Consider the following 243793-nt stretch of genomic DNA (forward strand, 5'->3'; position numbering starts at 1 on the left):
TGCACGTAACCCCAATATATTCTTTGAATTCCCAGTCAGAAACTGGCACTATATGGCAGTAGCAAGAAATGAGGGTATTTGTATTCCCAATATACTCTTTGAATTCCCAGTCAGACAATGGCACTGTATACCAGTAGTAAAAATTGTGGGTGCACGTAACCCCAATATATTCTTTGAATTCCCAGTCAGACACTGGCACTATATGGCAGTAGCAAGAAATGAGGGTATTTGTATTCCCAATATACTCTTTGAATTCCCAGTCAGACAATGGCACTGTATACCAGTAGTAAAAATTGTGGGTGCACGTAACCCCAATATATTCTTTGAATTACCAGTCAGAAACTGGCACTATATGGCAGTAGCAAGAAATGAGGGTATTTATAACCCCAATATATTCTTTGAATTCCCAGTCAGACAATGGCACTGTATACCAGTAGTAAAAATTGTGGGTGCACGTAACCCCAATATATTCTTTGAATTCCCAGTCAGAAACTGGCACTATATGGCAGTAGCAAGAAATGAGGGTATTTGTATTCCCAATATACTCTTTGAATTCCCAGTCAGACAATGGCACTGTATACCAGTAGTAAAAATTGTGGGTGCACGTAACCCCAATATATTCTTTGAATTCCCAGTCAGACACTGGCACTATATGGCAGTAGCAAGAAATGAGGGTATTTGTATTCCCAATATACTCTTTGAATTCCCAGTCAGACAATGGCACTGTATACCAGTAGTAAAAATTGTGGGTGCACGTAACCCCAATATATTCTTTGAATTACCAGTCAGAAACTGGCACTATATGGCAGTAGCAAGAAATGAGGGTATTTATAACCCCAATATATTCTTTGAATTCCCAGTCAGACAATGGCACTGTATACCAGTAGTAAAAATTGTGGGTGCACGTAACCCCAATATATTCTTTGAATTCCCAGTCAGAAACTGGCACTATATGGCAGTAGCAAGAAATGAGGGTATTTGTATTCCCAATATACTCTTTGAATTCCCAGTCAGACAATGGCACTGTATACCAGTAGTAAAAATTGTGGGTGCACGTAACCCCAATATATTCTTTGAATTCCCAGTCAGACACTGGCACTATATGGCAGTAGCAAGAAATGAGGGTATTTGTATTCCCAATATATTCTTTGAATTCCCAGTCAGACAATGGCACTGTATACCAGTAGTAAAAATTGTGGGTGCACGTAACCCCAATATATTCTTTGAATTACCAGTCAGAAACTGGCACTATATGGCAGTAGCAAGAAATGAGGGTATTTGTATTCCCAATATATTCTTTGAATTCCCAGTCAGACAATGGCACTGTATACCAGTAGTAAAAATTGTGGGTGTATATAGCCCCAATTCTATTGCTAGGGGACTTGCAGGGTATTTCTGGGGTGAAGGTGGGGGGGCACACCGTTGGAACGGGTATCGGGGTATATATCGGGTATACGGGAATACACTGACAGTGTATTCCATTCAGGATCCTGGGAAAGCTGGGTTGCGGCGATTGAGCCCGTCAGTGCCACGTTACACTGACAAGCTTCTCCCTGGAATTTAGCTCTTACAAGAGCTGTTGGTTGTCTTCTCCTTCCTATCCTAGCCTGTCCCTGCCTACCCAGAATCTAAGCCCTAGCTAGCTGGACGGAAACCTCCGTCCTCGGTGAATTGCAAGCTCAGAATGACGCGAAGCTGGGCGTCGCTGTTCTTTTAAATTAGAGGTCACATGTTTTCGGCAGCCAATGGGTTTTGCCTACTTTTTTCAACGTCACCGGTGTCGTAGTTCCTGTCCCACCTACCCAGCGCTGTTATTGGAGCAAAAAAGGCGCCAGGGAAGGTGGGAGGGGAATCGAGTAATGGCGCACTTTACCACGCGGTGTTCGATTCGATTCGAACATGCCGAACAGCCTAATATCCGATCGAACATGAGTTCGATAGAACACTGTTCGCTCATCTCTAATAATTAATAATTCATGGCACTATTCACTATATAGCAATTTATAAACCAATATATAAAACTTGTCATGTGTGTATTGTTTGAAAAAGGTTGACATTTGAACCAAAATATTGCTGATGAATTAAAGGTTCACTTTTTGATTTTTTTGCATACTGGACTTCTGCTTTTTCCTTTATTTATATTTGGCAGATCATTGCCTACACATTGGATCTGCACCCAACACTATTTGCATTTTGTGCTGCTTTGGACGTCCTTTGGATATATGTGGTATGTACTATACTTTGGCTCCAATTTGCAAAGCATCATTGAACAGATTGAAATGAGTCTGACTTCCTTGTTGTAAAAGTGACAGCCAGGAGTATACCTTGAAACTTCTTGGGCCCAATGTAAAATTTTTAATTGGGCTCCTACTTACATATTTTGTGCCATTTATAATAGTGGTATATTTTATATGTCAGAGGAACCTTTGGGGCACCCTTACCCTTAATTCACATCTGCGTTTGGTAATCTGTTCAGGGGAGTCCGCATGGGGACCCCATGAACGGACTATCAAACACACTTGCAAGCGGTGTGCAGTGAAATCACACAGACCCCATAGACTACAAAGGGGTCAGTACGCTTTCGACACGCTGCCCGCACAAATCATGTGGACATAAAAGTAGATTACAATCTACTTTTCTGTCCGCATGTTCCATGTGGCTACCGCACGAAGAGCACATGGACCCCATTATGGGATCCGTGTACTTTCACTACAAACACCACTTGCCAATGCGCTCAGTATTCTATTCAGGGGGTCTACATGCGGACTCCCCCGAACCGATTACCAACGCAGATGTGAATGAGGCCTTAGTGTCAGAGTCCAGGAATTGGTAGAGACTGCTTCATCTGAACACGCGTCAGCTGGTGGCAAATCTTGTTGCTGTGATTTGGGAAAGCCCTGATTAAGATTCAACCACTACAGAGTTCCTATGAAAGCAACTTGGTAGTTTCATTTAGTAACAGGTAAAAAATAAAAGGAAATTATTAATTTATGATTTATGTTGTTTATATACTGGTATGTAAGCTAAAAAGTATTACATTACATGTAACCAGCAGGCAGCAGGGCTTAATCACAAGACAATCCAGTAGACCTTTTTTTTTTTTTTTTTTTTTTTTTATAGAAAAAGTTACTTTAAGTAATAAAAACATTTTTGCCACATATTTAAAGTTCCTGTTCCTCCTCTGCACGATAACCCCCAAGATAATATATTAGGTTTAACAATGACAAAATGAGCTCTGCTTTATGTATATACTTTTTTTTTGTTCAAGGTCTTGTGTTCTGTCCATGGCCGCTTTCTATTCTCATGAATGTTAGGAGTGGAGCCACCACCGTCTTCACATTTTTGAAATGTTTGATACCATTTATCAACAATGTAAAGAATTTCTGGACACTCAGCGGGACGCACCAGTAACAGCTGGGACTCGTAGAATATGTGAGCCATTAGGAAACTTCATGATTTTAGGAATGACACCAGCTTATTTAACTGCCAATGAATACTATGCACCATTCTACTTAAGTTCACTTAATACAGTACAAGTCCAAAAGACAAACCCTTTGAAATTTCCACTCCCTTATCAAGACTCGATTCCTAGTAGCAAATTTGCACTTCCACCATATATTATGCATATTAGTCATCTGTTTTGAGAAGACCACCCCCCAGGAGACCACTTTTAAATGAAATTTAGAGTTTTTGTCTCAAAGAGGTTTCACTATATGTGTCATGTTGAGTGATTGCAGATCAGTGAAAATACATACATTTAACTTGACTTTCCTCCTGACAACCACTGTAATAGTATGGCGCTTCCGGGAGGGACAGAAACTGTATGCACCGGGTTATATATGAACAACAACAAAAGCAAACAAAGGCTTAGATAAGGTGAAAACCCAATTGCTGATAAGGAAAAATTGTCAAAAGACAGGATCACCATAACAATATTGTATTTATTAGTAATCAAATATAAAAAATACCCAAATTATAGTTCATATAAATATCAAAGATACTGGCTAGATGTAGGAGGACCAACACACCACAAAATCCGGTGAGAGGCAGGCAACAATAAACAGTAAAATATAAACATGCAAAAGTGTAACAAAGTGTATAAAACAATGATATTATAGTAATGTGTCAGCTAGCTGAAAAGTATATGCACAAAATATATAGTAGCAATACCCGTTAATAGAGATAGAACTCAGTGTAGGTGCATAAGAGAATACACACATGTAGCCCTATACACAAGTGGAAGCATGGTAGCTAAATAATGAAGTGAGTGCAAGGCTGAAAAGACATTACAAGTGAGGCATGACACAAAGATGAACAAATGAAAGACTTTGAACACAATATATAGCAGAAATAATAATGAATATGCCTACCAAAGACCGGAATGCCCCCAAGTATAATAGTGCCTGTGGGGCCCTTGGCGTCACTTACCGATCCCAGCCCTTGCCAGGAGCGGTAAGTAAGTAGAGGTCGTTACCGGCTGGAGTTACTTAAAAAAAACTACTTTAAAAAAATTAAAAAATGCAGTGGTAGCGGCTTTCAGCAGGCCCCTAATGTCCAGGGCCCTATTGCAGCCACTACCGCTGCTATCCGGTAGTTACGCCCCTGCCCTATGGTTAGGTTACCTAGTCCCCACTTTTTGCTTCTGGCGATAGTCCATCTTGCTGATTATCTTCATATGATTTGAGACTCATTCATTGAAGAACCTTCATTACATATCAATTGATAATAAGTAGCGATATTGCTGCTATATCTAGTGCATGACAATAGTGTTGTAGTGAGGGGCTTTTGATCATTTTAATTACATGTATTATTTCTGAGCTCTTATCCGTTATCCATGTAGACCTAGACTGAGATCTATGGTCTACTTTAGATAGTTATGTACATTTGATTGCTTATATATTATTTAGATATTTTCATTATCACAGCTTGTGAAAGGGTATACATTGTCTGAAATGTAGTTATTCAGGACTGTGGAATTATTAATAATAGTCACATTTGATTGGGTTATTTGGAATTTGTTTGCCACCCTACGCTTTCTATTTTTTACGCCTAGTGAATAATTAATTGCTGTTAGGCACATGTCTTCAGTCCTCAGCAGTAAGATTCATCACAGTTTACTATCACCTGTCAAAAGGTCATTGAAATCTGTCTTCAAGCCCCTCACAAGCCCTTCTCTGAGACCACTATTCATGTGCAGTCTTATCCTATTTAGTAATAATCTGGATATCCAGATACTACCCATAGCGTTTGTTATAATGAATGAATTAAAACAACTGTTTATATGAAACTGAATAGGCAGCACAATGTATAGAAGGACAGTTGCAAAACTCAAGAGCAGCTAGTGAGAACAGCAGCACAAGCTACGTAAATCCTCAGATCAAAGGCTGAAATTATAGCCTCATCCCAGATGATCTCAATAAACAGATTCTCAAACACCAGATTTCTGCTGCCTTTGAAATGCACAAGAAGTCTTGGTCAGAGAGACCATGTGCTACATTTTTATTGCTGTCCATCTGTTCTCAGCGCTTCCTGCTATTTGGTGAAGTATGGCAATGCATGGAATCTTCCTTGGAATGTCTCTATGACTGACCCTGCTGTGGATGTTTTGTGACCAGTGTATGTCTCTGTGACACATGCCTGGATATTGTTGGAGCAGCTGCTGGGCTACACCCACATGTCTTAGTTCTACAGAACTTTCAAGAAGAGTGACAATACAAGTCTGAAATAAAGAGCTCTGTTACTTTAAAACTGGCTATACTTTCCTTATAAATAGTCATTAAGGTATTTTAGATTATTTTGCCAACTATGTTTTTCTATTACGTAACGGTGCACTTTGTAATATAGCTTCAGTATCATATTCATTTTAAACAGGCCGTCTTGGAATTGTAGCAACGCTTGTGGAGGCCAAGGGAGGTGTAAAATAAAAAATAAAGCATACTATCCTGTCCCCAATGCTCTATCACTATATTCTTATTGTCATGGGGACCAGACCCGCATCACCTAGCTGGCAGACAACATGAAACAGTGTTTGGATCACAGGAAAAAGGTACATATAGATGGCAACACCACTATCACATGGCAGCAATATTGCCGCATTTGTCTACCAATAAATACTTATTCCAGCACTAGGACTATGGCCACTAAGGACATAAATAAGACTAGAAACATATTTATATATGCTATATGCTTAAAACATATAGTTCTGCCCTTTACCTTGCCAAACAAGCCTATTTCACCACCTTCATCTCTTCTCTCTCCAGTAACTCTAAAAGGCTTTTTGAAACTTTTCACTCCTTACTCACACCCCAAGGTGCAGACGCCATTCACAGATCTTAGTGCTGATGACCTGGCCACTTATTTCCATGATAAAATTGATAAGCTCCATAAGGAAATAACTGCTCAATCCCCAGGTGGCATTGATTCCCACACCTAACATAGTACTGATCTCCTTACCAACCGCACTTCAGACTGTCCATTCTCATCTTTTGAACCTGTTACAGAAGAGGAAGTCTCCCAGCTACTTTCTTCATCTTGTCCTACAACCTGCAGTAGTGACCCCTTCCCCTCGCACCTTCTCCAATCTCTGTCGCCTGCTGTCACGACTTACCTTACTAAAATATTTAAGCTCTCTCTCTTCTGGAATTTTCCCATCCTCTTTAAAGCATGCTGTCATAACCCCACTATTGAAAAAACCCTCCCTGGACCCGTCCTGTGCTGCTAACTATTGATCTGTCTCTAAACTCCCCTTCATCTCTAAAATCTTGGAACACCTGGTCTATTCTCGTTTAATCCGCTATCTCTCTGCTAACTCTTTGCTTGACCCCTTACAATCTGGTTTCCACACTCTGTACTGTACTGAAACGGCCCTCACAAAAGTCTCCAATGATCGCCTGATGGCTAAATCCAATGGTGACTTCTCTCTTCTTATTCTTTTGGACCTCTCTGCAGCATTTGACACTGTGACCATCGACTCCTCCTCACTATTCTCCGCTCAGTCAGCATCAAGGGTACTGCGCTCTCCTGGTTCCCCTCTTATCTCTCAGACCATACTTTCAGTGTATCATTTGTGAGCTCTGTTTCTTGCCCTCTTTCCCTTGCTTTTGGGGTTCCTCAGGGCTCAGTCCTAGGCCCCTTGCTCTTTTCTCTCTACATAACCCCATTAGACAAACCATCACCAGATTTGGCTTCCAGTACCATCTTTATGCTGATGACACCCAATTATACACATCTTCCTGTGACGTCACCCCTGCACTAGTATAGAGGGATGCAGTTGGAGACTTTTGTGTGAACGTAGGGTCCCAACCCACAATATCTTATAAGAAGTGAACGTCACACTTGAGTTGTGCTGTGTCACCCCTGCACTAATACAGAACATCAGTGACTGTCTTTCTGCTTTCTCAAATATCATGTCTTCACTCTATCTGAAACTAAATCTCTCTAAGACTGAATTACTACTGTTTCCACCATCTAATAGATCTGTGCCTGATATATCCATTGCAGTCTCAGGCCTTAGTATAACTCCTAGGCAGCATGCCCGCTGCCTTGGCATCATGCTTGATTCTGACCTTTCCTTCACTCCCCATGTTGAATCACTCGCACACTCATGTCACCTCCATCTCAAAAACATCTCCAGAATACTCCCTTTCCTTACCAGACACTTATTGTCTCTCTGATTCATTCTCGCCTTGACTACTGTAACTCCTTAATAATCAGTCTTCCCCTTACTAAACTCTCCCCTCTACAATCTATTCTGAATGCAGCGGCCAGGCTCATCTATCAGGCTAGACGCTACAGTGATGCCTCTGGTCTGTGCCAGTCGTTACATTGGCTGCCTATTCATTATAGAATAAAATATAAACTATTCACCCTCATCCACAAGGATCTCCACAACGCTGCACTTCCCTACATTTCCTCCTTCATCTCTGTCTACTGCCCAACCCGTGCTCTCCGTTCACTCAATGACCTAACACTTACATCCTCTATCATCAGAAATTCCCACGCTCACATACAAGACTTCTCCCGAGCTGCACCACTTCTCTGGAATGCTCTACTCCAGACAATCAGATTAACTCCCAATTTCTACAGCTTCAAGCGCAAACTAAAGATACATCTTTTCTGACAGGCCTATCACAATTCCTAATGTAAACCCTTCTATACCGTCATTAGAATCCCCAAAATATAACCCTCCTCTGTTCCAGCTCGAACATTACCCCCCATGATATGATGCCATTTCAGGCTAAGTTTATATGTCCAAGCACCATCCACATGTTAACGGATACGACTGGTAATGGATCATACAGTTTTATGTTTGTGTAATAACAGTAACCTCTAATACAAAATTGCCTGACCACTGTATAAGCAATGCCGCCCCTGCTACCTCTTGTGTCACCCCCTCTACCTCATAGATTGTAAGCTCTTGCGAGCAGGACCCTCAGTCCCATTGTGTGAAATGACTTTCTTTGTAATGTATCTTTCTGTCTGTATTTGAACCCTGTCTGTATTATTATTATTATTATTATTATTATTATTATTATTATTTAAGAGTAGAAAGATAACATGTCTCTTATCAGCCAATAGAAGCTCACAGGTGCTTAGTCTTCACATGCACACAGCTTTACTCCAGGTTTCCATAACAACCCAGCCATTTTTCTTCACTGCTGTAGGTTAGCTTTAGGCTGTGTTCACATAGAGGAATTTGCCACGGATTTGGGGGCGGATTTCGATTGGAAAAAATGGGAGACAGAAATAGCAGCAGGACATGGAAAAAAAGAAGTGTCCTGCTTGATCTTGCTGCGGATTCTCGAGACTCCCTCCTGATTAGACCCATTCATCTGGGCCTAATCAGGAGCGGGATGCTGCGATGGAATGCTGATGCACTACATAGGCGTCCCATCACGGCAAAAATGCCGGCGGCAGAAAATGAAGATGAATTCCTCTTCATTTTCTTACGTATATTTATTACCCATAGCTTGTAATATTCTGCATTGCAAAAAGTTGTGTAAACTTTCTTTTACAGTTAAACATCAGAAAATCTTAAAGAGGACCTTTCACCATATCCGGGCACAGGCAGTGTTATATACTGCCAGAAAGCTGACAGTGCGCTGAATTCAGCGCACTATTGGCTTTCCCGATCCGTGCCCGGTGTAAAGCGCTATCGGTCCCGGTACCGTAGCGCTTTACAGTCAGAAGGGCGTTTCTGACCATTAGCCAGAGACGTCCTTCTGCCTCGCGGCGCCAATCGCGCTGTGCTGTGGAGCGGGGAGGAACGCCCCCTCCCTCTCCTGATAATGCTCGTCTACGGACAAGCTGTGTGAGCAGAGGGAGGGGGGAGTTCCTCCCCGCTCCACAGCACAGCGCGATTGGCGCCGCGAGGCAGAAGGACGTCTCTGGCTAATGGTCAGAAACGCCCTTCTGACCATAGAAGAGCTACGGTACCGGGCCGTAAGCTCTTCAGACCGGGCACAGATCGGGAAAGCCGACAGTGTGCTGAATTCAGCGCACTGTCAGCTTTCTGGCAGTATATAGAACTGCCTGTGCCCGGATATGGTGAAAGGTCCTCTTTAAATAGTGATACAGTCTTATTGCTCTATTTAGCAATATTGTCAATAAATGTATGGTGGATGTGTTCATGAACAACATAGCCCAGGTTCGGAAGCAGAGCCCAATCCATCTATAGCAAATGCTGGCTATGATTTGCAGCTGACAGCCTCCTGCAACTGTCAAGATCAGATATAAATCTTATTGTGGTCTTTAACACTTCAGACACTACGATTAACAGCAATGGAGCCACTAAATAGATTTATACCTACAAATATTACAGTGTATTGTACAAAAGATCAAGCAACATGTTCAATTCACCTTAAAAAGGTTCAATTTCCCCTATAAAAAAAAAGCAAAAACGTTTCAGAAACATTTTTGAAAATACAAACAATTAAAACTGGAAGAAATCTCTATTTGCCATGTAAAGTTATAGACAATAAAAAATAGACGTTAGTATATGCCACATCTGTGAGAGTCTGAATGATTAAAAAAAAAAACATTTTTTAAAAATTCATAATGCTAAACTTGCTATTTTTTTTTACTTTGGAAAAGTGACCAAAAATCTGTATGTACCCCCAAAACTGCAGGTCAACCCTTGAACAAAACTCTCCTTGGCAGCCCAGAATTTCAAGATGGTCATCTACAAGCTATTTTCAGAACTTGAGGACAAACAAGGCATTAGGTCTATTTTCCACCTGGGTGAAAGACACCCCAAAACAATATACCCTCAGATTTTAAAGGCCAACTACCACTTTCCAATAGAGATGAGCGAACACTAAAATGTTCGAGGTTCGAAATTCGATTCAAACAGCCGCTCAATGTTCGTGTGTTCGAATGGGTTTCGAACCCCATTATAGTCTATGGGGAACAGATACTCGTTAAGGGGGAAACCCAAATCCGTGTCTGGAGGGTCACCAAGTCCACTATGACACCCCAGGAAATGATGCCAACACCTCTGGAATGACACTGGGACAGCAGGGGAAGCATGTCTGGGGGCATCTAACACACCAAAGACCCTCTATTACCCCAACATCACAGCCTAACAACTACACACTTTACACACTCAATACCACCTCTCTGACAGTAGGAAAACACCTTGAAACATGTGTATTTGGCACTTGCAGTGAGGAGAGCTTGTCACCAGCAGTGAATTTGGCCCTTGTAGTAAGTTGAGGTTGGCACCAACATTTGTTTTGAAAATCAGGGTGGATTGAGCCTCTAACCAGCAGAGTTTGGGCAAATTCATGGTGGAGGGAGCCTCTAAACACCCCAGTTTGGGCAAATTCATGGTGGAGGGAGCCTCTAAAAACCCCAGTTTGGACCAATTCATGGTGGAGGGAGCCTCTAACCAGCCCAGTGTGGGCAAATTCATGGTGGAGGGAGCCTCTAAAAAACCCAGTTTGGACCAATTCATGGTGGAGGGAGCCTCTAACCAGCCCAGTTTGGGCAAATTCATGGTGGAGGGAGCCTCTAAAAAACCCAGTTTGGACCAATTCATGGTGGAGGGAGCCTCTAACCAGCCCAGTTTGGGCAAATTCATGGTGGAGGGAGCCTCTAAAAAACCCAGTTTGGACCAATTCATGGTGGAGGGAGCCTCTAACCAGCCCAGTTTGGGCAAATTCATGGTGGAGGGAGCCTCTAAACAGCCCAGTTTGGGCAAATTCATGGTGGAGGGAGCCTCTAAACAGCCCAGTTTGGGCAAATTCATGGTGGAGGGAGCCTCTAACCAGCCCAGTTTGGACCAATTAATGGTGGAGGGAGCCGCTAAACAGCCCAGTTTGGACCAATTCATGGTGGAGGGAGCCTCTAAAAACCCCAGTTTGGACCAATTCATGGTGGAGGGAGCCTCTAAAAAACCCAGTTTGGACCAATTCATGGTGGAGGGAGCCTCTAACCAGCCCAGTTTGGACCAATTAATGGTGGAGGGAGCCTCTAAACAGCCAAGTTTGGACCAATTCATGGTGGAGGGAGCCTCTAAAAACCCCAGTTTGGACCAATTCATGGTGGAGGGAGCCTCTAACCAGCCCAGTTTGGGCAAATTCATGGTGGAGGGAGCCTCTAAACAGCCCAGTTTGGGCAAATTCATGGTGGAGGGAGCCTCAACCAGCCCAGTTTGGACCAATTAATGGTGGAGGGAGCCGCTAAACAGCCCAGTTTGGACCAATTCATGGTGGAGGGAGCCTCTAAAAACCCCAGTTTGGACCAATTCATGGTGGAGGGAGCCTCTAACCAGCCCAGTTTGGACCAATTCATGGTGGAGGGAGCCTCTAACCAGCCCAGTTTGGACCAATTAATGGTGGAGGGAGCCTCTAAACAGCCAAGTTTGGACCAATTCATGGTGGAGGGAGCCTCTAAAAACCCCAGTTTGGACCAATTCATGGTGGAGGGAGCCTCTAACCAGCCCAGTTTGGGCAAATTCATGGTGGAGGGAGCCTCTAAACAGCCCAGTTTGGGCAAATTCATGGTGGAGGGAGCCTCTAACCAGCCCAGTTTGGACCAATTAATGGTGGAGGGAGCCGCTAAACAGCCCAGTTTGGACCAATTCATGGTGGAGGGAGCCTCTAAAAACCCCAGTTTGGACCAATTCATGGTGGAGGGAGCCTCTAAAAAACCCAGTTTGGACCAATTCATGGTGGAGGGAGCCTCTAACCAGCCCAGTTTGGACCAATTAATGGTGGAGGGAGCCTCTAAACAGCCAAGTTTGGACCAATTCATGGTGGAGGGAGCCTCTAAAAACCCCAGTTTGGACCAATTCATGGTGGAGGGAGCCTCTAACCAGCCCAGTTTGGGCAAATTCATGGTGGAGGGAGCCTCTAAACAGCCCAGTTTGGGCAAATTCATGGTGGAGGGAGCCTCTAACCAGCCCAGTTTGGACCAATTAATGGTGGAGGGAGCTGCTAAACAGCCCAGTTTGGACCAATTCATGGTGGAGGGAGCCTCTAAAAACCCCAGTTTGGACCAATTCATGGTGGAGGGAGCCTCTAAAAAACCCAGTTTGGACCAATTCATGGTGGAGGGAGCCTCTAACCAGCCCAGTTTGGACCAATTAATGGTGGAGGGAGCCTCTAAACAGCCAAGTTTGGACCAATTCATGGTGGAGGGAGCCTCTAAAAACCCCAGTTTGGACCAATTCATGGTGGAGGGAGCCTCTAACCAGCCCAGTTTGGGCAAATTCATGGTGTAGGGAGCCTCTAAAAACCCCAGTTTGGGCAAATTCATGGTGGAGGGAGCCTCTAAACAGCCCAGTTTGGGCAAATTCATGGTGGAGGGAGCCTCTAACCAGCCCAGTTTGGACCAATTAATGGTGGAGGGAGCCGCTAAACAGCCCAGTTTGGACCAATTCATGGTGGAGGGAGCCTCTAAAAACCCCAGTTTGGACCAATTCATGGTGGAGGGAGCCTCTAAAAAACCCAGTTTGGACCAATTCATGGTGGAGGGAGCCTCTAACCAGCCCAGTTTGGACCAATTAATGGTGGAGGGAGCCTCTAAACAGCCAAGTTTGGACCAATTCATGGTGGAGGGAGCCTCTATAAACCCCAGTTTGGACCAATTCATGGTGGAGGGAGCCTCTAACCAGCCCAGTTTGGGCAAATTCATGGTAGAGGGAGCCTCTAAACAGCCCAGTTTGGGCAAATTCATGGTGGAGGGAGCCTCTAACCAGCCCAGTTTGGACCAATTAATGGTGGAGGGAGCCGCTAAACAGCCCAGTTTGGACCAATTCATGGTGGAGGGAGCCTCTAAAAACCCCAGTTTGGACCAATTCATGGTGGAGGGAGCCTCTAAACAGCCCAGTTTGGGCAAATTCATGGTGGAGGGAGCCTCTAACCAGCAGAGTTGGTGGAAATCAGGGTGGAGGGAGCCTCTAACCAGCAGAGTTGGGGGAAATCAGGGTGGAGGGAGCCTAGTATTAGCAGAATTGTGCAACGCTTATGGTGGATGAGTATGAGGATGCGGAGGAATTGGAGAGGTTGAGTACAGACATGGAGTTTCATGTTGGGGTGCTTTACACAGGTGGGCACAAAAATGACGGCTCTACCCAGTGGTGGTTCATTTTTATCAAAGTGAGCCGGTCGGCACTCTCAGCTGACAGACGGGTGCGCTTGTCAGTGATGATGCCACCGGCTGCACTGAACACCCTCTCAGATAGGACGCTGGCGGCAGGACAGGACAGCACCTCCAAGGCATATAGGGCAAGTTCAAGCCACAGGTCCAACTTCGACACCCAATACGTGTAGGGCGCAGAGGGGTCGGAGAGGACAGGGCTGTGGTCGGAAAGGTATTCCCGCAACATGCGCCTATACTTCTCACGCCTGGTGACACTAGGACCCTCCGTGGCGGCACTTTGGCGAGGGGGTGCCATCAAGGTGTCCCAGACCTTAGACAGTGTGCCCCTCGTTTGTGTGGACCGGTGAGAACTTGGTTGCCTACTGGAGGAACTGCCCTCCCTGCCGCCAACGTCACATGCTGGAAACATCTCCATCATATTCTGCACCAATTGCCTGTGGCAAGCATTGATGCGATTGGCCCTCCCCTCTACCGGAATAAAAGACGAGATGTTGTTTTTATACCGGGGGTCAAGGATAGCAAAGATCCAGTACTGGTTGTCCTCCATGATTTTGACAATACGCTTGTCGGTTGTAAAGCACCCCAACATGAACTCAGCCATGTCTGCCACAGTGTTAGTTGGCATGACTCCTCTGGCCCCACCGGAAAGTTCAATCTCCATTTCCTCCTCATCCTCCATGTCTACCCATCCGCGCTGCAACAATGGGACGATTCGAAGTTGCCCGGAAGCCTCCTGTATCACCATCACATCATCGGACAACTCTTCTTCCTCCTCCTCCTCCTCCATTAAACGCAGTGAAGCGGACAGATGTGTGGACCTACTCTCCAGCTGTGACGGATCGGATGCTATCCCTAACTCCTCTGTGTGATCTGAGTTATCCCTGATGTCAATCAGGGATTCTCTCAGAACACACAAGAGCGGGATTGTAAGGCTCACCATCGCATCCTCAGAGCTCACCCTCCTTGTGGACTCCTCAAAGACCCGTAGGATGTCACAAAGGTCTCTCATCCATGGCCACTCATGGATGTGAAACTGAGGCAGCTGACTTTGTGGCACCCTAGGGTTTTGTAGCTGGTATTCCATCAAAGGTCTCTGCTGCTCAACCACTCTATTCAACATCTGAAACGTTGAGTTCCAGCGTGTGGGGACGTCGCACAAAAGCCGGTGTTGTGGCACATGCAGGCGTTGCTGGAGAGATTTTAAGCTAGCAGCGGCTACTGTCGACTTGCGAAAGTGGGCGCACATGCGCCGCACTTTCACCAGTAGCTCTGGAACATTGGGGTAGCTCTTTAGGAAACGTTGCACCACTAGGTTGAAGACGTGGGCCAGGCATGGAACATGTTGGAGTCCGGCAAGCTCCAGAGCTGCTACCAGGTTCCGGCCGTTATCACAAACGACCATGCCTGGGCCCAGGTGCAGCGGCTCAAACCATATTGCCGTCTCATCGAGGAGGGCATCCCTCACCTCGGAGGCAGTGTGCTGTCTGTCCCCCAAGCTGATCAGCTTCAGCACAGCCTGCTGACGTCTACCAACGCCAGTGCTGCAACGTTTCCAACTCGTAGCTGGGGTCAATCTAACAGCGGAGGAGGAGGCGGTGGCGGAGGAGGAGGCGGTAGAGGAGGAGGAGGAGGGGGGTGTTCTTCTCGTGTCCCTGCCAGGAATGTTAGGCGGGGAGACGAGGTACACCGGGCCAGTTTGGGAAGCAGTCCCAGCCTCAACTACATTCACCCAGTGTGCCGTCAGTGAAATGTAGCGTCCCTGTCCGCATGCACTTGTCCACGCGTCGGTGGTCAAGTGGACCTTTGTGCAAAGCGCGGAACTAAGGGCCCACCTGATGTTGAGTGACACGTGCTGGTGCAAGGCGGGGACGGCACACCGGGAGAAGTAGTGACGGCTAGGGACGGCATAGCGAGGTGCCGCAGTTGCCATCAGGTCCAGGAAGGCGGGAGTTTCAACAAGCCGGAACGCCAACATCTCCTGGGCCAGCAGTTTAGCGATGTTGGCGTTCAAGGCTTGCGCGTGTGGGTGGTTAGCAGTGTATTTCTGCCGCCGCTCCAATGTCTGAGAGATGGTGGGTTGTTGTAAAGAAACGCCTGATGGTGCCTTTGATGGTGCAGGAGAAGGAGATAAGACAGGACCAGGGGAGGATGAGGTAGAAGTCAACAAAGTGGCGGAGGCAGATGAAGTGGTGTCCTGGCTCGTCCTCTGGAGTGCATCGCCAGCACAGTCAGCAGTGGCAGTGGCAGAGGCAGAGGCAGTGGCAGAGGCAGTGGCAGTGGCGTGAACGGCAGGCGGCCTTTGTCCTGCCGTTGCTGCCTGCCACTGATTCCAGTGCTTGGATTCCAAATGACGGCGCATTGAAGTGGTGGACAGGTTGCTCTTCTCAGAGCCCCTAATCAATTTCGAGAGGCAAATTGTGCAGACAACACTATATCTGTCCTCGGCGCATTCCTTGAAAAAACTCCACACCTTCGAGAAACGTGCCCTCGAGGTGGGAGTTTTTCGGGGCTGGGTATGAACTGGAACATCTTGGGAGATTCCGGGTGTGGCCTGGCTTCGCCTAAGCTGCTGACCTCTGCCTCTGCCTCTAGCTACCCTTTTTGGTGCTGCACCTGCCTCAACATCCACACTACTTTCCCCGCTTGACATCCCCCCTGTCCAGGTCGGGTCAGTGTCCTCATCATCCACCACTTCCTCTTCCAACTCCTGTCTCATCTCCTCCTCCCGCACAATGCGCCGGTCAACTGGATGCCCTGACGGCAACTGCGTCACATCATCGTCGATGAGGGTGGGTTGCTGGTCATCCACCACCAAATCGAACGGAGATGGAGGAGACTCTAGTGTTTGAGCATCTGGACACAGATGCTCCTCTGTTAGGTTCGTGGAATCGTGACGTGGAGAGGCAGGTTGAGGGACAATGAAAGGAGCGGAGAACAGCTCTGGGGAGCAGGGACAGTTTGGGTTATTGTTCTGTAAAGCTTCGGAATTTTGGGAGGAAGGAAGACAAGACTGTTGGGTAATAGGAGGAGAGGAGGCAGAGTCTGACTGGCTGCTGGACAATGTGCTGTAAGCGTTCTCTGACAGCCATTGCAAGACCTGTTCCTGGTTCTCGGGCCTACTAAGGTTTGTACCCTGCAGTTTAGTTAATGTGGCAAGCAACCCTGGCACTGTGGAGTGGCGCAATGCTTGCTGCCCCACAGGAGTAGGCACGGGACGCCCTGTGGCTTCACTGCTACCTTGCTCCCCAGAACCATTCCCCCGACCTCGCCCACGGCCTCGTCCACGTCCCTTTCCGGGAGCCTTGCGCATTTTGAATTCCTAGTTAGAAATTGGCACTGTATACCAGTAGTAAAAATTGTGGGTGCACGTAACCCCAATATATTCTTTGAATTACCAGTCAGAAACTGGCACTATATGGCAGTAGCAAGAAATGAGGGTATTTGTATTCCCAATATATTCTTTGAATTCCCAGTCAGACAATGACACTGTATACCAGTAGTAAAAATTGTGGGTGCACGTAACCCCAATATATTCTTTGAATTACCAGTCAGAAACTGGCACTATATGGCAGTAGCAAGAAATGAGGGTATTTGTATTCCCAATATATTCTTTGAATTCCCAGTCAGACAATGGCACTGTATACCAGTAGTAAAAATTGTGGGTGCACGTAACCCCAATATATTCTTTGAATTCCCAGTCAGACACTGGCACTATATGGCAGTAGCAAGAAATGAGGGTATTTGTATTCCCAATATATTCTTTGAATTCCCAGTCAGACAATGGCACTGTATACCAGTAGTAAAAATTGTGGGTGCACGTAACCCCAATATATTCTTTGAATTACCAGTCAGAAACTGGCACTATATGGCAGTAGCAAGAAATGAGGGTATTTATAACCCCAATATATTCTTTGAATTCCCAGTCAGACAATGGCACTGTATACCAGTAGTAAAAATTGTGGGTGCACGTAACCCCAATATATTCTTTGAATTCCCAGTCAGACACTGGCACTATATGGCAGTAGCAAGAAATGAGGGTATTTGTATTCCCAATATATTCTTTGAATTCCCAGTCAGACAATGGCACTGTATACCAGTAGTAAAAATTGTGGGTGCACGTAACCCCAATATATTCTTTGAATTCCCAGTCAGACACTGGCACTATATGGCAGTAGCAAGAAATGAGGGTATTTGTATTCCCAATATATTCTTTGAATTCCCAGTCAGACAATGGCACTGTATACCAGTAGTAAAAATTGTGGGTGCACGTAACCCCAATATATTCTTTGAATTACCAGTCAGAAACTGGCACTATATGGCAGTAGCAAGAAATGAGGGTATTTGTATTTCCAATATATTCTTTGAATTCCCAGTCAGACAATGGCACTGTATACCAGTAGTAAAAATTGTGGGTGCACGTAACCCCAATATATTCTTTGAATTCCCAATCAGACACTGGCACTATATGGCAGTAGCAAGAAATGAGGGTATTTGTATTCCCAATATATTCTTTGAATTCCCAGTCAGACAATGGCACTGTATACCAGTAGTAAAAATTGTGGGTGCACGTAACCCCAATATATTCTTTGAATTCCCAGTCAGACACTGGCACTATATGGCAGTAGCAAGAAATGAGGGTATTTGTATTCCCAATATATTCTTTGAATTCCCAGTCAGACAATGGCACTGTATACCAGTAGTAAAAATTGTGGGTGCACGTAACCCCAATATATTCTTTGAATTACCAGTCAGAAACTGGCACTATATGGCAGTAGCAAGAAATGAGGGTATTTGTATTCCCAATATATTCTTTGAATTCCCAGTCAGACAATGGCACTGTATACCAGTAGTAAAAATTGTGGGTGCACGTAACCACAATATATTCTTTGAATTACCAGTCAGAAACTGGCACTATATGGCAGTAGCAAGAAATGAGGGTATTTATAACCCCAATATATTCTTTGAATTCCCAGTCAGACAATGGCACTGTATACCAGTAGTAAAAATTGTGGGTGCACGTAACCCCAATATATTCTTTGAATTCCCAGTCAGACACTGGCACTATATGGCAGTAGCAAGAAATGAGGGTATTTGTATTCCCAATATATTCTTTGAATTCCCAGTCAGACAATGGCACTGTATACCAGTAGTAAAAATTGTGGGTGCACGTAACCCCAATATATTCTTTGAATTCCCAGTCAGACACTGGCACTATATGGCAGTAGCAAGAAATGAGGGTATTTGTATTCCCAATATATTCTTTGAATTCCCAGTCAGACAATGGCACTGTATACCAGTAGTAAAAATTGTGGGTGCACGTAACCCCAATATATTCTTTGAATTCCCAGTCAGACACTGGCACTATATGGCAGTAGCAAGAAATGAGGGTATTTGTATTCCCAATATATTCTTTGAATTCCCAGTCAGACAATTGCACTGTATACCAGTAGTAAAAATTGTGGGTGCATGTAACCCCAATATATTCTTTGAATTACCAGTCAGAAACTGGCACTATATGGCAGTAGCAAGAAATGAGGGTATTTGTATTCCCAATATATTCTTTGAATTCCCAGTCAGACAATGGCACTGTATACCAGTAGTAAAAATTGTGGGTGCACGTAACCCCAATATATTCTTTGAATTCCCAGTCAGACACTGGCACTATATGGCAGTAGCAAGAAATGAGGGTATTTGTATTCCCAATATATTCTTTGAATTCCCAGTCAGACAATGGCACTGTATACCAGTAGTAAAAATTGTGGGTGCACGTAACCACAATATATTCTTTGAATTACCAGTCAGACACTGGCACTATATGGCAGTAGCAAGAAATGAGGGTATTTATAACCCCAATATATTCTTTGAATTCCCAGTCAGACAATGGCACTGTATACCAGTAGTAAAAATTGTGGGTGCACGTAACCCCAATATATTCTTTGAATTCCCAGTCAGACACTGGCACTATATGGCAGTAGCAAGAAATGAGGGTATTTGTATTCCCAATATATTCTTTGAATTCCCAGTCAGACAATGGCACTGTATACCAGTAGTAAAAATTGTGGGTGCACGTAACCCCAATATATTCTTTGAATTCCCAGTCAGACACTGGCACTATATGGCAGTAGCAAGAAATGAGGGTATTTGTATTCCCAATATATTCTTTGAATTCCCAGTCAGACAATGGCACTGTATACCAGTAGTAAAAATTGTGGGTGCACGTAACCCCAATATATTCTTTGAATTCCCAGTCAGAAACTGGCACTATATGGCAGTAGCAAGAAATGAGGGTATTTGTATTCCCAATATATTCTTTGAATTCCCAGTCAGACAATGGCACTGTATACCAGTAGTAAAAATTGTGGGTGCACGTAACCACAATATATTCTTTGAATTACCAGTCAGAAACTGGCACTATATGGCAGTAGCAAGAAATGAGGGTATTTATAACCCCAATATATTCTTTGAATTCCCAGTCAGACAATGGCACTGTATACCAGTAGTAAAAATTGTGGGTGCACGTAACCCCAATATATTCTTTGAATTCCCAGTCAGACACTGGCACTATATGGCAGTAGCAAGAAATGAGGGTATTTGTATTCCCAATATATTCTTTGAATTCCCAGTCAGACAATGGCACTGTATACCAGTAGTAAAAATTGTGGGTGCACGTAACCCCAATATATTCTTTGAATTCCCAGTCAGACACTGGCACTATATGGCAGTAGCAAGAAATGAGGGTATTTGTATTCCCAATATATTCTTTGAATTCCCAGTCAGACAATGGCACTGTATACCAGTAGTAAAAATTGTGGGTGCACGTAACCCCAATATATTCTTTGAATTCCCAGTCAGACACTGGCACTATATGGCAGTAGCAAGAAATGAGGGTATTTGTATTCCCAATATATTCTTTGAATTCCCAGTCAGACAATTGCACTGTATACCAGTAGTAAAAATTGTGGGTGCACGTAACCACAATATATTCTTTGAATTACCAGTCAGACACTGGCACTATATGGCAGTAGCAAGAAATGAGGGTATTTATAACCCCAATATATTCTTTGAATTCCCAGTCAGACAATGGCACTGTATACCAGTAGTAAAAATTGTGGGTGCACGTAACCCCAATATATTCTTTGAATTCCCAGTCAGACACTGGCATTATATGGCAGTAGCAAGAAATGAGGGTATTTGTATTCCCAATATATTCTTTGAATTCCCAGTCAGACAATGGCACTGTATACCAGTAGTAAAAATTGTGGGTGCACGTAACCCCAATATATTCTTTGAATTACCAGTCAGAAACTGGCACTATATGGCAGTAGCAAGAAATGAGGGTATTTGTATTCCCAATATATTCTTTGAATTCCCAGTCAGACAATGGCACTGTATACCAGTAGTAAAAATTGTGGGTGCACGTAACCCCAATATATTCTTTGAATTCCCAGTCAGACACTGGCACTATATGGCAGTAGCAAGAAATGAGGGTATTTATATTCCCAATATATTCTTTGAATTCCCAGTCAGACAATGGCACTGTATACCAGTAGTAAAAATTGTGGGTGCACGTAACCCCAATATATTCTTTGAATTCCCAGTCAGACACTGGCACTATATGGCAGTAGCAAGAAATGAGGGTATTTGTATTCCCAATATATTCTTTGAATTCCCAGTCAGACAATGGCACTGTATACCAGTAGTAAAAATTGTGGGTGCACGTAACCCCAATATATTCTTTGAATTACCAGTCAGAAACTGGCACTATATGGCAGTAGCAAGAAATGAGGGTATTTGTATTCCCAATATATTCTTTGAATTCCCAGTCAGACAATGGCACTGTATACCAGTAGTAAAAATTGTGGGTGCACGTAACCCCAATATATTCTTTGAATTCCCAGTCAGACACTGGCACTATATGGCAGTAGCAAGAAATGAGGGTATTTGTATTCCCAATATATTCTTTGAATTCCCAGTCAGACAATGGCACTGTATACCAGTAGTAAAAATTGTGGGTGCACGTAACCCCAATATATTCTTTGAATTCCCAGTCAGACACTGGCACTATATGGCAGTAGCAAGAAATGAGGGTATTTGTATTCCCAATATACTCTTTGAATTCCCAGTCAGACAATGGCACTGTATACCAGTAGTAAAAATTGTGGGTGCACGTAACCCCAATATATTCTTTGAATTCCCAGTCAGAAACTGGCACTATATGGCAGTAGCAAGAAATGAGGGTATTTGTATTCCCAATATACTCTTTGAATTCCCAGTCAGACAATGGCACTGTATACCAGTAGTAAAAATTGTGGGTGCACGTAACCCCAATATATTCTTTGAATTCCCAGTCAGAAACTGGCACTATATGGCAGTAGCAAGAAATGAGGGTATTTGTATTTCCAATATACTCTTTGAATTCCCAGTCAGACAATGGCACTGTATACCAGTAGTAAAAATTGTGGGTGCACGTAACCCCAATATATTCTTTGAATTCCCAGTCAGAAACTGGCACTATATGGCAGTAGCAAGAAATGAGGGTATTTGTATTCCCAATATACTCTTTGAATTCCCAGTCAGACAATGGCACTGTATACCAGTAGTAAAAATTGTGGGTGCACGTAACCCCAATATATTCTTTGAATTCCCAGTCAGACAATGGCACTGTATACCAGTAGTAAAAATTGTGGGTGCACGTAACCACAATATATTCTTTGAATTACCAGTCAGAAACTGGCACTATATGGCAGTAGCAAGAAATGAGGGTATTTATAACCCCAATATATTCTTTGAATTCCCAGTCAGACAATGGCACTGTATACCAGTAGTAAAAATTGTGGGTGCACGTAACCCCAATATATTCTTTGAATTCCCAGTCAGACACTGGCACTATATGGCAGTAGCAAGAAATGAGGGTATTTGTATTCCCAATATATTCTTTGAATTCCCAGTCAGACAATGGCACTGTATACCAGTAGTAAAAATTGTGGGTGCACGTAACCCCAATATATTCTTTGAATTACCAGTCAGAAACTGGCACTATATGGCAGTAGCAAGAAATGAGGGTATTTGTATTCCCAATATATTCTTTGAATTCCCAGTCAGACAATGGCACTGTATACCAGTAGTAAAAATTGTGGGTGCACGTAACCCCAATATATTCTTTGAATTACCAGTCAGAAACTGGCACTATATGGCAGTAGCAAGAAATGAGGGTATTTGTATTCCCAATATATTCTTTGAATTCCCAGTCAGACAATGGCACTGTATACCAGTAGTAAAAATTGTGGGTGCACGTAACCCCAATATATTCTTTGAATTCCCAGTCAGACACTGGCACTATATGGCAGTAGCAAGAAATGAGGGTATTTGTATTCCCAATATATTCTTTGAATTCCCAGTCAGACAATGGCACTGTATACCAGTAGTAAAAATTGTGGGTGCACGTAACCCCAATATATTCTTTGAATTACCAGTCAGAAACTGGCACTATATGGCAGTAGCAAGAAATGAGGGTATTTATAACCCCAATATATTCTTTGAATTCCCAGTCAGACAATGGCACTGTATACCAGTAGTAAAAATTGTGGGTGCACGTAACCCCAATATATTCTTTGAATTACCAGTCAGAAACTGGCACTATATGGCAGTAGCAAGAAATGAGGGTATTTGTATTCCCAATATATTCTTTGAATTCCCAGTCAGACAATGGCACTGTATACCAGTAGTAAAAATTGTGGGTGCACGTAACCCCAATATATTCTTTGAATTACCAGTCAGACACTGGCACTATATGGCAGTAGCAAGAAATGAGGGTATTTATAACCCCAATATATTCTTTGAATTCCCAGTCAGACAATGGCACTGTATACCAGTAGTAAAAATAGTGGGTGTATATAGCCCCAATTCTATTGCTAGGGGACTTGCAGGGTATTTCTGGGGTGAAGGTGGGGGGGGCACACCGTTGGAACGGGTATCGGGGTATATATCGGGTATACGGGAATACACTGACAGTGTATTCCATTCAGGATCCTGGGAAAGCTGGGTTGCGGCGATTGAGCCCGTCAGTGCCACGTTACACTGACAAGCTTCTCCCTGGAATTTAGCTCTTACAAGAGCTGTTGGTTGTCTTCTCCTTCCTATCCTAGCCTGTCCCTGCCTACCCAGAATCTAAGCCCTAGCTAGCTGGACGGAAACTTCCGTCCTCGGTGAATTGCAAGCTCAGAATGACGCGAACCTGGGCGGCGCTGTTCTTTTAAATTAGAGGTCACATGTTTTCGGCAGCCAATGGGTTTTGCCTACTTTTCTCAACGTCACCGGTGTCGTAGTTCCTGTCCCACCTACCCTGCGCTGTTATTGGAGCAAAAAAGGCGCCAGGGAAGGTGGGAGGGGAATCGAGTAATGGCGCACTTTACCACGCGGTGTTCGATTCGATTCAAACATGCCGAACAGCCTAATATCCGATCGAACATGAGTTCGATAGAACACTGTTCGCTCATCTCTACTTTCCAACCATGGTCTATTTACAGATTACCTGTGATGATTGCATATTAGTATGCACCTTCTCATGCTCGAATGGGACTGAATATTCCATAACTGAAAGACATTGAGACCTCTTCCCACTATAGATTCTTCCTAACCTCGCTTGACTGTAATGCATATGAGTCTGGTTTACCTGATTATAGGTCTGTTCTTCCAAATATTGATGCATCTTATTTATTTATTGAGGTCATATTTTTGGAGCTGTGTCCTGAATGATTCTACTGGTTTTGATTTCTGTGATTCCAGGTGAGGTAACCTATTCTATGTTTAGTTAGAGCCTAGCCGGGCAGGTATTTATTTTTGTAATGTTTCCTTTTGTTGCTGCACTATATTTTTGAGTGAAAATAAATAGAGATGAGCGAACAGTGTTCTATCGAACACATGTTCGATCGGATATCAGGGTGTTCGCCATGTTCGAATCGAATCGAACACCGCGTGGTAAAGTGCGCCAAAATTCGATTCCCCTCCCACCTTCCCTGGCGCCTTTTTTGCACCAATAACAGCGCAGGGGAGGTGGGACAGGAACTACGACACCGGGGGCATTGAAAAAAATTGGAAAAAGTCATTGGCTGCCGAAATCAGGTGACCTCCATTTTAGACGAATAGTGGATTTCAAATCCGGGTCATATGAGAATGTGAACTTTGTGACTATGAGACAGGGATAGCTGTACAGGCAGGGATAGCTAGGGATAACCTTTATTTAGGGGGGAATGTTATTAAAAATAACTTTTTGGGGCTCTATCGGGTGTGTAATTGTGATTTTTGTGAGATAAACTTTTTCCCATAGGGATGCATTGGCCAGCGCTGATTGGCCGAATTCCGTACTCTGGCCAATCAGCGCTGGCCAATGCATTCTATTAGCTTGATGAAGCAGAGTGTGCACAAGGGTTCAAGCGCACCCTTGGCTCTGATGTAGCAGAGCCGAGGCTGCACAAGGTTTCAAGCGCACCCTCGGCTCTGATGTAGGAGAGCCGAGGGTGCACTTGAACCCTTGTGCACACACTGCTTCATCAAGCTAATAGAATGCATTGGCCAGCGCTGATTGGCCAATGCATTCTATTAGCCCGATGAAGTAGAGCTGAATGTGTGTGCTAAGCACACACATTCAGCTCTACTTCATCGGGCTAATAGAATGCATTGGCCAGCGCTGATTGGCCAGAGTACAGAATTCGGCCAATCAGCGCTGGCTCTGCTGGAGGAGGCGGAGTCTAAGATCGCTCCACACCAGTCTCCATTCAGGTCCGACCTTAGACTCCGCCTCCTCCAGCAGAGCCAGCGCTGATTGGCTGAATTCCGTACTCTGGCCAATCAGCACTGGCTAATGCATTGTATTGGCGTGATGAAGCAGTGCTGAATGTGTGTGCTTAGCACACACATTCAGCTCTACTTCATCGGGCTAATAGAATGCATTGGCCAGCGCTGATTGGCCAGAGTACGGAATTCGGCCAATCAGCGCTGGCTCTGCTGGAGGAGGCGGAGTCTAAGATCGCTCCACACCAGTCTCCATTCAGGTCCGACCTTAGACTCCGCCTTCTCCAGCAGAGCCAGCGCTGATTGGCCGAATTCCGTACTCTGGCCAATCAGCACTGGCTAATGCATTGTATTGGCGTGATGAAGCAGTGCTGAATGTGTGTGCTTAGCACACACATTCAGCTCTACTTCATCGGGCTAATAGAATGCATTGGCCAATCAGCGCTGGCCAATGCATTCTATTAGCGTGAACTGAGTTTGCACAGGGGTTCTAGTGCACCCTCGGCTCTGCTACATCAGATTGCTACATCTGATGTAGCAGTGCCGAGTGTGCATCAGATGTGTAGTTGAGCAAAACTGACTCAGCACTGCTAAGTCTCTGCATTCGCATAGGAATGCATTGGCCAGCCTTCGGCCAATCAGCGCTGGCTCTGCCGGAGGAGGCGGAGTCTAAGGTCGGACCTGAATGGAGACTGGTGTGGAGCGATCTTAGACTCCGCCTCCTCCAGCAGAGCCAGCGCTGATTGGTCGAGTTCCGTACTCTGGCCAATCAGCACTGGCCAATGCATTTCTATGGGGAAAAGTTAGCTTGCGAAAATTGCAAACTGACAGGGATTTCCATGAAATAAAGTGACTTTTATGCCCCCAGACATGCTTCCCCTGCTGTCCCAGTGTCATTCCAGGGTGTTGGTATCATTTCCTGGGGTGTCATAGTGGACTTGGTGACCCTCCAGACACGAATTTGGGTTTCCCCCTTAACGAGTTTATGTTCCCCATAGACTATAATGGGGTTCGAAACCCATTCGAACACTCGAACAGTGAGCGGCTGTTCGAATCGAATTTCGAACCTCGAACATTTTAGTGTTCGCTCATCTCTAAAAATAAACTCTACCTTTGTTTTGGACTAAAAGAAACTGGAGTTGTGTGTCTATGCCACCCCACCTAGCAAACCCAGACCCTGACAATAGCAAGAGAGAAACACATAAAAGCTCATGGCAGATAGAGAGATACTAGCAGTCATAGCAACTAAAAAAAAGACACAAAGACATTTAGTTCTCTGTGCAAAGTGATGTTGCTAATACTGCCCGACTGCGGTTGGAGGACATGAGGAGGGCAGTCACAGCATGTAGACATAACAGGCAGAAACAGTTTTTGCAGAGGTAGGGGGACAAATGTCCCAAAAATTACCCCATTCTTCATTAAAATCCCTCCACCTTTCTTCTTACCACTGTCATGTGTTCTACATGAAGAAGTCTGAAGCCATCCAGGTAGACAGGGTGCTGCTCTCTCGCCATGCTTCCTTAAACTTGTGGGGGGAAGGGGGTGATGGTAGGTTCCCAGGCTGTAACAGAGTTCCATGTGTCCACAGTAAAAGAAAGAAATACCAGTCAGTCGTTGGCATCTTCCACGCATCAGCAATAGATACCAAAAAAAATTTCCTTGAAAGAAGAAGTCCACATTTCCATGAAGGTTTCTCTTCCATGCTTTGTCTGCCTCATGTTGACCACGCTTTCTTAGCGCGTAGGGAGATGGTAACAAGGCACATGTACACACAGGAAATTCCAGCCGAGCAGGTATCTTCCAAGCTTAAACAATAGACACAAAGAAAATGGTCTGCAGGTTCTTCCATTTGATTATAGTTAGCTAATTCATAGTGCTAGTTTGCTTGAGTAGAGGATTCTTGAAAATACAGACAAAAAGAGTGAAAAAGGAAAGATAAAGGTCGCTCTCAGCTTCAAGCTCTGTATCAAGGCTGCCACTCAGATGACGCCATCTAGGTTAAGCTAGACTGTCTGCCTTGCTTTTATTGATTCAAAATTAAAGATGTTTAAAGGGAATCTACCACCACCAATATAGTTTTTAAACCACTTATATGCTGGTGTGGGGCACTTAGTGTCATAGTCAACATACTTCAAATCTCTTCCTGTCAAGAAAATCAATTTTTAATCTGTATACAAATAATCTATTATGTAGATTCAGGGCAAGGTTTCTCCTTTTAGTTTGCATGAATTGAGAGGAGTATTTTCACAGTGCGGACAGATGTCCTTTGGGTTTTTTTTTATATCTATTAAACTACTTTCTCACCAGGTCTCAAACATATGGTTGGAACGTTGTTTTGAATCGCATAGTATCTCTGGAACCCTGGGTCCATCATCAGAGATCTCTGGTTCCAGGTAGGCACACTATTGCCGCTTGGACAACCCTTTTACGTCCTGCTAAATAGGATTAAATAGATCTAAAGGAAATAGAGAATCAAAACTTTAACAGTCAAATATAGAATGCAAGCGAGGGGCCACACAGTGGCTCAGTGGTTAGCACTGCAGCCTTGCAGCGCTGGGGTCCTGGTGGTCAAATCCCACCAAGGGCAAAAAAACATCTGCAAGGAGTTTGTATGTTCTCCCCGTGTTTGCATGGATTTCCATCCCATATTCCAAAGACATACTGATAGGGAAAAAAAATGTATATTGTGATCTCTATGTGGGGCTCACAATCTACATTTAAAAAAAAAAAAAAAAAATATATATATATATATATATATATATATATATATATATATAATGCAAATGCTCTTTACAATGGCCATCAACATGGCCCTGACCTACCAAGTAAGGACCTTCCAACTAACCTGTAGTGTCACAGGAACCACTTCTGCACCCACCCTAACAAGACATCCCTTTTTAGGTAACTCAACTTTTCCTAACTGTTTGTTAGCTAATCTTTGCATCTTTTGGCAGTTAGCATGTAAATCTGTAAAAAAAACAAAAAAAACAAAAAAAAAAAGCATCTTGAAATCTTGAAGTGACCTTTCACACTGGTACAATGAGGGAGCACTTGCTTATACAACACTGGAATGCTAATGCACTCAGACTTTTAGAATGTTTCTTTCATTCTGGATGCTTTGTGCATGTAAATCATAGACAAGTCTTTAAGTCTTGCCAACTGATTTCAATTTCCCACAATAAGTTACATTTAATAACAGCACTGTTCTAAGCACTACTATCTGTGCATTATGCAATTTTTCTTTTCATACTTGTCAGGAATGACGTGTTTCAGGATATTAACCAAAGTTTTAAGTTTTGCTTAGTGCATACCCACACACAGGGATTTCCTTTTAACTGCATGTTCTAGTAACATGTCACATGGAATAAACTTTAAATGTCTTCAGAAGGCTTCCTGGGTGGTCTTCCAGAGAAGCACCATTGGTTCCAAACACTGAAATACAAAATCTAATGTTTTGGATTCAATAGACACATATAAACGTTACCAAGTAACTTGTGCAATAATTATTTCTACAGTGTTTACTACATTGTCTTGCAATTTGTGGATGTACAGAACTCTTCATTATTTGTATGATTTATGTGACATTATTTATAAAGTCACAAGTTGCATTTTGCTTGTTATACCTCATGATATAAAATAGGTGTTGGTATTTTAACACATGATGATAATAAATGTTTGCAAATAACCTTTTATACTGCAAGTAAAGTGAGGGCTGTCAGGGGCTCTCCTGAGAGTTAGGGTCCCAACACAGTAATGGATAAATTAAGAACCTTGCACACCTTAGGTCACACCTTGAAGTCAATTGAATCAGTTTATTGAAAAACTGTCATTCAAATATGACATTTTGGTCTCATGATCTTCGGCCGATACTGTAAAATACACACAATGAAATACATTTAATATAATAACATACATATTGGAACTATTCTGTTTCTAAGATAGTGTCGCGTGAGTGGCTGTCTGTTCCAGAAGCTCCAAGCTGAGAGCAATCTTTCTTTCCTTTTTCACTTTTTTTTGTCTACATTTACAAAAATTATTTACTCAAGTATCATTGCACTATGAATATCTAATTATTTGGACTGAAAAAAACTCTTTCACAGGTGGCTCAGTGGTTAGCACTGCAAGCTTGCAGCGTTGGGTCCTGGTGTTCAAATCCCACCAAGGGCAAAAAAACATCTGCAAAGAGTTTGTATGTTCTCCCTGTGTTTGCATGGATTTCAATCCCATATTCTAAAAAGACATACTGATGGGGGGGAAAATGTACATTGTGAGCCCTATGTGGGGCTCACAATCTACATAAAAAAAAAAGGTATCCTTTGTGTCTATTGTTTATGCTTGGAAGATGCCTCCAGCTGGTAAACAGGAATTTCCTGTGTACATGTGGAAGGCTTTGTTACAGCCTAGGAACCAACCATCCTCCAATGAGTTAAGGGAAGAATAGACAAGAGAGGCAGATAAAGTATGGAGAAATAATCAGCATCCTTGTCTCCCTGGTGGCTTCAGACTTCTTTGGGCGGATAGAACACATGACAGCAGTAAGAAGAAAGGAGGAGGGCATGCAATGAAAGATGAGGCATGTTTTGGTTAACCGGTTAAGGACCAGGCCCAAAAGTATGTTAAAGACCAGGCCTCTTTTTTCAAAACTGACATGTGTCACTTTAAATGGCAATAACTTTGAGACGCTTTAACTTACACAAATGAATTTGAGACTGTTTTCTTGTAACACATTATACTTCATGTTAGTGGTAAACACTAATCAATATTTTTGCATTTATTTATAAAAAAACTAGGAAATTTGATGGAAATTTGAAAAAAATTGCAATTTTCAAAATGTGAAATTATCTGCTTTTCAGGCAGATAGTCATACCATCCAAATACATGAATAAATATTATCTCCCATATCTCTGCTTTATATTGGCATCATATTTTGATTGTCTTTTAATTTATTTTGGACGTCACAAGGCTTACAAGTGTAACAGCAATTTTCCAGATTTACAAGAAAATTCTCCAAACCAATTTTTTAGGGACCACTTCAGTTCTGAAAGTAATTATAAAGGCCTGTATAATAGAAACCCCCATAAATTACCCCATTTTCAAAACTGCACCCCTCAAATTATTCAAAACAGCATTTGGGATGTTTGTTAACCCTTTAAGCATTTCATAAGAATAAAAATAATATGGCAGTGAAATTTAGACATTTCATTTTTTTTCACTAATACATTAATTTAGACCCAAAATTAACACATTCACAAAGGGTTGAAGGAGAAAATGCATCTGACAGTTTATTGTGCAATTTCTCCCGTGCACAGAAATACCCCACATGTGGGTGTAAACTGATTTTTGGGCACACGGCAGTGCATGGAAGGGAAGGAGCGACACTGGGTGTTTGAACAGCAGATTTTGCTGGAATAATTTTCAGCGCCATGCCTTATTTGCAGAGACCCTAGAGTACCAAAACAATGGAAACCCCCCAAAAGTGACCCCATTTTAGAATCCACACCCCTCACAGAATTCATCAAGAGGTATAGTCAGCATTTAGACCCTACAGTTGTTTCACAGATTTTACTAACATTGGGATGTGTAAATGAAAAATTACTAAAATGTCACTTTATCTCCAAAGTTTTCATTTTCACAAGGGGATAAAGGAGTAAAAGCCCCCCACAGTTTGTTAAACAATTTCTCCTGAACACGGCAATACCCCATATGTGGCTATAATCTGCTGTATGGGAACATGGCGGGGCTCAGAATGGAAGGAGCGCTATTTGGCTTTTGGATGGCAGATTTTGCTGGAATAATTTTAGGTGCCATGTCGCATTAGCAGAGCCCCTAGAGTACCAATACAGTGGAAACCCCCTAAAAGTGACCCCATTTGGGAAACTATACCCCCCACAGAACATATTAAAGGGTAGAGTGAGCATTTTGACCCTACAGCTGTTTCACAGATTTTATTAACATTGGGCCATGAAAATGAAAAATTACTTTTTTTCCAACAAACTGTCAATTTAGCCCCAAATTTTTAATTTTCACAAGAGGATAAAGGAGAAAAAGCTCCCTAAAGTTCGTTACACAAATTCTGCTGAACACAGAAATGCCCCATATGTGGTCATAATCTGCTGTATGGGAACATGGCGGGGCTCAGAATGGAAAGAGGGCTATTTGGCTTTTGGAGGGCAGATTTTGCTGGAATATTTTTCAGGTCCCATGTCGCATTTGCAGAGCCCCTAAAGTACCAATACAGTGGAAACCCCCTATAAGTGACCCCATTTTGGAAACTACACCCCTCATAGAATTTGTCTAGGGGTAGAGTGAGTATTTTGGCCTCACAGGTGTTTCACAGATTTTATTAACATTGGGACGTGAAAATGAAAAATTACTTTTTTTCCCAATAAATCGTCCATTTAGCGCCATAGTTTTAATTTTGCAAATAGTTTAAGAATTAAAAGCCCCCCACAGTTTGTTACACAATTTCTTCTGAACACGGCAATACCCCATATGTGGCCAAAATCTGCTGTATGGGTACATGCTGGGGCTCAGAATGGAAAGAGCGCTATTTGGATTTTGGAGGGCATATATTGCTGGAATAGTTTTGAGGTGCCATGTCGCATTTGCAGAGCCCCTAAAGTATCAATACAATGGAAACCCCTCAAAAGTGACCCCATTTTAGAAACTACACCTGTCAAGGAATGTATCAAGGGGTATTATCATTTTGAGCCTAAAATGCTTCCCAAAAATTAATGTACAAAATGAAAATTGAAATTTTTAAAAATATGCCATTTCGGTGCCCAATACGTTGCACCCACTTTGTGTTGTCAGAGACCTGCACTCCTAAAACTATTAAGTGGGCCATCCCGGGGGTCAAAAAATTATATATGTGGGTGTAAACTGCTGCTTGGGCACACAGCAGGGCTCAGAAGGGAAGGACCACTGTGCGTTTTAGCTTTTGGGGTACAGATTTAGAGGGACCCTCTGGGCGCCATGATGTTTTTGCAGAGCCCTGGAGGTTCCAGTAAACTGGAATTCACCAAGAAGTGACCCCATTTTGTAGGGGCAATTTTAGGGTCTCTGCAAATGTGACGTGGTGTCCAAAAACGAAGAATCTAAATCTTCACTCCAAAAGCACATATTGCTCCTTCACATCTGCACCCTGCTGGGTACCCAAATAGCAGTGTATGCCCACATGTATGACACTGGTGTACCCCGGATAACGTACTTAATGCCATATGTGGGTAGAAATGGCTGTTTGGGCACAGCCGGGGACAGAAGGAAAGGAGCGCTATATTGGTTTTTGGAGCACACCATGCCACTTTTGCAAAGCCCCTGAATTGCCAATAAAGTGGAATCCGCAGACATGTCACCCTATTTTGGACACTACCCCACTGATGGGATTTATCAAGTGGTGTAGCGAGAATTTTTAACCCTTGAGTGTTGCATTTATTTAGTTTCCAGAAATGAAATCGCAACTGATAGAGAAGTTAAAAATGAAAATTTTACAGATTTGCCATTTCAGTGTGCAACATGTTGTGCCCGACTTATGTCAGCAGAGACACTCCAAAAACTGTTAAACGGGTATCCCAGGCACAACAGCTTTTAGAGCGTTCATCTCTGATACAAGGTGGGCACAATATATTAGGCACTGAAAGGACGTATTCCTGGAAAAATGGTCATTTTCACCTCTCACAATCCACTACAGTTATAGTTATATATATAAAGTTATAGCAACACTTGGGGGTTAAAAATGCTGTCTGTACCCCTGGATAAATCCTTCAGGGGTGTAGTTTCCAAAATAAGGTAATTTATCAGGGGATTCCAAATTACTGGCGTTTCAGCTCTACAAAAGTGTCATGGCATCCAAAAACCAAACCGTCTGTGCTCCAAAAACCAAATGACCCTTCTTCCCTTCTGTGTCCGGCTGTGCCCTAGTATCAGTTTATACCCACATATGACATTATGTCCGTTATCCGGGGGTACACCAGTGTCATACATGTGTCATACATGTGTCATAAACTGCAGTTTGGACGTACAGCAGGGTGCAGAAGGGAAGGAGCGCTATGCGGCTTTTGGAGCACAGATTCAGATGTTTGGTATCTGGACGCCATGTCATGTTTGTAGAGCCTGTAAGGTACCAGAAAAGTGGATTCCATGGGGTACCAGGAGTGACCCCATTTTGAAAACTGCACCCCTCAAAGAATTTATCAGGGGGTGTAGTGAGTATTAGTATCCGGACGTGACTGCACAGCGGATGGCGAAGAGGGAATATATAAGCTGTGCGGAGGACATTGCAAACACCAAATTCCCTACTATGTCCCCGTAGCTCCTATGATTGGGGGAGTCACTCTGGGGGTCACTTTAGGGGTCACTTCTGGTGTCTGTTCCCTCATAAGCTGTAAATCTGGGGTGTCCCCTGATATCCGCTCACACAGCTTATATATTCCCTACATGACGCACCCAGTTGTGTTCTAATAATTTGGCGATTTTTGAGGGTTTTTGTCTTCACATTGTGAGATGCTATATTTTCTTTATGTTTCTGGTGACGTGGCCATATAAGGGCTTATTCTTTGCGGGATGAGATGCATTTCGTAATGACACCATTTTTGGGTGTCTACATCTTATTGAATACATTTTATTAACCCTTTTTTGCTGGATTTAAAAAAAAAAAATCAATCCTGGCATTGAGTTTTACTTTTTTAATTTTGCGCCATGCAGCGTACAGTATAAGTAACATGTTCCCTTTATTCTGCGGGTCGGTACGGTTACGGCGATACCTCATTTATAGTATTTTTTTATGTGTTACTAGTTCTGCAGAGGAAAAACACATTTGGGGACATAAATCAATGTTTTTTGCATCGCATCTTCTAAGAGGCGTAACATTTTTATTTTTCGGTTGACAGAGTTGGTTGAGGGCTTATTTTTTGCGGGACAACCTGCGCTTTTTATTGGTACTGTTGTCGGATGCATATGACTTTTTGATCACTTTTTATAGCATATTTTGTATGGTGAGATGGCGAAAAATCATTACTTCCGGCGAGTTTTTTCCGTTTTTTTTTTCCGGCGTTCGCCGTGTACATTAAATATTATTTCAGTTTTATTGTACAGATTGTTACGGACGCGACAATACCAAATATGCATTGTGTTTATTACTTTTGAGTTCTTTTTTTATATAATTCATTTTCTATTGAGAAAAAGGGATTTTTGGGCTTTATAACTTTATTAATTTTTTTCATACACTTCATTTTATTTTTTTTACATTTTTTTTTACTTTTTCATGTGTCCATTTAGGACACTTCAATCAGCAATACTTTGCTGATATAGAATGCCATGTGAGACACAGCCTGCAGGTGTCCCACATGGCATTCCGTAGCAGGATGTCAGGCTGTGTAGACGCACAGCCTGACATCAGAAGGTCCTGGCAGGATCACCAGGTATGTGGGGGCTTCGGGCAGTCTGGGGTCACTGGCCAGACCCCAGACTACCTTTTACTGCTATCGGCACCCTCCGATCTCGCCGCGGGGGGTGCCGATCTGATTTAATTGTCGGCGGATGCCTTTCGATCGCGCCGTGATGTTTCACGGCGCGATCGAAAGGGTTAAAACTTCCAGTCGGACTCAGTTCCGACTGGACGTTATGGAGGAAGGGGTTAGGTGTTAGTAACACCTAACCCCTGTCCCCCCCGCACCCCTCCCCCCGCCAGAAAGGTACCTAAAGGCCGGACGTATTTCGGCAATAGTCCGGTCTTTAGGTACCAGCACATGAGGCCGTAAATTTACGTACGGCGGTCCTCATGTGGTTAAGGAACAATAGTGCTGCAAGCACACCATTGTTTTTCTTATGAAATTCTCAAAACGTTTGATGTGTCACATGACCCTCTTCCCATTGAAAAAAACTAAAGTTGGATCCAAAATGGCTAACTTCAAAATGGCCTCCATGGTCACCACCCATCTTGAAAAGTTTCCCCCTCCCATATGCTAATGTGCCACAAACAGGAAGTTGATATCACCAACCATTCCCATTTTATTTATTTAGTATCATAGCTGACCGGCTGCAGAGCACTTCACGCTCTATAATCCAAGCTTCAGGCCATCACTGTAGTGTGGTTCTGGTCCCTTTGTTGCCTCTGATGAACTGGCTTGTCCAGTTGAAACGCGTCGGGCCTTTAGACCGTGGGGTCACTAATATTGTGACTAGTTACATGTGTGTGTGTGTTTTGGCCAGTATATATATAAAATAGTAGTATAAAATATACCCGCTAGTTTAGTGGCTAGTTAGGGGCTCGTCCAGTCTTGTACTGGTCCTAGCTAGCTTTGTGTGTGAGTGTAATTGCCCTGCCACCATCAGGCACGGTAATGGTGTGTATGCACGGATTCCTAAATAGAGCCTGTGGGCTAAGTTAAACAACAGGAATTCTTGTGCAAAGTATCACTCACGTTAACAATACATCACACAGTGGTTTCTGGCCAACTACTCTTTTGCCCTATTATACTGGCTCTTTACATTTTTTAGTCAAGTTTTGACTTTTAGAGATATTTATTAAAAGTTATATTTTAGTGTACTTCCACATACTTTTTTCTGATAGTATCCATGTAAATGGCCCACCCTGTAGTGTGTGCACCACTGTAATGCTAACAATAGAAATTATGTCACTGGTCCAAAGTACAGTGCAAGTGGCAATAATTCATAGCTGAAGTATCAAGGAGAAATATTGCATCTTTATAAGGCTGCAAGACATCTGATACTAGTATAGGACATAGCCAACAACTCACCTAATAACAAGAAAATACCATCCTTGTGTCTGAGAAGGAGTTGGATATGAGCACTAGAGAACAAAATAATGAAAACAGAGATAATCTCAATGGAATACAGTAGTGTTGTGATAGAAGAGCACGCCATCAACAGAAGCCCAGCAAAGAACTACATGAGTTAAGAACAGGTTGCACTTGTATGACTTCATCCAACTTATTGTTTGGATAAAGCTGAATATCAGATCTAAGGATCGCCTCACACCACTTCAATGGCATTATCCCTTTATGTAGAAAGAGAAACATTTTGTTTTAGCATCTGATAAAGCTGTTGATAAGTATACATTGGTGCAACACTGTAGGTGATATTCACTATGCCTATGTATCTTTACTGGGTTAAGATGAAGAACACCAACATTGCACCAAAAATTACAATTGGGCCTGATAATTCAGGGGTACTACAGGGACCCCTGCCATATGCAGCATCCTGGAGTAGCTGCTAATTTCTGTGTTTGTCTATTGTGCCTTCAGGTTATGTTGGTATGTCCCATTTTATATGTTTTATGTTAAAGGGATTATATCATTGGTTATAGTGATGTTTAACTAAACATATACAGTATTTGCATAGCATAGTAATCCGTCTATGGCAGTGTACTCGTCTGGAGGCCCCATGTTCAGGGAAATGAGACATTCATATTTTGCCATGGGGCCTTTGTATGTTTGTATAGGGCGCATTTTATACTATTGTACCTCAGTTAGAAGCTGTTAATATAATGAATTATATTTCCACAAAAGAGAACCACATTATGTATTTCTCAGTTTAAAATTGGAGACACACAAAGGCGCTGTATTAAAGCTCTTTACAATGTGCATACATAATACAGCTAAGTGCATGACCCTTTGCTGTAACTTCTCATTCATACATAAATAATATGTATTTATAACATTAATATATATATATATATATATATATATATATATATATATATATATATTGAATGGATAAAGATTTGTATATTTGTACATATCTATGGCCTGTGTTTCTTTGAATGGATAAAGATTTGTATATTTGTACATATCTATGGCCTGTGTTTCTGACTTGAGAGTAAAGATTTTTGTTGGGATTTTGTGTTCTTTTATTAGTGTTGTTGATGCTTTTTGTTGCTTTGTAGTTTTTTTATTCTTCTAATATCCAGAGTGACTAAATTCGCACAACCTAAGATAATTTTCAATAGGTTTAATTTAACAATTGCTTCATTTACAAGGTTATATCAGGTAATGGTGTCTTAATGGCTATATTAGTACATGGAGCTCCTGGTAAATACTGCTTATCTCTTCTACAATCATTTCAGTGAACAATTACATGAATAGAGTAAGGCTATAAAAAATATTACAGTTATAATAGTATCTGTTGGGGGCATAGTCGCAGAACACATTTATGATAATTGACTTTGGCACTTTACATCCCTTTATTTCTACAGTGTTCCTTAGGGACAGTTTTATTCACTGTTGTTAAATACCAACATTTGTTGCAATATAAAATAGCCATTATGGACTTTTGTAGAATTAACTTTTACTATGTTATATATTGATACATGGATATAGTACTGTGTAGGGGGGCAACTTGGGTTCAAATCTGTATTTATCATTATAAATGAATTAATTATTCATTTATTTATTGATATAGCACAATCATATTCAGCGGATATTGTCAACACTGTCCCATGTAGGGTTCACAATCTAAATAAATCTAAATAGGTATTTCATATAAAGATAATATCACCTCAATATAACCTTAAACATAATATTAAACTCAATGCATAATTGTCATTCCTAACATGAAAACAAATTGGTAAATTGCACTAAATTGTATTATCTCTATAAGGGCTCGTTCACATCTGCGTTTTTTTCACCCATTCATTTGAATGGGTGAGAAAGCTGTCCGGCCGTGAGCGGCAGTGAGCGTTTTGCGCTCTCCGCCGCGAAACCGGGTTTTATAATCCGGACACAGAGTCGGACATGCAGTACTCTGTGTCCGGATAAAAAAATCCGGTTTCGCGGCGGAGAGCCTAAAACGCTCACCGCCGCGCACGGCCGGACCCGGTCTATGGTTTCCGTCTTCTGCCATGCAGAAGACGGAAACCATAGAACGGAGACATGAACGCAGGTGTGAACCTAGCGTAACTTTCAGATAGATACAGTTGTCAAAGTCAACAGTTTTCTAGATCTCTGCTTGTTGTCATTCATCCTGTTACTTCTAAGAGATAAAATTCTGACCATGGTCATGTGATATACGGTCCATGGTCATGTGATGTACACACAGGTGAACAGATATTTACCAGGCAGATGTCTGATTATTGTGCTGTGACTATTACGAACAGCACCAGTGTACTCATCACATGACCATGGACTGTAAATCATATGACCATGGTCAGAGTTTTATCCTCTAGAAGTAACAGAATGAATGACAGCAAGCAGAGATCTAGAAAACCATGAGGAATTGATACAGGAAATATATTGGAAAATTGTGTATATTTTTATTATACAAATCATAACATTTGTCTCTCAATATTGGTCTGAAAGTGGCCAACCCCTTTAAACAAGCTGGACATAGTTCTGTTTATGAGCTGGCCAGCAAAAACTCCAACTGCTAAATAGGGTTGCTTAAAATAGTGAGTGTCATAATACTGTTGACTTGGTGCATGTCATTAGCCAGCCATGGCCACAGGTGAGAGGTTCTTAAAAGGGGGCTGTGGTAAGGCTCCTAAAAAAAAGTTGATCATAGACAGGATGTTACTGTCAAATACCTGGAGATACAGCCAAGCTTGTAACCTGTCCAACTCATCTTATGATGTCTATTTCTCTACTTCTCTTTCCTTTTAGTTTGTATACTGTGTTTCTTGTGTATATGTTTTTATGATATCTTCTTCTTTTGTAACTCTAAGCTCTCTGTTGTTGTGTATATGATTTTTTTTTCACATTTAATGAGGTTGTCCTTGTCTTTAATATTTAGTAAAAAGCAAAAGTATCTGTTATCTTTGTTCTTTGTTACCCTTTGCATTCCAGTGTGTGGTGCCAAAGGGCACATATGTAAGTGGTTTTGGTGTCTTGTCTACCATAAGTGGCAGATGGAGGCAGCTATTTGTGTGGATGTTGGGGGCACTTCACTGTTTTGTAGCCTAGCATGATAAGTGAGTGTGAAATTATTGTGGATGGAAAGCCCCCTTTTTATGTCACCTCTGGGGTTAAATGTGTACAAGGTTGGGTGGCAGGGGGTTGTTAGGATCCATGACAGTTCCTATAATGAAATTTCTGTTACCTATATCTGAATACACAATCTGCTATAGTGCTGCACAGAGATCTGATGTACTAAGCTACTCTATACTTAGCACACTACCATATAATTTTCTAAATACCATATAAGTAAAGTTACCTTAATTAAAAAATCAAAGTGAGACCACCTAAGATAGTGGTTACTAAATAGAATATGGCATTTGTTATATTATATGTTATATATATATTACTATATGCAAATAGTAATTCTGAGTTCTCCAGTCACTTAACCCACACAATACTATGCAACAAATAAGACACTCTATATATGTCAAAGCTATAAAGTTCAACCCTAATAATGCTTATAGATTTAAAGAAGTGCAGTTCAGGAATAAAGATTTACCTATGTAACAAAGTATTATTAGCATAGACTATTATTAGAGATGAGCGAACACTATTCGGATCAACCGATCCGAACAGCACACTCCCATAGAAATGAATGGAAGCACCTGGCACGCAGACTTTGCCGGTGGCCGGCCGCTTAACCCCCCGCGTGCCGGCCGCTTCCATTCATTTTTATGGGAGTGTGCTGTGAGCGTGCTGTTCGGAACGGCTATTCCGAACAGTGTTCGCCCATCTCTAGCTATTATATTTAAGTGTACCTCCAACTATAAAACTATGTTCATAAATGAATAGTGCAAGTGAACATAAAAAACTTTGCAATATATCTTATTAAAGAACAATGTTTCATTCTTACCACTTTGCTTTCCCCACCTTGATAATTGATATATTATGAAATATATAGGATTCTGAGACGGCTGAGTCAAAATCCGGCCCAAAAAACCCCATGTGAACCCAGCCTAAGGATAGAACTTTGGTTCTGCACATATCCTATGTAACACAGCTTTTGTCTGTTTCCCCTTCCATTGCTTGTGAATTCCTTGTTAACTCCTTCAAACAGGGTGAGCAGTGTGAAACTACATTTCATAGGCTACTGTACACCAAGACTTCACACGGCAGATAGTAGAGGCCAGCACAGTGAGTTAGTTTCTTGATATTGTGTATATATATTGTGACTGGGTGGAACTGGGTAGAGATGGGAAGTGTTTGGTAGCTGCCAGCAAGGCTTAACTCAGTGACAGTTTTCAATGCATCCTGTTTGGGGTTTCAGCAAAGTGCATAACAGTTTCCCCCTAGCAGAAGACGTTCTGTTAAAACTGAAGCAGTCACTTTTAAATAGCTGTAAATCTGGAACCACGGGGGATGGATCTGCCTAGCTTGACTTTATAATAAGACCAAGATCATTCCTGTAGCCCATCTAGATTTTGAGTGATATCACTGGCTGAAGTGGAGCTGCATATACTCACAGCATCCAAGTGTGCAGGAGAACACATGCAGCTGACAGTGTGCAGCAAAAGAAGAGGTTTTTTTTATTCTCCTGTCTAGGTGCCATAGGCTTTTGTTCATGATATCACCCTTCCAATATCAATCAAAAAGAATACTTGCCATTTAACACTGTTTATGCTAGGTACAATGCAGCATTCCCTTGTTAATAAAAAAAAACCACACACACAATTGGTATACATAACCCCTAAAAGAAAATTAGTATCTTATTTATTCTACTTGATAAGCGGCATAAACTTTGCTGATTTCTTTTGATCTCGCCTCTAAAAAACAAAATGTAAGGGTCCCTTCACACAGAGTATACGCTCGCTGATTCTGAACTTGTAACACGTTCCAAATCAGCGGCGTTAAAACAGATCCCATTGCTTTCTATGGGAGCTGGCACACGTGCGGTCCCCATAGAAATGAATAGGCTGCTTTTTTCTCTATTGCTTTCAATGTGATACGCGCGTATTAGACCCATAGTGGTCTTTATCCCCAGGAGGTCTAATCGCTAATCCAATGTATTACAAAGCTAATGCATTTAAAAAGCTTTCACAAAGCAGCCTGTCATACAAATGAATGCTAGACAAGCAACCCTACAATGGCAACAAAATGCCAGTCTCGGATCTCGATCCTACCAAAAATGGCAGTGGACATGCTCTAATGGGAAAATCATGTCTTGGTCACTGTTTAGGGGAATTATTGCCCGCGATCACAGTAATCCTGGGCATTAGAGACGGGTCTTTGCCGTATAATACAGAGACCCATCGGCTATGGTGACCACTCAGTTCCTGAGTGGCCCAATATTTAAATACCCAACATTTGCAATACTAATGCAGTGTATGTTGGGAAGGGATTAAACATGTTTGAACATGCTTTTTGTTCAGTAATGGAATCTTGCGTAGTGAATGTACATACCAGCCATGAAGATTGAGCACATTACTTATTGTTTTCTTTGAAACAATTGTACCTGTTGATTCCATGTCTTTCTGTAGCTCTCCACAGGTGGTCCTTGGCTCTTAGACAATTCTTCTGATAATAATTTTCACTCTTCTATTGGAAATCCTGCAGGGAGCACATGGTCTTACCACTATGGTGAATTGATGTTCTTGCTATTTCCAGGTTATGGTGCCAACAGGTATTACTGGAGCCTTCAGTATTTTGGAAATTCTTCTGTACCCAATGCAATCAGTATGTCTTGCAACACTAAGGTTGCCAAGGTCTTGAGACAGATCACTGGTTTTATCCATCATGAGTAAAACCATGTTGTCTTAGGTGGCACCTTAGTAATGAGACACCTTTTTATAGGACACCAGTTGAACCCGCTGATATTATTTTTCATTAAGATGCAGGATTGCTTTTTTAATTCCTGAAAGATTTCAGCTGATGTCAGGACTTTCCATGGCTTTTTGTACCTCTTTCTTCATGTGTTCAATACTTTTTTCTCTGTGTGATTTCTCATTATTACACATAACTTGATTTATGGATAGCTATGTTTTGATTTCTTTGCCTGTAGGATTGGATGGGTTGTTACCAACATCTGGTTGACCATGTTATGTCTATAGCACCTTTAGAAATATATTTACTTACAGCCGTTCCGAACAGCATGCTCACAGCACGCTCCCATAGAAATGAATGGAAGCGGCCGGCACGTGGGGGGTTAAGCGGTTGGCCGCCGGCAAAGTCTGCGTGCCAGGTGCTTCCATTCATTTCTATGGGAGCGTGCTGTTCGGATCGGCTGATCCGAACAGTGTTCGCTCATCTCTAGTCACCAACTGTATGGACCAGGAATATTTATGAGCCATAAATTCAAAATGTGCAATATAAATGTGACAATTTCAGGAGGGTTTTTGCAATTTTGACTGTGAAAGGGTTATTAATAATAATAATAATAATAATAATAATAATAATAAGTATATCACAGGTTGGTACAACAGTAACTGTTTTTTGGCATAAATGTTTGTTAAATCACAACACCACGTACTGTAACGCCATTCCCCTCTGTGAAACTTCCAAAGAAAAGCTGAGTACAGCGCTCATCTCTCTCTGGCAGGGTCTTACGACTGAATAGAGTGGCAGCACGCATGTGGTCTCAATTTTTCTGTTCTGTCGAAAGAATGGAAAAACAATATAAAATGTACATACAAAATTTATGATTTAGCTAAAACTAAAATTGACAAAGAATGTACAACATTGTACCATGCTGTATTAGGCAATAACAAATATAATATTTCAGTCACTTATATTGTCTTGAATGCATTTTATGTTTGTAAAATCAGATAAAGCAGACATAAAAAAGAATTGCATGGTTTGCTGTAAACATTAAGGGAGTATCTATTAATGTAAGACGTCGATCAATTAGCTCAAGATTTGGCCTTGTCATGCAGACAGCATTCCATGACGTATCTCCAGCTAAGGTGTAATGGGGGTCAAATGCAATAAAACTATGATTTGTATATTTATTGAGTGAGAAAGCTGGGAATTGCTTGAGCTACATCCTGTGAATTTGTGACTGGAGGCTGGAAAATTGCTTTTAAATACACAGATTTTTTTCTGTTAACCTTCCATCGGCTCAATTAACGGCCAACAAGCCATATAACTATGTGCTATAATGTGCAATGTGAGCCTTCTGGAACACTTCATATATCACATCTCATTAGCTGGGGAGCAAATCTATAAGATGTGTGTGTACTCCTGTAGCTACTCCCATCATAGAGAAGACACTGTAGGTATTGAGATACTTCTCAAATAAGCTAGTGGCGCGGAGCACAGTATTAAATATTAACATGATCTGGTACATGTACCATTTTAATAAAGACTGGCTCTCTGTTGTGTCCTGCTGTACTGGTAAAGTCTAACTCACACAGTCTTACAATATGTAATGACATATAACAGTCTGTCAGTATGAAACTATAGGGTTAGGTTGGTTTCTGTTAAAGCCATATAAGTTATATCCTGTTTAAAGGTTGTATATGTCCTAGTAAATAAGGGACAAATAGGAGAACAATAGTTCTGCAGCTATTTTGAGTCTTAGGGTCCATTCACATGGAGGAAAATGGTGAGGAATTTGGTGTGGAATTTCAGTGCTGAAAAAAAGCCTCCCATTGAAGTCAACGGGAGGCTTTTTTCAGCACTGAAATTCCACACCAAATTCCTCACCATTTTCCTCTGTGTGAATGGACCCTTAGGCTGAGGCCCCACGTTGCGGAAATGCAGCTTTTTTGTTGTTGAAGATTTGAGCCAAAGCCTGGGGTGGATTGAGCAGAAAAGAGAAGTATAAGAACTTCCTAAATATTTCCCATTCCTTTTGTAGCTATTCTTGTCTTTGGCTCAAAAAACTGCAACAAAATCCACGACAAAAAAGCTGCATTTCTGTAATGTGGGGCCTTAGCTTTAAAGATATATTAGAATAAACAAAACAGCAATTTTGGCAATGGTAATTGTTTTTTCAAGTTGTGTAGTGTTAACCATTCAGATTTAATTTAATAATGATTTAATAGTCTGGGTCATTGTGAGCCTACATACTCAGCAGAACTTTACAAATCAGGGGTTACATGTTCAAAGAAAATCAGAAATGACATAGTAACAGACTAATAAGTATTTGCTCACAAGAGCTTACTATCTGTGAGGAAATGGGGATGACACAAAAGGTATAAGTGCTTGTTACATACAGTGGTCCAGTCATCTTTTATTAACCCCTTATTAACACAGCCTAAAATTACCTTAAGGACCAGAACTAATTTTTCAAAACTAATGTGCACATTATATGGAAAAAACTTTGAGATGCGTTAACTTACAGAAGTGGTTTTGAGACTGTTTTTTTTTTGTTACACATTGTACTCCATGTTAGTGGGAAACATTGATCAATATTTTTGAATTATTTATTAAAAAAAAAAAATCAAAATGTGAAATGCTCTGCTTTTCAGACAGATAGTCATACCACCCAAATACATTAATAAATATTATCTGGGAAAGAACATTTCCCAAACTAATTTCTTAGGGACCACTTCAGTTCTCAAGGGGGTTGGCCAATATATTAGGGTAAGTTCACATAGAGTTTTTTTGGATTTTTTCTGAAGGGAAATGTAGACATTTTATTCTGTTTCAATAATGCATTCATTTAGCCACAAAATTAACACATTCACAAAGGGTTAAAGAAGAAAATAAATCTCACAGGTTGTTACACAATTTCCCCTCAGTACAGAAATTCATAACATGTGGGTGTAAACTGATGTCTGGGCACAAGGCACACAGAAGGGAAAGAGCGACACTGGGGGTTTAAAAACTAGATTTTGCTGGAATAGTTCTGTGGTGCCGTGTCTCATTTGCAGAGCCCCTATAGTAGTATAGTTAGACTGTTGCAGCAGAGTTGCAATACACAGCATTGTCTTTATATGTGATTTATTTATTACTACATGTTATTTGCACAATATCAGCCTTTGTAGAATCTCCCATAGGTATAGGGAGTATGGTTCTAGTAGTATTGGTTGCACTGCTGTGACCCTTTCACTGTATGTTTACCCTATAGTACCATATATCCCAATAAGATTGTTTGATATTTTGTAAGAATAAAGTTTAATATTTTTATACTACTTTTGGTTACCACGTTTTTTGGGGGTAGTCAGTATATATATCTATGTGGTTTCTTGGCTCTAGCTTTCTTAGGGGGAACCTTTTTGGTTATTCTTAAAGAGACAGGCACCTAGGCACCTATTTTTTTTCCATTTTTCCAAGAAAAATAGTACTGTATACTATCTATATGTACAGAATAAGAACTGAGAACTACAGCCAGTATACAGGACAAGGAAAATAGAACTGTGCACTGTCCATATATATATATATATATATATATATATATATATATATATATATATATATATGGTAAATCCTAGATAAAATTCCTTAAATATCATCTCAGCAGGTAAATGTATTATAAAACCCCTTGCCATCATACACACCATGTGACATTGCAAGGTGCATGACATCATAGACACCCTGTGACATCACAATGGGTGTAGAATGTGTCAAGTTCTCAACGTCAGCCATCTTGTGTCACTAGAGCTTGGCAGCTTGAAGTGGACGGACGTGCAGATAGGTAGCTCTTCACTTAGTGCTGACTCCTTCACACATTGTGTTGTGTGTGTGTGTGTGTGTGTGTGTGTGGGGGGGGGGGGGTGAGGGGTCTAGAGTTCGGGATTGTTCCATCAACACTGCCACTGCTAGACCTCTGTACAATGTGATTCTTGCTGAGATTGTCAGGACAATTCTTTACAGGACAGACAATTCTTAGAAATGTTCTTCAGCCTCATTCTATGAACATGTGCACACTGGGGGAATGGGTTTTTACCCCTCCAAAATGCACAAAGACATCCATATGGTGTAACAGGGCACTTGGACAGGGAGGGGAACGATTAGGTTAATGCCTTTATATTTGGTTCTTTTTGTGGTAGTTTTTAGAGATGAGCGAACAGTGTTCTATCGAACACATGTTCGATCGGATATCAGGGTGTTCGCCATGTTCGAATCGAATCGAACACCGCGTGGTAAAGTGCGCCAAAATTCGATTCCCCTCCCACCTTCCCTGGCGCCTTTTTTGCACCAATAACAGCGCAGGGGAGGTGGGACAGGAACTACGACACCGGGGGCATTGAAAAAAATTGGAAAAAGTCATTGGCTGCCGAAATCAGGTGACCTCCATTTTAGACGAATAGTGGATTTCAAATCCGGGTCATATGAGAATGTGAACTTTGTGACTATGAGACAGGGATAGCTGTACAGGCAGGGATAGCTAGGGATAACCTTTATTTAGGGGGGAATGTTATTAAAAATAACTTTTTGGGGCTCTATCGGGTGTGTAATTGTGATTTTTGTGAGATAAACTTTTTCCCATAGGGATGCATTGGCCAGCGCTGATTGGCCGAATTCCGTACTCTGGCCAATCAGTGCTGGCCAATGCATTCTATTAGCTTGATGAAGCAGAGTGTGCACAAGGGTTCAAGCGCACCCTCGGCTCTGATGTAGCAGAGCCGAGGCTGCACAAGGGTTCAAGCGCACCCTCGGCTCTGATGTAGGAGAGCCGAGGGTGCACTTGAACCCTTGTGCACCCTCAGCTCTGCTACATCAGAGCCGAGGGTGCGCTTGAACCCTTGTGCACACTCTGCTTCATCAAGCTAATAGAATGCATTGGCCAGCGCTGATTGGCCAATGTATTCTATTAGCCTGATGAAGTAGAGCTGAATGTGTGTGCTAAGCACACACATTCAGCACTGCTTCATCACGCCAATACAATGCATTAGCCAGTGCTGATTGGCCAGAGTACGGAATTCGGCCAATCAGCGCTGGCTCTGCTGGAGGAGGCGGAGTCTAAGGTCGGACCTGAATGGAGACTGGTGTGGAGCGATCTTAGACTCCGCCTCCTCCAGGAGAGCCAGCGCTGATTGGCCGAATTCCGTACTCTGGCCAATCAGCACTGGCTAATGCATTGTATTGGCGTGATGAAGCAGTGCTGAATGTGTGTGCTTAGCACACACATTCAGCTCTACTTCATCGGGCTAATAGAATGCATTGGCCAGCGCTGATTGGCCGAATTCCGTACTCTGGCCAATCAGCACTGGCTAATGCATTGTATTGGCGTGATGAAGCAGTGCTGAATGTGTGTGCTTAGCACACACATTCAGCTCTACTTCATCGGGCTAATAGAATGCATTGGCCAGCGCTGATTGGCCGAATTCCGTACTCTGGCCAATCAGCACTGGCTAATGCATTGTATTGGCGTGATGAAGCAGTGCTGAATGTGTGTGCTTAGCACACACATTCAGCTCTACTTCATCGGGCTAATAGAATGCATTGGCCAGCGCTGATTGGCCAGAGTACGGAATTCGGCCAATCAGCACTGGCTAATGCATTGTATTGGCGTGATGAAGCAGTGCTGAATGAGTGTGCTTAGCACACACATTCAGCTCTACTTCATCGGGCTAATAGAATGCATTGGCCAATCAGCGCTGGCCAATGCATTCTATTAGCGTGAACTGAGTTTGCACAGGGGTTCTAGTGCACCCTCGGCTCTGCTACATCAGATTGCTACATCTGATGTAGCAGTGCCGAGTGTGCATCAGATGTGTAGTTGAGCAAAACTGACTCAGCACTGCTAAGTCTCTGCATTCGCATAGGAATGCATTGGCCAGCCTTCGGCCAATCAGCGCTGGCTCTGCCGGAGGAGGCGGAGTCTAAGGTCGGACCTGAATGGAGACTGGTGTGGAGCGATCTTAGACTCCGCCTCCTCCAGCAGAGCCAGCGCTGATTGGTCGAGTTCCGTACTCTGGCCAATCAGCACTGGCCAATGCATTTCTATGGGGAAAAGTTAGCTTGCGAAAATCGCAAACTGACAGGGATTTCCATGAAATAAAGTGACTTTTATGCCCCCAGACATGCTTCCCCTGCTGTCCCAGTGTCATTCCAGGGTGTTGGTATCATTTCCTGGGGTGTCATAGTGGACTTGGTGACCCTCCAGACACGAATTTGGGTTTCCCCCTTAACGAGTTTATGTTCCCCATAGACTATAATGGGGTTCGAAACCCATTCGAACACTCGAACAGTGAGCGGCTGTTCGAATCGAATTTTGAACCTCGAACATTTTAGTGTTCGCTCATCTCTAGTAGTTTTCCATAGAATTTGTAGAACAAGCATTGTGTAACATAAACCTGTTAGGACAATGCTCTAGTTCTCTGTTATCAGCTCCTGTGGGTCCTGTAGGATCAGGGGGTGACCAGTCTGGGGTCCTGTCTTTTCCTTTAGTAAATAGAGCAGTAGGTGATATGTACTAAAGGAGAAGGGTCCCTTTATATGTGTGTCATGACTCAGACAAGTGTCACGATATATCACGGCTCTTCCATGTTGTGCTGTGATGTAGCTTTATATGGGTGCGGTCACTGTTACATATCTGTGATGTGATCATATACATGAAGGATTCATGGTGCAGATCTCTGCTGCTTTATAGATGCCACATGACATCACAGACATCTCATGATGTCACAATGGCTGTAGAATGTGTACAGATCTTTACCTGAGCCATCTTGTGTCATTTGAGCTTGACAGCTTTAAAACCTTTTTTTTGTGGATAAGACGTCAGAATAGCCTTTAGAAAGGCTATTCGTCTCTTACCTTTAGACATGGTCTCAGCTGCGCCGTTCCTTAGAAATACCGGTTTTTACCGGTATGCAAATGAGTTCTCTCGCAGCAATGGGGGCGGGTCCCAGTGTTCAAACAGTGATAGAGGCGTCCCCACTGCTGCCAGAGAAGTGTCTCCAGCGACGCCTCTTTATTCGTCCGCAGCGTCATCTTCAACGTCTTCTTACGGCGCAGGCTCGTAACTTCTAGGCCTCGGGCCTTAGGCAGAGCAGACTGCGCAGGCATAAAGGCCACGGGAAAATGGCCGCTTGCACAGTATTGTTAGAGGCCGAGGCCTTGTTCACACACTGGGGCAGATAAACTAATAAATATGCACCTGAATTCTAACATAATTTAAGCCCAAAAACTGGAGTATGTCCTTACACCTCATTTTCTATGTGTATTTGAACTTTCTAACACTTTTTTTTCAATTTAGATTATGAGCCCCATATAGGGATCACAATGTACTTTTTTTTTTGGCCTATCAGTATGCATTTTGTAGAATGGGAGGAAATCCATACAAAGAAGGGAAGAACATACAAACTCCTTATGGATCTTGGCAGGATTTGATCCCAGGGCTCCAGCGCTGAAAGACTGCAGTGCTAACCACTGAGCCACCATACTGCCCCCACTTTATAACATTTTGTGTACCTTGTGTTGCTTGGAGGGAGGGAGGGGAACTCCATCTGTTTTCAGGTTTATTTTTACCATGGTGGGAATTCTGCAGTGTTCTGTGTGTTTGGCCCCAGCCTAAATGTCTCCATATACATAACACAACCCCACTGACTCTGGCCAAACAGTTCTTGTAGTGCAATGGACATTAGTTTCCAGGTTGCTACATCTATAAATTGCTGCCAGTCACTGTTATACACATGTATGATGGATAAGTGTTCATGTACATGAGAAATGTGAGAGGAATAGCTGTAGAATGGCCGCTCAGCCACAGCTACTAATGTATATAGTGCAGAGAATGGTTGGTTGGTTGGGGGGGGGGTTACTTACTTGTAGTTATTCACCTACCGTAGCAGGTGTGTTGGAAAATTGGATGACACAGCTATTGTTCAGACGTCAGCTATCTCATATGTATGGCCTGCTTTAGTTTTTTTAGTTTTTTTTACAGGTTTATTTCACTGGATTATGTCAGATGACCAGCACTTTCACATTTTTTTTCTTTTCTTACAGGTTTAGCTCTCATGAGTTTATTAGACAGACACGGATGAATGAACAGCGAGACGGATGTGTAAGGGCTTGTTCACATCTGCGCCCGGTCTCCGTTCAGGAGACAAAACACAAAACACAAAACAGAGACAGGAGACGGAAACCTGCAGGACTCTTTCAAACCCATTCATTTGAATGGGTTTGAAAGATGTCCGACTGTGAGCGTTTTATGCTCTCCGCCACGAAACTGTTTTTTTTAAATCGGACACAGTCGGACATGCAGTACTCTGTGTCCGATTTTAAAAAAATGGTTTCGCGGCGGAGAGCATAAAATGCATGCAGAAGATGGAAAGCTGAGAACGGACTCCGGGCGCTAGTGTGAACCTAGCGTTAAGGGTGTGATTTAGTAAATAGAGATGAGCGAGTAGTACTCGATCGAGTAGGTGTTCGATCGAATACTACGGTATTCAAAATACTCGTACTCGATCGAACACTACTAGCTGTTCGAAGTTTAAGGTTCGATGCAGAACCAGCGTTGATTGGCAGAATGCTATACATTCTGCCAATCAACGCTGGTTCTTCTCTTACCTTTCCGAAGTCTTCTCCGCGCTGTGTCCCCGCGTCTTTTTCCGGGTGGAATTCACTCTGCCTAGGCATCCGGCCTAGGCAGAGCCGACTGCAGTCGGCTCTGCTCAGGCCTTGATGCCTAGGCAGAGTGAATTCCAGCCGGAAGAAGACGCGGGGACGCTGCGCAGGGAGAAGAATCCAGCCCGACCGTCACTCGTGGACTTGGTAAGTATAATTTTATCTAATTTTGCGTACCCCTGAAACGAGCATTTCCACCCATAGACTATAATGGGGTTCGAAATCCGTTTGAACAGTCGAACAGTGTGCGGCTGTTCGAATCGGATTTCGAACCCCGGACATTTTAGTGTTCGCTCATATCTATTAGTAAACAGTCAGTAACTAACTTTGGTCAGTAGGTGGCAGCCAATTGTTAAATGCCCATAGTGAATTAATGCAATTAATTATTGTGAATGTAAATATTGTACTTGGATGCAAAGTCTGATTAGAGTTAATTACTGGGACATTTTGGAATCCTACAAGCCTGGCAGTGTTCTGGGATTGCAGTTTTGATGCCTTGCACTGGAGATAGTCATCTGCAACATCCCTTACCAGGAAACAGGAATTGAGGGCTGTTTGAAGAAGGGTCCTGTGCTTCAGCGGGAGGTGATGTGCGGAGGGGAGTGGAGACCTGAGATGCTGGATGGCAGCCTGTGCTGTGCTGGATGGAAGAACTGCCATGCTGGCTGTGGACTGAGTCTGGAGACACAGAGTTTGTGGTGCTACTTTTGGGACTGAGTCTGGAAAGGTCTGAAGCTCAGAAGGTAAAGGAGACTATATGAGAGAAAGGCCTCATGGACTTGTAAGTACGGCTTGGCCGCGTCCACGTGTTCCACGTGGTGATATATAAGGGACTCTTAAGCTGACACCTTATCATCTGAGAAATTGGCCTGTCTGTTAAGTTGAGAGCTGAAGCATAGGATATGACTGTACTTTTAAGTGAAGACACCATTTCCCTGTGGATTACAAATAGTATTGTGCAATACTTAGGGTGCACCCCAACGAGAGACCGGTCCAGGAGAACCATGTTCTTAAAGGACTTGTATCTGTTACCTGTTAAGTAACTGTGGGCTCAGCCCTTGGTCCTCTTTCAGATGCATGGAGATGGATGCACGAAGACGGATGCATGGAGATGGATGGACATACAGCCATATACATACAGACATACACAGACACACAGACGGAGACATAGACAGACAGACACCAGTGGGAAGCAGGCGAGATATGATCCAGGGATATATAGCCTATCACCATATCTGGGGTAAGGAAGGAATTTTTTGCCCCTCTCTGGGGGGTTGTTTCACCTTCCTTTGGATCATTAGGTCTGTGGCTTTCATCTCAGGACAAGGGGGGATTGTAGCAAGTTCTGTGCTCTCTACCTGGCCTGACCTCTCAGTCACTGCGATCTTTATTTTATTTAAAGGGCCAGTAATATTTCACTACAATGTTGCCATTCAATAAAATACATAATACATTTAAACATACAGTCCTATGAAAAAGTTTGGGCACCCCTATTAATGTTAATAATTTTTAGTTCTAAATATTTTGGTGTTTGCAACAGCCATTTCAGTTTGATATATCTAATAACTGATGGACACAGTAATATTTCAGGATTGAAATGAGGTTTATTGTACTAACAGAAAAAGTGCAATATGCATTAAACCAAAATTTGACCGGTGCAAAAGTATGGGCACCTCAACAGAAAAGTGACATTAATATTTAGTAGATCCTCCTTTTGCCTCTAGTCGCTTCCTGTAGCTTTTAATCAGTTCCTGGATGAAGGTATTTTGGACCATTCCTCTTTACAAAACAATTCAAGTTCAGTTAAGTTTGATGGTTGCCGAGCATGGACAGCCCGCTCTCAAATGATCTGAAAACAAAGATTGTTCAACATAGTTGTTCAGGGGAAGGATACAAAAAGTTGTCTCAGAGATTTAACCTGTCAGTTTCCACTGTGGGGAACATAGTAAGGAAATGGAAGACCACAGGGTCAGTTCTTGTTAAGCCCAGAAGTGGCAGGCCAAGAAAAATATCAGAAAGGCAGAGAAGAAGAATGGTGTGAAAAGTTAAGGACAATCCACAGACCACCTCCAAAGAGCTGCAGCATCATCTTGCTGCAGATGGTGTCACTGGGCATCGGTCAACAATACAGCGCACTTTGCACAAGGAGAAGCTGTATGGGGGAGTGATGAGAAAGAAGCCGTTTCTGCAAGCACACCACAAACAGAGTCGCCTGAGGTATGCAAAAGCACATTTGGACAAGCCAGCTTCATTTTGGAAGAAGGTCCCGTGGACTGATGAAACAAAGATTGAGTTGTTTGGTCATACAAAAAGGTGTTATGCATGGCGTCCAAAAAAAACAGCATTCCAAGAAAAACACTTGCTAGTCACTGTAAAACTTGGTGGAGGTTCCATCATGCTTTGGGGCTGTGTGGCCAATGCCCGCACCGGGAATGTTGTTAAAGTTGAGGGTCGCATGGATTCCACTCAGTATCAGCAGATTCTAGAGAATAATGTTCAAGAATCAGTGACGTAGTTGAAGTTACACCGGGAATGGATATTTCAGCAAGACACCGCTCCAAATCAACTCAGGCATTCATGCAGAGGAACAATTACAATGTTCTGGAATGGCCATGCCAGTCCCCAGACCTGAATATTATTGAACATCTGTGGGATGATTTGGAGCGGGCTGTCCATGCTCGGTGACCATCGAACTTAACTGAACTTGAATTGTTTTGTAAAGAGGAATGGTCCAAAATCCCTTCATCCAGGATCCAGGAACTGATTAAAAGCTACAGGAAGCGACTAGAGGCTGTTATCTTTGCAAAAGGAGGATGTACTAAATATTAATGTCACTTTTCTGTTGAGGTGCCCATACTTTCGCATCGGTCAAATTTTGGTTTACTGCATATTGCACACTTTCTGTTAGTACAATAAACCTCATTTTAATCCAGAAATGTGGCCATCAGTTATTAGACAGCGGGGATCAGTGAGTAAAATATCAGCCGCTACCTGTGGGAATAATCCAATAGGTAGCGGCTGAACTTGTGCAGAACCAGGGGAGGTGAGTAGAAATAAAAAACAGTTATACTCACAAGAAATTAATTGAAAGGGACTAGAGGAATTTTTGAACAAGGCGATTGCAGGAATTCAGAAGGCCCCATACACAATAGATTATATGCTAGCAATTACCTAATGTGTATGGCTAACTTGATTTAGTTATGCATCGTATAGTAATGTGCAAGACAGGGAACCTCATGTCATTTTTTCCAGAGGTTTCTACCAGCATTGACAGTCTTGCCCAATATATTCAGCTATATTCATTTAACCAAACATCTGACAATTTAGAAAGTCAGAAAACCTTCTCAAGATGAGCTTTATTTTTATTTCTCTGGCTAAAAATCTAGAATATTTGATTGTCTGGCAACTATTAATTCTGGAGATGATCAGATGCTAAAATTTGAAAGCCAATGAATTTCCTATTAGACAGTTTTATTTTTCCACTAATAAGGAAACAAAAGTTGAAATCCAAATTCCAGTCTTTGCTTTATACAGATGTATTGTTATTTTAGATGCCCAAGTGCTATTCTATTAGCAGATTTCATTTGTAGTATAATATATACTTATACTTATATATATACTTATCTAGGTCATACAGTAGCTTCATAAATATTACTGGCATTCACAATAAACTGGGGCCCTGTGGGAAAGGACAGCTCTTCTGGGCCAGGGTTGGATTATAGTGCACTTCATTCATCATATGGGGTTGTTTTGGTGGCAAGCATATAGATTTCTGGAAACTCCATTATCATGAATAGGACAGATTATGGGGATATTGTCTCTCCTTAGGGAGAGACCACTATGTAGGTGTGTGGAGTCTTACAAAGCCCTTTTCGCTCCACTGTGGGGGATTATGGGAAGAATATGCAAATATGTTTCCCAGGATGTAAATAGGGAAACATTGCCTTTGTATGTTCTAGTGAGCTTCCCATAGAGGGCAGCATACAAAGGCAGTGTTTCCCTATTTACATCCTGGGAAACAAATTTGCATATTCTTCCTATGAATAGGGCAGTCATAGAAATTTCTGTAGCAAATCTGCAGTATGTGAATTTAGTCTTACAAACATGGTGCCACTAAACACAAGTCAGCAATAATGAAATATATAAAAAGCTCTTGAAATGTGTAATATAGTAAAATGATCTACAAGTCCAGCTTGGTAATTTTGAATAGACATTTGATAATACATGTCTATTTTTAACAGATAAGGACAGGTCAGTAGTTTACGTCCTAGCTGATACAAGTAATGACTGTATTAAACAAGTAGAAGAGTGAAACTCACAGTCAAGGTCAAAAGGTGATGTCCAAGGGTAGGAAAATACAGTCCAAATAAATATTACTCTGAGAAAACACAGAGCATAAATTCTTTCAGGAATTCCATCTACACTAAAATGCAAAACATAATCTGGCAGGCTGTTTGCATTGCTGGAAGATCTATGAATACAAAATAATGAAAATATATTTTGCTCATTGGACATACAAAAACGCCAGAATAAAGTAATCTTCAGGTAAAATCATGCATTATTCAAAAGGATTTTAAGCCACCCACGATCTGGAGCTGGGGAGACAATATCAAAACCAGATGGCTTGCCGGCGTAGAATCAATGTAATTCAACCCAGTGACCTAGTCCAAAGGAACCTAAAGCAGTAAGATGGACCCTACATCCTGATGGCAGTATGACTAGTAGCAATTGGTTTACACCGCATAGTTATAGAGCACTGAATAAAAAGAACTTGTAAGAAGAGAACCATGAAAATCAACTGATCACAAATGATTCCCTGCTCAGACACATGCACACATATTAGGCCATGTTCACACTACTATTATTATAGTCTGTGGCTGTCATCATTTTTAGAATGACAGCAATGGAAGTTTACGGTACTAGAGTAATGGACACAAATGGAGTCCTCTCCATCAGTGTCTGATCCTATTAACCAAAATGTAAACAATATGATGGACTTTTTCTTCCTTCATGTTTATTTAATTTTGTAACATAAGGAAAAAGTCCTGCATGCGGAACTTTATCTTCCATTAGAAAGGTAAAAAAAAGAATAAAGCTTCCATTATGTTTAAAACATGGCGGTGAATTCGACATCTGTCAAAGGGGACGTCTGCCTCTGTCTTTTAATGTCCATTGTTCTCATCCTGTGAGGGTTGAGAGCAACGGACATTAAATTATGGTAGTGTGAATCCAACCTTACACATACATATATTCATTACACACACAGACACATTATAACACACATATATAGGGGCAAATTGGGAACTGAAAATGGCCTTGGGAAAAAAAATTAAAAATGGCCCCACTTTATAGGTGGGCCTAATGCAAGTAGTGCCTCCATGTAAAGGCCCTCTGTGTAAAATAATTTTGCACAGAATTGCTTCACATGGAGAGAGAGTCAGTAGTCATATAATGTAATTTACAGTTTCATTCATTGGATGGTCTGATTAACATGGAGGTAGATACATAGGAATGATGAATCTCCCTTTATGTAAAGCAGTTCTGTATAAAGTTATTTTGATTCCACAATGGTAAGATAGTTGCTATAACCCTCTACATATGAACTCTATACTATCTATTCTATACTATCAAAACTATACATAGTAGAGTACTGGTCTCTACTCAAATCAGGACAGAACTAACATTATCCTGTAAATGCTGTAAAAAAAATTGCAATAAAAGTGATCAAAAAACTTTACATATTAGAAAATGGTACCACCCAATGTTAAAACTTAACAGAACCTTCATACAGTTGTGCCAACCAAACAGTAAAATTTTTTCCAGACGTCAGAGAAATCATTTATTTTTGGAATATGGACATCTACTTAGTAAAAGCAGTGAAGAATAATATAACATACATAAATATGGTATTGCCATAATATGAATGACACCTTGGATAAAGTTGCCATGTCATTTTTAATGCATCTCATTGACCCCACATAAAAGTTAATAAAAGCTAATCATATGTACTCCATATGGTGCCAATTGTCAACAATGAAAAAATTCCCTGACTTTGTTCCTTGGACATTGCCATCAAGTATAAGTAGACATAGCGTTTGTCATACTGTAGAAGGCTTAACACAATTGCACGGACACAAAGTCAGACATGCAGGACTTTGTGTCTGTCCAAAAAAAAAACGGTTTCCCCATGGAGAGGCTGCATACGGACACTTTTGCATGGACACAAAGTCAGACATGCAGGACTTTGTACAGGTGGCCCTCAAGGTCCAAGTCCAATCGGGTAGCGGAGGAGTGGGGTAAGGCGCGCACAAACCAGACGATTTAAACAGACCTATATGCACTTGAGAAAGGGCTAGTGCCCGAAACGCGTAGTGCCTTGTCAATAAAGATTCTGGAAGAATTTATGTCCAGCTGGTTTGTGCGCGCCTTACCCCATTCCTCCGCTACCCGATTGGTCTTGGACTTTGAGGGCCACCTGTACATTTAATATTTTGTGAGCCTTGGCTGTCGCAAGGGGACTAGCTGCTGCCACCACGCTTTAATTTTGTGTGCTAATGGTGTTGTGATTTGTCACATCACAACACAACAAGGTAAGGGGCTTTAATTTATGCCTATTGCCTCATCTTATCGGGAATACTACACTATTGGCGCTTGGTGCCTCTCTCTTTTCTTTTTTCTTTTTTTTTTTTTATGTAGATTGTGAGCCCCACATAGAGCTCACAATGTACATTTTTTCCCTATCAGTATGTCTTTGGAATATGGGATGGAAATCCATGCAAACACGGGGAGAACATACAAACTCCTTGCAGATGATTTTCTGCCCTTGGCGGGATTTGAACACCAGGACTCCAGCACTGCAAGGCTGCAGTGCTAACCACTGAACCACCGTGTGGCCCCTCTCTTTTCTTTTTTCATGCAGGACTTTGTGTCTGTCCAAAAAAACGGTATTTTTTTTTTAAAAAGCGCAGCATGTCAATTATAACTGTGGAAACACTGGCAGTTTCCATTTAGGTATAATAGGGGCAGAAAGACCGCAGAGGAAAACTGTTAAAATACATTTGTTTTTGCAGTCTTTTTTGGCCAAAATCAAAAATGGCTCAATAAGAAAGGAAAACATATTAGGAAGCATGTTTCCCTTCAGTTCAAACCACTGCAGATTTTGGCTCAAAAAAAAAAAATTGCTACAATCCTATCCACATTGCTGGGACTATAAAGTGCCACATTTTTTTCCGCTGCAGGCAAACCTCAGTGGAAGCGACACTTGGGTCCCTGACCTTACACTCACTTTTGTAGATTTGTGAAAATATTTATAATGCAAATGAGGCATTGGGTGCACTGGGAGTATTACTTTGGCTTTTCAAGTAGGATGGATGATGTCATAGCAGCAGGAAGATGAACTCTTACTGCATGGAGTGGCACAGGCAGGAGCTGGTAGGCCTGTTTCCTGTGTACCAATTGCCTCATTTGCATAAAAAATTTAAGATGTTTTTCCTCCAATTCTACAAAGATAACAAGATATGCCATTTAAGGCTAAGGCCCCACGGGATGTCCTGCAGCAATAAAGCACTGTGGGAAAAACCATTGTGGCAACACATCACGGTTCTTCCCGCAGCACTTTAAAAAGAAAGTTTGTGAAGTTTTCCTCTGCGGACATTCTTTTACAATTATACCTATGGGAAAACCACCAGAGTTTCCATAGGTATAATTGACATGCCGCAATTTCCAAAATCGTGCTAGTTTTGGAAACCATGGCGTATCTGCACATTGGCTTTTACTGCAAAATGGGCACGGAATTTGCCAGAATACCATACGCATTGTCTGTACTGTAAAATGACGCGATTTTTCCCACAGAGTTTCCGCCGCGGGCAAATCGTGTTGTTTCCGTCCATTGGGGCTCCAGCCTAAAGGGGTTTTCCCACCTCTTGTTTCAGCAGCTTTGCCTACTGTCTCTTCTCACTTCTCCTTATCTCACAGTCAAAGCCACCTCCCCCCAGCTTGCTGAACATGACAGTATGAAGTATCACAATACTTATGATTACTAGAAATCTAAAATAAATGCAGATGTTCTAGAGAACAGACTCAGTGTTATCTGTGTGTTTACATAGAGAGATAACAGCCAGTGCTTTATCAGCAAACTGCAATTAGGTAAAGGCAGAGCTATAGATTACAGTGAGAGTAGTGAGTGACATCATTTGTCCTGTCTTATCACACAGGTCTGGCACTATGGAAATTATGTGTAAACATTAGGAGATATAATTTCACATAACAGGAAAACAAAGCAGCATTGCTAAAGCAATATATTTAGGGAAACTCTTCAATTTACATAAGCTAACAGTATAGATAGGATCCTTAAGATGGGAATATGCCTTTAAAGCTGGGTTCAGATGGGGACTTTTTGACTGGATTTTGATGTGGAGGCCGCCTCAATCCGGTTCAAAAAACGACTAGCCATGACTGGATGCCGGTGCAGTGCATACAGTGCACCGGCATCCAGTCGCGGCATTCTGCTCCGGATTAGGCCCAAATGAATGGGCTTAGTCGGGAGGAAGTGTTCGCACCACGGAATCCACCTCAAGAAAGGGCATGTTGCTTCTTTTTTCTGTGAGCCGGAACAAACCACTCATGGATAAAGGAACCCATTGAATTCAATGGGAGGTGGTTTTTTGAGCTGGATTTTGAAGCGCATTCCGCGTCAAAATCCTGACCAAAGAACCCCGTGTGAATCTGACAAGATGCATACTAATGTGATTTTGGCTTAGATGGGTGGTGTACAGTGGAAAAACTAGTTCCAAAAAGATTGTCATCCAATATCTTACAAATTATGACAGACAGTGGAGACTGAATGTGCTAAACTGAGAAGGAAAGTCAATTCCTGTCAAAGTCCTGTCAAAGTCATGGGAAACAATTCCCATGTACACATTATACTGTATGTAGGATATAGAAATGGATGGAATAGAAATAATTAAAAGTTAGGGAATGAATAATTTAGTTCTTTTAATAAAGATAAATATCATCATAAAACACAGTCAAAATTAAAATATAATAATCTTGAAAGAATACAAATAAAGTAATAGCAAGCATTTAATCTAGCTTTGGAGGCAGGGAACTAAAGCAAAAAGACCATTACACTTAATGTTTTCCTAAAAGCCCCATCAATACTGCTAAACCCATAAACTCATAATGCCAGGTGTTAGGCATCCAATAAAAAAAGCCTAGAGAGCACTTATGGCTGTGTATGTGTGGAGGTTAGGATCACCGCTCCTTACTCACATCACTTATATTGGCCATACATACATAATTAATAAGAATATCAAAAGCCTGGTCAGCACAACGGCAAGCTCTGTTCTTTTCCAATAATAAAACGTTCTCTAGAGCAAGTATTGCAAAATTTCCCATCTCTTGATGAAGTGTGACTAAGTAAAAACATGTCTTGGTATTTTCCTGCGGAAGGAGAAAGGTTTCTCCTTGAATTTTAATGAGAAAATTGGGCAGTGAGTATACAGCCTAGCCCAATCGTCTTAAACATTACTTCACCACCTTAAAATCTGCATTAATGAGAATGAAATCCACCCGGTCGCTAAAATCATTACGGTAGGTACTTCATGCGTATGCCTCAAAGCAAAGAATAAGATTCCCTTTGATCATCTGAGGGGAATAGAAACCTCTTTTATTTCAGTGGACACGTAATATAAAGAATATGTTTGCCAGGCTTGGCACAAAGTTCTGTAGAGTTCTATTTTTTATTTCCTCTGCTGAAGTGATCCAGATGCTGATGCAAACACATCTGGAGGAGAGAGGGAGTTTGTGAGAACCAGAGGAGCTTCTCGGACTGCCAGAGCTTTGTTTCCCAGTGTAAGCCCTAAAATGACAATGACATAGGTTACTTTGATTAAGCACTTCAGAAAATCCTATCTACTTATAGGTAGATGAAGCCTGGGGGTAAAATGTCTTCCTTTGCTGCTTTATTAAAACAACCTGGCATGACTGCCTAGAGATTTCAATGAATATAGAGGTAGTGTGGTTGTGAGCTACAGGAGAAAGTCTAATAAGAACAAGATTCTCGAATAAATAGACTTTCATAACTGAAAACCAAACTCTTGAAAACTAAAAATGCAGAATTAGGAATTAATTCTATGGGATGGGTGTAATGATTTCACACTGAAAATTCAGACATGTGCAACATGTGAACAAAAGGTTAAAGTAAATTTGATTGGCTAAGAGGCATCATGTGGTTCTGGTTTCAATATTTGTGTGTGCAGCATCCTGGAGTAGCTGCTCTTTTTGTGCTTGTTTCTTGTGCCTCCAGGTTATGTTGGTATGTCCCGTCTTATATGTTCTGTGTTTAATGCCCTTGTTATGTAGCTGTCCCTGTTATTTTTCTCCCTTTTGCAGTGCAAAATCAAGGTCTAGGTTCAGCTCTGGCCAATCACAGGCTACCGGGCGGGGTTGTAGGAAGACTATAATTTTCCCAGTGACCATTACAGAACAGTATAGAGTTAGCAGCCACCCTGAACAGTTCATGTTGAGCTGTGCAGAGGGAGGACCCAGAATGGACTCTAACGGCCACCAGTACAGCTTCTAGGAGGATTACTTCATATCCCAGGCTCATCCAGAGACAGCCCTGAGTCAGGGAATTCATTTCTGTGTCTCTACTGAACATTTGCCAGCTATGCCAGGAGGAGCAACGGAGGAACCTCATAGGAGAAACTCTTCAATTGATGCAAGGCTTAGTCTCTAGGTAACTAGGTCCCTGTCAGGACTCCTTGCCCTGCTACAATCCCAATCACCTTATATTGGGAGTGGCACAAGAGGAGGAGCAGTGGTGGACTATTATCATAGAGCCTGTAACATCCCTGGGCAGCCTCCTATGACCAAGGCAGAGGATTGAACTGTGACTACTACCCTCATCTGCAGGCTGCTGGTTTTGCTGTTTATTTTGATTAATAAATTGTTACATATTTTCACTGCAACCTGGACTCCTGAGTTGTGCCTGCTTCACCATCAGGGCCCTTCTGAACACCACTACACCGGCTCAGAGAGAAAAGGTCTCCTCTCCAAACTAAAAGTGCCCCGGGGGATTACTACTACCACCACCATCCAGTAGTGCTGCAGGATCCCCCTCGTTTGTGTCTGGCCCTGGAGTGGGATTGGGGTGTATGAGGAGTGTACTCAGCCCAGCAGGTGGCACAGCCAAAGCCACTACTACTCCCATCCTCCGGTCTACTCCACCTGTTTGCAGCATGTGCCTAAAATATTCACAACTTTAAGGGCATGATGTTTCTTGTTCAGAATAGTAGGGAGGTGTTGTAAGTTGCATAAACTTGCACAATAGATTCTTCCATAAACTTAAGTTGTCACATATTACACATCTTTTGGATGTTCATTAAAGGTATTGTTACTGATTCCTTAAATTCTGGAATCCCATGTGCATTTTGTTTTATCCAAAAACATTAGTGGATTCAAAACAAAGATGAAAAAAAAAACTTAATCAAAAACTGGCATATACCTTACTACAGAAACAGCATTTGTGATTTTAGCCTTAGGTTTCATTTACATGGACGCATATATGCATGCCCATGCTATTCACAAACAGTACCCCACCATGCTCATTTGCGGGTGGTTTGCTGTCTGTGTTTGGCCCACTTCTCACATCTGTTTCATATTCTGTACACATTTTCTATACTTTGTATGCACCTCTGTTGTCTATTTATAGACCGTACAGACATCTGAATAAACACATTGAAATAAATGGGTATGTGTGACATGATATGCGGATGTGTGAATAAGGCCTTACACTATGTTCACACATGTTGAATTTGCACATTGCCAACACAATATGTATTTTAATGGCATATTTTTATGATAGACCATCAATTCTGAAAGGCTGGATACCCCTTTAAGATGCTGCAGATCTGCAACAATAGATAAATCTGAAAAAGGAATAGCCTCATACTGTTATCATCAATCACACTCGTTGGGCTAATCTGCCAGAATTTCCATGCAGATCTATAGGAGTAAGTAAAATTTCCTGTGGCATGTGAATGGAATTAGAAATTCTCTATCCTATTCTCATGCTTAGGATATGGACTGGCGCAGAATTTGTCACAGAAAACCAAGTGAAATTCGACATAAAAGAGCACAGACTAAGATCCCATGTAGTGACCCGCAGCGCAACGCGACGGCAATACATAGAGGTTTTTCTCAAAGTGCTTTTCTGCTTCAATTATACCAATAGGGATACCAACAATGTCTCTGTAGGTATAATTGACATTCTGCGATTTCCAAAACTGGAATAGTTTTGGAAATTGCAGCGTGTCCGCAGCGTGCATTTTCCCGCACTGTGGGGATAGAACTCGCTACAATTCCATCCACTATACAGTGACTGTAAAATGCTGAGTTTCTTTCTACGCCATTTACGCTGAGGGTAAACCACAGTGTTTACGCCATGTGGGGACCTGGCCTAAAAGTTTTTCCTGATGCTTCTTGCTGGTGACTTCATGTGGCTTCTTGTAATGTCTCGAAGTTTTCTAACTAGTGTACAGATGCAACAGAGCTTACCACATCATCGGGATATACATAATATTGTATTGGAGAGTGGTATGTGGATACATCACATTTTGTAAGTATAATTTTTCTTTATTTACGTGGGCAAGCCATTGTTATATGGAAGTTCTTTTTGACTTTTTGGAAGGTAGGGCTTAGTAACTCATGGTTCGGTGGGAATTCAGAGAGTCAAAGATGGCCAAAAGAAATCATACAGTGGAAACAATTGAGAGACATTAATGCTGTCCATTTGTGAAAAAAAAAAGTTTGGATGGACCATAAGACTGTCAGAACTAGATTGTCAGGGAAAAAAAGAGTTGGATACACTCTTTAATGTTGGATAAGAGAGTCTGAAAGAGAAGAGCAGATACAAATTGGGACATCAGGCATTATACACATGACCATTTTTGTAAAAACCATAACACAGCAGTTTTGAGAACACAATGATTTTAATTTATCTATTCACATGTCAGTATTTTTAATGGACCATGTATAACGACCATCAAAACAATTAACATAAGGATACTTTTGTGACCAATTCATGTATGAATAAATCCTAATAATACTGGAGGGGATTATAACAATACTTTCCTTCAGATTTAGCAACTCTGTGTTCTAATAATGATATATGAATTTGGAGATATATGTAACAAACATCGATAGACTGTGAACTTAGGTTTATAGATTTTGACAACGATACTTACCTTGTTAGGGTATAGAAATACACACGTAAAAATTGTAGATTTAACATAGTTATGGTGCACTGCGAACCAATCTAGCCGTATGTTACCCCTGTAAAAATAAAAATGATTACCATGCCTATTAAGCCCAATGCCATTTTCTAACGGCGGTGACACAGCTCAGTGAGTGAAGTTTACACAGTGATATTGGCAACTTTGATGGTCTCTGGTCCCTTATGCTGACTGCTGAGTATAGAGCAGGGAAGCAGAAGAGGGATTCACATTTGAATAGGTGACCATCTAAAGAGATGATATGTCCCCCGCAGAAGAGAAGCGGTGTAAAGTAATAACGCTGGAGAAATGAAAAGCGATTTATTCGCTCCGGGCGCATGCGCGAGGACGGCAGAGAACTTCTCTAAGTTCTCGCGCATGCGCGAAACCACGTGGGGACATGAGGATGTAAGCCAATGACAAAGGATGGGAGGCACCCGTGAGATGGGCTGGTGCCGATGTAAACGCTGGATTGGGTGCCGCCGACCAATGAGGCTGATTGGTTGATATGACGATGGAGGGGCGTGGCATGGTGTTTAAATATCGGAAGGTGAGCAGGGCAATTCACCGCTGATCATTTGGCGGCGGTCCTGCTGGCGGTCAGACTATTTACCGCTCACTGTTTTCTATATTTGTTATGACGGTCCAAAAGTGAGGGCTTAATGTGTAGACCCCTGATGAATCTCGTGTGGCAGAGAAGAAACGCGTAGGGTCAATAAATAGTTAATGGTGTGACACCCACACACGGGCAGTCTGAATTGAGACGTAGCCAGTGGTACCTCCCTTCTCCATTGGTGTGACATTAGGTCAGTAGCCTCGGAGGGGTGGGGGAGTATTCCACTGAGCTTACAATATTGCGTCTCATTCTGGCTTGAAACCTGTGAGTCTAAGTGCACACCGAATGTTGGTAAAGGGAGATAGAAAGTTTAACTGCAGGGTCAAACAGAAGCAGTACCATATCTCCCTTCCTCACAGTAGTGCTTGTCTTTTTTAATAGTGAGTTTGGGTGTGGAACACATTTTTTGTTTTGCTTTTTGTGTGTCAAATTTTATTAAGATATAAATAAAAGTGAAGTTTTATCTTAGAAAATTCCTTTGGTGGATTAGTCAATCCCCCCTCAGTGAAACATATGTAGAAATAAAGCTGGTCCACAGCCTTTCCAGGCTCAGTAAAATGTAACTTTTAATGGCTCATTTAAAATAACAGATTCCAAAAAAAAAATACAAAAAAAAAAAAAAAATGCAAAAAGAGAATAGTTAGAAAAAACAATAAACGCACATAGTGATTAACCAAACGCCGATGTGTTTCGAGGTCATACTACCTCTTAGTCATGGCTAATTCTGAAATTCCAATCCACTTCCTTATATATACACCTAATCTTTAGGACACCTGTTATCCCACATTTGTAATAAATTAACCAACTCCTTACATCCATCTATTATATAATTTCTTAGTGATCACATTAACAAACAACTCTGATGCACGTCCAATAAAGAAAGTTCAATAGTGTTAACCATTATATATAGCTTATTCATGCCTCACCTGATTGTTTCTTACGAGGCCCCCGCTTCGCTACAACATTCATACTATGGAACCCCATTCAAAACGAAAGCTGGGTCACATGATCTAATCCCACCAATCAAGGTATAGCAGAAAAATCCATCCCCTTACATGAGTTTGCTTCATACTATTCCATTCATACAGATCTTAGATGTTATACTGTATACTGTTCATCGTGTGGTGTTCTATTTTCTCTGGTGTTCATAGGGAGTCTACAACTTCTGTTATAACATTCTATGCTGTGAATACGGAATCACACTCCACATATGATAATGTATCCCGGGATACAGTAAATGAATTCAAGCGCTCATAACATTTTTGAATATACAATGCTGCGCTGAGTCTGACTTTACAATATTAATATCAAATAGGAGAGGAGAAACACCCTCTATTAACCCCTCAATCTCAATTCCTCTAGACTCATGAATGAATCTACATGGACATTACAAGAAGCTTTTAGTAGATGTAACTCAGGTCCGTTCTAATGTTATGACCCTGTGGCATTCTGCAATTAATTTTTAAAATATAGAAGGCTTCCCTCTTTAATAATTTTTGTCTTTGATCTCCTCCCCGAATTGATTTATCCACCTTTTCGATCCCGAAGAAACGTATAGTGTGAATACTCCCTCCATGAACACCAGAGAAGTGCCTTGAAGCTCCGGACATATGATCAGACTCAGTTTTTCCACTATCCCTCATATATTCCAAAATTCTCAGAGGCTGAGCTGCAGTCCATATAATCTCTGCCCTCAAGGCCCTAGTATGCAGCGACTACTTGCTACTTTTAACCCCTGTTGTGCACTTATCATATGGCTCAAGCACCACTAAAATCGGGCAAACTATCGCTTGTCTAACCCAGGAAGGTTTTATAATATTCCACCTAGTTTTATTGATGGGGCGGTAAATGACACTCAGGCCCAGTGCTTAGAAAATAGTAGGTGTCTGATTAGTCTCGACAAGTGGACTACTTACCTGGGTATGATATACTAGACATCTGAATAGTACCTTACAACCAACAGAGAAGGGACTAAAAAGAATTATCTTTTTATTGGGGGGAAGACGTTTGACATTTTAGCAGTTATAGATTAAAAGTTAAGTTTTACTATTGTTTTGCTTAGTGGGAACCCCTTTTTGTATATGAATTTCAGAATTAGCCATGACTAAGAGGTAGTATGACCTCGAAATGCGTCGGCGTTTGGTTTTAATCACTATGTGCGTTTTATTGTTTTTTCTAACTATTCACTTTTTGTTTTGTTTTGTTTTGGTTTTTTTTGGAATCTGTAATTTTAAATGAGCCATTAAAAGTTAAGTTTTAATGAGCCTGGAAGGACTGCGGACCAGCTTTATTTCTACATACACTTCAGCCTGAAAAGATGCCTCTATAAGTCCGGAAGAGATGAGGTCGTGCACCCTTTCGGGACTCAATTGTCAATGGTGAGCTTCAGTTTTATTCATTTGGATTGATTGATGAATATAATATATTATTATTATATTATATATGATTACATTAGTAATAATTAGAGATGAGTGAGTACTGTTCGGATCATCCGATCCGAACAGCACGCACGCATTGAAATGAATGGAAGCACCTGGTACTTCCGCCGGCCGCTTAACCCCCCGCGTGTCGGCTACGTCCATTCATTTCAATGCGTGCGTGCTGTTCGGATCGGCTGATCCGAACAGTACTCGCTCATCTCTAGTAATAATGACTAATATAATAATAAATATATTAATTATTAATATATTCCTATTCATATGCTAAGAATCATTAAAGAATTATCTATTTAAATAAATAAAAAATAAGAAAAAATTGCTGTCCTAACAATAAGATGATTTGTGGGATTCTGACTGTCAGGAGCCAAGACCCTTACAGATCAGCTGTTTCCCCTGTGAGCATACAAACTGCAGTGCTCATTCCCTATACTTTTAATAGCCAACTGTTGTTGTGAGCACTGCAGTTTACACTATCATGAGAGAAACAGCTGATCTGTCAGGGTCCCAGCAGTTGGTCCCCAGCCATTTCTAAAGTCGATGTCCTATCTTATGGATAGAACATCAGTAAATCCCTTTAATTCTGTCTACTGCAATAAACAGTAAATAAATAGTTTCAGAGCTTGCGTAAAACTCTGTAGATTTAGATCAAATTTATACAAAAAATATTGAAAATTTTGAAGGGTTCACAAACTTTCAGGCACCACTATATATGTATATGTACTGTCTATACAGTATACATATATGTCTGTAATTATGTTGACAGTGTAGACAGTAGATCACTTCCTTCTATAATATATTGTTGGGGCACTTAATATACCGCCATTAATGCAGTTCCTCAACAGGAAGTGTTGTGAGATTTTTAATGACATTTTTTGGTGCTTTGTGCAGACAGACTGTCTCCATTGCACCCATTAGTTTCTACAGCCTCTTGTGTATTATTGTTTTTATCAAACATGTTTATGCTGTTTTATGCTTTTAGCTTCTGCGAGCGCAGCTGGTGACATACTGTACGGTAACAGAGTACCGCAAGTCAGCCTATCCTATTCCCACACAAACTGAAATAATAGCTTAGAAATCATTAAGTAACGCATGCACTTTCATCCTTTATGATAATGTTAAATCCATCTGCCAACTAATCTTAATAGCACTTTCAGTCTTTGCCACAAGATCTTTTCTTTTTAATTTGTAAACTGAGTGACCTGTTAGAAGAAAACCTACTTCATCACTACATGTGTTGCAGCAATTGATCTGGCTTTTATGGCTATACAAGGCTCTTTAAGACAAAGTGAACTAAGTTCTCGAGTATGTTTTTCTCGTTGCACAGAGAAATCCTTACAATTACTGACCCCGCACAGTTTATGAAACAGAGCTGTGTGTTCTCAGTCAGTGCACAGTATATTCCTGTCCTTCACTTATAGTTAGAGAAGGGAAGGATGCAACCACTTTTACGGTAAGGCCCCATGTAGCGGCTGCAGCAAAAAAGGGCTGTGGGAAAAACCTCAGCGGCAATGCAGCGTAGTATTTCCCGCAGCGCTTTTCACAGGAAACCTCTGCGGACTTTGTGTTTACATTATACCTATAGGCAAACTGCCAGCATTTTCGTAGGTATAATTGACATGCTGCGATTTCCAAAACCGCAACAGATTTGGAAATTGCAACATATCCGCTGTGCTTATTTTTTCAAAGTGTATGAATGGGATTCACTATCCACTATGCAGGGACTGTAAAACATGGTGGGTTTTTTCCCCGGCGTTTCTGCCGTGGCCAAACCGTAGTGTTTACACAATGTGGAGACTCGTGAAGTAAAGTAAAGATCGACAGAAGTGGAGTTATGGTCTGGGGGTGTTTCTGTAAGTCTTCACAAGGTTGGCACACACTGTTGTTGGTATGTTGGCCCATTCCTCCATGCATATCTCCTCAAGAGCAGTTATGTTTTAGGGCTGTCGCTGGGCAACACAGACTTTCAACTCCCTCCAAAGGTTTTCTATAGGGTTGAGATCTGGAGACTGGCTAGGCCACTCCAGGACCTTGAAATGCTTCTTAAGAAGCCACTCCTTCGTTGCCCTGGCGGTGTGCTTGGGATCATTGTCATGCTGAAAGACCCAGCTATGTTTCATCTTCAATGCCCTTGCGGATGGAAGGAGGTTTGCACTCAAAATCTCACGATACATGGCTCCATTCATTCTTTCATGTACCCGGATCAGTTGTCCTGGCCCCTTTGCAGAGAAACAGCCCCAAAGCATGATGCTCCATGCTTCACAGTAGGTATGGTGTTCTTTGGATGCAACTCAGCATTCTTTCTCCTCCAAACATGACACGTTGTGTTTCTACCAAACAGTTCTACTTTGGCTTCATCTGACCATAGGACATTCTCCCAATACTCTCCTGGATCATCCAAACTTCAGACGGGCCCGGACATGTACTGGCTTAAACAGGGGGACACGTCTGGCACTGCAGGATCTGAGTCCCTGGCGGTGTAATGTGTTACTGATGGTAGGCTTTGTTATGTTGGTCCCAGCTCTCTGCAGGTCATTCACTAGGTCCCCCCGCGTGATTCTGTGATTTTTGCTCACTGTTCTTGTGGTCATTTTGACCCCACAGGGTGAGATCTTGCATGGTGCCCCAGTTCGAGGGAGATTATCAGTGGTCTTGTATTTCTTCCATTTTCTTATCATTGCTCCCACAGCTGATTTCTTCATACCAAACTGCTTGCCTATTGCAGATTCAGTCTTCCCAGCCTGGTGCAAGGCTACAATTTTTGTTTCTGGTGTCCTTCGACAGCTCTTTGGTCTTCAACATAGTGGAGTTTGGAGTCTGACTGTGTGAGGTTGTGGACAGGTGTCTTTTATACTGATAACAAACACAGGAGCCATTACTACAGGTACAGCCTCTTAAAGAAGTTACAGGTCTGCGAGAGCCAGAAATATTGCTTGTTTGTAGGTGACCAAGTACTTATTTTCCACCATAATTTGCAAATAAATTCTTACAAAATCAGACAATGTGATTTTCTGGATTTGTTTTCTCATTTTGTCTCTCATAGTTGAAGTCTACCTATGATATCAATTACAGACCGACCTCATCTTCTTAAGTGGGAGAACGTGCACAATTGGTGGCTGACTAAATACTTTTTTCCCCAGTGGGGAAAAAAGTATTTACTATATTATACTATATTATACTACATTTAGCCAGCATCTGCCATGCATGGAGAGGACTTAGCTCCTGAGCCCTCTCTGTACGGCACCTTGCAAACAATGATGTACACATTGAGAGATTAAGGAACAAATATTTTTCAGATTAGCACACTGTCACTCTGTGTATTGGGTGACTGTAGTAGAAAAAAACTGCAACAGTTTGTATGTATTTAATGAAAAAAAATGTATACACTTGCCCCCAAAAAAACTACACAAAATTTTTTTCACTAAACTGTCAGTAAAAATTATGTTTAAACAAATCTATTGCACAGACTTGGACAGAATTAGATTATTGCCAATGAAAAGGTTAATTGTCCTTTGTGCTCACATAGCACAGATATGTACCCTCATTCTGTCTATGATTTCTATTACTTATCTGCCTATAATTAATTAAAGGGATTCTATTATTGGGAAAATTCATTTTTAACTAAGCGTATATTTGCATAGCCTTTACAAAGGCTATTCCAGGCATACCTTTAATTTGTTAAACCTCTCAGCCGTTTTTTAATTAGCCCATTTTTATTGATGTGCTAATTATCAAGCAAGGTGCACTCCGGAAGTTCAGTGAGTACTGTCTGCTGTGTGTACACAGGGGGAGGTGAGAGCAGGGAGGTTGCTGCTGATGAAGATGATGCTGATGATGATCATGACTCATGACTCAGATGAATCACCATTACGGCAATGTCTCGTGTTCAGCTACCACTCCATATTGTCTGAGAGGCTGTCAGCTGGTGTCAGGTAGTGCTTGGATGTCACAGTGACTCAAAGGAGATGTGTCTTCTTGTATTTTTACTGCGCAATATATGTGGCAGCAGCCATTTTAGTTCATCCAAGATGAATTATCATTTGTTTGGTTTTGTTAAAACTGATCAATTTGGAATGTTCAGGTCAATCCCAGCTTGTATTGAATCAGTTTGCTCATCTCTTGTTAAGACTGGAACACAAAGTTTGGAGTGGCGTAACCACCCAGTGGTGTAACTAGGAATGACGGGGCCCCAAGGCAAACATTTGACATGGGGCCCCCAGCCCTGACACCCCCACACAACGAGTGATTATGAAGATAATCTTGTTTCCCTTAGTCCTAACAGCGGCACAATGTGGGGTATTTCTGCCCCTGTGTGCTGGTAGGACAGGCGGATATTTAATTAGCCAATCAAATGCGTGGCAGGCCCTATAAGAGGGCACAAGAACCTCCCCTCTGCGTGTAAATACAAAAGTACCTCCATTACATTTATATACAGTTTTATACATAAGATATGATTCCCAGGGTGGGAAATCTTGTGCCGCTGTTAGGACTAAGGGAAACAAGATTATCTTCATAATCACTCGTTCCCTGTCGTCCTCAACAGCGGCACAATGTGGGGATATAGCAAGCAGGTCCCCAAGATGGGTGGGACAAACCCATGACCGAACTTAAACTGGTCTGGGCAAAGGCAGTGGAATCTGCCACTTGGTCCTTCAGGCGGTAATGCCAAATGAAGGTGGATTCAGATGCCCAAGAGGCAGCTGCATATATTTGGTCCACAGACAAAGCACTTCTTTCTGCCCGTGAAGTGGACACTGCCCTGGTTGAATGGGCATGAAGGAAAGATGGAGCCGACAGCCCTTGGGCGGTATAGGCGACTCTAATAGTCTCGGTAACCCACCAGGATATTGTAGCTTTGGCGGCTTTGGCGCCCTTGTTTTTCCCCGTGTAGCTGACCAACAGGTTTTCAGTCCACCTAAAGGGGCGAGTGCGCTGCAAGTAGATCTGCAGGCATCTAACCACATCCAGCTTGTGCCATCTTTCTTCTTCAGCAGAAGAAGGGAACGGAAAAAATACTGGAAGGGAAATCAGTTGGTTCCTGTTTACAGCAGATGGCACCTTGGGACGAAACCCAGGGAGGAACCTAAGCTGTACATGGTCAGAGAAAAAGGTGGTATATGGCTCCTCAGCGGACAAAGCTTGTAGTTCACTAACGCGTTTGGCAGGTGTGACTGCCAATAGCAGCGCCATTTTGCCGGTTAGCGACTTGAGGGAGACCTCTTCCAGAGGTTCAAATGGCTGGCCACATAGGGCGTTCAGGACCGGAATAAGGTCCCATTGGTGGACAGGGGTGTTTACCACCGGTCTCAGCCTAGTTGCCCCTTTAATAAAGGTGCTCACTAAAGGATCCTGAGACAAACGCCTCCCCAGATAGGCGGACAGGGCCGCTACGTGTACCTTGAGTGTGGCCGCAGCAAGACCTCTGTCTAGTCCGTCTTGAAGGAAGTCCAGGATCGCCTCTGTAGGGGGATCGGTGGAGTCCACTTGATGCTGCAGACACCAGGCATTAAAGATGTTACCTATTCGACGGTAGTTCCTGTTAGTCGAATCTGCTCTGGCACTGGATAGGGTCTTCAAGACGGCTTGTGACAGTCCTCTATTTCTCAATAGGGACTGGTCAACCTCCAGGCTGTCAGGTTGAGTCTCCTCAGATCCTGGCATCTCAGCTCTCCTTGGGTTACCAGGTCTGGGAGTGGGGGAAGCCTCCAATATATGCCGTGACTCATTTGTATGAGCTGAGCAAACCAAGCCCTTTTTGGCCAGAACGGGATTATGGCTATTCCCGAGGCTTGGTCCTGTCTTATTTTTATCAATACCTTCGGTATGATTGGAATTGGAGGGAATATGTAAAACAGCCTGAACCTCCATGGGATGGACAGGGCATCCACCGCCAAGGGATTGTCCTCCTGGTACAGAGAGCAGAAGGTCCCCACCTTGGCGTTGAGTCGGGTAGCCATAAGATCGACCTCCGGGAGACCCCATCTCTGGACGATCTGTTGAAATACGTCTGGATTGAGAGACCATTCTCCTGATACGGTAATACCCTGACTCAGCTGATCCGCTACTATGTTCAGGGAGCCCTTTATGTGAACAGCGGATAACTGGACCAGATTCTTCTCCGCCTAGGCAAATATGAGATTCGTCTCTCTCAGCAAGGTTGGTGACCTGGTGCCCCCTTGTTTGTTTATATAGACTACCACCGTCATATTGTCTGACCGGTTTTTGACAGACTTGCCTTTCAATTCTGGGGCAAAGTGTACTAGGGCCAGGTACACTGCTCTGAGTTCCTTGAGATTGGATGACCCCAGCTCCGGACATCTCCATCGTCCTTGTACAGTTTTGTCTTGACAATGGGCTCCCCATCCCCACTGGGATGCATCTGTTGTCAACAGGGTCCACACTGTCGGGACCGTGGACCTTCCGTCTTTCAGGTGTATCCACCATCTGAGGGAAAGACGGGTAGCGGGAGAAAGGCAGATCTTCTTGTGCAATCCCCGTGGAGACCTGTTCCAGGTTCTCAACACTTCCATCTGCAGGGGACGCAAATGCCATAAAGTCCAAGGCACCGCCCTGGCCGAGGATGACATCAGGCCCAGGACTCTCATGGCGGTCCGGATGGTTACCTGCCAAGTGCGCAATAGGAATCGTGCACTGGCTTGGATTCTTTCCTTCCTTGGACTGGAGAGGAAGATCTGCATCGCTTCTGAATCCACTATAAATCCGAGGAATTTTCTTCAGGTGGATGGAACGATTTCGGACTTCTCCCAATTGATAATCCTAACTCCTGTAGGAAGTTGATGGCAAGGTTGAGCTGCTGGAGGAGGGCAGCAGGAGACTGAGCTTTCAGTAGCCAGTCGTCTAGATAAGGGACGATGAAAAGACCCTGAAGTCTGAGGGCCGCGGCGACCGGAGAAATCACCTTGGTGAATACCAGTGGGGCGGATGTGATGCCGAATGGCAGAGCTGTGAATTGATAGTGCTCCCTGTGGCCGGCCATAGCGACGGCAATCCTGAGGAACTTCCTGTGGAAATGAGCAATGGGGACATGTAGATAGGCGTCCCTCAAATCGAGGGTAACCATCACCTCTCCTGGCTGAAGAAACACAGCCACGGAATCCACGGTTTCCATTCGAAATGACCTCTTCCTGATAAACCGATTGAGGTACCTCAGATCTATTATCATCCTCCAGCCCCCGGTGAACTTGGGGACCAGAAAGACGGGGGAGTAGACTCCCAGACCGAGGTCTGAGGCTGGTACCTTCTCCAGGGCGCCCTTGGTAACATATTCGGCAACCAAGGCTTCTAGACTGGCCTGCTGAGAAGGTGGAAGAGTTTGGGTGGAAACGAACCGATCTGGAGGTGGAAGATGAAAGTCGATGTGATACCCGTGTTGTATGATCTTCAACACCCATGGGTCTTGGATATGGGTGAACCATGCTCTGGAAAAGGAGGAAAGACGTCCTCCCAGGAAGGGGGGCCACAGGGAGCTGCCCCACGTCAAAACTCAGGCTTCCTCTTGGTGTCCTCCTTGGAAGCGCCACGACCAGCTCCCCTAGGGCGATATCTAAAACGCCGTTGTTGGGAAGGGCGTCTATAATTAGAGGAAGAACCTCTGCCTCTAGAGGGAGCACGTCTGCCCCTGGATGCTTGAGGTAGGGACCTTCCCCTACCTTCAGCTAATCCCTCCATAATGGCGTCTAAGCTTTGGCCAGACACCCTTCCCGGCTCAAAGGGGAGAGCACAGAGTGCTGCTTTAGACGCAAAATCTGCCCGCCAAGGCTTTAGCCAAAGGGGTCTACGGGCCGCAGTAGACAACGCCATAGATTTGGCGGAGATTTTTAATTGATGGCAGGAGGATTCCGCCAAATAATCTGCAGCCCTATGAACTCTTTTCATAGAGGCCAGAATCTCATCTCTGTCTACGCCCAAGTCTATATCCCGCTCCAAGGCGGCTAAGCGGTTGCGCAAAAAGTCACCAACCATAGAGGAGGCTATGGCCACAGAGGCTTGCGCGGAGGAAGCTGAGTAGACCTTCTTCAGAACGGAGTCCGCCCTACGATCCAGAGGGTCCTGAAGATTTGAACCATCTTCCAAGGGCACCAGGGTTCTGCGGGACAGCTTTGCTACGGCCAAATCCACCTTCGGGGGAGGCCCCCAGGAATCCCACTGGGTAGTGTTAATAGGAAACAAACTCTTGAAGATCCTGGAAAGCGAATGTCCTTTCTCTGGCTGTTTCCACTGCTGCGCCATAAGGTCGGTCAGCGTGGCGTCCGCATGGAAGGCAATATGTCCCCCAGAGGCAGACGTGGAGGCTTCCCCGTCAACATCTCGGCCCACTGTAGACCGGATGGACTTCAGCAGCCTGCCCGTTTGTTCATAATGGAACGCAGTTCTGCTGGAATAACTGAGTCGTCCTCGGAGGAATCATCCTCTGCCACCCGCAGGTGTTACAAGGGGGGGGGGGGAGACGAGGAACGGAGCTCAGAGCATGGTCTCCTGGTGAGCTGAGACAAGGTGCAATGGATCCCTTTGAGGGAATCATCCTGCAAAACAAAAAGGAGAGTACAAGCAAGGGAAAAACTATTTACCCAAGCGATGCCCAAACTCACCATCTCCTTGACCCAGGCCATCATATCTCTGGGAGAGGGCTCCACAGGTGGAGGACCTCTGCACCCGCGACAACGGGCCCACTCATAGCCTGAAAATAGGCAAGTTATAGGACCAGTAGTACCCCGCAGGGCACAACCTTTCAAGCCGCTACCTACCATCAGGGAGCGGTGTGTCGCAATCGAAGCAGGAAAGATGTTTCCTCTTGGAAGAGGTTTTCCTCCTACCATCCCCAGGAGGGGTAGTAGAGGATGACATATCCTACAGAGAGAGATAATAGACCATGCAACACTGTCACCATGACATCATACCAGCTTTTAAAAAAAGGGTAAATCTTACCAGGTCCAGTAGACCGGACAGCGAGGTGACTTGGCGCCCAACGTGCGACTCGAACCCACGACCTTGAGATTAAGAGTCTCATGCTCTACCGACTGAGCTAGCCGGGCTGGCGCTGTGAACAGGATCTGAACCTGTGCGGGGAGACCCCATTGGATTTCGAGTCCAAAACCTTAACCACTCGGCCATCACAGCCGGTTCCCAATAAAGTTTGCAAACTGGAAAAGAGTTCAAGATCAATGAACACCACAATCGCACACCTTCAGCAGATACTGCAGGAAGGTCTCTGACACCAGGCCAGCCAGCCTCTTAATTCTGGCCGGCTGGAAGTGGGCGGAGCCACAATCAAAGCAGGTGAGGCAACCTGCCCAGACAACTAACCCTGTAATCAGGGGTCTGCAAAGATATACATTCCCCCCCACCAAGAGGCCCTTAACACGGGCACTTACCCCCACATCTCCCCGTCTTTTCCGGCCTTTAATAAGGCCTGAATCTTCCCTGAGTGAGTGGCCGCCAGCGCCAGGCCGTTGCCATGGCGCTATGATACTTCCGGCGAAACCGGAAGTGCGCGCTTACAGCGGCAGTCCGTGCGGCCACCAGAGGTGGCATGCGGAGTCCCCGGACTCTCACCAAAATGTCAGGTAAGTCACAAGGAGCAGGGGAAGCGGAGGAGAGGGGGGGCAGGGGGGATAGAGGGGGGTAGCCACACATGGCTAACAAGCACCTTCTCCCCGCAGGGCACAGAAGGTGACAAGAAGAAAACAACCGCTCAGGAGGTGAGTGATCCTGCTGAGTTTCTCAAAGAGGACACAAGTCCTCCCACCTGTCCTCTGTCCACACAGGACAGAAAAAAACACGCAGAGGGGAGGTTCTTGTGCCCTCTTATAGGGCCTGCCACGCATTTGATTGGCTAATTAAATATCCGCCTGTCCTACCAGCACACAGGGGCAGAAATACCCCACATTGTGCCGCTGTTGAGGACGACAGGGAAACCGTATTCCTGCACTTACACACTATTATGCCCCATAGTGGCCCCTGTATACTACTATTACAAAATCAGTTCAAAATATCAAAACATTATAAAACATTATGGTTCAATAAAACAGTTTAGTGCTTAGCAGTGGTCCTTTTGGAGGATGCAGTATAATTATACAAGAAAAACTGTAGAATTGCTACTATAATGTTGACAACCAATAATTCAATTCATTAGCCATTTGGATTTATGATTTTCCCTGTCCTAAAATGTAATGTGTAGTATTCATGGAGTGATGGTCTGCTGCAACAAGACTTCAGTTAGCACATGACACTGTAAATGGTGAGAATGATCAAAACCAGACAGTCTAACCCAAAATGATTAGGTGCAGTGTAGAGTATTTGCCTGAATCATGGGACATATGGCACGGCATCAAAGCTGAATCTTACGATCACATTTGCAGATGGAGAGGAGCTAAATGTATGTAATTTAATTACTTATTTTAACTACAGTAATTACTGAGCTACAGCAACTCCATGACACCAAGACAATACACCATTATAGCACAAGCATTGTTGTATTAAAGGAGTTATCCAACTGCTTTCTTCAGCATACCTGAGCACATATCCCTGTGCCTAGGCCTAATGGAACTACTATCTCCCATCACTAATAAAAATAAAATGTATATGTAACATCTCTGCCTGTTCGGGTCACTGCACCACCCTCTGCTCGCATGCTGCGGCGCAGGAGGCGTTTGCAATTTGAGAATCTGCTTAAAGTTTTTAGTTGCACTGTGTGAACACGGCTCTAGTCCTTAATTGGATTTGCACCACACCCATCTTCTGCCAAGGTTGCCTCTGTCCATTAAGTGGTTAATCTGGCCTTGCCCTGTGATTGACAGCTGCCTTTCTGTGAACTCCATGGGCGGGTTCTTCCTCCCTATTTAGCCTTGGTTCCCATTCACACCAGTGCTTGTTATTGCCGTGCGCATACCTGCTCTTACTGTCCCTGTTTGCTTATACTATTATACCTGACCTTTGGCTTTTCTCATTGACTATTCTCTTGACTCCGATTTGGCACTGCATCACTCTCCTGTTACCGAACCCTGGCTAGCTGACCTCCCTTTGTTGTTGTTCGTCTTGTCTGCGTTTTGTGTTTCACATATTCAGGGAGGGTTTGTCCTCGTGGTTGTCGCCTATTACCTAGGATAGGGCCTGGCAATAGGAAGGGAAAGCGGGGGGCTTCAGCTTAGGGCTCACTGTCTCTTGTGCCCCTCCCAGGGTTTAACAGTTCTGGGAATTGCTGTCTTAGCAATTCCCTTACAGTATATATTCAGAATTAATATTTGGTTATGTATATGTAAGGGAGTGACACTGTCTGTTTAAACAATGCAGTAGTTCACCAGCAAGACGCTTGATATCTGTGTTAAAGCACTGGTTAAGTACTAAAAAATCATATTGCTGCAGATATATATTGTGGGGAAGGTAGCTGGGTAGGAAGCAGTGGTGCAGACTCAATCAGTCAGAGACAGGGACACAAATCTTGCAGCAAAACGGTTTATTACAAAAAACCTGCAAAAATAAATAAACCTTTACATCATGCACAAAATTGAGCAAAATAAAATACAGCTTTAACATCAGGCAAAAAATTCCAACAAAATCCTGCTCGTCTGAGTGCTAACTAAACAGAAAATACTAACTGTACATGTGGCTTACTACCAGCCACACGAGTCAACAAAAACAACAGTGTACTGTAAAACCAGGCTCTCATTGTCAGGACAGACCCATCCATTTCCTCTCCTTCTAGGATCAGCCCTTAAGTGCAAGCTCTGCAGGCTTTTATGGCCCAATAACGAGCCTCGGGACCCTCACATTACGTTATACATTACATTACAGATTAGTATAAAATGCCCTATCACAAATTATAGTTTTGTTGCAATCTTGCTATATATTTTATATTAATTACGATGACCTCCACACAAAATAAAAAGTGTTCCATTAAAGGAACAGACCCATAAAGGCTAAAAAAAATTAAAAAAAGGAATTTTGCTCAACACAGAGCTTATGTGGTTAGCACAGACTTGTGATGTTGTCTAAAGGACATGACTAGTAATTTGATCTAAGAAAATGTATTAATAAATCTTAATATCCTCTTGGTGACATTATGGTATACAATATTAAACTGTAGTGACTAAAAAAGTTTTGGTTTTGAATGATTTACAAATGGTGATAGTAAAGGCAGATAGTGACCTCCTCTGCTCTTCCTATAATTTGGTCCTGCAGCAAGACATCATAAATAGAGATGAGCGAACAGTAAAATATTCAATATTCGTTATTTGTTTTGAAAAGCCGCTCAATATTCGACTATTTGAACAAATATCGAACCCCATTATAGTCTATGGGGAAAAATGCTTAGTTTCAGGGGAACCCACCATTCGACTCAGGAGGGTCACCAAGTCCACTATGACACCCCAGGAAATGATGCCAACACCTCTGCAATGCAACTGGGACAGCAGGGGAAGCATGTCTGGCGGCATCTAACACACCAAAGTCACTGTTTTACCTCAACATCACAGCCTAACAACTACACACTTTCCACACTCAAAAAAACCTCTATCAAAGTGGCAAAATACCTGGAAACCTTCTTTCTTCCCCAATTGGATGGACAGAAACCCAAATTTAAGCTAATGAAACATTAACAAGCACCCTTTTAAATCACGATGCCCATGACAACCACAGATGGAATAGGCAATGGGAAATCCAACAGTACCCACCCTTAACTGTCATTGTGGATGTGTGTGTGTGTGATGTGGTAAGACCTTCCAAAATTCACTTTTCTGGCCCTTAAAGTGACCCCTTACAAATTAAGTTAGAGGCCCATAAGCTGAGATTGAGGCCTTTGATGTGACTTCAGCCTTTTATCAGCAGAGTTTTAGGCCCTTTAAGTTAGTTCAGCCTTGCACCAGAAGAGTTTTTTTCCCTTTGGGTGAGTTGAGCCTTGCACCAGCAAGTGTCCCGTAACATCAGGTGGCCCACCTGATGTTACGGGACACGTGCTTTGTACAAAGTTCCATTTGACCACCGACGCGTGGACAAGTGCATGCGGCTAGGGACGCTGCATCTCAATCACAGCACACTGGCTGAATGTAGTTGAGGCTGGGACCGGGTCGCAAACTGTGGTGGCCTGCCTTGTCTCCCCACCCAATATTCCTGGCAGGAGTGCTGAAACACCACCCTCCTCCTTCTCCTCTGCCGTAACATCGACCCCAGCTACAAGCTGGAAACGCTGCAACACTGGTGTGGGGAGACTTCAGCAGGCCGTGCTGAAGCTCATCAGCTTGAGAGACAGACCGCACACTACCTCCGAGGTCAGGGATGCCATCCTGGATGATATGGCAATGTTTTTTTCCCCGCTGCACCTGGGGCCAGGCATTTTTGTCGTGTGTGATAATGGACGGAACCTGGTAGCGGCTCTGGAGCTTGCCAGCCTCCAACATGGTCCATGCCTGGCCCAAGTTTTCAACTTATTGGTGCAACGGTTTCTAACAACATACCCCAATTTACACAAGCTACTGGTTAAAGTGTGGCCCTTGTGCGCCCACTTTGGCAAGTCTACAGTAGCTGCTGCTAGCCTCAATACACTCCAGCAAGGCCTACATCTGCCTGAAGCACCGGCTGTTGCGAGGTCATCACACGCTGAAACCCTAGATACCATATGTTGAGCAGGGTGTGTGAGCAGCAGAGACCTTTGATGGAGTTCCACCTCCAAAACCCACACACTATATCAAAATTTTTTGATATAGTGTGTGAACTGTGTATATAGTGAAGTAAAATTATGAGATAGAGGAGAGTCTACAGTCCCTTTTGTGATTTAGGATGTAATAGTCAAAGACAGATTTCGGTATTCAGCGATACAAACAAGAGGGGATTGTGTCTATTATTGTCAGATATTTTGTATAGGTGTGCTATAATAATTGTTAATTATATTTGCGATGATTTGTTATATAGATGTCAAATGATGTAGTATTTATAACTAAATTATGTTTTTATATAGTATTTATTACACTTGGGTGTTTAGAGTTATATAATTTGATATGTGAATTTATTTGTTGATACTTATATGTAAAAAGAAATAGTGTTTGGTGGATATACTGATAACCATCCAAGTGTAATTTAAAGGTTAATGGTATCAGGTGTAGTAGATGGGTGGAGTTTTTTTTATCCAGAGTTGTTTTAAAAAGGATTCAGTGTAGTGTGATATTCAAGCCGAGAGGAAGGGACATTCTGTTCCCGAAACGCGTCGCTATGTTTGGATATTTATCTGCTCTATCGGTGACCATGTAAACCATTTTTATGGATTCCTAAATAAAAGTTAAATTTTATATATTCATCGCAATTTTTGGATTTCATCACCGGGTTGAAGCTGGAGTGTGTTTTATATTCGTCTGCTGCATTGATCCAGGAATAGTCCACCTGATATCCGGGCTTCCTATGGTGACTGTATTATGCTACGGTGAGCTGAAAAAGTTTTTTTGTATCTGCTTTTTGAGCGTATATCACCGGACTGAATTGCTCTGTCTCCCTGTTAGGTGTTTGGGGGGACACGGCTTGGAAAGCTGGGTTGAACGTATATAGCTGCAATTAATTGTTCCGTCTCCCTGTTTTGAGGGGACAGCGGCTGCAAAGCTGTGTTGAACGTACGTAGCTGCACTGAATTGCTCGGTATCCCCGTTAGGTGTTTAGGGGGAAAGCCTATGGAAATCTGGACTCCTCTCTCTGCAGTATATAGCTCTGAAAAGAGCTGTTGTTTTTCTTCAGTTTTTCCCTGCCTACTAGAAGCTAATCCCTATCTAGCCCTCAGCAGATATGTTTCTCTCCCTATCTCTCACCACAAATCTGACGACTATGGCGGCCGCTGTTCTTATGAATGGGAGGTCACATGTTTTCGGCAGCCAATGGGTTTTTTAAATTTTTTTCCAATTCCTACATTGTCATAGTTCCTGTCCCACCTCACCTGCACAGTTATTGGTGCAAAAAACGCGCCAGGGAAGGTGGCAGGGGATACGAATTTTTACTGCGTGTGGTATTCGATTGGAAACGAATACCTTGAACGGCCTGATATTCGATCAAATAACTATTCGATTGAACGGTGTTCGCTCATCTCTAATCATAAACAGTCTCCTACTATCATATGAGGGATTTGCCTTTCCGAGATGACATTTATTATGATTTCTACAGATAGCACCAAAAGAACACAATGGGTGTCCTATACATTGTTTACCAATAAGTATTTGGACACCCATACAACTGAAGATATCTGCGGTCATGATGTATGTCACACCTTCCGCCATTAAATAGGAAGCAGAATTGGCATTAGTCGCATGCAAAATTCCACGAAGTGTAGAGTTGTCCGATTTCGAGAAAGGGGTAATTGTCAGGTACCACAGAAATAGTTGATCCTTAAGGGACATAGCAAGTGAACTAAGTTACTCAAAATCGACAGTGGCCTATGTGATTACCAAGTGGAAGGTGAACGGTGATTGTTGGAATGTGCCCCGAGTCAGCAGACCCCCGAAACTGGGAGATAGAGGCCGACGAGTGCTGGCCAGAGAAACCGCACCCAACCGATGGCTCACATACACCAGGAGTTTCACCAGGCATCCGGGAATATTGTGTTGATCAATACCATCCGTAAGGAAGCATCTGCTGGGTTCTATCAACTATTGTATATGCATAAATGTTGTTTTTCTATTCTACCACAGGTGTCCAAATACTTATTGGTAGACAATGTATAATTTGGAGAACGGGAAAGTTCTAATCAGAACAACCAAACACATAAAATCTGATCTTGCATAACACAACCTTATGCCATATCACTTATATACTTATATAGCACCCCCATTTTCCACAGCACTTTATAGACATTGTTGGTGACAGACCCATATACGGCTCACAATCTATATTTCCTATCAGTATGTCTTTGAAGTGTGGGAGGAAACTGGAATACCCAATGGAAACCCACGCAAACACAAGGAGAAGATACAAACTTCTTGCAGATGTTGTTCTTTGCTGGATTCAAATCTAGGACTCCAGCACTGCAGGAAAGTGTTGAGGCAATTATTATTTATGGCGGGCAACCGCTTTAGGTCTTTACCCAAGATTGTCCTGTGTAACTGTTGTGTATATTTACTTGTGCTCTGTGCTTATTATTTGCATTTCTGCATATGATGTATATTGTACTGAATATGTGGATGACTGTAACACTGACATTTAATTGTTGATGTTGAGTCATCACTTCTTCCTCAGTCTGGTACTTTCTAAGAAAGAGAGCACTGTAACGATCCTGCATACAGGCAAAACCTAATTGTCCCCATTGGCTTTGCAGATGGTGGTGTTTCTTTGAAGCCTCTCAAGGTTATGGTCTGATGCCTTGTAATCATGTTGGGGTAGAAGTGTCTCATATAAAAAGTCGACTTTCTCATGCCTTTGGGTCTTCTGTCTGGACTTCCATTGCTACTGGTTTGGCATTCCGTCTGTGCAGTGCAATTCCAGAGTGGTGATGGGTCAGTGATTAAGGTATTTATTCTAATTCCCATATTTGGAGTATGGAAGGATGTTTTCCCAGGAATATGGGGCTTCTAATTAATTGGGGTTTTGCCTTCCTTCTGGATAAACACTATGAGCTATTAGGTTCAACATAATGGAGTTTTATGTTCTCTATTTTATTTTTTACACTGCTGTGTATATAAACATAATTTATTTCTCATTACATGTTTCTTATATTCAGTTATTATGGCTGACATGTTATAGTATAAATGATTTAGGGAGTCACGTAAATGATTGGAATTATAAATTATGATAGTACTTACCCACTAAATGAGCTTTGTAAGTCAGCATTTCTGAAGACATATTAAAAAGCACATTAATCGTACCGTATAAAGTATAGCTAGCCTTATGTCAGTGACTGATTCTGAAGGTTGGCCTATTCTAAACTTAAAACATATCTTGGTAGCAAAACATTATATCACAAATAGTACAGCACAGGAAAATGGAGGCTCAAAGCAAACCCAAAAAATAAAGCACTGGCATATCATATTAATGGTATTTTCCTTTATGTCAAATCATTATTAGCTACGGTTCCCTGGCTAATGATGAATGGTAGACTTTAAGTCACCTATATATATTGTATGTTGCAGCTCCAGATAATTCTGACATAAAAGTTTAGTTGCATTACGTTACATTAAAATACTGGTCATGTTTGCAAACCTTAGGAATTTGTTTTTCCCCCCTCAAAAATGTAACCAAACTGCGAGTCTTTTGGTTAACCACTTGTCAAAACTGTGGCAGACTGATGTAGCATTGTGGTAGGCGAATTGTATTTTTGGAAATACTAGTGTGGTCAGTGATAAGTTTAACTGACTTTATATAAGCTCAGATCAGGGGCAGACACCTGATGGCCCCCTTATGCATAAACTTTTCTGGGCCCCTAGTTTTCCTATATCTCAGCATAAAGAACCCCTTTGTATACAATTGATCAGGCAGGGTGGGTTTAGGTTTTCAGAAGCAGTTTCTGGAGCCAAAATCATAAAAGAAGAAAAAGTATAAGGGATTTGTGCTACTTCTCTGTTTCCAATCCACTTCTGGTTTTGGCCTCAAGAACTGCATTCGAAAACCTGAAAGTGTGAATTCACCCTAAAAGTCACCCATGAAGACATTAATGTGTCATCTAATAGATAGTAGAAATATGCTGTTACGGTGATAGGGAATTATTGGGCATCTGTGCAGCTGCACAGGTTGTAACAATGGTATGTCCCTGGACCCTGTGGGGGTCCCAAATATCTCTCTACCGCATAAAGTATAACACTTTTGCAAAATGACTCTTTGCAGATTTTACATTAGGACCCATTAGCTTCAAGTTACAGATCTAATTAAAGGGATCCTAACATTGGATAACTTTTTTTCTAACTAACACGTAGGAATAGCCTTAAGAAAGGCTATTCATCTCCTACCTTTACATGTCTTCTCTGCACCGCTATTCAGTAGAAATCTGGGTTTTCTTCAGTATACAGATTAGTTCTCTTGCAACACTGGGGGCGGTCCCTAGTGCTCAAACTGCAATGGGGGCGTCCACAATGCTGCGAGAGAACTCTTTAGCAACACCTTCATCTTCTTCTGGAACACCCTCTCCATGTGTCTTCTTCCGTCCTGGCTTTCAATCTTCTAGGCCTCGAGCCTTGGGCAGAGCTGACTGAGCATGCCCGGGCCACAAGAAAATGGCCACTTACACCAGCTTACTGTGTAAGCGGCCACAAGAAAAAGGCCACTTACACCAGCTCACTGTGAAAGCGGCCATTTTCTTGTGTCCCGGGCATGCGCAATCGGCTCTGCCCAAGGCCTAGAAAATTGAAAGCCAAGACGGAAGAAGATGCGGGGAAAGGCCGCTGCGAGAGAACTCATTTGCATTCCGAAGAAAACCCATATTTCTACCGAATGGCGGCGCGGAGAAGACATCTAAAGGTAGGAGATGAATAGCCTTTCTTAAGGCTATCCTACGTGTTAGTTAGAGAAAAGGGGTATCCAATGATAGGATCCCTTTAAGTCTAACCTTGGCAATAGTACTGCAGATAAGTTAACCATAAGTTAACACTGGCTGCTTCTACAAAATTTTGTTGAGTAATATCAGTAAAGGTTTTTAACAAAAGCATTAGGGGAAGTTTATACTACTATTTTTATAGCCCGTTGCTCTCATCCATCATAGTAGAGGAAGAAATGCACACAGATCCCCCTCAGTATACCTCCTTTTCAATTGACTATAATGTAAAAAAAAAAACATGACAGGCGCTTTCTTCTGTCATGTTTGTTTACTTACTAACAGTAGTAGAGGAAGAGATGTGGATGGATGAGTGAAGTGAGTGCAGGAAAGATGGGCCATGTCCACCAGGACACATGCACCATCACACCTAGAAGATTTTGGATGCTGCTAACTATTCTTGTCTGTTAACACATCATAGTGATTAGGACTCAAAAGCATTGATCAGTGGGGTCTGTTACCCATATTTATTGGTAAAGTGGATTACCAAAAGTCCTCTACCCAAAGAGGATCATTGAGTGCTTTAGCCCCTTTGTTATGAAATGAAAGTTACATTTTAAACAGTCTTCCAGATACAGAAACTTTTGACTATATCCTTTACTTATATTACTTAACCCAACACAGTCTTCAGTCCATTAGCTAAAAAGATTTGTTTTATCCTCTGAAAATGTTGCCATAATTCATAATCTATTTCCTTATACCAGACGTAAATTTTATTAAAAAGCTACTAAAATAGCCATTCCTCAGATGTTAAAAGGTGTTGGTGGATACCTGTAAACTAAAAAAAATGAGAAAGGAAAATGAAACCCTTGCTTTGAGGATTTAACAAACGAAAACCATATGCACTTGTGGATGTTTTAACAGTACCCTGCCCCCACTAGCATGACATTGGAAGGTATAGTAGGGGAAGTATAAGTTACATAGCAAAATACTGGAGCACAGAATTGATAAAAATGGCAATTATAAAGGTACCTTTCTAATATCCTCACATGATATCAAAGGCTCAGCTGCTGTGCTTTTAGTGGGATGAAACTGTTGAGATTATAGAACTAGACGCATAACCATAAACAATTAAAAACCAAGTTGTTTTTATGTGTCTTCAAGGCCATATAGGAGGTGCTGCTGGTGCCCAATTGGCATAAGGCCATGTTCACATCTGTGTTCGGTATTCCGTTCGGGAAGTCCTCCCCAAACAGAATACAGAACGTATTGACAAGTGGTGAGTTTATGAAAGCACATTTAGCTCATAGACTATAATAGGGTCCTTGTATTTTTTTCGCGCGGTGTCCACACGAGTCATGCGGAAAGAAAAGTACTTCATGAACTACTTTCCTCTCCGCATGACTCGTGCGGACATCGCACGGAAAACACACGGACCCCATTATAGTCTATGATGTCCGTGTGCTTTCATTGCTCACCGCTTGTCAATGCGTTTGGTATTCCTTTCGGGGGTCCCCAAGCGGACTCCCTGAATGGAATACCGAACGCAGATGTGAATCAGGCCTAAGCCCTTTGATCATGTCATGTGTAAAGAAGTAGCACTTGCAGAAAATATCTTCAATTTAATGGCAAGAGGAAATGCTAAAAACTTAAAAAATTGGTTTATGAAATAGGAACAAGTGAACTTGTGAAACTAAAGCTAATGTGGCATTATCTACGGTTTACCCTTTTTAACAAGGGGAAATCACAGTACAAACTGTTTCCTCTTGCCCTCTATAACCTTAAAGGGGTTGTCCCATCACAAGGATCCTATCTATACTGCTTGTTAATGTGGATGTAAGACTTTTCCTAAATACACTGCTTCAGCAAAACTGCTTTGTTTGTCCACTATCTTACTTTATTCAATTCATTGTCCTTGACACAGCCCTTGACTTATCTGCTCAAAAGTCAAGTGATGTATCTGCTGCTCTCAGGGGGGAGGGAGGAGGGGCTAAGTGCATGGGAGCGAGCCTGTGTACACCATGTGACCTAGCTTCCTGCTCTCAGATAGAGGAGGGGAGCTGCTTTCATTTCTGAACTTGTCTTCTGTTCTCCCAGTTATCAGGCTAGCTAATTCAATTGTGTTCATTATGGCAGAGACAAGCAGTCTCTGTATGTAACACAGAATGGAGTTGCTCCTGCCTGTACTTCATAGTCCAATATTGTGCATATAGTGTTGTTTGAGGACCTTTGATGACATCACAGGGCCTTCAGCCTCCCCATAGGATCACGCTATGCGGTGGGCGGAGCTACACACTAATCTGGGAGCAGAGCTAAACGGCAGGTTGCATGTGAAACCCCGCCCACCAAATGATGCAAGAAACCAGGAAGAAAGAAGATTTTACAGCAGTGAAGATTGGTGAGTATGCGACGTGGGAATACCCCTTTAATGTAAAGGGATAGCTTTTGCTGTTGCTATGGTCTCAGAAACCTCAGCTACAAAAATGATGTACACACTGAGTGTTATAGGACTGGATACGAAACATGCATTTGATATATGGAAACCAGGTAAGAGGCCTAAATTTAAGCAATTCAAGTGTAAGGTCAAAATTCCCTGATAGCAATATTGCTACAGACATTTGACTACTTTTTTAACTGATCATTTGCAAATTCTGAAATAAATTAATATCTTGGCAACGAAGGCACTCATTTTCAAGGAAAAATGTGTTACATTCAGGTACACCTGACCTATCTGTGTTGCTGGTTTAATACACTTCACCCTGGTGATAGGCTCCCTTGAAGTTCCTGATAAAACCATCCTCATCTTTATGCCCTATTCAGAGTTCAGAATAATTAAATTTTTTCATAATAAGGTATACAGTTACAAAATGCAATTGGAATGACTACAAGCTTGGCAGTCAGCTTAGTGAAGTATATCACTCCAATTGAGCTTGAATGTAGCAGCAGGGTGGAAGCTATAGTAAAATTACCCCTCTTAAGTTATTGTTATAACGTTTGGAACAACTGGGGTTCACCATTCTAGCAGCATCAGAAGTTCCTACGAGCATACCAGATGTCTACAGATGCAATATTTATCACCATATATATATTTATACCCTATATCCACAGCCAGGGCTGGCATTGGGGGGGCAAACTGGGCATTTGCCCAGGGGCCCCCTGCCAGTGACATACTTTCCCTCTTGTGGAGAATAAATATCAGGAGGACACATCGTCATTTGCATATGCTACTGGCTGCTCGTAAACTTTCCCAAGACGCAGCAGCAGCTCTCCCTGCTATCTTATAAACACCTGTCTGTGCTGCCGAAACTTTCCCCCTCCTCCTCCTCCTCACAGTGAGTCATCCTTCAGATCGTACTGTGTGGGGACAGGGAGCGTTCTTCTACAATGTAACAGGTCCATTTCTGATAAATGAGAGTGTATTTTCTGATAAAATATGAATATTTGATATGTAAATATGTGTACATTTGTTTACAGTATGTGCCTTGTATACTGTATAAGTACTGTATGTTTGTATACAGGTATATATGCTATAACAGTGTATATGTGTGAGTATATTTATACAAATGTATATAAGACAGTATATAAGATAAGATAATCCTTTAATAGTGCCACAGTGGGGAAATTTCAGTATGTTACAGCAGCATAGTAATACAGATACAGGATAATACACAGTAATATATTATGGAAGTAGTCACACATATGCTGAGAAGAGAATATATACTATGGCAGTGAGGTTTGGGGCTCAGCCACCTACCCAGACCAGTCAAAGTGGGATTCTAGCCTAACAGAGACCTTCCACCTGGAGTTCTGCAAGTACCTGCTCCATGTCCACCACAGCACCTCCAACATGGCCTGCAGGGCAGAGCTAGGCAGACTCCCCCTATGGCTCACCATACAGAAGAGGGCGCTATCATTCTGGACACACATACAGGGCAGCATTCCTGGCTCTTACCACCACCAAGCCTGGCTGAGCCACAGAGCCCTGAGAAAAACTGATACCCCCCAACCAAGCATCAGCCATCTGCCAAGCCAAAACCCCCAACATGCCCTGAACAAGGCTCAAATAAAAGGAGTCATTGAGAGAGACAAAGAGCGGTACATTGAGGAATGGAGAAGCGCAATAAATAACTCCAAGAAACTCACCGTGTACCAGTCACTTCAAAGGGACTACACCATGGCCACCTACCTGGAGAGAATACGCCACCCCAAACACAGACAGACCCTGAGCCAGTACAGACTGAGCGCCCACAACCTGGAGATGGAGACAGATGGCAACACAGGCAGACGTACAAGCCACGGGAGAACAGACGGTGCCAGCACTGTGACCAGGGGGCCCTAGATGATGAGGCCCATTTCCTGCTACACTGCACCAAATACTCAGCTGTGAGGGCCATCTACTACCAAAGACTCTCTGCCCACATCCCAGACTTCATATCTGCAGACGAGAAGAGGAAACTCTACATCCTACTGGGAGAAGAAGAGGCCACTGTGGAGATCGCTGCCCAATACGGGCCGTTATACACATGTGTGCAATTCTCCACTGTCCCTACTGAAGCATTCACTCCATTCTTCAGGGAGGCTGCTAGTAATGTGGGAAAGCTGAGGTCCCTCCTCTGTCCATTCTCAGAAGGTGTTAAAAGATGGGAACATAAGATTGTAAATCTACACGTGACGGGGATCACTTCTCCATATTGGGCAGGTGAATACATTGCTACACCTGAGAAAGGACCCGTGGTGGTCCGAAACGCGTCGTGCCTTTAATTGTTTTTACAATAAAAAGAACCTACTTCCTACTACTACATTTGATTTTCCTGCCATTATTCAAGACCTACCAGTGAGCGCGGACCTTAGCTTTCCAGTTCTCTACCTAATCTATTAACATAGACTCAATGTCTTTTGTGGGTGGAGCTACCCAGATTGGACAGGTCAGTGTACAATAGGGGGAATGGGTTATAGGCTGTGAAGAAGAGGGGTACATGGGTTTGCAGGCTGTGTGTGAGAAAGTCTGCATCCCCATTTCTTCCTTTCTCACATACAGCCTGCACACCTATGTGCCCCTTCTACTCACATTATGCACCCCCATTATGCCCTATGTGAGCAAGAGGAGGGAATGGGTGGTGTAGGTTGTGTGTGAGCAAGAGGGGTACATGGGCATGCAGGCTGTGTGTGAGAAAGAAGGGGGAATGGGGGTGCAGGCTGTGGGTGAGCAAGAGTGTAGTGGAATGGGAAGTTCCCCCCTCCAGATCACCCTCTTGCTCGCACACAGCTTGCACCCCCATTTCCCCTCTTGCTTATACACACCCTGCACCCTTCATCACCCACTTATTCACAAACCTGCCTGCACGCCCATGTACCCCTCTTGGAGGGGGCCCCCCTACTATATGGTATGGTATATAGTATCCATACATTAAAATAAGTATATAAATGTTTATATTTGACTATATAGTATGTGAATATATATATAACTATACATGTGTGAATATATATGGTCAGTGGAATAACTAGGAATTCCCCCTTCCCCGACCGACACTGAAGACCTCGACCAACTGATCCCGTAGCACCAGCCGATAACGGCCTATAAAAAAAAACAAAAAAACACAGCAGTACCGGCTGTCACCAGGCGCCTAATGTCCCGGGCCCTGTGGCAGCTGCTACAACTACTACCACGGTAGTTACGCCACTGTATATGGTATACCAATATATAGGTATGACTACATACAGTATATAAATGAGTCTCTGAGTATATATAATATATGAATGTATATCTGTGAGTATATATGGTATATGTATGAATGTGTAGGTATGTATGGTATATAGTGTGTGGTATATGAGTATATACAGTATACTAGAATCCCATCCATGCATTGCGGAAAAATAGACGCATTGACATGCTGCGATTTCTAAACCTGTTGTGGTTTTGGAAATCACAGCATGTCAATTATACCTACGGAAACGGCAGTGGTTTTTCTATAGTTATAAATGAAGCAGGAAGTCTGCAGAGGTTTCATTTGCGGACTTTCTGCGAAAAGCGCTGTAGGAAAAACTGTGATGCTTTGCTGCTAAGGTTTTTCCCGCTGTGCTTTTTAGCAGAGGCCCGCTACGTGGAGCCTTATCTTTATAGTGTGATGCACAGAATATTGAGATGATAAGGATTAGGCCCAACAGCAAGACGCAGCTAAAATATACACTGTGGGTACAAAAACGGGGGATCATGTTTCAGAGTTTTTGGAAAAATTAATGCTGCCACATGACTTCCTTTAAAAAAACGGATGCCACATGACCATTATTCATAGTCATGTGAATGTAGCTTAAGTCTGAACGGGACGTACATGCAGCAGATTAGTCAGTGCAGACTTGTCAGTGACTTATTTTCTGCATTAGACTGTAGCAGCAAAGTGGATGAGATTTAAACAAATCCCATCCAGGATCTGCTTAAGAATCCAGCAGCATATTCAGAACTGAGGTGCAGACTGTCTCGCAGCAGCCTCATGTCCGAATATGCTGCAGGTCATTTTGAGCATTTTTTTTTTAACTACTCCTGTAGTTCTATGGAGTACAGAGCGTACTGCACCTGCTCGCGTAAGCGGCCACAAAAAAATGGCCGCCCACATGTGATGTCGGCTCTGGCAGAGCCGACTTGCACATGCGTTGAATTTTCACCCCCTGCATGCCAGAAGAAGACGAAAGAAGAAGCCATTGCTGAAGAAGATGGAGGCGGCGCTGGAGAGAGTTCTCTCGCAGCAATGGGGATGCCCCAGTGCTGTTTGAGCACTGGGGCCTGCCCCCAGTGCTGCTTGAGAGCTGGGGCCCGCTCCCAGTGCTGCGAGAGAGAACTCATTTGCATACCGACAAAAACTGGGATTTCAAGCGAACGGAGGCACGGAGAGGACATCCAAAGGTAGGAGAAGAATAGCCTTTCTTAAGGCTATTCCGACGTGTTAGTGAGAAAAAAATTAGTTTGAATGATAGGATCCCTTTAAACATCCCTGATTTGTTTTGTTATATATGTGGCAGTTTTACCATTCCCAGTCAAAGGACAAACATCAGTACATTTGTCAGGCAAGCCTATTTTGCCTATTTTAAAGTGAAAATTGGTGAGTAAGAAAGTGTTTAAGCAGTGTGTTGAGAGTTTACGGATGTGGACCAAGGGAACACGTGATAAACTTCCATTTGGTGCACCTATGAATAAGGCGAGAGCCCAGCGATCACTCAAGTGAAACAGTGAAAACGTCTGAGTACAACAAGAAAAAAAAATGTAAAAGAGTATCCTAGTTTGCCATCAGCTATACGCCGAGTTCCTCATTCAGCCAAAATCCCAGTGCCAGTTTTCAATGAATTACCCTCTTTGGAAATATAGGAATATGAGTCTGGTGAAGACCAAAGTGACTCGTAACTCGTGAAAATCGTAACTATTATTGTATAGTATTATAGTAGCCTTTGTATGAATAAAATTATTCTTCGTAAACAGTATGTTTGGTAAGTTTTTACTTTATTTTCCTTTATATGCACAATTTGTATGACTTTTGAGGGCATCCTATAGCTTAAAAAGTTTACATGATAGATAAAAAATGCGGTTATTTTTGGATCGAGAGGCCAAAAGTTAGTTGAAAACAAGTCACAGATTTAAGACCACCCCCAGTGTAATTCAATTGGAAGCAGCATATAAAAAAATGCCACTCCTCAGTTTATGCCAGGAGATCATAAGGTCAACTCATGGCAGGTCCTGGTTACTATGTAAGTTGCCAAACAGTGACCCTTAATAAATGGAAAATGTCCCATAGATATTGCCTAATAGTGATCCTGATACCTTCCCACACTTCGTATATCCACTAGTAGGGAGTTCTGCTTGGGACAATGAGCGATGACAATATCTGTAAAGTGCTGATGAATATGTTAGTGCGGTATAAACAAAACTAATAAGTGAATGCGGTTGTGATGTTATCATGTAACCTGCGCCCACATGCTGAGTCCTCTACTCTTTGCTGAGTGAGGCTGTCTTACAAGTTTTGTTACAGGGCCCTGCGGATATGAAGGCTCTTTAGTCTATTCCCTATTATTATACAAGGCCCCCGGTCTCTCCTGTGCTCAGTAGCTCTTGTGGACTCTTCAGTCCTCTTTCGGGTAGGATGTTGTGAATAGATGTGAGGACACTTCTAATGTTATTGTTCCCCATCAGGGAGACTGAACCCCATAATACAAGTAATGTAAACTGGGACAGGAGATGACATTATGGTATCACAATGACTAGAGTTATAAGTAATCTGCTCACTGTATATGGCGCCCCCTATAGTCCCCTGTCCTGCAGGAGCTGCTGCCATATATACAGATGATTCACTTTATTGAATATAAAGCAACAGTTATTACTATCATCATAGTCACTAGTAATTGAGATAGTCAGGACCTATAAGTACCTGGGCGTGCTCCTCAATAATAAACTAGACTGGGCTGATCACCTGGAGGCGCTGCACAGAAAGGGCCATGGCAGACTCTACCTGCTCAGGAGGCTGAGGGCCTTCGGAGTCCAGGGGACACTTCTTAGGGCCTTCTTCAACTCTGTGGTTGCTTCAGCCATCTTTTTCGGGGTGGCCTGCTGGGGGAGCAGTATATCAACTAGGGACAGAAATAGACTTGAAAGGCTGATCAGAAGGGCCAGCTCTGTCCTGGGGAGCCCCTTGGACCCAGTACAGGTGGTGGGTGACAGAAAGACACTGTCTGTGGTGAGCTCCATGCAGGAGAACAAATCCCACCCCATGTATGAGACCTTGATGGCACTTGGCAGTACTGTAAGTGACCGTCTGCTTCACCCCAAGTGTGAGAAGGAGCGTTATCGCAGGTCCTTCCTTCCAACCACGACCAGGCTGTATAATCTACATCAGACCAAGCGAAGATCACTCCAAACAGAAAACTAAATGATTATGACTATGAAGTCTTCCTTCTTTCTTCTTCTGTTCCTAAGCTGCTATGGACTCCTAGTATATCTTCTCTTCACAGCATATGTGTGTCTACTTCTGTAATATATTACTGAGTATTATCCTGTATCTGTATTACTATGCTGCTGTAACATGCTGAAATTTCCCCACTGTGGGACTATTAAAGGATTATCTTATCTCTTAATGTAACCTGGGACAAGAGATGACATTATGGTATCACAATGTATCTCACTGTATATGGCACCCCCTATAGTCCCCTGTCCTGTAGGAGCTGCTGCCATATATACAGATGATTCACTTTATTGCTGTATATACGGATATTGGAATATACTGGAATATAAAGCAACAGTCATTACTATAATCATGGTCACTATCTAATGACTAATTCAGACATAAGACAAAAACCACAAACACAATATAGATATGTTTAAATGTATTTTATTAAATGGCAACACTGTAGTGAAATATTACTGGCCGTTTAAATAAAATAAAGATCGCAGTGACTGAGAGGTCAGGCCTGGTGGAGAGCACAGAACTCGCTGCAATCCCACCTTGTCCTGAGATGAAAACCAGCGGCCCAATGATCTAGAGGAAGGCGAAACAACCCCCCAGAGGGGGGCAAAAAATTCCTTCCTTACCCCAGATATGGCGATTGGATATACACTATGTGATCAAAAGTATCCTGACACCCCCAAAAATATACGTTTTTCATATTAGGTGCATTGTGCTGCCACCTACTGCCAGGTACTCCATATCAGCGACCTCAGTAAACAATAGACATCGTGAGAGAGCAGAATAGGGCGCTCCGCAGAACTCACGGATTTCGAACGTGGTCAGGTGATTGGGTGCCACACATCACACAGGTCAATGCCAAACGATGCCTCTTTTGGTGTAAGGAGCGTGAACATTGGACAATTGAACAGTGGAAAAACGTGTGGAGTGACGAATCACGGAACACAATGTGGCGATCCGATGGAAGGGTGTGGGTATTGCGAATGCCCGGTGAACGTCATCTGCTAGCATGTGTAGTGCCAACAGTGAAATTCGAAGGCAGTGGTGTTATGGTGTAGTCATGTTTTTCTTGGAGGGGGCTTGCACCCCTTGTTGTTTTGTGTGGCACTATCACAGCACAGGCCTACATTGATGTTTTAAACACCTTCTTGCTTCCCACTGTTGAAGAGCAATTCGGGGATGGCGATTGCATCTCTCAACACAATCTGAGCACCTGTTCATACTGCACGGCCTGTGGCGGAGTGGTTACACGACAATAACATCTCTGTATTGGACTGGCCTGCACAGAGTCCTGACTTGAATCCTATAGAACGCCGACTTCGTGCCAGGCCTCACCGACCTACATCGATACCTCTCCTCAGTGCAGCACTCCGTGAAGAATGGGCTGCCATTCCCCACGAAACCTTCCAGCACCTGATTGAATGTATGCCTGCAAGAGTGGAAGCTGTTATCAAGGCTAGGGGTGGGCCAACACCATATTGAATTCCAGCATTACCGATGGAGGGCGCCACAAACTTGTAAGTCATTTTCAGCCAGGTGTCCGGATACTTTTGATCACATAGTGTATATCCCTGGATCATATCTCGCATACTGCCTACTGGTGTCTGTCTGTCTATGTCTGTCCGTCCATCTATGTGTCTGTCTATGACTGTACGTCTATGGCTGTACATCCATTCGTCTCCATGCATCCCTCTCAGTGCAACCATCTCCGTGCATCTGTCTCTCTCTGTACACGTACATCAACGTACATCAATCTCTGTACATCCGTCTGTGTCTGTCTAATAAACACACGAGAGCTAAACCTGTAAAAAAAGAAAAACATAAACAAAACATGAAGTAAAGATTCCCCTACACATCCCTTACTGATCATTTTCTAAAAGAAAAAAAATAAATGTGAAGGTGCTGGTCAATAACTACAAGTAAGTAACCTATCCCCCCAAACATTCTATGCACTATATACACTAGTAGCTGTGGCTGAGCAGCCATTCTACAGCTATTCCTCTCACATTTCTCATGTACATGAACACTTAACAATCATACATGTGTATAACAGTGACTGGCAGCAATTTATAGATGTAGCAACCTGTTAACTAATGGAGGATTATATAGATAATCTGTTTCCGTAACACATGGGGTATTCCTGCCCCTGTGTGCTGTCAGGACAGGTGGAACTTTTAATTAATCGACCTTCCACTTTAAGAGGTCAGGGAAACCTACCCCTGCCTGTGTTAGTTATAAAGTAAAGTAAGACATTCCGGAAAAAATATTCTGAACATATAGCAATAGAACTTAATGGGAGGGTAGCTTGTGCTGCTGTTTGGACTAAGGGAAAACAGATTATCTACATAATCCTATATTCCCTTTACGTCCAACAGCAGCACAACACATGGGGATGTAGCAAGTAGCCCCCTTAAGGAGGGAACTCCTGGAATGCTGTTGACAAGACCAAACAGTTGCCTCCGAACTACGCCAATCCAATCTATCATGCCTAAAAAGTGAAATGAGATTTCCAGATAGCAACAGCGCAAATCTGCTAGAAACTGAACATCCTTCTGCCCAAGAGGCAGAAACTGTTCTGGTGCAGTGGGCTCGTCCACATTCTGGGACAGAGAGCCCCTGAGAATGGAAGGAGACAGGTAATGCCTCCTTTATCCATCGGGACAAAGAGGGAGATAATCGAGAAGGAATCTCAGCTGCACCCCGTCTGGAAAAAAAAGAAAAAGAGAGATAAGGTTAGGGTAGCCAGAATTTGAAGCTCACCAACTCTCTTGGCAGAAGTGACCGTCAGAAGGAAGGTCATCTTGTAGGACAAGAATTTAAAGTCTACCTACTCCAGAGGCTCAACGGAGGTCCGCAGAGACCCTGAAGGAACTCAGACAGATCCCACTAAAGTACAGGGGCCTGCACACAAGGCCGTAGCTTAGCTGTCCCCTTGAGAAAACAAGAGTCAAAAGGCTCCTGAGATAGGCGTTTGCCTAGGTAAGCTGATAAAGCAGACACATGAGCCTTCAGAGTGGCAAGAGTAAGCCCTTCGACCTAGGCCACTCTGGAGAAATTCTAAGATAGATTCTGTGGTGGAGAGAGAGACTTGTTTCTCAGAACACCAAATCTTGAAAAATCTACCATTCTTTTGGTAGCTCATAGTAGTAGAAGCTGCTCTGGAGCAGACTAAGGTCTTCTGGACGGACTCTTATAGTCCTCTATGTTCGCATAAGAACTGGTCAATATCCAGGCCGTCAAGTTGAATCTCTTCAGGTCCTGGTAGAGCCGGATTCCCTGGGTTACCAGGTTCTGGATTAGTGCAATACATTCTCATTAAGGGACCACTCACCCGACACCGTGAGACCCCGACATAGCTGATCCATCAGAATGTTTAAGGATCCCCTGATGTGACCCTCGATAGTCATCAACATGGTCAGGCATTAGCTGGACTATGGACACTCTCCAACAGAGAGGGATGCATAAGTAGTCAACAGGGTCCGGCGTTAGCTGGACCATGGACACTCTCCACCAGAGAGGGATGCATCAGTAGTCAATAGGGTCCAGGTGAACTGGACCGTGCAATCTACATCCAATTCCATGTTCCACCTATGGAACTCTTCTCTGGATGTGCTCTCCACTGAAGAGGGAGGCATAGGTAGTCAACAGGGTCTGGCCTTAGCTGGACTGTGGACATTCTCCACCAGAGAGGGATGCATCAGTGGTCAACAGGGTCCAGGTGAACTGGACCGTGGACTGTTCATCCAATTCCTTGTTCCTCCTATGAAACTCTTCTCTAGATGTGCTCTCCACTGGAGAGGGAGGCATCGATAGTCGTCAACAGGGTCCGGCATTAGCTGGACCATGGACACTCTCCACCAGAGAGGGATGCATCAGCAGTCAACAGGGTCCAGGCGAACTGGACCATGGACTCTTCATCCATTTCCATGTTCCTCCTATGGAACTCTTCTCTAGATGTGCTCTCCACCAGAGAGGGATGCATCAATAGTCAACAGTGTCCAGCTGGATGGACCGTGTACATCCCTTCCTTAAGATGGAACACCACCTAAATGAAAGACGGATCTTGAGGACTAAATAAATTGGCTTGACCCGGACTGCTCTAAGTTCTTGTCAGCTGGATGACACAGCTTCCTCCATCCAATTCCTCGTTGCCCTTATGGGAATCTCCTGTAGATGTGCTCTCTACCAGAGAGGGCTGTATCGTTGGTCAACGGGATCCAGACTAGCTGGACCATGGACATCCAGCCCTTAGATGGAGCCACCATCTGAGGGAAAGATTGGTCTTGTAAGATAGTTGAACAGACCCCTCCAGGCCCAGTGGGTTGTGATTCCAGACCTCAGACTTGCCTTCTGCAGGCCAAATATGCTATATGGCCCAAGGGACTGCAACTGCAGACTCTGACATAAGACCCAGTAAAAAAAGGTACAAAAAGGTTCAGCTCACCCACAGGTTGATATCAGACATCGGCTTTTCAATGGTTAAATTCTTCGGGGTGCACGGCAACACACTCTATTCCTTGAGTGTAATATCTCCACAGCAAAAACAAATTTCTCCAGCAACTCTCCGATGATAAAAAAAACTTAATATCACGTGACCCGGGCGCCCAAGCTACAAGGGCCCTGATAACTTTATGAATGGCCGCACACATTTCATAGTAGGTTTTCCTTTGATATACAGGTGGGAGCTAGTGGAATGTTGTTCCATCTACATTTGTCTTAATATTTTTATAGACCACTCTGATTCCATCGTATATTGTAAGATCCATGTGTGACTCGATCAGAGTTGAAAGTCATATGCACTAATTCATGGAGTCTGGGGTTGGTCTATTACTACCAGCATCTAGATCAGGCTCCGGGAAGCTGCATCTATAATGTGAACTTTACCTTATTAACCGGGGGCAATGTGAATTGATCCATGCTTACCTATTTCTATACATATATAGGATATACATTCCTGACTGGTTGAAGTAATTTTTCGTAAGAGATGTAGTCTTTAAGATTACAATTATGCCTTTATCTTTATAATGGAGGTGAGATATTTTGTTATATTTTGATCTATACTCACCTATGTACTATCCTGATGTAAATCAGCGGACCGGTGCTCTAACCACATGTGCTTTGGAAATTTATAGATCACTTCAATTCCAACATGTAGTGCAGGGTTTTATTGGCAACCCGTCCGGAGCTTAAAGGTATAGATACATACTTATGGAGCCTTTAGGTCAGTTGGTTACTATCGTTATGCATATCAGGCCTCAGGTAGTTGCAATTAAAATGTGGAAATTCACCTTAGAAATGTAGGTAATGTGAATTGTTCCATACCTACCTTTCTGCCATATATCACATATGGTCTTTTCTGGTTGAAGTGACTCTTTGGATGATATGCAGACACTATTAAATATGTTTCAGGATTATAATCAGGTTTTTTTTTTTTTTTTTTTTTTTCATAAACGCAGGCAGTGTGAACTCATTCAAACTTACCCATTTATCTGGTTGAAGTGATTCTTTGGATGATATGCATACACCATTAAATATGTCCTAGGATTAGAATCAGTTTTTTTTTTTTTTTTTTTTTCTTTAAACGCAGGCAGTGTGAATTCATACTTATTCATTTACAATCTTGATGGGTTTAAAAAATTCTTTTGGATGACATGTAGAGAAGGTTGAATGTTCTTCTTTTGTATCCTTATAATAAACTAGGGTTCAGGAGTAAAATAGATATATTTAGGTATATATGCATATGTTATAACTAGTGGAGCTTCAGGTCCAGGTGACGAATAATTTGCAAAGATGACTAGGGTGGTTCCCTAACACCGGAAATTGAGATGGGTGAGAAACCTATATTAACCCAGGTCATTCTATTCAGAGCATGCACTGAGGAAGGAACGATGGTTCCGCAACGCGTCTGCGTTTTTTAGGGGGTTTACTTTTTTTTTCTTTATTTTGTGATCGACATCAATTTTTTATCATTTTATGATGTTTTCTGATTAAAAGTTATATTTTTTATCATCGGAGAGTTGCCGGAGAAATTTGTTTTTGCTGATAAGACCCAGTACCCTATGGCAGTTAGGATGGAAACCCGCTGTGTCACCTTTAGATAATGGGCTGCTGATATGATCTTTTCCCACCTTAGAGGAGGAAGATTTTCAAGCAGATGGAGTCCAGGATGAAGTTTAGAAACTCATTCCATGTGGATGGACCATGAGAACCACAGGTACTGCCAGATGGACCTTATTAACCTCCTTTAAAAAAAAAAAAAAAAAAAAATTATTTGATCATATCACAAATGGTAAAGTTCAACTGGGATCAAACCCAGGCTACCATAGATTCAAGTATACAAGTCCGTAACCCTATGGACTGAGCCACCAGGGATCTTGTTTCTAAAGAAGACTTCTATGAAAACTGGGAGAGGGTATCTTACCAGAATTCTGCATGCACTCCTTTACCCAGGAGATGACACCATGAATGGAGGGCTCCTAGCTGGAGAACCCCATACTGATGGAAGTGCAGATATACATAACCTTACAACAAGATGCCTTACATCATACCCCATCATGTGAGCAATAAGCAAATATGCACCCATTAAGTAATAATAGTACATAGGCATATGAACCCTTATTTTAGGTCCACAGCATATTGTCTCCACTTAGGAAATAAATGCACATTGAAAAACCACAAGACATATAAAAAAATTTGGTTGGATCTTACCACAATGGCAGTGAATTGACTTTCACGATTGTGAAGTTGGCAGAGTGCCCATAGCAATAGAAATTAGTGTTTTTAGTCTAAAAAGGGAAAGCTGAAAGAGGACACGGCTTACCTTACTGCAGGGCAGTAAACGAACTGCAACTGAAAAAAAGGCAGTAACAACCTGCACAAAGCAGGTAAGGGTTGGTTCACACTAGTATTTTTATTCCGTCTGGAAAGATGTCCGCATGGACACACCCCGGACAGAATACTATAGCAATTGGAAGCAATGTGCTGTCAAAGCACACGGACCCCAAAGACTATAATGGGCTCCGTGTGCTTGCCGCGTACTGCCTGCATGAATCATTCCAGCTATTCCGACGTGTTACTCAGAAAAAAAAGCGTTTGTATGATAGGATCCCTTTAATTAAAAGTTCCACCTGTCCTGACAGCACACATGGGGCAGGAATACCCCATGTGTTGTGCTGCTGTTGGACATAAGCGAATGTCCATTGCTGTCACATCACCCAGTGACCGCTATACCAGGACCAAATACTGTTACGTCACCCACTGACTATTATACCAGGACTAAATCCTGTCACGTCACCCACTGACCGCTATACCAGGACCAAATACTGTCACATTAGCCACTTACTACCAGATTCTCCTCTGCCCCCATACTGCAATCCACAAATAGCTGTTTTTACTGTATAATGTTCCCCTTCCCAACTTCTAAAGGTAGGGAACGAATAGCCTTTCTTAAGGCTATTCCAACATATGAACTAGAAAAAAAAAATATTTTTAATGGTAGAATCACTTTACAGAAAACCATGTCCTCAGAGATGTGCGGTATTATATACTGCTAGAAAGCCGACTGAATTCAGTGCTGTGCCAACTTTGCCGGTATTTGCCATGATGGAGATATTGGAGTTTTATCTAGGATTTACCATATTTAGATATATGGACAGTGCACAGTACTATTTTCCTTGTCCTGTATACTGGCTGTAATTCTCAGTCCTTATTCTGTACATATAGACAGTATACAGGACTATTTTTCTTGTGCTGTACACTAGCTATAATTTTCAATATCTTCTCTTATTCTGTATACAGGGTCTATTCCAGGTGAAAGCTCAAATGATACCCCCACATGCAGTTCCCTCAACTGACCCCCTCCCCAATATATGTAACAAATCTCCCATAGGTATTTAGGGGATGTGGTTCTATTAGTATTGGTTGCGTTGCTGTGATCCTTTCACTGCATGTTTGTTTGTTTTTTTAATTCAACAAGTTTTATTGATTTTTAAAAGAAATTTTAAGGGTATACAGAAACAAGAAAAGGGTAGGGATTTTTTTTTTTTCAATTCAACAAGTTTTATTGATTTTTCAAAGAAATTTTATGGGGATACAGCTTTCTCTGCATGTTTACCCTATAGTACCATATATCCCGATAAGATTATTTGATATTTTATAACAATAAGTTGTAATATTTTTTTACTACTTTTGGTTACCACCTGGTTTTTTTGGGTAGCCTGTCTCTTTAAGACCTGTTTCAAACTGGGTTTGCCCACATCCGAAGCACCAAATGTGGGAGGATTGGCTCAGTGGTAGCGACCCAGACAATCAGAGACAGACACAAAAATGCAAGTATAAACAGGGTTTTACCTTGTACATTTATTTTGGGAAAACTAGCAGAAAATAAACAAGCTTTAACTTCAGGCAAAACAGTAACAAAAACACCTGCTTGTCTGAGCTAGTGGCTTGCTTCAGCCACAGGCCCTATGCCAGGGCGGCATTTTTGCTGATCTAAGCCAGCCCAGGACAAGCTGTCCTAGACTGACTTAGCTTCACCGTGTCTGCAGCCCGACACGGGAAGCGAGTGGTGTATTGGGGCGGCCCTGCTGGACACAGCGCTGCTCCAGCGGCCGCCCCTCACACTCAGTCCGCTTCAGGCAGCAGAAAGCCCAGGTTCACCCCTGCACACGGTCAACACTCAGGCAAAGCACTGACAGCAGTTCATACTGGAGTCTCACCAATCTTCACAAAGAAGGATAAAACCGGGCTCCTTCTCTCTCCCCAGGAACTGCTCAGGAGTGAGAATTTGCCAACCTTGTATAGGCCTTTAATGGGGCCCGGCTCCCTTCTGTAGTGTTGTAGTGAGGATGCAGGTCTTCTGGAATAAGTCCACTATGAGATGGTTACTTTTATAGATCAGAACACTTTATGAACATACAGAACATACTTATAACAACATCACACCTTCTATGCAAGAAGGCTCCTCCCTAGTAGGACAAGAAGAGGTTAACAGAAGAAGCCATCTCACAGCTAAGGCTTTACCTGAATTGTAACCTTGCTTACCACACATAAGTGAGGAATCTGGGGGAGATATAGCGACTTTCCAGGACCTGCCACCTTCTCACATAGGATAGAAGTATTGTGTAGTGCACAACTATTGTCTTTGCATCACTGTGTAATATAATGAGGTAGTCACTGTATGGAGGTTGTGTACTGTCTAAGCGTTGTATAGAGGTGGTGTTGGTTTATACATGATGTGTAATTGTCTGTATAGCGGTAATAATTCTCCCCATTATAGCGGTACATACATAGCAGTTTCACAACTATATACACTCACCGGCCACTTTATTAGGTACACCATGCTAGTAACGGGTTGGACCCCCTTTTGCCTTCAGAACTGCCTCAATTCTTCGTGGCATAGATTCAACAAGGTGCTGGAAGCATTCCTCAGAGATTTTGGTCCATATTGACATGATGGCATCACACAGTTGCCGCAGATTTGTCGGCTGCACAGCCATGATGCGAATCTCCCGTTCCACCACATCCCAAAGATGCTCTATTGGATTGAGATCTGGTGACTGTGGAGGCCATTGGAGTACAGTGAACTCATTGTCATGTTCAAGAAACCAGTCTGAGATGATTCCAGCTTTATGACATGGCGCATTATCCTGCTGAAAGTAGCCATCAGATGTTGGGTACATTGTGGTCATAAAGGGATGGACATGGTCAGCAACAATACTCAGGTAGGCTTTGGTGTTGCAACGATGCTCAATTGGTACCAAGGGGCCCAAAGAATGCCAAGAAAATATTCCCCACACCATGACACCACCACCACCAGCCTGAACCGTTGATACAAGGCAGGATGGATCCATGCTTTCATGTTGTTGACGCCAAATTCTGTCCCTACCATCCGAATGTCGCAGCAGAAATCGAGACTCATCAGACCAGGCAACGTTTTTCCAATCTTCAATTGTCCAATTTCGATGAGCTTGTGCAAATTGTAGCCTCAGTTTCCTGTTCTCAGCTGAAAGGAGTGGCACCCGGTGCGGTCTTCTGCTGCTGTAGCCCATCTGCCTCAAAGTTCGACGTACTGTGCGTTCAGAGATGCTCTTCTGGCTACCTTGGTTGTAACGGGTGGCTATTTGAGTCACTGTTGCCTTTCTATCAGCTCGAACCAGTCTGGCCATTCTCCTCTGACCTCTGGCATCAACAACGCATTTCCGCCCACAGAACTGCCGCTCACTGGATGTTTTTTCTTTTTCGGACCATTCTCTGTAAACCCTAGAGATGGTTGTGCGTGAAAATCCCAGTAGATCAGCAGTTTCTGAAATACTCAGACCAGCCCTTCTGGCACCAACAACCATGCCACGTTCAAAGGCACTCAAATCACCTTTCTTCCCCATACTGATGCTTGGTTTGAACTGCAGGAGATTGTCTTGACCATGTCTACATGCCTAAATGCACTGAGTTGCCGCCATGTGATTGTCTGATTAGAAATTAAGTGTTAACGAGCAGTTGTACAGGTGTACCTAATAAAGTGGCCGGTGAGTGTATATCTTTACAATGTTTTTGTATTCCTGATCTTTTGAGAGTATATCAATGCCGCTGGAAGTGCAGCACTGACTTCTGAAATGACTGATTATGATGGTGTTGTTGATATATCAGGATATGGGAGCCCCAGTTTTAATTTTGCCAAGGGCCACACTTTGTCTAAAACCATCCCTGTCCACAGCCTTGCCTCTGGCCAGTGAATTGCTACAGAGATGACATGCCTTAGAAGGAACCAGCACCACCTGTAAGGGAGCAGCAATAAAGTAACATTAAATATATATATATATATATATATATATATATATATATATATATATATATAATTTTTTTTTTTTTTTTTTTTTTTTTTTTTTTTTTCCAGAAAGCACATAAAGGCTGGTCAGGGACTATTTCTGGTATTGCAGGTCATTCTCTTTTACATAAATAAGTCTTAGTCAAGTCAAGTCTAAATAAAAAGTGGCAGTGTTTTTTTTAATGATAAACGCTTTATTCCAACAGTCTTCTAACATTGGCCTTGTTATATACCACTGGAAAGCCAAGCTATCTAAAGTGTATGGACTGTCAGAGGAAGTCAGAGAAATGAGCATGGGAACACATAAAAGAGGGTACCTCAAGGGCAAATGCAAAACAGCAGGGGCAAGATATTTTATACTTCTAACAGCACAAATTAGTCTATAGCCCTAGGCAAGACATGGATGCTGGAGTTAAATTAGACATAGCTATGTTCCTATGGCATATACAGCATTTTACATTTCCCTGTAGCTTGTAAACGTACCAATACCACATACTGAGGTGAATCAAAGTAGTATACCTTTACTGTTCTACTGTGAAACACAGCAATGAATGTGCTTATTCATCGCTCTGTGCCACTGACACTTTTCCCTCCCCCTCTCATGATATTTGATCTTTGCAACTAGTTTAATACTGAATTGACGCTTCCTGCCAGTTCAAGGCGAGCTTTCCAAGGGGACTGAATGGTTGCTAGATGAAAAGATGAATCCATTCTAACACATCTAATGTAGAAATGTCTGCAAGGAAACAGGAGATAAAATAAACAGCATATGAGCATGTTTGGTATTGTTTCCTGGATTTATTGCAATCCTTCTGCTTTTACATTTAAATAATGTTATATAATACCTATACTATTACTGAATCATATATATCTTACATTCTCTATACCCCTTGTAAAAATACCAGTATCAGTAAATACCAATCTAATACAGTTTACTGTATATTAGAATACATAGTTTCATAGTTAATATAGTTGAAAAAAGGCATATGTCAATCAAGTTAAACCAGGGGATGGGAAACGTCACAACAGTCTATACAATTCCATTAGCATCATTTTCAAAAACGCAGCTAATCCTTTTTTTTTTTAAGCTGGAAACTAAATAGATCAAGCCGCTACCCCTCAAATAGTTGATGGTGACAAAAATATAAGGCACTGTACTCACACCGAATTTTTCAAAACACACTATCACACATGACGCTGAGAAGCGTGTTGGGGTATCACACACCTTTTTCAAGTGAGACAAGGTTTTAGAGAAGGATCTGTCCCGAGATCTTTGAGTACTGTTGCAGTACAGTTCTAGTGTGTCCGTTTTGTTACCGCAGCGTCCTATCAGTGACAGTTCTGGGTGCTCTCCACTCAGCCTTGGAGATTTTTTTAAGCGGTCAGCTGTGACTGCTGTCACCATTTCTTGTGGGTAAATTATTCCAGATTCTCAGTCCTTACACTAAAGAAGCCTTGTCGGCTCTTGAGATTAAGTCTTTTTTTCTCCAGACGGAGAGAGTGCCCCTTGTCTTTTGAGGGGATTTTACATGGAACAGCTTTTCCCCATATTAATTGTATGGGCCATTTATATATTTATACAGCTTCATCATATCACCCTTAAAGAGGACCTTTCACCATATCCGGGCACAGGCAGTGTTATATACTGCCGGAAAGCTGACAGTGCGCTGAGTTCAGCACACTGTCAGCTTTCCCGATCTGTGCCCGGTGTCACACAGCTCGTCCATAGACGAGTATTATCAGGGAGGGAGGGGGGCGTTCCTCCCCGCTCCACAGCACAGCGCGATAGGCGCCGCGAGGCAGAAGGACGTCTCTGGCTAATGGTCAGAAACGCCCTTCTGACCATAGAAGAGCTACGGTACCGGGCCGTAAGCTCTTCACACCGGGCACAGATCGGGAAAGCCGACAGTGTGCTGAACTCAGCGCACTGTCAGCTTTCCGGCAGTATATAACACTGCCTGTCCCCGGATATGGTGAAAGGTCCTCTTTAAATGTGTTTTCTCCAGCCTAAACAGATTTAACTCCTTTAGTCTCTCCTCATAACTGAGGTCCTCCATGCCCCTTATCAGTTTTGTGGCCCTCTGTTGAATCTTTTCCAACTCTGGGACGTCCTTTCTATGAAATTGTGCCCAGAACTGAACTGCGTAATCCAGATGGGGATGCACCAATGACTTATAAAGTGGTAATATTACATCCCTGTCCTGTGAGTCCATACTCCTTCTAATACAAGACAGTATCCTGTTGGTCTTAGAAGCAGCTGATTGACATTGCATGCTTTAATCTATGATCTACACCAGATCCTTCTCCACCAGTGACTCCCCCATGTGGATGCCCAAACACTCAATCTACCCAAGTCTGCTTGTAACCTATATACATCCTCTATAGACTGTACTGCATAGCTTAGTGTCATCTGCAAAAATAGACAGTCCTATTACCATTGATACCCTATACCATTGATAAATTAGTTAAATAACATAGTCTATGGTGGACACCCCAGGAGCTTACTAGATATAACCTAGGAAACATGGGAAACTGAGGCTTCCCCATACTGAAGTGTCATAGAGCATGTAGCTCAAATGCAAGACCATATTGCAACAGTTATGCCAATCATAAAAAAACATCTGCAAAAAGCATAAGAGGCCCAAAGCAGAATTTACAATTGTTCTGCCAGAGTCCAAGAATTTAACCCAGGGGACAAGTCCTTATATTGGTGCTGTACAGTAAGTCGATGGCTGGTCAGGTAATGGAGGGGGTGTACATCTCACCCAGACTACTAAGGTGGGAGACATGAGAAAACTGCAGAAAGAACGTTTCTCAGCAGCTGGCTATTATCTGTTGAGGGTTATTTCAGAGTTCAGGTTACTGGGCTGGATTTTTAGGAATGGCAGGTAGGTTGGTAGTGGGACCTGTCCCCACTTTGGGGATGTTCCGGCAGCGACTCAGCTGCAGAGAGTCTGTTCATCAAGGGAGCTTAAGAAGCCAGCTCCAGCAGCAGACTTCGGGGCAGAGTTTGGCTGGAGAGCCAACAGAGAGGTCCTATATTTGGAGCTGTGTCCTGAATGATTCTACTGGCTTTTGGATTTCTGTTATTCTAGGTGAGGTAACCTATTCTATGTTTAGTTAGAGCCTAGCCGGGCAGGTATTTATTTTTGTATTGTTTCCTTTTGTTGCTGCACTACCTTTTTGAGTGAAAATAAACTCTACCTTTGTTTTGGACTAAAGAAACTGAACTTTTGTGTCTATGCCACCCCACCTAGCAACCCCAGACCCTGACAGTGTCTACTGTGGAAAGTAAGTTCTTAGCGAAGTGGCAAGGCCCATATGAAATTGTAGAAAAATTAGGGCCAATCAAGTATGAAGTGCACCAACCAGGGAAAAGGAAGCCTTTTCAAATTTACCATGTGAATTTGATCAAACCCTGGAACCAGAGGGAAACATTGGTGGCCTCAAATGCAGAAGTGGGTGATTCGTTGACACCAATCTCTCCAGTCCGTATAAATGAGACCCTGTCAGCGCCCCAACAACAAGAGGCAAAAGAGTTCCTGCAAAGAAATAGAGACAAGTTATCTGACCTACCAGAGTGTACACGCCTAATAGAGCACGGTGTAGAAACAAAACCTTGGCAGAAAGTAAACCTCAAACCCTATAGAATACCAGAGATACGTAGGGAGGTAGTGTCAGCTGAGGTTAAACGCTTGAGTTAGATGTGATTGAGGAGTGTAAAAGTGAGTGGTGTAACCCAATTGTCTTGATACCAAAGCCCAATGGTACCTGGAGGTTCTGTAGTGATTTTAGAAAATTGAATGAGATTTCAAAGTTTGACCAGTTTGCCCAGGTTTGATGAGCTCATTGGAAAGTTGGGTAATGCCAGGTACATAACCACACTGGATCTCACAAACCCAATACACTCCAACACCACCCAGAGGAAGGAGAGATTCACCCTATAAAATGCTTCACCAGCATCTAGTGACAGATTGGAGCTGTCCTCACCCCCTTACTAAATATTAGCAATTAGCAATCTCTAATATTATGCCTTGCATATAGCCCTCCTTTTTTTTTTTTTGACCACAGGAGTGTTGACCCCTGTATTTGGCCCCTGTATATGCCCCCCCTTTTTTTGCCCCTGCACAGTATTTGACCCCCTTTTTTCCCCAATACAGTATGCAGCCCCTTTAATTTGAACCCCACACAGCAAATGACCTCCTTTTTTTGCTTCCACACAGTATATGACCCCCTTTTTTTGCACACACATAGAATATAATCCCCAAACAGTATATGACCCCCTTTTTGGCCCCCACACAATATATGACTACTCCGCTATCTACACTCCTGTCCAGGCTGGCCTCCGCTGCTACCACCAGGGTACGCTGTTCCAGATGATGCCAGGATGTAAAGTAATGCCTTCGCATTCTTCAGTGCTGTGATGCAACGTGCAGCGCCTTCTAGAGGGGGCAATGGAGGTCGACCTGGATAAGGGCATGGATAGGCCTTTTCTATTATTGCAATAGGTAGCACTGATTAACCCTTTCCGCTAGCAGAAAAAAGAACCCATTGAAGTCAATGGGAGGCTTTTTTTTCAGCGCTGAATCTGAGGCGGATCCCACACCAAATTCAGCATCATTTTCTTCCGTGTGAATACCCTTTTAGGCTGCGTTCACACTGAGTTTTTTGGTAAGGAATTCGGTCAGGAAACTGACTCAAATTCCTCCTCCAAAAAACGCCTCACCATACAGTTCTATGGTGAGGCATTTTTAGGAGGAAGAATTTGAGTCAGTTTCCTGCCCAAATTTCTGACCAAAAAACTCTGTGTGAACGCAGCCTAAAAGGGTATTCACACGGAGGAATTTGACACTGAATTTCAGGTGGATTTCACCTCAAAATCAGTTCCATATTCCACCTGAAACTAGTCTCCATTCACTTCAGTGGGAGCCAGATGATGTTTTAACTTACACAAGTGGCATTTTTTTCCTTGGCATTTAGATTTTTAATGGAATGGAGTTTTTGTTTCTTTGGCTTTTTTTTTTTTTTTTTCCAAATGCAACATGCTCTAGGGCTTGCATTCTTTTATGCATATTCCTATTGATTTCCTTATAGGGGGGAAAAAAGCTCAAATAAAGTGATAGAAAAATACTGTGAACAAAAAAACCTCCAAAAATAAACACCATAAAAACACAATACTGATGTTTTTGCAGCCATAAAAAAACACACAAAGGAAAAATATTTTAGTGTGGGAAGAACATTGTACTTCAGTGACTGAATGTGCAGATTAGGATTCACAATGTAGTCTCTAAGGATCCAGTCTAAATTCTCCATTGAATTGAAGAGTCTCCAGACGCCACACACATGGTTATCTGAACAGCCTTGGGATTCACATCTGGAGGAGACAGAAAGGGAAAAAAAAACGTTTTGTTAACTTCTGGGAATACGACAATTTGTAGGAAAGTCCCATTTGCTTAAAGCGATGTTGAGAAGGGTCTGCTGCTTAGGAAGCCAGTCAATACAAAGAGAGAGAGAATGAAAAAAGATATATGTTCACCAGAGTGAATACATAATAGCTGCTTAATGAGACCCATGTGGAGAAAAAAACGGAAAGAACGGCACTGTGCAAAAAACTTAATAAGAACAAGATTTCCCTTCTATACACTTCATTCTGGATTCCTTTTCATCTAGCAAGTTCATTAAAACAAGATTTAAGCTTTCTCAGTAAGTGAATTGCAAGCGTAACCATTTTACCCATTAAACAATGCACATATATTTTGTTTGTGCGTCTATTCTTTATATCAAAGCTTAAGTTCTTATCCCGTTATTATCAGGCAAACAGTATGACTTGTTAATGCACACCGACTTAATGGTTAGAATATTTTTATATAACGTTGGCATCTTGTTCCTGACAGCCATGGTTTTATATTGTACAGGTTCATTTCTTTTTCATCTACTAGCGCCAAAATTTGCGAAACTCTCATAAAAGTTAGGAGTTTTTTTAATATTTACAATGGGGTTTTTTGCATCATTTTATACGCGCATTTTTCCTGGTACATTTTAAGTCCTATACAGAAGATAAAATAAAAGAAAAAAAGATAAAAGAAAAAAAAGAAAAAAAAAAAAAAGAAAAAAGAAAAAAGATAAAAGAAAAAAAGATAAAAGAAGGAAAAATAATTTAGAAAAACGCAACAAACCAAAGAGTATTATATATAGTATGCAAAAAAAAAACCACACACATTATGATAAATGGGGTGTTTTCCAGAAAAATGTTCTATATGAATCTAGTCTTTTACTTTAATTTTATAAAGTATGGTATAATGTTTCTTTAAAAAGTCGTGAAATGGGCAGCCCTTTCTGGCACTTTAAAATATCACAAAATTAGTTTATTTGATTTGGCTTACTTAGGTTTTTTTTAATTTTTTTTATTCAGTCCCGTTGTATTCTACATGAATACCCCATAATGTAAAAAAAAAATATTTGCATCCTATATGTATTTATATTTGTATGTATTTACATCATACTCTGTACATGACCAAGAGGTGTCAACAAAAGTATAATACCGGTATCTCCAGAAACATTCAGCCTGAAAAACTTGTATTTAATTCTTGGGTCCCAGCAAATGTGTTTTGACCCAGGAGTTTTTTAAAGTGCAAGTTTCCCGCAGCAGATCTTTTTTCTGCAGTGTGTGGATGGGATTTGCCAGAATCCCATCCACTTTACAGGTAATGTATAACACAGTGCTTTTTACCTCCGCGTTCTGCTGTGGCAAAAACACTATTTTCGCAGTGTGGGACTTCAGCCTTACAAGGTAATACATCCAGGGGAAAAGGGGGGGAAAAAACAGCCCACTCACAGAGCCTCTTGCATGGATGGAAGTCCCAGTTCACACGGCTGTATTGGAATATTGGCTGCACAGACCACAGGCACCTTCGACTTGGAGCAAGTTAAACATGTAGAAAAAGAGGATGTCCAACAATCTTGAGAACCAATAAAACTTAGCTTTTCATTATAAAAAAAATAAGGAGACACACTATCTCCGAAACTCGTCAGCCAATATCCTTACGCAGATCTAGGGGGTGCTTTTTTTTGCACACGTTATCCCCTTTTTATTGTGTTATGTGTTTAGAATTAAAAGCTAAGTTTTATTGGATCTGAAGATTGCTGGGAATCCTATTTTTTTACAAGGTAATATGCTGTAGAATTTCCCTGAGTACATTTATCAGAATTTTGGATATTTGGAAATTTGGTGTCACCAGTGGCATAACTACCGCCATGCAGCAGAGGCAGCTGCCACAGGGCCCGGGACATTAGGGGCCCGATGACAGCCGCTACCGCTGCTATCATTATACTCGGGGGTCTTTTTGGACCGGGAGAGATAAGAAACATAAAAAACACTGTTACTTACCTCTCCACGATCCTGGCCAGGCCTTCTTCCTAGTTGTTTGACGTCTCTGACGTCCCATGACCCCGGCCTGCGTCCTGGGTCATGTAACGTCCGACGTCATTGAAGAAGGACGACAGCGGAGGCCGACAGTGTAGGAGCTGGGGGACAGGTAAGAAACAGTAGTTTTTTAATGTTTTTTATTCCCCGGGTCTCAGATTATTATACTCTGGGGTCTGAAAAGAGTATGGGACATAATACTGTGTGCAGGGGCGACTATGGGAGATAATACTGTGTAAAGGGGCCACTATGGGGCATAATAGAACGCGCAGGAATGTGTAGGAAGAGGTCGGTCGAGGTCTTCAGTGTCAGTCGGGGGGGCCATGTCAAAAGTTCGCCACGGGGCCCCACCATTCCTAGTTACGCCACTGGGTGTCACGGTGTCCATTATGTGTCCTGCCACTGAAAACTATGGTTGCTTCTATTGGCGGTGGTGTTGTGAAAATGAAACCTGGACTTCTACAGACTGGAACCGTATTGCCTTTAGGAATTAAGGCTTGGTTCACATCTGCGTCGGTAATCTGTTCAAGGGAATCCACATGGGGACCCCCGAAACGGACTACTGAACGCATTGGCAAGTGGTGTGCAGTGTAAGCACACAGACCCCATAAACTATAATGGGGTCCATGTGCTTTCATTGCACACCGCTTGTCAATGCGTTTGGTAAATCATTCGGGGGGTCCCCAAGCGGACTCCCCCGAACGTATTACTGACACAGATGTGAACCAGGCCTAATCCAGGTTCTGTTTGGGATTTAATGATAGTAGACTTGTAGCAAGGAGGCCTCGTTGTGAGTGCTGATGTGATGGACTTTCATTACATATAGTCGATCAGCCTTAGTTGCGATATGAGGGACAGTTACAGCTCATCGATATGTATAGGACATCTTGCAACCACATGTGTTGCCTCTCATGACATGTAGAATAATGTTCACCTACATAAAGCAAGGGTTTCCCATGAATGTACGTGCCAGAGTGCTACACTTTCTTGGCCTGCCTGGTTGTCGCCAATCTAACATTTATGGGACCAATTGGTACGGCAACTTCAATAACCTACATGTTTTCAGAATCTACAGGCTGTCACAGGATACCATATGGAACTTGTATGTCTCTATGCACAGTTGTGTCTCATTTTGTATCTAGACTTGAGCTGGCCCAATCAGGTACTACAGCCTCCTTTCAATTGTATTTTTCCCCAATAAACGTATCCGTTTGCTCTAATATTGTAATCACTTACATATGTCATCATTATATTCACACAGAAAGTTTCATTTAAACAGCTCCATCTTGAGTGTATTTTCTTGTGCTTTGTGTCGTATTGTGTAGAGTATATTATAAATGTCTATTTGCAATGAGTACAGTTAATTGTTCTCTGCTACTGAGTCATTGCATCTACTGGGTTGGGTCTAGCCTGGCTTGTTTTTATTTAAAGAGGGTGGTACAATGTTTCTCAAAAGAAAAGGGAAACCAGGTTCAACCCATTGGCTGTGCTGCAGACAGTATTCCTTTGGTACTGTATAATCTTTGCATGCTACGGTCAGATGCCTTGTAGTCCTGCTAGGTCTTCCATCCGAACCTCCTACCAGTCTGATGTTCCATCTGTGCTGTGATTCAATAGCCAAGCCTGTTATTTCTGTTAAGTTTATTGATCTGTCTTATGATATAACTTTGAGTAAGGTGGGGAAGGGGAAGGTATGATTGGTCCAGTGTAACACTAAAGGTGAGTTCACATGGAGTTAAGTGCCGCGTGATGTGGCACGTATACGCCGCGTGAGATTTTGCGGGCTGTATACGCTACCATTGATTTCGATGGGAGCCGGGATCGTATACATGAGTCCCCCTGCGAACTTCCGGTTGGCACATGCGCAATGGAAGGGCGGCAAGAAGACTTCCTGTTCCTTAGTGAATTAACCAGGGCTGGGTATGTACTTCAGGGTATGGTCCTCGGGTTACGACGAGCCTGCTGCAGAACCTCATTTTCTGAATGCTATACAGTGTATAGCATTCGGCAAATGAAGGCTGATTGTGTAGCAGGCTCGTCCTTGCTACAAGCAGGTAAGTATGCTGTTACCAGTTGACTTTTTCTCATTGAAATGAATAGACCAGCGTTGATTGGCCAGTGGCCAGTGATTTGGCCAATCAACGCTGGTTCTGCCAGAGGCTCATCTGAGGAGGCGGAGTCTAACATCGGACTATTCATTCCAATGAGAAAAACTCTTGCCTGCCTGTAGCAAGGACGTGCCTGCTGCAGAATCAGTGTTCATTTGCCGAATGCTATACATATATATAGCATTCGGCAAATGAATATATATACTGTATAGCATTTAGCAAATGAGGTTCTGCAGCAGGCTCGTCGTAACCACGAAACAGTATGCCTATACCCCTGCTAGACATGGCAAACTCTCAAAACCGGAAAGAGATCTTCGACCGGAAATAGGAAGGGCGGGACTTAATCCTTTGTTATTGTTGTCAAAGGGGGACTCATGTATACGTGGCGTTATTTTGCGCCCGTAAAATCACGGCCACAAAATAGCGCCACGTATACGATCCCAGCTCCCATTGAAATCAATGGGAGCGTATACGGCCCGCAAAATCTCACGCGGCGTATACGTGCCACATCACGCGACACTTTACTCCGTGTGAACTCACACTTAGTTGCCATAGTCAGAGTTGAGCTGCCGACCCTTGCCCCCTTCAAGGTTAGCATTGCTCCTTTTGTTCCTTTACACCGTTGTAAGATGGCCAGCAGTTGCCATAAATACCAAGTTATATGTACCCTAAAATGGTACATGGTATTATTAAATACTAAAATGTTTATGTTAATAAGTATAAGTAAATTGTTGGAGAATTTTAAAAGTTGAAAAAAATCCAGAATTGGCTTTGATAATGGGATAACATGCTAAAACGTAAACTTTAGAACAAAATAGACCAGGAAAAACACGTTTTCATTCCAAAATGTCATAAGGTTTTTGTCATTCTTTATAGTACTGTATTACACAATCTGCATCATATTTCCAGTGAATATTATTTCCTGCATCAACAAAATCATTTTTGCTGATGAATTTTTTATAATTTATGTGATGATGTATATATTCAGGATTTCAGTTATAAAAACTGGTTACGGGTGGTTTTAACAAAACTATGTAATGCTGACACATGTTTATGATGATATATCAAGAGAATGATAAAATGTGAGATTCTGGTAGCTTAGCTGAAATTTAACAAACAAAATGCCAATTTTTCTGCAGTGTGTGGATAAGATTTTGGTCACTTTGTTCCAACTGTACTCTGTTGCAAATATGGATGGAAAATTATCACTCTAATACACATACAAATCCACACTTGGTATGGCAGAGCTGTACATGTGTGCCAAGCAGAAAAATGGAAAAAGTTTCAGCCTGACACCAGCTGTCATATCTTTATCTCCTCTGACATCTTTACCATTGGGGAAGAGTCAGGAAGCTACTGCTATTAAAATTGGCACGTTCCACCAATACACAGCTACAGTCCTATGAAAAAGTTTGGGCACCCCTATTAATCTTAATCATTTTTAGTTCTAAATATTTTGGTGTTTGCAGCAGCCATTTCAGTTTGATATATCTAATAACTAGAGATGAGCGAACAGTGTTCTATCGAACACATGTTCGATCGGATATCAGGGTGTTCGCCATGTTCGAATCGAATCGAACACCACGTGGTAAAGTGCGCCAAAATTCGATTCCCCTCCCACCTTCCCTGGCGCCTTTTTTGCACCAATAACAGCGCAGGGGAGGTGGGACAGGAACTACGACACCGGGGGCATTGAAAAAAATTGGAAAAAGTCATTGGCTGCCGAAATCAGGTGACCTCCATTTTAGACGAATAGTGGATTTCAAATCCGGGTCATATGAGAATGTGAACTTTGTGACTATGAGACAGGGATAGCTGTACAGGCAGGGATAGCTAGGGATAACCTTTATTTAGGGGGGAATGTTATTAAAAATAACTTTTTGGGGCTCTATCGGGTGTGTAATTGTGATTTTTGTGAGATAAACTTTTTCCCATAGGGATGCATTGGCCAGCGCTGATTGGCCGAATTCCGTACTCTGGCCAATCAGTGCTGGCCAATGCATTCTATTAGCTTGATGAAGCAGAGTGTGCACAAGGGTTCAAGCGCACCCTCGGCTCTGATGTAGCAGAGCCGAGGCTGCACAAGGGTTCAAGCGCACCCTCGGCTCTGATGTAGGAGAGCCGAGGGTGCACTTGAACCCTTGTGCACCCTCAGCTCTGCTACATCAGAGCCGAGGGTGCGCTTGAACCCTTGTGCACACTCTGCTTCATCAAGCTAATAGAATGCATTGGCCAGCGCTGATTGGCCAATGTATTCTATTAGCCTGATGAAGTAGAGCTGAATGTGTGTGCTAAGCACACACATTCAGCTCTACTTCATCGGGCTAATAGAATGCATTGGCCAGCGCTGATTGGCCAGAGTACGGAACTCGACCAATCAGCGCTGGCTCTGCTGGAGGAGGCGGAGTCTAAGATCGCTCCACACCAGTCTCCATTCAGGTCCGACCTTAAACTCCGCCTCCTCCGGCAGAGCCAGCGCTGATTGGCCGAAGGCTGGCCAATGCATTCCTATGCGAATGCAGACTTAGCAGTGCTGAGTCAGTTTTGCTCAACTACACATCTGATGCACACTCGGCACTGCTACATCAGATGTAGCAATCTGATGTAGCAGAGCCGAGGGTGCACTAGAACCCCTGTGCAAACTCAGTTCACGCTAATAGAATGCATTGGCCAGCGCTGATTGGCCAATGCATTCTATTAGCCCGATGAAGTAGAGCTGAATGTGTGTGCTAAGCACACACATTCAGCACTGCTTCATCACGCCAATACAATACATTAGCCAGTGCTGATTGGCCAGAGTACGGAATTCGGCCAATCAGCGCTGGCTCTGCTGGAGGAGGCGGAGTCTAAGGTCGGACCTGAATGGAGACTGGTGTGGAGCGATCTTAGACTCCGCCTCCTCCAGCAGAGCCAGCGCTGATTGGTCGAGTTCCGTACTCTGGCCAATCAGCGCTGGCCAATGCATTCTATTAGCTTGATGAAGCAGAGTGTGCACAAGGGTTCAAGCGCACCCTCGGCTCTGATGTAGCAGAGCTGAGGGTGCACAAGGGTTCAAGTGCACCCTCGGCTCTCCTACATCAGAGCCGAGGGTGCACTTGAACCCTTGTGCAGCCTCAGCTCTGCTACATCAGAGCCGAGGGTGCGCTTGAACCCTTGTGCACACTCTGCTTCATCAAGCTAATAGAATGCATTGGCCAGCGCTGATTGGCCAGAGTACGGAATTCGGCCAATCAGCGCTGGCTCTGCTGGAGGAGGCGGAGTCTAAGATCGCTCCACACCAGTCTCCATTCAGGTCCGACCTTAGACTCCGCCTCCTCCAGCAGAGCCAGCGCTGATTGGCCGAATTCCGTACTCTGGCCAATCAGCACTGGCTAATGCATTATATTGGCGTGATGAAGCAGTGCTGAATGTGTGTGCTTAGCACACACATTCAGCTCTACTTCATCGGGCTAATAGAATGCATTGGCCAATCAGCGCTGGCCAATGCATTCTATTAGCGTGAACTGAGTTTGCACAGGGGTTCTAGTGCACCCTCGGCTCTGCTACATCAGATTGCTACATCTGATGTAGCAGTGCCGAGTGTGCATCAGATGTGTAGTTGAGCAAAACTGACTCAGCACTGCTAAGTCTGCATTCGCATAGGAATGCATTGGCCAGCCTTCGGCCAATCAGCGCTGGCTCTGCCGGAGGAGGCGGAGTCTAAGGTCGGACCTGAATGGAGACTGGTGTGGAGCTATCTTAGACTCCGCCTCCTCCAGCAGAGCCAGCGCTGATTGGTCGAGTTCCGTACTCTGGCCAATCAGCACTGGCCAATGCATTTCTATGGGGAAAAGTTAGCTTGCGAAAATCGCAAACTGACAGGGATTTCCATGAAATAAAGTGACTTTTATGCCCCCAGACATGCTTCCCCTGCTGTCCCAGTGTCATTCCAGGGTGTTGGTATCATTTCCTGGGGTGTCATAGTGGACTTGGTGACCCTCCAGACACGAATTTGGGTTTCCCCCTTAACGAGTTTATGTTCCCCATAGACTATAATGGGGTTCGAAACCCATTCGAACACTCGAACAGTGAGCGGCTGTTCGAATCGAATTTCGAACCTCGAACATTTTAGTGTTCGCTCATCTCTACTAATAACTGATGGACACAGTAATATTTCAGGATTGAAATGAGATTTTTTGTACTAACAGAAAATGTGCAATATGCATTAAACCAAAATTTGACCAGTGCAAAAGTATGGGCACCTCAACAGAGAAGTGACATTAATATTTAGTAGATCCTCCTTTTGCAAAGATAACAGCCTCTAGTCGCTTCCTGTAGCTTTTAATCAGTTCCTGAATCCTGGATGAATGGATTTTGGACCATTCCTCTTTACAAAACAATTCAGGTTCAGTTAAGTTTGATGGTCGCCGATAATGGACAGCCCGCTCTCAAATGATCTGAAAACAAAGATTGTTCAACATAGTTGTTCAGGGGAAGGATACAAAACGTTGTCTCAGAGATTTAACCTGTCAGTTTCCACTGTGAGGAACATAGTAAGGAAATGGAAGACCACAGGGACAGTTCTTGTTAAACCCAGAAGTGGCAGGCCAAGAAAATATCAGAAAGGCAGAGAAGAACAATGGTGAGAACAGTCAAGGACAATCCACAGACCACCTCCAAAGAGCTGCAGCATCATCTTGCTGCAGATGGTGTCACTGTGCATCGGTCAACAATACAGCGCACTTTGCACAAGGAGAAGCTGTATGGGAGAGTGATGAGAAGGAAGCCGTTTCTGCAAGCATGCCACAAACAGAGTCGCCTGAGGTATGCAAAAGCACATTTGGACAAGCCAGCTTCATTTTGGAAGAAGGTCTTGTGGACTGATGAAGCAAAGATTGAGTTGTTTGGTCGTACAAAAAGGCGTTATGCATAGCGTCCAAAAAAAAACAGCATTCCAAGAAAAACACTTGCTACCCACTGTAAAATTTGGTGGGGGTTCCATCATGCTTTGGGGCTGAGTGGCCAATGCCGGCACCGGGAATCTTGTTAAAGTTGAGGGCCGCATGGATTCCACTCAGTATCAGCAGATTCTTGAGAATAATGTTCAAGAATCAGTGACGAAGTTGAAGTTAAGCCGGGGATGGGTATTTCAGCAAGACAATGATCCAAAACACCGCTCTAAATCGACTCAGGCATTCATGCAGAGGAACAATTACAATGTTCTGGAATGGCCATCCCAGTCCCCAGACCTGAATATCATTGAACATCTGTGGGATGGTGTGAAGTGGGCTGTCCATGCTCGGCAACCATCAAACTTAACTGAACTTGAATTGTTTTGTATAGAGGAATGGTCCAAAATCCCTTCATCCAGGATCCAGGAACTGATTAAAAGCTACAGGAAGCGACTAGAGGCTGTTATCTTTGCAAAAGGAGGATCTACTAAATATTAATGTCACTTTTCTGTTGAGGTGCCCATACTTTTGCACCGGTCAAATTTTGGTTTAATGCATATTGCACATTTTCTGTTAGTACAATAAACCTCATTTCAATCCTGAAATATTACAGTGTCCATCAGTTATTAGATATATCAAATTGAAATGGCTGCTGCAAACACCAAAATATTTAGAACTAAAAATGATTAAGATTAATAGGGGTGCCCAAACTTTTTCATAGGACTGTATAATGCGTATGGCCAGCTTAAAGGGGTTCCATTTTCTAATATTGATTGCCTATTCTTAGTATAGACCACCAATATTAGATCTGTGAGAGTCTGACAGCCAAGGCCCCCGGGGATCAGCAGCTCCAGGACAGCTTGGCTCCGCTAAAGTTTAAAGAGGTCCAGAGGACCTATCATGCCCTCATGCATTCCTCACAGTCAAGGGGCATTGCTGGGCTTTGAGGAATGCCCCTCCTGACAGTACTTGTCCATAGACTTGTACTGGGGGAGGGGTATTCCTCAGAGCTCAGAGTCATCGCTGGGTGGTAAAGAATGCCCCTCTGACAGTACTTGTCCATAGACTTGTACTGGGGGGGGGGTGTTTCTCAGAGCTCAGAGTCATCGCTGATGGTAAAGAATGCCCCTCTGACAATACAGGACTATGGACAAGTACTGCCAGAGGGAGGGAGGGGGGGGGGGGGAACGCGCCTCACAGCTCAGCAATGACTCTAGGATGTGAGAAACTCTCTTCTGACAGTGGGGTCAAATACCAGGAAAGCCGACAGCTTTCTAGTGGTATATAAAACTGCATATTGCATAAGGACATGAAAGATCCTCCTTAAATGCAATGCTGTCGCATTGAATCCTATGGAATAGGCCATCAATATTAGAAAAGTGGATTACCCATTTAAGGCTAAGGACCTATCTTTCAGAAATGTAATGTTTTTGGCTGCTGCCGACATGCAGTGGGGAAAAAACAATGTGTTTTACAGTTCTATCAAAGTGAATGAGATTTACACTGTGCAGTATAAAAAGGTAAAAAATGTGTGGGTTTAATTGCAGAAGAAAAAAATGAGAAAAATGGAGCAAAAACTCAATGAAAAACACTGAAAAAAAAACGCAAAAAGTTTTCACTGCAGATTTTTCTGCAGTACTTTTTAACTACATGACACTACATGGGGCCTTCGCCTTACTGTGCATCCTGCTTTGGCCTATTTTAAGCTGTTACAAAGTTACTGCTCAACAACTCTGCACCTTGTCTGACATTATGCGTCTGCATACTGATTTATTCTCTAGTTTTACAGCTCTGTTTATACAGGGAATATTGCTACATATCTTTAAAGGTACTTATACATGTTATGTAAGAGGAGCACTGTAGGCAAGTGACTACCAAAGATAGTCTACCAGATCACATTCGTTGTGCTTAAATAACAATACATTAAAGTCTGGTTTACATTTGCATTTGGTACTCTTCCGCTTAGGGACCCCCCGAACGGAATACCAAACACATTAAAAAGTGGTTTGCTAAGAAACCACACGGACCCCATAGACTATAATGGGGTCCATGTGTTTTCCGTGCGTTGTCCACATGAATCATGCAGAGAAAAAAGTATTTTTGCAGCACTTTCCTCTCCACATGATTCATGTAGACATCGCCCAGAAAACACACGGACCCCATTATAGTCTATGGGGTCCGTATGGCGTCTTAGCTAAACACTTTTTAACGCGTTCAGTATTGCATTCTGAGGGTCCCCAAGCGGACTCCCCGAAAAGAATGCTGCTGTGGACGCGGCCTATGTATTTATATGAGATCATGTGCCTAATTTTTTTTTCAGAATTTGAAATTGTATTTCTCCACACATTACTATGAAATGAAAACCTTATTTAATAATTTAGTGCAAAACACTCAGGCATTAACATTCATGAATAAATCAGAAGGTATACTTTGGCAATATGACTCTCCGCAGCTTGTTTAGACATTGACAAATTACATGACCATCAGTGACTGGATATCTTGATTCAAGAGAAGATTCAGGCTCCCAGAAATACACACTCAGATGTTTCTGCATTGACTTGATTGATATTGCCACCATAAAAATATCCGTGGCCACAAAGGTAAATGTAAATGCCCCTCATGATATTAGCATTTATAAAAGACATTGCTGCCAAGAGCACAGATCTCATAAGGAGATGATGAGCTACAATGAGACTCCTATGGTGGCATTCATTGTATATGGCTCAATTATACAGTATATGTGTACAGTTATGGGAAACAAATTAAGCCCTCTTTCATGGATTAGTTTGCTGGACATAAACTAGGTGTCCCTTACGTCTTAATATTAGGTAAACATAATCTCAGATGAGCAACAGCATCACACAACAGATTCCAAGATTTCTTTATTTAAGAAAGATGAAGCCAAAATGGAAATACCATGTGTGAAACACGAAATACACACCATAAATCAGCAGCAGTTCGTAGAACCACCTTTAGCAGCGGTAACGTTTTCAATATGACTTCAAAGATATACCGATGGGGAATATAAATCGTGAGCCCTATATCGGACAGAGACTGACAATGTCTGAAAAGCGCTGCGGAATATGATGGCGCTATACAAGTAACCAACATAAAATAATAATATACATCAGTCTCACATTATTCTGGAGGGATTTTGCCTACTCTTCTTTACGATATTGCTTCAGTTCATTGAGGTGTGTAATTATTTATTTATGCACAGCTCTCTTAAAGCCTCTCCACACCATTTCAGTTGGGTTGAGGTCTTCACTTGACTGAGCCATTGCTTTTTCTATTTCAGTCCTTCTGTTGTAGATTTCCGATATGCTTGTCCCATTGCATGACCATTTTTTGGCCAAGCTTTATTTGTTGGATAGATGAATTCATAGTTCACTATACAATACATTAGTGTACCAAGGAGTTTATAGTCAACTCAATGGCTCCAGAGTGTCAAAGTCATTTGGCTGCAAAACAAGACCAAATCATCACCCCTCTACCACCATACTTGACAGTTGGTATGAGTTGTTTCTGCTTATATGCTGTGTTTGTTTTTTGCCAATCGTGGTGCTGTACGTCATGGCCAAACATATCCACTTTGACTCTCCAAATAGAATTGTTTCATACATCTTGGGATTTGTTCAGATGCAACTATACAAACTTAAACCATGCTTTTATGTTCTTTTTAGAATGGAAGTATGTTGCTCTTGGCAACCTTATCAAACATGCCACAGTTTTTCAGTCTTTTTACAATTTTACTGTTATGAACATTTAACATGCTAAATAGGCCTGTATAATCTTAGATGTAACTCTTAGAGGTTTTTTTATAGCAGTCTGAACTTTTCTACTTGTAAATAATCCTTCCCACTATAGAATGATGAGCTTCAGATTGTTTTAGAATAGTCTTGTAACCCTTCTCAGATTCATGGCCAGCAACAAATGTAAAGCGCCATGGAATTAATGGTGCTATATAAATAAACAATAATAATAATAATTGTTTCTCAAGAGATCATTGCTCTTGACATTTCTCCTTGCCAATGTGTTAACATACACCTAAATGATCAAGGCCAGCAAACTACTAAAACTTCTACTTTTATAGAGGTGGTCACACTTGCTGATAAACAGTTTATGGCAAGAATAGTTTTCTGGGGCTGACATGTATTGATGTCCTGTCTTTACTACAGTTCAACAATACACAACACACAGCACCCCCACTAATCATTTGTTTGGAGAGATTGCAGTGTTCAGATGGGCACTGTGGCCTCTTCATTATTTATCAAGCACAGTATCAGCGGCATTCACTTGAATGGGACTGAGCTGCAAACAGGGTATGTGTCTGATGAATGTGTAGTCACATGGTTTGTGAAGCTGAAGTGGCACTGCCTTGGGCTCCGTTGTTGCTTCATTCAGCTGACCTGTAGGATTCCGAGCTATCAGCCATCCACTGATCTAATATTGATTATCATAAATATTTCAGTTCTGGAAAGCCCCTATAATAGTATTGGCCAGTTTCATCATAATGCTCTTTGTGACCCGGGAAAACATGTTCAAAATGTGTATTAGGAACATGACAAACAGCTCAAGGGACTTGCTGTTCAATCTGATTGAGCATGTGGTAGGGAACAATAAGTCCAATCCATGGAGACCCCACCTTGTAGTTTACAGGGTTTTAAGTATATGCTTCTAACATCTTGGTGCCAGATCCTACAGGACACCTGCAGAGTGCTTCTCATATATATGTCTTCCTGTTTTTGTGGTATGCGGGAGGCCTACACATTATAGGCTTTAATGTTATGACTGACATGTTTCCATACACTTTATCAATGCCCATTATGTAAGACTACTCATTCTGTAGGTCTTTTAATAAACAACCTACAAATAAGGACTTTTATGCAGCAAAATAAATGGCACATGCACATTTGTATAAGAAATGTTTTCCCTCTTTAACTTCTGACCAACAGTGTCACACCAAAAGTGACACAGACACGAACCTCTTACATAAAGAACATACAATACCTGTAAAATACTACTGATCATTGTAGGAGGCTTTTGTTTTGCAATACTGCATTTATGCTACGTGAGATAGGCATTTCAGGTATTTGTCACAGCTGATTGTATATTATACGTACACACATATGTAGTATGCATGTCTGCATAAAAAACACACACACAAAAAAAATTTGGCTCTTTCTATATCAGTTAAGCCTTAAGCATACATCCATGTTTGATACTTATGGACGTAACACTTTATTTTGGTTAACCATTATAGTATCTCCAAAGCCATATCTTCTGTAGAATTTTTGCCGACCTAGCCATATGAGTGCCTGCATTTTGCATTATGTGTATTATACAATGGTACCATATTGATTCAATTTCAGTAACTCTTTCTGTGTGGAATGGAAAAAAAACTTTGTAATTGTTTTATTATGTTACAAATGTATATAATGTTTTTTATGATGTACTACTTTTGCACATTAAAATACAATTTACAAAAAAAACTTTAATTCTGCATTGTTTCTTATTCACTTTTTGTGCTCATGGTGCAGTATAAATAATGTGTAATTGTTAGAAAATATGCTTACTTTTTATCATTTGAGAAAAAGATGTTTTTATGTGCCCTTTAAAAACATTTTATTTATTCCATCTATGGAACTTGAACATAAATAGGCCTATTCAATACTTCAGTGTTTCAGAGTTTTGTACTAATCATCCAAAGCCTTAGAGTCTGCAGAATGTGGGAAACACTAATAGCCCCTAACGTAACAGTACGCCACGGGGTAGGGGTAGTAATGTTTGCCTGTTATGCCGGGAAAGTCTTCCAGTGTTCACAGCAAATATAAACCCCTAAATATGCATATTTTATCCAGTTAAAACTTAACTGAAAGAGGATCTTTCACGTCCTCATGCATATGCGATTTTATATGTCACTAGAAAGTCGACAGCAACAGTATGTGTCTCAAGGCTGGAGATATCGGCGCCATTCATTTCAGTACCAATATCTCTCCACTGTGAGGAAGGGTTCCCTCTAGCAGTACTCGTCCATAGCCTCTGACAAGAAGGGGCATTCCTTACCTGCCTGCGATGATACTAGGCTGTGAGGAACGCCTTTCTGACAGTGGGGAGATATTGGTGTCGAAATTAACGGCACCGATATCTCCAGCCCTGGGGCACATAACGGGAAAGCCAAGGGTGCACTGATTTCAGCACACTGTCGGCTTTCTAGCAGTATATAAAACCACATATGCACAAAGACATAAAGGTCCTCTTTAATAGAGGTGGGAGCAGGGTTTTTTGTTGTTTTTTTTTTTTTTTCAATTTTTGCAGGGGACAACTGTAATGGACAACTCTAGGTTTAGCATTTTAACTGTATTGAAGTATATTTTTTCAACAAATCTTATTTACTTTTATGAGACTCAAAATGATGCTTTGGTCTTCCTCAGTTCTATTATGATTTTTTCTACAGTATCCATCATGATCAGATTTCCTTCATCATTGATATCAATGGGTGGGAAAAATGAATGGAAACTGAAGGTATTACAAGTAATAAAAGCCATGATACATTGTTTAGCAGCTCAGTAGTGACAGATTGAAGGATAACTAGTTATCTACACAACAGATCTGGCAGTCCAGTGATTAGAAGACTTGCTGTGTTGTGTCTGAAATGTGCCACCACTATTTAAATAGCCCCTGGGTCAGTGATAACAAATGTAAAGAGCTTGTTCATTCATAAGAGTTTGAAGAGGTGGAGGCAATGTCTGGGAGTACACACAGGAAAACTAGCCGAGAGTGGGAGTGACATAGGTGGGACTGGCATTCAGAGTGAGCAGCATTCAGCACTCTCTTTTCCACACACCAGACATTACAGCACAGGCAGTCTCTGTGCTATCATCCCACAATCCTATATCCAGCCCCGGGGATGGCAGCACAGTCTCTACTGAACTTGGAGTGTAAGTGATTTTGTGTTCTTAAATTATAGAAGAAAACGCAAAGAAGAAAGAAGTTGGGTCTCGTCTTGTTCTGTGCCCTCCTGTCCAGACACTCAGTCACACTTGGCAGTGCTATTTCTTTTTAGTAGTGACCTAGAATTTGGAGAATCTACATTCCTATTAACTATTCTCTCCTCGTTCATCGCTGCTGCATGCCCTACAATGATGTTCCAAGTAGTATGTGGATCTGTTTCACAGTGACGGAGTTGGGAGACAGTTTGTCTGGAGGGACTTGGAGAAGGGAAAAAAGATCTACTGAGGTTTTACTTTCTGGCTTGAGTCCTGGGTTGAAATATTGCAACGTGGATCACTAAGCAGAGAACTAGCACAGGTAAAGTCATTAATTTTTTTTATTAGTCCGCAAGTCAATGCTACATGTGTCACATTAGTCATTAGAAAATATTACGGGTTCCCTAACACTTTCCAGATGTTGGATTGTGAGTATTTTGATGTTGACAGGCCCTTAATGATCTTATGATCTATTACGTCTGCATCTCATTAACACAGAGAATCAGGAAAAATGATGGATTTAATCTGTTACTACAATGTGACTAATAAAATTGCTTTTACTATATAGTATTCTATAGTAATGTGTACATTTACAAAAATGGTTCTGCACATTTCATTTCTTGGACATCAGTAGTATTATCAACCAGTGAATACTCTTGATTGGAAATAAAAATTGCTACCAAATATGTAAGAATCATAATTAGAAATGATTGTGTCATATAGAGGATTGCTCAGTGTATGGCCAAATCAATGCACACAGCTATGATGTCTTATATGAATGCTGACAAGTAGTCCAACTGCTCCAATAAAAACATCATGGAGCTGCTGAAGTTTCAGAGCTGGATCCTCCTCACTCATTCCACAAGTGTGTCCAACTTTTTAATCTAGTTGTAATTTGCATGACTGTTTTGTTGCTTTAGGATTTGCGTGTTTATTATAGTATGTAACCTAAGGGGATTGTCACCCAGCTATGAATGGTCTTCTAATGGGTCATCAATTTTTAATGGAAGATAGCTGAAACTCCTCTATGGAACCTGTGTTGTGCGGATATTTATTCTGAAAACTATAAGACACCATTCATCATCAATACAAATCAGTAAATATTAAAGAATATTATTTAATTATTGATATGATTAAACGGGATCAATCACCAACTCACTTTGTGAAGAACCTCAATCCTAGCAAATTCATTCTTCCACCTTCAGTAGTTGGCCACATATTTCAGAATACTTTTCTCTGTCCTGTGACAAAAATGAGTCAAATGCTGGAGAATCTGGCGATTGTCTTCTCAAGTCTTATAGCGTTGATGATATATTTCTCACAATTAATAACCTTTTGAGAACTGATCTAACTTTCAGGTTGCTGGTTGAGTTTACCCTTACAAAATTCATGGAAAAAATTGGAGGGTATTTAAGGAGAGAGTTGAAAAAGTCTGCTCTGCTAAGGCAACTTTTAGGTTCCTCATCCTTGGCTGTGATTAAGTAGTAATGTGTTCAGTGTGTTGACTTTGATGTAGTGAGGTCTTTGATGTGTGACTGTTGCATCTTGAACAATTTTATTTGCGTCTCTCCGCAGTTTGAATAGAGGCGGCCTCACGCTTCACCACACGTTCATTGCCTGAGCTTTGTAGTGGTTGTCTGTTTCCCACTACTGCCTAACCATTACCCGCCAGATGTGTGTAGAGAGACTACAGCATGTTACTACTGGTGCCACCTACTTGTCGTATGAAACATCTACAGCTAGTCATGCAACCTATCTGAATAATTGCTTTCATTGGTACATCTATAGGGAATGCATTAGGCTGTACCAGAGTATGCAGGGTTTAATGGAGGAATACATGCAACTGATCTGACTCATCATAAGTGATGTATGTTAGAAGTCATTTAAATTCATAGCAAACACCTTAATATCTCTTGTAATATCTCTTGTAATATTTATGGTACTATTATTTTCACAAAAGTTATGAATGTAAAGAAAGTCTTTATATAAATATCTGTATAAAAAAAAGCACCAGAGCTGCGAACTGGCCAAAGGCCAACTGGAAGAAGGCCACAAAGACTTCAGACCAGTTCCAACATGAGCAATAACTTTCCTAAAGTAGGTGGTAGGTGTGTTTAAAGCAAGTTTTCCAATTTTATTCCATATTATGAAAGGTCACATAATTTTCACATTGTATTGTATTTCTAATTCTCATAGTTTACAATAGGATTGCTGCCATTAACGGGATCCCTGTTTTACCTTGTCCTAGGTGAAGTAAAGTCTAGCTTTAACTCTGCCGACACCAGTTTGGGCATCACATGTTCAGCACAAGTTTTTGACCACAAAATGTGAAAAATAACCATTTAGAATTAACTGACACCGAAAATTGTGTAAAATGTTAAGAGTTGCACAACCTTTCATTATTCAGTGAACACTCTTGACTTACAAAAACTATGATAGGATCATGCAGGCAAGGATTTCAGTAGGTTAGTCACCACAAACTTACCAGCAGCTAACCTGCTGAGACCTACAGTAGCAGTGTAGTGATAGGATTTATATATCATTCACATGCTGCAACTAAAAACAAAGTGACTAGCACTGCCGATATTAAAGACACAGCATGTCAATTACTGTATTGAGTTTTAAGGATTTCAAGAGTTGAAAGGCAAGGGCGGCCCACAGAGAAAATTGAAACATGTAGAGAAACAGGCTACAGAATTTGCCTGCAGGAGATGAGTGTGTGGCCCCAGCTTTAAGGTCATTTATTTAACTTGACATAACCAGTTTTTTTTTTCTTTTAATCAATAACACTTTATTAGTAGAGATGAGCGAACAGTGTTCTATCGAACACATGTTCGATCGGATATCAGGGTGTTCGCCATGTTCGAATCGAATCGAACACCACGTGGTAAAGTGCGCCAAAATTCGATTCCCCTCCCACCTTCCCTGGCGCCTTTTTTGCACCAATAACAGCGCAGGGGAGGTGGGACAGGAACTACGACACCGGGGGCATTGAAAAAAATTGGAAAAAGTCATTGGCTGCCGAAATCAGGTGACCTCCATTTTAGACGAATAGTGGATTTCAAATCCGGGTCATATGAGAATGTGAACTTTGTGACTATGAGACAGGGATAGCTGTACAGGCAGGGATAGCTAGGGATAACCTTTATTTAGGGGGGAATGTTATTAAAAATAACTTTTTGGGGCTCTATCGGGTGTGTAATTGTGATTTTTGTGAGATAAACTTTTTCCCATAGGGATGCATTGGCCAGCGCTGATTGGCCGAATTCCGTACTCTGGCCAATCAGTGCTGGCCAATGCATTCTATTAGCTTGATGAAGCAGAGTGTGCACAAGGGTTCAAGCGCACCCTCGGCTCTGATGTAGCAGAGCCGAGGCTGCACAAGGGTTCAAGCGCACCCTCGGCTCTGATGTAGGAGAGCCGAGGGTGCACTTGAACCCTTGTGCACCCTCAGCTCTGCTACATCAGAGCCGAGGGTGCGCTTGAACCCTTGTGCACACTCTGCTTCATCAAGCTAATAGAATGCATTGGCCAGCGCTGATTGGCCAATGTATTCTATTAGCCTGATGAAGTAGAGCTGAATGTGTGTGCTAAGCACACACATTCAGCTCTACTTCATCGGGCTAATAGAATGCATTGGCCAGCGCTGATTGGCCAGAGTACGGAACTCGACCAATCAGCGCTGGCTCTGCTGGAGGAGGCGGAGTCTAAGATCGCTCCACACCAGTCTCCATTCAGGTCCGACCTTAGACTCCGCCTCCTCCGGCAGAGCCAGCGCTGATTGGCCGAAGGCTGGCCAATGCATTCCTATGCGAATGCAGAGACTTAGCAGTGCTGAGTCAGTTTTGCTCAACTACACATCTGATGCACACTCGGCACTGCTACATCAGATGTAGCAATCTGATGTAGCAGAGCCGAGGGTGCACTAGAACCCCTGTGCAAACTCAGTTCACGCTAATAGAATGCATTGGCCAGCGCTGATTGGCCAATGCATTCTATTAGCCCGATGAAGTAGAGCTGAATGTGTGTGCTAAGCACACACATTCAGCACTGCTTCATCACGCCAATACAATGCATTAGCCAGTGCTGATTGGCCAGAGTACGGAATTCGGCCAATCAGCGCTGGCTCTGCTGGAGGAGGCGGAGTCTAAGGTCGGACCTGAATGGAGACTGGTGTGGAGCGATCTTAGACTCCGCCTCCTCCAGCAGAGCCAGCGCTGATTGGTCGAGTTCCGTACTCTGGCCAATCAGCGCTGGCCAATGCATTCTATTAGCCCGATGAAGTAGAGCTGAATGTGTGTGCTTAGCACACACATTCAGCTCTACTTCATCAGGCTAATAGAATACATTGGCCAATCAGCGCTGGCCAATGCATTCTATTAGCTTGATGAAGCAGAGTGTGCACAAGGGTTCAAGCGCACCCTCGGCTCTGATGTAGCAGAGCCGAGGCTGCACAAGGGTTCAAGTGCACCCTCGGCTCTCCTACATCAGAGCCGAGGGTGCGCTTGAACCCTTGTGCAGCCTCGGCTCTGCTACATCAGAGCCGAGGGTGCGCTTGAACCCTTGTGCACACTCTGCTTCATCAAGCTAATAGAATGCATTGGCCAGCACTGATTGGCCAGAGTACGGAATTCGGCCAATCAGCGCTGGCCAATGCATTCTATTAGCCCGATGAAGTAGAGCTGAATGTGTGTGCTAAGCACACACATTCAGCACTGCTTCATCACGCCAATACAATGCATTAGCCAGTGCTGATTGGCCAGAGTACGGAATTCGGCCAATCAGCGCTGGCTCTGCTGGAGGAGGCGGAGTCTAAGATCGCTCCACACCAGTCTCCATTCAGGTCCGACCTTAGACTCCGCCTCCTCCAGCAGAGCCAGCGCTGATTGGCCGAATTCCGTACTCTGGCCAATCAGCACTGGCTAATGCATTGTATTGGCTTGATGAAGCAGTGCTGAATGTGTGTGCTTAGCACACACATTCAGCTCTACTTCATCGGGCTAATAGAATGCATTGGCCAGCGCTGATTGGCCGAATTCCGTACTCTGGCCAATCAGCACTGGCTAATGCATTGTATTGGCTTGATGAAGCAGTGCTGAATGTGTGTGCTTAGCACACACATTCAGCTCTACTTCATCGGGCTAATAGAATGCATTGGCCAATCAGCGCTGGCCAATGCATTCTATTAGCGTGAACTGAGTTTGCACAGGGGTTCTAGTGCACCCTCGGCTCTGCTACATCAGATTGCTACATCTGATGTAGCAGTGCCGAGTGTGCATCAGATGTGTAGTTGAGCAAAACTGACTCAGCACTGCTAAGTCTGCATTCGCATAGGAATGCATTGGCCAGCCTTCGGCCAATCAGCGCTGGCTCTGCCGGAGGAGGCGGAGTCTAAGGTCGGACCTGAATGGAGACTGGTGTGGAGCTATCTTAGACTCCGCCTCCTCCAGCAGAGCCAGCGCTGATTGGTCGAGTTCCGTACTCTGGCCAATCAGCACTGGCCAATGCATTTCTATGGGGAAAAGTTAGCTTGCGAAAATCGCAAACTGACAGGGATTTCCATGAAATAAAGTGACTTTTATGCCCCCAGACATGCTTCCCCTGCTGTCCCAGTGTCATTCCAGGGTGTTGGTATCATTTCCTGGGGTGTCATAGTGGACTTGGTGACCCTCCAGACACGAATTTGGGTTTCCCCCTTAACGAGTTTATGTTCCCCATAGACTATAATGGGGTTCGAAACCCATTCGAACACTCGAACAGTGAGCGGCTGTTCGAATCGAATTTCGAACCTCGAACATTTTAGTGTTCGCTCATCTCTATTTATTAGTTTATTTTAGTTTTAGAATTAGCAAAGAATTAGTTACTACATAAGATAAGGCAATCCCTTTAAAGGGGCTCTATCATTGAGAAAAGTCATTTTTAGATAAGCACATCCTTGCATAGCCTTTAGAAAGGCTATTTCACACCTACCTTTTGTATGTAAATTGTCTCAGTGGTTTTTGAATGAGCCCGATGAGTGTTTTTTAATTCATATGCTAATTAGCCTCTTGGTGCACCTCGAAAGTCTCTTCATGCACTCCTCTTTGCTATTCTTTCCTATGTATGTGTACAGTACAGGCTGCTGATGACTTCCTGCTTCCTGTTTGCACATACAGATAGGAGAGAATAGCAGAGAGGAGTGCTGCTGGGAACTTCCTGTGCTGGCAGGAAGCTAATTGGCATATGAATAAAACCGGGCTCATTCAAAAACCACTGAGACAATTTACATACAAAAGGTAGGTGTGTAATAGCCTTGCTAAAGCTATGCAAGGATGTGATTAGTTAAAAATGATTTTTGCCAATGATAGAGCGCCTTTAATAGTCCCACCATGGGAAAATTTAATGTGTTACAACAGCATTGATAATACACTAATATATTACAAGAAAGAATACATGCAAGCTCATAGCAGATAGAAAAAGATACAAGGAGGCATAGTAACCAAAAAGAAACGAAAGACTTCAGGATCATTTTAGTTCTTTGTGCGGAGTGATCTTCGCTTAGCTTGTTAATGATTATACAGCCTGACAGCAGTTGGGAGGATGGATCTTCAATAGCGCTCCTTCTCACACTACTCAGTGCTGTCACGGTCTCCTAAATGGGATGGGAGATATTCTCCAGCATGGAGCTCATCACGGACAGTATCCTTTTGTCACCCACCACCTGTACTACCCTTCTAACCAGCCTGAAAAGTCTATTTCTGTCCTTGGCTGGTATGCTACTCCTCCAGCAGGCCACTCCAAAGAAGATGGCTGATGCTACCACATAATTGAAAAAGGCCCTAAGAAGTGTCCCCTGGACACCAAAGGCCCTAAGCCTCTTGAGCAGGTAGTGCTTGTTGTGCCCTTTCTGTGCAGTGCATCCATGTGGTCAGCCCAGTCCAGCTTATTATTGAGGCGCACATCCAGGTACTTATAGGTCTTGACTATCTCAATGCCTGTCCCCTGGATATCCACTGGATTCGGGGCACTTCTCCGCTTACTAAAGTCCACCACCATCTCCTTGGTCTTCCCAGCATTAATCCTGAGGTGGTTCCACTGAAACCATTCCACAAAGTCTCGGTTTGTCTATTTACTCCCTAATGTCTCTGTCAGTGATGAGGCCTACTATTGCAGAGTCATCGGAGTACTTTTGTAAGTAGCAGCTGGATGAGTTGCACCTATTGTCTTTTTATTTTTGCATTGGTTGTCTCATCAAAGACATTCCCTTTAATAAAAGAGCTCAGCTGATGTCTGCATATCTGAATCCTAAAACCCTGGAAATCAGCTGATTTTGCACGGGGAAGGTGCCTTAAGCCATACTGTATACACTAAATGAACATCTACTGAGAATGGAGGCCTTCCTACTCTACCTTAATGAATGATGTTTAGGGAAAGAAGGGATAGACTTTATCCTTTTGCTCTCTTCCCATGGAAAACACATATATGAGTCAAGCATGAGCATTTAGTCAACAGTTAACTGAAATGTATGCCCATCTTACTGTGATCATTCTGTCTGTAGTGTAGTGGTATAACATACCATAGGTGCCACTAAGATAAATGGCCTTTTTATTAGGGTGTATGAAATGGGAGGTCCCAGAATAGCACTTCAATAAAGGAAAAAATCATGTTAAGATGTTTCATCTCTATTACTAAGCTATGTACAATAGATATGATAATGATTCTTCTTGTATCCTGTTGACACTACATTGCTTTGTTGTTATCAACTTTAGGTGTAAACCTACAATTCTGCAATTGGTATAATCTTACCAAGTGCAAGACATCTAGAATTACCTATATATGTTTATCCCTGTTATTCTTTTACTGTTATTAATATAATATTAGCTGTTGTTTCTCATTTTGTTACTAACTGTAGTGTTGCATTTTATGTTTTATGTCTAGCATCAAAGCATGACCTGTTGCTCTTGTACTTTCCCTCCTCTTGCTATATACAATGTCACTTTCTCAGACACTGATATCCTGTTGCCTGCATGAAAAGTTTAAGGTCAAGTAGTCACAAGCCTCTTCTAGCCTGAAGCATCTACAATCAGTTCTCCCACTGCCATTAAAGTGTATTTCCTGGTTTCCCCCTTTCAGTGTAACATTAATGCCTTTACATCAGTCCAGATGTACGTTGACTGTCATGAACATACTGCAGCAACAGTATTCCCCACAGAATTAATTTATTTATCCTACAAATCCGTGATATAAGATATTAAGGACGCAGGGTAGTTTGGACGTTAATGCCTAGCGATTTATTTATTTTTTCATTTTCTCCTCCCCTGCCTTCCGAAATTCATAACTTTTTAAAATGTTATGTCGACATAGCTATTTGAAGGCTTATTCATTGCGTGATGAGTTGTACTTTCACTTGTCCTACCGCATTCATTCTGTATTAAAAATGACATGGCAAGTTTGTCTGGGGAATCATTACAATTATGGCAATACCATATTTATATTTTATGTTTTATCAGGTTTACTAATAAAATGTAATTTTTCAAAAATGAACACTTTTCCCAAGGTCACCATATTCTGATACCTATAAATGTTTGTACTGTTTAGTTGACAAAGATATGGAAGGGCTCTTTATTTGCAGGGCAAGTTGTCATTTTTATTGTTGGCCAAAATACATTAATTTACGCATTGTGGTATAGTTTTTTTTTCACATTTTTCACAGTACAGGATAAATAATACTACTTCTGGATAGTGCAGACTTATACGCACATGAGGACACCTAACTTGTATTTATTTATTTTTTTATAATATGAGGTTTTTGAAACCGTATAGGTGCAATAGAGATAGCCAGTCAATAGGTCGTTGATCAATCTCCTGGCTTTCATGGCATCTCCTCAGCCCCTGTAACTTCATCACAGGGGATCTAAAGAGCGGGGGAAGGGGGGGAGGGGGGGGGATTATCTTGTTCCCAAACCACCCAGATATCGTGATCGCTATTGATCATGGTATCTGCTGAGCTAAGTTTGCGGAGTCTGAGTATTTTCCGACTCTGGCAATTAGTCTTGTGTCCCAGTTGCGTAATACAGCAAAGGCCTGGAAGTCATGGCACAGGAAAAGCTCATGTCTTGACTTTCTTAACATTTACCCATAACTTAAAAGACATTAGTGAACTTCAGCTGACCTGAGCACTACATACTTAACTGCCCAAAAAAGTAGAGTTTTGTTATGAGGGCATTAAGAAGTTAGAAAAACAAAGTCTATTGTTACAAGTCAATAGGATATTTTAACACTTTACTCAGAACCACTGAATAGTGCAGGACCCCCCTGAACTTAAATTAATGACCTATCCTATGAATTTTTAGTTCTTGATAACATCAAGTCCCCAAAAATGCACCAAAACTTTGCCATATTTCCAGACCAGAAACTAAGCCAACTCATGGGTGGTGTAAACTTAGACTAAAACAGTGTACAGATATGCCAGATTTATCATCCACTATAAGCCATGATGATGAATCTGATGCATTTTAGGACATTATTGGTAAAATTGTCCTTTTATGCTTTATTGGATACTATATCAGACTATATTCAGAAATGTAGGGCAAATACAGTACAAGCCTTCATTTTGCATACATTCCTGGCTTTGGCTGCAGCAAATTCTGCATGCATGAGTTGAACCTCAAACTGTGTGAATGTGCACTTCACTTTGCCATTGCCATGAGCCCTAAATTCTAGGGCCAGCCATAAATTTTAGATCTGTGCTTTTCAAACAATGAGACATGACTAGAGATGTGTAAACCTCTCAAGGTTTGTTTTGGGATCGGGTAGTTTGGTGCCAAGATTCAATTCAAGTCAAACAAGTTTGTTGCAAACCACAACTTAAACTGTCTTAAAACAGAGTGTATGACACTGTCAGGGATGCTGGAAACCTATATATCCAGTTTCTAACTCTGTAAGGCTTCACACATGAGCGGAATAGCGTATTTTGGTCCTGATTTTGACGCGGGAAGCCGCGTCAAAGTCAGTACCAAATACGCTTGCCAAGACCATCAGTCGCGGCTTCCCGCTCCAGAGTAGGCCCAGAATGAATGGGCCTAGTTCGAAGGGTGCTGCCGCGGAATCCGCCTGAAGAAAGGGTCTCTATAGATCACCATTGTGAGGGGGCGGATTATGACGTGCATTCCACGCCATAATTCACCCCCTCTGTGCCCATGTGAACGGGCCCTAAGGGAAAAACAGCTGCTGTTGTATCAAAGTAAGGTATTGTCTATGGAAAAAAAACAATGGTAGGCATCAGATACAAACTATTACGAGTTAGTACTAACCATACACTGTGCTGCCACTAGCTCATTCTGATGAGTTGTAAATGCTAAGAAAATACATACAAAATTAGTATAAAACTAATAAATTTTATTAATGCCACGATTAAAAAAATGTGATACAAATAACATAAGACACATAAATAGGGGGACATAATAGCCAAATACCAAAAATTACCTAACCAAAGGTGGCTAAGACTATAACTTGACAAAGTCCATCTCGGTGGACAAAACGCGCGTCGGGCGGTTCTACTTATAGGCGGTATGTTATATCACTGAGGGGGGATTTTTTCCTACTACTTATATCTGGTATTATTTGTGTCTGGTTGTATGGCATTCTGTTATGGACCATGCTATTACTTGCCATTGGCATTATGACTCGAGATACCCTTGGCCGTGCAGCTATATATATTACATCCAGGCACCTATGACTATAGTGTGTTGTATTATAATGCATTATATTTAGCCCTCAGTGTTATAGTCTTAGCCACCTATGGTTAGGTAATTTTTGGCATTTGGCTATTATGTCCCCCCTATTTATGTGTCTTATGTTATTTGTATCACATTTTTTAAATCTTGGCATTATTAAAATGTATTAGTTTTATACTAATTTTGTGTGTATTTTTCTTAGTATTTTGGTTGGTTTATTGCACACAGTAGCATGCTATTTTGATTTTTGGTTTGTTGATTTGTAAATGCGACAGACTTGTTACCGTATTTGAGAGACAAATTTGTAGCTGTGTGCATAGTTGAAGAAGTGATTTTCCAACATAAAAAGCCATCAGAAATTATCCCTTTATGGGAGCAGATGTGAAATCAAAATAGCACTGTCACTGAAATTTTTTTTTATTTTTTTTAAGGTAGATTGTGAGCCCCACATAGAGCTCACAATGTACATTTTTCCCTATCAGTATGTCTTTTTTGGAATATGGGATGGAAATCCATGCAAACACGGGGAGAACATACAAACTCCTTGCAGATGGTTTTTTGTCCTTGGTGGGATTTGAACACCAGGACTCCAGCGCTGCAAGGCTGCAGTGCTAACCACTGAGCCACCGTGTGGCCCCATCATTGAAAAATTTAATGGCACAGGGGGACCTTTTTCAATCTAACTTTGTTTTTTTTTTTGGATGCCAACACCATGACACTAACAGTGTGGTATAGTGGACATGTCTGGCTAAATGGTGGCAGCGGTGATACTTTCAACATACACGAACACAAGCATAGTGGTAAATAACATTCTTGCTGTCTGCAGTGTCCACTAGGGTGAGCTCACTGCATATGGGTTTATAAAATTTTCATTCAACATCTCAAAGGCTGGGGAAAATAATGGTAATAAATATGATTTATTAATTAATATAAAAACATTGAGTAGAAACTGGCGACTATAAGGGGTATTATGAAGATTTTCAATTAACCACAGTTATTGCTGTGCAACAGCCAGAGAAACTCTTTGCAGGCCCATGTTTTGTTACTATTCAGTCTGAAAAAATCTTACACAAACACAAACCATTTGAGTAGGGCTACATCCACATGAATGCCTATGCCACCCCAGACCCATTCATTTCTTTCAGTGAGCTCAGACCACAAAACAGACAGGTATAATGCAACACTCAGGAAGGGCCAGGGCTGGTATCACTGGTGATTATATCTGATGTGGCCGGCTTGCAGGGAGTCCCTGGGTCCCGAATGTGCACAAAATCTCCCTTTTTGATGTCCCCGATTACCCGCCCCCACGTGATATCTGACAATAACAACAGACAACCAGGCTTCAGGGGTAATCGTTGCTCTTTTTACTAGCAGGACGATTTGATACAAATATACAGATGACGGAGTGATTCTTCACATACAATACAGCGATCTTTATAGACAGTGTCCACTTAATCAGGTGATGGAGCTTTGAGCAAGAATACCTTGGGCTTGGTTAACTCGTAGTAGCTTGGGAAGTTAAACTTGTATAAACTTGTAGGGATGGCCTGTATCCAGGGGGTTAGACCTCAACAAAGCTGGGTACACGTATATAGAAGAGGAGATACAAGTTATCGACGGCGGGCGACCCTCAATTTCCGTCGAACTAGCTATGGGCTCCTTTAAATATAGATTTGTCCCAAAGACTTACTTTCATAGTGAAATACGTGTGGAGTTCTCAGATGTATGGATACAGGACGGCCTACTCGTAGAGATGTGGAGCTTCAGAGGAAAACACTCCCTGAGGAACATCTTGGAGGCAGAGGAAAAGGCATCTCTGCTTGGAGATTCAGAAGAAAGTATTCTCTGAGAAGAAGCTTCGGTACAGAGGAAAAGACGTCTCTGTTACAATTTCCTGGAGACTTAGCTGCCATTTTTACAGCTTCCCATGTGCTCAGCTCAACACCGAAGACAAAAGACCAAAAAGTTCCCAACTCCCTCTCTAGAGTGGGCGGTCACTCAGCTCCGCCTCCAGGCCAGCCAAGCTCCTTTGAGTGGTCCTGGAGGGCACCTAATTATAATGGACACTCCCTTTACAGTGCCAGCTCAAATTACAATGACAAAGTATAGGCAGGTGTAGTTCACAAAAACATCCACAAGATGGCGCATGCTCTGGTGAAATATAGAAGGAATGACGGGGGAGGAATCTTTTTACCTTATGTGCAAATGTCCATATCATCTCGGTCTGCAAGGACAATTAGAGGGAATTGGACTAGCAGTACCGGGACATTACATACACCCCCACTAAGAAAAGAGCCGTCCTCGGCGACTAACTAGCATGGAGTAACCTAGAGAGATGGGATGCGCACAGGTGGTAGGGTTGGATACCTGATAAACAATAAACAGAATAATGGCAACCAACAATGTGACATGACTTATGTAAAAGAACGATACCCCGTGATTATATGCAAAACCAAAACATAGTAAACAGTAGAAACATAATGCCAATAGGTGGGTAGAGTCTCTTTCAGCAATAGGGCATTGTCCATGGAAAGGCTCAGGGTAGGCACTATGTGGCAAAATACAGCCCTCAGTAGTCCATAGGCTGTAGAGAAATATGTAATGCAAAGCAAGAACATAACAAAATGCTTGGGATTACCTAGGTACGGAGGCTTAAACGGTTGCAAACTAACTAATTAATAAGAACATAGGTAGATGAAAGAGGCAAAGTATATATACATGAAAGGATATGGTTGCTCAGTCTCTATAGCGAGCTGGTAGAGTTCACCTGGGGGTTTGCTCTGATCGCCTCAGCACTTGGTCTTCTACTTGCGCAGGAACACTGGAAACTGGAACTCCATCTTGTGCCGGTTCAGGAGCAGCAATTGGAGTAGCAACACTGGAGTCCGGAATTCCATCTTGTGTTGGTTCAGGAGCAGCAATTGGAGCAGGAACACTGGAGTCCGGAATTCCATCTTGTGCTGGGTCAGGAGCAGCAATTGGAGCAGCAACACTGGAGTCCGGAATTCCATCTTGTGTTGGTTCAGGAGCAGCAACTGGAACAGGAACATGAGTCGGGATAGAAACCGGAACAGGGACAAACTGGTAACAGCCTGGGATAAGAAATTGAGATCTGAAAATCGATTCATCTACAGACGGCTGTCTTGGAGGAGCTGTCATCACAGGAACTGGTTGGTAGACAGTTGTAGCTTGTGGTGGTGCTGATATTTTTGCAAAAATTAGGATACTGTCTCTTTAAGTAACATAATAAGACTTCTGTCTCTTTGAATTAATGCAAACTTCAGCAAATACAAAGTCACTTTATAAAATGCACTTATCTGTATCCCAGGAATGGCAGATAACAGCAGACAATGGCAGTTGAAGTTCTGGTAGAAGTGATGAAGCAGGAGCTGCCAGCAGGATGAAGATCACTTTGATCCTTGAAGAGATAAGGAGTCTCTGCAAAAAGAATTGGGGGCAGGGAAGCTGGAGTCCTGTTACAGTTTAGATGGATTTGGATTCAGTGCTTTAGTAAAGATGGCAACACCCAGTTTTGGCACTTGGGGGAAGTTTGGTGGGTGGAGTTTACTCCTGCTGAATTGCCCAAGTAGCTAGTCAATCCAAAATGGTGGAATATACAGTCACACAGCATGAAATACAATAACACAGTCTCGATAAGGCTTTCACCCCCACTTTGTAGAGAGCACTGGTGATTTAGGTTATGCTGGGAGCAGTAGTTCTACAGAGATAACATACAGTCTTTGAGGCAGGCACAGAGATACAATGCTTTCACCCCCACTTTGTAGAGAGTACTGGTGATTTCGGTTAGTCTTGGAGCAGTAGTTCTCCAGAAGCAACATACAGTCTTTAGGTAGGCACAGAGGCACAATCCTGTTCGTGACGCCACAAAAAGGAAAGGGGTTGCAACACTCAGGAAGGGCCAGGGCTGGTATCACTGGTGATTATATCCAATGTGGCCGGCTTGCAGGGAGTCCCTGGGTCCCGAATGTGCACAAAATCTCCCTTTTTGATGTCCCCGATTACCCGCCCCCATGTGATATCTGACAATAACAACAGACAACCAGGCTTCGGGGGTAATCGTTGCTCTTTTTACTAGCAGGACGAGTTGATACAAATATACAGATGACGGAGTGATTCTTCACATACAATACAGCGATCTTTATAGACAGTGTCCACTTAATCAGGTGATGGAGCTTTGAGCAAGAATACCTTGGGCTTGGTTAACTCGTAGTAGCTTGGGAAGTTAAACTTGTATATACTTGTAGGGATGGCCTGTATCCAGGGGGTTAGACTTCAACAAAGCTGGGTACACGTATATAGAAGAGGAGATACAAGTTATCGACGGCGGGCGACCCTCAATTTCCGTCGAACTAGCTATGGGCTCCTTTAAATATAGATTTGTCCCAAAGACTTACTTGCATAGCGAAATACGTGTGGAGTTCCCAGATGTATGGATACAGGAGAGACGTAGAGACGTGGAGCTTCAGAGGAAAACACTCCCTGAGGAACATCTTGGAGGCAGAGGAAAAGGCATCTCTGCTTGGAGATTCAGAAGAAAGTATTCTCTGAGAAGAAGCTTGGGTACAGAGGAAAAGATGTCTCTGTTACAATTTCCCGGAGATTTAGCTGCCATTTTTACAGCTTCCCATGTGCTCAGCTCAACACCGAAGACAAAAGACCAAAAAGTTCCCAACCCCCTCTCTAGAGTGGGCGGTCACTCAGCTCCGCCTCCAGGCCAGCCAAGCTCCCTTGAGTGGTCCTGGAGGGCACCTAATTATAATGGACACTCCCTTTACAGTGCCAGCTCAAATTACAATGACAAAGTATAGGCAGGTGTAGTTCACAAAAACATCCACAAGATGGCGCATGCTCTGGTGAAATATAGAAGGAATGACGGGGGAGGAATCTTTTTACCTTATGTGCAAATGTCCATATCATCTCGGTCTGCAAGGACGATTAGAGGGAATTGGACTAGCAGACATTACAATAAGATCTGCCCTGAATTTTTTCCTAGACTCAAGGCCCCATACACAGACCCATGATAATATATGGGGGTTGTGTGTGAGGCTTTAAAATTAAATTGTTCAGTGTGCGTAATTTTCATTGTTACATTTAAATCTAAGAAATTGTTATGGGGTAACAAAGTAAAACAGACATTACATATGGGGGCTTACAAATAAAGGCAAAACATACAATATGTAATTAACTTTTATTGTTTTTTTGTCTGAAAGACTGAAAAAAAACTTTTTTTTTTTTTGTTAAGGCATGTCTGAACCATTAACCTTGTAAATTTATTACAGATCTTTGCCAATATACTATAGGTGCAAAGTGTACTGTAAGCCTCTGCCTGAAAGATTCTATTGTTTAGTTGTATTATTAGGCTTTGTCTTGATATTGTTGATGTTAGGAATGCTGTAATTTGGCATAGAGTATAATAGAAAACATTTCAGAAGGTTTGGTAATACGGCAATAAACTTTTTTATATTTTATTGTGGCAAGCTTTTGCCTTCTTAGCGCTATAATTTCAAGAAATTGAAACCAATTAGAAAACATGTAAAGGAGCTCTTTACATTATAGAGTTCATAGAACAGACCTCTGGATTTGGTAAGGGACTGACGTTGGAGAAAGATGGCACTGTATGCATTTATCCACAAAGCAGTATGTTTGAGTCATGGTCATATCCACAGAGATGTGAACTCCTGGGTAGCATTTATATGGCATTATACCAAACGGGAGGTACTATCATGACATTATACTGTGGGGAGGAACTAACTTGGCATTTTACTGTGCAGAGAGCATTAACATGGCATTATACTGTGGGTGGGCACTAATGTGGAATTGTACTGGGTAAGGACAACTAATGCAACATTATACTTTGCAGGGCACTAACGTGGAATTATACTGTGAGGGGCACTAAGAAACATTATACTGTGAGTAAGAAACATTATACTGTGAGTGAGGGCATTAAGAAGAATTATACAGGAAGTGAGGTTACTAAGGAGCATTATACTGTGGTGGGCACTAATGAGATATTGTCCCCACTATTGTGCTCCAAGCAGTATGCTCCATAGTACCCCCCCCCACCCCCACCCCACCCACATGATTCCCCATAAGAGCCCCCTATACAAAATTTAGATTAAAAGTGGCCGAGAGGAACATTAACCTCCTGCTCATTGTCCCCAAGCCCTGATCCCTTTCATTAAAGCATCAGGGATCAACAATCGCCCGTGCTGCATGCACAAGAGCCCACATCAGTGAAGGCAGCAGAGATGGTTATTGATCCCTGCTGCTATTAGTGCAGGGGATCATAGCTTGGGGATGGACTGTGGGCAGGAGACAAAGGTTTCTCCTGGCCACAGTCATAATGAAAGTGACAGGAGGAATGGGTCCAGAAAGCAGGCGCAGACCCTGTTCCTACAATAGTGAAACATCACGTGGTTCAGCCTGGCATCACCATGCATAATGACGTTGTCATAACCCACACCTGTGATGTCATTGAACCGCAGTCTAGGAGAGGTGAAGAAGAGTGATTTCTAGTGTTTTAGTCTGAAGATACCCCAGAGTATAATAATAGTTTGTGGATGGTGAACCCAGAAAATTTTGGAATTTCCCAAACCAGAATTTTTGCAGTATTTGAACTGAACAATATGGGGCCACTGTGGTACACTTCATTGTATGAAGGGGCCACTATGGGACATTATATTAAGTGAAGGGGCTATTGTGGGACATTACACTGTGTGAAGGGACCGCTGTGGGACATTATTCTGTGTAAAGGGGCCGCTGTGGGACATTATAGTGTGTGTAAATAGGGTGTCATACTGTGTGGGGGTCAGTGAAAAGGGCGCTATCTTGCGTGGGCATGGGAGGAGACCAAGTTAAGAGTTTGCTATGAGACCCAGTCTTTGCTAGTTACGCCTTGAATGTATGAATAAATATTGGGTCACCACACGCATGTGCCAGCTGTCAGTAGGGAGACTTTAGCCTTATTAGCAGTACATAAATGTTGCTTTACAGTGGATTTGGAGAGAATCAATGAACCATGAAAATTGGAAGAGGGTGAAAATCCCCTGAGGAATTCTAAACACAGTCACGGTTAATTACATCAATTTAGATCTGGTAAGTACAGTACAATGCTTCTAATATCATTGTCCTGATCGCCACAAGCTTGTACATTCAGTAATAGCTGCAGGGCACATCCGTCCAACTGAACAAGAAAGAAAAGAGCAACATGTAATTGTTGGAAGTGATATTGATCAGCTTACAATCTGATGATCTGCAGTTAACTATACATGATGGTTACATAACATTCATTTACGCTATCTTTATCTGCACATTAAAACACTTTTCATAATAATTTAAATGGGAGACACGAACTATAATCCATAGCTGCCTTCAATTGCTTAGAATTATGCTGAAAATAATATCAATAAATCTAATTGTTGGAGAATACAGCATAACCATAGTTTTTTTTCTCAGTTCTAATTTTTATTGAAGTTTTTGATACATGTACAACAGTAAAATAAAGATAAGGCAAAATTAAATAGGCACATAGCATGAGTCTTATAATCAGGAAAGGCAAAAAGGAGAGTGTGATTGCGCCTTAAGAATAATAAAAAAAATATAGAGATCCAATGCATATAATAAAAATAAAGGGGGGGGGGGGGGACACAGGACAAGGAACAGAAGGAAAGAAAAGGAAAGGAATAGATAGGATAATAGATAAGCTACGCTGTAGGCAATAGGTTCAGGGGAAGTCATGTCATCAGCAGTTAAAAGTACCAAAGTCCCAAAAAGGTGTCCCAGGATTCCCACACAGCCTGGCTTCGATCCTCCTCATTGTTCAGAAGGGTAGTAATATTCTCCTAAATCCTAATCTCTCTTAGGGCTCGTACACATCTGCGCCCAGCACTCCGTTATGCAGGTTTCTGTTTCCTGCATAAAACAGGGCAGGATACGGAAACCTGCAGGAGGCTTTCTCACCCATTCATTTGAATGGGTGAGAAAGCTGTCCGGCCGTGAGCGTTTTACGCTCTCCGCCGTGAAACCGGATTTTTAATCCGGACACAGAGTCGGACATGCAGCATAAAACGCTCACCGCCGCTAACGGCCGGACCTGGTCTGTGGTTTCTGTCTTCTTTCATGTAGAAGACAGAAAGCACAGAACGGAGTGCTGAACGCAAGTGTGAACCTCGCGTTATTCTGGTATACAACTCCTCCAGGGCCTGGGGAGGGGTCTGCCCCCAATGCTTAGCTATGAGGCACTGTGCAGAAGACAGGATATATAACCATAGTTGGAGAGTATTTTCCTAAGTATTACTGTGAGAAAATTAAGATATGTGCAGGAGAGAAGAAGGAAGGGAAGGGCCAATACCCAATATTAGAATATGGACCTTGTGCCGAAACGGTTAGATTACAGGGCACGACCAGAAAAGTTTAAATATGTTTGCCCACAAACACTGCACCTCCAGCCAGCATCTGGTATAGACGCATTGAAGGAATGAAGTAAAACTGGAGTGTGAGTGTGGTACCAATGGAACAACATATTGTCAAGCAATACATCAGGAGGTCTTGGCCACTTGTCTCCAAATGATGGTCCAAAACGGATGGGACAGAGTCTCACTCAGATAATCTCACACTTTCACATATAAATGGTGCTTGGAGAGACTCCAAGGTGGGATCTGACAGAATATGGTAAATCTGAAATAAGGCCTGCTGTGGTGGATTCAGATTTAGACAGCTTCTCAAAGAGAGTGGGTATAGTGACCTGGGGAGCCCGAAAAATAGAATGTGTAAGGTGGCTAATCCGTATATACTAGAATTCACTGTAGTGGGGGAGATTTAATTTAGCCTGCTGGTCAGCGAAAAGAAAGAGGGAGTATATCCTACAATCAATGATATATAGGAAGTGGAAAAGGCCTGCCTTAAAGCATGGTCCTGAAATCACAGAAGTAAGGCCAGGTAGCACATAACACTGTGTGGGGGCCACTGTGAGCATATAATACTTTGTGGGGGCCACTGCATAGCATATAATACCTTGTGGGGGCCACTGTGTAGCATATAATGCTGTACGGGGCCACTCTAGAGCATATAATGCCATGTGAAGGCCACTGCGCAATATATAATACTGTCCCAGTATTGTTTACATGCCGGGCGCTCCACTGCTCACTCATCATATTCATGATAACTGCAGTTGTGGGTACTAAAGCTGTATCTCTATCAAGTATCTGGGAAATTGCTGCAGCACCAGTAACCGCCACTATCAAGAATTTGCTCTAGGAAAGGAGTAGGGGGCCCAGGACAAAGAAACAATGAAAAGTTTTCACCAGGACCAACAAGACTTTAGTTATGCCACTGCTTACAGACTATGTATCCAGGTGGAGAATGAATGGCCACATACTGTATGTGTGTAGATTCATTCAATGGGAATCACGTGCCTGTGGATACGACATAAAGGTCTAAGAATAAAATGTCCCTTAAACAATAGATCACATTATATCACTGTGTGTTAAAGGCACACTTGTGTGAAGCATATCTTATTTAAATTTCTTACGCTTTAGTATAGAATGAATTGTTCACTGTTAATAGCAATATAAGATTGAAGAGAGGTTTAAGAGATTTTACACAGGTCGATAATCGCAATGTGAACATGTCCATGGTCATTTGCTTGTTTGTTGCCTGCTCACACCCTCTATGTGCACATTAAAAGGGCTTGTCCAGCTTTTTAATATTGATGTTGTGTCTATAGATAGGGTATACATTTTAGACTGGCGAGAATTGCCAGGATCCTTGTTCAACTCTTTCAGATCCTTTTTAGTGTCAAACATGTATCTCAAGCCCTGCTCTACACCTTGCGTGCCACAAATTTTTCTGTGAGTTACAATGGAAATCTATACCCCTTCCTAACATAACATAGATTTTCATTCTGGTGTAGGAACTGAGACATTTATGAAGATGCTGCGGCCTCACAGATTTGCGAATGCCATTAGCAATAACATTACTTGGCTGTGGTCATCCAGCAAATAAGGTGTTCTATTCGATTAGTTTAGAGAAGCTCTTGCCCAATGTGTAATGCCATGCGTGACACAAAGTAGGAAATACCTCGGTGTACATGTATCCAGCAGATGAAGCTGCACAATGTAACCCCAGCAGCAGGCAGTCGCTTTACAGAATGAATCATCGCCAGGGTTGAAGAACCAATATTTGAGCAGCTAATTTAAACACTTTCTTGTCTTTGGTGTATTATTTGCCTAAAAGATTTCTTCTAATGATTTACTCAAATTATACGACAAGTGTAGTCAGTGATGATTTTGAGGCAAAAGATGGCATAAGTTAAATGGAAACCAAGATACTATAGTCTGGAAATGGCTAGAAATAACTGACCGCCATTATACCTTTAAAAATACACACAGCATCATCTCATTTACCAATAGACAGAGGGAGGTAAAGACACCTAGATGTTTTTCAGTGTGTGAATTTTGCAAAGGTTCTAGCGTATTGTAGACCAGGCAACAGCAAACTTTTTTTCTTTTTTTTTTTTTAAATGTAGATAGTGAGCCCCATATAGGGATCACAATGCACATTTTTGTCCCCTATCAGTATGTCTTTGTAGAAATGGAGGAAATCCACGCAAACACGGGGAGAACATACAAACGCCTTGCAGATGTTGTTCCTGGTGGGATTCAAGCCCAGGACTCCAGTGCTGCAAGGCTGCAGTGCTAACCACTGAGCCACCGTGCTGCCCTGGCAACAGCAAACATTTAGTGTTCAAACAAGTGATTTAAAGGGAGCCTCTGCCAAGCATATTCAACTGCCACAGCTGCATTACAGAGTAAATATAACTTTGCTATGTACAGTCCTATGAAAAAGTTTGGGCACCCCTATTAATCTTAATCATTTTTAGTTCTAAATATTTTGGTGTTTATAACAGCCATTTCAGTTTGATATATCTAATAACTGATGGACACAGTAATATTTCAGGATTGAAATGAGGTTTATTGTACTAACAGAAAATGTGCAATATGCATTAAACCAAAATTTGACCGGTGCAAAAGTATGGGCACCTCAACAGAAAAGTGACATTAATATTTAGTAGATCCTCCTTTTGCAAAGATAACAGCCTCTAGTCGCTTCCTGTAGCTTTTAATCAGTTCCTGGATCCTGGATAAAGGTATTTTGGACAAACAATTCAAGTTCAGTTAAGTTAGATGGTCGCCGAGCATGGACAGCCCGCTTCAAATCATCCCACAGATGTTCAATGATATTCAGGTCTGGGGACTGGGATGGCCATTCCAGAACATTGTAATTGTTCCTCTGCATGAATGCCTGAGGATTTGGAGCGGTGTTTTGGATCATTGTCTTGCTGAAATATCCATCCCCGGCGTAACTTCAACTTCGTCACTGATTCTTGAACATTATTCTCAAGAATCTGCTGATACTGAGTGGAATCCATGCGACTCTCAACTTTAACAAGATTCCCGATGCCGGCATTGGCCACACAGCCCCAAAGCATGATGGAACCTCCACCAAATTTTACAGTGGGTAGCATGTGTTTTTCTTGGAATGCTGTTTCTTTTTGGACGCCATGCATAACGCCTTTTTTTATAACCAAACAACTCAATCTTTGTTTCCAAAATGAAGCTGCCTTGTCCAAATGTGCTTTTTCATACCTCAGGCAACTCTATTTGTGGCGTACGTGCAGAAACGGCTTCTTTCTCATCACTCTCCCATACAGCTTCTCCTTGTGCAAAGTGCGCTGTATAGTTGACCGATGCACAGTGACACCATCTGCAGCAAGATGATGCTGCAGCTCTTTGGAGGTGGTCTGTGGATTGTCCTTGACTGTTCTCACCATTCTTCTTCTCTGCCTTTCTGATATTTTTCTTGGCCTGCCACTTCTGGGCTTAACAAGAACTGTCCCTGTGGTCTTCCATTTCCTTACTATGTTCCTCACAGTGGAAACTGACAGGTTAAATCTCTGAGACAACTTTTTGTATCCTTCCCCTGAACAACTATGTTGAACAATCTTTGTTTTCAGATCATTTGAGAGTTGTTTTGAGTAGCCCATGATGCCACTCTTCAGAGGAGATTCAAATAGGAGATCAACTTGCAATTGGCCACCTTAAATACCTTTTCTTATGATTGGATACATCTGGCTATGAAGTTCAAAGCTCACTGAGGTTACAAAACCAATTTTGTGCTTCAGTAAGTCAGTAAAAAGTAGTTAGGGGAATTCAAATCAATAAAATGATAAGGGTGCCCATACTTTTGCACTGGTCAAATTTTGGTTTAATGCATATTGCACATTTTCTGTTAGTACAATAAACCTCATTTCAATCCTGAAATATTACTGTGTCCATCAGTTATTAGATATATCAAACTGAAATGGCTGTTGCAAACACCAAAATATTTAGAACAAAAAATGATTAAGATTAATAGGGGTGCCCAAACTTTTTCATAGGACTGTATGTTAGTTTTGTAAATTAGAAGAAAAGCAACTTTCAAATCTAGTGCTAATGAAGCAATTGGTGCATTGGGGGCGGACCTTCAGCTCTGGATGCACTGATCTTGCTGCTTAGGCAGCATGGGTGATGTCATAGCAGTGGGAACATCTACTCCCACTGCAAGGGGCGGCATAGGCAGCAGATGGTAAGAATAAAATTTACCATAGCAGTGCTCTTGGGAGCTGAAGGCCAATGTACTGCCTCAGACATCTTATTGCCCGGTGAAGGTAGGTAAGTAACATACCTTTTTTTTTAAATAGCCCGCTACCTGCTGGAATATCCCCAGCAGGTAGCAGCCTATTTACCTACCTCCGTGGGCCTGCTCAAGGCCGCCCCCTGCTTCCCCTTCTACTATAGGACACGGAGGGCAGCCATGAGCAGGCCCGGGCCCAGGGCATGAACCCACTACCACTTTTATTATATTCGGGATCTTTTTAGACCTTCAATTATAATAATCGGAGCCTCAGGGGAGGTGAAGGAACATAATAAACAGTGTTGCTCTCCTCACCTGCATCCGATGTTAATCCTAGCAGGCTTCGGGAAGTCTGGGACATTACCATAGAGGCCCGAAGCCTGTGCTAGGAGTAACATCGGATCCCAGAGAGAGAACAGTGTTTATTATGTTCCCTCACCTCCCCTGGTTCTCTGATTGTTATACTCCAGTGTCTGATACTCTGGCTCAATTGAGTGTGTATGTGTTTTCAACTGGAAAAATAGAGTTTGACCCCTCTCTAAGATTAACTCAAAGGTTGAGTGTTGAAACTCAACCTGCTTGATATTACTTATGCTGTTGGGGGAGATACACCTAAGTAGTTGTCCGGTCCCACAAAGGTTGACAACTTTTCTGTGTGAGGGCATTTAAGTAGTGTTAGGTGGGTCATGCACATGTTTGCACTCATTCAGGTATTTCCGGAACTCCATCATAAACATGCAAGCTCAGCTTGGTAAAATGCATATGTTTATATCAGTGGGCATTAGCTTCTGCCAGAGACTCTTAGTAGCATTTTTTTTTTTACATCGTGAAGGGAAAGGATATCGCAACTTAAGGATCTTTCCATACAGAGAACTGAAAGATTATTAAGTTGTGATATGCTTTCTACAATTTTTTACCTTTATCTTTTTATCTGTACCTTCTGCCACTATAATGCCTCTACTGCGGAGCTTCTGTATTTGTATTTTGTATTATTATTGTATTTTCTAGGCTGCTGCAATGCACTGAATTTCCCCATGGTTAAAGGATTATCTTACCTTATTTTATGAAAGATTAAGCATGTTTTGCCACCAGGACTCATGTTTCTGTCCCTATAATGTAGGTCCATTTCAGGGCCGGCGTTAGGGGGGCCAAACTGGGTAATTGCCCAGGGCCCCTGCCAGTGGCATGCTTTCCCTCTTGTGGGGAATAAATATCGGAAGGATACCATCGGCAGCTGCATATGCTAATGGTTGCTTGTAAACTTTTCTGGGACTCAGCAGTAGCTATCTCTGCTATCTTATAAAGACCTGTCTGTGCTGCCGGAACTCCCCCCTCCCCCTGCTCATCACAGTGAGTAATCCTTCAGATCGTACTGTCTGGGGACAGGGAGAAGTCTGCTGCGATGTAACAGCTCCACTTCTGGTAAATGTGAGTGGATTTTGTGGTAAAATATGTATATTTAATATGTATATATGTGTACATTTGTTTACAATATGTGTCTTGTATACTGTGTAAGTACTGTATGTTTGTATACAGATATGTGTGAATATATATGCTATAAGAATGAATATGTGTGAATATATCTATACAAATGTATATATGTCAGTATACATAGCATAGTATATAGTATCCATAAATTCATATAAGTATATAAATGTCTATATGTGACTATATGGTATGTGAATATACACTGCTCAAATAAATAAAGGGAACACTCAAATAACACATCCTAGATCTGAATGAATGAAATATTCTCATTGAATACTTTGTTCTGTACAAAGTTGAATGTGATGACAATAAAATCACACCAAAATCATCAATGGAAATCAAATGTATTAACCAATGGAGGCCTGGATTTGGAGTCACCCCCCAAATTAAAGTGGAAAAACACACTACAGGCTGATCCAACTTTGATGTAATGTCCTTAAAACATGTCAAACCGAGGCTCAGTAGTGTGTGTGGCCTCCACATGCCTGTATGACCTCCGTACAATGCCTGGGCATGCTCCTGATGAGGTTGCGGATGGTCCCCTGTAATGTGACATTGGTGGATGGAGAGAGACATGATGTCCCAGATGTGCTCAATCGGATTTAGGTCTGGGGAACAGGCGGGCCAGCCCATAGCTTTAATGCCTTCATCTTGCAGGAACTGATGAGACACTCCAGCCACGTGAGGTCTGGCATTGCCCTGCATTAGGAGCAACCCAGGGCCAACTGCACCAGCATATGGTCTCATAAGAGGTCTGAGGATCTCATCTTGGTACCTAATGGCAGTCAAGCTACCTCTGGCGAGCACATGAAAGGCCTCCACACACCATTACTGACCCACTACCAAACCGGTCATTCTGAAGGATGTTGCAGGCAGCAGATCGCTCTCCACGGCGTCTACAGACTCTGTCATGTCTGTCACATGTGCTCAGTATGAACCTGCTTTCATCTGTGAAGAGCACAGGGCACCAGTGGTGAAGTTGCCAATCCTTGTGTTCTGTGGCAAATGCCAAGCGTCCTGTACGGTGTTGGGCTGTGAGCACAACCCCTATCTGTGGACGTCGGGCCATCATACCATCCTCATGGAGTCACTTTCTAACCGTTTGTGCAGACACGTACATTTGTGGCCTGCTGGAGGTCATTTTGCAGGACTCTGGCAGTGCTCCTCCTGTTCCTCCTTGCGCAAAGGCAGAAGTAGCAGTCCTGCTGCTCGGTTGTTGCCCTCCTACGGCCCCCTCCACGTGTCCTGGTAGTGCCTCCAGCCTCTGGACTCTACGCTGACAGAGTTTGTTAATACAAGTATCTGGTCTACAATATATGGACCTTCACTATAACACTGCTAGAAGATAGATTTAGGGTTAGTAGGACATTAAAATGAACAGCAGTCCTGGAGTGGAAGGAAGTGGTAATATAAAGGATGTTTTTAATATTATCATTTCCTGGAAATCCAAAGAAAACTCTCTTTGTGTTAATAGACATGAAAGGAATGATCAACAGAGGAATATCTCAGTTTCTAAATAAGACCTTCAGCCATGTACATTCTGTCATGATTCTCTTCAGTGTATCTTTTTCATTAAAACACCTGGTAAGGCATAGAATACAGTAGGGGCATGGAATCTACTCACATACCTCAATGTTTGGATATGCTCATGGTCAAGTGAAGTTTACATTTCAATTAAGACTGAGGAGATGTAGTCTTACTTAGACAAGCTTATGTGGCCATAGACTTTAGGTCTATTGTAAAACAGTATCAGCGCCTGTGAATGTGGATGTCTGAAAGTGAAGTAAAAACTGAAAAGGTGAAGTAATACATTTCTATCCGCATAAAGTTGTCTGGATGACTCATTATAATAATATTACTCAAGTCTTATTTTTATTGCCATAATTAGCAGCCTCCTTCCAAATATGTGTTGGCCAAAACTCGCAGTTATGTCTCCAAGATATGATTTATTGTGGCCTTCTTGAGTATCCGGACTCACATTCAATTAATTCACTTCCCCAGGGATATGTACTTTAGATGTTATCTTGAAGATACCTACATCCTTCTGATTTCCAATAGGAAGCATCAAACTTTAGAAACATTTCCTGTTGCTTTTAGTCTCCAAGTCATGAATTAGTATGAAGCAAAGTGTCCAGGAGTAGAAAAAAGGATTTAGAGTTTTTCCTGAAACAGTGCCATGTCTGTTCATGGTGAAATGTCTGGTACTGCAAGTTTTCTAGTCTTGGCAATCCATTTACAGAACTGTAATATTGACTTGGAGTGATTTTTTTATTGCTATCATATTACAATTGTAAACCACTCATAGTACAAGTAAAACAATTATATTATTATTATTATTATTATTATTATTATTATTATTATTGTTGTTATTATTATTATAACGATAGCACACTAACATATGAGAGTTACTAGTAGTCCAGTATTCAGATGATGGCTACCTAACTAAATAATGGAGAATATTAATCGCCCTCAGTTTCTTAAACCATTGGTCTCATGAAGTCAGCCTCATCCTTAAGCCCAATGAGAAGTTGATCCCCACTTAGGATTCTTATAACACCCGAACACAAGAAAAAAAAGCCAAAACTACAGACTACATAGTCATTTTGGCTGTGATATGTTGGTGGGTTGCCGTTTTCACAGCTAAAGAAGATGAACGTGTTCATGTTTTGACTTGTGAGTTGCAATGCAACTGGATTCAACTTCATTAGCTTTGTTGAAGGTAAGGCTTCACTTTGTTCTTTGGTTGTGTGATGTATATCGCAGCCAAATTCAACATGTATACCTAGCCTAAGGGTTAAAGAACTATTATGCTTGTATTATCAAAGTCGCTTTACATGCAGCAACAAAGGAACCAACAGGGGGAATAAAGAAAGATACTGTAACAAATTACTCTTTAAGCAGTTCAATAATATACAAGTTTAAGTTTGCTGAAAGATTTCTATAACAATTTCTATGTACCTATTAACCCCTTCCCGCCGATGGCATTTTTTGATTTTCGTTTTTCGTTTTTGACTCCCCTCCTTCTAAACCCCATAACTTTTTTATTTCTCCGCTCCCAGAGTCATATGAGGTCTTAATTTTTGCGGGACAATTTTTTCTTCATGATGCCACCATTAATTATTCTATATAATGTACTGGGAAGCAGGAAAAAAATTCAGAATGGGGTGGATTTGAAGAAAAAATGCATTTCTGCGACTTTCTTACGGGCTTTGGTTTTACGGCGTTCACTGTGCAGCCGAAATGACATGTCCCCTGTATTCTGTGTTTCGGTACGGTTCCAGGGATACCAAATTTATATGGTTTTATTTACATTTTGACCCCTAAAAAAAATTCCAAAACGGTGTTAAAATTTTTTTTTTCTAAAAGTCGCCATATTCCAACGGCCGTAACTTTTTTTATACATAGGTGTACGGGGATGCATAGGGCGTCTTTTTTTGCGGGGCCGGGTGTACTTTTTAGTTCTACCATTTTCGGGAAATGTTATTGCTTTGATCACTTTTTATTCAAATTTTTATCAGAATTAAAACAGTGAAAAAACGGCGGTTTGGCACTTTTGACTATTTTTCCTGCTACGGCGTTTACCGAACAGGAAAAATATTTTTATAGATTTGTAGAGCGGGCGATTTCGGACGCGGGGATACCTAACATGTATATGTTTCACAGTTTTTAACTACTTTTATATGTGTTCTAGGGAAAGGGGGGTGATTTGAACTTTTAATACTTTTTATATTTTTTTATATTTTTTTTTACTTTTTTTTTATTTTTTTTTTTTGCATTTATTAGACCCCCTAGGGGTGTTGAACCCCAGGGGGTCTGATCACTAATGCAATGCATTACAATGCTAATGCATTGCAATGCATTGCAAAAAATCATCATCTCTTTTGCAGGCTGTATACACCAGCCTGCAAAAGAGAGAATTTGCAGACTGGCTGGGAGCCCTTAACAAGGCTCCCGGCTGTCATGGCAATGGGGGGTCGGCCCTGGAGCATGCTCCAGGAGCCGGCGATCCTTGCCAAAATGGCGGCGCCCATGCGCCGCCGGGAAGATGGCGCCTCCGGCGCCTTTGACAGCAGCGCCGGAGGGGTTAATGCCTCCGATCGGTCCGGGGACCGATCGGAGGCATCAGAGCCGGTTGTCTACTGCTTAAAGCAGTAGACACCCGGCGGCTATGACGGCCGCCCGGCTCCCGGGCGGTCGCCATAGTTACAGACCCGACACGCGCCGTACTATTACGGCGCATGTCGGGAAGGGGTTAAAACATAGATTATACAAATACAGAAACTGGATTTAGCCGTTGACTAATATATAAATTTAAATGTGTATCAGCTTCCACATTCCACAGTAAAATAGTAAACTAATGCGGTAGCATATAACCACAAACATTTCCCATTTATGTACTGTGTGCAATGTATTACTAAATACTGTACATAGTTCATAATATCATTTCCTTCAATGATTAAAGATTTAAAGGTTTATATTGCAGCTTAAACAAAGCTTAGATAATACATAAAGGTTGTAATGGTTTATGAGATCTGTGTTTGCAGTTATACAGTGAGAATCTTCGTTAAGTGTTAATATGCATCCTCCATCCAGACAGATAGTAGTTCAATCCCAGGTGGAACATCAGTACATATGGTAGAAAAGGTATCCAAGTGAGTGAAATACTGTTGTGCTAATCCATAGTCCAGGAGAAAAAAAAACAATCCATAGAAATACCTCCAGAAAATAAATGATGATCCTTTCCAGCTGATAATGGATTCTTCCGTTGATAGCCACTTATAGGGGTTATCTGAGATTTTTAGGCCACTGTGACATTTTTTTAGTGCTACTGATTGAGTATGCAATCTCGTATACGGATATATAAAAAAGTTAAAGGGAATCTATCATTGCCAAACGTCATTTTTACCTGAACACATGTTGGAATAGACTTTTAAAAGGCTATTCTACGCCTACCTTTCCTTCTTCCCACTATTTCTTCTAAAAACGCTTTCTTTTCTTATGTAAATGAGCACCACAGAGCACTTGCGTTTCCCCAGTGATCCGAGCACTACACATATCATACCTTGTAAACCATTCCTTTGATGCTTGTGTGTCTCTCCTCCTTCTTCCCGGAAATTGGGCCGGGCACTGGCCTCTGATGCCGTGCTGTTCAAGCTAAAATCTAGTTGGTCACACCAAAATGGCCACTCAGACATGCGCAGTCCACTCTGCCTGGAGCGGTATTGTGCATGCCCAAGATTTTAGCTTGAATAGCATGGCGTCAGAGGTCAGTGCCCAATGCTCCATGGTGCTTATTTGCATAAGAAAGTAAAGGGGTTTTAGACAAAACAATAGGGAGAAAAAAGGAAGGAAAGGTAGGAGTAGAATAGCCTTTTTAAAATGCTGGAGTCCAGATATATTAGCCACAGATTTCTGACATATGTATGGTCCAGGGCGGATCTGGAGTAGGCCTCAGCCTAGGTGTAGATCCTTGGCTCATTACTGGGCCAGAAAAGGCTGGAGCTCCTGCATTGCAGTGCAGTTCCATGAGGTGAAAGGAGGTGTACCAGTCTGTCCTGTAACCCTGAGCCCGGTGAGACTATATTGCGCTTGTTTTGTTTGTGTGGCTGGGAGGTAATCAGTTCTGTTTAGTAAGTTGCTCAGACAAGCAGGTTTTTAATTTGTTTTTGCCAAAGATAAGGCTGTATTTTGTCATGTTTATTTTATGCTTGAAGTGAAGGTTTATTTATTTTCCTGTTTTTTGTAAGTAAACCAATTTGTTGCACATTTTGTGTCCCTTTCCTGACTGTTTGGGTCTGCACCACTGCTTCTACCAAGCTAACTTTCCCACTACATGTACAAAACCAAACACTGCAATATTTCAGAATGTTATTTATCTGCGGTTGCTTGACTAATGTCAACATATTCTGCAGTGCTGTACATAGGTTGCCAGAGGGCTCACAATCTAATTTCCTTATCCCAGGCACACAGATCACTAAGGTTATTTTCATAGGAACATTTACCTATCTGTAAGTTTATGGAGTTTAGGAAGCAACTTTCCTCTAGGTATAGAGGATGTCCACTTGTCACTGACCTAGGAGTAAAAAGATCATGAGAAAGGTCTTTGTACTGTCCCTTCATGTATTTGTACACTGTGATCTCCCCATGGCTATCTTTTCATTAAACTGAATAACTCCAAATCTATTCATATGTCATTGTACTCCAGTTCATATGTGTCTGAACATTATAGCGCAGGAATTGACCTTAGGAAATGTTTCCATAGGTTGTTGGTCATGAACAGTATAATCTCCCTTTAAGCTTTGTCATATTTCCAGCTTTCCAGGCGTCAGTGCGTCCTCCTGCTTCTAAAACAGTGTTTTCACTTTACTACATCTTCCTGTTAATTGTCTGTAAATGCTATTTTTCTGCAGACTAATAAATAGAGCCTGCTGTGTTCATGCCAGCAAATCCTTCATCTATCTGCCCGTAAATAATGGCCATCATCCTCTCCTAAGCATGTCATGCTAACAACTCTTTCAGCTAATCATATCCTTGGGACATTGCGTACTTAGGGTCATAAAAGAACATATTTCTTCTAATTCTTACAGTGCATAACTATTTTACACTTCAGCGACTTCATGCTAGGAAAGTCACAGAAAATAGATGTGAAATTCATTACAATGCTGGCATATGTGTTTTTCAGTTGTAGGTTTATAAGTTGAGTGTGCCATCAACCCTGTCCTATATTATACATTCTGTATGGAAATGTCATTTATACTTCTCAATAAAACTACCACAGATATAAGAAAACAGCAAGTCCAGAAATGATCTGAAAGACAACTATCCTCAAATACACAACTAATGGACATATGAGCATCTGGATAGCATAAGGATATCAATTGTGTCAATTCCCCTTGTACCTTAGATAGCTGTATCAAAGACATAATAGTAGTTGGATCACCAAGATATACAGTAGGCAGGGTCTGCTGACAAAAATCTAATTTCTGTGGTTAATCAAAGTATATACTGAAACCTGAGTAGGGTACCATACTCCTTCAAGTATTCGCATTCTTGGAAGTGATTCTTCATCAAACAGCCTACAATCTACTTCACTCAATGATGAAAATGTACATTTCAGACAGCTGTCAAGAAATCCTGAAAGATAATCAGACAATTCCATAAAAAATGCTGGTCCTGGGACCCTAAACAAACAGCTGATTTTGCCATAATATGGGGAAAAGTAGTACATTATACTGGATATAGAGGTACCGTAGGGCTTGTAATGCATAAACAGCTGAAGTCCATCATTGTGACCAGGAGGATACTAAATGAAGGACCACCTCCCCTCCTCCTTTGTCATCCATAGCTGTCTTCATAGAACTACCCCTTGGCCTAAAATCTTAAAGAGGACCTTTCACCATTTTGCCCATGCCGGAAAGCTGACAGTGCGATGAGTTTAGTGCACTGTCGGCTTTCCCGATCTGGGCCCGGTGTGAAGAGCTTATGGTCCGGTACCGTAGCTCTTCTATGGTCAGAAGGGGGTTTCTGACAGTCTGTCAGAGACGTCCTTCTTCACAGCACAGCCAATCGCGCTGTGCTGTGAGAGCCGGGAGGAACGCCCCCTCCCTCTGCTCGCAGTACTCGTCCATAGACGAGCATTATCAGGGAGGGAGGGGGCGTTCCTCCCGGCTCTCACAGCACAGCGCGATTGGCTGTGCTGTGAAGAAGGACGTCTCTGACTGAGTGTCAGAAACGCCCTTCTGACCATAGAAGAGCTACGGTACCAGACCGTAAGCTCTTCACACTGGGCCCAGATCGGGAAAGCCGACAGTGCACTGAACTCATCGCACTGTCAGCTTTCCGGCATGGGCAAAATGGTGAAAGGTCCTCTTTAAGGGCTGGCTATTTTTTAGGCTTAATGGGCTATAGAAGATTGTGTACTGTTTGCTATAGTAAAGAGCAGAATTACTAATACAGCTGCAGACTGTTATATAGAAAGTTACTCCTCAAGATCAGTTCAAGAAATCTAATGCAATTACTTTTATGTTGAAGAGAATATTTGTCACTACCACTCTTCACATGGCTGTCCAAGTGGCCATGATCCAGACATTGGGACTGTTGCAGTTTTAATTGTGTTGATAAAGATGCTGAACTCAGTGAATATTCCTGCCAATGAACTTACCAAATGAAATATTACTTACTGTTGTTTCACTTTATTCCAGTAATCAGCGGTCTATTCTTTCCTTGTAATATAACTAGAATTGTATCAGATATGAAAAAGGATGATATTGATATACAGCAGCTACTAATGATTAACCGCTTCACGACGGCTGACTGTATATAAACGTCGGCGCGGCTTGGGCTCTGTGCCGCGCCGACGTTTATAAACTGACCCTTTTAAAATGGGGATCGGGTCTCCCCGAGGGTCCGGAGCTCCGTGGACCTAGCGCTAATAGCTGCTGGGGTCCACGGAGACATGATCAGGACCTAATAGATTCAGGTCCCGATCATGTAGCAGCCATGTCAGGGAAAGTTTGTTGCAGTAACAAACTTTCCCTGACATGAGATGCCGCCCGCAGGTAAATGGTCCTGCGGGCGGCATCGTGAGCAGGTGTTAGCTATATGTTATAGCTAACACTGTGCCCGATGTACTCCGATTGGAGCTGGTGTCCGATCGGAGTTTAACCCCTTCAGTTCCGTGATCAAACATGATCACGGCACTGAAGTGGTTCTGCGATGTTATCGGCACCCCCTGCGGGGAGATCGGGGGGTGCCGATATGTAAAACATGCACCCTGGGGTCTAACCAGTGACCCCAGAGTGCATGAGCCCCTCGTTACCTGGTTGACCCTGCCAGGTACTAAGAAAGCCAAGCGATGCGTCTACATCGCTTGGCTTCCTGTTAGACTGGAGACACGTGCAGCCTGTGTCTCCAGCCTGATTGATTCAGCAATGAATTCATTGCAGAATCAAGTGTCCTAAAAGAGACACATAAAAAAAAGTGAAAAAAAAGTGAAAAATAACTAATAAAGTGTTTGAAAAAAATTAATAAAGTTATAAAGCCCCAAAAATTCATTTTTATTCAATAGAAAATGAATTATATAAAAAAACCTAAAAATTAATAAAAACAATGCATATCTGGTACCGCCGCGTCTGTAACAATCTGTATAATAAAACTGAAATAATATTTAATGTACATGGTGAACGTCGGGAAAAAAAAATGGAAAAAACCCGTCGGAAGTAGTGATTTTTCGCCATCTCACCTAAAAAAAAAAAATGCTATAAAAAGTGATCAAAAAGTCATAATCACCCCACAACAGTGCCAATAAAAAGCACAGGTTGTCCCGCAAAAACTAAGCCCTCAAACAACACTGTCAACCGAAAAATAAAAATGTTACGCCTCTCAGAAGATGGCGATGCAAAAATCACTGATTTTGTCCCCAAATGTGTTTTTGTTCTGCAGAATTAGTATCGCATAAAAAAATATAAATGAGGTATCGCCGTAACCGTACCGACCCGCAGAATAAAGGCTACATGTTACTTATACTGTACACTGCATGCTGTAACCGTACTGACCAGCAGAATAAAGGTCACATATTACTTATACTGTACGCTGCATGGCGAAAAATTAAAAAGGTAAAACGCAATGCCAGAATTGATTTTATTTTTTTTAAAATCCAGCAAAGAGTTAATAAAATGTATTCAATAAATTGTAGGCACCCAAAAATGGTGTAATTACAAAATGCATCTCATCCCACAAACAAGCCCTTATATGGCCGCGTCACCAGGAAAATATAGAAATTATAGCATCTAGTAATGTGAAGACAAAAAAAAACCAAATCACCAAATCATTAGAACACAACTGACTGCGTCAGGAAGGGAATATATAAGCTGTGCGAGCGTAAATCAGGGGACACTCCAGATTTACAGCTTATGAGCGAAAAGACACCAGAGGTGACCCCCAAAGTGACCCGCAGAGTGACTCCCCCAATTATAGGAGCTCCTGGGACATAGTAGGGAATTTGGTGTCTGCAATGTTCTCCGCACAGCTTATATATTCCCTCTTCGCCATCCGCTGTGCAGTCACGTCTGGGATACTAATACTCACTACACCCCCTGATAAATTCTTTGAGGGGTGCAGTTTTCAAAATGGGGTCACTCCTTTGGGGAATCCACTTTTCTGGTACCTTACAGGCTCTACAAACATGACATGACGTCCAGATACCAAACATCTGAATCTGTACTCCAAAAGCCGCATTGCGCTCCTTCCCTTCTGAGCCCTGCTGTGTGCCCAAACTGCAGTTTATGACACATGTATGACACTGGTGTACCCGGGATACCGTACGCAATGCCATATGTGGGTATAAACTGATATAGGGGCACAGCCGGACACAGAAGGGTTGTTTGGTTTTTGGAGCACGGGCGGTTTTGGATTCCACGACACTTTTGCAGAGCTGAAATGCCCGTAAAGTGGAATCCCCTGATACCTTATTTTGGAAACTACACCCCTGAAGGATTTATCCAGGGGTACAGAGAGCATTTTTAACCCCCAAGTGTTGCTATAACTTATTATCCATAAATGAATACGAAGCTGATTGTGAAAGGTAAAAATAATTTTTTCCAGGAATACGTCATTTCAGTGCCTAATATTTTGTGCCCGACTTGTATCAGAGATGAACGCTCTAAAAGCTGTTGTGCCCGGGATAAATTCCATCAGTGGGCTAGTGTCCAAAATGCGGTGACATGTCTGCGGATTCCACTTTATTGGCAATTCAGGGGCTTTGCAAAAGTGGCATGGTGTCCTAAAACCAAACTGTGCTCCAAAAACCAAAATAGCGCTCCTTCCCTTCTGTGCCCGGCTGTGCCCAAACAGCCGATTCTACCCACATATGGCATTACGTACGTTATCCGGGGTACACCAGTGTCATACATGTGGGCATAAACCGCCATTTGGGTACACAGCAGGGCACAGATGTGAAGGAGCGATATGTACATTTGGAGTGCAGATTTAGATTGTTGGTGTTTGGACACCATATCATATTTGCAGAGACCCAAAAAATGCCCTTACAAAATGGGGTCACTTCTTGGGGAATTCCAGTTTACTGTTGCCTCCAGGGCTCTACAAAAACAACATGGCGCCCAGAGGGTTCCTCTAAATCTGCACCCCAAAAGCTAAAAAGCGCAGTGCTCCTTCCCTTCTGAGCTCCCTTCTGCTCTGTGCCCAAGTAGCAGTTTACACCCACATATATAATTTTTTGCCCCTCAGGATGGCTCCTTAATAGTTTTAGGAGTGCAGGTCTCTGACAACACAAAGTGGGTGCAAAGTATTGGGCGCCGAAATGGCTGATTTCTTTAAAAATTTCAATTTTCATTTTGTACGTTAATTTTTGGGAAGAATTTTTAGGCTCAAAATGATAATACGCCTTGATACATTCTTTGATGGGTGTAGTTTTTAAAATGGGGTCACTTTTGAGGGGTTTCTATTGTATTGATACATTAGGGGCTCAACAAATGCGACATGGCACCTGAAAACTATTCCAGCAAACCCTGCTCTCCAAAACCCAAATAGCGCTCTTTCCATTCTGAGCCCCACCAAGTACCCATACTGCAGATTATGGCCACATATGGGGTATTGCCGTGTTCAGGAGAAATTGTGTAACAAACTGCGGGGGGCTTTTTCTCTTTTAACCCCTTGTGAAAATAAAAACTTTGGAGATAAAGGGACATTTTAGTAATTTTTAACCTACACATCCCAAGGTTAGTAAAATCTGTGAAACGGCTATAGGGTCAAAATGCTCATTGTACCCCTCAATGAATACCTTAAGGGGTCTACTTTATAAAATGGGGTCATTTATGGGGGTTTTCAATTGTTTTGGTAACTCAAATCTTGTTTGAATGCGCAATGGGCCTGAAACATTTAGAAGCAAAAATTGTCTTTGAAATCCAGTTGGTGCTCCCTTCTTTTTGGGCCCTAACGTGTGTCCGTACATAGGATTAAGGCCACAAAGTGTACGTTTTTGAACACAGGAGAAATGGGGTAATCTATTTTGGGGTGTTTCTCTTCATTTTCATGCATTATGGGGAAAAAAACTGCCTTTAAAATGACACTTTTGTGTAAAAAATATGAATTTTTTTTGTTTGACGCAAATTTTTTCAAAACCTATGGAGTCAAAATATTCATTATACCCCTCAATGAATAACTCACGGGGTCTAGTTTCTAAAATGGGGTCACAATTTGGAGGTTTCTACTATTTGGGCACCTTGAGGGCACTGCAAATGGGACATGGTGCTTGATCATGATTCCAGCAAAATCTGGCCTCCAAAACCCAATTAGCGCTCTTTCCGTTCTGAGTGCTGCCATGTGTCCGTATATCAGTATACCAGAACATATGGGGTATTGTTGCATTCAGTACAAATTGTGTAGCAAAATGTGGGTTGCAATTTCTCCTTTACCCCCTTTTGAAGATGGAAAATTGGGGGCTAAAGTGACATTATATCAGAAAAAAAATAATTTTAAATTTTCATGTCTCAATGGTAAAAAAAATCTGTGAAACACCCGTAGGGTCAAAGTGCTCACTATACCCCTGGATACATTCCTTGAGGGGTCTAGTTTTCAAAATGGTGTCATTTTGGGGGGGTTTCCACTGTTCTGGCACTTCAGGGGCTCTGCAAATGCGACATGGTGCCTGAAACAGATTCCAGCAAAATCTGCCCTCCAAAATCCCAATAGCGCTCCTTCTGTTCTGGACCCTACAGTGTGCCCATACATCATTTAACTTTCTCACATGGGACGGTTTCATGCTTGGGGGAAATTGCTTAATAGAATTTAGAATGCGTTTTCTCCTTTAACACGTTGTGAATGTGTAAATTCTAGGGTTAAATGAATATATTAGGGTGAATTCACACTGAGTAAACGCTAGCTTATTCTGAACGTAAAACACGTTCAGAATAAGCGGCGTCTAAAGCAGCTCCATTCATCTCTATGGGAGCCGGCATACGAGCGCTCCCCATAGAAATGAATGGGCTGCTTCTTTCACTCCGTGCAGTCCCATTGAAGTGAATGGGGAGTGCCGGCGTATACGGCAAGCTCTGCTCATGCCGGAGCGTACACGCCGGCACTCCCCATTCACTTCAATGGGACTGCACGGAGTGAAAGAAGCAGCCCATTCATTTCTATGGGGAGCGCTCGTATCCCCGCTCCCATAGAAATGAATGGAGCTGCTTTAGACGCCGCTTATTCTGAACGTGTTTTACGTTCAGAATAAGCTAGCGTTTACTCAGTGTGAATTCACCCTTAGTGAAAAAAAATTTAAATTGTAAATTTGACCTCTATTTTGTTTTAATTGCCGTGAAATGCTGAAAGGGTTAAGAAACTTCCTACATGCAGTTATGAATTCTTCCAGGAGTGTAGTTTTTAGAATGGGGTGATTTATGGGGGTTTCTATTAGAGAGGCCTTTCAAGACCCCTTCAGAACTGAACTGGTCCCTTGAAAAATGTGTGTTGGAAAGATTCTTACAAATTTGGAAAATTACTGCTTGACTTTTAAGCCTTATAACATCTGAAAAAAATGAAAGGGCAATTAAAGTTTGATGCCAATATAAAGCAGAGATATGGTAAATTAAATTTATGAAGTAGTTTGGGTAGTATGACATTCTACATGAAAGGCATGCAATTTCAAAGTTTGAAAACTGCATTTTTTTCAAAATTTTCACCAAATTTCCTATTTTTTCATAATAAAAGACAAAACATATTGACCAAAATGTACCACTGACACGATGTACAATGTGTCACGAGAAAACAATCTCAGAATCACCATGATAAGTTAATGCATCTCAAAGTTATTACCACATAAAGTGACACATGTCAGATTTGAAAAATGAGGCCTGGTCATTTAGGTACTTTTAGGCTCTGTCTTGAAGAGGTTAATAAAAGGGTTATACTAGCAAAGCCTTCTTTAACTGTCCATGGGACAGATTTACTAAGCTAAATGTGTCAGAAATCTAGCTCAATTTGTACAAGAAAATGGCGTACATGCTGTGCACCTCATTTATTATATGTTTTAGGTGTGTTCTTCTGCCTCACTTGAAGAGTGTAGTTTAACACAAAAAGGATGGGGTGACAAAGTGTGGCAGAACTGCACCATTGCTATTTAATAGGTCATACAAATTTAGACCAGACAATCTAAACATCCGCCAGTGGTGGCTAGTAGAGTGGTGGCTGCATCTTTTTGCTATCTGATGGGGTACCTGATATCAGACCCTACCACTCTATACATCCTGGAATCTCCTTTTTATGCATAGCTACTTTTCGTTACACAACCCCATTCATCATTTATCTTTGCTTGTTTGCTGCATAGTGACCAGCCATAAAAGGTTAATATGCCAAACGCCATCTAACTTTCAACCTCTTTCATTTCATAGCTGAGGAAAACAAGTTACATTTCTTTGATACATTGCCATTTTCCCCACGGAGGATTCTGCACTTGATAGATGGGAGATATGAACAATAGACTGGCTTTTCACACTTCCCTTTGCAAAGCTTTTGTGGGCTTTTATCTTTATTAACACCTTTGTTGTAAGCATTACATAATCAATACTAGCAATACCCAGAATTAACTTGGAAGGTGTTGTGGTTGCTGTCTAAATGAAGGTCATAAAAACACGATTGTTAGTACAATATAAGTTTGTATGAAAAATATCATTAGCTCTAGATCTGATGTGACCCTAGAGGCAGACAGTCTTCTCCCCGTCCTTCTGAGTAGCATACATATTCTATCAAGATGAAGACAGAATAAGCCATAAAGAAAAACTCCTGTACATAAATACATAAATCATGGCGGCTATCTCATTGACAGCAGGGGCTGGAAAACATATCATAACCGTTTCACTGTAATTTACCTTTACTTTTTGGCTGAAAGATCTTGAAACACTTTTTCCAATGTCTATGTTGTGAGAAGGCAATAACAAAGTATACCCCTATGATACAATGAATCGCTTACATATACCTGTAAATAGCTATAACATGATATATAAGATAATACAGCAGATGTCCCAGAAGCAAAACAAAGCTTAGAATCAAGTATGCAGAATCTATTACTTGCTGGTATTGACAAGGTATAATACATGCTGCTGTAACACACTGAATTTCCCCATGGTGCGACTATTAAAGGATTATCTTATATTGTATCTATGAGCACTGCTACTTTATTGTAGCAGTGCATGCAAATAGAGAAACTCAGTATGTTTTAGTAAATAACAGCATTCCCCATGCAGGAGAAACACCTCCAGCCAGTAAGACTCAGTGGCTAACTACTCATAAAATTCTACAATAAATAACAAAGAATCGGCACAACATAGAGTTAAAAGGAAAGAAGCTCCAGAACAGTTAGTTCATTGAGAATTCAATAATTTACTGAAAGTGACATGTCAGGAGGTCTGACAGGTGCTCCTTAAGCCACACCATGGCAAACAACAGATCTCAGCTCATCTTTAGATACATGGGAAGAATATGCAAATCTGACTTCCATGATGTAATTAAGAAGCCCGTGCCTCAGGCATGCACACCAATAGAGGGCGCTCACTGAGAATGTGCAAGTCTATCTTTCATGATGTAATTAGAAAGACAGAGCCTCAGTCAAGCAAACCAATAGAGGGCGCTCCCTTTAACATCATGCCGATTTTCTCAGAGGCCTTTGTTTGCAATGATGTTGGGATTTTACCAGATACAGTCTCTCAGCCAAGGACAGCTGTTTCGATGTGTTGCATCTCATCAGCTTGGCGCAGAGAGGACTGACCTGGCAGAGGTGAGAGGCTTAGACAGGGTTGGGGGATAACATTAAATCTGACATGAACGTGAGTTTAACTTTATCTTTATTGTCATATAATGCCCACAGTTACATAACCAGATCAGTTAATTAACCAATGTCGACTGTCTATCTCTTTTCCTATATTAAACTTAAAGAGGATGTTTCATGTCCTCGAGCACTTGTGGTATTATATACTGCTAGAAAGCCAACAGTGCGCTGAATTCAGTTATGTGCCCCTGGTGAAGAGCTATCGGTGCCGTACCGTAGCTCTTCAGTGTCAGAAGGGCATTTCTGACAGTCTGTGAGGAAGGTCCCTCCTGACAGTAGAGTCTATAGCGCTATATTGTCAGAGGGGGCATTCCTTACCATCCAGCCATAACACTGAGCGGTGAGGAGCGCCCCCCCCCCCCAGTACTAGTTTATGAATGAATATTGTCAGGAGGGTGGGTGGTAAGGAACGCCACCTCTGACAGTAAAGTGCTGTGGATTCTACTGTCAGGAGGGATGTTCCTCACAGAATGTCAAAAACGCCCTGCTAACAGGGAAGAGCTATGGTAAAAGCACCGATAGTTCTTCACCATGGGCACATAATGGGTAAGCTGATAAGGCGCTGAATTCAGCGCACTGTTGACTTTCTAGCAGTATATAATACCGCAAGTGCTCGAGGACATGAAAGGACTTTTAAAAAAAATCAAAGCCCCTACGTAGCATGCTGCCGCCAAAAAGCACTGTGGGAAAAACCGTGGTGGAAACGCATCATGGTTTTTCCCACAGCGGTTTCACACTAAAACTTTCTGCTTCAAATATATTTACCGGGAAACCGCCAACATTTCCGTGGGTATAATTGACATGCTACGATTTCCAAAAACACAATGGTTTTGGAAATTGTAGCATTTCTGCTACGCATATTTTTCTGCAATGTGTAGATGGGATTTGCTGCTTTGGAAAAACTGATGGTATGTATCTGTCATATTGGTAAACTCTATATACATATCTTGCCTTGAAATAGCTCTGTCAATGGAAAAATAAAAAGTTATGGATTTCTGAAGATAGTGAGGCAACTGTATTGATCCACAGTCTAAAAGCAACATATTATTTAGGCAAGTGGTACAAATTTTTAAATGAAAATGCCAAAATTAGTAGGTTTTTTTACTCGCCCAGAAAGATTCAATACAATTTAGTTAATAAGTAGTTACCATCTCAAAATTATGCAATATAGAAGAATACAACTGGGGTCAACACGGTGGCTCAGTGTTTAGCACTGCAGCCTTGGAGTCCTGGGTTCGAATCCTGCCAAGAACAAAACATCTGTATGTTCTCCCTGTGTTTGCGTGGATTTCCTCCCATACTCCAAAGACATACTGATAGGGGAAAATGTACATTGTAAGCCCTACATATAAGTCTTAATCAAGACTTTGGTTGGTGTGAGACCTTCCTGAATTATTAGGAGGCGCCGGTGCTCCAGAATTTATATCTATGCCAATCAGGGACTATGGGAAGAATATACAAATGTGTTTCCGAGGCTGTAAATAGGGAAACACTGTCTCAATATGCTGCCCTCTATTGGAAGCAGCTCCCTTGAACATCACGCCCGACTTTTCAACAAGCATTTAATTGCAATGATGCAGGATTTTACCAAGTCAGTATCATCCCAACTGTGAACGGTGCCGTTTTAGTGACAGTTATAACTGGTATAGATGGGTTAGTAACTTCACCCACTGTACAGATACACACTCAATAGTGTTTGATTAGTCACAAAATTGTGAAATTCAATTGATTTTCTCTTTTGCCTTTGGTATTTAACATACATCAGTACTGCTCATGTTGAGCCAAATAGTTTAGTTTTTGCTTATGGAAAGCCAGAAAGTTGACACAGCACTGCATCTTCCAGATGTTTTTACTTATTTTTAAACACACAGTTATGTTGTAATCTTGGTAAACTGAATGCAGGGGAAGGGGTGGGGGGGAATCACATAGTTCACTCTGGTTATTTAACATTGACCTTTCTCTTATATTAATAACAAGTTGGTCAGCTAGTATATTAAAAAGGTTTTCCATCTTCAATTTTTTGAGTTTTCATAGCAATGACCTATCCATAAGAAATGTCATTAGCATGTGATCAGGATCTGACACCCAAGCTCCACACAGATCAGCTGTCGCAGCAACCTCCGGGTGATGGAAGCTGCTAGTGGATGGGGAGCGTTACCAAGTAACAGGAGAGATGTAGCAGCCCTGTCCACTGCATAGCGGTGCTTCTGGGAAACTGCAGCACCGCCCCTACTACCTGAATATGAGCGATGCTGCACACACTCCCCATTCACTAATAGCTTACGCCACCCGGAGGCTGTCAGCTGACCTGGGAGGATTCTAGGTGTCTGACAGCCACAGATCACATATAATAATAACTTCTCCTGTGGATAAGTCATCAGTATGAAAACTCGATTTAGGGCCAGAAAACCCCTTTAATATAATCAATCAGGATTTTTTTACATTCTGCACACTAAATTCTAGATAGTTGGATGACGGAAATAAAATTAATTTTGCACCACCTTTATATTTCAGGACAAGCTGTAACAGTCGCCAACAGAAACAGCGATAATATATAGAAGATCAAGTTCTAAATGTAAGTTACATTGTTAGGCTGTACGGACAGCCTTCTATAAACCATGTAAAAAATCAATACATTTTTAAAAGATGGGTCTAAAATATACATGGGCAAGCTTGTCACCAGCATGTTATCCTAGCGAGTCACCAGGAAATGTATGTAGGGATGCTAGCCTATTGAGGTCATCGCTGTGTAGGTATGATATTCATTAATGTTAATGAACCTCAAAAGTGTTTTTCCAATAACATTTCATTTTTTGTTGTCTTTTATAATAAAATATCAGGCTGCAGTAGTTTAACCAGTTGCAGAAGTTCGGATTAACTCTGTTAGATCTATATCTTAGGCTAAGGCCCCACGTTGCGGAAATGCAGCTTTTTTTGTTGCAGATTTTGTTGTGTTTTTTTTGAGCCGAAGCCAAGAATGGCTATATAAAGAATGGGATATACTGTATATAGGAAGCTCTTATATTTCTCCTTTCTGCTCAATCCACTCCTGCCTTTGGCTCAAATAACCACAACAAAAAAAGCTGCATTTCTGCAAAGTGGGGCCTTAGCCTTAATGTGATCTTTGCACACAGCCGTATAAGTGGTCAGTGTGATATCCAGGTTTTTCCTGGATAAACACGGACCCATTCATTTCTATAGGCCCGTGCACATGACTGTGAATTACTCAATGACGTGTATGGGCCAATAGTCCGAACTGCAAAATATGGAACAGGTCCTATGCATGTCCGATTTTGCAATCCTGCTTTCGTGGCTCCTATTTATTGAATGAAAGGGGCTGTGGAACTAACTTATATATAACTAGCAGTCTGTATATAATAAATATGTAGATTAAAACACAAACATGTCCACGTGGAATGGCCAAATGCCCATATTTATTTCTGAAAGAGACCCCTTATGTCTATGGTTAGTTTAATAACTATCAGCATTTAATGGCTTCAGATTACGACACATCATTATCTCATACATAATTTCTCCATGCAATAAATGTGTTTACATTACCACATTACTCTAAATGATTCCAACACAGAGGAATGATGGGGTAATAAATTTGGGCTCTGCTCTTTACAAAGGACACCTGTACTAATGTTTGATGATCTCCACAAGAGCCAGAAGCTAGATGACAGCTTTGGCTACAGAACACTTCGAGCGATTAAACATATTCAAAAGGCCCACAAAAAAACACAATGAAAAGATGAGAATAGAAGTATTGATCAAAAATAACATTTATAACATATCTGACACTGAAAAATCGTAACCACACTGATAAAAAGTGTACTAAATGTACAAACCTGCATTCTATTCCTGGGGTTGATTCAGTAAAGCACATAAACACATAAATACTGTATTCAACTTAAACAGCTATTAGGATAAATGCTCCAAAGGTATTATGGAGGTGGTGTTAAGAACACCTCTGGGTTGACTCAGTAGTTCAGACAAATATTTTTTTCTTAAAATGTTCCATGCTGTTTGTTGATAGGTGCAAAAAGGGGAACATCTGTATCACATCAAAAATGAATAAGGTATCCATAGTCTTTTATATTTACTTTACCTTTCATTGCCTATAACTTTAAACAGTACATGCTATATTTTGAAGATACTCTAACATTATAGGTAAATATGAGCGAATCTAAACTGTTGAAGTGGAATTCGATCCGAATATCAAGAAATATTCAATTCGCATCGAATTCGGATTTCCTCACACTCCGATCAAGGGTTTTAATCCCTTGGATGCTGCAGCCATGCTACATGTCCCCCTTGGCACCCCCCCCCCCCCCCCCCCCGTGCGGCAAGATCGGGAGTGCAATCGTGGTTAAAAATAAAATACTGATATTCACCTGTTCTGGGGTCAACATCAAATCTGGAGCTCTTCTAGCCGGTGACTGACGTCCTGTTCCCCAGGCCTCACTGCTGGGGTCTGTGATTGGGCCCCAGCAGTCATTTGGAATGTGCTGACGTAATGACATCATCGCCCCCCACATGATCATTGATGCCCAATCACAAGCCCCAGCAGTGATATCTGGGGAGCAGGACCTCAGTCCAAAGCCAGAAGAGGAGTGAGAAGGACACTGCAGACTGCCGGATAACCAGAAAAGGTGAGGTAAGGTGAGTATAATTGTTTGTTATTAGGGTTGAGCAATCGGGATCGGAAAAGATCGAATCCCAATCGGCGATCGAGTAAATTTCCGATTCTGCCTAAAAAAGATCGGGAAAGGAATTCCGATCACGATCTCTCAACTTACCTGCACAGAAGTGCTGCTGCTCCACGTTCTTCTCGCTCCTCTTCTTTCTCCTTCACATGCCTTCAGAGCTCCCTGCGCGCCCCCGCTTCCCTAGACTAGTGTTAGAAATACTGGGAGAAGGCAGGGCTTGTGGCTTAGTAGAGTGTGAGTGGGTACTGGGAGGGGAGACGTGAGTGATGCACTCAAGTCTTCCCGCCCACACTCTTCTAAGCCACAACAAGCCCCGCCTACTCCTATCATCTCTAACACTAGCCTAGGGAGGTGGGGGCGCGCACGGCGCTCTGAAGGCATGTCAATGAGAGAGGACCTGACTGAGAAGAACGGGGAGCGGCAGCAGATCTGTGCAGGTAAGCGGACACCAGGGGTGGTAAGTAGCCGGGGGATTTTTTTTTAATCACTACACAGCGTGGAGTCCAAAAATTGAAACAATTTTTGCAAAATTTGCTCATCTCTAATTAGAGCATCACAGAGAGATCACATGATTCTTTAATATGGATCTGTATACAGGAACCAAAAGAACAGCATTGCTGTGTAAATGAAGCCTCCTTCCATGTCGAAATTTTGTTTTTATAGCTGCAATTCACTAAATCTGCTCTAATATACAGGATGAAGTTAGGAAAGGAAACCACACACGTCTATAACAGAAAGTTAGTATCTTTCTCAAATATGACACACATATGTATGTGTGAAGAGTCAGCTGTGCAGGATGTCCCTTCCTGGTGTGTGTATATATAAGTGCACTGTCTGTCTGTGTATAACTTTTACACTGGTGACTCAGAAATGTGTCAGTTTTTATGTACTGGGTTTTATTGTTGAGTAGCACAATGTGCTAAATGACTTTTTGCAGAATCAGTCTTTTTTTTTAAGTTGGATAGAATTTTTTTTTTTAACTACAACAGCAAAATGATCATTTGTCAAGCGCTGATTTAGCTAAATATTTAATACAATGTGTACTGTAAAAGGTCACTTTCCTGATTTTTAATCATATGCAGTCCTGCTAGAAGCTCTGTGCATACTAGTCCTCTTGTATAGAGTGGACAAAAGTGGAGCAGATTCCTATAGCAACCAAAGAGATCATTGCTTTATTTTATAACCTCCAAAGATTAAATATTACAAATGGAAAGTACTATTTGCCTGTACTAGCTTTATTAAATGAATTGTAATAGAAAATTGATAGAATAGTGACAGTACAAAGATGGGCGCACTGGTTGAAGGTGTGCAGTCAGTGAAAATATGGCGCATGGTGCACGCCTCGAGGTATACAATATACACCTGCTGTGTATACGTAAACAAAATTTCCAGCACAGTCTAAAACCAGGGACCTCAAACTCAGCCACGCATACGTCACCACACTGTCCCAAGAACAACTGCATATTTAATATTGGAAAGGTGGATATACCCCTTAATATGTGTGTAAATCATGCCAGATTATATATATATATATATATATATATATTTTTTTTTTTTTTTTTTTTTTCAAGAGGGATTTCCTAATATAGTATATTGATGATCTTATGTAGGAATGGCCATTAGATACAGTGGGGCAAAGAAGTATTTAGTCAGTCACCAATAGTGCAAGTTCCACCACTTAAAAAGAAGAGAGGCGTCTGTAATTTACATCTTAGGTAGACCTCAACTATGAGAGACAAAATGAGAAAACAAATCCAGAAAATCACATTGTCTGATTTTGTAAGAATTTATTTATTTATTTATTATTAGAAGTTTCAAGCCACCGCCGTAAGAAGACTCGAAAAAGACCCATTCCTGAAGAAGATGGAGGCAGCGCTGGAGAGTTCTCTCGCAGCATTGGGGACGCCCCCAGTGCTGTTTGAATGCTCGGGACTGCCCCTAGTGCTGCAAGAGAACTCATTTGCATACCGACAAAAAACGGATTATATACCGAATGGCGGCGCGGAGAAGACATCTAAAGGTAGGAGAAGAATAGACTTTCTTAAGGCTATTCCTACGTGGTAGGCAGAAAAAATTGAGTTTTAATGATAGGATCCCTTTAAGGCTCTACGTAGTGGGCCGCAGCAAAAAATAGCAGACATTCTGCTTCCATTATACCTACAGGGAAACCGTCGCCGTTTCCATTGGTATAAATGACATGCATGTTCCCTGTACATATTTTTCTGCATGGTGAGGATGGGGTTTACTAGAATGCCTTCCACATTGCAGTGACAGTAAATTGCCTTGTTTTTGTATGTGGCGTTTCTGCCACGGGGGTCTCTGGCCTTAATGTGTTTAACCTGCAGAAATAGACACATCGGCACTTTTATGGACGTCACCATAGCAGGAATTGTAATGACGGGACCCTGCTCCTCCAGAGTCCAAGGAGAATTTAGGAAGGCATTTTAATCTTTTTCTACGGTACTTATAACAAATATGAAGCAAAATGTGCCTAAATGACCACCAATGAGATATTATTGTTGACTTGTGAATTTTGGGCACATAAAAAAATTACTAAAAAAATGACTGCATTAAAATTGGTAATTGTATCTAGTACGGTATGTTATGGATTGAGCTAAATGTTTTATTTAGCATGTACCATTTCAGAAAAATTGGAACAACTTGCACCAAGCTAAACATTTAGTTTTTCCATTGTAAAGTGTCATCCTAACATGAGTTCCAGCTTCTTCTTAAATGTACTTAAGGAAACAGTTCTCCCATTGTATAATCACATTCATTGTATAATCATGACAAAAAACGGAAAGTAATACTCTGTACTCGAAAACTAATAGTTCTTGTCTTGAAACAATTAGCCTTTCCTGTTTTCATTTCATAAGCCGCAAGTCTGATAGTATTTAGTCCTTTATGAAAGTTCAGGAAGTGTTTCAGAAAATGGTTGTCATAGGGTACCAGTTAAATATGGTTTGTGCTGAAAGCTATACCCGACTTTTATATCTATAACATTTTGTACTTACCATGTATCATGTCAGCAGCAATAAAATGAAGAGTACAGAAACTGATAAACTGTCAGAAGAAGTCTATAAGGTGTATATATATATAAAGAGTGGTGTATGGTGTACGAGGTAGAGCAACTTGAGGAATTATAGTTTCACCACAGGAAAGAAAGAGGCCTCAGGAAAAACCCCACTGTATAATAAGAGGAAGCAAAACAAGAACATTGCTATGTACAAGTGATATCAAGGGAAAGGGCGATATTTAACTTACTTCTAACTTCATAAGGTTATCAGCAGGTCTGTGTATTGTGGGGAAGGTAGCTTAGTAGCGGCAATGGTGCGGACCCAACCAGTCAAAGACAAGGACACAAATCTTGCAGCAAAGAGGTTTATTTAAAAAACAGCAAAATAAATAAACCTTCACGTCAAGTACAAAAATCAGCAAAATAAAATACAGCCTTAAGTTCAGGCAAAACAGTTTGAAACAAAATCCTGCTTGTCTGAGCGCTAAATAACATTAAAGACTAACTGTACGTGTGGCTTACTACCAGCCACCAGTATCAACCAAAAATAGCTAAGATGTTTACAGAAAATCATTAAAACTATGCAAAAAGCTTAATTACTTTATATAGCAAAAATAATGTTAATGGGAAAAACTCCTTGAAGTGCAACTGTAGAATATGCTATTATGCCCCAATAGGTGAGATGAAGGAGGTCCCAGAGGTGAGACCCCCAGTTGTGATGGAGTAATACTAGAATATGCTACACTTTATAATGGTAGTACCTCTTCAAAGAAATGTTATAGGATAAGTATTCTCTACTATTTCTACCAATAAGCAACTAAAAATATGGAGAAAATTCCAATTTTATTCAAAATTTTAGCAGACATTGGTACCATGTGGAACACTCATGCCAAAAATGGGGGTTCTATTGTTTTACAAGACCCACAAATATACATTGATATACTTAATTTTTGAACCCTGTAAAAAAAAAAAACTTATCTTGGCTGAATGCAAAACTGTTGTAATACAAATGCATTTTGGCATTACTTTAAGTCCCATAGAAATAAATAGATTCTATCAAAGGATTCAGTCCTAACATTTTTTTCTGTCAAATTGCCTCAAACAAAAGCTTACAACCGGTCCAATATAAAATAACTGTAGAACTTTGTATCCCTAGTCTATGGTATATTGTAGAATATACCGTATATACTCGAGTATAAGTCGACCCGAATATAAGCCGACCCCCCCCTAATTTTACCACAAAAACCGGGGAAAACTTATTGACTCGATTATAAGCCGAGGGGGGAAAATGCATGACATTCTGTTTGTGCTCATGTTAATCCTAGCCGTCTTCAGGCCTATATGGTAAAATCCCAGATGTCACGTGGTCTGGGATATTACCATATAGGCCCAATGCCTGTGGTAGTAGTAATAGCCTGTTATTGCTAGCACAGGCTTTGGGCCTGTACAGCAACAGGCTGCTACTGCTACCATAAGGCTTTGGGCCTGTATGATAATGCCCCAGAGAGGTGAGTAAAACTGTTTATTATTTTCTCTCACCTCCCCTGGGGCTCCGATTATTATACTCGCGGGTCTGAAAAGACCCCAGAGTATAATAATAGCGGCAGTGAGATCACGGCTGGGGCCTACTCACTGCCGGCCTCCGCGGCCTATAGTATAAGGTGACGCGGGGGTCGGCAATGAGCAGGCCCGGAGACAAACATTAAGTTCTCATACTTACCGACCTCACGCTGCTGCTCCTGCTGCCGCCACTGCTCATCTTCTCCTACGGCTGCTTGTCTTCTCCCGCGGCTGCTCCTGCATCTCAGCATAGGGGGCGTGATGATGCCACCTGTGCTGAGACGCAGTAAGACGTCATCGACATATGCTGGGTGCGGGCCTGAGCTAACGTGGCCACATCACCCGGCGTGTGTTGTACCCGGAGGAGGGAGCCAGGACTGGAGCGGTGGGCCGCTGCAGAGAGTCAATACGGTTGAGTCAATTACCGTATTGACTTGAGTGGTAATTTCACTGGTCCGCAGTAAAAGACATCTGTGGGAGGCCACTGGAACTGCGCTGCTGCCGATAGGTGGTCGGTGAGGCAGCGCTGTCTCCAGGGCCATCTTAAGATGTTTCCAAGGCAGAGAAGATGCTCTGGAAACATCTTGGGGTGGTCCTGGAGGCAGTGCTGCCTCACCACTCACCTATCGCTGCTCCAGCGGCCTCCCACAGATGCCTTTCACTGCAGACCAGTCATGTGACATTTTCAATTACTGTATTGATGCAAGTATAAGCCGAGGCGCACTTTTTCAGCACAAAAACTGTGCTGAAAAACTCGACTTATACTCGAGTATATACGGTATGTTACCATACACTATTTTTGGAGAAGATACATTTGTTAAAGTTGTGTCTTTCCTGGGTATGTCACCTATACCATTGTAGTCCTCGTGATTTTTCATCTTGATTATTAATTATTCTATTTTGTATACTTACCATATTTTTCAGACTGTAAGACACACTTTTACCCCCCAAATTTGGGATGAAAATGCAGGTGTGTCTTATAGTCCGAATGTAGTGGGTGGGGTGTTGGGGCGACGATGGAGCAAGGTCGCTCGGAGTGGTGTGGGGCCCATGGCCAGCTGGATATGGCTGGGCTCTGCAGCAACAAAATACTTATACTCACCTCTCCTGAATCCTGTTTGGGGCTCTTCCAGGCCTGTTATTGAGGTCATGTGCCCTAGATGTCACTGCTAGGGCCTGTGATTGGGCCCCAGCTGTCATGTGGGACAGGCTGGCGAAATTATTTCATCGTGCCACATGCAGAAGAGGCCCAAAGAAGATGCAGAAAAGAACCGGATGGAGCAAAGATGCCAAGGAAAGGTGAGTGTGTTTGTAATTTTTGATAATTTCTCCTGGACCACCAAATACTATACATTGGGGTCTGAGAAGACCCCATTGTATCATAAAAGCATATGGAGCATATTATACTGTGTGGGGGCTACTGTGGGGAGCATATTGTACTGTATGGGGGCCAGGCAGTGCAGGTATATTAGGAGAAGAAAGTCTGCACCACCTGTATGTACCTCCATCATGTGACTGGTGTGTTCCACATCAAAATAGGCAAGTTCCACTGCACTTGTTGAAAATCTAAAACTCCAAGGTTGGGATGATGGGAGCTGTAGTCTGGCAACAGCTGCAGAGCTACACAGGTTGTGCAAAATTGCTCTCCACATACAAGAGTGTTGCACAACCTGTGGCCCTCCAGCAGCAGATCCCCCCCATATTTTTTTTTCCTATTTTACTCCTCTAAAACCTAGGTGCATATCTTATGGTCTGGTGTGTCTTATAGTCCAAAAAATATGGATTTTTTTTTTTTTAGAGGATATTGTATCTACATGAACTAAAGCTGTAAGAAATTTTATCTTTATATCTTGACCTTTTGAAAGAGCTAAGTTGAGAGTTTAAAATGACAGAGAAAGTGGCCAAGCATTTATATCTAGAGGCCATCCGACTGCAAGAAGTTATATATATTTTCTATTTTTATTGTAAAATAATATATGATACACATTTGTAAATAACTTAAAGTGTTTCTTGGCAGTTCAATATAACTATCACATATAAATCCAAATACTAAAGCACATGTATTCTTCTGTGTGCAGCAGTTTACGGTTTTGTTACTGGTCAGAACAGGATTTGTGTTTTTATATTGTGTAGAGTTTCTTTAGCTGGAAAGAATTCTGGATTCTTCTAGAGAATAGAGTATAGGATATGCACAATTCATTCCACCAGTGGAAATTTGGAGCAGGGTTGTGCTGACTTGACAGAATATGGCTTACAAAATACTTGCAATCATTGACTGATTTGCCAAGTCAAGGCTGCAACATAGAATTAGGAATAACCTACTGAGATGTTGTGTAGACACAATAGGTATCACAAGGTAAATAGCTGCTTTTGGTTTTGGATTATAGTAAAAGCAGGACCATTACTATTTTTTTTTTTTAAGTTGTCCACGTGTTCACATAGGATATGGACCCCAGGTAGGTTATATGTAAATTAGCTCTTATTCTCCAAGTGGGCTGTAACCTTGATAAAATAAAAGGGTACTGTCCTCTTAGAGAATAAGAGGTAATATACATATAACCTACCAGTCGACTAAATCTTTTGAATGAGTGAACAAAGAAATTGATAAAGGGGCTCAGCAGAAAATGAAGTACATCATTTACATTTTGTACTTGATCACAGGTCTTCTTTCAGGAGATAAGCTACTGAGAAACGGGCCTGGAATATTCCATTATTCCCTTACCCCAATGGAAAAAAAAAATTGGTAATTCACTTCTTCATGGTATTATATCGCTAAAGAAGAAGGGAAAGTAAAAGGGAGTTTTCCTACAGATTGTATTAATTCTCACAGTCTGTTGATCACAAAAAGACAAAAGGGCGTATGACAGATGACCTGGGTCAAGTGTAGAACACATTTCCTGTATGCACAGCCAAGAGTTGTCAGCTCAGAACTGCAGGTAATTGCAAAACATAGCAATTAATATCTGTCAGCAGTGGGTATTGTATGGTAATGTGTTGATAGGGCCAACCACTGGCGATTGCTTTCTCTCCATACTAGTTTTATAAATCCATGTAATGCTTCATCTACTATATACATTTATAAAAAAATTAAATAAAAAATTGTCATCAACTGTATGGATTACACACTGCAGCTACCCACTTTATGTACAAGTACTGCATGTAAGGCCTTGTCCCACTTATATCACATTGGGCAACATAAGTGAAAAACAACATAAAAAAGATTGCCATTGCAAACATATGTCGTCATGCTCAGATAATGCTAAAAAAGGACAAAATTATCTTTATATTTACCTTACCGATTACATGTTGGTGTGATGTCTATATGGATGGCACATCAGGTGATCATGGTGGCCAGCCCTGACACATTAGGGTGCACAGGAAGGTTGGGGACCTACTGAAGTGCCAGTGAATATAATAGACCAGCAGATTTTTTTCCCCCTTTTCTTCTTATAAATGGCAGAAAGCAACCTTTAAAACCATACATCGAACTGTGTAATTCTTATGTATTGTAAGAAATTTAGCTAATATCAAAATCAAAGGTCATGCAGCAGCCATGAGGGTAGCCAGTCAGTAGCATTTCTATAGAAATCATTGTAAGCCTTAAGAGTATATTGGGCATGCCCTGCCTTTAGTGAACATAATTAAGAAACTACAGAAGTTTTAGCCCCTAATGAAATACCAGAAATGTATTTCTGTCTTTCTGTCCTACAGTTTATCGGACAACATGGTGGCTCACTGATAAGCATTATTGCTTTGCAACACTGCTGTTTAAATATGACCAAGAGCAATATCTATATGGAGTTTGTACGTTCTCCCCATTTCTGTGTGGGGAGATAGGTATATGTTGATAGGTAAATTGGTTTCCCATAAAAAACAACTGACCCACTGTGGATACTGGGGATGAGCAAAAGTATGGCAGCCACTATCTCCCCAATGCTCCCTCCGCTTTGAGTTTCCGTAAGAAAAGAGCATTAAAAATGTTTCTCATTATCAGAGGAATGACTAGCTGTAGGAATGTTTTCTGAATTAGGAGGTCAGCTCTCCAGTCACTAGCATACAGACACATATTGCAGTATGAGAATACAAAGAAGAGCTATATTGCAACTGGAAAACAGCTCAGATTTTCATACTCAGTACACAAATATCATAATTCTTGAATATAGCCAATATTGAAGTTTTCAAGACATACTGGAAATTGACCAGTGATTGCAGATGTACCAGGGATCAGACTGTCAGTAAGGTAATGTTTACATCTGTATTAGATGTTGTTAGGAGCCTCTGTTGCAGATTGTAGAAAAGCATGGATAGAACTGTCCTGTGGGGCATCACACCTAATACCCAATCCATCGTATAATGGAACATAAAAACTGAAATCCTGAAAGGATGCGCACACAACCTTCGGGCTAGGGCCCCACGTAGCGTACACGCTGCAATGTGGCCGCAGTGTTATGCAGTACCTGCAAAGTGGATGGGATTCTGGTTAATCCCATCCACACATTGCAGAAAAATTTAATGGTGGAAATACTGCAATTTCAAAAACACTCTCACATCATGTCAGTTATACCTATGGAAATGCTAACATTTTCCATAAAGGTATAATTAAGGCAGAAAGTCCGCAGAGGAAAACTGCATGCTTTCTGTGAAAAGTACTGTAGAAAAAACATGATACGTTTCCGCCACAGTTTTTCCACAGTGTTTTTTGGCTGCGGCCCGCTACGTGCGGCCTTGACCTAAAGGAGCAATCCTGCAAACAGTAATTTTCTGCAACGTGAGAAAATTAGAACATCACTTTAATGAGTGTTCACGAGCTCTTGCTATGGTGCTCTAAGCTTACCCAGACCTCTTTGGCGCTAGTCAAAAGCTTCTGTCACACATAAGACTCTGCCATCACATGCTTTGTTCATATTATTCAATCTACCATAGGTCTGGGGATGAACCTACCCCTAAATGTGTTAACAGTGAGGTATGATAACATCCTAAAGAGGTAATGGTGTTTTCAGGTCTGCTACATCTGTACTGCATCAATTATACATTATTTGAGAAAGTGCTATTATTTAATTCTCTATAGCAAAGGGTGAGAAGTACTTTGATGTAGTGTCAGAAAAGCTTCTTAGACTCCCACTTTTGTGTCTGGGTGCTAACTCCTTCAATGTGCATTAACATAACTCATTCATGCCTTGAAGTTCACATCCAGATCATGAACCGAGTTCTGGGGTCTGAGACAATAGGAAAGAACTCCCTGGGAAACAGACGCTTTTACTGACAAAGCTCAATGTAATGAACTTTTTAGACCTTAGAATTTTATCACCACAATCCAGACTGTCAAAGGAGCATTATCAAGAAATAGACCATTGTGTGGTTTGTTCCAAACAAAAGGAAATACCAAGAACTGGTAAAAAAAAAAAAAAGTGGAATGCGTAACATAGGCATAGTATGAATGTCCACTGAAGTTGTCAATTTGTAGTTTTTCGGGGGGTTTTACTATCAGCCAATAACTTTGCTAAAATTTTGTTGTGACATTTTGTATTACTGCTCTCATTACTAAGTTACAAGCAGTATCATTGGAGGATTTTTCATCTTTCACCCTTCTGTCAGGGTTCTATGAAATTTTCAGCCAAGTTTACACCGAGAACAGAGTAGCAGCTCTATTCTCAATGTCAAATTGATAAGAGGCTACATAGACCTTATTGTAAGTCAATAGGTCTGTCAGTTATTGTTTGGCTCTATCATGACTGTCATAATCAAAACCCAATGTGAGGATGTGAACAATACCTTAATGCTGTTGGCCAAAGATAAATTCAAATGTTACAAGATAGGAAATACCGATGCTGCCCCTGCTACCTCTTGTGTCACCCCCTCTACCTCATAGATTGTAAGGTCTTGCGAGCAGGGCCCTCAGTCCCAGTGTGTGAAATGACTTTCTTTGTAATGTTTCTTTTTGTCTGTATTTGAATCCTACAACTTGTACAGCGCTGCGGAATATGTTGGCGCTATATAAATAAAATTTATTATTATTATTATTACTACTTTTTAAATAAATAGAAACTGCATGTTTTGGCTGTTCAAGTCCACGCCACCCCAGCATTACCTGTCTTGTTGACATGTTTTGTAGTGATGACATGCTGTATATACCCATATGACCACTGCAGTCAGTCACTGGCTTCACTGGTCTCGTGCTAGAAGTGCAGGTAACACCAGTGAGGCCTGTAACTGGCTGTAGTAGTCACATGCGTATATGATTGTATGGAGTAGCAGATGTTACAGAGAGCAAATATCAACACACCTTATACTTGGGAGTTGTTGTTTTCACTGACTTGCATACAGATGTAGCAGAGTTAACCTGAACTTCTGCAGTGTGATAATTATCACAGAAAATTTAAAAAAAATTGAAAAATTGGAAAAATAAGCATTTGGTGGGTGGCAAGACCCATCTGCCTGAGACAAAACTGCATAAGACATAATAAACTGGATACATTTGTCTCTCTCTTACAATAATAATAATTTCAAAAATTAAATGTAAAAAATTACAAGATGTAAAGAAAAGGCTAGTTTGATTAAGACCTTATAGTAATTGATCACATGCAAAGCTAAATAAAAGGCAAAATAAACAATACAACTTAAAATATAGACTTCAGCACATGTGACTTCATGAAAGCAGAGGTGTGTGCCTTTAAACAAAGGACTAAGCAACATTCCAATGTCTTCCTGGGAAAGGATCTACCAGGAGATAAACGTGACAGTCTGGGAGATTAAACATGGCTAGTTACATTATTGTTAACAGATGTTAAGAAGTCTTGCTGCACACAGGGTTTTTAGATTTACAGTTACATTGTTAATTTTAGCTAAATACAAATTTTATTAAATAATGCTGCAGGATATTTTTCTTTTGCGGGTTATGTTTGTTTCTAGAGATGAGCGAATAGAAGCTTATGTAGTGTAATTCGATCGGAATGTCAGGAAATATTCCATTCACATCAAATTCGAAATTTCGCACACTTTGTGGTAACAAATCGCACAGCTCCGATTGGGGTTTTTAACCCCATGGTTGCCGCAGTGAAACATAATTGCAACATCCAAGGGGTTCCACCAGGCTACATGTCCCCCTTGGCTTCCCCCATGTCAAGATCGGAGGGTGCCGTGGTGATTAAAAATAAAAATCCAAAAGCATCCACTCTGGAGTTCTTCCAGCCGTTGACTGAGATCCTGCTCCCCAGGCCTCACTGCTGGGGCCTGTGATTGGGTTCCAGCAGTCACGTGGAGCGCGCTTGTATAATGATGATATTGTGCCCCCACGTGACCACTGAGGCCAAATCACAGGCCCCAGCATTGACAGGGGGGGGGGGGCGATTGGGACCCCAGTATATAATAAAACTCCTGAGGTGCTGCAGTCATGTTTGACCATGACATCTCAGGGGTTAACACCCGCCATCAGAGCTTAGCTCTGCCCGGGGGGGGTGTTAGAGGCCAGTGTCGGCCGTTACATATGGCTGACATCTGCAAAACAGGGTGTGCACACAGTTACTGTGCACACCATGCTTCCATGTGGTCTGCATGAAGTCCTTTCCGGCAGCGTCGTACTATTAGGGCGGATGTCAGGAAGGGATTAATGTGCTTTGCCGCAAATTAATTCAGATCGAATCGAATTGTATCAGAAATTCGGCAAAGCTGCTGAAAAATTCGCTCATCTCTTTATTTCCACTGAATAGCCTGGACAAAGTACCACAGAACCCTGGAATAGAAGGAGCTAGTGGTCAGGTGAGAATTACTACTTATTGATGCTGTTCCTTCATAATATATATATATATATATATATATATATATATATATATATATATATAAAATGTATCTTGTATATGGAGAAAAGGGTTCTAACAGCTAACTTGATTAAAGAGAACCCATCACATGGAATCAATGCAATCCAATCTGTGGACAGAATGCTATAGAACAAAATGTGCTGAATGGAGATTGTTATGTAGTTTTGTGGGAAAAGATTCAGTATATGGCCCCATGCATACAAATGTGTATTGTCTTCCCACATGGACAAACCACAGTGCTCCATACCACTGCTGACTACTATGTCCTTATATAAACAACAGTCACACTGCCCCTTTAACACTACCAGCTACTGTATTCCCAAAAGAACTAACTGTGGTGAACCCAGGCACACTCCAGGTGAATGCAGATGCACCCCCACTCCCACTCACTTCAAAAGGGAGTCCGGGAGATAGCCAAGTGCTCCTGAGCAAACTCCTGTGTTTGCTCTACTGGATAATATATCTTGCTTCTGATAACTGCTTAAACATCTGGCTGTGGATAACACACCAATTGGTAAATGTCAATTTTTACAAACAGCAGACTTCAAGTTCCATCCACAAAAAAATAATATTTATGACCTTAAATAAATAATTACTTAAACCACAGAGACAAACAGTGAAGGCTTTAACAGATATGTGGATTTTGCGCAACGTCACAAGATATTGTTGTTTTTTCCTTCTAATTTAAAACATTAATTTTACGTAATGTTGAATGAGCTAAACAGCTGCTGGGAAGGCAACACCCGAAAATACAACTGACACAGCAGAACTGTACTAACAAGAAAATAGAAAATAAGAGCTCATATCATCCAATGTCATGAAACGTATTATACAAAGCTCCAGATCCCAATCTAAGCACAACAGCAGCCAGGAGCTTAGTGTGGGTGGTCGGACTAACTGGTTACGAGTCATTCCTTACCAGATGGCATCCAAGATCACAGTTCTTGCTTCTTGTTAGGTTTCCTTCCTAACTCCTTATTTTGACTGGATTGAAGGCCAACCTTTCTTTAAAGCGGAGACCTCAAGGATAAGTCATACACACAGTCATGTCCTATAAAGCCATGATCCATAGGATTCTATACTTCTTGATCTTTATAGTTTATTTTCTTCCAAGTTTGTAAAACATTGTCGCTATCCAGTATTGAAACATATTTAAAAACATACAATAAGGGCCCCTTCACATGGAATTTACGCTCCGTGTATTCTGTCCATTTTACACGTGTAAAAATACACGTGTAAAATGTAGTTAGCCATTGAGTTCAATGGCATGTTCCTATAACACGCGTGTTTTTGGGCGCGTCTGCGTGCGCGAAAAAAGACGCGCAGAGATCCTGGAGATCCACTGTAGATAATTTTTCCCTATAAACAGGATAGGAAATAAGAGTCTGATTGTTGGGTATTTCAACTGCTTGGAAACAAGGGCCTGTAACTTTTTCTGAGTGCTTCATGTGAAAGCACAGGTAGCACTCCATTCACTTCTATGGGACTGCTAAAGATTGCCACCCCCCACCCCACCCCACCCCCGTCCTATAGAAGTAGATGGAGCGTATATGCATCATCACTCTATTTCTATGGAACGTTCTTGCAAGTCTCCATTCTCATGATCACTGGAGGGTCCCAACAATTGGATCCATATTCTGTGGAGAGGGCACTAGTGTCTATAGTAGGACCTCTTCAAACAATTAGGAGCAACCTAGTAGATTCAGTACATGACACAATAACTTTACTTCTTAAGGCCGGGGCCCAAAGGACCGGAAACGCCGCGTTGTACAGTGCAGGTAAAGTGGATGGGATTCATGCGAATCCCATGCCCACTTTGCGGAAAAGATCGCAGCGCGGACACGCTGCGATTTAGAAAGCTGTTGCGGCATGTCAATTATATCTACGGAAACGCCGGCAGCTTTCCCATAGATATAACGTTAAGAGAAAGTCCGCAGAGGAAAACTCTGTGAACTTTCTCTTAAAAGCGCTGCGGAAAGAACCGCAATGCGTTCACGCAGCTGTTCTTCCCGCAGCACTTTAGTGCTGTGGATACAGCCCGTGGGGCCTTAGCCTTAGAAAGTCTTAATTGTAAGATACACTGAAGCATCTTCTTACTGGACTTCTCCTTTAGGCATATCTGTTAAAGTACATTTTACTTAAAATATATACTTTTTAGAAATAAATTGTTCTAATAATGAGAGAATGGATTCCTCCAAACACTGACTTTCGGACCTGCACATAAAAGAAGACTGGCTGGTGATGGCTCGCACAGCTTTATGTGTATAATTAAAATATCCTTTATCATAAAAACGTCTGGTCCACTGTATAAACAATGATACTTCTTATATCGCCCCTGCTACCTCTTGGCTCACACCGGTCTACCTCATAGATTGGAAGCTCTTGAGAGCAGGGCCCTCAATCCCATTGTGGAATTGGTTTATTACTCTGTAATGTCTCATTTTGTCTGTACTTTAACCCTACGATTTGTTAAATCTTGCGGAATATGCTGGCACTATATAAATAAAATGTATTATTGTTATTATGGATCATGAAGCACTTACGCTAGGTTCAAACTTGCCTTCAGGTTTCAGTTCGGAGGGGGTCTGCTTGGGGACCCCACAAATGGAAACTTAATCGCTTAAAAAAGCGGTTACCTTTGGAAACCCTCGGATCCCATAGACTATAATGGGCAGAAAAATGCGGAAAGAAAAGCACTGCTTGCAGGACTTTTCTCCTACGTATTTTTAAAGCGGAATGGGGAACGGATTTCCCTAGCGGAGACCCAGCGCAGGTGTGAACCTAGCCTTAGAATGTCAGCAAAGTGGGGGAATTTTTGACATAATTTGATATTTTAATCTAAAGCCTCATGCACATGTGAGTGAACAATGGCTGTGCGACGGATGTTTTCAGGACAGTGAAAGTCGATGGGTGTATTCACCCATCCATTTTTTTTAACCACTTCTGTACCTGGCCAATGTCCCTTGTTCAGGACCGGACACATTTTCAGGTTAACAGAAATCAATTAATTTGTCTATACACTGTCATACATTAGTGTATATTGCAGTGTATAGTATGAGCAATCAGACCTAAGTGAAAATAAAAGTTAAAAGTTTAAAAAAAACAACTTTAAATCATTTTAAATCACCCCCCTTTCCCTGCCCAATTCTCAAATCACCGCAGACGAAGTCGTGGGTAAAAGCTAGTATAAAAATAAAGAAACACACACTTTAGGTAGCCCCTCGCTCACAAATGCCCAAACTAATAAAATCTAAAAATATTTATCCCATACAGTGAATAGTGTGTGTGTGTGTGTGTGTGTGTGTGGGGGGGATCTAAATAGCTAAATCACTGTTTTATCAACTCTTTGCCTAAAAAAATAGAATAAAATGATACAAAATGTATAACCAAAATGGTATAACTAAAAACTACATGTCCTTCATAAAAAGAAACAGTGAATACCCGGAATCCCTTCAACTTCATTCCTTGGTTTTACACAGAGGCAGTTCTGTATCATTCTAGTGAAATTTTTAATGAAAAATACAATACTGCGCCCCGGTCTCCGCTTTCAGTTTCCGTCTTCTGCCCAAGAAACTGAACAGGAGACGGAAACCTGCAGTCATTTTTCAAGCGCATTTATTTGAATGGGTTTGCAAAGTGTCCGCCCATGAGCATTTTATGGTCTCCACGGCGAAACCGTTTTTTTTTTTTTTTAACCGGACACATGTGTCCGGTTAAAAAGAAAACAGTTTTGCTGCGGAGACCACAAAATGCTCACAGGTGCTCATTGGCGGACACTGTCTGATGGGTTTTCGTCTCCTGTCGGCAGAAGACAGAAACTGAAAGCGGAGACCGGGGCGCAGATGTGAACCCGCCCTGGTAAACCATGGTGCACAGGTTTGTGGAAGTTTTTGAGGGATTCCATAGATTATAGATTTTTGTTGCTATTTATTGGAAGTCTAAAGCCAGTGTGATGTGACCTTTTCTGGGAAAAGCTAACTAGAGGTGAAGCAGATGCTCACACAAGCTCTCTAGTGCACCTTCATGGTAGCATCTAGCTTGCTGCAGTTCACACCTGTAGATGTGCCACAAGTTGGTTATTCTGTAATGCTGGGGACACACTCGCTCCGGTATTTCTGTCAGGGAAATGCTTTGTGCACACCTGTAGTAATGGCTCCGGCTCTCCTACAGCTTTACAATGGCATACTTGACCACATAGGTGAAAGTATTAAGCAGTATTAAGCTAAGATCCTCAGCAGTGGTCAGCATCTACCTGCCTGTTATAGTCACAGTAACATACAGTATATATATATATATATATATATATATATATATATATATATATATATATATATATATATATATATCTCCCCTGTATGACTCCAGACACCCGCAGCCCGCACTTCCTCGCCCCGTCTGCACAGACCACTTCCCCTTTCTTCCTGATGCGCTTCCAGTGAACTAGTGAGTGCGTGCCCCGCCCAGTGGGCAGCGATGGGCTCTCGCCATTGGTCAGTGGGAGAGGCTCGCCGCTGGCCCCGCCTCCCCGTGTAGCGTGCACTGTGTGAGCTTGTGTGTGTAGTCTGGAGCTGGCCGGGAGCCCGGGTCATGAGCGCAGCGGGCTCCGGACACTCGCTATACAAGCACCCTGCTGGCTCTTTACTAAGCTCACCGCTGCTGCTGCTTCTAGCACTGTTCTCCAATGGACACTCTCTCCTGCTTGTCTTCAGGACTCTCCCTGGGATGGTATTTGCACTGATTTTGTTTCTTTGCGAACATTTTGACAAACTTCGCATTTTGGATGAGGTGAGCTAACCATGGGCAGGGGTACAAGTTTGGACATCGGGGTTTGCTTATCTCTTGTGTGTAGGGGTGCTGGGACTTATCCGTGACCCTTTCTATATGGGATCAATGTGTACAGAAGACTGTTTTTTAATACCGTATATTAATATCTGCATTTTCTAAAGTTTATGATTATTCTTGCATACTTCTTGGTGCCTGTCTTTATTATTCCTGTATATCCCTTAACATATACTTCTGCATTATTAGTAACGGTTCACACCTGCGCTCTTGTGGGCTCAGGTACTTGATCACAGCCCGGTGCGCTCATCACAGAGAGGATCTGGAACTGTAGTGCGAGCTGCTTGCTTCTATAGCAATCTTACTGCACTATATATATGTATATGATCCAGCTCTCTTCTAGTTGGTGATCTGACAGATTTCAAGATACTACCAGGATCCCTTGTTGGGGGTCATTTTTAGATTATAAAGGCGACTGGCTAATTTATTAGGGAGAAATGTTCTTAAAGGGTCCCTGCCTAAGTTTTTTTTGTGTTACTTTTGTTGACTATTGGAGGTTGTCTGGACTTAGTGAGATTTGCTCTTGCATTCTCCTTACATTCAGAACATGTTCACAGTTACCCGGTTTCTATTAGAAATTTCTTTGACTATTCTGTACATCTGGATGGGATTTTGTATTTTCACTGAAAGTTCCTCAACAAATCTGCCACACAGACACACTGGTGTATACTAGACAGGCAGGAGGGGTGCCATATGTAGCAATAAGGCTCACGCTGTGTGATAGATTTGGCACCTCTGGCTAGACTAGTAAGACATTTTTCTCTTCCTTACAACACCCCTTGTAATATAATGGTCCAGATTTACAACTGTGGATATGACTAGACACTGGCATAAATGTGGCGCACTTTTGGCGCAACTTGTTTATGTTGCTAAATGTGGGTGTGGCTTCTCTGAAGAGAGGTGTGGCTTAAAGGTGCCAAAATTATGTCATGAAATTCTGGCTCAAAGAAAGTCACTTAAAAGGTGGTGTATACTCATACTAGACAGAGTAAGGGTGCATTCACACTGAGTAAACGCTAGCTTATTTTGTAGAGTAAAATTACACTTGTAAATTTTGCTATCCCATTGACTTCAATGATATTTTTTTACAAGTGTAAAAATACGCCTGTAAAAAATACGCCTGTAAAAAATACGCCTGTAAAATGTCATTGAAGTCAATGGAATAGCAAAATTTACAAGTGTAATTTTACTCTACAAAATAAGCTAGCGTTTACTCAGTGTGAATGCACCCTAAAGATATGTCAGATTTATTACACGGCATCCGCCACTATAAGAAATTTGGCACGTCAGACTGTTTGACCTTTCCAACTATTGATAAATTTTGGTTATTGTGTTGGCACATTTTTAGAGTCTTCTAAGCCTCGCCCCTTGCTAACTTGCTTTTTGCGCATGGCATGTACACCAGAATTTAGCAGCATTTAGCTTAGTAACTCTCCCTCAATATATTTGGGTATTCACATAGAGACTCACTAGATTCAGTGGCGTAACTGAAGTCTTGTGGGCCCCGGTGCGATCTTTTGTCTGGGGCCCCCTAACTAACACCTTAGTGTGGTTAGGGTGATCTGTGGGTCTCCTTGGTTTATGGGCCAGATGGAAGCTGCAAACTTAATACTAATGCCAATGCTTATGGGCCCGCTAAGGTTCCTGGACCCCAGTTCGACTGCACCCCTTCAAGTTACACCCATGATTAGGTTAGACTATCCACTCCACAGGACTTGTACATAAGATTCAGCTGCAGTAGTGGCCTTTCAGAAGACAATGCGTTGTAGGTGAAAATTGGGGCACGGGGGGTGTTTGAGGGAAGATATTTGGCCACATGCCAGGTAAAGGATGGTCTTTTAGTTAATATATAAATGTGCCCCCACACAAAAAATGCCTTGATCAAGTATGTGCACTTTTCAGAAAATTCTGCTTGTCCTGGCATACAAGGTAAGGATGGACACATCTACCAACCTGCCCCATATTCCTTTATAGTGCATGTACCTGGTTAGGGGGGCATGGCACATCCTAGTTTCTAAATTCCAACTGGCTTACTATAGAGCAGTTTACCAGTCTTAAAGGGAACCTGTCAAATGTTATATAATCTGGAGGCATCATATTATAGATCAGATTGATATATGGCTTTGTTGGAAAAGGTTCTGTGTAACTTGTCTGTTTGGAAAGAGTCTAGTGGGTGGGACTAAAAGTGATTGTGCCTATAGAAATAGCTGTTAATCACTGTTAGAACCACCCATTGGACTCAATTACTCCTTCCAAGCATAGAAAGAACAGAGAAATAAATGACAGGTTATACTGAATCTTTTCCCCCAAAATTATATATCCATCTAGTTAGCTCTTACTACTCTATTACATAATGGGTGCAGTTTAAACAACATTTAATTAAATAAACAATAATAATTTTTATGGTGACAGGTTCCCTTTAATACATCTCACTTTTTTGACATAAAGTCAAGCCTCGCAAGTTAAATATCCTACTGAAAGGTCAAGTCTATATTTTGTCTTCCATATAAAGGAGCTGCCCTTTGGCTACATAAATGTGAGACTTCAGTGTGTGTCCTGCAAAACTGCTAAATACTGATAGTGCTGCCTTCTATCTGATAATAACCAGGTTACCGGCAGATATAGATGCCTATCTCTCCGGTGACCTGTTATTTATATCTAACAAATTTACAGATGAGTACAAGATTAGCTTTCATGGGGCCGAAAACTGAATGGATCTTAGAGTATGTCAGCATATTTAACAGTCCAAAAATCATGGGTGCATATCACAAGGGAAAAAACAGTTGTTTTTCAGTGAATTATTTCAGCTTTGCCACATGTACTAAAGTGTTTTTGGCAGTATTTGACTCCCTTCTCATAATGCAGTGTGTAAACCATTCTTAAGGGGATGTTCACAGATAGGAATTTGACACTGAATTTGTCAAGCAGAAAATTTCTGCTTCAGAAATTTAAATCCGATTTATTCTGCTTATCAAACCCAAATGAGGGTATTGACGTTGAATTTTGAGAATTAGACAGTGTACTTTGCCTTTATTGGGTCAAATTTTAAATACAGTGAGTGGGTTTTGAAAATTCTGTGTCAAATTCTGCACTGAAATAGAAACCGCCTGAAGAGGCTGAAAACAATCAGCTAGCAGAAAAAATTCAGCTACTGCCTCCCACTGAAATCAATGTGAGGACGATTCAGAGTCAAATTCTTATGTGTGAGCATGCCCTTAGGCTATTGTTAGGTCATAAATATATGATCATTGGCGGTCCAACACCCAGGGCCCACCCAGATCAACTCTTCACACCGTATGGCTAAGTACTTTGGCATCTTCAGTGAATACCAAGCATGGCACTGTACATTGCATAGGGGCTGTGCTTGGTTTTGCACCTCAGTCCTATTTACTTGAAAGAGACTGAGCTGCTGCTTTGCCCTAGGACTGATGAATGTGAAGTCAGGGGGTTCCTATAGAGGGTGCAGAGGCAGCAGATCCTACCAGATCATAAGGGTCCCTCTGCTGTATAAAATACTATTCTAAACAGTTCAATCAGAGTAGCAGCCCCATTCCAGATTGGGGCCAGGAGCTTCAAATTACTCCTCTGTTTGAAGTCAACACACAGGGAAGAGGCTACAGTGCTCATTAGCAATTTGGCTTCTTCAAATAGTTGATTGTGTGTTATCCACTTTATGGTCCTTAGCTTCATCATGTGACCAGAAATAACACTCTTACAATACAATATGTTATGGCTGAACAGGAAGTCTTTCTTTCTTAATTCTTAGGAAAGTCTCTGTGAGTCTCATAGTAATGAACAGAAGACTTATGCCTCGTTCACATCTGCGTTTGGTAATCCATTTGGGGAGTCCGCATGGGGGCCCCCCGAACGGACTACCGAACACACTAGCAAGCGGTGTGGCAGTGAAAGCGCATGAGCCCCACAGACTATAATGGGGTCCGTGTGCTTTCCGCGTGCTGCCCACACAAATTTTGCGGGCCTGAAAGTAGATCACGAAGTACTTTTCTGTCCACATGTTCCGTGCGGAGAGCACACGGACCTCATTATAGTCTATGGGGTCCGTGTGCTTTCACTGCACATCTCATTGCTAATGCAGACACCCCGAATGGATTACCAAACGCAGATGTGAACGAGGCATTACTTTCTGTCCACATATAAAGTACTGTGTCACTTCAGAGTGTTGGTTACATGCCACAGCTAAGGACCAGAAGGAAGTGGATATCTCACATATAGAGGTGTCAGTAACAACTACGTTACCTAACTACAGTTGACATCATGTACCTTTCTAGTGAGCCAAAGATTAACATTTTTTGTGGGAGTATTACTTTAGACGAAAATTTCTAGGCACGTTGTCTCCAAATGTCAGCCTTCTGGGATTGGTAATTCATATTATTCCAACTAAATATAAAAGACTATACAGATTACTCATGTTCTATGCAAGGAAAGCAATTGTATTGAAATGAAAGCCTCCTATTAAAAATAAAAAAAGCAACAGTTTTATATTTGGTGTATTAACATAACCATATATAACTTAGTGAATGCTTAATAGTTTAACATTTTTGCAAATGTAAGTAGTGACAATATTTTGTCTTGATTAGGGGCAACACGGTGGCTCAGTGGTTAGCACTGCAGCCTTGCAGCGCTTGAGTCCTGGGTTCAAATCCCACCAGGAGCAAGAAGTTTATATGTTCTACCCATGTTTGCGTGGATTTCCTCCCATTCTAAAAAAAAAATGTACATTGTGATCCCTGTATATGGGGCTCACAATCTACATTAAAAAAAGAAATAAAAAAAAAAAAAGTATTTTGTCTTGATTAGTTGCTAATGGATACAACCATGAATGCATAATACAGGTGTGGAACCTGCAACCTCTGTTATGCCCCACAGTTGCCCACCCATCTCTGTTACGCCCCATAGTGGCCCACCCATGAACTATTATTATACTCTAGGGTCTTTTCAGACCCAGAGGAGGTGAGGGGACATAATAAACACTGTTACTCACCTCTACAGGATCCGATGTTACTCCTAGCACAGGCTTTGGGCCTTTATGGTAATGTCCCAGATGTCACGTGGTCTGGCACATTACCATACAGGCCCGAAGTTGGCTAGGAGTAAAACCGGATCGAGGCGAGGTGAGTAACGGTGTTTATTATGTTCCTTCACCTCTTCTGGGTCTCCAATTATTATACTTCAGGGTCTGTAAAGACCCCAGAGTGTAATAATAGTGGTAGTTGGGCTTCGTGGCCTGCTCATGGCTGCCCCCTGCATCCTATGGCAAAAGGGAATGAGGGAGGGCGGCCATGAGCAGGCCCACCGAGGTAGTTAAATAGGCCATTACCTGCTGGGGATACTCTAGCAGGTAGTGGACTATTAAAAAAAAAAAAAAAAAAAAAAAAAAAAGTATTTACTTACATACCTACAGCCTCCTCTTCACCTGGCAGTAAGACATCTACATCTCAGCACAGGAGGTGTGATGATGCCGCCTGCGCTGAGACTCAGAGGTCTAAACCAGGACAGGGCCGCTCATTTTGTTTTCAGAGTGGCCTGTCCTGGGTTAGTTTAGAAAATAAAAAAATAAATAAAAGTCAAATTGTTGCGGCTGCAGCCTCCTCCGTAATTGCCGCCTGAGGTGGCCGTCTCACCTCGCCTAATTAGAGGTGCGGCCCTGGTGATGTGCAGCCATCTGCAGACGCATACTGTAGATACTTAACCCACCCTAAACCAGGACAGCACTTCTGAATTTTAAGCATGAATATTTTGACTTCACAATACTTTATAATTTATTAATAAAGGTAGTTTCATTATTGTGGGTAGATAGTATTGGGCATACACTTGCCTAGATTGAACATATTTGTATTAATTTCTTATATATGAGATCTGAGGCATTTGCGGAATAGCAAAGTATTTTCAATACTGTATTTTAGCTTCTGACACAATCCACTATTTAATAAATATCAGAATGTTAGTCTAACCTGGAAGAAACCTTCCGATCTTGGACAATATTTAGAATGTAAGCATTCTAGAAATAGCCACAAGCAACATGGATATTTAGAGGATAGTTTGTTATTCTGTCATTGTCATTTGCAGAAGGGAAATAATATACTGTAGTCTTAGTTTCCTTCAAAATTAAAAAATAACAATTATTGCATATTTCACTGAAGAAATATTTGACAGTTCCCTTCACTGTCCTCTGTTTAGAGCCTATAAAAAAAAAAAAACAATGGGTACTTTGGCTTTGCTTTCTGCTGCTAAAACCTTGCACTAGGCTACCTACAATGGAGACCAAGGACTACATTTAATAAAGGTTTAAAGGGGCTTTTGGAGAACCTATCCTTAGGATTGAAATTCAACATCTGGTCTGTGGAGGTCTGACACCCAGGACCCCCACAAAACAGATGTTTGAAGAGATCACAGCATTCAATTAGTGCTGTGGCATCTTCTTTGATTACCAAACCCCGCACTGAATATTTTTTAATAGCTATACTTGATATTGTAGCTCAGCACCATTCATTTCATTGGAATTAAGCTGTTAACAGGCCATGTGATGAATGTCATTGATGTGTGAAGTGGAATCAGCTGTCACCCAAGTGCCAGTTTGTTCTGCTGGTCTGTGGGGGTCCAGGATGTCTGACTCCCACAGATCAGATATTACCGTTATCCTAGTAAAGACAGGACTTCAACATCAAAGGTAGCCATAGTCTATAAGCAATTCTGCATCTCCCAAACTGCAAATTTGATTGAATAAGGTTTTTCCTGTTTTAATAGTCATTAGGTGAATTATTTTTTTTCTATCTGTGCTTGTTACTACAGAGATTCTTGCCAGTATGACTGAGGTTTGACCTACCTGGGTTGAGAACGTGTGATACGATCCATCCTGCTTTCCCAAGATGGCTACACTTTCTGAATTTGTTACGGAACCGATTGGCATGATGTCTCCATCTCAGGTAACTTCATAAATTTGTCTTTTTTAAAGAAGGAGCAATTCAGCATTGCATTGGTTGTGTAACAGCAGTACCCTCTTGTCTCGGCCTCTGTTTGCTTTCAAGGAAGCTTAATTGTTGGGAAGACTTCCAAGGTAAACATGTAGGTTGGATAGCACAGCTAATACAGTGACATTTTATAGCCAACTTCATGCAAAGACAATTGTTTTCTTACAGATTTGGCTAGTCAGGCTCCAGACACTGATGTTCTAAATCGATTTGTCATTTTAAAGGAAGAAAACCAAGAATAAAATCAAAAATATGTACAATGTAGTTAATCTCTAGTTATGTTTGCTAAACTGCAACTCTGAGATGAAATGAATGTGACATCACAACTCGTGGAGAAGGAGAAGAAACAGCATTTGCCCAAGCTCTGCAGTTTCTTCAAACAGTTAAACAGTAGGGGTGCGGGGTATCAAAGTACCGCCATATTGGCCTAGTTTTGCTTTTGCTTTTGTTTTGTTTGTTTGTTTAAATAGGCCTATACATGCGGGAGTAATCCCAGCAGGTAACGGGCCCTATTTACTTACCTACCTTCACTCCTGCTCACGGCTGCCTCCAATTCCCCTTCACGTCTGTGGGGCCCCTTGGAGGTCAGTGGTGGGAGGCGGCTGTAAGCAGGAGCAGGGAAAGATGAGTAAGGCGGCGGGCCCGCGTCTGGAGTATTTGTTGATCCAAACAAATGCTTCCATTATTATACTCTGGGGGTCTCTTCTGCCCCAGAGTAATATACATCAGCGGCCCAGGGGAAGGGACAAACATGAAAACCGGTGTTACCTCTCCTGGGCTCAGGAACACTCCCTCCATCTTTGGATATGTTTAGTGTTGTTACGTGGGCCATGCTAGTGTGGCAACACATAATGACACCTGCATAACTGTGCCAACATTGTAGAGGACCGAAAACAGCAGGGAGTGGCAAGAGCCCAGGAGAGGTGAGTACCACTGGTTTTTAGGTTTGTCACCTCCCCTGGGCCTTCAACAATTATAACCAAAAACAAAAAAAAATATGCTGTAATGGTTACAACTCACCAGATATAACTGGAAGATCGCAGACTGTGAGATCCCTGCTTTGGGACTTGCAAAGCTGTATAATCCAAATAGAAGAAGAGAGAAATGGGCGTCTTCACAACTTGACTTCCTTAAAGCTTAGCTTTTATTCCATATGAAATTTAAAAAATACAGAAGACGGTGCAAAAGATATGAAAATACATGGTGAAAAAAAGAGTTTAAAAACCGCAACTAAATAGTTGCGGTTTTTAAACTCTTTTTTTTCACCATGTATTTTCATATCTTTTGCACCGTCTTCTGTATTTTTTAAATTTCATATGGAATAAAAGCTAAGCTTTAAGGAAGTCAAGTTGTGAAGACGCCCATTTCTCTCTTCTTCTACTTCAACAATTATACTCTGAGATCTGAAAGACCCCAGAGTATAATAATAGTTAGTGGATGGTCCACTATGGATTATAATAATGTGTGGAATGGCCACTATGGGACTCTATACTATGTGGAGGGGACACTGTAGGATATTATACTGCCTGGAGGCCAATTTGGGCCATTATAGTGTGTGTTAATAAGGTGTTATACTGTTTTCGGGCCAGGAAAGGGGGCCCTATACCATTGTGAGGAGGGACCCCCCCCCCCAAGTCTTTTCTAGTTACGTCCCTTCCCCCATCGATTTGATATTGATCAACTATCCTCAGGGTATGTCATCAATGTTAAAACTCCAGAAATCATCTTTAATTATAGTTACCAGGTGTATCACTGAAGGAAGACGGATACAGTGTGAATAGGTGCATAGGATGACAGCAATGGACATTAATTGTAGTAGAGTAGCGGACACGCATGCAGACTGTTTCCATTGACTTTAATGTAAACAACAAGACAGAAAATGTCTTCCATCATGTTTTACTTTTGTAACCAAAAGAATTCTTGTATGCAGGACTTTTATTTTCTGTCAGAAAAGTAAAAACATGACGGAAGAAAGGTTCTATCATGTTTCATACATTGGGGTAAAATGACAGACACTTGACTCCCAAGATGGATGAGCGCAAAAGACCATAAATAACGGAAGTGTGAACCCTTTTTGATACAAAACTGACATTCCTGGGTAGTAGAGCTTAAGATCCCCTCCACTGTAATAGAGGTCTGAACAAAGGTTGTAGTTTATAACAGCATGTGTTTACTTACCAAGGAGCCGCAGGCACAGAATATCATAAAACTGGTTGTCTTTGCTGTTGGGCTATCATGGAAGCCTCTAGGCCTTTGAATTTCTGACAAGTTCCCAGCTGTGTTAATAGAATTGCCTTCTAATATACTGATTCCAATGATAAGACTGTAGCAGGGAACAGCTGTTTAGGATGGTAGAGTTCTACCTTATACAGACATTGGTCGCATTGCTTGTTTGTACACATAGCTTGTATATTAAGGTCTATATGAGAATGATTGTTGTAGCAGACAGGTCCAGGGTAACTACAGAGCTAGAACCAAAGCTTCCAGAGCTAGAATATGATAGGCTGAAACCCGCCATGGCTGTAGTATATATATACAACTAGGGACACTGGGATTGATTGTAATATGAACCTGTTTAGATTGTCACCACATTTTCCCTGTTGCATATATCATGAATGTTCATGTGGTATTTATGCATGTTCAGCCTCAAGTTTATCTGTCACTCAAGTCACTATTAATATTGAAAGCTAGAAAATGTAATATTGACATCGCATGATTAGAGAGCTCCTATTGATGCACTTCTCATAAACAATTGGAATCTATAAGAATACATAGAAAACCTGAATATCCTTTCTAAAATTACGTTTTTACGGTTGAAGTGATTTTATATTGGTGTCCTAACCTTAGTATAGATAATCAAAGTTTAGCAGGGATCTGTCACCCGGGATCCTTGTAGATCAGCTGTTTGAACAGGCAGCTGTTTTCCTTAGCAAGTCATATGACATCACATTCTTTGGTCAAAAGGTCTGTTTGCAGCCCAAGTGAATGAGCTGAGCTGCGATGCCAAGCACAGGTGTAATACAAATGTAGTGAAGGATCCACAACACTCGCCCAAACACTGAAGCGTCCTCAAACAACTGATGGTGGGTTTCTGGTTGTCTGACCCCCGACGATCTTCAGTTGATGACCTACCCGTAGGTTAAAGTACGACAAGAAAAATCCTGATAATTCTTGTGAACTTGAACATCTGAACAGTGACTGGCCCATTCTATAGTTACAAGAAATCCTTCCATGGCATGGGTTAACAAAAAACCTAAATTCCGATATTTGTGTACTGTTTCTAAAGTTGAAGCATGCAGAGCCACTCAGCCATCAAGTGTACACTGTGACCCTTGACTTTAGTGGGGCCTTTTATTTTGTAAATTGGCCACCCATGATCTGTCGGCCTCGTTTAGACAAAGTAAACAAGCCTTGCTTAACTAGAGAACAGCTGCGCCATTGACGGTACAAGTCGTGCATCACTGCATAGGTGAATCTGCAGGAATGTTCCTAGAATATGAAGTTATCTTATTTTGCTGTAAAATAGAACCCAGTAAACATTCCTGAAGCTTCATGGTGTACTTAGTATTGCTTTCCTATTTACTGTAATGCAGAACTCTGGGATACAGTCCAATATCTTTATAGCCCCAGTTAGGTAGGTTATTTTGGATAATACAAAATGATTGTATGGGATACCTACAGTATGTTTTGTGTCTTTTTTTTTTTTCTTAGGGCTATGTATACAATTTACAATTTTCCTGTAGTATTAGGTATACTGGTTCTTCCAGCAAATAATTACATTTCTCTAGTGTTACCTATAGTTGTAAAGGAAAAAAGTAAATTTTACGTACATTTTACTGAACACACTTAATCGTTGACCATGAGATATATGTTGTCTTGTGATCGTATGTTTGTATGGTATGTTAGGCAAATGCCTAAATGGCACTTCTATATTTACTACTATTATTGGAAAGGATTACCAGTATTACGTCTTTGGGGCAGCAGTCATAAGCTTTATGATAATCCCGGTCTTTTGCACTATAAAGGAAATCCAAGCTATTTAATATAGCCTGGATTCCCATTAACTGGTGGATTTACAGGGCTAGTATAGAAAATTTCACTTCATTATTTTTTTTTTTTTTTAATGGATTCTTACTTCTTTGGGAGTTTGGTGGCTAGCTGTTAGGACAGCAAATGCAGTTCAGGTCCAAAGTGAAAACCAGTACTAGATACACCAATTAAAATGGTCAACACAGCGCTGTGTGTCCAACAGCCCCCGGGCTGCACCAATACCAACCCCACAATGGTGTTTACAAGCGCCCCAGATAGTGGGGATGGACTTGGCTACACTGCTGGGCAGAGAGGTACGGGATGGGAAATGCTAAACACACAGTGCACCACAAATCACAGTAAGGCTTAATGGGTTACAAAGCCTCCCATTGATTTCAATGTGTTATGCGCGTAAGCCGGCACCCATTAAAATCAATGGGATCTGTTTTGAAGCGCTGTGCTCTTACACGTGTATATGTGTCTAAATGAGTGGCGCGTTACTCTGTGAGAACGGCACCTAAACCAGACCCGGAGACTCTTACCAGCAGATGTGTCGGGCTGCAGTGTAGGTCCAAAGATCCAGAAGGCTGTGGTAGGTGGCAACAGAGAGTAAAGTGTAGTCGTATGGTCCGGGATGTCAACAAGAAGGCAACGCAGTACAAAGGGAAGTCCAAAGGGAACGTCAGACAGTCCCAGTCGGTAACAGGGGTGGTAGCGAAGTACAAAATGGTGTTCAGGGAGCGGAAGTGTAGAGGCAAGCCGAGGTCATGAACAGGCACAGTAGGAAATCAGGAAGTAAAGACAAGATCAAACGTCAAGGCAAAGGGTCAAATACAGAGGCAATCAGGACAGGAGGAATACTTATACTAGGATGCTGAGTTCACCTGAATAGCCAGTGGTGGACCGGAGTCAGAGCCCTTGTTAAATAGGCTCCGGCCCGCCACTAGGCTGACACCGGAAGTCACCCATCTGGGTCAGGAGGAGACTGGCGACCCCTGCTCATCACTGCAGAGATTCTAGCCTGCTTCCCGTGACCTGTAAGCAGGGACTCGGGTGTTGGGCAAGGATAAGGCCGGCAGCTTCCTCACCGCACTGCGGAGGCTCCGGCTCTAAACATAACACAAGCAAAGTAGGAAACTCATTCAGTGGATGGTACTGTTATAATGGTCTCTGTGGCTGCCACTGTTATTGCTGTCAGGTGGGAGCTCTGTGTCTGTCACTGGTGTTGGGGTACTCTTATTGTATATGGTAGTTAACTGTATGAGTTCTGTTTTAACTTTAAAGGGACCTGTCAGCTATCCTGGTACGTCTGTTTTGGTAAATAACTGTATACCCATGATAGAAAATTTCTGGAGAATCCTTTCTTAGAACCCCCACATTTTTATTTTTCCTTGTTATTCCTACATAAACTTGTGAAACACTGGCAACAGGATGTTATTAGTTGGGGATGGGGGGTCTCCATCCACAATCCAGTTTGACAATCACTGCTGGAAATGTTAATCTGTGTATGGACATGTCTTTGGCACAAAGTGACTAGTATCATCAAATTGTAAACTTATTAATGAATATTCAGCAGAAATAAACCGCACAATGCAGAGTGTCAATATGTTCATATTTGTGCTTTCCTTTCTTCATTGACTATAATGTGGTCTGCCGGGTGTTTTTTTTTTTTTTTGTTTGTTTTTTGTTTTGTCAATCCAGTGATTTTTGACTGATCTGTGTTGGAGGGACACCCAAGACAGATGCTAACACAGACTTAGAAGAAAGAATGCTTCAGAATTTATATATATATATATATATATATATATATATATATATATATATATATATATATGTATTACAAGTAGTTGTTAAAACAGACCAGTCAGGAAAGGTGGCATGATCTCTACATGTGTTTAAAGCTACATTTACAGTGGTACGTATTAACAATTTGACACTTGTGCACGCATACCCTAATATATAAATGTAGTTGTTTCTCCTAGTATGAATTGACACATTAATTTTAAATCTACTTAGAATTGCAATTTACTAAATGCGTACTATGGAAATTCTATACACTTATCGATGCTGTGATGAAATGGGTGTCAGAGAAGGGGGGCTGGCAGGGGTTTTGTCTATCTATTGGGGAGTTTCTTCAAATTCCATAGTATAGCATGAATATGTTTTATGATCTGTCTCTGCTAGACCCTGTTTCTATGTCAGTGCTTTTTCCTACCAGCCTTGTCTACTGAACTGATGTGATAGCCATTGTTTGGAACACAGTGCATAGACAATTTGTGATTTAATGAATTGTGTAAAGGAGTACAAGGCTGTTCTGTTACATTCTTCTATTTAATGCCTTCCTATGTTGATGACAGTGGTTATTTCAGACTAAACAAAAGCCCTTGAATCACTTTCTTGTGCCTGGATATTGTGTCATGTGTTCTAGACTCCGGTTGGGTGGGTTGACTTAAATCTCTTTGTTAGATGACTATATGTATTTCAACTCCTTTTGCTTGACAACATGTAGTGACTAAGAAACCAAAGACCACATTCACTGTTTTTGGCGTAATAGATTAGCAACTTCGCATGTAAAGTCCACATGTGGTTTGCCATTAGATTAAACTTTGATTATAAATTATAAATTTTTTTTAGATAATATTTCCACAGTCTAATATTAATGTGCTATAAGCTGATAAACATGAAACATACTTTTTCCTATATTTTACCATCAACAAATCTTGACAACTGCCTTTTTGTGGAGAATACCGGAACCTCTGAGATTATTCTGATTTCCCATTCGGCTATTCCTATTCCTCGGCTAGCTCTTACACATAGATATAGCACGAAGGGTGACAGCTATAGCATATAGAAGTGCAGTGGTTCCCAAACCAGCTAGATACCTCACCATGGACTCCTAACATAGTACCACTAATAACCCTATATAATTATAGAGTAGCATGCTGTGAGTATCAGAATGGTAATAAGCTGCTTCCTCCATGAGGCCACAGCCAGCTGTCATTACAAGGTACTAGGCATGGGAACCCCAGAAAACCCAGGAGTTCCATCAAACCCATGTACTGCAAATGCAATCCCTAAAGGGGTTGCCTAGGCCCTTGTTAGCTTAGAATGATATAAGACTGTGTCGGCGAACCTATGGCACATGTTCCAGAGGTGGCACTCAGAGCCCTCTCTGTGGACACCCATCTGTGAAATAGATTATATTGTGTGGGGGCCACTGTGGAGCAGATTGAGCTGTGTGGGGGCTACTGTGGAGCAGATTGTAGTGTGTAGGGACCCTTCATTATTTATATCGCACAGTATCGGTTTAATAGCAGATATGTGATATTATTACAGGCTGTAATAACTTTGTGTGATGTAAATAGTGAGCATAAATGTGTACCTTTCAGTATAAAGTTGTTTGTCTTATTGAAAGCTCTGTAAGGCCTCATTCACACGACTCTGTTTTGCGGGTCCACAAGTGTGGATCCGCATAGTATTATGGTTAAATTGCTGTGTTGGCACTTTGTGATAATCTAGCGGGTTTTGGGTTGCAGTTTGGGCACTCGGTCTCTAAAAGGTTTCCCATTACTGGTATAAGATGACAAACCAAGTGATGCCTTACTAGACCTTCTCCAGTGCTGATGCTACATTGCTTCTGGTCTTGTATCTTGGCGTCCAGTGCTGATGTGACATGGACATGTGGCCTCTGCACTGGAGCCAGAGGAAGTCGAATCAAAACATTAAGCTAGAATATCCTTTTAATGTGTAAGTAAGAGTTTACCAACCTTAGTTTTTAGCGCTGCAGTGTAAAGTTTCCCCATATGCTTTGATTTGGGTAAGTAGTGATTATTTTGTACACCCTGTCTATAAACTGTAGTCTGCCCCAACCTTTATCAGTCAGTTTAAAAAGGGAACATTAGTTGTGTGACCGTGCGTGCAATATATTCTCTGGAGATTGTCATTGTTTCTTCTTACTGGCCTTTAAACTCAGTAAATGAACTAAGTTTTAGCAAGTTCCAGATGGGTTAAACTGCTGCCTGTAAGACAATGGCAAAGTTCATATGTTAGTTCAGTAGCATCCGGCTTGTAATGAACCTTTAATGTTTGCAGAGAGCATGATACTTTCTGTATACGTCAGTTACTGTCATATAGAATAGTATTTTATCTCATGTGTGAAGTTTTCTAGTATGCATCACCCGTTATGTCTAACACTTTATTTTTTTGCTCTGTGCCATGCATGGTAGACTATATATCAAAAGAGAAAATGCTTCTTGTGTCTCTCACACCCTGTGACGAAGAAGAAGAAAACAGCGAGACTTCAGTGATTGTTGTGTGCAACAACGTACAAAATATGTCAGCCGATGAACCACAAGAAGTGTTTTTTTTTATACTATAACAATGTAAACAGCTGATGTTTGCTCAAGAAGACTAAAAGCTTAACTTTACTCAAAACCTGGAAATTCAGGTATTGGCTATAGATAACCTAATTATCCCTAAGCCCCATGTCATATGTTAGTCCTTTGTGATTTGTGACACACATGGCGGTCCAGCACAGAGCAGTCACAGTGAATGACTTGTGATAGACTGTAACTTACACTACACCTGTATTACATTACACTACTCCTGTGGCATGGAGCCAGAATACACTGTCCGTACTGTGAACCATTCTGTGCCTCTGATTTCTATATCAAAGCACAAATAATTTTTTCTCAGGAATTTTTTGAGAATCCAGGGGAAGAAAATTGTGGGATATCACACTGTAGATGTTTTCTCCTTTGGAAGTATTGTTCTTAGAAGGAGAATGCTATGGTCTATGAGTATTGCAGTCCATGTACCACCATAGTTCAGGTGAAGAGAACAAACTTTGTAATATACTTTATATAAGAAAAGTGTCTGTTTCCATTTTCATCCTATCAGATGAAATTTTATAATATAGAACTCTATAAAGAGGTGAGGAAGAGGAATTGCTCATTTAATGCTAGATGGCCACATATTTCTTGTGTTTCTCCTTCTCCTCTGACCTCATCTTCCCCCTCCATAGAGCTCATTGTAAACTGACACTGCTTGAGCATGGACTGAAGTCAATCAGATATGAAGTAAAGACAGGAGAAATATTTAGATAAAGGCACTGTTCTTTAGTGAAGCATGTTATAAAGTAGTACAGTTTAAAGGGGCTGACCAGGATCGATAGATAGATAGATAGATAGATAGATGATTTTTTTTTTTCTTTTTAATTAGGCTGAGGGAGTTGAAAAAAATATCATACTTGCCCGTTCCCAGTGCTCTGGTGCCTACCAGTATGCTCCGGACCTATTGTTCCAATATTTTCATCCAGCAGAAGTCCCTGCCGCACGCCAACTGCCAACTGCTGAGGCCGATCAGCAGCCTCAGCGAAAAAAACAGGACGTCTCTACCTGTGACTCCCCCGAGTGCTTTCCTTAGGCCCATGAGGCCAATTAGCAGCCTAAGGAAAGGGACCCAGGAAGTCACAGCCGGTGAGGATTTCCGTTGCAAGAAAACATTGGAGCATCAAGGCCGGGACATGATGGTAAGCAGCAGCGATAGGAGAGTATGTAATTTTTTTTTTTTTTTTTACCTCCTCCTGCCCAAGTTTAAAACAAAAAAATATCCAGATTACCCTGGTCAACCTCTTTAAGATAGCCAGCTGGTCACACTGAAATGAACAGGTTTAGCCAACTTTCCACAAGTATATGTAGACCTTAATACAGCGTTAGTTGTTCTATTCCTTTGACCAACTATATTCTGTGAAAATGAATCTGTCCTAATAGTCAGGGTGCATTAGATTTAGTATCCCTTTAAATAAATCCTTCCCTCAGGCTTAGTTATATAGGTGTTACTTTTTAGCAGTTTTTAACCATTTTGTAATGTTTCATCATTTTTTCCATCTTTTTCAATGATGATTAGCAAAGAAAGTCTTTTCTCTCTGGAGTTTCACCCTAGTCATGGTATACTCTACTCCGACACTTTGGAAGTGTGGAATCTTTGAGCAATTCCAGACTCTGTGTGAAAAGATCTTTCATTCTCTTGTGTTGTCCACAGGGGAGATCATTATGCCCCATTGGTTATTTTCCTGGTGATAACCGCTTCCAGCCCCCTCTTGTCTGTGCCTGTTAGATGTCATGTGTAGCTTTTACATCACTGCGGAATTGTTTATTTACTAACACATTTCATTGCTTACAGCTTTGTCATTGGTCTTCATCTCCCCCAGGCATTCCCATCTGGTGGTGGAGTAAACCACATAGTACGTGACTGTAGTAAAATTGAAGTTACTGAAAATGAATCTCTTGAGTGTTTAATATACGCCTATTTGAAGCTGGCGATATACATAATTATTACTCAGTAAAAAATGTCGAGAACCTGTACACGAGCGGTTTCTGATCAATCTTCTGCCCCCTTGCCGACAGGTAACAGTCGATATGGGCGCACTATTCTTGTGTTGGTGACCCACCAATGAAACAGTATAAATCACTACTAAATGAAGATTAAATGCTTACAAAAAAATATAAAGTGTATGTGTATGTATATATATATATATATATATATATATATATATATATATATATATATATATATATAAATATAAAATCTCTCTCTCCCTTTGATTTCCACAACCAGTTTCTTATTATCTTCATCCTAGCCTATGAAGAACTTTGTGTGTAACTTTATACCTGTCCCTTGGAAACAGCAGTGACTACAAGCTGCAGGAAAGGCTCATGAGCTCCCATAGTAACATGCAGATGGTTTTGTAATTGAGCTTTCAGGGCCTCTCAGGCTCCGTCCTCCAGTGTTTAGAAAGAATCTATTACTAAGTCAACAGTTGATGGATACCACATGTATATTTATTACTTGTGCATTGAAAGGAATCATAGTCTGCTGTAAACTTCTCATTATATGTTTTAGGAAACTAAAGCCTGGTCTTAAACTTTACAAAAATAAAGAATAAAACATAAAGCAGCGAAATCTAAACTAAAATACATAGAAAACTGGAACATGTTTTTTATAATGGAAAAGTACAAGCTATTGAAATTAAAGTAAGGAGGGGAATGGTCAAGTGATTTGACCCTTTAATGCTAAATGCAGTGGCGATTACAAAGTAGGTTTGTAACTGCAAAGATCTAAAGGGTTTTTCTTCCTACATCCCGTAGAACGTGGCACTATTTTCTCTACGTTCAGCAGTGTTCTCTCCTCCAAATATATAAATACTCCCACTGCTGTATCTAGTTATGTTTAGTATGAGTGAGCCCATGTCTGGACATAGAAGGTCAAGCATATCTTTGACTTCTTCACATCATGGATCCCTTGGTAAGTAGTATGTCAAGGCAGCAGGGGTTTGACCACAATCCTGGCTAAAGGAGACCTTGTAATTTGTGTCTAGCATCTAAATTCTGTGCTGTATTTGTGTTGCTCTACCTGGATGTGGACATGGAATACTTTGCATACCTTGATCTAACTTAAGATAGATCACATTCCATCTATGTGACGATATAGCATTAAGCTGATTTTTTTTTTCCTGTTGGAAGCAAAGAATTTATCATTTGTTTGCTCTGCTTTCAGCATCCTGATCTATGTTATCCTAGTGTTAAGATATTTCACCAGCACTCCTCTCCAGAATGGGACATGTTTTTGCTATTTTTCCTTCACTCAACGTCTTCTGCTGGGGGACTGTTTGGCTTTTACCAAAAATTAGGTCTTTGATCCCAAAGAGATTTTTCCATAAATGGAAAATAACCAAATATGTGTTTGTAGAGCCAACTTTACTTAGTGTACATGAACGTTTTCTGATGTTTGTCCCTTGTATCTAGAGTCACTTTATTTTTATGTACATGTTAACAATTAATGTGCTTAAAAAAAAAAAGTCAACTCCCTTTTTTTGGTTTATGTTGAACGCCTGTGGAGAAGTTAATGACTGCTTCTCATAGTATTCTAGTCTCTTGCGGGTTTTTACCTTCCTTGCCTGTATATTTTTAGTCTCCACATCTCCACTTTTGTGTATTTTCTGCCTGCTAGCCTTATATTAAATAGCTGGATTTAGAGTCCCCCACGGAACATCTTTGATCACAAAGGACGCTTGGTGCTAAATTAGAACGTGCGTTTGTTCACTTTGTACAGCAAACATGGAGAACACAAACCCAAACAAAATGGACTTTGAGAATTTTATGTTATAACTTAGTTTACTGAGGAACAAGGAATCTTTCTTTCTTAAACGTCTTTGACTGTCTTTCTGAAGAATCCTAATGAACAGAAATGACACCGTTAACACTAAAAAAATTACTTTGTCTAATGGAGTAAACGTCTTCTGGGAACGTTCTTGGTGGGTTTTCATGTGTTGGTATGTCCTGCATGACAATGTTAGATCATGACATTGCTTGCTACATCTAAACAGCCAGGCCGGTTGGCTTCAATCATTGATTTCCATTAAGATCTATCAATGTATGTAAGAGAATAATTTCTTTACAAATGTATAATGTTCTCTTGAAGCAGAAAAAACATTATTCAGTTTAGGTTATCACGGATTACATCTCTGGTATGGGGTTGCATTAGTGCCTATGACTAGAGATGGTAGAACCTCACAAATTTCATTTTGTGAATAATCATGTGGTTTGTTCCTTCGATTTGGTTTTTACCAAGTGCTATTGGGCCCATAGGAGGTGAGGGGAAATAAACACTCACCTTGCCCTGGGCATGTTTGCTGCGACTTTGGGAAGTGTGACGTTAGCTGAGGCCTGAAGAGGACATGGGGAAGCTACTGGATGCCCAGAAGAAGTGAGTCAACGTGAGGATTAGTGTTTATTCTCCTCACCTCCCTCCACTTTTTATACTCTAGGGCAGGGGTGGGCAATTAATTTTCCCATGGGGTCACATGAGAAATTGTAATGGTTCTAGAGGGCCATGTGCGCCGTGGCAAATTTAGCTCCACCCACTTCCCCACTGACTTCGCCCATTCTCAATCAATTTTCCCATGGGCCCTACAAAGTAAAATCCTCCTACAGTCACCCTAACATTATACACCCCCACATTATAACGTTCCCCTCCCAATGTCCCACAATATTAAGTCCCTCTCCTGGTGCCCCAGTATAAACCAGAAGAAACTAGAGGGGACATTAAACTGGGGCAGCTGGAGGGGGACATTAAACTGGGGGCAACTAGAGGCAAACATGTCCCCCTCCAGCTACCCCCCATGGTTTAATATCCTCCTCCAGCTGCCCCAGTTTAATGTCATCCCCTCCATGTGCATTCAGTTTAACTGCCCCCCTACATCTGCTCCTAGTTCCCCCCTCTTGCTCACACATGCTGTCTCTTCTCTCTTTATTATCCAGCAGCCTCCATTGCCGGCAGCTTGCAGTAAGCACACAGTCCCGTGTGGCTCTGCCCACTAACGAGTCATAGCCTATCCTGGTGATAGGCTGTGATGACATAATTGCACGTCCTTGAACAAACTTCCACTAGCTATGAGGGCCGGATAGAAACAGTCAGAGGGCCGGATGTGGCCCACAGGCCGCACATTTCCCAGGTCTGCTCTAGGGTCTGAGCAGACCCCAGATTACGAGCATAATAGTATTTGGTGTTCAGGCAAACACAACATTTTTGAAAATTTTGGGTTGAATTTGGTTCGTTCTTCTGTACCTATGACATGAGCAGCTTACAGATTTTGAAAATCACTGTCAATGCTGAGCAGTATATAGATCGTTTATAAGAAAATATGATCCCTCCAGACCCACCTCTTTCATAGATATTTCAGCAAGACAATGCTTAACTACAAACTGCATCCATTGCAACAGTATTGCTTTGCAGAAGAAGAGGTTGGGTACTACTTGCAGTCCAGATCTTTTACCAGTGGAAATCATTTGGTGCCTTAAGAAATGAAAAATCCAGCAAGCACAACCTATGACTCTTAAGCAGCTAGAATGCTACGTCAGACAAGAATCGGACAACATTCTAAAAATTCACAAACAATACACTAATAAACAATAAACTAATAAACGGCTTAGGTTTTTTCAGGTCATAAACTGTTTATTTGCTTTCTTCTATAAATGGAGTTTTCTGCTGCCCAAAGCAGAATGTAAACAGGTGTTGCTTTACTTGTAACAAAGCGGTTAGGGGATGATGAGAGATCTTTACAAAAAAAGCAACACTTTCCAAATTGTAAAGAAAAGCCTTTCATCAGCTTTAGTGGTAGGATCATTTATGTCTGTGAGTATAACCTTAAAGGCACAATTTTCTTTTATAATAGCATCAAATATTAAGGTGCCTATTGATGATCATTGGCACAAAATATAGACCAAATATTTTGTGCTGTATTACAATGGGGTTGAAGAGGGACAGGTGCCTGTGCACGGGTCTTGATTGTGTCCATATTTCTTGATTCTATCTCGGTAAATCCTAGGATTACAGAGATTGTTCCATCAAGATGGCCTCTTTCCAATGAAGGGGCTCTATCATTGGGGAAAAATCATTTTTAAATAAGCACACCCTTGCATAGCCTTTAGAAAGATTATTCCACACATACATTTTGTATGTAAATCTCCTCAGTAGATTTTGAATGAGCCCGCTTTTATTCATATGCTAATTAGGTTCCAGCGAGCACTGGAAGTTCTCAGCGAGCACTGTCTCTCTGCTGTGTGTGAGAGCAGGGAGATGAGTCAGCAGCAGCAGCCTGTGCCGTATACATAGCAGAGAGACAGTGCTTGCTGAGACTTTTGGGGTGCACACTGGAAGCTAATTAGCATATGAATAAAAAAAAAACGGTTCATTCAAAAACTACTGAGGAGATTTACAAAGATATGTATGGAATAGCCTTTCTAAATATGTTTAGTTAAAAAATGACTTTTCCCAATGATAGAGCCCCTTTAAGTAGCTTTCTGATGACTGGGGTCTACACAAATGCAGTGTTATACAATGCCTGTTGAATGTCAAATATATTGTCCTCCATATACGATAATATATAATGGCAGGGCTTGCCCTGAAAAGGAACATTGTTTATGCAGTTGTCTGTGGACTTGGAAGTGTAGTCTCTCATAAAAATTTCTAATTTCTAGTGAATATTTTTATATACAAGCGTATACTTAGATGCACTTGCATGATGATGAATTTTAGTTTACCAGCAGTCTAGACATTATGGTTATGGGATTTATTTTATGCAACTCCCAAATACATTGATAAATACAGTACTTGCTTTGTATCACTATATGGCACCCATTTTATAGTTTTGTATGCTATATATCGTGTTGATTTTTCTTTTCTTTTCTTTTAACAGACTTCTTCAGTGAGTGAGCACCAATGCTACTACAATGAAACAATAACCTTTTTCTACAATCGAAGTGGAAAACCTCTAGCCACAGAATGGCACACTGTCAACAAGCTAGTGATGGGACTTGGCATCACTGTATGTATATTCATCATGCTAGCCAACTTATTAGTTATGGTGGCTATTTATGTGAATCGGCGTTTCCACTTTCCTATATATTATTTGATGGCAAATTTGGCTGCAGCAGACTTCTTTGCAGGACTAGCTTACTTTTATCTAATGTTTAACACGGGTCCTAACACTAGAAGATTGACTGTAAGCACATGGTTGCTACGACAAGGTCTGATCGACACTAGCTTGACTGCCTCTGTAGCCAATTTGCTTGCCATTGCCATTGAAAGGCACATTACAGTATTCAGAATGCAGCTTCACACACGAATGAGCAACAGAAGAGTGGTCGTGGTAATAGTGGTTATCTGGACTATGGCTATTGTGATGGGAGCAATACCAAGCGTTGGATGGAATTGCATCTGTGATCTTGAGCATTGTTCCAACATGGCTCCACTCTACAGTGATTCCTACTTGGTTTTCTGGGCTATTTTTAACTTGGTCACCTTCGTGGTAATGGTAGTTCTCTACGCACATATATTTGTGTATGTCAGGCAGAGGACTATGCGGATGTCAAGGCACAGCTCTGGTCCAAGAAGAAATCGTGATACTATGATGAGTCTTCTGAAAACTGTTGTCATTGTTTTAGGTAAGTGTATTCATATTTCTATACAATATACTTCTCAAACTCATTGACAATGTCTTGCGCCAATTGTATGTACTCTGGATCTAAAGGTCTGGAATTTGCAGAGTTAGAAATTGACAGTGGTAGCTATGTGTAGACTGAGAAGACCATGGAAGGAAAGTAGTATGACCACTATTCCTTTAAACTCATCCTCCATCCATTTGTGCGGTAAGGTGGAAAATGGGTGATAGAGCTTTCGTTCTAGTGATTGTTGAAGGTCTCAGCTATCAGGGCTGAAGCAAGTACTCAGCACACCCGAGCAGGCGACAGTGACCACAGCATCTGTGGGACCCCACTTAGTTTATGCAATGCCTTCTATCAATACAGATGGAAACACAGTAGTTTTAACAGAACCAAGTGGTCAGTGCAGATTTCATTCTCACTTAATGCTCTTAGCTTCTCAGCCCTCCACCCCTTCCCTGCTCTGCTGCTGATATGGTTAAGTAGGACAGCACCCGAAATGCTGGACTGTCCCTTCTCAGCAATCAGATACCTATCACGTATCCTATATTTTCTGGGAAAGCCCTTTTAATGTAGAGGTATGTCTGCTTATCTGGTGATCCAACCTCCAATCAAACCTGCATAAGTTGCCGATGCACTTAGGATCTGATCTTTTTTATGAGTAAATAGTATGGTGATGAGTGATGTATAAAGATTTTGAACATTGTATAAAACTGTGTACGCTATAAAGACTTTGATTAACAGAAGTAGGTTGAAGGGGTTTTCCTACTATATACATTTATGTTCTATTCTGTGGATGTTTGCTTGCTGTGGATACAACCTCTTAGACCCTCAAAAATGAGGTGTATGGTACTGTCTCGTTTGTTGTGGGGTGAATGATGAGACCCCCAGTACTATAGGGCTTGTTGCAGGTGCAGTTTTAGCTCTATGGTTAAAGTATCCCTGCATTAAAGGGGTTGTCCCGTCACAAGGATCCTATCTATAATGCTTGTTAATGTGAATGTAAGACTTTTCCTAAATACACTGCTTCAGCAAAACTGCTTTGTTTGTCCACTATATCACTTTATTCATTTTTTTGTGGCCACAGCCCTGACCTAGCTGCTCCTGAGTCAAGTGATGTATCTGCTGCTCTCAGGGGGAGGGAGGAGGGGCTAAGTGCACGGGAGCGAGCCTGGGGGGAAGGGGGGTAGTTTACCCTTTGGGGGAAGGGGCCGCCAATGCAGGGTTAGACGTCGGCATAGGTGAAGTCAGCAACATCGCGGTTTTTGCGGAGGAGCGGAATAACAGCATCGCTTCTGCCGCTGCTGGCTTCATGCAGGGCAGAAGCATAGCGATGTTGCTGGCTTCACCTGTGCCGGCGTCTAACTGGGGACACACAGGTGAAGCCAGCAACATCGCTATGCTTCTGCCCTGCATGAAGCCAGCAGCGGCAGAAGCGATGCTGTTATTCCGCTCCGCTCCGGGGTTACATATGCAAAGCCAAGCGGCGAAATGCCGTCGGCCCTGCGTGCACGCTCATACACCAGTCTAGCCTTCACAATGCGAATACAGACCCGGCATCCTGTCGGGTCTGTATTTGCATTGTGAAGGCTAGACTGGTCTATGAGCGCGCACGCAGGGCCGGCGGCATCTCGCCGCTTGGCTTTGCATATGTGACCCCGCCCACCAATGACGAAACAAAGCCGGAAGACTGAAGATTTCAAAGAAACGAAGACTGGTGAGTATGCGACGTGGGACAACCCCTTTAAGCTACAAAAGTTAAACCCGGTAGGTTCGGTATCCGTTAGTATTTAGAACTGTAAGTTGTTCTCCTATCGCTCCATAGTAACAGTCTATAAATGCTCGCTTGTCTAGGCAATAGTAAATTGTGGCAATGTTTCTGTAGCAAGTGACAGGCCACCCGCCATGTCAAATAGAGCACTGGAAACCTCAAAAGAATGAACCTTCTCACCAAGTATAATCCACTTCCTTTTTTTAAAATCAAGATTTACATCTATTACAAGTAATATCAGTGGTTTTTTTTGTTTATTTGGCCCTAAATACCCAGACTCAGGCTATAGGTACAGAAAATGGGGCAATAGGTTTAGGGTTACGACATGCTGCAAATCCACCATCTAAATAACTAAATGTTAGGAGTGACTTATTAATGTACAAAATTATACTTGCAATATAATATCAGCAGACCGCTTTGTCAACATTAATTTACTTCTGCATTGTGATCTACTGCTCCACCATGTATGGCATGAAAAAAGGATAGAATAACACATCAGTATTACAACACCATACCTGAAGATCCAGTCCTCAGTATACATAGTATTAGCCTAAAATAAAAACCTAAGCAGATAAAAAAAAAAAACTGAATATTTTACTTGTGATCAGATGTTCTAATTTTGACTAATCTGTGTGCAATAGCTGCTTTTACTTGGGCACTAACTATGTATATCAGTGGCGTAACTAGGAATGGCGGGGCCCTGTGGTGAACTTTTGACATGGGGCCCTCCCCGACTGACGCCGAAGACCCCTGATCCTCCAATACCCCCCACATTCCTGGGCGCACTATTATGCCCCATAGTTGCCCCTGCACACAGCATTATACCCCATTCAGACCCCCGAGTGTAGTAATCAGAGACTGAGAGGGGGATACAAACATAAACACTGTTACTTACCTATCCCTGCGTTCCACGCTGTCGGCTATCTTCAATGACGTCAGGGACCTCCGATCATTATACTCGGGGGTTTGAAAAGACCCCTGAGTATAATAATGGTGATTGTGGGTCCGCAGTGTCACTTACTGATCCCGGTCCCTGCCAGGATCGGTAAGTAAGTAGGGCCTGTTACAGGCTGGAGTAACTCCAGCCAGAAACGGCCTATTAAAAAAAAAAAAAAACCTGCAGCGGTAGCGGCTGTTGCCGCGCTCCCTAATGCCCCGGGCCCTGTGGCAGCTGCCTCCGCTGCTTCCCCGGTAGTTATGCCACTGATGTATATTACACTGAAGTATATGACCTATTGCTGTATGATAGTCTACAGTACTCCCTGCTGGCAGCCACATTTCTATATCCTTCTCTTTCAGCTATAATAATCTTTGGAACCCCATAAAAAATTCTATCCAGTACGTCTATATCCATATCATTATGAATGAAGAATGTATCAATGAACTAAAATATTACCCATGTTCATATTACACATTGGTGTTACAGTAGTTTTATTGTTCTTGATATGGAACATCCCACATTGGAGGAAAAAGTAGCACAGCATGCAGAGATATTTTTTCCCTTTTTAATGAGTCCAGTGCACACCAATATTATTCAGATCGTTCTATTGGACATCATCGGCATCCATCATGTGACAGATCCATCACAGCATTGTGGGTTTTTTTTTAGAAACACGGATGTGAATGGCGCCTTAAGCTGTGGATGCATAACACCCCCAAGTTCTTAGGACTATGCACATGACTGAAGGGCTCTGTCAACTAACTTCCCCAAGAAACAAAGGATATACTACAGAAGGAAAAACAGATTAGTCTTTTCAGAGGCGGTCTCTTTTAAAAAAGAAAAATGATAAATATCAGAATGTTAATTTCATAGATCTACGCATGGTTTTCTTGGTTTAATTCCTGTCTCTTTGTACATTGAGGACATTAAATGTCAGCCTTTGTTTAGCTACCAAGATGGCTTTATTATTAACAGGGAGGATTGTTGTGCGGGTGAATAAGATAACCCAAGAAGCTAAGCAGAGAAGCTGGGATTAGGCACCAGGCGTCATCTATTTAGTAGTCCAAGAGTGACATAAGACAGTTCAATGAGCTGTTATGATTTGTTGGCTCTGTTTTATCCAATGTACAACTCAGCTCTGTGTGCAATCCATGTTTTTGGATTTTAGCTTGATGAGTCAGATGCTGCATATTCTCCAAGATTACTAGCATCGTATTCAGCCCTACACTGTCATCATCTATGACACCAACCCATTATTGAGATAGTCAAGGCGATCTGGCCACTCTTCTGACACGTATTCCTTTGTAAATACTTATACACTCCATGAAATAACAGTCCTGGAGCATCTTTTCGTGCATGCCGAGACTTTAAAATCATTGCTGACAACCTCATACTGTGTAGGAACATACCGTATTGACATGGAGAATAGTAACAACCAGTTGTCAATTTATTATATTTGAGCATCTGCCCATGACTTAGTCCTAGTGTTGTTGGTACACTGCCACATCTGTGCTGCTACATCTGTGTATATGGGCAGTATACCTAGGTGTGCCCGGCCCCCCAACCCCCCGTGCGTGTCCCTGTGAGTGCGCTGTACAGTTTTAGTCTAGATGCTCTAACCAGGATCTGAAGGTTAAATTATATGGATAGCTGTCAGCTCAATATTGCTGCTACCGACAGCCACCAATCACTTACTTACTGGTCCTGATCGTGTGCCGTTTATTGTGCATATGACTTCAGGTGTTGTCCACACCCACCATATATGTGATTTCATAACTTATGAGCAGCAGCATTTGTCTAAACTTTATTGACTGCCAGAGCAGCCAGGACTGGGGTGGGGGGGTGGGGGCTGGTCTTGATCCCCTGACAAGCCAGCACCTGCTTCACATATCTAGATGATCATATCGGTGATTAGAGGCTTCAGCCACAGCATGGAAGGTAGACTTAGGGTGCATTCAGACTACGTAACGCCGGGCGTGTATGAGAGCCGTACACGCCGGCATTACGGCAGACTGCCGAACACTTCCCATTCACTTCAATGGGAGCGCTCGTAACAGCGGCGTTTACGAGCGCTCCCATTGAAGTGAATGGGAAGTGTTCGGCAGTCTGCCGTAATGCCGGCGTGTACGGTTCTCATACACGCCCGGCGTTACGTAGTCTGAATGCACCCTTAGGGTGCATTCACACTGAGTAAACGCTAGCTTATTCTGAACGTAAAACACGTTCAGAATAAGCGGCGTCTAAAGCAGCTCCATTCATTTCTATGGGAGCGGGGATACGAGCGCTCCCCATAGAAATGAATGGGCTGCTTCTTTCACTCCGTGCAGTCCCATTGAAGTGAATGGGGAGTGCCGGCGTATACGGCAAGCTCTGCTCATGCCGGAGCGTACACGCCGGCACTCCCCATTCACTTCAATGGGACTGCACGGAGTGAAAGAAGCAGCCCATTCATTTCTATGGGGAGCGCTCGTATCCCCGCTCCCATAGAAATGAATGGAGCTGCTTTAGACGCCGCTTATTCTGAACGTGTTTTACGTTCAGAAGAAGCTAGCGTTTACTCAGTGTGAATGCACCCAAAGGGTGCATGCACACTACGTAACGCCGGGCGTGTATCACAGCCGTACACGCCGGCGTTACAGCAGGGCTGCCGAACACTTCCCATTCACTTCAATGGGAGCGCTCGTAAACGCCGCTGTTACGAGCGCTCCCATTGAAGTGAATGGGAAGTGTTCGGCAGTCTGCTGTAATGCCGGCGTGTACGGCTCTCATACACGCCCGGCGTTACTCAGTGTGCATGCACCCAAACACTTTTTTTAAAATTTGTTTTATTTTTAACTATTCTATTCTCTCCCTGTCTCAATCACACAATCTTTCTTCTGTGAGTGCTCGGAGGGTCACTGATGGGCTGGTAGCTTGGTAGATATATAGAGAGTGTGAAGGAGACGAGCAACGTGGACAGAAAAAACTTTTTTTTTTTTTTAATGAACATTAGTTTTTGTTATTTAATGTCACTTTGAAAATTCAAAATGTTAACAATGAACACATAGTGTTAAAAAAACAAAACAATAAGCGTGGCAGTACAAACACTGCTAAACATTCAATAGTGTAAAAACCACAAAAGGAGCAATGAAAGACAATGGGAAATGGAACGTGGGGGTGGGGAGGAGACAAGGAATGCTAGTGATAAGAGTCAAAGGATCTCAAAGAATATCACAATTAACCAGGAAAAGCGTTTTTTGAACGATGAAAGAATATTTTTTACAAGGCGTTTGTTGGTGTCAATAACACATGCATTTTTTTAAAAAAACATTTGATTTTCTAATAAAAATGCACAGTTTTTTTGAATAAAAATGCACCATGTGAACACAGCCTTACTGGAAAGTGTTAGATTGTGTGTGTATGCTTCTTACACCTCTCAGCTGTAATTTCGGACCACTCTCCTTTTGCAAACTGCTCCAGGCCTCTCATATTTGAAGCGTGCCTTCTCCCAGTAGTAATTTTAAGATCTCTTCACAAGTGTGAAGATTTAGATCTGGACTCATTACTGGCCACTTCAGAACTCTCCAGCACTGTGTGTCCATCCATTTCTGGGTGCTTCTTGAAGTATGTTTGGGGGTCATTGTCCTGCTGGAAGACCCATGACCTAGAACGTTAACCCAGCCTTCTGACACTGAGCCTTACATTAAAACCCAAAATACTTTGGTAATCTTCAGATTTCATGATGCTTATCAATATCTTCTACTGCAACAGTACATTCTGTTTACATACTGAGTTTATATGTATTGTACAGAAAATACAGTATAACCTTATAGTACTATATACTAGCTGGTACCCGCGACTTCATCTGCGGTGATTGTAGAAGTGGGTATATACAGGCGCGGGTAAGGTTTTCGTACTGTGTATAAGGGATGGGATATGAAATGTAACTTTGTATCTTGCTGTTGCTGTAATTCAGAGAATACGTGAGACTTTTGTGTTGCAGTTACTTTGTATTAGAGCCGCTATATATACGGTGTTGTGAGAAACTTTACATAGTGACTTTGGGACAGAGGTATTTGAAGTTAACCCTTTCCTGCCGATGGCATTTTTGTGATTTTGGTTTTTAGTTTTTGACTCCCCTCCTTCTAAACCCCATAACGTTTTTATTTCTCCGCTCCCAGAGCCATATGAGGTCTTAATTTTTCTGGGACAAATTTTTCTTCCTGATGCCACCATTAATTATTCTATATAATGTACTGGGAAGCAGGGAAAAAATTCAGAATGGGGTGGATTTGAAGAAAAAATGCATTTCTGCGACTTTCTTAAGGGCTTTGGTTTTACAGCGTTCACTGTGCAACCAAAATGACATGTCCCCTGTATTCTGTGTTTCGTTACGATTCCGGGGATACCAAATTTATATGGTTTTATTTACATTTTGACCCCTTAAAAAAATCCAAAACTATGTTAAAAATTTTTTTTTTGAAAAGTCGCCATATTCCGACAGCCGTAACTTTTTTTTATACATCCGTGTACGGGGATGTATAGGGCGTCTTTTTTTGCGGAACCGGGTGTACTTTGTAGTTCGACCATTTCTGGGAAATGTTATTGCTTTGATCACTTTTTATTCAAATTTTTATCAGAATCAAAACAGTGAAAAAACGGCGGTTTGGCACTTTTGACCATTTTTCCCGCTATGGCGTTTACCAAACAGGAAAAATATTTGTATAGCTTTGTAGAGCGGGCAATTTCGGACGCGGGGATACCTAACATGTATGTGTTTCACAGTTTTTAACTACTTTTATATGTGTTCTAGGGAAAGGGGGGTGATTTGAATTTTTAATCCTATTTATTTGTTTTTATATTTTTTTTACTTTAAACTTTTTTTTTGCATTTATTAGACCGCCTAGGGGTATTGACATGGGTGGGCGGTGTCGCAGATTGTCAGAGCGGTGGGGGTCGGCAAACATGGCTGCTCCGGAGCGTTATAGAGCGCCTCCTGGAGTATCGTTATGGGGAGGGGCAAAGTGGTAAAGTATATGTATATGAGATTGTGAGGGGTTAGGGGCGAGGTTGCATATATATGTACATCTTGTGTGAACACACAAGTATTTATTGTTACATTTTTATACGTTTTTGTAGACTCTGATGTGAGGGTCAGTAATGACCGACATGTTACTCTCTCTACATACATTATGTATGTAGTATTACTGTTTGAATATCTCTTTTGCATTAATCCTCATGTACAAAGTCTCTGTGCTGTATTTGAAACACACAAGTCACACAGCTTGAGAGAAGAGGTAAAAATGTAGTAGATTGTCCAAGATTGACTCTCCCTGTACTTTTAGGCGGCTCATTTAGCTATCTACTCTAGTATAGTCCTTTAATTGCCCCCCCTCCAAACATGTGCACAGTTGGCTTGATCTAGCATGCATTTGGGAAAGGTAAAGCAGTGGCCTATCTAGTTTAAGAACAAAATTATTGGGTATGTTGAAATCCCAATTTATTTTTTTTATTTTATTTATTTTATTCTGCATGTCATCTTCCATTTTTGGAAACTTAGAGCACCTCTATACACTTCAAATAGTCAGTCAGTTCTTCTCAAATTGATGGGCTGTGTATAACTAGCTTAAGTAAGTCAAGGGCAGTAGATTGAAGCAGCCCATAGTCCTTATTAAAACAGATGTAGGATTATCAACCCATGCTCACGCTATGTTCCACCTACAGGATCACAACTCTTACTAGAGACAGAAATGGAAAGGCAAGGATTGTATTCATTATGCAAATATTTTTCAGTTTCCACCAGTTCTGTGAGAACAGCTGTACTATGGGAATGCTGAATACCGCCGAGGTAATGGCCACGAGTCATAAAGTGGCTTTGTGACAAACAAATTGTATTTTTATTATTATACACATTCTCTGCATTGTTATGCTGTTGTCATGTTTCTGAATATACTAAATATAGTGATTTTACAGCTTAAAGCAGAAGATATTCATAGCTTGCATGCCGTCTCTTTTTCCAAATTTGTGGCTTCCCTTTGGTCTGTGCCAAGCCAGCCTGTGGTGTAGTAACAGAATGGAAGCATTCTTAAAGCATATCTGACTCCAGCTTGTAGAAAGCTAATGGTTTATGACCGTCTTATCTAAGAAAACTCCCATTTGTTAAACAGTAGTCGCCTAAAAGGATTCTATTACTTACGACAAAATAATGGACTATGATCATTGTTTTAATATGTTGCTTTTAACTTATTTCTCATTCAGTATTATATTTTTAAGTGGAGTCTCCCTTTTAAAGGAAATAATCATTAACTCTTATTTACTTATTTTATACATCTGTGTCTGGTAAAGCTGTGTGACAACCAATATGACTGCAGTAACAGCTCTGTCGTACACATTTCCCAATTTCCTAAGTGAGAAGTGCTCCTAGGAATGGATATAGGAACAGGTTGTATAATAGTGTAGCTAACATGTAAAGCTACACTTAAAAAAAAAAAAAAAAAAAAAAAAAAAAAAAAAAAAACAGATTACAATAAGTCTTTCCGACCATGTTGTCATTTAAAGAGGACCTTACACCTCCTGGGGCACATGCAGTGTAATACACCGCTAGAAAGTCGACAGTACGCTGAATTCAGCACACTATCGGCTTTCCCTCTCTGTGCCCCTGGTGAAGGGCTATCGGTGCCGGTACCGTAGCTCTTCACTGTCAGAAGGGTGTTTCTAGCAGTCAATCAGGAAGCCCTTCCTCACAGTAGCGTCTATTGTGCTGTACTGTGAGAGCGGGGAGGAACTCACTGCTCTTACAGTACAGCGCTATAGGCACTGCTGTGAGGAAGGGCTTCCTGATTGACTGCTAGAAACGCCCTTCTGACAGTGAAGAGCTACGGTACCGGCACCGATACCTCTTCACTGGGGGCACAGAACGGGAAATCCGATTGTACGCTGAATTCAGCGTACAGTCGGCTTTCTAGCGGTGTATTAAACCACAATTTCCCCAGATGGTGAAAGGTCCTCTTTAAAGGGATCCTATCATAAAAAACACTTTTTTTTTTTTTTTTTTTCCCCCCCGAGTAACACGTCGGAATAGCCTTAAGAAAGGCTATTCTTCTCCTACCATTTGTTGTCTTCTTTGCGCTGCCATTCCGTAGGATTCCCGGTTTTTGTCGGTATGAAAATTAGTTCTCTCGCAGCACTGGGGGCGGGCCCCAGCGCTCAAACAGCACTGGGGGCATCCCCAATGCTGCGAGAGAACTCTCTCCAGCGCCTCCTTCATCTTCGTCAGCAATGTCCTCTTCATCCTCTTCTTCCGACGCAGGTTTTAGACTTCTAGGCCTTGGGCAGAGCAGACTGCGCATGCCCACAGACCACAAGAAAATGACCGTTTACCATATTGTAAGCGGCCATTTTCTCGTGGCCTGTGGGCATGCACAGTCTGCTCTGCCCAAGGCCTAGAAGTCTGAAAGGTGCGCCGGAAGAAGAGGATGAAGAGGACGTTGCTGACGAAGATGGAGGCGGTGCTGGAGAGAGTTCTCTCGCTGTTTAGCGCTGGGGCCCGCCCCCAGCGCTTCGAGAGAACTCCTTTGCATACAGACAAAAAACGGAATTCCTATGGAACAGCATGCGCCTGATGCAAATTAGATGCCAAGTGCCCACCAATTACAGTTGTCACATCAAGAGTCAAGGGGGAGGAGTTGGATCTCCAGACACTTATGGTAAATAATTGACACTTTGCATCTAATTAGCATAAAGTATGTGATTGATTAAGGTTTTTTTTTTTTTTTTCACAAACCATTTATATTATATGGTAAATGTACCATAGTCCTGCAGGAGTATCAAACCTTTCTAATGTGTTTTTCTTACACAAGGGACTCAAAGTGCAGGGAGTAGAGTAGGGATATGAGTGGTTGCCATACAGGCGCTCGTCCCGAAAAACCCACAAGTTTAGGTTCATTTTATATGCATATACATAAATATAAGGAAAATGTTTGTTTTTGTACCGTGTTAGCCAGTGGTTATGAAATATATAAAAAAAAATAATAATAAAAATAAAAAAATAAGCAGCTCATAGTAAGCCTTGAAACGTCATATTCTGTCATCATTATGAGTTAGCCATTAAAAAGGGTATCACCTACTGAAGACTGAAGTTTTTTTTTTTTTTTATATATATATTTCATACATATATAATATAAAAAAAATTATACCAATTTTCCAACTGAGCCATCGTGATGCATGTTTATACATATGCAGCCTATGGTCATAGTGTGTGCATGCTTGTACTTGTAGTTCTACATCAGCAAGAGAACAGAGTTTCCTAATGAATGCTATGCATTACATCTTCTCCTAGTTTACAGATTGGAAGTTTTACAGTAATGTTGCGGTTTATTCGATTTCTTCATTTTTATTATTACTATTTTTTTAAATCTCTACTAAGGAAGAGTCGGCGCTGCTGAAAAACAATGAGTGTGTTCTTTTCTGTGTTGTACATTTGGATACACAGCGCCCCCAGTGGTAGAATACTTGAAAGAACTTGTGAACAAAGCACCTTTCAGATGTTGCTATGATAGCAAAGTACTAGGGCTGCAGTGTACACTTCAAAGTGCGACTTATTTCTATGATGTCCCTTTAAACTACGACTTTGTTAGCAAGACAGCTTTTTCTTTATGCACTAGTGCTGGATGTGTAAAAAAGCTTTAAAGTGAAGATATATAGATGATCTAGGAATATGGAAATAGGGGAGATTACTCGCACATAATGAGCGTGTTTGCTGCGTGGATGCAGAAGGTTTCTCTTCCTGAATAACATGGATTTTTTTCTGTAAAGAGCCTTTCATGAGTGCGGTTTACTGGAAACTCTAGGGATTCCCCTCTCCATGTGGAAACTTTGCTGTATATAGTGTTACCGGAGACATGAAATGCTGATGTAAATAAGGCCGAGTGGATTAATGAAAGAAGTCTCCCATTAGGACTTGACCTTATTATACAATTGGAGATGAAGAAGTAAAGGGCTGTATTCTAGAGCACTGACGTGTGCAGGGGATTACGCGGCTCCATGATGGCATGTAGAAGATGGCGGCTAATGAGACTGTATTTGTTCAGTACACTGGAAGGTCACATGACTAGATTTGAGGATATTTTTTACAGTAATGATGTGTTTCAGTTTTTTTATAGCAGTCAGTTGTTGGAATAAATTGACAACTAATATGTATGAAAATCATTCAACACTCGCTGCTTTCCTGACTCTTAGCAGTCTTTAAGGTCTGAGTAGAAATACTCTTGATCCGTCTCCAGATGTCACCAGGTCCCAGTAGCTTGTAAGAAGTTGCCCTAATAATGAAACATCCTTTTTCCGTGTTTAGATATGTCATTTCATCTCCTGTCTAGTCCCAGATATACGTGAGGATGCTTATGAAGGTAGCTTATCATACAGAGGCCATGTCTCCTTCCTGACACAGACACTTATGTCACTCAGTGTTCATGGACTGATAGTGGAAAGCTGTCTGTAGACTTTTTCTTGGTCAGAAAGCTTTTTTTCCACTGTTAACATTACTAGTGTATAGGAGAATAGAAATTGGAATAGATATTCTTTTAGGCCGGGGCACCATTGGCCGCAAACACCACGATTTGGCCGCAGCGGAAGCTCTGCGGTAAAGATCGCAGCGTTTTACAATACAGTACTTGCAAAGTGGATGGGATTCGTACAAATCCCATGCCCAGTTTGCAGAAAAAATCGCAGCGCGGACATGCTGCAATTTCCAAAACAGTTGCGGCTTTGAAAATCGCAGCATGTCAATTATATCTACAGAAACGCCGGTGGCTTTCCTATAGATATAATTGTAACAGAAAGTCTGCAAAGGAAAACTCTGTGAACTTTCTGTTGAAAGCGGTGCAGGAAGAACCGCAATGTGTTCACGCTGCTTTTCCACCCAGTGGGGCCTTAGCCTTAATCTCCCACACAGGGGCATAGCTAAAGACTCTTGGGCCCTGATGCAAAAGTTCAGCTTGGTGGGGCTCCCCATATAAGGCCCTATTTGCATCTGTGTTTGGGTTTTTGTCTGGGGAGTCCACTTGAGGACTACCCCCAATGAAATCTATACACATTAAAAAGCGATTACCTAGGAAACACGAGGACCCCATAGACTATAATGGGTTCCATGTGGTTTCTGCACAAAACATGTGGAGAGAAAAGTCTTTGTTGGAGTACTTTTCTCTACACATGTTTCATGCAGAAACCACACAGATCTCATTATAGTCTATGGGGTTCTCGAGTTCCCAGAAGGTAACCGCTTATTAATGTGTACAGGTTTACGTTTGGGGTGTCCCCAAGCGGACTTCTCGAACGGAAATCCGAACATAGATGTGAACCGGGCCTACACCCACCATCTGCAGCCTGTTAATACATTTCAGCAACAGTTCTGGCCTTAAGTGACCTACTTATGCATTTCTAGCAGCAAAGTTTGTTGCGACTGCCACACACTCCTTAGCCACATCATTGCTCACCCGATAAATAGAGATGAGCGAGTACTGTTCGGATCAGCCGATCCGAACAGCACGCTCGCATAGAAATGAATGGACGTAGCCGGCACGTGGGGAGTTAAGCGGCCGGCCGCCGTCAAAGCGGAAGTACCAGGTGCATCCATTCATTTCTATGGAGCGTGCTGTTCGGATCGGCTGATCCAAACGGTACTCGCTTATCTCTACCGATAAACAAAAAATAGCAATTTTATTTATTTTTTATTTTTTTTATTTTATTCAGTTCAGTGTGCAGGTAAAATAACCTCACAGTTGTGTTACTCGGGTCCTTATGGGCGCAGCAATACTCAATATGTTATGTTTTTATTTTTTGTGTTAAACATTTTGGAATGGAGGAATAAATTTGTTGGGCTGCAGATTTTCTTCCCCTTTGTTATACCTATAGGAAAACATGGTTGTTTTTGCAAACACATCTTTTCCACAATGGCTTTTTTTTGGGGGGTTGTGTGGGATTAGCCAGAATCTCATTCATGCCTTCATTAGTTCCCTAGCTTCTATGTAAAGGCATGGGATCTCTGCAATTCCTTTATTTCTGCTGCCACAGGTGTCTCCCCAATATATACTGAGCCCACCAAGCATGTGTATTAGGGAATTATTTCTTTACCAAATGCTGACAGCTATTCCTTCTATCTAAAGAACTAGCCTCTGGCCGCGACTTTGTCTGCGTGTTGTTGGGGTCGATGACCCACCTATATTCAGAAAATTGCTGCCGTCAATGGTTTGCCTGTTCCATAGTTTTGGCAGCTGTCAAGCTGGCCTGCTACTGAACTTGTTCCTCACGCTGTGCCCGTGATTGTTCTGGCATCCCAGCAGCTCGCTGGGAAGCCATATAATGAGCAACAAATTAGATTTTCTTTTTCCAAGCATGTTTAAAATTAACAAACTGCCAGTTTGGATTAAAGGTGTTTTTCCATCCAGTGGGTCAGCATACTGTCTGGAGCATACCGGTATTAGATAATATGCAAATACATGTACACAATGAACTGAGGGTTAGCTGAGTGTTTACACAGAGAGATAACAGACCTGGCTTTATCAGAATCTGAGCTAAGCTGCTGCAAAAGCAGTTTAATATAATATGTGAACATAAATTCATAAGTCGTGTGCCTTGTCATTTACCGGGATAAAAAGTAGCCTATGTTTTAATCGAGGTTACAAACTATCTATGTGCCAAATTTTATTCAAAGCCATTCAGCTGTTTTTGCGTGATTGAGGAACAAACATACAAACTTTTGAGTTCATTCACACGGAGGAAAATGGCGCTTTGTTTGGTGCTGAATTTACAGTGCTGAAATAAGACTCCCATTGACTTCAATGGGTGCCGCTAGAATTTTCCACTAGTGGGAAAAAAAAAGCTAGCAGAACCCATTGACATCAATGGTAGGCTTTTTTTCAGCATGTAAAATTTAGTGTGGAAAATTCTGCTAGTGGAACCCATTGAAATCAATGGGAGGCTTTTTATTCAGCGCCAAATAAAGCACCATTTTCCTCCATGTGAAAGGACCCTTACATTTATAATAGTAGGATAGGATGACACAACCTATATTTTTCACGTGGAAAAGACACTATGGTCAAATTTGCCATTTATCGCTTGGGTTATCCCTGTGGCCCTGACAGATAACATGAGTTATGTCAAATTACAAAGCTACCTTTATTGGTTAATGCTTTATATACAGCAAGAAAGTTTTCAAGGTAAAGGATCAATTTCATCATATTCTGGCACTTATCTACCCCATTTTTAATGACTTGACCCTTTGTTGGAAACAAGTCATGAGCAGCAGGATTATTATTATTGTTTATTTATATAGCACCATTAATTACATGGTGCTTTACATTTGTGGGTTTACATACAATACACAGAATATACAGGTAGATATAATACTAACAGTGACCGACTGGCACAGTGGGGTAGAGGGCCCTGCCCGCGAGGGCTTACAATCTATGTGGAAGGGGGAGAGAGAGACTGTTCAGATGGTGGTGCGGTGATCGTGTTATTGGATGTTGTAGGCCTTCCTGAATAGGTGAGTCTTTAGGGCCTTCTTGAATCCTGTGATTGTGGGGGTCAGTCTTATGTGTCTTGGTAAGGAGTTCCAGAGTATGGGGGATGCACATGAGGTCTATGACTGTAGGGTGTGTGAAAAACTAAACGTCAAATAGGGGTTGCTTACACTTGGTTAACTTAGCCTGGATTTCAGAATCGTCAACAATAGAACCTGCTTCACATTTTCCAGGATGAGTTCAAAGTTCTATGAGGGTATTGTGCATGGGACCAGAGAAATAAATAGTATGGTATATGAATACAGATAATATGTGGAAAATAAATACAGCCCTATGCTTAGAACCAAAGTTGGAACATGAGATAATACAAAGCACAGAGTACAACTTGTAAAATGACATCATCGTATAAAATGGAGTGTAGTGCATGGCATCGGTGAAAGGAAAGTCTATTCTGTTTTTACTTACCGTATATACTCGAGTATAAGCCGACCTGAATATAAGCCGAGGCCCCTAATTTTACCACAAACAACTGGGAAAACTTATTCACTCGAGCATAAGCCTAGGGGGGGGGGGGGGGGAGCAGCAGCTACTGGAAAATTTCAAAAATTAAAATGGTCAGAGTTTTTGGGTGCAGTAGTTGCTGAGTGCTGGGGAGGGGTGTTTTGGTTCTCTGTCTGCCCCTTCCCTGAGCTTGAGGACTTTTTTTTTTTTTTTTTTTTTTCCCCCCACTTGGAATTCAGCCTGTCTGAATATAGGGTATCTGCAGTGCTCCTATTAAACCCTTCCCGACGGAACAGGAACACTGCAGATACCCAGTGGCGTAACTAGGAATGGCGGGGCCCCGTGGCGAACTTTTGACATGGGGCCCCCCGACACCGAAGATCTCGACTGAGTCCCTCCTACGCATTCCTGCGCGCTCTATTATGTCCCATAGTGGCCCCTGCACACAGTATTATGCCCAATAGTGGCCCCCTGCACACAGTATTATGCCCAATAGTGGCCCCCTGCACACAGTATTATACCCAATAGTGGCCCCTGCACACAGTATTATACCCAATAGTGGCCCCCTGCACACAGTATTATGTCCCATAGTGGCCCCTGCACACAGTATTATGTCCCTTAGTGGCCCCTACAGGACTAAATACTGTCACCGCTGACCGCTATACCAGGACAAATTGTGGATAAAAAAAATCTGGTCCTGTGCATTACAATTTAGTAACTCCATGTGCCTCATATTAATAACAGTTAACCCCATCATCTCCCTCACATTAACCCCTGTGTGCCTCACCATAAGAGTTACTGATATGTGAGAGACATGGAGGTAATAATAAAGTATCTTCATTATTATTACCCCCACATGTCTCACATATCAGTAACTCTTATGGTGAGGCAAACAGGGGTTAATGTGAGGGAGATGATGGGGTTAACTGCTATTAATATGAGGCACATGGAGTTACTAAGACACAAGTAATCCCCCCAAATGCCTGATAGTAATAAGTATAGTAACCCCAGTACGTACCTGTGTAGCTTCAGTTTCATTTTCCTGGAGCAGCTTCTTCCTCTTCTCTTCTGTGCTGGACGGCAGGGATAAGCCCCGCCTCCTCCTCTCATTGGTGGGCAGAGGACAGCAGAGAAAGGGAGGGGGGAGAGAGGGGTAGCGTCCTGCATCGCTGACAGGAGCCAGACCTGCAGCTCCTGTGTCTCAGCCGTTGCTGCAGCTTCGGGGCCCCCTGTTGGTGGAAAGTATTCCACCAACAGGGGGCCCCGATCATTATACTCGGGGGTCCGAAAAGACCTCCGAGAATAATGATAGCAGCGGTAGCAGCTGTCACCGGGCCCCTAATGTCCCGGGCCCTGTGGCAGCTGCTACCGCTGCTATGGTGGTAGTTACGCCACTGCAGATCCCCTATATTCAGTAGACCGGGCACTTTCAGACACAGGGATACCTAATGTGTATGTGTTTCACAGTAATTTTCTACTTTTGTATGTATTTTAGGAAAAGGAGGGATTTAGAACTTTTTTTTTTTTTTTGCACTGTTTTAATGGGAGATTCTATACATTAATATTGTGGCTGGTCTTAGACCCCCCCCCCCTCCTAAATATATATATATATATATATATATATATATATATATATATATATATATATAATTATTTTTTTTCTGACTTGATTATAAGCCGAGGGGGGCTTTTTCTTTTTTTTTTTCTTCTTTTTTTTTTTATGTAGATTGTGAGCCCCACATAGAGCTCACAATGTACATTTTTCCCTATCAGTATGTCTTTTTGGAATATGGGATGGAAATCCATGCAAACACGGGGAGAACATACAAACTCCATGCAGATGGGTTTTTTTTGCCCTTGGTGGGATTTGAACACCAGGACTCCAGCGCTGCAAGGCTGCAGTGCTAACCACTGAGCCACCGTATGGCCCCTATTTTTTTTTTTTTTTTTTTTTTCTTTTTCTCTGAGGGGGGCTTTTTCAGCACAAAAACTGGGCTGAAAAATTCGGCTTATATTCGAGTATATACGGTAGTACAAAAAGCTCTAGATGTAAACAAACTGATGACAAATTTGATAGCATCAATCCCCTCACATCTGATTTATGCAAACAAGTCCCTGTAGAATGTGTAATTTTGTGTACACATTGCATTACCACTTTCTTTATATCTCACAAAATCAAGATATAAACTAATCACGGTACCTTGTAAGGCTGTCAGCACAGTTCACAATGATGTATTTCTTATTCAGGACCGCTGCTCTATTGTTCTAAAAATTATTTTTTTTTTTTTATCCCTATGCAGATGAGCAGAAAAGGGCTTTAAAGGTGTTGCTTTCCATCAATGGGCTTCACTATCTGCTGCTCAGCTCCACCCACTAACTGTACTGTGCATGTCTGAGGATGACACTGTGCACCCAGAAGTGAAGGATGCTGGCTTCATATGGGGCAGAGCGTCATCATCAGACATGCACAGTACAGTTAGTTAGTACTGCCTGCTGAGGCACAGGAAAGAGATGTCGGTCAACTAGAGGGGACAGAAGTTAGCAGCAGCAGATAGTGATGGAAATCAACACCCCTAAAGCCCTTTTCTGTATAAGGATAAAAAGGATGATTTTTACAATAAGAGCAGCGATCCTGAATAAGAAATACATAATTGTAAACCATGCTGACAGCCTTACAAGGTATCGTGATTAGTTTATATCTCAATTTTGTGCTGATAGACTCCCTTTAACATTGTCACTGACACAGTCACTGGATATGAAATGTTATTGTGGGGGAGAAGCACAGTAAGTAATATATGCATTATTTAGTACTGAGGTTTCTGTAAGAAGCTTTGTGCAGCATTGATGATATTATTGGTGGCTAGAGCCTCATTACAGCCCTGGAAATGACTGCTCAGCACAGGAAGGAAATACGTTCCTGTCCAAGTTATTCCCAGTTCCCGTCAGCTGCTCTTACATTGCATCATGCACATATGATCTTAGGCTGTTAAGGTTGCTTAGTCCTTGGATCGGAATACACAACATCTAGTACTTCGAGAGAAAATGAAAATTTTGTTGTGGCACATTAGAATTAACATGTACGGTAGGAGATAGTAGCTGAAAATGAATCAATGTCAGCAAACTAAATTTACTGTATAGATAGATAGAGATTATAGATAGATAGAGATTATAGATAGATAGATGAATAGATAGATATTTTCAGAATGGGGCATTTATCAAGCCATTTTTATATTTTTAATTTGTATGTCTACCCCTTTATCATATTTTTACAATACTTACACAAGTTTTACTAAACATTTGTGCCAATTTTCTAGACTTTGGCTAAGTTCACATCTGCGCCAAACCGAGGACTTTTCTCTCCACCAGTTTCAGTATAAAAAAGGCGGACATCCGCTTCGGCTCTCTGATGATCAGGCCCCTTGGCGGACCTAAACAACAGAGAGCCTGCGCAGATGTGAACCTAGCCATAATCGCGCCGTTTGTCATTTTTCCTTTTTGTTGTGAAAGTGGGTGTGGTTTTCCTAGAGTAACATCTACAATACCTATACAACCTACACATTTCTTAAAAAGCTCAAAAAAACATTTAAAATAAAATAAAGCATATGTAACATCAGTATGTTTGATGTATGCAGTGATTGCACGGGAATAAACCCACATGTCAGTCTAGGATTTCTGCCTGCTTCACACAGACATACAGTGCCTTGCAAAAGTATTCATACCCCTTGAACTTTTTCACATTTTGCTAACCTACAACCACAAGCTTAAATGTATTTTATTGAGATTTAAGTGATGGACCAACACAAAGTAGCAGATGATTGTGAAGTGGAATGAAAATGATACACGGTTTTCAAAATTTTACTCAAAAACCTGAAAAGTGAGACATGTAAAAAAGTATTCAGCCCCCTGTATCGATACTTTATAAAGCCACCTTTTGCTGCAATTACAGCTGCAAGTCTTTTGGGATATGTCTCTAACAGCCTTGCACATCTAGGGACTGAGATTTTTGCCCATTCTTCTTTGCAGAATAGTTCAAGCTCAGCCGTATTGGATAGAGAACGTTTATGAAGATCAATTTTCATGTCTTGCCTCAGATGCTCAATGGGATTTAGGTCTGGACTTTGATTGGGCCAGTCTAACACATGGACCTAAACCATTCCACTGTCACTCTGGCTCTAGGACAGATTCTTCCACCAGACCTGTGGATTTCTGCAGCTCCTCCAGAGTGACCTTGGACCTCTTGGTTACTTTTCTTACAAGTGCTCTCTTTGCTTGATCTGTCAGCTTAGGTGAATGGCCATGTCTTGGTAGATTTGCAGTTGTAGAATTCTTTTCCTATTTTTGGATAATGGATTGAACAGTGCTCCTTGGGATGCTCAAAGCTTAGGATATGGTTTTTATAACCTAGCTCTGCTTTTAATTTCTCCCCAACTTTATCTCTGAGCTGCCTGGTGAGTTCCTTGGTCTTCATGATGCTGTTTGTTCACTAGTGTTCTCTAACAAACCACTGAGGCCTTCACAGAACAGGTGTATTTATACTGAGACTACACACAGCTGGACTCTATTAACTAATTAAGTGACTTCTGAAGGCAATTGTGCACACTGGATTTTATTTAGGGGTATCCGAGAACAGGGGGCTGAAGACTTTTGCTCATCAAACATTTCAAATTTTTATTTGATTAAAATGTTGAAAACCATGTATCATTTTCATTCCACTTCACAATTATCTGCTACTTTGTGTTGTTCCATCACTAAAATCTCAATAAAGTACATTTAAGTTTGTGGTTGTAAGATGACAAAAAAGTGAAAAATTTTAAGTTGTATGAATACTTTTGTACGCCACTGTATTTGGTCTGTAAAATATGGACTAGATGTCATTCATATTTCCTGAACCAAATACTGAGCAGGGACCAGTACTCTAAGCATCATGGTCATTTGTTCTAGGAGACCCTGTTTCCCAGGGGGGCTGCTGTCCTAGTATTATAGAGGACTATGATCCTTGGAGTCCAGGCACACGATCTTCATTTGGTCCAGAAAATATAGCAGACATATGGGATACCAATGTAGCACTGTTTTTTTTGTTCCGTTACAAAAATACACATCAGATTTTTCTGACATGTAATTTGTTTTTGTTTTTCTGTGTGAACATACCCATAAAAATCAATGCTGTTTTTGATTGTAGTATGAGCAACATCACAAAACAAGTGTAAACAGTGTTCCTTTTTACACATTTTTTCTATTTTATTACTTTTCTAGATGAATGTATAAAATAAACTAATAACATGCAGATAAATCACATGAGTTTGCTATCCTCAATGGTGATGCCAGCTGCTGGTGAATTTGTAAGTTGGACAACTTCTGCCAGTAAATAGTTTGGGTTAAAGGCTAAGTACTTGGCAGTACCCATACAAACCCTATTCATGCCAAATGAACCTACTTCCATTGGTTCACGTAATGTTGATATCCTGGTCTACACTCGCCCGACTGTAGATCCCACTGATTCTTTAACTAACGTCTATTCTGAGCACTATGAGCATGATCCAACATATTTTCAATGTGATTAACATGCCCAGATAAACACACAAATCTTGAGACTGTGTGAGTAATGTAAAGCAAGTGTTTGTCTATCGTTCTACATGGCCTGGAATATGTCACTCATGTCTACAGAAAATCAGCACAAGAACAAAAATGTCTTCAAAGCCTGTTTCATTTAGTGCTTTCCTGTCTAAATTGCCTGACCTTGTATGAAAGTAATTGCAGCCATGGCTCTTACATACTTATCATTTAAGTGTTCTTCGCTGCTGGCTCTGGTTTGCATTTCTGCTAAGTTCAGGCTGGTATAAGACAGAACAGTCGTCTCAGACTTTTACGTGTAAAATCAGCAGGGGACTTTTAAACATTTTTACCCATATTATGTCATATCTATATAACATTGTACAAATTCTGGGCAGCACTTTGGGCTTCTATAGGCACCAGGCTGCCCTTATAAACCCCAGTCCAAAGGCAAAGTAATGAGCCTTTCTTCTGTCATCACTGATCATTGCTACTTGCAATGCTTAGATGGCAGGGAACTCAGTTTGGGTGTGCTTACACAGCTCCATAGACAGGAATAACGTGTTATAGGTGTCAGAATATGGCAATTCAAAGCTATTTTTTAAAAAAATATATATATATTTTTTTTAAATAGTAAATCATGAAAATTTTGATTACAAGTATCATACTGACTCCCAAATAAAGTTAACATGTCATTTTATTGCACAGTAAATAATACATTATATGGGAAATTAAATGGCACCATTTAGAATATACAATTGGTCCTGCAAAAAATAAGCCACCCTATAGCTATATTGATGAGAAAAAAAAAGCAACGAAATAAAGGGATAATTGGCACAGATGTGTGAAAAGCAAGACAAGTATTCTAATTGGCACCTATCGAGCTTCTTACATTTTGCGTGATGTGTAGTTTCCATCTTTAGAAAGAGGTTTACATCAGACTATATCATAGATAGCGTTGGTGTTTGTGACTTCCTTTTCTGATTCCATTGGAAGTAGACCAAACAAACCATTAAACAGTGTTGCTTACATAAACTAGATAAAAAATTAAAAGTGCTATGGAATACATTGGTGCTATATTAAAAATATTTTATAAAAATTTAAGGGTGAAATCCAGTAAGGACAAAACATTCACTTCTCTGCCACAGGTATAAATGAGAGGATTTATAGGATTTGTAGTTTTAGATGTACTAATAAATCTGTTGTGCGGACCTCCATAAATCTCTTTCCGATGAGCCAAAAAAAAATCTGTCGCTATTGTCCATGTGCCAATATTCTTCAACTTAAGTTTACACCATTTCAAACTTGGTAGACTTTGTGCAAGAAAGTCTGCACCGTATTCATACGTATTTATACTTTTCTGTGTCTTACATGTATCGTAAAGTCAGACACTTCTAAACCATGCCCATTCTGGGCACATTTTTCACAAGTATTGAGCCAGGCAGATTTTTCTATTCTTCCTGGCGCGCAATGTTCATAAATGTATCATAATTTATGCTGTAGATGTGGACAGAAAAGTAATGGACATCTATTAATAAAAAACCCAGTGTTTCCATGCTGGAGGTTTCCTTTAAAGGGGTTGTACAGAATTAAACAAAAATTCTTTCTTTCAAAAATTATATAACATCTTTTTTGTTTTGGTTCTTTTTTTTTAATACAAGTTGTCTGGTATTTCAGTTGAATATGAGCTGCAATACCAAACATAACCAGGCTTGGAACTGTTTCTTGAAGACACCAGCCATGTTTTTCTAACCCTATGACTTGTATAACCACTTACAGATGGCCAAACAATGTAGAAAATCCAGTTGGTCCACATTTAACTGTGCAGAAATGTTCTTGAATATCAGAAACAGACAGACAAACTCCCCATAGAGAAGACAGATTATTTATTACCGTCTCTGCTTCTCTAATTACTTTCTAAAATGTGTAAAATAAAATTTTAAAAAGCACAAAAATACTTTAAAAAGTACCACCCATAGCCCAAACCACAGCTTTTATCTCTGTAGCTGGTGATCCTAAACTGTATACTGTAATTTATTTGTAGGGTTTTTTTTTTTTTTTTTTTTTACATTTACCAAACTTTACAAAAATAGAGAATATTAAATGCGGGGAAAAAAACTTGCATTAAAAAAAAAAAATCCCTATCTGGTCATTAACAGGGGAAGTGGCCTAGTCTTGGTCTATCTGAAATTTCCCCACTGTGGGACTATTAAAGGATTATTTTATCTTATCTCTTAATCTAATAACCATTTTCCACATTTTAACCTCCTCTGATTTATTGTGCATATTCTAATTATCTTCTCCTCCTTTTCCCCTACAGGAGCCTTCATTATTTGTTGGACCCCCGGCTTGGTTCTGTTACTACTTGATGTGTGTTGTCCACAGTGTAATATTCTGGATTATGAGAAGTTTTTCCTACTACTGGCTGAATTCAACTCTGCTATGAATCCCATCATTTACTCATATCGGGACAAGGAAATGAGCGCTACATTCAAACAGATCCTGTGCTGCCAGAGAACGGAAAACACAAATGGTCCCCAAGAGGGATCAGACCGGTCTGCATCCTCACTCAACCATACCATTTTGGCTGGTGTGCATAGCAACGACCATTCTGTTGTGTGAACTGGGACAGAGCAGGTCAAACGTCCGGACCATGTAGGCCATATTGGAGTGTGTGCCTCTGTACTGCTGAATGCTGCAGAGCCAGCATATGGACAGGAACACATTGTATTACTATTCCTGAACACAACAGGCTAACTCCAAACTTACTGAAATGAATGTCTAATGCTACACAATAGTGGCTCACCCACATAGAACATATTTATGAATTTACCCTTTCCATAGAAAAAAATAGTTCATTACAAAACCAATAATAAAACCATATAACCCATGAAATAAAATCTACATTTTTAGTCCCATCAGCATGCCTGTGATGGACAACGTTTTGGAGTGGTTTGTTAACATTTGTATAGCTGCACTGCCTTAAAGGAAGAAAAAAGAAGAAAATAGATATTTTTCTAATATAAACAAAAGCATTGTGCTAGTTTTTTGTGTGTAGTCTTTCTGTTATATGATGTTTTATTTTATAAATATATAATTTTCTTATTTTATTTTGTACATTTTTATTTAGATGAGGCATTTGTATGAAGTAAAAAAAAAAAAATGCACAAAGCCTGTCATAACCCCTAGCTAAATAAACAGGATTCCAAGCAGCCGAGAGTAACTTTGTAACATGTGCTGATGTAATAGTGGGGATAGGTTTATAAAGGGACCATACTGCTACCTGGCTTAACCGATGGGGTAAAGGCGCACGGTGCCCTGGATTATTTTACATGTAGCCTCCATTTTGTTTGTAGTGCCAAAAAACTGGCATGGTGTCAGTATCTTTTTAACTGAATGTATGTATTATGTCTACTTCTAAACTTATTGCAATATTTATAGCATATGACGTTGGGATATGCGATAAATAGCCCCCATGGAGAGAGCAGAGTATCTGGTTGTCTTTAATTATTTGGGGAGCAAGTTGTTGTCCACAAAAGTGGCAATGCTATAAGGGTGCAATGGTCGTCTTTGCACCCAAACTCAGGAGCCCAAGGCGGCCCAAAAGGTGCTTTTGGCCCATATGAGGAGACTAGTACTATACACTACACATGATAGGTCCTGTTGTAGACTTTGCACTGGGTTCCAGGATCTTTTGGTTATGTCTCCGATACACAACAAGCGATCCTCAAGCAGTTTTTGGATCGTCTTGTTCCAGCATATGACTGTGTGGTGTATAAGTATTAGATGTGTAAATGGCGGTCGCTCGGAACCTCTTGAAAGGTAATTGAAATTATAGCTCAAACGTTTTATGTGAGGGAGATGAAAACCCTATTAAAAGGAGTCTGTCAGCATTTTGACCTTATAAACCTGCTGAAGGAACTAGGTAGGTCCCGTGGAGGGCTGTTTAGACATATCTTGATGCATATTGGTAATAGCAGTATTACTGAAAAGCAAATATAAAATATATGGTGTGAAAATGGTCATACATTTTCATTGGTTGTCATCCTAATGCTTATTAGTCAAGCAGCTATTCCGATGTGTTTGCTATAGAGAAAGGGGAGTAAACTGCCGCCAGACAGCTCTTTATGTGGATTATTTCTTCTGGAACAAAAGGATCAGGCATGTTGAAATCTATCCAAACTTAAGGGTCCATTCACACAGAGTAAACCCGTGCTCATTTTGGCACAATACACGTTTAAAGAATACACGACACGTTTTTTGACACATTTTTTTTTTTACACGTGTAAAAGATGTCATTGAAGTCAATGGGAGTCTTATTTTTACACGTGTATTCTTTACACGTGTATTGTCCCAAAATCAGCGCGCGTTTACTCCGTGTGAATGGACCCTTAATTTACTAAAAAAAAACAAAAAAACATACCTGAGTGTTTACATCGAGGTACTATGGTAGATGCCAACCCTCAGCCTGTGATATAAGCTACAGTACGTTTGTATTTCTTTAACCACTTCATGTTTTCATAGTAACCGGTTAATATTCTATCTCATAATGGCCAGTAATTTATATCACACAGCATATAACAATAATACATCGTAGAAAGAAGGTGCATGAAGCTGCCGCTTTGACTTGGATATTTTGTTTGATGCTTTGAATTCATTCCTACATCTATTTAATGATAGCATTTGTAAGATTTGGCCGAGACGGAACCAAGTGATCATTGATCACACGATTGCACTAGCAATGTGAAAGAATTAAAGGGACTGGTACAATGGTACTGTGATGGTTATTGTGTGTGTATATGTGTATATATGATCTCAAATAGCTGTCAAAATGCTGTAGTAAAAATGTATAGTAACTAGATAGTAGGCATCTATTTACCTGTCCTTACCGCTATAAGAAGTAAAAATGAATATCCTGATTAAAATAGCACTATGAGGGAAAATGTTGCGTTGATATCTGTATCGTGCACTACACTGATGAAATCTACATTCTTAAAGGTGATATGTCGCTAGGATATACTATATAGTAACTAACTGTTCCTTACCTAAGATTAAGGAGATGTGGGGATCTCTGGAGTGATGTGATTTGCTCCGAATTTTCCTTCCACAGTTCTACTTCCATCGAGCTGCTGTGCAGTTGCTGAAACCCTTCCCCATTCATGTAAATGGAGTTGAGTTACAATTGTTGTACCACCCCTGTATAGAAGTGGAGCTGTACTCAGAAATGCTTTTGGGTTTTTTTTGAGAAGAGAGTAACTTAAAGGAGTTGTACATGATTAATATACATTGCTGCTTTCTTCTGAGAACTCAGCCACAGCTTTACAACTGTATGTAACAGTCACGACGATAGAAGACTGGAAAGTTCCTCCTTAAATTGAGTGGAGCTGCATTACCAAACACAACCTTTGGTTAGGTGTGGCTCTATTTCTAGAGGAAAGCAACCATATGAATCTACTATGCTACTGTATATCTTTTGATGACAGTAAGGGTCAGTGCACACAGGGTTTTTTTGGTACTGATTTTGACACTGAATCCACGTCAAAATCAGCCTCCAGGAGGCTGATTTTAAGACGGATTCAGCTTCAAAATCAGTGCCAAAAAACTCTGTGTGCACTGACCCTAAGGATTCTTTTGTACTTTGAATTAGGCCAATACCGGACTTACATAATGTATCAACCAGACATGGTCATCTCACAACAGAAATGTCTTCTCAAGAAGCAGCCATGTTTTTGAGTCCAATACAACCCCTTTAATGATGACTGCCTTGCAATAAAGTTTGCATACAAATTTGCAATAAAAATGCTTCATTTTGGATTTCAGGATTATAGAGTTGATCATATGTCAAACCTTAGATCATCTCTCATGCTGGGGTTATGGGTTGTAACTGAACAGGACCGTATCACTCTGTTTATCCTTAAGTCACACTAGTGTCTATCGTGAATGCGCGGATGTGGTTTGCTTTGTATCTCCTATTTTCATGGCTTCTTTTTCTTTCTTGGATGCAGTATTAAAGACATGAATGACATGCCATTGTGATTAGAAGCATGCAAACACATTAAAAGCAGGAACAAATTAGTTCTCTGTTGTATAAATTATGACACACTTGGGAAATTACAGAATATTTTACATACTTTGATTTTAAATGGAATTTAATTTAAAAAAAAAAAAAATCATGAAGTTTCTTTTCTTGTACTATAGTCTTCATTGCTAAATGTATTGCTTCAGATTTCCTAATAGTGACTACTAGACGTCTTAAACTGCGCAAGATTTGAAGAGTCTAATGCTGACCGATAAATCTGGTGTACAGACTGTCTAATCTAACTTTACATCATTTTCTACATATATTTGCTGCAGTGATACACATCCACAGCCCTGTCTCTCTTAATATCATCTACACCCCTTTTCGTACAAGTCTCGTTTCTATCCTATCCTATTCTATTTTGTCCTGTTTATTGCAAAGCTGTTCAAAAACATGGATATCTATCTATCCATCATCTATCTATCCATCATCTATCTATCCATCATCTATCTATCCATCATCTATCTATCCAGCATCTATCTATCCATCATCTATCTATCCATCATCTATCTATCCATCCATCAATAAATAAAAATCTCCTCCTCATACTAGACTCTGTTTCTGCCTATAAGTCCACTGGGCATAGAAGGAGCCCACCCCACCCCTCACCTCAGATGAAAGTGGAAAAGATGAGCAGGTTCCTCACAGGATTTCTGTAACAGTGTTTTTTTGGTTTTTGGGGTTTTTAAGAAAAAAAAAAAACTAAAGAAAAACCACAACAAATGCTCTAAAATAAAAGAATCTACTTATCTCTTCAAACACTATGGCCCCTCAATCCCAGTGGACATGGGCACCTGGCCTCATTGTATACGAATAGAAGTCATAATTCCAGTATAAGGGTCCATTCACACGGAGTAAACGTGCACTCATTTTGGTGTGTATTTTTACACGCCTATTTTGACACGTGTAAAAATACACACCAAAATTAGTGCACGTTTACTCCGTGTGAATGGACCCTCACCGCATATAACCAAGGACTAATCCCACTAAACATCACTTTGTCTACTCAATTGTTTCTCTCAGTGCCTTTAGGGGGGTCACAAAATAAATGTCCCCATTAAATACATATTTTGAGGCATCATATAAGTTTGAGGATTATATTTTATTGATCGTTTCTCCTTAAAATATCTAATAAGGATGCCAAGTGACGCTTGCACTTTGGATTGTCAGGGAATGTTGTTGGTGGATACACTTAGAAGGTTTGATGGTTCGTGTTGTTTTCATGAGTAATTTAGAGGAAGTAGACCAATGGAAAGTTTCCAAATGAAATATGGATAAAGATGGAATAAAGAGGACCATGTATATATTTATTACATTGATGGTATACAGCACAGATCATTATTATGGGTTTGCAGTAGCAAGTCTGGGTTGCAAGTTATTAATTTGCAAGAGGTTTTTGCTTTTTTACCTTTATTCTATTCATCCTACTCTAATTTCACTGGTTTGTACAAGAAACAAAATATAATAAGTGTTTAAAGGGGTATTCCCACGTCGCATACTCATCAGTCTTCACTCCTGTAAAATCTTCTTTCTTCCTGGTTTCTTGCATCATTTGGTGGGCGGGGTTTCACATGCAACCTGCCGTTTAGCTCCGTCCCCAAATTCACATGTAGCTCCGCCCACCCATATTGGACTATGAAGTACAGGCAGCAGCAACTCCATTCTGTGTTACATACAGAGACTGCCTGTCTCTGCCATAATGAACACAATTGTATTAGCTAGCCTGATAACTGGGAGAACAGAAGAAATAAAAGCTGCTCCTCTCCTCTATCTGATAGCAGAAAGGTCACATGGTGTAGACACAGGAATAGCTAGATACACAGGCTCGCTCCAGTGCACTTATCCCCTCCCCCTGAGAGCAGCAGATACATCACTTGACTTTTGAGCAGATAAGTCAAGGGCTGTGTCAACAATGAACTGAATAAAGTAAGATAGTGAACAAACAAAGCAAAAGTCTTACATCCACATTAACAAGCAGTATAGATAGGATCCTTGTGATGGGACAACCCCTTTAACGAAAGTAATAAAATTAGAAATAAAAGTGCAACATCTTTTCTTTAATCATCTAAACTTTCTTTGCAGAGCTTGGACTTCTGTACTAAGTTTGTTCAATTTGACAGGACACTATTTTTGGAGGTTTTTTTGTTTTATTTTTTTACCCTTGAACAGATTTTCTCATCTCAGAAACGTATCGCCTCTCCCCAAGATAAGGGACATATTACAGATTGCTGAGGTTGTGATGGTTTGTACCCCCAACATTATTATATTTTTTTTCTCTCCAGTCTGAATGGAGTTGTGGTCAATGTACTCCATTCTATTTCATTGAAACTGCCAGAAGTAGCCAAGTGTTGAACTTTGTCTACTTCTGCCACTGAAATGAATATAGATGAGCAACTTTCTGACCATTGATCTATTTGGGGTGGAGAGAAAACATCACCATTCTTATTGGCTTTACTTCTATAGCTTGTATGTATAAAAACGTAATTGCTATTTCTTGCCAAATCTGTCAATCTGACTGCTCAACAGTCCATTCTCATCTCTCCTCAAACCTAAAGTTGAACTCTGATATGGTTATAAAACTGTCCTTTTTTTTTTTTTTTTTAATTATTATTATATATAGAAGGGTTGAGAGAAGAACCTGTAGAAGGAGCTGTTGGACAGTCAGATGGACAGATTAGATAAGAAAAGCTATTTTAAAGTTTTTATTGTAGTGCTTATGCATGCAGCTGTAGAAGCCAAATGAAGCAACATTTTTAATTAAACCCAGTTACAAAATTGATTTTTGCCCAAAATGCATACAATTCGAGAATAATAATTAAAAAACAAATCCCTGAGAAACCTTTAAATTCTGAACGGCAGCATAGGAACAGTTCACACTGAAAAGTAAATCTGTCACCTTCTTCATGCTGCTTTTTCTCATTGACACCTTTTGCCCTTTAGATTGCCTATGTTTAGTAACAGGGAAAAAATTGTCAATCTGTGATAAATAGGCAGAATTCATCTGATCAATTGCAAATTATTGGACAGTGTTAGATTCTAGCAGCATTTCATCACTTGAATGTAGCAAAACCGATAAATTGTAATTTACTAAGAACATAGTCTGGGGGTGGAGCATGACACAACAATTCGCTTTGGTCCTCATTAATCCCACTTTATAATCTGCACCATTTGTAACTTTTAGAGATGAGCAAGTAGTATTCAAACGAGTAGGTATTCGATCGAATACTATGGTATTTGAAATACTTATACTCAATTGAATACTACTATTCGCAGTAAATATTCGATTCAGAACTAGTGTTGATTGGCCAAATGCTATACAGCATGGTCCGATTTTAGACTCCGCCTCCTCACAAACGAGCCTCCGCAGAACCAGCGTTGATTGGCCGAATGCTGTACACTGGCCAATCAACGCTGGTCAATGCATTCCTATGATAAAAACTAAGCTACCTCGTAACCGCAAGGTGACAGCTCTCATAGGAATGCATTGACCAGCGTTGATTGGCCAGTGTACAGCATTCGGCCAATCAACGCTGGTTCTGCTGGAGGCTCGTCTGTGAGGAGGCGGAGTCTAAGATCGGACCACAGCAGTCTCCATTGTGGTCTGATATAAATCTCCACCTCCACACAGACGAGCCTCCAGCAGAGGCCAATCAACACTGGTCAATGCATTCCTAGGACAAAAAAGCTCCCTCGTAACAGCAAGCTCCCAGCTCTTCTGACTAGCAAGGACGAGCCTGCTGCAGAACCAGCGTTGATTTGCCACAGGCTTGTCTTTGCTAGTCGGGAGAGCTGGCAGCTTGCGGTTACGAGGGAGCTTACTTTTTATCAGCGCAACTGCAAGCGCTGTGCAGTTAAAGCACACGGACCCCATAGACTACAATGTGGTCCGTGCTCTTTAACTGCACAGCGCTCCTCCTAAACACTCTCCTCCTGCTACTCGTGGACTTGGTGACTCTCCTTTAGTCGAATAGTGGTTCCCCTGAAATGAGCATTTTTTCCCATAGACTATAATGGGTTCGATCGAG

The 243793-nt window shown here is 41.8% G+C and overlaps 1 protein-coding gene and 1 non-coding gene across 3 annotated transcripts; one reads left to right on the forward strand and one right to left on the reverse strand.

Annotated features, from left to right (window-relative positions):
- Positions 1–76137: 76137 nt before the first annotated feature.
- TRNAS-CGA (transfer RNA serine (anticodon CGA)) lies at positions 76138–76219 on the reverse strand. Its single transcript has one exon. It is a non-coding gene; the product is annotated as a tRNA-Ser (tRNA).
- Positions 76220–126598: 50379 nt separating this feature from the next.
- On the forward strand, positions 126599–238672 carry LPAR1 (lysophosphatidic acid receptor 1). Of its 2 annotated transcripts, XM_075280258.1 has the most exons (5): positions 126599–127063; positions 169984–170044; positions 196221–196354; positions 211686–212433; positions 236010–238672. In XM_075280258.1, the coding sequence occupies exons 3-5, from the start codon at positions 196298–196300 to the stop codon at positions 236309–236311; spliced, it is 1107 nt and encodes a 368-aa protein (XP_075136359.1). In that variant the 5' UTR covers positions 126599–127063; positions 169984–170044; positions 196221–196297; the 3' UTR covers positions 236312–238672. The 2 variants fall into 2 exon arrangements, with proteins under 2 accessions (XP_075136359.1, XP_075136367.1); XM_075280266.1 differs by lacking the exons at positions 126599–127063; positions 169984–170044 and adding an exon at positions 189233–189356.
- The last annotated feature ends 5121 nt before the right edge of the window (positions 238673–243793 follow it).

The sequence above is a fragment of the Leptodactylus fuscus genome, chromosome 1 (genome assembly GCF_031893055.1).
Source record: "Leptodactylus fuscus isolate aLepFus1 chromosome 1, aLepFus1.hap2, whole genome shotgun sequence".
Classification (NCBI taxonomy): Eukaryota; Metazoa; Chordata; class Amphibia; order Anura; family Leptodactylidae; genus Leptodactylus; species Leptodactylus fuscus.

Coding starts and splice junctions, on each gene's coding strand:
- LPAR1 (XM_075280258.1), top strand. CDS start 196,298: ATGGCTACACTTTCTGAATTTGTTACGGAACCGATTGGCATGATGTCT. Junction 196,355..211,685: donor GCATGATGTCTCCATCTCAG/GTAACTTCATAA, acceptor TTCTTTTAACAG/ACTTCTTCAGTGAGTGAGCA. Junction 212,434..236,009: donor AACTGTTGTCATTGTTTTAG/GTAAGTGTATTC, acceptor TTTCCCCTACAG/GAGCCTTCATTATTTGTTGG.